This window comes from Bufo bufo, chromosome 2 (genome assembly GCF_905171765.1).
Source record: "Bufo bufo chromosome 2, aBufBuf1.1, whole genome shotgun sequence".
NCBI lineage: Eukaryota > Metazoa > Chordata > Amphibia > Anura > Bufonidae > Bufo > Bufo bufo.
Window position 1 is genome coordinate 98,386,636 of NC_053390.1, and position 288,358 is coordinate 98,674,993.

The 288,358-nt window shown below is 44.1% G+C and overlaps 4 protein-coding genes and 1 long non-coding RNA gene across 9 annotated transcripts in view; 3 read left to right on the forward strand and 2 right to left on the reverse strand.

Annotated features, from left to right (window-relative positions):
• Positions 1 to 32,984: 32,984 nt before the first annotated feature.
• On the forward strand, positions 32,985 to 51,209 carry LOC120991350. The gene is made up of 3 exons (XR_005776636.1): positions 32,985 to 32,996; positions 38,449 to 38,452; positions 51,074 to 51,209. It is a non-coding gene; the product is annotated as an uncharacterized LOC120991350 (long non-coding RNA).
• A 7,715-nt stretch (positions 51,210 to 58,924) lies between these two features.
• On the reverse strand, positions 58,925 to 145,723 carry CENPK (centromere protein K). Its single transcript, XM_040421337.1, has 11 exons — positions 145,596 to 145,723; positions 134,204 to 134,230; positions 125,038 to 125,166; positions 121,997 to 122,053; positions 116,180 to 116,252; positions 103,269 to 103,315; positions 92,736 to 92,818; positions 90,746 to 90,844; positions 66,743 to 66,878; positions 66,093 to 66,146; positions 58,925 to 60,094 (listed from the first exon to the last, which is right to left on the reverse strand). The coding sequence occupies exons 1-11, from the start codon at positions 145,617 to 145,619 to the stop codon at positions 59,936 to 59,938; spliced, it is 888 nt and encodes a 295-aa protein (XP_040277271.1). The 5' UTR covers positions 145,620 to 145,723; the 3' UTR covers positions 58,925 to 59,935.
• On the forward strand, positions 145,724 to 189,319 carry PPWD1 (peptidylprolyl isomerase domain and WD repeat containing 1). Its single transcript, XM_040421335.1, has 11 exons — positions 145,724 to 145,978; positions 146,419 to 146,521; positions 148,563 to 148,663; positions 150,104 to 150,224; positions 159,132 to 159,579; positions 166,019 to 166,209; positions 166,607 to 166,796; positions 167,244 to 167,425; positions 167,607 to 167,688; positions 185,994 to 186,176; positions 189,102 to 189,319. Exons 1-11 carry the CDS (start codon positions 145,759 to 145,761, stop codon positions 189,243 to 189,245), a joined length of 1,965 nt encoding a protein of 654 aa, XP_040277269.1. The 5' UTR covers positions 145,724 to 145,758; the 3' UTR covers positions 189,246 to 189,319.
• Positions 189,320 to 207,886: 18,567 nt separating this feature from the next.
• On the reverse strand, positions 207,887 to 244,384 carry TRIM23 (tripartite motif containing 23). 2 transcript variants are annotated; one of them, XM_040421339.1, is made up of 11 exons: positions 244,264 to 244,384; positions 234,040 to 234,202; positions 231,535 to 231,656; positions 221,499 to 221,777; positions 219,977 to 220,159; positions 218,695 to 218,910; positions 218,055 to 218,189; positions 217,413 to 217,542; positions 216,391 to 216,501; positions 214,806 to 214,930; positions 207,887 to 209,162 (listed from the first exon to the last, which is right to left on the reverse strand). In XM_040421339.1, exons 1-11 carry the CDS (start codon positions 244,363 to 244,365, stop codon positions 208,983 to 208,985), a joined length of 1,746 nt encoding a protein of 581 aa, XP_040277273.1. In that variant the 5' UTR covers positions 244,366 to 244,384; the 3' UTR covers positions 207,887 to 208,982. The 2 variants fall into 2 exon arrangements, with proteins under 2 accessions (XP_040277273.1, XP_040277272.1); XM_040421338.1 differs by having other exon boundaries at positions 231,499 to 231,656.
• A 494-nt stretch (positions 244,385 to 244,878) lies between these two features.
• The window catches only part of TRAPPC13 (trafficking protein particle complex subunit 13), a 45,856-nt gene continuing 2,376 nt past the window's right edge, over positions 244,879 to 288,358 (forward strand). The window contains exons 1-12 of one of the 4 annotated variants that reach the window (XM_040421340.1): positions 244,879 to 245,029; positions 259,895 to 259,963; positions 261,428 to 261,527; positions 264,280 to 264,364; positions 267,909 to 268,036; positions 268,120 to 268,192; positions 269,014 to 269,058; positions 273,180 to 273,197; positions 282,370 to 282,503; positions 283,623 to 283,821; positions 284,088 to 284,188; positions 285,690 to 285,840. In XM_040421340.1, coding sequence (XP_040277274.1) covers positions 244,984 to 245,029; positions 259,895 to 259,963; positions 261,428 to 261,527; positions 264,280 to 264,364; positions 267,909 to 268,036; positions 268,120 to 268,192; positions 269,014 to 269,058; positions 273,180 to 273,197; positions 282,370 to 282,503; positions 283,623 to 283,821; positions 284,088 to 284,188; positions 285,690 to 285,840 — 1,149 coding nt within the window. In that variant the 5' untranslated portion in view covers positions 244,879 to 244,983. The remainder of the gene's footprint in view (positions 245,030 to 259,894; positions 259,964 to 261,427; positions 261,528 to 264,279; positions 264,365 to 267,908; positions 268,037 to 268,119; positions 268,193 to 269,013; positions 269,059 to 273,179; positions 273,198 to 282,369; positions 282,504 to 283,622; positions 283,822 to 284,087; positions 284,189 to 285,689; positions 285,841 to 288,358) is intronic. The other 3 variants (XM_040421341.1, XM_040421342.1, XM_040421343.1) reach the window with 3 other exon arrangements.

The window sequence follows — 288,358 nt, forward strand, 5'->3', positions numbered from 1 at the left end:
AAGTTGGAGTCCAGTAAGGAGATGGTCGGTCCTTGCTTTCTCCCCACCCCACTTAGGGACCGCAGCACACACCGCTGCGAAAGACCTCAGTCGTCACCTAGCACCCTTGGAACCGACGATGTTGGTTCTTCCAAATAAGATTTATATGCTTTATATGTGCATTGCTCTGTGTTTAATTGTTCCCCTTGTTGTCTTCCCTCCCTTACGTGTCTTTCCCCATACTCCTACTACATTTAGGATGGTATTGACAGAATCTGGGAGATTATGCTTCCCTCTCACTAATATTCCTCAAAATGGCACCCATATCGTTTTGCACTTTTAATGTCAGGGGTTTCAATAAACCCGAGAAGCGAAGTCAGATTTTATACAACCTCCATAAGAAGAGAGTCATGATTGCTATGATTCAGGAGACTCACTTTAAAGCAGGCGCTGTTCCCAAATATGCCAACCGTTATTATCAGAATTGGTTTCATGGTCCTAATCCCACTAGCAGATCAGGGGGAGTCTCTATAGGACTCCACAAATCATTTAGCCATACAGTTTTATCCTCTGAGATAGACCTAAAGGGCAGGTTTGTTTTCATTAAGCTCTCTGTGGATCATTCTGTTATAACTGTAGCTAATGTCTATTTTCCTAACCAGGGACAAACAACCTTTGGATCCAAGATCCTGAAAAAATTATCCAAATTTGCAGATGGTTCCCCGATCATACTTGGAGGCGATTTCAACCTTGTGATGGACCCACTGCTGGACTCCTCATCTGGTTAGTCCTCGATCTCCCCGAGTTCTCTGCGCAGATTTAAATCTGAGCTCATGGCACTTCGTCTGGTGGACTTATGGCGCATTTTGCATCCAGGTGTCAGGGATTATAGCTTCCACTCTCCAATCCATAATAGGTATGGTAGACTCGATCACATCTTTATATCTCAACAACTGCTGGACTCTGGGCCTAAATGCTCTATTGACACTCGCCTGTGGTCTGATCATGCACCGGTGTGTGGCATTATTTCTTCCCAACCTTCTTACCCCCGGCCCTTCTCATGGAGACTGAATGATAACCTGCTATCAGATGTAGCCTGCCTAGCAGACATCCGGAAAGCTATTACCAACTTTACTAACGATCATCTAACGGATATGACCGCCCCCCCTATTAAATGGGAGGCCCTCAAATGCGTGCTTAGAGGGGTGTTTATTTCACATGGCTCCAGGTTGAAGAAGGAACGCTCCCATAAATTGAAATCTCTTCTATCTGACCTTGCCATAAAAGAAAATCTAAACAAAAATTCCCCTACTGACACCTTAAAATCAGACATTTCTTTAGTTCAACATCAAATATTGCAGATCCTAGACCAAAAATCATTATGTTTTAGAGATAAAATTAGACACGGGTTCTTTGAATATGGTAATAAATGTGGCAGCTGGCTAGCTAGGGCCTTACATCCCCGAACTGCTTTGACTCACGTGCCATTAATTAATACAGGTACTGGAAGCTCCGTACACAACCCAGTAGATATCACAGCGGAATTTCAATCCTATTATGCATCCTTATATAATCTACCAGCATCCGCTCTCTCACGAGAACCCCTTAGTGATGAAACTCGTGAATACATAACCCAATTTGGCCCTACCCCTATATCTGACGAGGATACAGCCACGTTGGAAGATGATTTCACCCTCCCTGAACTAGAATCAGTGATCAAGAACCTGAAGAATGGGAAATCCCCAGGCCCTGATGGATTGACCTCACGGTTCTATAATATCCTCCGAGAGGATCTTACACCCTTATTGGTTGAAACCTTTAATTCCATCTTACCAGATTGTCCATTTACACGACAGGCTCTCCAGGCACATATCACAGTCATCCCCAAGCCAGGCAGGGACCCAGCGTCATGCTCTAATTACAGACCTATTTCCTTGCTCAATGTGGATCTCAAAATGTATGCCAAGCTTTTGGCTCTGAGGCTCCATTCCCACATTCCAGGTTGTATCCACAAAGAGCAAGTAGGATTTGTACCTAGACGAGAAGCGCGAGATAATACACTTAAAACGCTAGGGCTGATAGCGAGAGCACAACAAACCAAAATTCCGCTATGCCTTCTCGCTGTAGACGCTGAGAAGGCGTTTGATAGGGTGAGCTGGCGGTTCCTGGAGGAGACCCTACGCCACGTTGGCCTAGGAGACAAAATGATCTATAGGATATTAGCTCTTTACTCCTCCCCTTCAGCCTGTGTTCGTGTTAATGGACTTCTTTCTGCCCCTTTTGAGATTCGGAATGGAACACGTCAAGGGTGCCCCTTGTCGCCCTTTTTATACACTCTTGTGATGGAATCCCTTGCTAATGCTCTTCGGGCAAACCCTTCCATCTCGGGTCTCAAGCTTGGTAATAAAGAGCACAAACTGTCCCTGTTCGCAGATGACCTGCTTATTTACTTAACTTCTGCCAGGATTGGCCTGCCCTCGATTCTTCGTGAATTTGATCTTTTTGGGCGCCTTAGTAACTTTAAAGTCAATGTGCAGAAATCAGAGATTTTAAACATAAACATGCCCCAACGGGAAGCAGATTCCTTAAGGGACTCTTTCTCCTTTAAGTGGACCTCCCAACATATTAAATATTTAGGAGTACACATCCCAGCCAACTTGACACATGTTTTTAAACTTAACTATCTACCTTTGCTTAGAGCTATTGAATCCAGTTTCCATAAATGGACTTCACTCCAGATTTCTTGGTTTGGGAGGATTAATGTAGTGAAAATGGACATTTTACCGCGTCTTCTATATTTGTTTCAGACGATCCCATGTAAAATTCCTTTAACCTATTTTGCTAAGATCAGGAGAATGGTATCGGTTTTTGTATGGAAAGCACCCAGAGCTAGACTAAGTTATAGCTTAATATCTCGTTCTAAAGCTCTGGGGGGTACGGGACTACCAAATTTTAGCTCATATTATAAAGCGACAATCATGAATTGTGTGCTTGATCTATGTCACAACCGCTCTACTAAACTATGGGTAGAAATTGAGCATGAAATGGCTCCACATTTGGCCACTGGAATCTTTTGGTTGTCCCCTACCTCCTTGAATTCATTATCTAACTTGCAATCCCCGATGCTTCTATATTCCTTGGTTAGGCCCTGGGCTAAATTTGCGGTTAAACTTGGCCTTATACATGCTCCTGGTCCTCTCACGACACTCACGGGTCATACAGATCTCCCCACAGGCTTGAGTCAACTCCCAGCTTTAGGAGACCAGAATAGACAACCAATCAAATTAATACTCATCTATAAACAGAATGGTTTACTCCCTTTGGAGGACCTTTCCCACATTATTCCTGCGGGCCCTGGACGTTGGCTCCTCTACTTTCAGTTGCGAAGCTTCATTAAATCCCTGATACCTGGATCGCGGTCATGTCCCCCCTTAACTGAATTTGAGAAGATGTGCACAGCGAGGTCAGCTCCTGATCATGCTATATCTCATTTATATGCCATGTTGAACTCTGGGGAGAAAGAGGACTCTTCCACAGGCACCCAGGGAACTAAACTCAAATACATGTCTGATTGGGAATCGGAACTGGGATCCACCTTCTCTGTAGACCAATGGTCTAGATCTCTCCTCTTCACTCATAAATTAACGGTGTCTTGTAATTTACAGGAACTCAACTATAAAATCCTTAGCAGATGGTATAGGACCCCAGTGCGATTACACTAATTTTATCCTCAGGTTTCTGATGCATGTTGGAGATGTCTTAGTGCAAGGGGCTCCATGACACATATTTGGTGGGACTGCCCGGGTGTGGCCCCACTGTGGCGGGAGATCTTTGACTTATATAATTTCTTATACAAAGCTACTATTACACCCTCACCTGCGTTAGCTCTTCTATCCATGTTCTCAGGGCGGATCTCACAGATTAAGAAGGGCGCCCTCCGATTGTTTATCCTAGCTATGAGACAGATAATTCCCCGTCAATGGAGGTCTACAGAGAGTCTTTTGAGAGTGACCTGGTCTAACGCCCTGGATTCACTAGTTCATATGGAAGAATTAGGCGCTAGGGATTCAGGATCTGCTACAGCCTTTTGGGGGACTTGGGATCCATGGAATCTATTTCGTACCTCCACATCTTTCCATGATTGGTTGACAACAGGTATTGTCCCGGGTAATAGCTCCTAAATACTACACTAAGCAGAATCTCCTATCCTATACACCTCCTCCCTCCCCCCCCTTTCCTTCTGTGTATGTCTTGTTTGGGTCTGTCATGTCTTGTGATGTCTTCCTTGTCTTATGTGGTTACTAGTCTGGAAGTTTGAGAATAAATGCTGTGTATGCTCTTAGATTCATCTCTGGAAGCCCCAACGGTACTAATGCTTTAAATTTTGTTCCGTAAGACTAATTATTGAATGTAATACTACCTCAGACTTATTGGTATGTCCAGTTCTCGACCTTGTACTTTTACTGTTTTGTATACTTATTGGATATATTTATACATTATTCAATTATACGATTTAATAAAATAATGATTGAACCGTAAATTTTACACACAACTCCGCCATTCGAGGCCGGCTGCGTGGTCCCACAACAAGTAAGTTCCATGTCTTTTTCTGCCTTCAGACCCGCTCGCATGGCTCGGTCATCTGTGGCTCGCAATAAAATTTTCTTGTGGTGGCTCGCACGCGTGGCTTGTGCCATTAGAGTCTCACTCACGTTATTGTTTTCCCTGACTTTTATTTTCTAGGTTGTTGGGTTTTCATTGTTTTCTTTATAAGCAGTCATCGCAAGCCTGCCTTTGCGGACATCATCTTCTCCCAGGCATGCTTACTTCATCTACAAACTCGGGCTGAGGGTGTTGGTGTCCTGCCTAAGTCCTGGGTATCGGTCCATCTTCCAGTAGGAGGTACAGTAATAAGGCACAGTTTACGAAGTCTGTCATGTCTTCTGACACGACAAGTCCTATCACGACTACAGGCGCAGCATACATAGTTTATCACGACCTTAAGCTTATTTTCTGTCACAACTGCAGGTATTAAGTGTACGTTCTGTCCTTATTACAGGCAACATTAGCTCGTTAATCGAAATAGCCATGTATTCCTGTGGATGGTTCCCCAGGCCTGGTGAGTTTACACATTTCACTTAATTTACTACTACAGTTAGACGGCAGACGCCATGTTATGACTTTTGGGCCCTTAATAGAAAGTGTGGCCTGGGGAATAAGTAGAGGTAAAGTATTTTGCCACCAGGAACAGTCGGTGCCCGATCAGGGCCCTTGGCGGATGGTTGGAGTTCATCTAGGCTCTTCCAACAGATTCACCATTGTTTGTTTGTTTCAGTCTGCAGCTCTCAGGATTCAGACCTTCTCGTAATATGGTCATATGTTAGTCAACATAGGAGTAAATCGTTCCTGGTTACCAGCCACTCTTTCAATCGCTTCAGCATTAACCATCTCCAAGAACGATGTGGCGGTGCACATGACAATGAGGTAAGGTAGATGGAAGTCACTGTGATATATACAGTATATTCCGCACCTTCACCGTGAAAGGTCTTTTCCGTTCAAAATCGGGTGTCGTAACGGTATGTGTATATTTACTCTAAACTAAGGTCTGCTCTTTTTGGCCCCTTTAGGCTGCCCTACCACGGCAGTTATGGCATAACTTCACTGCTTGTTGTAGATAGGGTTAGATAGGTTAGGTTCACCTTTCTGATAGCCGATCCGACCACAAGTATTAAGCAAATATATTGCTGCATTTGTGGGAGGGGAGGCTGATAACAAGGCTAATTATACGCACCTGTGGGCCCAGGCTGGCTGATTACTAGGCTATTTATAGGCACCTGTGGGCCCAGGCTGACGATGATTCAGCTGATTTCACCCACCCACCCACACCTTCTTACAGTCACTTCACATTAGGGTGGCCCCCTTTAGGCTGTCCTACCACGGCAGTTATGGCATAACTCCACTGCTTGTTGTAGATAGGGTTAGATGGGTTAGGTTCACCTTTCTGATAGCCGATCCAACCACAACTATATTTTGTTGTAAATGAACGTATAGAAACTTAACAGAGGTGCTCCTACATCTCAGGAACAAGAAGTCAGATTGTGTTGAACTTACAAAGGATGTTGCATGAGCACAATAATCTTATTAAAACGCTTAAATCAGCTTTGGAACACATGCCAAAGTTTCAGCCATGGATTTCTATGCATACAGACTAATGATTCGAGATAGAGCAGAACCACATATTAAACTGCAGACAATTGTTTCATCAATTCATTGTTGATATGTATGCTAAAATTGAGAGTGAGCGTCTATTTAAATCAATGTAAACTAAGAGTTGAAGAATATATTCACTTGAGAGATGCTGTGGCAAATGATGGAAACGTTGAAAACCTCGGAGCCTTAGTCATACTACCAACTAAATTTACAGGCAGTCCCAAACATATGCACGAATATACACAAGATGCTATGACGTACGTGAGGACATACGGTAGACCAAACTTATTTATCACCTGTAATCCAACTTGGACAGAAATCAAGGAGATGCTTACCAATGGTCAACTAACCAGTGAACGCCATGACTTGATTGCCAGAGTATTTAATCAGAAGCAGTTGAAACTAATTGACGTTCTAACAAATGCCCACGTCTTTGGAGTGCCAAGATGCTGGATGTACACGATTGAATGGCAAAAGTGGAGACTGCCACACTCACACAATTTATTCTGGTTGACAGAAAAAATACAGCCAACACAAATCGATGACGTTATATCTGCTGAGTTGCCTGACCCAAAACAAAATCCTGACCTTTATGCAGTTGTAACGAAAAACATGATCCATGGACCATGTGGATATCTCAATCCCAGCTCTCCTTGTATAAAGGCTGGAAAGTGTACAAGAAATACCCAAGACAATTGATTCAAGAGAGACAAACTGTAAATCATGGTTATCCTCTTTACAGACGGCGAGCTGCAGAAGATGGAGGATTCAAGGCAAAACTAAAGATACGCAGCAAAACAGAAATAGAAATCGACAATAGATAGGTTGTGCCATTTTCGTCATTGCTCTTAAAGATGTTTCAGGCACACATCAATGTGGAGTACTGTAACAGTGTGAAATCGATCAAATATGTGTGCAAGTATATTAACAAAGGTAGTCATATGGCAGTTTTCGGCATAAGCAACCAGAGTCCAAACGATGAAGTGATGTGGTATCAGTTGGGAAGATACATTAGCTGCAACGAGGCAGTTTGGCGAATCCTAGGATTTCTCATTCATAAAAGACATCCTACTGTCGTTCACCTCAGTGTCCATTTAGAAAATGGTCAGAGAGTTTTTTACAACAGAGAGCGCCCCCAGAATGGTTGATCAGCCACCAAATAAATACAACCTTAACCACTATTTCCTTAGAATGCTTCTTCACTCAGTTCGAGGACCAAGATCTTTCGCCGAACTAAGAACCGTAAATGGGGAAGTATGCCAGACATTTAGAGAGGCATGTCAAAAGTTGCGTTTACTGAAAGGAGATCAGCACTGGGATAACACATCGTGAGAAGACGAATTAATCTCCCTCCCACAGCAAATCAGAAACCTTTTTGCTATAATATTGACTACATGCAGTCCATCCAATCCAAACAGTTTATGGGAAAAATATAAAGATGCCCTAAGTAAGGATATACTTGCCAAAGTCCGGAGGGAAAATCCCATGATAGAAATTAACTTTTGTCCTGACATTTTCAACAAGGCTCTGAATAATCTTGAAGATAAATGTGTCACCATGATCAATAAAACATTAATGCAACTTGGCCTGCCTGCACCAGTCCGAGAACCACAAGACGTGCTTTACACAGATTATATACAGGAAAAGAACTACAATGGCAAAACGTTGCTGAGAAGAAGCCACTTCTAAATAAAGATTTAAAAAAAGCATACCAAATTATCATGGATCAGGTAGCGAAAGAACAAGGTGGCATCCATCATTGGTTAAAAACATTTTGAACTAATTTAATTCTGGCTACAATCAGAACTCAGGGAGAGGTTGTTCTTGCCATTGCCTCTTCAGGAATTGCAGCAACGTTAATGAAAGGAGGGAGGACAGCCCATTCTGCACTTAAATTGCCACTTGACATTGCAAGGCAAGAAAATCCTACCTGCAACATAAGTAAGACAAGTGGTTGTGCAGAAGTGCTCAAAGCATGTACATTAATAGTATGGGATGAATGACCATGGCTGACAAGAAAGCTCTTGAAGCCGTTCACGTCACTCTAAGAGATCTGAGAAGAAAGGACTACCTGATGGCAGGAGTTCTGGTACTCTTCTGTGGAGACTTTCGTCAAACTTTGCCCGTCATCTCAAAGTCAACACCAGCTGAAAATATCCACGCATGTTTAAAACATTCATATCTGTGGAGACATGTGCAACAGATAACTTTAATGCAAAACATAAGAGTACATCTGGGGGTTGAAAGTGCTCTAATTTTCTCTAATAAACTACTCGAAATCGGAGAAGGTAGTTTACCAGTTGAGTCTTCTGGCAAGATAAAATTGTCCTCCGATTTGTGTAATCTGGTGTCGTCAGTTGCAGAGCTAATAGATGCAGTTTATCCAGCAGTTATACAAAACTATAGCAATTTTAACTGGTTGCGAGAGAGGGCCATTCTTGCTGCTAAAAATGAAGATGTCCATGGAATAAACAATCAAATACTTGCCATGTTACCAGGCGTAGTCACTGAATACAAATTCATTGACACCGTAGTAGATGCCAATGAGGTGATCAATTTCCCAACAGAATTCCTAAACTCACTTGATCCGGCTGGATTACCACCATAGTGCCTTGCAAAAGTATTCATCCCCCTTGACTTTTTTTGTATTTTGGTGCCTCACAACCTGGAAGTTACATGGATTGTTTGAGGGTTTGCATCATTTAATTTACAGAACATGCTCACAACTTTGAAAATGTTTTTTTATTTTTTTATTGTGAAGCAAACAACAAATAGGACAAAATAACAGAAAAAGTCAATGTGCATAACTATTCACCCCCCTAAAGTCAATACTTTGTAAAGCCACCTTTTGCAGAAATCACAGCTCCAAGTCACTTTGGATAAGTCTCTATGAGCTTGCCACATCTTACCACTGGGATTTTTGCCCATTCCTGGATGGTTTGCGCTTGTGAACAGCAATCTTTAACCCCTTAAGGACTCAGCCCTATTTCACCTTAAGGACTTGGCCATTTTTTGCAAATCTGACCAGTGTCACTTTAACTTTAAAACGCTTTGACTTATCCAGGCCATTCTGAGATTGTTTTTTCGTCACATATTGTACTTCATGACACTTGTAAAATGAAGTCAATAAAATTTATTTTTACTTATAAAAAAATACCAAATTTACCAAAAATTTGTAAAAAATTGCAAATTTCCAAGTTTCAATTTCTCTACTTCTATAATACATAGTAATACCTCCAAAAATAGTTATTACTTTACATTCCCCATATGTCTTCTTCATGTTTGGATCAATTTGGGAATGATATTTTATTTTTGGGGGATGTTACAAGGCTTAGAAGTTTAGAAGAAAATCTTGAAATTTTTCAGAAATTTTCAAAAACCCACTTTTTAGGGACTAGTTCAGGTCTGAAGTCACTTTGTGAGGCTTACATAATAGAAACCACCCCATTCTAGAAACTACACCCCTCAAGGTATTCAAAACTGATTTTACAAACTTTGTTAACCCTTTAGGTGCTGCACAAAAGTTATTGGCACATGGAGATGAAATTTGAGAATTTCAATTTTTTGGAAAATTTTCCATTTTAATCCATTTTTTCCAGTAACAAAGCAAGGATTAACAGCCAAACAAAATGCTATATTTATTGCCCCGATTCTGTAGTTTGCAGAAACACCCCATATGTGGCCGTAAACTACTGTACGGGCACACAGTAGGGCGTAGAGGGAAGTTGGTTGGCAAGAAGCCGTTCACCCATTCTGTTAGAACAGAAGATGCGGGCGTCTGCTGTGGTTCCATAGGCCCCAATATCCACAATAATAAATCTGTAATTACTGTCAACCAAGGCCAACAGAACTTCAGAAAAATTGATCTAAGACTAAAATATTTGGCTTCCTTACACGTATATGTTTTGCCATCCAATGCCCCTACGCAGTTAGGAAACTGCCCTGATTTGAAAAACCCTCAGCGATTCTCAGCCAATCTTCCGCCTTGGATTGGGGCATCACCGCATCTTTGAGTCGCTGCCAGATAAGTTCAAATATGTGACAGACGACTCCAGATATGGTTGAGATTCCAAGCAGATACTCGTGATGCAAAAGAGCTACCGGATGCAAGAAACCTGTGGGGGAAAAAAACATATTATTTAGAAAAAAAAACTTTTGTAACATAAATTTAAAAAAAAAAATTATTTCAAAAATATTACCTCAATGTAACCAGAATCCCTTCTTCAGCAGAAATGCTGCGCCTCATGTTTGTGTCCTGGAAAGTAACCCCAGACCGTAGAGACAACAGCAAAATATCAAAAGTGGCCACCAATATACAGCAATAGCCCATACATTTATCAGGGTCCTGCCGCACGTCAAAGTATAATGTGTGAAAGTGGCCCTTCCGTAGTCGCTGGGAGAAAATGGGATGAACCCACTGCCTCCTCCTTTTTCCTGGTTCTTCGGACAGCATAGGTGACTGCCGTCTGAATTTCTGAGAAATAAGTCAGTACAGAAGAACCTCTCTCATGTTAGACATGATAACACCAAGAAATAAAGTTAGAAACAGATGCCAAACAAGCACAAGTTTAACACTTCGTCCCAGCCAGACAAATTGGCGCCTGTGCAACCATGTGACCACAATTTATACCTGTCACCGCAGAAAAACGGAAGACATACGGAACCAAATATAACCACACATTCCGTTTTTTTGCAGACATGCTGAACTGGCCGTTAAAAAAAAATAATCTGGAACACAAAAAAAATACGGCCGTCTGAATAAGCCCTTACACATACCTAAACCAATTCAACGAATCACATCAATGACCTCTACATCTCATTTCTGGATTATTCTACTTACCATTGACAATCTTAGTGAAAGAAGAAAGAAATGGCAATCCGTTATAATAATCATGAGAAATAATATCAGTAGAAAGAGAAATAGATAAGATCTATAAAGAACAAATTAAGGAGGACATTTATGAAGACCGGCGATTTAGATGCCAGTCTATGTCCCTCCTGCGCTGTTGTTTCATCTGCCTAAGTTATGTAAAGGCACCGGCCTCTACATACCTTAGGCGGACTTTACACTTGTCTAAATCTACCCCAGCTCCCTTGCTGGTGTAGATTTAGACCATTTTCTACACCTAAAACAGGCTTACAAAATGATAAATGATAGGCCAGCCTGTCCCCTTTCCTGCCAAGACCCTTTTTTAGACCTTGCGTGAGCAGCGGAAAAGAGGAAAAAGTCACAGATTGCAGCGCAAATAACCTTTGCGCTGCATTGTGCGACAGATATACACATAAAAGTGGCGCATATCTGTTTGTAATTGACCCCCTAAGTTCCTGTAAGTAAAGTAGACCTCATGATCTTTGAACTCTCTTGTGATGTCATCGGTTGGAGCCTTGTAGGTGTTTGTTGTTGGTCTCATGAGGCCAAGTTTCGAAGGCCCAAAATCAGCGACTTTAATGTGACCAGTGGATATTATCAGGAGGTTGTGAAAGAAAATATGGTTATAGATCCAGGTGATCATCTGTAGGCTGTATGATAACAAGTGACAACTTTCTTCTCCTTTATTATACTACAAGTGTCACTTACTTGTCAGGTTTTAGGTCTCTGTGTACAAGGCTATAGCTATGTAGGCGTTCTAGGGCAATAACCATTTCTGCAAAGTACATAAGGGCAACAGGTAAGGAACCTCTGGTCTTTAAAAGGGCCCCACAGTCTCATCCTCTTGAAGAACACAAATATTACCGGTGAGAGATTTATACAATGCAGATCACACATGCTGTATAACGGTTTGTAAGCTGAGACACTGGGGCAGTGAAGGAAGAAGCATCGCTGCTGAAGACCGTCCCCCTGTCTGATGGATGTGCTGATTGCTGAGCTGAGGAGAAGAGCGGGTGTCGCGGAAGGTGAATGGCTGGAGTCTTGCCTGAGGGAGCTGTCTGCGCCTGGCCCTGCGCTGCCTGAAACAGACAATATTGAAGTGAGGACTGAGGCATCTCCTTTAGGTGAGGGGCACTCTGTGCGCCAGAAGAGACGTCGCCGAGTTTTTCTCCCTCCCCTCCTAGGCGTCTGCAGTCACAGGAGCGGCGTGTGACACCTTCCTCCAGACGCAGGGATGTTAGAGGTCGCCGGGATACAGCTGGCCCACAGCCAGTACGCAGGGAGGCAGAGCAGGCTGGCTTACCTGTGCGATGTCCCTCAGCTCCTGGAGATGTCCCTCGGTCCTCTTCTGTTCTGTCTCATCTGCCTCGGGAACCGGAAGCTGTTTGTGTTCCTGTGTTTGCATCATCTTCGCAGGCTGTGTCGTCGCCTTCAGAATTCCCTCATCGAGTCAAGCTTCAGTTACTACTACTACTGAATGGGATCACCGGCTGGTTAGTCCTCGGCGGTGGCATCCAACTCGGCAGGAGGGACGGCGTCATTGCAGCAGGATGAGTTGCCAGCTGTTTCTTCGCTTGTACCTCTGTTATCGCAGGTTTTAAATGCCTTACAAGGTTTGCCTACGGCTCCTCATTCGGTGTCTGCCCCCCTCCCTGTCACTGGTTCTGCTGGTTCTGCTCTGTTTACGCGACCGATTGATGTGACTGCGGCAAGGCATCCAGCGGGTCCGGGTGGACAGGGATTGGATGTTGCAGGGACGGACGAGCCTATTCCTACGCCGCCTGTTAGGGCGAAGGGAGTCCCAGAGACGTGTTACAAGGAAGCGGTGACATGTACTTTGTCTCCCTTGGGTTTCCATTTAGCTGCATCTTTTAAGGAGAAGATTTAATAATGAGTATGTCGATATCTTGTCCCTTTTGCCGGCTTCAAAGGATTTTGTTGGGAAGCTGGAGAAGGGAGAAGATAAGCTGGGTTTGGATGACCGCAAGCGGCCTGTGGTGCAGTCATTCAATAACTGGCTGCAAGCATTTTGTATATTCGCTAGTGTTTTAGGTGAGCGTAGGCCCGAATTTTGTTCAGGGCTGTTTCAGCATCTTGAAATTGTTTTGGAGGCATATAAAAAAAATTCCGGTTTAGGTTGGTATTTGTATGATGAGGGTTTCCATCAGAAATTAGCTGTTTATCCATCAGTGCGCTGGGGAGTTAAAGATGTGGGCCTTTGGTTGAATTTGATGTTGCCGCAGCGTTTCTCCCCAGCACATAGACCGATTGCTAATCAAAGTGTTGGCCTGTTGCGTAAGGGTACCTGTTTTGCATTTAATGATACTCAGTGTCGATGGCCTGCCACGTGTAAATACAAGCACAAATGCTCTTTTTGTGGGGGGGGGGGCACCCAATGTCCGGATGTTTTAAGAAAGCTAGCATCTCTGGCCCCCCATCTTCAAAAGAATTGTTGGGAAAAAGCTTGGAGTCCAGTAAGGTTGTTGATCATGCTGCCTTGGCTAGGGCACTATCCAAATCAACAGATGGCTGAATTGTTAATTAATGGTTTTCAGGATGGGTTTGTAATACCAGGTTTTTCAGGTTCAGGTTGTTCGGTGGTTAGAAATCTTTTCTCTATTTGTCAGTTCCCTAATGTAGCTGTAAATAAAGTTGTTAATGAGTTGTCCTTAGGTAGAGTAGCTGGCCCTTTTGTTTACCTTCCTTTTGGAAACTTTCGTATATCCCCCTTAGGGGTTGTTCCTAAGAAGGAGACTCTTTTAGGCTCATTCACCATTTGTCGTTTCCGCTTGGTTCGTCTTAGAATGACGAGATTGATAAGAGTTTGGCATCAGTGTCCTATGCTTCTTTTGATTACGCCATTAGCTTGATTAAAGATTTTGGGTCTGGCTCTTTATTGGCTAAGGCGGACGTAAAATCTGTTTTTCGTTTGTTGCCGGTTCATCCGGTCGGTTTTAATTTGCTAGGTCTTTGTCTTTTTGTTTTTTTCTTTTTTGACCGGTGTCTACCTATGGGCTGCTTGTTGTCTTGCTTTTATTTTGAAGCTTTTTCATGTTTTCTGGAATGGGTTGTGGCTGTTCGGATGCCTATGGGTTCATTGACGCACTATCTGGATGATTTTTTGTTTATTGGTCCTGGTTCCTCTCCAGCTTGTGCACGGCTCCTTGATTGTTTTATGAACGTTTGTGCTGAGTTTAAGATTCCTTTGGCTTTGGATAAAACAGTTTTTCCATGTACATGTTTAGAGTATTTAGGGATTGTAATTGACACAGTTGCTGGTGAATTCAGAATACCTTCTGAGAAAATAGCTAAAGCTATCTCTGCATTCTCAGTGTTATTTCGTAGGTCAAGGGCCACAGTAAAGGAAATTCAATCTCTTTTGGGTTTATTGGTATTTTTTTCCAAGGTTATGCCATTAGCACGTATTTTTTCTCGTCGTTTATCTTTGCTTATTGCTGGGTTGAGAAATCCTGCCCTTCATGTCCGGATCTCTAGGGAGGTTCAGGATGATTTATTAGTCTGGTTGGGTTTTTTTCAGGGTTTTAATGGTCGTCTGATTTGGCAGTCTGATTTTATTTATGCTGCTGATCTACAGCTGTTTACAGATGCTTCTGGTTCAGTAGGTTTTGGTGCTTTTTTTCAGGGGAAATGGTGTGCTGAGCGTTGGCCCCAGTTGTGGTTTGATAAAGGATTAGTGAAGAATTTGGTATTGTTGGAATTATTCTCGGTTATTGTTGCTGTTACACTATGGGGTTCTCAGTTCAAGAATAGGAAGTTGATCCTGAACACGGATAATAAGGGTGTTGTCTTTGCCATAAATTGTTTATCATCCAAGTGTAGTATGGTGATTAATTTGTTAAGACATTTCGTTTTGCTATGCTTGAGTTGGAATATCTTACTTAGGGCAGTGCATATTCCTGGTAGATCGAATGAGGTTGCTGATGCGTTATCCCGTTTTCAGTTTTGCAGATTCCGTCAGTTGGTTCCTTATTCAGAGCTGGAGGGAGAACGGTGCCCGCTTCACCTGTGGACTGTGATATGGTCATGATTATGCGACTTTTGCAGCAATCGTTTGCCCCGTCTACATGGTCAAGTTATGTAAGCGCTTGGTCCAAATGGTCTAGTTTTATGTCTGACTTATCATTGTCTCCCTTGATACTGTCGGAGCAGTCGGCTGTTGCCTTTTGCTTATCTTTGTTTCGTAAGCGTTTTGGCCTATTTGACGGTATGTCGGATTCTTGCAGGGGTTTAATTTTTTATGAGATTGTTAGGAAATAGGTCTTTTAGTGAAATTTTCATTATTAAGCATTTGTTGAAGGGGTATAAGAAAGGTAATTGTGTTTTGGACGGGCGTTGTCCTATTACTCCTGATATACTGTTATCTTTGGTGTCCGTTAATAGTTCAGTTTGTTTTTTGGATTATGAAGCTTGTTTGTTTTCCACAGCCTATGTTCTGATGTTCTTCGGTGCATTGCGCATTAGTGAGCTCCTTCCAAGATCTAGGTTTCAGTTGACGGGCTTACTTAGTTCCTCGGTTTTGTGTTTTTCGGACTGTGTTAAGATATTCATTAGTCATTCCAAGACGGATCAAGGTGGTAGAGGTTGTTGGATTCGTATTGGGGGCATCCCCATCAGTCCAGTATGCCCAGTTCGCCTATGTTTTAAATATTTGTCTGTACGCCCCCATGGTTCGGTTAATTTTTTGGTTCATATGGATGGTTCCCCATTGACTCAGTTTCAGTTTTGTGCGGTGTTTTCACGTGGACTTTCAGTTTTGGGTTTGAGTGATCGTAATTTTTCTTCCCATTCCTTTCGTATCGGGGCTGCGACTTGGTCTTGAGTCCACAATTCAGGGGATCGGTCGTTGGTCATCTAGCTGTTATACTTCTTATGTCGTCCGGATTTAATTGATTGATATATCATTTATTTCAGGTAAGGTTGTATGGATCATTGATCACTCCTTTATCCACTGGGCGAAGATGAGAGCCAGTGTACGACCTTATGGACTTAATTTATCTATGTCATCAGAAGCGGTACAGATTTATTGGAATGGTGTAAGAGGTCTGAGATGGTCTAATTAATGGAATCAGATATTGATAATGGCTGCAGAGTATCCGGACCCAGATTTAATTGTTATACATCTTGGGGGTAATGATATTGGGAAGCTGGGTACTATGGATCTAGTTTTCCTGATGAAGTCTAGTTTAATGACAGTGCGTCAATGTTTTCCACATGCCAGAATTGTATTTTCTGACATTGTCCCATGTCTAATTTGGCTCCACTCGCCTGACATGAAGCACCTGGACAGAATCCGTCGCAGGATTAACAGATTAATGTCAAAATTCCTCCCTATGCTATGGGGTTTTACTTTTCGCCATATTGATTTACAAGGTGGTGTGCCCGGCCTTTATTTTTCGGATGGGGTACATTTATCTGACATTGGCTTGGATATTTTTAATTTGAATTTACAAGCCATTGTTGAGCTTAGTTTTGGTGGGGTGGGGCCTGCTGCGCCTTTATAGGCTGCAGGCTGGTGGGGTATGAGTTGTTTGATAAGCTGCAATTTTTGAGCTTGAGCTTATGGCTGAGCTCGTGCTTTTTTGTATGTGAGGTCAAATGAATGTTTAAATTGAGTTGGTAATGTTAAATTATTAATTTATAATGAGCTTGAGCTTATGGCTGAGCTCGTGTTTTTGAGTTCAATGGAATTTTTAATTGAGTTGCTAATGTTAAATTATTAATTTAGTAAAAAATATTTTCCAATCAAATTGACTGGTTTCAGTGTTTTTATTGATATGATTAGGAATATGTTAAGTGGGGTATGACCTTTCATCCCATACATCTGCAGATTCTTTGCTGTTCTCTCTATTTACTTGGTACAGTAAAAGCTCTATAAGAAAACCACCCAGAAATCGCTCTTGTATAGAGTAAGACAGCGAGTATACGTGGGATATCATGGAGCTAGAAATCTGTCACAGAAAATCTGGTCTAGATAAAGAGGCAGACTTCTTAGGGTACTTTCACACTAGTGTTAAAGTTTTCCAGTATTGAGTTCCGTCATAGGGTCTCAATACCGGAAAAAAAACGCATCAGTTTTGTCCCAATGCATTCTAAATGGAAAGCAATCCGTTCAGTATGCATCAGAATATCTTCAGTTCAGTCCCTTTTAAGGTATTTGGCTGGAGAAAATACTGCAGCATGCTGCAGTATTTTCTCCGACCAAAATTCCGGAACACTTGCCGGAATGCCGGATCCAACATTAATTTCTATTGAAATGTATTAATGCTGGATCCGGTACCAAGTGTTCCAGAAAAACGGATCAGGCTTTCCGGTCTGCGCATGCGCAGACCATTAAATCTGTGAAAAAGAAATACCGGATCCGGTTTTCCGGATGAAACCGGAGAGACGGCTCCGGTATTGCAATGCATTTGTTAGACGGATCTGCATCTGGATCCAGAAACAAATGATATCTGTTTGCATACGGATTTCCGGATCTGGCAGGCAGTTACGTCAACGGAACTGCCTGCCGGATTCTTCTAACGCTAGTGTGAAAGTACCCTTAAAGAGGTCGCCTATTGGAGCAGTTTCACCATATTTATAAGCAGAACATTGGATGATCGGCTTACCTTCTATCAGATCACTTTTCAGCCCCGGATGACTGGTTTCAGGGTCAGGGGAATCTCGGTTTAGATTTTGCCCCTCTTTAACATCACCTTCTGCTGTTTCCTGATAGTTATAATATATATATAATATGTGGAGCATTTCACAAACACTGAATTACCATATACATGCGGCAGGTCAAACTCAACCTGGACTTACCGTATTTTCCGATTTAGTGGGGGAAATGGCAGTGTGTCTTATAAAGCGAATACTAGTGAATGCTTTCATTATGAAAGTCTTCACTAGTATGCAGGAGGCACATGGAGCGGTGACTGCAGCGCTGGCTGTACTCACTGCTCCCTGGTCTTCCTCCGGGCGCCATGCTGCACTGTCCTGACTGCGTACCACTTCAGGATGTAATGTGTGCACTATAACCTGAGGTTTTATGCAGTCAGGTCACAGTCCAGAGCAGGCCCGTAAAATACCAGGGAGCGGTGAGTGCAGGAGAGAATGCCTGACCTGGCGTGGAGAAGCAGGAGAGGTAAGATAATTTATTTTATCTCTGGTGGGGGTCTGATCCGATATGGATTTTCTGATCTGAGTTCTTACATGGGGATATGATCTGATTTTGTGGTCTGATCTGATAAAGGGGTCTGATCTGAGGTCTGACATGGGAGTCTGATTTGACAAGGGGGTCTGATCTGATTTGGCAGTCTAATCTGAGGACTGATATGGGGGTCTGATCTGAGGTTTGATATGGAGAACTGATCTGTGGTTTGATATGAGATCTGATCTAAAGCCTGATGAAGACTGGGGGTCTGTTATGAGGTCTTATGAGAAATATTTTTTTCTTTTTTTGCTCCTCTAAAACCTAGGTGTGTCCTATACAGTGGGAAATACAATAATTCATTTTAGTATTGGGTCAAATCACTTTACACTGCAGCTTCTCTACAGCAAATCCATTTTAATATTTTTTAAAAATCAATTTTATAAGAATAAAAAAACTTTTCACTAACAACTTCTTTAATCAAAACTGCAGGATTTTGAATCAGGCTTTGATTATAGACTTTCATCAAATATCCTGTCTGGACCTGACAGAGAAGCCTCTAAGAGCTTCGATCAGATGTGCTGATACATGACTGGTAATGTGGAGAAGATCAGAAAGCAAGGACATGATATAGAAGACGATGGATCCTTACTAGGCATTCCAATGAGTGGGCCGGACGATCTGTCACATACAGGACATCATGGGCCAGTTGTTCAATAAAGGCCAAATCTCTACTTTGGGATCTTTCTTCAGCCTATAAAGATTGAAAGAGAGAAGGACGATCATGAGATGAGACGGCGCGCCCTGCGAGAGAGCATTTCATGTAATCATTTTGCTCCTGCTATCCTCAGCCACAATTACACCATATCTGGGTATTTGGTGTAGGTCTTATGTTGGTGTTGGCCTAAAGAACAATCTCCTGTAAGTAATCTTTTATTATCCATTATTCTGCATAGGTTTTGGGCAGGATGTCTGCTATTTACCTATTGTAGTATTGTCCGGATGTTCCGCTGCAGATCCTCAAGATAACTTGAGGTGACAAGACCTTGCTGGTATTTGGTCAGGCAGTCTCTTATTAGCTCGACAACCAGTTGGTAGGTGAAGTTGAGGATGCCATCGGGTGGTGGAAGCTGGTTCTCAGAGGAAAGGTTGGTAAGAATTCGCAGCAGTGCTTCCACTTGAAGATTGCCCGGAGAAAATCCAGACATTGTAAGAAAACTCCAAGCGCAGTCAGTAAGTCACTGGCTAAATAGCCAGGAACACGTTGGCTCAAGAAGGAGCAGAAAAAGAAAAACAAAAGCGCGCTGCTCTGCTATCTATAAAATTATTTATTAAAAACGTACATAAAACACTATAGATAAAAGGCTAGCTACGCGTTTCAGTGGCGGGCCGCCACCTTCATCAGGCTGTAAAGTTGGACGAAAATACATACATAACAAATACATACATAATACAAACATATAAATAACCACAACCGACAGTAATTAGGCCAATCAGAATACTAATACATCCAGAATACATGGATTGAAACAGAACAAAATACAAAGGCATCCAAAATACATAAAATGGACTAAAATAAATTAAAAAAACAACAAACAAAACAAAACATTTAGAAAAAAGCAAAACAGACCATAATTTTATAGAATATAATTCATGCGGATGCAGATATCCAAACGTTGGTTCATGTGAATGCAGATATATAATTCATGTCGATCCAGATATCCACAAATATACACGTGCATGAGATCCACCTGTATATCTGCGCATAAATACATTCTCTTCAATAATAGATCTAGACATAATGTATAAACAATTATATGTACCCCCATATACTGGATCTTCACCTAAAGAGCAACGTGCAGAAAGTGACATACAAGGATATACCACCACAAGGGAAATTCAATGACAGGAAGGTGAATCTGATAGATCACCAAGTGAATTCATAATACATGTATAAACCCCCCCCAAAAAAATATTGTGTGTCGGGACACACTGTGTGTGAACAGGCCCTTTCTAATATTATAACTGTGTTTATTCAGCCTGGTTCTCATAGGCTGAGTAGTGCAGTCAACGTACTGGATATTAAACGTACATGACAGCAAATAGATAACAAAACTACTCCCACAATTTAGATGACTGCAAATTTTAAATACTTCCCCGAGGAGAATATGTCCATGCCATCTGAGATACGATTACAGCAGGCGCACGATGGACTGCGGCACTTATAGATTCCTATAGGTCCCCCTGCAGGTGGGGAGGATGAGTTACATGTGGATCTCAATGCAGAAGGAGCCAGGAGGCCCTTCAGGTTTTGAGATCTCCTGAATGTAATTGCAGCGTCCCACATATGTGAGTAAAAGGGACACTTTAAACATCTGCCTATTTATCTAATCTATTTGCAATGTATGGTATTGCCTATTTATCAGGCTGGCAATGTCATTACACCCATCCGCCCCTAGGTGGTGCTGACACCACATAATATATATATAGCCAGGGGTTTGCTAATAAAGTTAGTTAAGAGGAAGGGTAGTGTATTGTAGAGAGGAGGAAAGCAAGTGTATGGAGAAGAGACACAGGCCTTATCCACTATATAGCTGCAATTTCTTTCCTCTGGGACCTGATCAATCCTGGAGAGGACAAACTAAGAGTAGTTACAGCAGCTTAGCACTGGACAGTAAGTCTATGTCTAAATATGAAGCAAGCCTAGTGAAGGTTAGAGCTGAGTCTGGCCTATGGACTTCACAAACACAAGTGACCAAGAGTAATTTTCCAAGTTCCTGGACATGACTGGATGATTAAAGGCCATAATTATCCTTATTCACTAGAAGCCTTACGGGATATAGTGAACCTGAATACTTCAGGAGAGCATCCTGCAAATAATGTTGCAGAGAGTTTTCCTTCCACGAGGGAGAAACACCCTTATTGGATAGCTAAAGATAAGTAGAAAACAGTATATTTAGTACCTGAGTGCTATGGAAAGAGGACTTAAAGTAAATCAAATTATTATTCGCCTGTAAAGCTAAAGTACTAGAGAGCTCGCTAACTGACAGTTGCCTAAACCTGATAAAAGGAATACTACTGAACCTATTTCTAAATCATCACTCATGCCATACAAATGAACTGTATCTGTACTGACTACCTGAAGACAATTGATTCAGTAAATGTTCAACAAACAGTTGAACATTTACTGAATCAATTGTCTCCAGGTAGTCAGTACAGATACAACTGCCTCCTCATATTTTCTACTACTACACTCAACATTTGCACCTTACAGTGCTGGCATCACGAGCACAGGGGCCCAGCCACCAAAGCACCTTAATCAACTTTTACCATCAAGGACACCTCAACTTCCATCTGGCTGGTGTTCCCTGCAATAGAGAGTGCCCCAGAGGATTTAGTGCTGTCTTCCCATCCACTGCACTGCCGGCCCAGGGAGGCTCTGCTAACTGTGAGTAAATTAACTACTACCCCCATCGGCCCACTGTAGCCTCGCGTGTTTCCCCTGCGGTCCGGCTCACTGCATAATCCCAAGTGTATCAGGTAACATATTTTTTTAGGATTGGATCCTCAAGCAGAATTCTCTTTATGCGATGTATTGTAAGTAGTCAGGAATCTATATTGAAACTCTGGCGATGGATTTGGACTCCTGGATTTGTCTGAGACTGGGCGCTGGCTCTGTCTATTGCAGAATGGACAATAATTTTGGGGTAACCCTTATCTAGAAAGTGCTTCTTAATGAGCATTGCCTGAAATCAGAGTCACGAGAACAATTATGGCGGATCCTCCGAAATTGTCCATATGGGACATACTTTAGCCATGAGGCAAAGTGTCCACTGCTGTACTGAATGTAGCTATTGACATCTACACTCTTAAAATATGTATGGGTAATAATATCATTGGAGGGTCCTTTGATAATTTCCAAATCAAGAAATTCAACAGATTTGGGTGTGAAGATCAAGCATTCAAATAAGCGACAAATTCCAACGCCTCAGCCGCTAGCCAAATAAAGAATAAATTGTTGATAAAAAGTTTATATAAACCAATCAAGGGGGAAAAATGCAGGGACTGTGCAATGAACATTCCCTCGAAATGACCCATAAACAGGTTAGCATAACTGGGTGCGAAGTACGTGCCCATCGCACAGCCCCTGCGCTGTTTGTAGATCTGGCCTTCAAAAGAAAAAATACTGTTGTTCAGAATAAATTACATGGCCTTGATAAGAAAATCCACCTGGGTTTCTGATAATTTTGCCGCTGATTTCAGTGTCTGATAGACAGCCTCCAGTCCCAGAGAGTGCTGAATATTACAGTACAACGCAGTCATATCTGAAGTCAGGAAAGAAAACCCAGTAGTACAAGAGAACGATTATAGACAATGTATCAGGTGTGTGGAGTCCCTCACATATGTGGGGAGCCCGACAACATAGTCCTGTAGAAAAAGATCAATAAAATGGGATAGGGCCGAAGTGCTGGACCCTATCCCCAAAATAATGGGTCTCTCAGGGGGGTTAGTAGTTGACTTATGAAGTTTAGGTAAGAAGCAAAAGAGAGGGGTAAACCTAACCCTTAGCATACCGGAGGTTTTTTTATTTTGCGTTTTCATTTTTCTTCTCTATCTTCCCTGAGCCATAACATTTTTATTGTTCCATTCACATAGCTGTATGAGGGATTATTTTTTGTGGGACAAGTTGTACATTCTAATGTCACCATTTATAGCATACAATGTAGTGGGAAGTGGGAAAAAAATTCCAAATGGGGTGGAATTGGGAAAAAAACACAATTCCTCCACCGTTTTACAGGTTTTGTTCCCACGGCGTTCCCTTTGCAGCAAAACTGACCTGTGCCCTTCATTCTCTGGGTCAGTGCGATTACAATGATACCACATATGTATAGGTTTTTTATGTCTAAATAGTGTAAAAATAAATAAAAACTTTGAAAAAAAAATATTTTTTACATCACCATATTCTGACCCTCATAACTTTTTTTTATCCTAATATCTACTGAGCTGTGTGGGGGCTCATTTTTTGCGGGACAATATGTAGTTGATTGTATTGATACCATTTTGAAGTGTGTGTGACTTTTTGATCATATTTTATAAAAAAAATTGGGTAAGGGAAGCAATGAAAAAATGGCAAATTGGCTATTTTGACCCGCTTTTCCGTTACGCCATTCGTCGTATTGGAAAAATATTTTTATATTTTAATAATATTGGCATTTTTAGTCACTGTGATGCACATGATGTTTATATTTTTTATTTATGTATTTATTTTTTATTCTATGGAAAGGGTGGTGATTTAAAATTTTATATTTTTGTATTTTTTATATATTCTTTAATTTATTTGTTTTAAAGTTTTTTTATGATTTTGAAGCTCGTATTTGAGCCTACAAAATTCATTTTTATTTTCATCCTGAACAATCATGGATCCTTGAGATCCATTATTTGTACAGAATTGCTCATTTCTTATGTTGGCCTACCATCTGCTAGCCAAAATAATAATTGCAGCTTCAATACCCTGAGTCTCTTCAGAGAGACCCAGCGCATTGGATTCAATTACCGGCATCTTCATTGGCCGCAGAGGATGCCAATAAGAAGCCCGGAAGTGTGAGCTTCTGGGTTTTCACCCTTTAGATGCCGTGATCTTACTTGATCACGGCATCTAATGGCTTTAATGACCGTTGTCGGCATTATTGAAACACTTTCAAAACAGCAGAGACCCGCCGGCCATGATGCCCGCTGCATGAGCAAGTGGGCGCCATGTCTGCACTTTGCTCCAGGGGGGGTTACGGAACTCCCTCTGCTGTTTATTCAGTAGGAGTCTGTCATCCGCCCAATTAATCAAAGACTTATATTCCTCCAAAATCTGATCAGAAGGATCACATTGGAGTAATGTGTAATATCAGAATCTGCTAGGATTCTCATGGCTTCATTAATATAAAAGGAGTGGTCCATGATGACAGTACCTCCCCCTTTATCTGCTGGTTTTATCACAATGTCAGTACGCTTCCACAGAGTTTGGACGGCCTGTCTTTCCCTACAGGATAGATTGTGTTTCACTTGGGAGCTGGGTTTCAGCACCCTAAATACATTGGATGTAAGTGAAAAGAAGGTTTCTAAGAAGCTGCCTCTATGTTGCAGGGGATAGAAATTGAAGGGTGCTCTGACTGGTATATGGGTGAAGTCATCAATAGAAAGGGTAGTGGAGTTGGACGGACCAGATATAACTCCCTGCTTAGCAAGGATGAAGAACTGTCTTTTAATAGTGATCTTCCCTTTAAATTCATGGAGGTCTACAAATAGCTGAAATGAATTTGGATAAGCTGTAGGGCAATAAGAAAGACCCTTCTGTAAAACTAATATTTAATAAAGAGTTAATGCAACGGAGGACAGATTGAATATCTTAACCTCCATAGATCTAATTTGATCTATGAAGCAATCAATTTAAGGACCTTTTTGGGGGTCACGTTGAGATCTGCCACCCCGGCATCCTCTCCTTTTTATCTTTTTTTGATTCTTACACCACAAGGGCTGGAGGTCAGAGGGATGAGGAGGGGGCAAAACTGTGGCTACACAGGTGGGGTTGTCGAGTCGATATTGTGCTAGATGGGGGGATGGAAAAAAGGCGCGCAACTGCACCCTGCAGAGCATCCCGCCAGGAGGCTAAAAAAACAGAAGAGGTTGAACTGCTTGTATTCGACAGGACAGATGTGCAGAAAGAATCATCATCCACAGTGGACATGGTGGAATTTCTGCTATACAAGCAGCCATTAGTTTTATAGTAGTTAGGTGGAGCGATTGTAATATTGTCCAAATCAAAATGGGAGTCGCTAGCCTTGGACCCAGGATTCATTTTATCTACAATAGTACAATCAATATCCGAAACATTGGTGTTCTCATGCACTGTAATATTGATAGAATAATCAGAGGAAAGTAAATCCACTGTCCCACTAGAGTCAATAGAAGGTGTGGTAATTATAGGTGTCAGATGTCCAGTTACAGTTTGTAACGGAACTCCTGGAACCCCGACTGGGTACCTCCATTAATGGATGCTCCTAGTGCTTCCTGAGGACTCCAAGCACTCTTCTTGACACTGTGAGCAGTGCCGACCCCACGAACCGCCGCAGCTTGGTTGGGATCTCGCCGTCTTCTACCCACCCTGGACCTACGAAAAGGCTTCCAGGTTCCAGTGGGTGCACCTCTCTTCCTTCAGAGAGCGATGCAGGAACAAGCTCTTACAAGAGCTCAGGATTATACTCTGGAGAGTATAATGATTATAGCAATCCCCAGAGTGTAGTTCTTCAATCCCCCAAACATAAGCCCAGACTTCATGAAGGGTAGAACAGGACATTTAATGAGGCTACATGCCAGCCTTTTATGCAGGTCTTCCAGCAATGGACACTCCCCATGGGGCCCTTGTGAAAGACTGAGAAAGTTTTTACATAAACCAATCACATGCAGTTACAGGCAGAAAACACACACATGTGATACAATTAATCAACACAACGGGATAACGTAATCACTCACAGGCAGAAACTACCCATAGGAAGGAGGCTAGCCCTCAGGAGTCTCCAGCAGCCCCAGTGACGGTTCAGTCCGTCACACAGTCCAAAAGGGGCCAATGGGCATAGGTATCTCCAATGGTGTCCCTATAAGGGCTAGTCTGTTACAGGATGATAGTATATTTGCATTCCCAGGGACGGATGAAGAACTATCACCATAATTTGTATTATGGATGGTAGGACACTCAGTCCTCCTGGATGGATTCTTATTGGAGCCCAAAGAATTATTACCTTGAGATAGAACTAGGGGTCTCGGTCCTTCTCGTGAATGGGCTCTATGTCGATTGGAATTGACTATAGTTCTAGCTCCATTGGAGGAATATCTTGCGCCACATCTGAGGGGAGGTCTAGCGCCACCATTAGTCCCCTTAGAATCAGGCCTCAATGATGCTGTAGAAGTAGGTTTGAGAGATGAACTCAGAACGAGTACCTGACACTTTGGTGGCCATCAGGCCAATGATGGATATTATTGAGCAAATAATCATGTTTATCCCTGTGAAATTTCATAGCTTAGTTATACGTCAAATCAGCCTCCACCTTTTCTAATCTGTTTGAGATGGATTGATTAAGTCTCTTAAATTCAATAGTCTTCAAATATCAAAAAAGGGTCTCTTATCTCTATACACTGAGTAAGATGGGTATGTGCTAACCGCCACCGCTTAGTGATGAGTCTCTCGATCATAGCCATAGAACAGATGTGCATAAAATTATCCCATTCAAAGGAGACTCACGCGGTAATCTTAATCCTCGGGGAAGAATCCCCTCGTTTTGGTATAATTGTAAATATAGTACATCTACACCATGCTGAATTTCTAATTTCATGGTATTCTCCAGTTCAAGGAACAGGTCAGTTATGACTTTAAGGCGGTCCACATTAAGTGTAGTAGTAGCAGTTACCTGAGGTATAGCGGTCACATTTGTAAGCTGCTGAGGTAAATCGTGGTAGGTCATCAGTATGTGACCGGTGGGGGTCCGACGCCCAGGATCCCCGCCGATAAGCTGTTCAAGAAAGCTGCCTTCTAAAAACAGCTTATCGGCAGGGGTCCCGGGTGTCATACCCCCACGATCAGATACGGAGGATAGGTCAGCAGTATTAAAATCTCAGAAAACCCATTTAACCCTGCGCTACCAGTGCCATACATGTACAGCGCTGGTAGCGCTGTGCAAGCATGATGCCTGCTCGCGCGTGCAGCGGGCGTCATGGCCGGCAAGTCTCTGCTGTTTCAAACAGCAGAGACCTGCGGCTAATTACCGCAATCGGCATTATTAAATGCTTTAGATGCCGTGATCAAATGAGATCACGGCACCTGAATGCGCAAAAACCCGGAAGCTCATGCTTCCGGGCTTAGTACTGAAGCCCTGTGCGGCCAATCGGGACTTTAGTACATGCGCTGAATGCTCTGAATCTCTATGAAGAAATTCAGAGCATTAACGCTGCAATTCTTATTTTGGCCACCAGATGGCAGTCTAGAAATAAGCAAATGAGCAAAATGCTAAGAAATTCTCATTTATTAAATCTCTTGTAGGTCAAAATTAAAAATTAAAAAACATAATTTATAAGGTCATTTATGAGCCTTAAAATGATAAGTTTTTTTAAAAAAAGTTTAAAAAAATATATAAAAAATTAAAAAATATAAAAGTTTAAAGGGGTTCCGTATAATAAAAAAGAAATACCTAAATAACAATAAATATAAACATCCTGGGTATCACCACAACCGAAAACGCCCATAATATAAAATAAGAAAAAATCCAATATGGCGAATGGCAGAACGGAAAACAGAGTCAAAATGGCCGATTTGCCATTCTTCCATTGCTTCTCTTACCCAAAAAAATGAAATAAAATGTGATGCAAAAGCCATGCACACTCCAAAATGGTATAAATAAAAACTATGAATTGTCTTGCAAAAAATGAGCCCATAAACAGCTCAGTAGACATAAGTATAAAAAAGTTATGGGAGGGGGGCGGAGCCTAACCGCTGATCAGGACGAAGGGCTAAGAGCGAGCTCTCTCCTCTTAAACCCGAGCTTCTAGCAGCTAAAAGCCAGAAAACTAGCTAAAGATAGGCAAAGTCGGGAGGGATCTATCCAAAGAACCCCCAAGAACCCCCAGACCGAAAAAGAACCAAGCAGAGATGGACAGATTCTTGAAAAAGATGCAGGCTGTCTCTCCAGCACGCTGTGAAAAGATGGCGCAGCTGGTATACAAACTAGACTCAGATGAGGATGATGGTGCGTCCGCAGCGGGAGAGGAGGAACAGGAACAGGACTGTAGCACACTTACAAAAGCTTTCTTTATAGCCACGCTATCACAAGCTTTAGCCCCGCTAGTACAAGAAATCAAAGAGCTCCAGCAGGACATGAGAGACATGGGGCACGGCTTAGAGAAATTAGAAACGAACCAAGATCAAGTGGTGGCCCACAACACTGCTATTGTCCACCATAGAAGATCAGATCTCCTCTCTTGAAGACCAGGAGAATAGGAGCCGATGCAGAAATATAAGAATAAAAGGCTTACCGGAATCCATACTTCATGAGGACCTGGATTCGGTAATGATGAGCTTATGCACCGACCTCTTGGGTACGGATAGAGCACAATCCATAATAATTGAAAGGATCCATCGGGCTCTCCGACCCACCCCAAAACCTGAAGAGCCGCCGAGAAATGTGGTCGGCCTCTTAAGCTACAAAGACACGGCAGCCATCTTGAAGGCCTCCCGCGCTCACAAGGACCTAAGGTACGACGGCACAACTATTCTAATCTTTCAAGATGTGGCCCCATCTACCTTACTGAAAAGCTGCATACTCAGGCCCCTCACAGACCACCTAAAACAATAAAAAATATTATACAGGTGGATTTTTCCGTTCGGTATTACCTTTGTGGTGGACACCTGCCGTTGTGCGATTCACACACCACATTACCTCCCATTGGCATGGGAAATACTAGAGATACAGCCGTTGCAGCTATAGTCTTGACTGCCGGTTAAGAGCACCATCTCATCACTTCCAAAACTCCCAATGTCCACAACATGGGTTGCCACCCAACGCAAAGCCCTGAACAGCAAGAGACGACTTACCTGAAAGTGATACAGACTTCCAGTTGCACACCTTATTTGAACCGCATTTTAACGGGTTCGCCTGTTCCGCTGTGCTCTAATTTTCCGTGGGAGTTTGCCCCGTTTGCCACATACAGCGTTCAGGTTCCAACACGCAAAGCTGAGGACACCACCACCTTCACATTCAGCAGTGTTCCATAATGTGCCTAATTGGACTCATCAGTGTTTAAAACCTTGATCCCCCCACAATGCCTTACCTGACTCTTACTTTAGAAATCTTCTCAGTAGTTGGATAACCCGTGAAGGAGTCTCCAGACCAAGATCATCAGAGGACTCTCCACTGGAGGAAGAAATCTACAGTAGAAGAACACCAGAAATACCACCAAGATGTGTTCAACATACTTAAATGTGGACTTCATCCACTCACTGATGCATTATTTTCTAGAAACATTTAGCACAGTGTCTTCTTCCTCTCCCTCTTTCTCTCTTTTCTTCTTCGGCTAAATCTCCATTTGGTTACCTACAATTGATTATGTGCCGGCTCCGCCATTCTATAGTAACCAACACACTCTTATGCAGGCAGTTCCCACACGCTGTCATGTTCCTCCCTTGAATCATTGAACCTCCTGTCTTCTTTCTCTTTTGTCTTTCTTAATTTAGATCTCACTTGGTTTGTCCATGCTCTTCCCTGCTCTACTACTGATTAATTGGCTTTTATAGCACTCAGTATTGCTTAAGTGTATTAACATAGGCTCGGGTGTGAGAGACCGGGTTAGGATACTAACACACCCACTCCACCACAACCCCCCCTCATCCCTTTCCTCTTTTACCCCGAGGATAGCCCCGTGCGGAGACCTCTTACTCATTCCAACCTGCTGTTTTGAGTTATGTCTAACAGGTTTCCGATGTGTAGTACCTACACAGGTTTTTTAGTTCATGTATTCACGTATGTTTTGTTTTTTAAGTGGCTATGGATATTCCCTCAGGATGCGGATTCAACCGTGACCTTGATCCTCTCACAGCCTCCGTAAGAACAACCACCTTCAACGTTCGGGGTCTAAACACCCCCCAAAAAAAATCGCAAGTACACACCCTCCTCAAGAAAGATAAGTGTGACATTTGTTTCTTGCAAGAGACTCAAAACTTCAAGAGGGATAAGTTACGCAGGCTACCCCAAATTCACTATAATGGTTTCACTGCACGTATCAGAAAGCCTCTAGGGGTGTCAGCATTGCCATTAGTAAGCATATCCCCTTCACTCATACATTAGCCCAACAAGACCCAGAGGGGAGATTTCTCTTTGTTAAAGGGGAGATAGGACAAGTCATGGTATCTTTAGCGGGTTTATATGCCCCAAATTCCCACCAACACAAATGGATAAAATCCACTCTCTCTAAATTTAATGATTTCTCCGAAGGGATTAAAATTATAGGCGGAGATCTAAATATAGCGTTACACCCGGCCCTGGACACCTCCACAGGCACCTCATCACAATCACAAAAATCACTAGGTAACATACAAAAAACCCTGCAGGACGACAGGCTAATTGACTCTTGGAGAACCCTATACACTAACGACAAGGACTACACGTATTACTCGGCAGTACACCGTTCCTATCAAAGAATAGACTTCATCTTGATTTCAGAATCACACATAGGCATACTACATAAATCGCACATAGGCCCAATAATGGTCTCTGACCATGCCCCAGTAACGACCACGCTTTCTCTTACTAACTTACACGCTAGAGAATTGCAATGGCGTCTAAACGAAACTTTGCTGTTCTCAGACAAAAATCTGTCAACAACCCAGTGGATACTTCCCAGACCATAGTCTGAGAAGCACACAAAGCCTACATAAGAGGCAAATTTATAGCCTTAGGAGCGAAACTTCTAAAATAAGGGCAAAAGAAGCGAAATCACCTAAATCACAGATCTCAGTCATAGAAACCACCCAGAAAAAAACCTGTTCTCGCCTCAGCTCAGTCCGAACTCCTTTCTTTAAGAAGACAGCTCAGAGAGCTTTTAAACATCAAATGCGCCAAAAATTACCAATATACTATGTTCAAACAATATATGCATGGTGACAAGGGGAATAAATTAATGATTCATTTAATCAAAAAGAGAAAGGATGCCCAACATATAGCAGAAAAAAACCCATTTAGGTGCACCTGTGAGGCCTGGGCCATATCAGCCAGTCTTGAGTGGGACTCGCAGACTCCTCCCTCCTCCCATTGCAAGCATGGTTACATGCTGGAGGTAACTGGTGAGTTGTTTGTGAGTCGGCCTCATGCTCCTGTAATTTGCCCACTGGCTCCTGGTATTGCCCATACGGCTCAGGTAGGAGAGTGTTAGGTCCCGGGCTACTTGAGAAACCTTGGCGTGGTGCCCGGGCTCAGACATGTCCTACACCGTAGGACATGTTGGCTAATCTCTCAATTTTAAAATCAGTTTGAAGGTTTAGTAAGACCGCAGAGTGCACCTGACTTTGCTATTATTTTGTTATATTACCAACATATAGCAGCCATGAAAACGAGCTCTGGCTCGCTAGCCTTGTCAACAAAAATTATGGCGGATGAGTTCTGCTCTTACTATACTAACCTATATAATCTAGACACTAACCAGCGCTCTTCTTCCACAGTGTCACATAATCCCAAACAAATAGACCTCATAGATGCCTTTCTAAATAAACTCTCTCTCCCGCACTGAAGATTGTACCTTACTACAAGCACCCATATCTGTAGAAGAGGTATCCAGGGTCATTAAGTCCATGCCTTTGGGTAAAGCACCTGGACCAGATGGCCTTCCAGCTGGGTACTACAAGAAACTGCTCCCAGTGTTATTCCCACAACTCACTAATTGGTGTCAAGCTTTAGCCAAAGGAGAAACTCTCCCTATACAGGTTCTGGAGGCAACCATCTCTATTATTCCCAAAGAGGGTAAAGACCCCTCGGAATGCAGCAATTACAGACCGATTTCACTACTTAATTTAGACCTAAAAGTCTGGGCCAAGTTACTGGCTTTCTGACTTAATTCCATCATCCCCAAAATAATTCACCCAGATCAAGCGGGGTTTGTGGTGGGCAGGGAAGGCAATCACCAATCTTGCAGGCTTATCAATGCCTCTGGTCCTCCTTGGAACTGACGCCGAAAAGGCATTTGATAGAGTTAATTGGTTATAAATGAAGCGAACACTGTCCAGATTTGGCCTCCCAGATGCAGTTATACAAGCTATCATGTCTTTGTACTATCGGCCTAGTGCTAGAGTGAGGGTGAACGGCATCCTGTCCAAACCCTTTAACATCACAAACGGGAAGCATCAGGGCTGCCCCTTATCCCCTACTCTGTTCATACTAGTGACGGAAACATTACTACAAGCATTTAGAGAAAACCGCCACTTTAAGGGATTGAATATTAATAAGACAGAACACAAATGCGCTGCCTTTGCAGACAATCTCCTGCTGCTAACCACAAATCCTGCACAAGCCTTCCCGCATATCTTAGATCTATTCTCCACATTTAGCACGTTATCTAAATTCAAGATCAACTATTCTAAGTCAAAAGCCATGGGCATTTGTTACCTCCCAGAACAACTAACTCCCTCAAGATTGCTTACCCGTTTAAATGGAACTCAAATTCCCTACCTTATCTGGGAATCTCCCTCACGTCAGACCCACAAAAACTGTACAGTGCTAATTACACCCCACTAATACAAAAAAGCAAAGACCAACTGCTCTCCTTAACTCTACCCTGGGTTTCATGGTTGGGTAGGAAAAACCTGCTCCAAACATATGTAATGCCTAAACTACTGTACCTGTTACAGATGGTCCCCATCCCACTCTCAAACAGGTTCTTCAGACAGATCAGAACCATATTTATATCATTCCTATGGAAAAACAAAAAAACAAGAATTGCATATGACAGGCTGATTAAAAGCCAAAAACATGGAGGATTTGGTCTGCCTGACTTACCAACATATTACAAGGCTATTCAGCTAAAGAGATGGCTGCAACTCTGCACCCCGAACTATAAAACTATAAGCTCAAATATAGAGCTAGCCTTTATGTCTGACAGACAAATTGCAGGTCTTTAGGGACTAAATGACACTGCTGACATCCCAACCGGTCTAGCGAGGGGACCCTTCTTAACCTTCCGCTCAATTCATACACAAACTCCCCTTTTGTCAGTCCCACCCAGATGCCTATCGGCAGATTATATCCTTAACAGATCCACGCCCACGGCACCTCCCTTTTGAAAACTCCTTAAAGACGTGTCAATCCATTCGGTCCTGACAACGAAAGGATCCCAAGACTCGCCCATTTTCAGCAGGCTATCAAGCCATAGGGACAGGCAACTTCCTGGCTAAATCTGAACTTGAATGCTCCTGTAAAGCATTAATCACTAAATTTACCCCAGCCCAAGATCCTACATGGTTTGAAAGATTGGCACTGGGCCCAGCTACCCCCAAGCATCTTATCTCCACTCTCTATAAGACTTTAAATTCTCCATCAGAACAAAGTACTCCTGCTTATATGAATGAAAAGATGAATCCAGCATCGAAGTTGAAAATATTATGGGTTTCTTTATTCAATATAGTACAGATCCATACAGTGACAACATCACCTCAGTGTTCCAAGTGATCGTCTACGCGTTTCGAACAAACGTGTTCTTAATCATGACTGATCAGAATTCCAAATGGCGATGGCTATAAGGGCTGGTCACAACTACTCCTCCCATCTCCAGGTGATGATTAGAAGCAGTAGATTGCGACACACCCGAGCCAGAGCCAATAGGAAAATCTGAAGTTAAAATTGTGTAAAAACCAAATACGTGTACTATTCAGGCTCTTAGGTCTAAATCAGGAATAACAAAATAAATAGACAAGTCTCACATATAAAGATGGAAAGAATAAATTCCTGAAAAACCGCATAGTCTGAACAGTGGTTTCCAATGTTAAAAACAGAACAAAAAATGCAAATCAAACATGGCAGATATATCTTCATAATTGCTCCTCTGAATGAAATAAACAAATAAATGTATAAGCATACCAGGAATGGACTCAATACTAATATAAATACATAAGTTCTTTTTTCAAGTTCAAGCCATTCGTATGCCTCGTTTTTAATCAAAGAATCCAAAAGGCTTCCCTCTGTATTAGTCGCTTTTGGAAATTACCCCCTCGAATAGAAGGTAAAACTCGCTTGATTCCAAAAGCGGAAAAAGTTAGTAAGCTCCTATCATGCACCGAAATAAAATGCCTCGCTGCATTCGAAATATTGACATATGAAGAGTTGGTGACATAATTTAAATGTTCCAAGATTCTGTTTTTCAACCTTCTTATAGTGCTCCCAACATAAAGGAGGTCACATTGTGTACATCTGATAACATAAATAACCCCAGTGGTGTTACAGTTTATATAAGACCTGATGGGGAAAGTTGAAGTGTGTTCTGAATCTGTAACGGTCACGTCCACACACACACAGGGGGAAGGATAGTGACTACTGCGCTCCACCCTCACCCCTGGCCCTGCCTACTTGCCTCACGAGTCCTGATCACAAGGGATAACTGGACGACAGTCCCTTACTTAGGATATGTGCAGGGAAGACAGACAGGACAAAATACAGAACGGACCGGGTCAGAACCAAGAGAGCTACGCAGTACAAAGGGTTAAGCAAAGAATGGTCAGAAGAAGCCGGGGTCAAATACCAGGAGAGTAGAGAAGTACCAGAGTCCGCAAAGAGTAGTCAGGTGGGAGCCGAGGTCACAATACCAGGAGGGATGCGCAGTACAGGAGGAGCAGGCAAAGGATCGTCAGGGAACAGGATCAGGTGAGTATTCAGTAGTCCAACAATTAGCCAGGAACCTAGAATTAACAGGCAACCTGTGGCCAGCAGGCTGCCTGTATTTATAGTGGGGTCTGAGGGTCATGTGACGTGGCCAGCGTCACATAACCGACAGACAGACAAGTTGAGCACCAAGTGATCAGTTCGGCGCTCAAGGCAGACCTAAGAGCAGGGAGCCTCCCAGCTAGCAAAGCCGCCCTGGTAACCAGGCCAAACACAGATCCTCGCTCCCGAAGCTAAGCAGCAGGTCTGCGGCTGATGGGAGACCGAGTGCGCCTTTGGCGCTCCGTGACAGTACCCCCCCTTTTACGAGGGGCCACCAGACCCAAGACTTCAGGCGATGGCCTTTCAGGGTGTTCTAAATGAAATTTTCGAACAAGTCTAGGAGCATGAACCTCCCTGGCGGGTACCTAAGATCTCTCTTCGGGTCCATACCCCTTCCAGTGAATAAGGTACTGTAAGGAATTACGCACTCTCCTGACATCTACTATCTTAGACACCACATACTCGACAGCATCACTAACAAGAACCGGCAAAGGCGAGGGCTTTCAACAGTACAACAGGTTCAAAATACTTTTTAAGTAGAGATTTATGAAATACATTAAGAATGTGGAACGACTCAGGCAGCTCCAACTTAAACGATACCGGATTAATCACCTCTGTGATCTTATACAGTCCAATAAAACGAGGAGCAAATTTTCTAGAAGCTACCTTGAGAGATAGATTCTTGGAGGACAACCATACTTTATCCCCAACCTGAAAGTTCACCCCCTTGGAACGTCTCCTATCGGCCTTGAGTTTTTGAGAACTTTGAGCCTTTTCTAGGTTCGATTGAACCCGGGCCCAAACTGTGCACAGCTCGGAGGAGAGTTTAACCGCTTCAGGGTTAGAGGAGGAGACGGACGACCCAGAATGAAAACGGGGATGAAAACCATGGTTACAAAAGAAAGGGGAGACCCCAGCAGAAGAATTGACACGGTTATTCAGAGCAAATTAAGCCAACGGAAGGAATTTGACCCATAATTGCTGGTCATCAGCAACATACAACCTCAAGAATTGTTCCACAGACTGATTAAGGCGTTCAGTCTGCCCATTACTCTCAGGATGGTAGGCAGAAGAAAAAGACAATGAAATTTTACATCTTTGACAGAAGGCCCTCCAGAATTTGGACACAAACTGCACACCCCTGTCAGAAACAATATTTTCCGGGATGCCATGTAAACGAACAATCTCTCTCACAAAAAGGTTTTTGCATTCGGAACCATCTTGCTAAACCTATCGACCACTACCCAAACCACAGTCTTACCCTCCGCCAGCGGTAGGTCAGTTATAAAGTCCATCGAGATATGGGACCAGGGTCTACTGGGAATGGGTAGGGGTCGTAGGTTACCAGCAGGGCGAGTCCTAGGTGTCTTACACCTGGCACAAACCTCACAGGCTGACACGTAGGACTTGACATCCCTGGTCAAAGTGGGCCACCAATAAGATCTAGAAACCAGATCCCTAGTCCCCTCAAAACCCGGATGTCCACAAAAGGCAGAAGCGTGACACTGCCCCCACAGCTGGAGACGAAATTGTACGGGAACAAACAACTTATCTGTTGGGGTGGATGCCGGTGCCAGATGTTGTTCAGCCTTAATGCGAGCCAAGATATCCTGGGTTAGAGCCGCTAAGAAGATGTTTGCTGGTAGGATGGATTTAGGCGGTGCCTCAGTGGGTTGAAAAGCATGGAAGCTCCGAGATAATGCGTCTGCCTTCACATTTTTACTTCCCGGCCTGAACGTAATGGAGAAATCAAAACGGGTAAAAAAACAGAGCCCATCGGGCTTTCCGGGGATTCAACCTCTTAGCAGACTCAAGAAACATTAGGTTTGAATGGTCAGTGACAACAGTTACCCGATGCCTTGCCCACTCCAAAAAATGCCTTCACTCCTCAAATGCCCATTTAATAGCCAGCATCTCCCTATTCCCTATGTCGTAGTTTCTCTCTGTGGGAGAGAATTTCCTGGAGAAGAAGGCACACGGTCTCAGGTTAGTGAGGCTAGAAGGACCTTGTGAAAGGACTGCTCCTGCGCCGTCCTCGGATGCATCCACCTCCACAATAAAGGGTTTCTCCTGATCAGGCTGGATCAGAATGGGAGCGCTACTAAATGCCTTTTTTAATGTTTCAAATGAAGAAATGGCCTTGGTAGACCAATTCTCCAAATCCGCCCCTTTCTTAGTAAGGTCGGTCAATGGTTTAGCAATTACAGAAAAATTCATGATAAATTTACGATAGTAATTAGCGAAACCCAAAAACCGTTGTAAGGCCTTTAAGGATGAAGGCCTTACCCATTCCTTAATTGCCAAAACCTTACCAGGATCCATCTTAAAGGCGTGAGGAGTCAGAACATGCCCTAGAAACAGTATCTCTTGTACACCAAAGACACATTTCTCTTGCTTAGTGGATAGCTGGTTCGCCCTCAACACCTCTAATACTTGTTTGACATGAGACACATGAGATTCGAAATCAGGAGAGAATATCAAAATGTCGTCAAAATAGACAATAATAAATTTACCTAAGAATATCGTTCATTAAGTTTTGGAACACAGCTGGGGCATTGCTGAGTCCAAAAGGCATCACCTGATATTCAAAGTGTCCTATTGGAGTATTGAACGCTGTCTTCCATTCGTCTCCCTCCTTGATTTGGATTAGATTGTATGCCCCTTTCAGGTCAATCTTGGAAAACCAGGTTGCCCCCAGAACCTGGTTAAATAAATCCGGAATCAATGGGAGAGAGTATCTATTTTGGACAGTCATTTTATTTAATCTCCGGTAATCAATACAAGGCCTAAGACCACCATCCTTCTTCTTAACAAAGAAAAACCCTTCTCCCATAGGAGAGACTGAAGGTCTAATATGCCCTTTAGCAAGGCTCTCCTTAATATAATCTTCCATAGCCTTGCGTTCGGGCTTAGAAAGATTATAAATTCACCCTTTAGGAAATTTGGCACCCTCTATTAGCTCTATGGCGCAATCATAAGGTCTATGGGGGGGTAGAACCTCTGGAGTAGGGGATGAGAATACATCAGAATATTCCTTAATAACTGAGGGTAATGTATTAGACCTTACTGAAACCCCAGCCTGGACCACGGATAAGCATGAGTCACACTTAGGTCCCCATTTCACCAACTCTCCTTTGGACCAATCTATTGTGGGGTTATGTAAACGGAGCCAAGGCAACCCTAGTACCACCTCATCCGGTAGGTTCTCCAGGACGAAAAGAGAACATCTCTCGGAGTGGCACATACCCACGGTTAGAGAAATTTCAGAGGTACATGACCTCACCGTACCACCAATCAGGGGAGTAGCATCAATAGCCATGACATGGATAGGTGTAGGTAAAGCAAACATTGGAATACCCAATTTACTAGCATATTCAAAGTCAATAAAGCTGGCCGCTGAACCAGAATCAATAAAGGCCTTACCCGGCCACTTATTAACCCCCAGAGAAATTGTTATGGGTACCAAAAGCTTACATTTAGAAAAATCAGGATGTACCTGGTCTTTAGGTTGTCTTGCCTTAGGAGACTTTTCAGAGAGGACCCTCTTAGGACACTTGTTGATCCAATGGCCAGGATCTCCACAGTAGAAGCACTCTATGCGTCTGCGACGAAGATTACCCTGGGTAATGCCAACCTGCATAGGTTCCTCGGTGGAGACCTCAGTGTTGTCCCTGGAAAAGGCCTCTGGCTGGACCACCATCTGAGAACAGAACTGTCGTTCTTGTCGTATCTCTCTAACTCGTCAGTCAAGTCGGACAACTAGGGTCATCATCTCCTCTAAGGTCTCTGGAATTTGATAACTGACTAATAGATCTTTTAAATTATCAGACAGACCAGACCTAAACTGACTCTTCAGGGCCGGTTCATTTCATCCTGAGGGGACACACCACCGTCTGAATTGGGTGCAATACAACTCCGCAGGGAGATGGCCCTGAACCAGTGCCCTAAGAGATGGCCCTGTCTGGTTCGTCATAGAGGGTACCCAGGGCCTGAAAAAAAAACTCCACAGAAGTTAGACAACTGGCCCCAGGAGGTAACGAGAATGCCCAATCCTGGGGATCACCCTGTAGTAGAGAAATGATAATACCCACACGTTGGCTCTCGGGACCGAAAGGACACGGGCGCAAACGGAAGTAGAGTTTGCAACTCTCCTTAAAGGAGAGAAACCTCTTCCGGTCTCCAGAAAAGGGTTCTGGGAGCTTGATCTGGGGCTCAAAATGTGGACTGGATGGCTGAGGAGTAGAAGAACCTTGCCCTAACTCAAAAGAACGTTGTTTCTCTCCTAGCTCCTGCACCATCTGTGTCAGGTTAGAGACATGGTCAGTTAGGGTCACAAGAGGATTCATAAAACAGTGGTTATTGGGCCTGTTAATCTGTAACGGTAACGTCCACACACACACAGGGGGAAGGATAGTGACTACTGCGCTCCACCCTCACCCCTGCCTACTTGCCTCACGAGTCCTGATGACAGGGGACAACTGGACGACAGTCCCTTACTTAGGATATGTGCAGGGAAGACAGACAAGACAAAATACGGAACGTGAACGGACCGGGTCAGAACCAAGAGAGCTACGCAGTACAAAGGGTTAAGCAAAGAATGGTCAGGAGAAGCCGGGGTCAAATACCAGGAGAGTAGAGAAGTACCAGAGGAGTCTGCAAAGAGTAGTCAGGTGGGAGCCGAGGTCACAATACCAGGAGGGATGCGCAGTACAGGAGGAGCAGGCAAAGGATCGTCAGGGAACAGGATCAGGTGAGTATTCAGTAGTCCAACAAATAGCCAGGAACCTAAAATTAACAGGCAACCTGTGGCCAGCAGGCTGCCTGTATTTATAGTGGGGTCTGAGGGTCATGTGACGTGGCTAGAGTCACATGACCGACAGCCAGACAAGTCGAGCACCGAGTGATCAGCTCGGCGCTCAAGGCAGACCTAGGAGCAGGGAGGCTCCCAGCTAGGAAAGCCGCCCTGGGAACGAGGCCAAACACAGATCCTCGCTCCCGAAGCTAAGCAGCAGGTCTGCGGCTGATGGGAGACCGAGTGCGCCTTTGGCGCCCCGTGACAGAATCCTGGAACATTTTGGTGGGCAGGACATAACCGCAAGTTTTGCAGGGATAACTGCCGTGCACCGTGTGAACCCGGTATATTTTAGCCAGGTGCTTGTCTCAGTTCTCTTTGGAATGGAAGTGAAAAGTGAAGGGGACAGTGAAGAAGCCAGCGTGTCACTACCAGAGCTTTGAGACGTTCTCACAGCTCTGTTTCTCCACCCCTGTGATGATGTCACTACTAGAGCTTGGAGAAGTTCCCTCTGCTCTGTTTCTCCGCCCCTGTGTTGAGGTCTTTACTTCCTCCCAGCTGTCCCTCCTGTGTTTGATTTCTCTGCCTTTAAATCACCCCTCCTCCTTTGTAGGGTGTGGATTATACTTTTCATTTGAGCTGTATCTCTCGCTTGAGTATCTTCACTTGTGTGTTATCTTTCTATGGACCTGAGTTCTGCTGAAGCAAGTACTTCGGATAGTGTCTGCTGACTTTGGATCTGTCTTCACTGCTGCTGCAGCTCCTTCAGTTAAGTGTGCAGACATTGTGTGTTTCTGTTTGTTTTCTGACTGGATCCGAGGCGACCCCGGTTCCGTCTATATTCTGAGCAGGGCACCGGTGGCCGTGCTCCTTCCACTATTGTAGGGGTTACAGTGGTCATCAGCCTTAGGTACGCGGGCATGTCTCGATCCACCATTTGGATCTGGACATGTGCTTAGCAGCATAGGGAGAGCTTTTAGGGTCTGACAGGGGTCACCCTTTATCCTCCCTAGTTTGGGTCCGGTCAGTAGCTTATTCACTGTGTATGCTCTTGTTGCTCACATACAGACGTGACATTATAATCCACCATAACCGTCCTTTTTGACATGGATCCGCTTTCTAACCTGGTTGACCGTATGCAGGGTCTTTCTTTGGAGGTAGCGGATCTCCGTCAATCTATGACTCAGCTTCATGCATTGGGCTATGCTCCGGCCCATGGAGTCTGTTGCGAGCCAAAGGTCTCACTTCCGGAAACGTTCTCCGGGGGCAGTGAGAATTTTGTTCGCTTCAGAGGGGCATGCAAACTCCATTTTTGCTTGTGTCCCCATTCCTCTGGTAATGAGGAGCAGAGGGTGAGGATTGTCATCTCCCTGCTCAGGGGTAATGCTTGGGCTTTTTCGCTGCCATCGGGGGATCCCTCCCTTCGATCCGTGGAAAGATTTTTTGTGGCCCTGGGGCAGATATATGATGACCTGGATCGTGTTGCTCTGGCTGAATCCAACTTACGTTTTTTATGCCAGAACAAACTGTCTGCGGAGCTTTATTGTTCTGAATTTCGGAGATGGGCAGCTGATTCAGGTTGGAATGATGCTGCACTCCGGAGTCAGTTCTGTCATGGTCTCTCAGAGAGATTGAAAGATGCGTTTGCTTTCCATGAGAGACCAACGTCCTTCGAGTCTGCCATGTCATTGGCGGTACGCCTTGACAGGCGTCTAAGAGAAAGAAACGAGACCTCTCTGTCCAGCCATTGTCAGTCTAGGGGCAGTGGTGCGGACTCATTCAGTGTGCAGGGGCCTCATCCTGTCTCGGTCCCCTCTGAGGAGGAGCCCATGCAGCTAGGTCGACTTGCCCCTGATAAAGGAAGATTTAATCCTCAGAGAATGGTGTGTTTTTGTTGTGGGGGCATAGATCATTTGGCAAATGTTTGTCCGTCTAGGAAATTCATGAACTGTACTAAGAGTGATAATAAGAGAAAAACTTTAAAAGGTAAATCATCAAACTCTGCTTCATCTGCTACTTTGGGCAAAGTTGATGTAGGAATTGATGTTTTTCCTCTGACCTGCAGTTCCCGTTTTCTCCTTTCTGCCAAGGTGGCGCTAGAGAGCAAAGTCATTTCTTGTGAAATTTTTGTCGATAGTGGAGCGGCCGTCAATCTTATTGACACTCAATTTGTAGCCATGCATGGTTTTCAGGTTTGCACATTAGAAAAGGATATACCTGTTTTTGCTATTGACTCTGCTCCACTCTCACAGAGATCCCTGAAGGGCATTGTTCACAATATCTGTAGGTTAGCTGTAGGTGACACTCATGTGGAGGATATTTCTTGTTTTGTCCTTAACGGATTGCCTTCTCCTCTAGTTTTGGGGTTACCCTGGCTCACTAGACATAACCCCACTATTGATTGGCAAGGAAGGCAAATAAATGAGTGGAGTGAGTTTTGTAGAGAGAATTGTCTCACAGCGACTTTGGCAGAGCTGTCTACTAAAACTGTGCCATCATTTCTCTCTGATTCCTCGGACGTGTTTTCCGAGAGCGGTGTTCAGGAGCTACCTCCTCACCGGGAGTTTGACTGTCCCATTAACCTCATTCCCGGCGCCAAGCTGCCAAAAGCACGCCTCTACAATCTCTCACAACCGGAAAGAATCGCAATGTGAACCTATATCTCTGAGAGTCTCGATAAGGGGCATATTCGTCCCTCAAAATCACCTGTTGCCGCTGGGTTTTTTTTTGTTAAAAAAAAAGATGGCTCTCTGAGACCTTGCCTAGATTTTAGGGAGCTGAACCGTATCACTATTCGCGATCCCTATCCCCTTCCTCTGATCCCGGACCTCTTCAACCAAATTGTTGGGGCCAAGGTTTTTTCCAAATTGGATTTGAGAGGCGCGTACAACCTAGTCAGGGTCAGAGAGGGGGATGAATGGAAAACGGCCTTTAATACCCCTAACGGGCATTTCGAGAATCTCGTTATGCCTTTCGGCCTGATGAATGCTCCGGCCGTCTTTCAGCATTTTGTTAACAGTATTTTCTACCATTTAATGGCGAAATTTGTATTGGTGTATATTGATGATATTTTGATTTTTTCCCCTGATGTTCAGACCCATCAGGATCATCTTTTTCAGGTTCTGCGGGAAAATAAATTGTACGCCAAGCTGGAGAAATGTGTTTTTATGGTATCGGAGATTCAATTTCTGGGTTTTCTCCTCTCTGCTTCTGGTTTTCGCATGGATCCGGAGAAGGTCCGTGCTGTGCTTAAGTGGGAGCTTCCTGAGAATCAGAAGGCTTTGATGCGCTTTCTGGGTTTTGCGAACTATTACAGAAAGTTCATTTTGAATTATTCCTCTGTTGTCAAACCCCTCACTGACATGACAAAAAAGGGGGCGGATTTTTCCTCTTGGTCGGAGGAGGCGCTTGCAGCTTTTTCTAAGATTAAAGAGAGTTTTGCGTCTGCTCCCATCTTGGTGCATCCCGATGTTTCCTTACCTTTTATTGTTGAGGTGGATGCTTCCGAGGTGGGTGTGGGTGCGGTATTGTCCCAGGGCCCTTCTCCTGCCAAATGGCGACCCTGTGCCTTTTTCTCTACAAAACTCTCCCCGGCAGAGAAAAACTATAATGTGGGAGATAGGGAGTTGTTGGCCATCAAGTTGGCTTTCGAGGAATGGCGCCATTGGTTGGAGGGGGGCAGGCACCCTATCACCGTTTTTACCGACCATAAGAATCTGGCGTACTTGGAGTCGGCCAAGCGTATGAATCCGAGACAGGCCAGATGGTCTCTGTTCTTCTCCAGATTCAATTTTGTCGTTACATTCCGCCCTGGGATCAAAAATGTGAAGGCTGATGCTCTCTCTCGCTGTTTTCTGGGAGGAGGAAACTCCGAGGACCCGGGTCCCATTTTGGCGGAGGGGGTAGTTGTTTCTGCTCTGTATTCTGATTTGGAGGCCGAGGTCCAGGCTGCCCAGACTGAGGCACCTGCCCGTTGTCCTTCTGGGAAGTTGTTTGTGCCTCCTGAGTTACGTCACAAACTCTTCAAGGAGCATCATGATACTGTTCTTGCTGGTCACCCCGGGAGTAGAGCCACGGTAGATCTCATTGCTCGGAGATTTTGGTGGCCGGCTCTTCGTAAGTCTGTGGAGGGTTTTGTGGCTGCTTGTGAGACGTGCGCTCGCGCGAAGGTCCCTCGTTCACGGCCTTCAGGTCCCCTTCTCCCGTTACCCATACCTTCCCGTCCTTGGACACACCTGTCCATGGACTTTATCACGGATCTTCCTCGTTCCTCAGGGAAGTCGGTGATCCTGGTGGTGGTGGACCGTTTTAGCAAGATGGCTCATTTCGTACCCTTCCCTGGTTTACCCAATGCTAAAACGTTGGCGCAAGCTTTTGTCGACCATATTCTTAAATTGCATGGCATTCCCTCTGATATTGTTTCCGATAGAGGCACACAGTTTGTGTCCAGATTCTGGAAGGCTTTCTGTTCTTGCCTGGGGGTTCGGCTGTCCTTCTCTTCTGCTTTTCACCCGCAGTCGAATGGTCAGACTGAACGTGTCAATCAGAATCTGGAGACACATTTGCGCTGTTTTGTGGCAGAGAACCAGGAGGATTGGTGTTCATTTCTCCCTCTGGCTGAGTTTGCTCTGAACAACCGTCGTCAGGAATCTTCTGATAAGTCACCATTCTTTGGTGCATATGGGTTCCATCCGCAGTTTGGGACATTCTCGGGAGGGGCTCCTTCTGGTTTGCCTGAGGAGGAGAGATTTTCCTCGTCTTTGTCTACCATTTGGCAAAAGATTCAGAGTAATCTTAGAAAGATGAGTGAGAAATATAAGCGTGTGGCTGATAAGAGACGTGTGCCTGGTCCGGACCTGAATGTGGGTGATCTGGTGTGGTTGTCTACAAGAAATATTAAACTGAAGGTTCCCTCCTGGAAATTGGGTCCCAAGTTTATTGGGCCTTATAAAATCTTGTCAGTCGTCAATCCTGTTGCCTCCCACGGGTTTGGAAGATACATAATGTATTTCACAGATCTCTCTTAAAACCATATGTCCAGCCCACGGTACCCTCCTCTTTGCCTCCTCCTCCGATTTTGGTTGATGGCAATCTGGAGTTTGAGGTTTCCAGAATTGTGGACTCTCGCATTGTCCGCGGTTCTCTTCAGTACCTCGTTCATTGGAAGGGTTATGGTCCTGAGGAGAGGATGTGGGTCCCGGTGTCGGACATTAAAGCCACTCGCCTCATCAGGGCATTTCATAGGGCTCATCCTGAGAAGGTGGGTCCTGGGTGTTCGGAGTCCACCCGTAGAGGGGGGAGTACTGTCACTACCAGAGCTTTGAGACATTCTCACAGCTCTGTTTCTCCACCCCTGTGATGATGGCACTATTAGAGCTTGGAGGAGTTCCCTCTGCTCTGTTTCTCCGCCCCTGTGTTGAGGTCTTTACTTCCTCCCAGCTGTACCTCCTGTGTTTGATTTCTCTGCCTTTAAATCACCCCTCCTCCTTTGTAGGGTGTGGATTATACTTTTCATTTGAGCTGTATCTCTCGCTTGAGTATCTTCACTTGTGTGTTATCTTTCTATGGACCTGAGTTCTGCTGAAGCAAGTACTTCGGATAGTGTCTGCTGACTTTGGATCTGTCTTCACTGCTGCTGCAGCTCCTTCAGTTAAGTGTGCAGACATTGTGTGTTTCTGTTTGTTTTCTGACTGGATCCGAGGCGACCCCGGTTCCGTCCATATTCTGAGCAGGGCACCGGTGGCCGTGCCCCTTCCACTATTGTAGGGGTTACAGTGGTCATCAGCCTTAGGTACGCGGGCATGTCTCGATCCACCATTTGGATCTGGACATGTGCTTAGCAGCATAGGGAGAGCTTTTAGGGTCTGACAGGGGTCACCCTTTATCCTCCCTAGTTTGGGTCCGGTCAGTAGCTTATTCACTGTGTATGCTCTTGTTGCTCACATACAGACGTGACACAGCGTGGGAGACCGTCTAGCTGCCACTCTATAGCCATCCTGCAGTAGGCCATGTAAAATGTCATCTTCATGTAGAATCGACATACATTCCGATACCACCTGTTTAACCTGCTGGAATTGGTTACTATACGTAAGAACCAAGGTAGGCAGGTTATTGCGATCTTTCCCACCTGCTGTATTCTCACCGTCCCCAACCTTATCACTCCTCCCGAAGAGTAGTGTCTTCCGATTTTTCATCTGTGCTATTTTTTCGGCTCTTTTAATCATCCAACTAGGATAGCCCCTTGCCAACATACGTGACGTGATGGTACGGCATTCCATGGCCGCATCATCACTACAGTTTCTTCTGGCACGCAACATTTTGCCTACTGGTATATTAATAGTATGCATGGGATGATGGCTATTAGCTCTCAAAATCGCATGGAAGTGAAAAGTGAAGGGGACAGTGAAGAAGCCAACGTGGGAGACAGTCTAGCTGCCACTCTATAGCCATCCTGCAGTAGGCCATGTAAAATGGCCATTTTGTCCATTACCACCACTGCGCCCCTTACAACTTGAGATTTACTTATTCACAGGACAGGTCCACGATTAATTTTCTCGATCTAACTCTTATAGGTATCCCCCATTCGAATATATATTCATCTTCTTATCGTAAACGGGTTCCGGGAATGCGATTTTGAGAGCTAAAAGCCATCATCCCATGCATACTATTAAGTCTATTCCGGTATGCGAAATGTTGCGTGCCAGAAGAAACTGTAGTGATGATGCGGCCTTTACCATGGAATGTCGTACCATCACGTCACGTATGTTGGCAAGGGGCTATCCTAGTTGGATGATTAAAAGAGCCGAAAAAAATAGAACAGATGAAAAATTGTAAGACACTACTCTTCGGGAGGAGTGATAAGGTTGGGGACGGTGAGAATACAGCAGGTGGGAAAGATCGCAATAACCTGCCTACCTTGGTTCTTACGTATAGTAACCAATTCCAGCAGGTTAAACAGTTGGTAAAGGAATGTATGTCGATTTTACATGAAGATGACATTTTGCATGGCCTACAGCAGGATAGCTATAGAGTGGCAGCTAGACGGTCTCCCACGCTGGCTTCTTCACTGTCCCCTTCACTTTTCACTTCCATTCCAAAGAGAACTGAGGCAAGTAACTGGCTAAAATATACTGGGTTCACACGGTGCGCGACAGTCATCCCTGCAAAACTTGCGGTTATGTCCTGCCCACCAAAATGTTCCAGGATTCAGAACACACTTCAACTTTCCCCATCTGGTTTTATATAAATTGTAACACCACTGGGGTTATTTATGTTATCAGATGTACACAATGTGACCTCCTTTATGTTGGGAGCACTATAAGAAGGTTGAAAAACAGAATCTTGGAACATTAAAATTATGTCACCAACTCTTCGTATGTCAATATTTCGAATGCAGCGAGGCATTTTATTTCGGTGCATGATAGGAGCTTACAAACTTTTTCCGCTTTTGGAATTGAGCGAGTTTTACCTTCTATTCGAGGGGGTAATTTCCAAAAGCGACTAATACAGAGGGAAGTCTTTTGGATTCTTCGATTAAAAACGAGGCATCCGAATGGCTTGAACTTGAAAAAAGAACTTATGTATTTATATTAGGATTGAGTCCATTCCTGGTATGCTTATACATTTATTTGTTTATTTCATTCAGAGGAGCAATTATGAAGATATATCTGCCATGTTCAATTTGCATTTTTTTGTTGTTTTTAACATTGGAAACCACTGTTCAGACTATGCGGTTTTTCAGGAATTTATTCTTTCCATCTTTTTATGTGAGACTGGTCTAAATATTTTGTTATTCCTGATTTAGACCTAAGAGCCTGAATAGTACACATATTAAGTGCACGTATTTGGTTTTTACACAATTTTAACTTACACTAATGTTAACTTCAGATTTTCTTATTGGCTCTGGCTCGCATGTGTCGCAATCTACTGCTTCTAATCACCACCTGGAGATGGGAGGAGTGGTTGTGACCAGCCCTTATAGCCATCGCCATTTGGAAATCTGATCAGTCATGATTAAGAACACATTTGTTCGAACCGCGTAGACGATCACTTGGAACACTGAGGTGATGCTGTCACTGTATGGATCTGTACTATATTGAATAAAGGAACCCACAATATTTTCAACTTTGATGCTGGATTCATCTTTTCATTCCTACAAGTTCACGGTCTTACCAAGGTTTCCGTGCATCAGGGAAGTAGATTCAAGGGATAGAGGCAGCAGGTGAGCTGGATTCTGTCCACAATTTGTACTCCTGCTTATATTAGAGCTTGGGAGAGGGATTTGACAATCACTCTTTTAGCATCTGACGTAGCAAACTTCCATAAGAAATTGCATGGCTTCTCTCGGTGTGTAAAAGTCCAAGAGCATTCCTTTAAAACCATGACGCGTTGGTATAACGACACCAGTAAACTTCATTGGATGGGACTAAGGAGTTCTAACCTATGTTAGAGATGTAAACAACACGAAGGGTCCCTGGGACACATAATGTGGTCTTGTCCCAACATCCGCGCCTTTTGGGACCAAATAGAACAAACAATTAATAAGATCTGTAAGTCCAGCATCCAGCTCGCACCGTCATCAGTCCTATTGTGGCTGCCCTCCCCCACCTGGAAACCGTCGATATCAGAGCTACCAACAATATTGGTACAGGCAGCAAGGCTACTGATTCCAATGTACTGGCTCCAAACAGAACCTCACCCCTTGGAGCAGTGGTTGTCTAAGGTTGCCCAGATATGCCTGATTGAGGAATTGGCAAGCTGGGCAGATATGTCACATTCGAAATATACCTTCTTGTGGCAGCCTTGGAGAACTTACCGCAACCAAAAACCATCATAAACGCAAATACACGTGACACCGGACATGAGGGGATCAAATGCAAAAAGGCCTCCATGCCAGAAACCGTTTGTTGTTCACTCTTTTTTCTATTTATCCTGGTAACCCTGGGAATTCCATCTTCATACCACGAGTTTACCTAGTTGAGTGTTCTGATTGTTTAATCTCTGTACAACTCTGCAGTGACATGTTGAAGGGTCACTCGATACTCACTGCCCCCACTCCCCTTTTCACCTCCCTATATCCCTCATTGTCTCCCTTCTCCCATTTCCACCTCGCTCCCCAATTCCCACCTCCCCTCTTTTCCCCTCCTTTGTGAGGTTTAAAACTTTTGAGTTATTGAATGCTCATATCATTGTCGCTTATTTACCCTGTGAAAACGTTGTATTTCAATATAGTCTACTGAAAAACTCTTAATAAAAAGAGATTTGTTAAAAAAAAAAAGTTATGGGAGTCAAAACATGGTGATGTAAAAAATAAAAATCTCAAAGTTTAAATTAGTTTTTCCACTATTTACACATAAAAAAATATATACATATGGGGTATCATTGTAATCGTACTGATGCAGAGAATGAAGGGCATGGGTCAGTTTCGCCGTAAACAAAACCCGTAAAACGGTGGAGGGATTGCTTTTTTTTTCCAATTCCACCCCATTTAGAATTTTTTTCCTGCTTCCCACTACATTTTATGCCATAATTAATGGTGGCATTAGAAAGTACAACTTGTCTCGCAAAAAATAAGCCCTCATACAGCTATGTGACTGGAAATATAAAAAAGTTATGGCTCACGAAAAATAGGGAAGAAAAATGAAAACGCAAAAATGAAAAAAATCTCTGGTAGCCAAAGGGTTAAAAGATGCCTTCAGCTGCCAAGCGCACATGTAAAAGGTCAGCCATTTTCATAGGTACAAATCTGCTGACAGATGCCCTTTAAACTTTCTATCATCTCATCTTTTATGCATACAGCTCACACTCGTCATGCATTTATCATGTTGCTGTTCATCTATACGTTTGCAGATTTGCAAATATGTATGGAAGCACTAAAGACCTACAGGAACACCTGGCGTTTTACACCTAGATTTTACAGTTTTCATACAGTCCTGGGAAAGATCTACAAAGACAACCTCATAGAAGAAATGTAGCTTTCTATGGACTACAGCTGATGCCAAATTTACAGCACATGCACAGAGAATGACGTGCCAGGAAGCAGCCAGGATCAGGTTACTTTTCACAGAATACATTTTGTTAAATACAGAATTTTATATACAGTATATATATATATATATATATATATATAATTATATATTTTTTTTCATTGAAGAACAAAGCTCTTTTGTGTCCATATGACTGATGATAATTATGGGACTTTGTACGTTTGTAAGATCCTTTGAAATATTCATTGTGTAACCTGGAAACAATTTGGGACGACTCATCGTATTAGTGCCTTTTGGAGGTACTGTACGCAGTAAAATGATGTTTTTGTGCCATAATCACATGAATTTTACTTAAGGGATTTGGAACAAAAAAAAAATGGCTCTTCCTGGCTGAAAGAGGTTAAAGAGGAAAAAACTGGTTTCATAACGGAGGACCTTGCGCAGAAGAAGAAAAAAAAAAGAAAGAAAAAATTGATCTACGTAGAGTGTTATACTGTACAGACATTGTGGGGTCATATGGAGATCATAGTGTAGCATCAGCACTTAGCTGCTTGACACAACCGAGCCCAGCAACGTCTATTTATCTCAGTGAATCCTACATCTCACTGTGTAGAAAAAGTTCTCCTTCTGAGTTGCAAAAAACATTTTTCTTGGTTAGATGTTCAGTTATTGAGTGAATGTATATGGCTTTAAAAAAAAAAAAAAAAAAAAATTATAAATGCCCCAACATGACACGTTCTCCCGATACATTATTCTACACTTCTAAATGTTCCTCTCTATGTCCTACAGAAGAAACCAGAAATTAAAGGCGGTTTTTAAGGATAAAATATTGATGACCTATACTCGGGATAGGTCATCAATATCTGATCCGTCGCGATCAAACACCCCTGCTGATTAGCTATGTAGAGGTCGTGATGCTTTGGTAAGTCACATGGCTTACGTGCAGCTCAGTCCCATTGAAGTGAATAGAGCTGAGCTGCAATACCAAGCACAGCCACTATACAATGTATAGCGCTGTACTTGGTAAGCTGTGAGGAAGCCGCAGTGCTCACCGAAGCGCTGTCGTTTCTTCAAAAGCTCATTGGCGGCTTGCCGGAGTCAGACTTCCACAGATCGGATATTGATGAACTATCCTGAAGATAAGCCATCAATATCGAAAACCCCTTTAGGCCACCTGCATGTTGCAGAATACGTGCATTTTTTCTGCACCGACTCCCATGCAGAAAAACCGCGGCGTAATACAGTACTAGCAAAGTGTATGCGATAACACAAATCTCGTGTACACTTTGTGGATTGTTTCCGTGCAGAAATTAACCTGCCGTGTGGATTTCCTGATCTGCATTATGTCAATTATGTTTGTGGTTTTAGCTGCGGATTTCATCCTTCAATGGAAGGGTAAGATCTGGGACAAAACCGCATCTGATCCGCACCAAAAATCCTCCATCCAAGCACAGTGAACGCATAAAAGAGACGCACAAATTTCTTTGCAGACTTATGTGCGCTTGTGCAGCGTATATCATTTCTTATATAATTGCAGATTTTGGTGCGGATTAGATGCGGTTTTGCCACGGATCTCATCCTTCCATTGAAGAGTGAAATCTGCAGCTAAAACCGCAAACATAATTGACAATGCTGCAGATTTGGAAATTCGCAATACAGGTCAATTTCTGCAAAGAAACAATCCGCAATGTGTACATGAGATTTTTGTAATCTCATACAATTTGCTGGTACTGTACTACACTGCATGGAAAAAACAATGTATTCCGCAACGTGGGCAGGTGGCCTTAAAAGGGAAAGTCAAATAAGCATTATTATTTATTTAAAAGCGCCATTAGTTCTAAGGCGCTGTACATCAAGAGGGGGTTACACATACGTAATCTAAAAATAGAAAAAAATAATTAACAGACTGGTACAGAGGGGGGAGAGGACCGTGTTCACATGAGCTTACAATCTACAAGGTAAAGAACATAGTAGGTGAGGGTAAAAGCTGCTCATCTGGCTGTGTGGTGGCAGCATGCTCATTGCAGGTGGTAGGCTTTCCTGAAGAAGAGGTGGGTTTTCAGGTTACTTTTGAAGGTTTGGATGTTGTGGGAGAGTCTGAGTGCACGCAGCATTGTCCTGTTGTAAAACCGCTCCTGGGACACTTTGGAAAAATGGCTGTATCATTGGTCCCACAACCAAATCTATGTAGCACAGAGCTGTTACTATACCATACATTATGCGACCTCACACCATACTCCCGGGAGAAGGGATTATGAAGGCCTGCACATTGCGTTGCCCACACTGGCTATCATTGCGTCCCTGAGAAAAGTTTGATGTGTTGAAGAGGATAGACCTCCGTTACCATCTTTCTGAGCACCATGATAGCCTTGGAATGGGCATCTGGCTCATAATGTGGTGCAAATGCCTTCTGATGGTTTGCTTAGACACTGTTTGCTGCCTATTGGCTTGCGATGAGACATCCAATTCAATTTGGACATCATTGGCTTGGATTGTGATGTCCAGTTTCACTTGCTGTACAGAATGGATCACTATGCGCCATTCTTGTAATCACACGATCCTTCCATGCAGAGGTTTGTCTTTGTGCATCTCTTGCTGTCATTCCAGCTTGTGGTTGTTCTCCTAACTATCAGGGCATGCAACGTTGAATGGTGCTGACATCTCGGTCTAGAAGCAAAGTGATCTTCTGGAATTATAAATCAAGATTCATGGATTCTGTCCCTCTCAGTTTGGGAGATAACTGGCACATCGATGACAACAATAATCCCAGACAACTTGATCAGATTTTTAGGTTTCATGTAGCTAAAAACTTTTTCAATCTGGCTTTTATGCCCCTGCCACATGCCACAGATTGGAGCTAGGTGCTTGAAAATTTGGTCATTTGCAGATCTTAGCAAGACCTGCTAAATCCTTAATTTGCAAAACCCTATGGCTTGTCCTTCTTGGTGATGCAATTCCAATGTGGAGGAGTGTATTTAGAATCTTGAATGGACACTGCCATTTTAATTTTGCATACATGAATATGTGAATATAAGAAACTTTGTAATATATCTTACCAGATAAAGATATTTCTCTCCCCCCCCCCCCCCCCCCCCCCCCCCCTCCCCGCCTCCTCATATGGCTATAAGTTATGGCTCCAAGAAGGCTGGGAGTAAAAAACAAAAATGCAAAAACATAAAATCGCCCGCATTGAAGGGATTAAAGATGCGATACCCTCCCTCCACATGCTTTGAGGACCGAGCTATATGAATAAGGGTTGTTCACATGTAGCAGACATGCTGCAGATTTTCTGTCGTGGAATTCTAGTTTTACGGTACCGGCAAAGTGAATGAGTTTTTAGCAATTCTCAACCGCACATTGTGGAAAAAATTCTGCGGTGGAAATTGACCTGTGGTGCAAATTTAAATCTGCAGCACGCCAAATTATACTGTGTGTTTTCAATCTAATGCAAAGGGTGAAACCTGTGTGAAATTAGCAACCTTTCTGCAAAAAAAGATGCACCATTTGGTGCATTTTTTCTACCGTGATTTCCAGCAAAAACTCTGAAAATTTCAGTCACATGTGAACATATCCTACACAACTCAAGTACAAATACATAATTTACCAGACTTATTACTTATGAGACATTCCCATATTATATGATTTTTTTTCATAATGAGGAAATTTCTTAAGCATGTATTTCTATCATGTTATATCTCCTTATGGATAGCACTGACACGGTGTAAGGCCAGGCAATGCTCCTCTGGAATTCTGGGAAGAGGGTATGCAAATGAGCTTTTAGCAAGCTTTGCCTCTGATACCACCAGATGAAAGGCAGCTATCCTGTAAGTCAATGTTCGACCTTTTAAACAGGCCTTCACCCTGGAGGAGCGCCTTCCCCCTGCCAGCAGCCCCTGCTATATTGGTATGTCTCACCTTCATTTCATGCACCTCTCGGTTTTTTTGATCCATGTGGTTTGAGCCCTGGTAGTGTGGCTATCAGTTGCAAGGGAGGCACACCTGCAATTGAGATAGGCTTTTGTATTGCATACCCCTGTTTTTGACTATATACTAGGAAATTTTTTATTCCATGGATAACAGATTAAGGGGGTATACTATTGAGCATTATTAAGATGGGTGTGCTGACAGGGTGATGTATGACTGTGTTATGTCCCTGCTATGTTCGGCCTGTTATCCTGCAAGTTGATCCAGAGGAAGAAAAAAAAAAAAAAAAAAAAACTGAGGTAAAAGCCAATTTTCCCCACTTTAGGGGGAAAAAATTCGTTCCCGACTCCAATTAGGCAATCAGAATAACTCCCTGGATCAACAACCCATCTCTAGTAGCTATAGCCTGTAATATTATTACACTCCAGAAATACATCCAGGCCTCTCTTGAATTCCTTTATTGTACTCACCATCACCACCTCCTCAGGCAGAGAGTTCCATAGTCTCACTGCTCTTACCGTAAAGAATCCTCTTCTATGTTTGTGTACAAACCTTCTTTCCTCCAGACGCAAAGGATGTCCCCTCGTCACAGTCACAGTTCTGGGGATAAATAGATGATGGGAGAGATCTGTGTACTGACCCCTGATATATTTATACATAATTATTAGATCTTTTTTCTAAAGTGAATAACCCTAATGTTGATAATCTTTCAGGGTACTGTAGTTGCCCCATTCCAGTTATTACTTTAGTTGCCCTCCTCTGGACCCTCTCCAGCTCTGCTATGTCTGCCTTGTTCACAGGAGCCCAGAACTGTACACAGTACTCCATGTGTGGTCTGACTAGCGATTTGTAAAGTGGTAGGACTATGTTCTCATCACGGGCATCTATGCCCCTTTTGATGCAACCCATTATCTTATTGGCCTTGGCAGCAGCTGCCTGACACTGGTTTGTACTGCTTAGTTTGCTGTTTATTAAAATTCCTAGGTCCTTTTTCATGTCAGTGTTAACCAGTGTTTTACCATTTTGTATGTACGGGTGATTTGCATTATTCCTTACTATGTGAATAACCTTAGATTTGTCAGTGTTAAACCTTATCTGCCACTTCTCTGCCCAAGCCTTCAATCTATCCAGATCCCTCTGTAGCAGTATACTGTCCTCTTCAGTGTTAATTACTTTACACAATTTAGTGTAATCTGCAAAAAATGATATTTTACTGTGCAAGCTTTCTACAAGATCATTAATAAATATATTGAAGAGAATAGGGCCCAATACTGACCCCTAAGGTACTCCGCTAGTGACAGTGACCCAATCTGAGTGTGTTCCACTAATAACCACCCTCTGTTTTCTATAACTGAGCCAGTTACTTACCCACATACAGACATTTTCTCCCAGATCAAGAATTCTCATTTTATATACTAACCTTTTATGTGGTACCATGTCAAATGCTTTGGAGAAATCCAGATATATGACATCCATTGATTCACCACTGTCAAGTCTAGAACTTACCTCCTCATAGAAACTGATTAAATTAGTTTGACATGACCAATACCTCATGAAGCCATGCTGATATGGCATTATTTGCTTATTTTCATTGAGATCCTCCAAGATAGCATCTCTTAGAAAACCTTCAAACACAACAGCCTTTACCCATAACAGATGTTAAAAACTTACCGGCCTATAGTTTCCGGGCTCTGTTTTTGCTCCCTTTTTGAATATTGGCACCACATTTGCTATGCGCCAAGCCTGTGGAACATTCCATGTCAGTATAGAGTCTGTAAATATCAGAAATAAGGGTCTGGCTATGACATTACTTAACTCTCTTAGGATGCGGGGGTGTATGTCATCTGGTCCTGGCAATTTGTCCATTTTAATCTTTTTAAGTCGCTGTTGTACTTCTTCCTGGTTCAGACAGGGCACTTTTAATGGGGAATTTACTTTTACATTCTGCATTTCACCTGACAGTTTATTTTCCTCAGTGAATACAGTGGAGAAAAAAAATATTTAATAGCTTTGCTTTTTCCTCTTTGCAACTTCCCCCTCATTGCTCTGTAGAGAGCTGACACCTTCAGATTTATACTTTTTACCATTTATATAATTGAAGAACATTTTTGGGTTAGTTTTGCTCTCTTTGGCAATTTTTATCTCGGTCTCTAGTTTGGCAGCTTTTGTTTTTTACATATTCTATTTTTTTCAGTGCTTCCTCGCTACCCTCAAGTTTTAGGGATTTAAATGCTTTCTTTTTGTCATTTATTGCTTTCTTTACAGTTCTATTTATCCACATTGGTTTTCTTCTTGTTCCTTAACCCTTTATTCCTATAAAAAAAGGTATGTACCTCTCATAATTAGATTTTAGGATGCTTTTAAAAATATCCCATTTTGTGGCGGTATTTTTATTTTTGAGGACTTTGTCACAGTTAGTTAGGCCTATGGCCTCTCTTAGTTGGCAAAATTTAGCTTTTTTGAAGTTTGGTATTTTTGTTCCTCCCTGTAGAAACGCTCGTTTGAAGGATAATTGGAAGGTTATTACTTTATGGTCACTATTTTCCCAGGTGTCCCCCAAACTGCACATCTGTTGTTCTGTCAGGTCTATTGGTGAATACTAAGTCCAGTATGGCCGTCCCTCCCGGGTTCTGAACCAGTTGGGAAAGCTAATTGTCTTTAGTTATTGCCAAGAACCTGTTTCCTTTATGAGATCTACAGGTTTCAGTTTCCCCTATAGCTGGGTAGTTGAAGTCCCCCATAATAACAACCTCATTATGATGTGCCGCCTTGTCTATCTTGTTAAGTAGTAGATTTTCTGTGGACTCTGGTATATTAGGTGGTTTATAATAAACTCTATTAGTATTTTATTATTGTTTTTGCCTCCATGTATTTCTACACACAGTGACTCCACATGTTCATGTCCCTCACTTATATCTTCTCAGACTGTGGGCTTTAGACAGGACTTTACATAAAGGCAGACCCCTCCCTCTCTCCGGTTTTGGCGATCCTTTCTAAACAGACTGTAACCCTGTACATTAACCACCCAATCATAGCCATCATCCAGCCATGTCTCAGTTATTCACTATGTCATAGTTCTCCTCACACATCACTAATTCCAGTTCCCCAGTTTTATTAGTCAGGCTTCTGGCATTAGTATACATACAAATAAGAGGTTTATGTATATTTTTTTTACCCTACACCTTTCTTTCTGAACTGTTCTAGTCCCTCCTTCCATTCCTCCCCCAGTCCCACTACCTTGCCCCCAGTCTCTATCTTCCTATCCTATAATGTAATTACCCTCCCCAGTCCCTAGTTTAAACACGCCTCCAACCTTCTAGCCATCTTACCCCCCCAACACAGCTGCCCCATCCCTATTGAGGTGCAGCCCGTACCTACGATAGAGCCTGTAGCTGACAGAGAAGTTGGCCCTGTTCTCCAGGAACCCAAAACCCTCCTTCCTACACCAGTTCTTGAGCCCTAATCTCCTGCTGCCTTTCTTGTGTGGCTCGTGGTACAGGCAGTATTTCGGAAAACAATGCCTTTGAGGTCCTTGCCCTAAGCTTTTAAACCTAAATCCCTAAAATCATTTTTAAGGACTCTCCACCTTCCTCTAAATTTGTCATTGGTTCCGATATGGACCATGACCGCTGGATCTTCTCCAGCCCCTCCCAGTAATCTGTCAACCCGATCCGCGATGTGTCAAACTCTAGCGCCAGGAAGACAACACACTGTTCGGCGATCACGGTCTTTGTGACAGATTGCCCTTTCTGTAGCCCTAATAAGAGAGTCTCCGACTACCAGCACCTGTCTGCCCTGCCCTCCTGCTTACTGGAGCTGACATTCCCCTGACTGGCAGAGGAAGTGTCCGGCTGCAGCAGTGCTGTCCCTGAACCAACATCCTCCTCATCTGCCAACCGTGCAAACTTGTTGGGGTGTGACAGATCAGGGCTAGCCTCCCTGGCTCTCTAACCCACTTTCTAACTGTTACCCAGCTAGCTACCTCACTTCCCTCAGACTCCTCGCTTTCACCCTCCCCTCATCTACCCCATAGAGTGCTTGCTCAGTGAGAAGCAAACTCTTTTCCAAATTGTTAATGCCTCTCAGTGTTGAAACTCGCCTGTTTAGATACTCAATTTACAATTTCAAACGGGTTATTTGCTCACATTTTGAACAATAATATACACCCTTGAACGGCTGTTCTAGGACTGCATACATCAGACAAGATGTGCACATGGAACACATACTAGATGGGGATTACACAACAAAAGCGAAAAATACAATAGAATGCAGTAATAAGAAACTGATTTACTGCAGTTCCCCACTGAAGTCCCTGAATCTGAAGTCACTTAACCTAAAGTCGCATACTTATAAAAAACACACACTTAAATCAAACACGCGACGAGCAAACTCGCGTTATATGCCTGCTTATATAAATAAATGGAGCTCTCAAAACCAGCCTGTTTTGTTTCCTCTGGATTCAAAGGAGAGGACATGTCAGGAGAGGTGACAGGTCCTCTTTAAGGCATGGGATCTCTACATGCAAGGCTGACCACTTACCTCCTGGCTACAGCCTTATCATATTGAGGACTATGGTTTTTCCATACTTAGAAACCTAACACATATTATTGGTTTGTTTATAATCCTATATTGTGCTTGCGAATAAAGCAATAATGTGTTAGATTTCTAAACATAGAAATTCACTCTTCTCATTATGGTAAGACTATAGTACATGATATGTGTATACGATATGATATGTACATGCTAGAACACAACTCTGCCCTTAACATGCTGATGTTTAACCCTGTCAATCAAGGAGAGGGGGAGAGTGCAGAGTACAGGGTGTTTTAAAAAATCAGTGCTCCAAGGAATCAGCCCCGTCCCCTGTTGCTCCAACTTGCTTATCTGCCTGGTTTAACAGGGTTGATCATGCTGACAGAGCCTCTTTATTGGTTCTGAAATTGGAAAGCATTCAGAATATAGGAACACCATTCTGTTGACATCCAGGGTATGAAAAATGTCCTCCAGTGGGGTTATCAGGTTATTGTGGAAAGAGGACAAGATGATGTCTCACAATCTGTAAATCTGTAACATCTTTATGAAAAAAATAAAGGATCAAGCTTGAAACCTATCTTGAATTATTATACAGTGCACTCTGAAAAAAGTCTTCAGACCCTCCCAATTTTTTTTCACATTTTGCTATGTGGTGGTCTTGTGCTAAAATAAAATATCAAGCTTTCTTCATCATTCTTCACTCAGTACTCCATAATGACAAAGTGGAATCAGAATGTTTGAAATATTTGCCTTTTTATTAAAAAGGAAAAACTAAAATCCTCTACTTAAGTATTCAGTCCCTTTACTCGGTACTTAGTTGAAGCACCTTTGGCGGCGATTAGAGCCTCCAGTCTTCTTCAACACTCCTGTGTTGCCTTGGCTGTGTGCTTAGGGTTATTGTCTTGTTGGAAGGTGAACCTTTGGCCCAGTCTGAGGTCCAGAGCAGTCTGGATCAGGTTTTCATTAAGATTATCTCTGTACTTTGCTCCATAAACCTTTCCCTCAACCCTGACCAGTCTCTCAGTAGCACACCATGATACTGCCAGCATCATGCTTCACTGTAGGGATGGTTTGTGGGCAGGTGATGAGCAGTGCCTGGTTTCCTCAAAACATGATGCTTAGAACTGAGGCCAAAATCAGACTAGAAAGTCTTGTTTCTCACCATCTGAGTGTCCTTTAGGTGCTTTTTTGCAAACTTATGTGTCTTTTACTGTGGAGATGCTTCTTTCTGCCCACTCTGCCATAAAGCCCACACTGGTGGAATTCTGCAGTCATGGTTGACCTTCTGGAAGTTTTTACCATTGGGTTCTTGGTCACCTCTCTTACTAGGCCCCTTCTCCCCCAATTACGTAGTTTGGTGGGGTAGACAGCTTTAGGCAGTGGCTTGGTTGTTCTAAACTTCTTCCACTCAAGAATTATGGCGGCTGTGCTCTTGGAAACTTCAGTGGAGCATAACTTTTTTGTACCCTTCTCCAGATCTGTGCTGCCACCCATTTGTCTCTGAGCTCAAATGCACCAGTATGTTGCAAGATCAAATACTGTGCAATAAACCATAATTTTACAGCACTTCTGCAATGTGGTTTTTGGCTGCATGGCTTCTATAAGTGAAACAAGACCTGTTTCAATCATGGACAGAGAGTGCATGGACAAATCACCTCAGTCTTGTTTCCCTGAAAGGGGGTGCTGAATCTCGAGGCACATCATCAAGAGAGTCCCAAGTTGAATTTGTTGTAAACAACATACACCGGTTCTGCACAGAGCGCAAAAATGAAATCCTCACATCATGCTCTGGCCAGTCTCATACCTGTCTATTTCTTGTGACATACAAGCCAAAATTTAAAAGGATGAGATTTATTTCAGAATTTAAAAAAATTGCGGTCGCAACTACAGGTTAAAATATTTCCGATAAAAAACATTTTCTACATAAAGTTGGTAGTAAAATATATAAATGAAGGCGCGCAGTGCATTTTTAAAAGAAAGTCTGTAAAATAATAATGTTCATTGGTGAAAAGCCTCCAGGCGTATTCGATTTGCATCTGCTGGATGTCTCAATGCAATTCCATAGCGGAGCAACAACTCAATGTAAGGAGGCCAGTACTCGTCCTTAACTATAATATAGGGATCGTTGGGGGTGTTCATGAGCTGGTTGATGAGAGTCTGAAATGTAAAGAGAGAAAAAAAAGCAATAAGTTTTTTGCATTAAACAGTCCACAGTTAGAAAGATCCAGATGAAAGAGTTGATAAGTGGAAGAATAAAATGGAAAGAGAAGTGGATTTATTTGCGTTCTTAGGAAGGAAATATGTGCATGCTCGGTTTGGCAAAGCATGCTTGTGTTCTCAACGGGCAGAGGGGAATAAGCCGCTGCCAGACACTTCCGGCGTCAGCTTATTCTCCCATGAGAACAATGGATCAAGTATAATGAAATTCAACATGATGATTGTTCTGTCCCTGCACACTCTCATTAACATAAAATAGTCGGTTGGTCCCATCAAAATCGGCAGGTTAGATCAACTTTGTTCTTAACCACTTCCGAACTGGGCCATTTGCCACCTTCCTGACCAGGCCTAATTTTGCAAATCTGACATATCTCACTTTATGTGGTAATAACTTTGGAACGCCTTTACTTACCCAAGTCATTCAGAGATTGTTTTCTGGTGACACATTGTACTTCATGCTAGTCATAAATTTGAGTCAATATATTTCACCTTTATTTATGAAAAAATCCCAAATTTACCAAAAATTTAAAAAATTTAGCAATTTTCTAAATTTTAATTTCTCTGCTTTTAAAACAGAAAGTGATACCTCATAAAATATTTATTACTTAACATTCCCCATCTGTCTACATTATGTTGGCATCATTTTGGAAATTTAATTTTATTTTTTTAGGACGTTAGAAGGCTTAGAAGCAATTCTTAAAATTTTTAACAAAAATTTCCAAAACCCACTTTTTAAGGACCAGTTTAGGTCTGAAGTCACTTTGTGGGGCCTACATAGTGGATACCTCCATAAATGACCCCATTGTAAAAACTACACCCCTCAAGTTACTTAAAACCGATTTTACAAACTTTGTTAACCCTTTAGGCGTTCCACAAGAATTAAGGAAAATGGAGATGAAATTTTAAAATTTCAAATTTTTTGGCAGATTTTCCATTTTAATCAAATTTTTTCTTTAACACATCGATGGTTAACAGCCAAACAAAACTCAAAATTTCTTACCCAGATTCTGCGGTTTACAGAAACACCCCACATGTGGTCATAAACTGCTGTATGGGCACACGGCAGGGCGCAGAAGAAAAGGAACTCCACATGGTTTTTAGATGCCATGTCCCATTTGAAGCCCCCCGATGCACCCTTACAGTAGAAACTCCCAAGAAGTGACCCCATTTTGGAAACTAGGGGATAAGGTGCCAGTTTTATTGGTACTATTTTTGGGTACATATGATTTTGTGATCATTCATTATAACACTTTATGGGGCAAGGTGACCAAAAAATTGGTTGTTTTAGCACAGTTTTTATTTATTTATTTTTACAGCGTTCCCCTGAGGGGTTCAGTCAGAGGACATTTTTATAGAGCAGATTGTTATGGACGTGGCGATACCTAATATGTATACTTTTTCTTATTTATTTAAGTTTTACACAATAATAGCATTTTTGTAACAAACAAATTATGTTTTAATGTGTCCATGTTCTGAGAGCTATAGTTTTTTTTATTTTTTGAGAGATTTTCTTATGTAGGGCCTCATTCTTTGCGGGATGAAGTGACGGTTTTACTGGAACCATTTTGTGGGACATACGCCTTTTTGATCACTTGATGTTGCACTTTTGTGATGTAAGGTGACAAAAAAGCCTTTTTTTTTTACACCGTTTTTTTTATTTTTATGGTGTTTATCGGACTGGGTAGATCATGTGATATATTCATAGAGCCGACCGTCACGGACGCGGCAATACCAAATATGTCTATTTTATTATTTTCTATTTTTAAATTTTTTTTTTATTCCTTACATGGGGATTTTTTTTTTTACATGTGAAAACTTTTTTAATTTAATTTTTTTAACACTTTATTTTACACTTTTCGTCCCCCCATAAGGTCATACAAGACCTCTGGGGGACATTTACCTCACTTTTTTCCCCCACTGTTGATTTCTCCTGTAACTGGGGCTGACATAGTAGCCCCAGTTACAGGAGAAATGCACCCCCCAGAGAGGCTGTACAGCGCAGGGCTGATCGAGGTCTCTGAAAGACTTCACACAGCTCCTGCACTCTCCGATCCCGGCCGTCACATGACCGCCGGGCCGGAACAGGAAGCACATATCGCTTCCTGCTCTGTATACACAGCGCTGGGTGAGCGCTGTGTATACAGCGATCTAGAAGGCAGGGACACCTGGGCACTGTCCCTGCCTTCTCTAAGGGTTGCCCTGCTGTCACTGACTAGCATGCAGCTGCGATGTCTGAAAGGTTTTTATTTTTATATAAAGTAATTAATATATGTGTGTATATATATATATACGCGTGTGAATATATTATTTATATGAATATTAACAACAAATTATTATATAAGTCATTAACTATTCAGTTAGTATTTAGTTTAACATAAGGGATGGGGGTGGGTCGGACATGCCGATATGAGCTATTAAGTAGCTAAATATATAAATATTATACATAAATATATATTATAAAATAATATACATATATACCGTATATATATAAAAATAATAATAATAATTATATATATATATATTTATTTTTTGTATTTTATATATATGTATATTATTTTATAATATATATTTACACCCTCATCCCTTATATTAAACTAAATACTAACTGAATAGTTAATGACTTGTATAATAATTTGTTGTTAATATTCATATAAATAATATATTCACACGCCTATATATATATATATATATATATATATATATATATATATACAGTACAGACCAAAAGTTTGGACACACCTCATTCAAAGAGTTTTCTTTATTATCATGACTATGAAAATTGTAGATTCACACTGAAGGCATCAAAACTATGAATTAAGTGTGACACAACTGAAAATATGTCATATTCTAGGTTCTTCAAAGTAGCCACCTTTTACTTTGATTACTGCTTTGCACACTCTTGGCGTTCTCTTGATGAGCTTCAAGAGGTAGTCCCCTGAAATGGTTTTCACTTCACAGGTGTGCCCTGTCAGGTTTAATAAGTGGGATTTCTTGCCTTATAAATGGGGTTGGGACCATCAGTGGCGTTGAGGAGAAGTCAGGTGGATACACAGCTGATAGTCCTACTGAATAGACTGTTAGAATTTGTATTATGGCAAGAAAAAAGCAGCTAAGTAAAGAAAAACGAGTGGCCATCATTACTTTAAGAAATGAAGGTCAGTCAGTCAGCCGAAAAATTGGGAAAATTTGAAAGTAAGGGCTATTTGACCATGAAGGAGAGTGATGGGGTGCTGCGCCAGATGACCTGGCCTCCACAGTCACGGGACCTGAACCCAATCGAGATGGTTTGGGGTGAGCTGGACCGCAGAGTGAAGGCAAAAGGGCCAACAAGTGCTAAGCATCTCTGGGAACTCCTTCAAGACTGTTGGAAGACCATTTCAGGGGACTACCTCTTGAAGCTCATCAAGAGAATGCCAAGAGTGTGCAAAGGAGTAATCAAAGCAAAAGGTGGCTACTTTGAAGAACCTAGAATATGACATATTTTCTGTTGTTTCACACTTGTTTGTTATGTATATAATTCCACATGTGTTAATTCATAGTTTTGATGCCTTTATAGTCATGAAAATAAAGAAAACTCTTTGAATGAGAAGGTGTGTCCAAACTTTTGGTCTGTACTGTAATATATATATATATATATACATACATACACACACACACACACACACATATACAAAGTGGCGATCAAAATTAGAGAACACACAATTTCCGTAATGTCAAGGTCATAGTGTAGTCCTATGTGAATATATCCTAACATGAGTAAAATAGCAGTATTTTAAGATTATTTCATAGATTGTATTTATTCTAAAGCACAGAATAAAAATGTAAATGAGATAATTGAAAAAGAACACTGATCAAAATTAGAGAACACTTTCAGATACCTGCAAGTTATTGGTGTTAATCTGGCAACTGGTGCTAATTTCCTTAATGATCTGACAAACCCTATTTAACTGGCGGCCTAACTTTCCAGTTTTCACTGACTTTGCCAAACTGGTGTGCCGTTCCAAAGTAACTGAAACCCTCCGTCAGCAGGTTGTCCAGATGAAGGCCAAAGAGGTGACCCTATCAGCCATAGCAAGAGAAGTTGGTCGTTCCAAGTCTGTGATTTCTAGAATATTGCATCATTACAACATCACAAACTCATTCAAGTCCTAAAATACTAAAATCCCCTTTAATTCTCTGAGTGCATAACTATGTACTGTTATAAATTTGGCTGTGGGTGTGAATTGAGTCCTGCAATGAATTAGGGATCGACCGATTATCGGTTTGGCAGATATTATCGGCCGATATTGAGGATTTTGAACGTTATCGGTATCGGCATCTATTTTGCCGATATACCGATAACGTATTGGGAACACAGAACGTGCTGCTCTCAGCGCTCTCTATGTTCCCTCCGCAGCACAGGGGAGAAGGAAGCAGTGTCTCCTCCCCCTGTGCTGCTGTTGCCGCAAATGACAGAAGAGAAGACAAGAGGAGGGGAGGGGCTGTGGCCGCTGCGCCACCAATGAAGATAAGCCTTTCATTCATTCATATACAGGAGGCGGGAGCTGCAGAATCACATAGCCGGCTCCCGACCTCTATGAACGGCAGCTGCGGTCCGCGGTAGTTAACTCCTCAGGTGCCGCGGATCGCAGCTACCGCTCATAGAGGTCGGGAGCCGGCTATGTGATTCTGCAGCCAGCTCCCGCCTCCTGTATATGAATGAATGAAAGGCTTATCTTCATTGGTGGCGCAGTGCCCCCCCCCCCCCCCCCCAGTATTAATCATTGGTGGCGCAGTGCGCCCCCCACCCCAATCCCGGCCAATAGTAAAAACATTGGTGGCGCAGTGCGCGCCCCACCCAGTATTACTCATTGGTGGCAGTGGCCACAGGGTCCCCTCCTCCTCCGATCGGAGCCCCAGCTGTGTAAGCCTGGGGCTCCGATCGGTTACCATGGCAGCCAGGACGCTATTGAAGCCCTGGCTGCCATGCTGCTGTGTGCACAAAGCACAGAGCAGCAGGGACAGTGTGAGCTCCTATTCACCCTGATAGAGATCTATCAGGGAATATAGGACAAGGGTTCTAGTCCCTAAGGGGGCTAAAAGTTAGTAAAAAAAAACAAAACACAAAAATATTAAGTATAAATGAAAAGGATTTATAAAAAAAAATACACATTAACAATAAACATATTAATTTTCAGCAGATTTGTGTAGGAATTTTTTTTTTCTCAAAAATGAAAATTCCCAGAATATCGGTATAAATTATCGGTATCGGCCCTAAAAAATCAATATCGGTCGATCCCTACAATGAATACATGATAAAATAATGCAGTCATACAACCGTGTAGTCACTCAGCATACCTTGGTCTTTAAATGGGTTTTCCAACACTTTTTATTCTTTGGATAGGTCATCAATATCTGATAGGAGGGAGTAAAAAACACAAGACCCCCACAGATCAGCTGTTTAACATGGCACCAGCTCTTCTGTGAGCGCTGCGACCTTCTCGCTGCTTATCCTTGGCCATGTGTCGTCACATTCATTGGTCACATAGGCCTAGGTGCAGCTCAGCCCCATGGGTCTGAGCTGTGATACCAAGCACAGCCGCTATACAATGTATGACGCCGTGCTTGCAGAGCAGAGAGAAGGCAGTGGCACTCAGGAGCGCCGATGCCTTTGCAAACAGTGGATTGGCGGGAGTCCTGAGTGTCAGACCCCCACTGATCAGATACTGATGACCTGAGGATAGGACATCAGCTAAAAAAAACACATAGTGCAAATTTCTTGTAATATGAGTAGCATCCTCCGTCAGTCCGTACGCCTAGAATAAAATCTACTTCAGCTCAGTCATCATTTGCGGGGTCAGGGTTTAGGACTTTTTCAGGCCCAAAGGAATGATAAATCTCCCCCCATGTCTAATTGTAGTACAAAGAAATGGTTACATAAGACACTACATGATTTTACCTCTAAAATAGCGTGTAGACGTATCCTCTGCACCTCGGGCTCTGCAGAGATACCCTAAAAATGTTTCAAAGAGACAAAGCAAGCATCAAAATATCATAATTCACTTATTCCTTCTAAGAAGATCGTATTTAGCACACTGTAGGTTTTTTCAATGAATTTACTTTTGTTTATCAGGAAATGGCATGAACAGCAATTCCTTGTCTGGTACGGTGTCCGTCACACACCTGAAGGTGGTAACAGATAAATGAACTGCAGCACATATAAAACGTCATGATTTTCACAGGATAAGAACTTATGCACACGACTAGATCTGTTTTGCGGATCCGCAAAATACGAATGTGGTCCATGTGCTGTCTGCATTTTTTTTGTGTGGACCCATTAACTTCAAATTCGATCTTTTTGTGAAATAGACATATGAATGCAGAAAATACACGGATGATCAGTATGTCCGCATTCGTATGTCTGTTCCACAATAGGATAGAGAATGTCCTATACTTGACTGCAAAATATGGACTACGGACCCATTGAAGTCAATGGGTCCGCAAAAAATACGGATGCAACACAGATGATATCCATATTTTGCGGACAGGAAAATACATATAGATGTGTGCATGAAGATGCTATGGAGCTGACCTTTTTCCCACCCATACCTTTTTCTTCTTAAGACTCCTTTCAAGCTCATCAGGAACAGGAAAATGCTCCTCTAAGAAGTCTCCAAAGGCAGACAGCAGTTCTTCCCTGTAGGCTTTCACTTTCTGAAGTTTACTTTTGAGTTCCTGAAATGTTCTTAGAAAAAGACAAGAAAAATTTAGGATGATCTGCCATTCTTCCTAGCCTTCAATAAACATGAGAACAATGTGGACTTAGGTCTACATTACACGTAGGGAACGCTTACACCACATCTTCTGTCTGTCCGGTGTGGGGATTCGCTCTGGTAGTTAGGATAAGCGGGCGCAGTACACAGGCAAATGACAAGTTCGTAATTCAAACTTCAGTGTTTATTCACACATGGTGCCAAAAACAAAATGTCACTTTTGCAGTGTTGGTGTTACTTCACACCCAATGGCAAGATAATATAACAAAAAGTCACTTTGGTGGCAGTTCTGCCTCAGAAAGTCCAAATACAGGCTTTAGGCGGCCTGTTCCCCTGACACACAGTTCTCAGCTCTCCAGCCCAGCACAGGCCTCAGATCCCAGCACACAGACCTGGCTTCTGAGCCAAGATGCCTATTTAAGGACAGCCATGTGCCAAAACCCGGATCGGCACTTAAAATCCGGTCCGGTATTTGACCTCACCTGGCTGTAAATCAGCCCAGCAGCACATGCTGGGAGGAAAATACCTGTTTTTCCAGACCAAACCTCTCACTGTGTCACACCGGGCACCAGTTTTCTGCCCTAAAATAAAGTAAACTTTGATAAACCAAAGCCAAGCTTTATATCCTTTCCATTCACTGTGCAGTTAAAGGGGTTATGCAGGGGCGTAGCTAAAAGCTCATGGGCCCTAGTGCAAGAGTTCAGCTTGGGCCCCCGTTCCCTCAGTGCTTGTTGGAAAGGGGCAGAGGAGCACGTAGCCTTCCTGCTGCCTGAGGTAAACATTGAAAGGGGACCCCCTCATGCCAAATTCTTAACCTAACCCCTTCCCTCCAGCCAGAGGTGTAAATTGACCTGCATGCACTTTCTATAATGCCAGTGTCTTATGTGGCACAAGGGTCTATGGGCCCCTCAGGCTCCTGGGCCCAGTAGCGACTGCTACCTCTGCACCCCCTATAGCTACGCCCCTGGGGTTATGGCAAGTTTTGAAGTTATACCTTATCCCCAAGATACAGGAAAACTAACTGATCGGTGGGTCTGACTGCTGGCATTCCCAGTGATCCCAAGAATGGTGGGCCCGATTCCCCCATCCTGATGGAGTGGCAGGCTGCACATGATCCCTGCTGCTCCATTTATTCTCTATTTGACTTTTAGAGATGTTTCTAATCTAGAATTTCAAAACAGGTGACAGGATTTCAAATTTCAAGCAAAAGCAGAGCTGTGTCAATGAGTTCCCATCCATGCTGCTTCAATTACAAATGGTGAGAGCTAACCACCATTCTGAAATCATTTTACTTCTAGGGCATCCATATTTACATAGCAGTTATAATGCCACATTAAAGGGGTTTTCTGAGTGTTTTATACTGATAACCTATCCTCAGGATAGGTCACCAGATTGTGATTGGTGGGGGTCCGACTCACGGTACCCCCACCGATCAGATGTTTAAAGAGGCCTACACGCCGCTTACCAAGCACAGTGCTGTACATTGTATAGTGCCTGTACTTGGTATCCCAGCTCACCCCTAGTCACTTGAATGGGACTGACCTGAGCATAGGCCACGTGACTGATGAATGTGACGTCAACAGTCTAGGAAGAGGCCGTTGCGATCACCAGAGTGCTGATTGGCAGGGGTGCCATGAGTTGGAACGCCACTGATCAGATACTGATGACCTATTCTGAGGACAGGTCATCAATATAAAACACTTGAAAAGCGCTTTATGTTTCAAAAGGTATTTATTGGATTTTTGCATAGGTAAGCATTTACACTAGTAAATGATAAAATGTGTTATACAGAATCAAAAACATTACTTGGAGGAATACATAATATAAGATACATTCTCATTAACATGTCAGGGTTAATACTTTTTTCTGAGTTTGATGAAAAAGTGAATCAACAACATTGCTCAGTATTACAGAAGGAAGAAAAAAGAAAAAGGGAACATAAGATCAAAGGGAAATACTAAATTGTGAATCTGGAGAGTAGGAGGAGGATAGCCAAGGTTCCCACACCCTCTCAAAAGCGGGAAATGTGTCGGTGCGGACAGCTGACAGCTTCTCAAATATCAAGATTTTATTAATCCTATCCACAACAGCTTGGAAGGATAGTGAGTCAGATCGCCATCTAAAAGCTATGTGGATTCTAGCTGCTAGTAGTATGTATTGAGAAAGCTTGAATCTTGCATAGGTTAGCCAGTGAGGTTTGTCCCCTAGCAAGCATAGTGGCAATGTTAGAGGAAAGTTACAGTCTAACACAGACGATATCAGGTTTGTTATTTGGACCCAAAACCTTTTTACAACAGAACAGGACCACCAAGTATGCAACATTGACCCTTCTTCATTACATCCTCTAAAGCACATAGGGGATATCTCGGGGTATATGCCGTGTAGCCGTGCTGGAACCATGTAGGTTCTGTGAAGCACTTTTATTGAGGTCTCAGCTAGAGTAACCTGCCAAGAACCCTTCGTAAGGGTCTGCGAGCGTTGGGACCATTTGGATTGCGAGTATTCTTGCTGTGTGTCTTCCTCCCAAGCTCTCATATAATCTAGTTTATGACCTTCGGGGATAGAGTTGAGGGCCTCATACATTCTTGACAGGAGACCCTGTCTATATAGTGAGTAGGTAATAGAACGCTCGAACGGAGTAAATTCCACAGTTCGGTTGGGCATCTGAATAGCTCTGAAGTATGAAAATACCCGGTTCATGAGAAGGTATTCTCTAATGGGGGGGGGGGGGGGGAGGAGTATCTATCCTTGAAGTCTGTATGGGATATCAGTTTACCTCTAATTAGAAACTTGTGCAGCGTACACAGTTGATTAGTCGTCCACCAATTGAGGTTGCGGCATTGAAGGCCCGGTGGAAAAGCTGGGTTTCCTATTAGGCCCAGTAATGGGGATGGTTTGGATTGGAGAGTAAATTTGAATCTAACCGATCTCCAGAGTATCAGCGAGTAATATGAAAGGGGGGAATTGTTACATAAGGCCGGAGGGATAGGTGCTGTATTCCATATCAGAGCCCTCAGACCCACCCTCCGACACCTACGGCGGCAGCATGCATCTCCCTGGCGGGTAGCCCTACACCTGAGGAGCTACGAACCTCGCTATCATACTCCTGGAGTGTTTACTAGGTAGGTTCGGGGTTGATTATTATTATTTATGCCCCTGCATGTGCCTCTTCACATATTATCCTGACGCGATCTGATTGCCATCGCCAATCTCAGAATTGCAGTCTGCATCTGGGCGTTTGAATTCACTAATCGTGCCGCTGATTTACCGTATGTAATCTGCCATTCGGCAACTACTTAGTAATTTGGGTCTGTTTCCGCGTTATAAGTGTTTGTATATCTACGCATTTATTTACGCACACTTCTTTGGATTGGGCCTGTTATCACCACTGTCACGGGTTCCGGTCCCCAGCAAACCTACCCCTTATCACCCCCTGATGATCCCACTGCTGTGGGTGAAACGCGTCAGGGTTGTAGGTCACCTATTGTCATCATATTTGTGTCTATCTGTGCGTGTGTCTGTTTGTATATTTTTTATCCTCTCGGTGGACCCTGTACCTCCTGGCTAACTGTCACGAGGGTAGTATACAGTGGACACCTTTCTCAATTTCCTATTGTGTGCTAGTTATCCGGTAGGATACCACTCTTTACCTATCTCCCTCCACTGTTCACCTTACTAGGGACAGCCAGGAGGTTGAGAATAGGCACGTGGACAGGGCGTCCCCACCATCAGGAGACGTCCCTGGGCAGAGGACCAGTTTAGGGTATCAGTGCTAGGGATTTCGTTCCCCACCACTTACCCAGTGCATCTGGCTGTATACTGGCCTCTTACCTCGGATATAATATTTAGACTTTTGTTTATGTATACTTCCATTTTTCTTATTAAATTTAGCCATCTTATATTATAACAGGGTACCCTTGCTGGACTTTTTGGTTTTCTATACTAATACTCTGATTCGGTATAATACTTGTATCTTCATTGCTGGACTTCTTTGACTTTGTTTTTGTTATGGCTAGTTTCCTGTCGGGAACCATTTTTACTGACGATCTGGTCAACGAAGCGAGGGACATCTTCTCGGATAGGGACGTTCCCGCGCTGGGCCAGTCAGCTTCAGGTAAACAGGTATTCAGTGATTTATACACCTGTTATAAAGAGAACATCAAGTCCTGGTGGGAGATTAAGTCTCTTGAAAGCTATCTCGAGCACAAAATCGTACCACGGGGACTCCGGATCCGCATACGACCTGCGGATAGAATCTCCTCACCAGGATTTCTGGCCAGATGGGAAGATACTCTGACTCAGAACTCTCTGTCTCTTATGACACTACTCTTAGACGAAGAGCAACTACTGTTTGAGAGCTCTTCTAAAAAATTGAAGGATCAAATTGATACGGCCCTTAGACTGAAGGAAGATCCAGAATTTGCTAGAAGGGAGGCGTCTCTACAATCAGCTGTAGATAGGTTCCAGGTGCTTATTAAAGAACGTAAGCACAGACAATTTGTGCGAGACCTGGGCGATTTTAGGGAGAATCGGGCATATACACCCATACAGGGTCAGGTATCTGGATCTGAACCATCATCATCGGACATAGATACCTCTGACACCGATTCTCATTCAAAATCACGATACGCGTCCTCTAACCGTGGTCGCCCTGACTTTAGACGACAGGGCGGTCGACGATGGTCGGGACAGAGTGGCTATCGAGGCAAGGGCAGAGGCTATCGTGGATCGGTGTATCAACATCCATCCCCCGTCTATCAGCCTCTCCTGCCCTCCGGCTCTTTCCAAAATGCCTTACCTCAACAGCCGCCATTTCCCGTTACCTCTGCCTCCTCTTCGTCCTCCTCTTTTTTAGAGAAAGGGGCGATCCCTTATCAGCTTCGGGATCGCAATCGGTAGGACAGGGGCCCACTGATGATCTTCAAATCATCAACCTCTCCACCCGGACCCTTCGCCCTGAGGAGATGGGGGTCCTTAGGCGGGGACTGTCGTTCGTACCCACCACGGACTTCAGCCTTTTTACTTGGACTAAGGACCTCCATCTCTTCTGTAGAAGGTTAAAATGGCATAAGTTCTTTAAGAACTCCAACAGGGACACATGCAGTAGATTGGGCCTTGATGAGGCTGATTATGGGGACCTGCAGGATCTGGTTGATCTTAACAGTGAACACAATAGAACACCTGGCACAGGTCCATTTACCATGCTACGGCCCAAAAGTACCAGAATGCCACCTCCATCGAGTTCCGAACACATCGACATATTCCTTCAGTTGGTCACACGGGATCTTGACCAGCTTGGATATGTGAGACCTAAGTCTTTTAATCTATCAGTCACAGAGATGGAGGCACTAAGGTCACTGGAAAGGGATGACACGATTGTGATCAAGCCATCCGATAAGGGCGGCAACCTTGTCATCCTAGACTTCTTGGTGTATAAAAACATGTGCCTGGACCTCCTTAAAGACAGAGAGGGATACGAGATCTTACAGACTAACCCAACTGCAGTCTATTTGGGTGAACTAAAAAATATCTTGAGCATGGGTGTACAAAATAAGGTCATTAGCGCTGCAGAATATGCCTTTTTATTACCAGCGAAACCATTAATAGCTACATTCTATGGCCTCCCCAAGGTACATAAGGGTACTTCTCCCCTTAAAGGTCGCCCAATAGTTTCAGGCGTTAACTGCTTGACACAGAACTGTGGTATTTATCTGGACCAGATTCTGAGGGAGTTCGTCGTGTCCCTCCCAGCTTACACGAGGGACACGATGGACTTCCTCAACAAAATCAATACCTTGAATCTGGATCCAGTGTGTATACTTGGTAGCATCGACGTCGAAGCTCTCTATAGCTCCATACCACATGAGCAGGGTCTCAGAGCGGTTGACCACTACCTTAGAACCAGGGGTACTCATTGTTTTCCTCACAATGCCTTTATCCGTGAGCTTTTGAGGTTCACCCTCAATCATAATTTCTTTCTGTTTGATGCACGGTTCTACCACCAGCTCAGGGGGACGGCGATGGGCAGCCCATGTGCCCCGTCATACGCCAATCTCTTCCTGGGCTGGTGGGAGGACACTCACGTGTTTCCGGACCACGTCGTCTGGTGGGCAGATTACATCCAATTTTGGACCAGATACATAGACGACGTGTTTGTTGTCTGGAAGGGTGATCCTCTAAGTTTTAGACGGTTTGTGGTGGATCCCAATGAGAATAAGGTGGGCCTTAAGTTCACCTGTGAATGGGATTATGAGTCCATTACCTTCCTTGATGTTAGGGTCACGAAGGTGGGAGATATTTTATCTACCAATATCTTTCGGAAGAGTACCGCTACCAACTCTCTGCTTCATTGGAGCAGTTATCATCCCGCCCCTCTTAGACGGGGGATACCTAAAGGTCAATACCTTAGGGTCAGGAGAAACTGCTCCAATGATTCTTCCTTTTTTCATGAGGCTGGCAGGCTTCAGGATAGATTCCTGGCAAGGGGTTACCCTAGAGGAGTACTACGGGAGGCTTTCCAGAGTGCATCTACTAGACCACGGACTGAACTCTTAGTTCCTAGAAGGAAAACCGATGACGGCCCCCAACCGGCCCGAATCATCGCAAATTTTGACTCCGCTAATCGTGAAATTAGGGAAGTCCTTCTTAAATATTGGCCGATTCTCCACATGGACGCTGATCTTTCAGACATCATCAGCAAGCACCCCTCGGTCTCCTATAGACGGGGTAGGAGCCTCAGGGACCGCCTGGTTCGGAGCCACTTTTCACCACCTCTGAAGGGTGGCTCCTGGCTTGACCGGAAACCCATGGGGATTTTCAAATGTGGTCGATGCAAAGCCTGCCAATATGTCCTGACCACAAAATCAGTCACCTGCTCGGCCACAGGTCACTCATTTCAGGTCCGGGACTTTATCAACTGCCTGTCCAAGGGGCTTGTTTACCTATGCCAGTGTCCATGCCCCATGGACTACGTGGGTAAAACGATACGGGAGTTTAGGAGAAGAATCCTAGAACACGTTAATGATGTCATCAAGAAGGAGCCTACACCTGTGGCCACTCATGTTAATGACTGCCATGGGGGCGATCCCTCTTGTCTCCGGTTTACTGTCCTTGAATTGATACCCCCCTCCCCAAGAGGAGGTGACCTGGACAGGCGTATTCTACAGAAGGAGAGCGAGTGGATTCACAGGTTTAGCTCCCAATCACCCCGTGGACTTAACGAGCGCCTGACCTTTTCGTGCTTTCTATAATTGCCAACCTCCCCTATATGCCCACCCACACCCATTTGGATTTAGACTGTAATTTTCCTGGTTGCCTTGCTGCTCTGGTCTCGGTGCGGGGCCTCCCCTTCTCCGGGGTTGTTTCCTTAGCACTTGTGGCCTCAGTAAAAATATTAGTTATTCCCTGAAACCCAGCCTGGGTACGCTAAGTACCCGAATGTTACCTATCTGGGGTGTTCTTGTATCTTCCCATACCCCTATAGAGGGCGTCCTTGGTATCATCAAGGTAGCCCTACTCCTGCATCTAAGAATATGTATATATAGTCATTATTCTATCTTTATCTCCCTTGGCACATTATTCCCCCCGCCCCCTTTCTCCTAATATTCCCTTGTTCCTTTACGTTAACCCATTTCTCTTACCATTACCCTCTCTAGTATTTATCCCATGTGTGGCCGTGGTTGGGGTACATGGAGAGCTTGGGTTACCATCCCCTGCTGTCTGTATATTAAATACACGAGTAAGGTTCTTCCTTCCGTGCTTTATTATCATGATTATTATTATTATTTTTCTCCACCCCCCCAATATGTGCACCCACCCTAGCCCACTTATGGTTCCTCTGGGCATTCGGAGGTATGCGGTCCACATACCGCACCTCCGGCCCGGTAGCAACTCAGCTTCGTCATGCCGGGGTGCGTTCCATGCTGACACGCATGTTATACGCTACACACCGCACTTCCGGTCTTGCAGTAACTCGGCGTGCGTCACTACCGGCGTGCGTTCCACGCTGGCACGCACGCCGTATTGCCAGCCACATATGGGTTGGCTGTATTACACTTACCGGATATCCGTCCGGCTAATCACCTGTCTAGGACGCAACCTAGCGTGCGTTCCACCTTGGAACGCACTAATCATGCATCGGAGCTGTCTCTCTCTTTCTTTCCCCCCGGGCATCCGCCTTATCCTATGGAATGGGCGCATAGGGTATTTAAAGGGCGGGGCTATACAGCATTACCGCCTCAGACCCACCCTCCGACACCTACGGCGGCAGCATGTAAGTACCAGTATACTTTATCCGTTATAGCCTCTATACGGCCTAGTTCCTGAGTTTAACTTCAGGTACTTATGCATTTTAGGCATCTCCCTGGCGGGTAGCCCTACACCTGAGGAGCTACGAACCTCGCTATCATACTCCTGGAGTGTTTACTAGGTATTGATATAGGACTCTTCTATCTTGGCTATATGGGTCGAGGGTCATTCAGTTAGGGATCATTATGCTCAATCTGTGTTTTGTATTGCTAGGTAGGTTCGGGGTTGATTATTATTATTTATGCCCCTGCATGTGCCTCTTCACATATTATCCTGACGCGATCTGATTGCCATCGCCAATCTCAGGTACTTACTAGGACTGTTTAGCGCTATATGTGTATACTTTTTGTCCTATATACTCTTATTCAAGTTTTTGTTCTCTATATAGAATTGCAGTCTGCATCTGGGCGTTTGAATTCACTAATCGTGCCGCTGATTTACCGTATGTAATCTGCCATTCGGCAACTACTTAGTAATTTGGGTCTGTTTCCGCGTTATAAGTGTTTGTATATCTACGCATTTATTTACGCACACTTCTTTGGATTGGGCCTGTTATCACCACTGTCACGGGTTCCGGTCCCCAGCAAACCTACCCCTTATCACCCCCTGATGATCCCACTGCTGTGGGTGAAACGCGTCGGGGTTGTAGGTCACCTATTGTCATCATATTTGTGTCTATCTGTGCGTGTGTCTGTTTGTATATTTTTTATCCTCTCGGTGGACCCTGTACCTCCTGGCTAACTGTCACGAGGGTAGTATACAGTGGACACCTTTCTCAATTTCCTATTGTGTGCTAGTTATCCGGTAGGATACCACTCTTTACCTATCTCCCTCCACTGTTCACCTTACTAGGGACAGCCAGGAGGTTGAGAATAGGCACGTGGACAGGGCGTCCCCACCATCAGGAGACGTCCCTGGGCAGAGGACCAGTTTAGGGTATCAGTGCTAGGGATTTCGTTCCCCACCACTTACCCAGTGCATCTGGCTGTATACTGGCCTCTTACCTCGGATATAATATTTAGACTTTTGTTTATGTATACTTCCATTTTTCTTATTAAATTTAGCCATCTTATATTATAACAGGGTACCCTTGCTGGACTTTTTGGTTTTCTATACTAATACTCTGATTCGGTATAATACTTGTATCTTCATTGCTGGACTTCCCCTCCATGTGTAAGGGTTAAGATTGGAGCGTTCGAGTGAGATCCATAGCGGGTGTTCTCGTGGATCTAAATGGGTCAAGAACATCTGGGCCAGTCTGGCTGCTTGATAATATTTCACAAAATCCGGTACTGATAACCCCCCCTGAGACTTATGTCTACACATAGTTGACTTGGATATACGAGGACGCTTGTTAGCCCAGATGAACCTCATCACATTTCTCTGAACGGATCTCAGATCCCTCACTAGGACTGGGGTTAGTAGAGCTCTAAATAGTTATAGGAGTCTTGGGAGGACTACCATCCTGACGACGTTAATCCTACCCACCCATGAGGTCTGTAAGGTTTGCCATGTCACCAAATCTTGCCGTATCTTTCAATACATAGGTAAGTAATTAGTTCTATAAACCATGTCAAGGGCCTTTGGTAACATAACTCCTAGATAAGAGATGTGCTGAGGTCTGTGCTGAAATGGGAAATTTTGGAGTAGTGATGATTTAGTGGAGGGAGAGGTGTTACATAGGGGCATTTCAGATTTGGTGTGGTTAATGGAGAGGCCAGGAGCTTCGGTGAAGGATTCTAAAAGTTTTAAAAGGGAAGGAAAGGAAATAATGGGGTTGGTAATAGATAATAAAAGGTCACCAGCGAAGAGACTTAGTTTATATTCCGTTCCCCCAATAGATAAGCCTTTAATGTCGGGGTGGGATCTTATAAAGCTTGCTAAGGGTTCCATAGCTACGGCAAAAAGGGCTGGGGAAAGGGGGCATCCTTGCCTCATACCTCTTCTGATTGGAATATGGGAGACCCTTGAGGTGGGTAGTTTAAGGCAAGCCTCTGGTTTAGAATAAAGAGCTTGAATAGCAGCTAGGAAGGGGCCCTTAATTCCCATTTTTGAAAGGACACTGTACAGATGGTATCAAAGTGACGGTATCAAAGGCCTTCTCGATGTCAAGGGCTAACAGGGCTAATGGGACTTTAGTTTTGTTGGAAGTTTGTATAATGTTAAGGATTTTTCTAATATTGTCAGGGGCTTCCCTACCTGGTATGAAACCAACCTGATCCTTATGTATAAGGCTCGGGAGGAATCTGTTGAGTCTCCTAGCCAGAATAGAAGTGAACAGTTTGTTATCAAGATTCAGTAGCGAAATTGGCCTATAATTAGATGGGAGTAAAAGGGTCTTTGTTGGGTTTAGGAATGACTGTGATTGAAGCTTTTAGGAATTCCTCTGGCGGGGTAGAACCTTGCATCATGTGGTTACAATAATTAGCTATATGGGGGATAAGCAAAGGGGCAAATTTTTTATAGTACAAGGCAGAGTATCCATCTGGGCCCGGTGCTTTGCCTAATTTTAAGGATTTAATGGCGTGTTCCACTTCCTCTACTGAGATAGGGTTGCTAAGTTCAGACTGAGACTCAGGGGACAAGATCGGGAAACGGGCTGACGATAGGAAATAGCTTGTCTGAGAGCTAGACTCTCCAGCAGGGGCAGAGTAGAGATGCGTATAGAATTTTTGGAATGTAGTATAGATGGTGTCTGGGTTTGAAGTGGTTTGGCCAGATCTCGTATTTATTTTGAAGACATGATTAATCCTTTGTTTAGCTTTAAGCTGGTTAGCTAGTAGTTTGTCCGGCTTATTGGCATACTTATAATAAAAGGAGTAAAAAATAAAAACAGGCACTCACCAACTGGTATGTCTACAGTAGAGTATTTATAGAATATATAGTAAAATATCGTATCACATAAAATTGTAAAACATATAAAATAGATTCTAAATTGATTACACTGAGATATGTCTATCTGTGATGGACAATGAGGTTCAAATATTGGTTGCTGCCATAAATAAATAAATAAATATATAAACAAATTAAATAATAATGATAACGTGAAAATTCATATAAGTGAATAAGGTGAAACAAATATATTAGCTGTGTCCATATGAAATTGTGAAACAAATAAACTAGCTGTGTCCATATAAAATTGTGTCCATATAGAATTGTTGCAGCAACTGAATAGTTTCCCTACATAAAGTTCAGTCCAATATATAATAGCGCTATTGTAGCAAAGTGACAAATATGTATCAGCACACAGAGTCCGCACTCCAAGTTTGATAATATAGGTAGTAATCGGGTTATAAGAATGGGGCGTCCCCCTCACTGTAAACCCTCTTACCTTGCCTTTCAGAATGCTTCTCACTGTGTATTTTCTGCTGCCGATGATAATTAAATCCTTTGTACCACTCAATATGAGATCCGCTGTTTAGGATTTCAAATTTCCCGCTTGTAGCTCTCCGGTCTCGGCGTTCCACGTGATGTCAGTGCGTGTCACCTTCCCGGAAGCAGCATGCAGGGATCGCGTATTCTCGCGGTAATTCAACTCAGCTTTTCTTTTGCTGATATCCAGAGACTTATGTTAGCCGATGATTTGCCGATAATCTATGGAACTCTTTCCTTGGGTTCAGGTGGATAGTGTGTCACTCGCAGGGCCAGCCAGACGCGTTTCGAGGGGTCTCCCTCTTCCTCAGTGGCTATATGCGAGTGCTCCTACCCTCTTCTTTATATACTCCACTATCTCAAACCCCACCAAATACCCGGCATGGATTCTTAATCTTCATATATAGTACTTTATCCTATCTTCAATGTATATTGTTATAAATATCTCTATAGACAATTTTACCTTTATTGATAAACGAACATTAATAAAAGTATGATAAAATTACACATAAAATTTAAAAATACATTCTAATTCAAAAATGTCTTTGGATTATGTTTCCTTCTTTTAGATCTCTCTATAATTCATAGATATTTCAGTCAGTCTTTGTTTTAGATTTCCCCAATATTAGATTCTTCAATTGTTGTATAAATATAGGTGCTCTAATGTATATTGTACAAAAAATATAGGTGCTCTAATGTATATTGTACAAAAAACGCATCGAATTTTATAAAAAACGCATCGAATTTTATAAAAACGCATCAAACTTGAAAAAAACGCATCAAACTTGAAAAAAACCGCATATGCGTTTTCGATGCGTTTTTTATATTTTCTGCTTCCCTGTGATTTTTTGTATTGTCCCCTATTAATTGAAGGCGAAAAATAATATATTTATTCTAGAGACAAAACTCAAATTTAGTTTCAATCTTAATATTGCCCCTTCTGACATCTGAATTGCCCGGATTACTGCGGAATAGATGATTTTCTACGGAATAGATGATTTTGGGGAGGGAGCCCAACCCCGAGGGGAGATCCTGGTGCTGCTAAACAGCCAAACTCAGGATGTCACCATCAGAGGAGGGCACCCATCCCCAATGCCTACAGGAAACCAAACAATTCAAAGTCTGAGTTGAGTCCTCGTGGGAGGAGGGTTTCAAAATCAAAAATTCTCCTAGATTCCTGCCTTGACATCCTGGCGATATGGTCTCCCCCTCTCCAGTGCACATCCACTTTTTCAAAAGCTGCGAAGACCATACCCTCAGGATTTTTATTATGGTATTCTTTATAATGCAGTGAGAGAGAATGCTTCTCATAGCCATTTCTTATATTTGTAATGTGCTCTGACAGTCTTTTTTTCAATGTGCGTTTTGTCCGTCCAATGTATTGTTTTTTGCACTGACACTCTATAACATACAAAATATTAGTTGAGCTACAAGTCAGAAACTCCTTTATTTTCCATGTAAAGGCATTTACCCGTGATTGGACTTCAGTGGTCTTCTTGGGAAATGATGTGATTTTGCATATTGCACACTTCCCACATTTGTAGAAGCCACTCAAATTCAACCAACCCTGCATGGATAATTTATTCCTTTTATTCGGAACTGTTGGTGCTACTTTTAGGGACAAGTTCTGAGCTCTTGTGTATGTAATTTGAGGACCATTGCCAACCAAAGGGCCTATTAATCTATCACTCAATAGATAATGCCAATGTTTCCTCACAATTCCTTCTATTTTTCTATGTTGTTTATTAAAGGGTAATATCATTCTAAGCTGATCTTGTTCTTCTTTTTCTGTACCCTCTTTTGTTTTTTCTATAAAGAAAGTCTCTCTATGCACATTTTTAACTTTTGTGAGTGCATTATCCAATATATTGCTCGGATAATTTCTCTCTAGAAAACGTTTTTTCATAATTTCGGCCTCAGTTTCGAAATCGTTCACATCTGTACAATTTCTTTTTATGCGTTTAAATTGGCCCTTTGGTACTTCAAGCAACCATCTTGGTAGATGGCAGCTTGAAAACAGTATGTAGCTGTTTCGAGAGACCTCTTTTTGAAATGTGCTGCAGATAAGTTGTTTGTTCCGTACTTTAATTAATAGGTCTAGGAATTCAATTCTCTCTAAACTTATATTGGCAGAAAACTTTAGATTATATGCATTGGTATCAATACCTGCAAGGAATGAGTCAAGATTCCCTCTTGTCCCCTTCCAGACAAATAGGATATCATCGATAAACCTATGCCAGAGTACCAGGCCTGCCCCCAGATTGGGCAAGATCTCTTCACATTCCCAATTTGCCATAAATAAATTCGCATAACTGGGGGCAAACCTGGTACCCATGGCAGTTCCCCTGGTCTGGAGGTAATAGTCCAGATTGTAAGCAAAATAGTTGTGGGTCAAGATAAATTTAACCCCATCTGCAATAAAATCTATTTGTTTCTCAGGGAAATCACTATGTATCTTTAGTTGGTTCCTCAATGCTTGTATTCCCTGATTATGGTTTATAACTGTGTAGAGGGAACTTACATCCAAAGTCCCCAATATCCAATCTTCTTCATATTTTAATCCCTCCACTATTTTAATAACTTGAGTTGTGTCTCTAATATATGCAAAGTTCTTTTTCACACTCGGCTGTAGAAGTTTGTCGATATATTCTGACAAATTCGAAGTTAGTGAACCTATACCAGAGATGATTGGTCTACCAGGCGGGTTCATTTGATCTTTATGAACCTTTGGGAGACAGTAGAATACTGGTAGTCTACTGTGGGTGGTACTAATAAATCCAAACTCCTGTTCATTTATTATTCCCTTTTCCCAACCATCTCTGGCATAGTTCACCAACTGTTCTGTATATTCTTTTGTGGGGTCCTTCATCAGTTTGGAGTAAGTGTCAATGTCTGACAACTGTCTTTGACACTCTGCATCATATTTTTGTGTCTCCAAAATGACAATGGCTCCTCCCTTGTCAGCAGGCCGTATAGTAATTTTTTCAGTCTTTTGTAGTTGTTTTAAAGCCTGTATTTCTTGTGGTGTTACATTGTTTCCTATTCTTCCATTTATATTCAGCTTTCTTATATCTTTTTCTACAGACTTTTTAAATGCTGCCATCTCATGGCCTATTTGTTGCCTCGGGTACATCTTACTCTTGATTTTTAAATTTGTGTGTGTGAAGATATCATTCTCCACAGAATTTCTAATTATAGGGTTCCTCATAAAATGTTTCTTTAGGCACAATTTTCTAACAAATTTTTCTATTCCAATATAGATATCAAATTTGTTAGCTTGTGCCGTAGGGGCAAATTTAAGTCCCTTGTTCAACAATTGAATCTGTGTTGGGGTAAGTGTTGTTTGACTAAGATTAATGATTGAATCTTTTTCTTTCTGAAGTTTTATTATCTGTGATTCCTTCTTGTTTTTTCTTTTTCCCCTCCTCGTCCCCTTTGATCGTAATGATGTTGGTGACGATTTGGGGTATATTTTGACCTCCCGCCCTGATAATCTTCCTCCCTGAGATTGTATTGTTGTTGATCTCTGTATCTCAGATTGTATTGGTGACTTAATTCTTGGTAGTGCACCGTTTTTGGGGGCGATTTTTCTCGTTCCGGTGTTACATGTCTCGCTTGGCGTGTTTTCGCTTTGTGGTGCGGGGGGGTCCCATCTAAAAAATGGTTATTCATAATTGGTTCATACCTGTTTCTCACTGGGATTTCATATTCTATATGTTGTCTATTTTCTCCAATATGATCTTCATTAATCCCTATATTTGTATGGTGATTTACAACTGGTCTATATTTATCTATTTCACCTCTGGTAGTTTTCTTTAGTTTCTTACTCTTTTTATTAATTATCTCCTGTTCTATTAATCCTAAATTCTTACAGATTCTCTGTTGCCAATTTATGATTTCATCATTTATAGTGAATTTTTGTATTTTTTCTTTAATTTTTTGGATTTGTTCTGAGGTTTCCTCTAAAATTTGGTTCCTCCTTTTGATAATTAATTCTAGATAAATATAGACCAGTTGTAAATCACCATACAAATATAGGGATTAATGAAGATCATATTGGAGAAAATAGACAACATATAGAATATGAAATCCCAGTGAGAAACAGGTATGAACCAATTATGAATAACCATTTTTTAAATGGGACCCCCCCGGCACCACAAAGCGAAAACACGCCAAGCGAGACATGTAACACCGGAACGAGAAAAATCGCCCCCAAAAACGGTGCACTACCAAGAATTAAGTCACCAATACAATCTGAGATACAGAGATCAACAACAATACAATCTCAGGGAGGAAGATTATCAGGGCGGGAGGTCAAAATATACCCCAAATCGTCACCAACATCATTACGATCAAAGGGGACGAGGAGGGGAAAAAGAAAAAACAAGAAGGAATCACAGATAATAAAACTTCAGAAAGAAAAAGATTCAATCATTAATCTTAGTCAAACAACACTTACCCCAACACAGATTCAATTGTTGAACAAGGGACTTAAATTTGCCCCTACGGCACAAGCTAACAAATTTGATATCTATATTGGAATAGAAAAATTTGTTAGAAAATTGTGCCTAAAGAAACATTTTATGAGGAACCCTATAATTAGAAATTCTGTGGAGAATGATATCTTCACACACACAAATTTAAAAATCAAGAGTAAGATGTACCCGAGGCAACAAATAGGCCATGAGATGGCAGCATTTAAAAAGTCTGTAGAAAAAGATATAAGAAAGCTGAATATAAATGGAAGAATAGGAAACAATGTAACACCACAAGAAATACAGGCTTTAAAACAACTACAAAAGACTGAAAAAATTACTATACGGCCTGCTGACAAGGGAGGAGCCATTGTCATTTTGGAGACACAAAAATATGATGCAGAGTGTCAAAGACAGTTGTCAGACATTGACACTTACTCCAAACTGATGAAGGACCCCACAAAAGAATATACAGAACAGTTGGTGAACTATGCCAGAGATGGTTGGGAAAAGGGAATAATAAATGAACAGGAGTTTGGATTTATTAGTACCACCCACAGTAGACTACCAGTATTCTACTGTCTCCCAAAGGTTCATAAAGATCAAATGAACCCGCCTGGTAGACCAATCATCTCTGGTATAGGTTCACTAACTTCGAATTTGTCAGAATATATCGACAAACTTCTACAGCCGAGTGTGAAAAAGAACTTTGCATATATTAGAGACACAACTCAAGTTATTAAAATAGTGGAGGGATTAAAATATGAAGAAGATTGGATATTGGGGACTTTGGATGTAAGTTCCCTCTACACAGTTATAAACCATAATCAGGGAATACAAGCATTGAGGAACCAACTAAAGATACATAGTGATTTCCCTGAGAAACAAATAGATTTTATTGCAGATGGGGTTAAATTTATCTTGACCCACAACTATTTTGCTTACAATCTGGACTATTACCTCCAGACCAGGGGAACTGCCATGGGTACCAGGTTTGCCCCCAGTTATGCGAATTTATTTATGGCAAATTGGGAATGTGAAGAGATCTTGCCCAATCTGGGGGCAGGCCTGGTACTCTGGCATAGGTTTATCGATGATATCCTATTTGTCTGGAAGGGGACAAGAGGGAATCTTGACTCATTCCTTGCAGGTATTGATACCAATGCATATAATCTAAAGTTTTCTGCCAATATAAGTTTAGAGAGAATTGAATTCCTAGACCTATTAATTAAAGTACGGAACAAACAACTTATCTGCAGCACATTTCAAAAAGAGGTCTCTCGAAACAGCTACATACTGTTTTCAAGCTGCCATCTACCAAGATGGTTGCTTGAAGTACCAAAGGGCCAATTTAAACGCATAAAAAGAAATTGTACAGATGTGAACGATTTCGAAACTGAGGCCGAAATTATGAAAAAACGTTTTCTAGAGAGAAATTATCCGAGCAATATATTGGATAATGCACTCACAAAAGTTAAAAATGTGCATAGAGAGACTTTCTTTATAGAAAAAACAAAAGAGGGTACAGAAAAAGAAGAACAAGATCAGCTTAGAATGATATTACCCTTTAATAAACAACATAGAAAAATAGAAGGAATTGTGAGGAAACATTGGCATTATCTATTGAGTGATAGATTAATAGGCCCTTTGGTTGGCAATGGTCCTCAAATTACATACACAAGAGCTCAGAACTTGTCCCTAAAAGTAGCACCAACAGTTCCGAATAAAAGGAATAAATTATCCATGCAGGGTTGGTTGAATTTGAGTGGCTTCTACAAATGTGGGAAGTGTGCAATATGCAAAATCACATCATTTCCCAAGAAGACCACTGAAGTCCAATCACGGGTAAATGCCTTTACATGGAAAATAAAGGAGTTTCTGACTTGTAGCTCAACTAATATTTTGTATGTTATAGAGTGTCAGTGCAAAAAACAATACATTGGACGGACAAAACGCACATTGAAAAAAAGACTGTCAGAGCACATTACAAATATAAGAAATGGCTATGAGAAGCATTCTCTCTCACTGCATTATAAAGAATACCATAATAAAAATCCTGAGGGTATGGTCTTCGCAGCTTTTGAAAAAGTGGATGTGCACTGGAGAGGGGGAGACCATATCGCCAGGATGTCAAGGCAGGAATCTAGGAGAATTTTTGATTTTGAAACCCTCCTCCCACGAGGACTCAACTCAGACTTTGAATTGTTTGGTTTCCTGTAGGCATTGGGGATGGGTGCCCTCCTCTGATGGTGACATCCTGAGTTTGGCTGTTTAGCAGCACCAGGATCTCCCCTCGGGGTTGGGCTCCCTCCCCAAAATCATCTATTCCGTAGAAAATCATCTATTCCGCAGTAATCCGGGCAATTCAGATGTCAGAAGGGGCAATATTAAGATTGAAACTAAATTTGAGTTTTGTCTCTAGAATAAATATATTATTTTTCGCCTTCAATTAATAGGGGACAATACAAAAAATCACAGGGAAGCAGAAAATATAAAAAACGCATCGAAAACGCATATGCGGTTTTTTTCAAGTTTGATGCGTTTTTTTCAAGTTTGATGCGTTTTTATAAAATTCGATGCGTTTTTTATAAAATTCGATGCGTTTTTTGTACAATATACATTAGAGCACCTATATTTTTTGTACAATATACATTAGAGCACCTATATTTATACAACAATTGAAGAATCTAATATTGGGGAAATCTAAAACAAAGACTGACTGAAATATCTATGAATTATAGAGAGATCTAAAAGAAGGAAACATAATCCAAAGACATTTTTGAATTAGAATGTATTTTTAAATTTTATGTGTAATTTTATCATACTTTTATTAATGTTCGTTTATCAATAAAGGTAAAATTGTCTATAGAGATATTTATAACAATATACATTGAAGATAGGATAAAGTACTATATATGAAGATTAAGAATCCATGCCGGGTATTTGGTGGGGTTTGAGATAGTGGAGTATATAAAGAAGAGGGTAGGAGCACTCGCATATAGCCACTGAGGAAGAGGGAGACCCCTCGAAACGCGTCTGGCTGGCCCTGCGAGTGACACACTATCCACCTGAACCCAAGGAAAGAGTTCCATAGATTATCGGCAAATCATCGGCTAACATAAGTCTCTGGATATCAGCAAAAGAAAAGCTGAGTTGAATTACCGCGAGAATACGCGATCCCTGCATGCTGCTTCCGGGAAGGTGACACGCACTGACATCACGTGGAACGCCGAGACCGGAGAGCTACAAGCGGGAAATTTGAAATCCTAAACAGCGGATCTCATATTGAGTGGTACAAAGGATTTAATTATCATCGGCAGCAGAAAATACACAGTGAGAAGCATTCTGAAAGGCAAGGTAAGAGGGTTTACAGTGAGGGGGACGCCCCATTCTTATAACCCGATTACTACCTATATTATCAAACTTGGAGTGCGGACTCTGTGTGCTGATACATATTTGTCACTTTGCTACAATAGCGCTATTATATATTGGACTGAACTTTATGTAGGGAAACTATTCAGTTGCTGCAACAATTCTATATGGACACAATTTTATATGGACACAGCTAGTTTATTTGTTTCACAATTTCATATGGACACAGCTAATATATTTGTTTCACCTTATTCACTTATATGAATTTTCACGTTATCATTATTATTTAATTTGTTTATATATTTATTTATTTATTTATTTATGGCAGCAACCAATATTTGAACCTCATTGTCCATCACAGATAGACATATCTCAGTGTAATCAATTTAGAATCTATTTTATATGTTTTACAATTTTATGTGATACGATATTTTACTATATATTCTATAAATACTCTACTGTAGACATACCAGTTGGTGAGTGCCTGTTTTTATTTTTTACTTCTATTTATGCAATTGTAATATATTGTTTTATTGGATGATCAGGTGAAACATCCTAAAAACAGAGCACCTTGACCACACTAACAGACACGGGTGAGCCACGATATATTTGTAATTTTCTTATAATAAAAGGAGTTCGTCCATCTGAGGGCTTTCTCTGTATTATTTGCGAGAATCATGTTAAGCTGCTGTTTCACATCTTTTATCGCTTTGAGTAGGTACAGTGATGGGGATCTTTGATGGGCCCAGACTAGTCTACTCAACTTGGCTTCCAAACCAGCTTGGGTATGCTCCCTCTTTCTCTTGGATGCTAAACTGATCAACCTGCCCCTTATATAGGCTTTGTGTGTCAGCCATAGTGTCATAGGGTCGATTTCAGGAGAGACGTTCTCGGCAAGAAAGCTCGAGAGGTCATCTTGCAGTTGAGTAAATTGAGCTGGATGAGTCAAGAGCGATTCGTTTAGCCTCCAATGAAACGGGGTATAACTATGTTGAGGAGCTGTAAAATCTGAGATAACCATATCATGGTCTGACCATGAAGATACTACATGTCTAGAATAAGACATATAGGGGAGGAGAGAGGTGGAAGCCAGAATCATGTCTATGCGTGAATACACTCGGTGAGCTGAGGAATAAAAGGTGTAGCTTCTTTGTGAGCCATTATGCTCCCTCCATGTGTCAGCCAAGGATAGAGATTGAAGAACTCGATTAATCCTACTCGTCAATGTCGCTGAGCGTGGGATTGTGGGTGGGGCAGTGCGGTCAAGTACGGAATGGATGGTGAAGTTAAAATCCCCACACCACACTAGTTTATGAAAAGTAAGGGTTTCAATCACCCTTCCCACACTTTCAAAAAAGGCAATAGGGTTCTCCGTAGGGGCATATGTATTAACTAGGCAAAGAGATTCCTCTCTATAAGTCCCTACCAGAATAACGTATCTCCCATCCGGATCAATGCATGTCTGGGTGACAGTGAAAGGGAAGGAGTTTCTCAGTAACGTTACTACCCCTCAACATTTTGAAGTGAATGTAGAAGAGTAAAAACTGGTGTATTGTGGATGAAAATAACTAGGATGGGATGTGTGGGTGAAATGAGTCTCCTGCAAACAGATGACGTCAGGCTTATGTTTAAGATATATGGAAAAGGCTGTCTTTCTTTTTCGAGGAGAATTTAAGCCCCTCACATTATGAGAGAGCAATTTACACAGAATGACAGAACAGTATCACACTTCCAATATAAAGGGAGCGCCAGACGTCATCCGCTCCCAGGGCTAACTGAACCTCAGTGATCCCTCCCACTTGTACACTTACATTAATAACCCTAAGCATGGTCTCCAAGAGCAATAAAACAATACAGTTAAACAGGAAATTAACATAGAAAAACGCAGAAGAACAAGTTGAGCTATTAAGCCCAAAACAGAAAATATTAATGGTTGGGATATGTGAGTAGAGAGTTGGCCTCAAGGTAGCCAATATTACACTCTCACAGGATCCCAGGATCAGGGACAGCATGAAAAACCGCATTATTGAGTCCCTGGATTAATGGAACAGGCCTAGTGTGATTTCAGGATATGTAACAGGAGTCGCCGAAGAGACCAGGTAAATAAAGGCTGAGCATTACCGCTATACATCTGAATAGAGTAGAAAGTTCAGGTGGTTCAAGTGATTCTCGATCTGTTCAGATCACCAGGAGCCGAAGGGACTTTGGTCCAGACTCTCGCTGGACGCTGTGGTTTCGGCGAGGAGGATAGAGGAGCGTGGTGTTCGCAGGGGATCCCTGCGCGCTGCAAAGCCTCCAGTCCCTCTGCCGGCGAGTGAACTGTGTAAAGGTGAGAGTTCAGCTGGAAAGTCAGGTTGAAGGGGAATCCCCACCTGTATCGGATATGTGCCTTCTGTAGGGACAGTGTAACCGGTCTCATCTCTCGGCATCTTCGGAGTGTAGATGGTGCTAGGTCCGCATAAAGATGGACTGAAAGTGGAAGTCCAGGTAAGTCAGACAGATCCCTGGCTGCTGCTAGGACTTTATCTCTCGTCTCTGGGTGATGAAATTTAAGGATTATATCCGTTGGGAGATCTGGACTGCGAGGTTTCCCCAGAGCCCTGTGAACGCTATCCATTTTCAGAAGGGAGAGTTCTGTCTGCGGTAGGAGAGCTGTAAACAGAGTGGAGAGGGTGGCTTGTAAATCGGTATACGATTCAGGGAGGCCCCTGACCCGAAGGTTACCCCTCCTGGACCTATTTTCAAGGTCTTCTATTTTAAGCTCCAGCTCTGCTAATTGAGCGTCATGGTTGTTAAGGTCCTCTTTGTCACGGCCCAAGGCGTCGGACATATCGTCCATCCTAGTCTCTAAATCCGAGACTCTGTTTCCCAGATCTTGTATCTGGCGGGAAAATGCTGAGACGGCTTGGGACAGTTCTGCTTTAAAAAGAGCAGCTATATTCTTGTATAAATCTTTCTGGCCTGTATGGCAAGCAGCCACGTCCAGAGAGGGCCCGCCGCCATGGATGTAGGGCTAGCGGGGTCTGTCATAACGTCCGCCATGACAGTCTGTCTGGTCTGTTGGAAGATCTCCGGTATAGTTTGCGATGGGACTGGAGTACCCGGTATTCTTGACCTCCCTTTGGTGCGGGTCATCTTCGGGGATCCCTGCATCGGTTTTTAGGCTTAGTGGAGCCCGATAAAAGGCGCTTAGATCAGGGTTGGTTCGATAAGCGGAGCGGAGCTCACGGAAGCATGACCTCCTTGTGTGCCGTGCGCATGCGCCCCCCCCCCCCTTGAAAAGCGCTTTAATTAGACATACATACATACATGTTCTGTGCAGCAATCCTGCAAGGAGTTGCAGGGAAATCTGCAGAGGCAAATCTGCACCAAATTGTGCAGATTTAGGTGCAGATTTGCTTCCAGATTTCAATTGTGGGGGGGAAATTTTTTTATAAAATTCATATTCACCTCCCGTGACTCTTCCCTAGCTCCCTGCTGGTCTTTGTGCAACGCGACCTCCAATAGTGATGGCAAGGGAAGAGTCACATGAGGTGTATATAGTGGCTTTTTTTATTATTTTTTTTAAAGTCCTTTTTTTCAATTTAACACTTTCAGATTTTGATTCAGATCCATGTAAATTCTGCTTCAAAACTTATTAAATGTGGATTTGGTTCAGAAAATGAAGCCAATGGGGAATTTCTGCATGAAATCTGTTACAGATCTGCAATGTAAATTGACATGCTGCAGACTTTAAAATCTACACCACAGGTCAACTTATGCATGGGAATATTCTGCAGCATGAACATGAGATTTGGGAAATCTCATTGACTTTAAAGGGGTTCAGCCCTGAACCCAGACATATCCCCGTTTTCATCTAGACAGGCCCTCTAATATGAGCATCGCAGCATTTCATGCTTTTTTTTGTTTACATTTTTTGACTGCTAGGTGGAGGCTTCCGCCTAGCAGTGTTCCCAGTGGCATCACCGGCACTGATGGGCAGGCTTTAGCCCGTTTTACAGGCCCGCCCATTAGTGCCGATGAAGTCACATGTAAGGTGACGTCATCGGCATGGAGAGTCCGTACGTCACTGGATCTCCAGAAAAAGCCTTTGCCCTGTGCGAATGTCAGAGGGCCTTAGTGGGGGAAGATAGGGATATGTCCGGGTTCAGCTCTGAACCCGGACTACCCCTTTATTACACTGTGGATTGGCAAGACAAAAATCTGTGCAACAAATCAGCACATAATACACAATGTGGGCATGTTGCCTTACAGTGCCTAATATAAAAAACACACATGGATGCTGAAGATTATGTTACAATCAGCAAGTCTACCTTTTCTCAGAAATGTTTTCGGCGTGATTTTTTACTTCCTCCAGCTTTCCTTTCAGTGCTTCCAATACTTCCTCCTGTTCCGCCAACCAGCGTTGCTCTCTAGGGAAAACAGCAGGAAAGTTTACTATAAATAGTCAGTGTCATTTCACACAATTGCATTAGAATGGTGTAACTAGCAAGTTTCTAAATCACTTCATTTAAAAAAATCTGCCTGCATCCACCTGAATAAAAGCTGTAAAGTCAAGGCCACTAGGGGTCTCACTTTTACCTAATTTGCAGTCTACTGCCCGTTGTCAGGTAAGATCTGTCCCTAGTAACAGAGACACAGAAGATGGCAGAGAGGATGTGGGGGCGTGTCAGAGCTAGCTGAGATTCTCAGCCTGATTAAAGAAATTCTACAAAGCCTCTGAATGAACAGGAGCCTCCTGCCCTGTAAGTCTGATTTCCCCCCTCCTTATCTGTTCTGTGAGCTCTGAAGCTGAAAACAAACATAGTGGGAAGTAAAGGATAGGACATCACAGCAGTACAGTGCTGGCAGATTCCACAGAAGGGTGACGCCCCCTGCTTCTGAGTGAAATGCATCTAGCTGTGCAGCTGAAGAGAGGAATAATATGGCTGGAAAAGACTTTAGGGAAGCCGAAAAAGACAGATTCCTTCACAGTTATTATTGTACAAAGAAACACAGACATTATGGAAACTTTTATATTTTTTTAACTCAGGTACAAAGTACCTGACTTTAAAATTCTTTTATAGTCATACTTAAAGGGGTTGTCTCACTCTATAAAATGGAATTTTTTCATGTAGACAATGTTAATAGAAGGAACTTACTAATGTATTGTGATTGTCCATATTGCCTCCTTTGCTGGCTTAATTCCATTACACTATACACTGCTTGTATTCAGGAGTTATGACCATCCTACAATCCAGCAGCGGTGGTCGCGCTTGCACACTATAGGAAATAGCTCCGGCCTCTCTGGTGGAGGGGACCGCAGGAGCATATGTAGGCACACATGAGCAGCAGCTCCTGTTCTAGCAACCTCATATCTGCGCTGCAGCACTGGTCATAACCCCTGCAAATGAGCAGTGTACAAGGTGATGGAAAAATTAATCCAGCCAGCAAAGGAGGCAATATGGACAATCACAATACATCAGTAAGTGGCTTGTAATAACTTTCTGTACATGATAAATGCTATTTGCTGCAGTGAGACAACCCCTTTAATACAGTTTCTGCACCTCCAATTGAAAAGTTCCTCCCGGTATGTCTCTTTTAGTAAATACTTGTGTTTACCATGATGCTGTAGCATTAAGTCTACTAACTCTGTGCCATGATGTCCCTCTGTAATACCTCTTGGAAATTTATGAAAGTGTGTGTTACTATTTTGTGTTCCAATACAGTCTGCATGAATTAGAAAAATGTCAACATTTATGCACACACCCCAATGACAAGGGTAATGGTAACATCAATTTGGTATTTAGTTTATACAGTTCCAGGAAGAATAACAGAGGGACCACAAAATGCAGAGTTCCAAAAGGGAATGCATGTCAGGGGAGGTGACAGGTACTATTTGACTAGTTGTAGTTATATCTCCAAACTGGCTGTAGATTTTTAATAAAGATCAAGTGAAAAATATTTTTAGCCGAAAATGGGTACAATGCAATCCTAAAAAATTGCCCCAAAGGTGTCCATAGCCTTTAACTTCAGAACAAATAAATATGAGCAAAGTAAAGTTCAGTGGTTACATCTGGCTGATAAGCTTCCCTTTCTGTGCATGAGGAACATCCACACGCGCCATGTTCAGAAGATGTTAACCATATGTCCACAGCATCTCACAGGAGAACCATTACATCATATAAGGCTACTGGAATACAAAGATCTGTGGTTTTCTCAGGAGAACACTACTGTCAGAGCGGCCTACAGCACATTTTACACTTCTACGTGGAAATACCAAAGAATTCTCCTTTTCTCAAGATAAGAATACAGAACTCGTACTTTTCCAAATCACTCTTCAGTTTCTTGTTCTCCGCCCGAACTGTCGAGAGCATCATCTCAACGTCCTGATCAACATTTTGCAACTGTAGATAGAGAAGACTGTAAAAATGATATACAATTATATTACACAATATTATAATATAGTTTAATATGTTTAACCCCTTAATGACAAGGAGATAGGACTAAGCACCAGTGCCAGAACTTATGGACCAATGGGAATTATGGAAGCAGAGTATATTGTTCCGCTACACCATTTATATAGCTCCCATTCAATACGATGGGAGTTAGGAAAACTGCGGGTCACCAGCCCACTTGGCAGTTTCCGTAAGCTCAGACACCTGGGGCCAGTGCTTAGCTCATCTCACAGTAGAAATTGCGAGATGGGACAACCCCTTTAAGTCGTAATGAAGTGTAATTTATTAATTTCTTTCTCTTTCCACATTTCAATTTTTTTTTTCATTGACGTGGTTGTATAAAGTCTTCTTTTGTTGTTAGAGAAATAGTATTTTTTGGGCGCTGTTATTTAGCCATTTTTTGTGTTTTTATGCACTCAGGTTTTACAATAAATAACACTAAGTTAGTGTGGATCGCTAACAGGTGTAGATTTTTCTTGTTTATATTCAATGTATTCACAAGAAAACTTATTTTACACTAATGAATTGTTTTTTTTTTTTCAGACTTTTATTAATTTTATAATATATATATATATATATATATATATATATATATATACACACATACATATACATACACACACAGTGGATATAAAAAGTCTACACACCCCTGTTAAAATGTCAGGTTTCTGTGATGTAAAAAAAAAAATGAGACAGATAAATAATTTCAGAACTTTTTTCACCTTTAATGTGACCTATAAACTGTACAACTCAGTTGAAAAACAAACTGAAATCTTTTTGGTGGAGGGAAGAAAAAATAAAATAAAATAATGTGGTTGAATAAGTGTGCACACCCTCTTATAACTGGGGATGTAGCTGTGTTCAGAATTAACCAATCACATTCAATCACATCATGTTAAATAGGAGTCAGCATACACCTGCCATCATTTAAAGTGCCTCTGATTAACCCCAAATAAAGTTCAGCTGCTCGTTGGTCTTTCCTGAAATTGTCTTAGTCGCATCCCACAGCAAAAGCCATGGTCCACAGAGAGCTTCCAAAGCATCAGAGGGATCTCATTGTTAGGCCTCCTGCACACGACCGTATTTTTTTGGGTTCCGTTTTTCCGTGATCCGTTTTTTCGTCCGAGGGTCTTCCTTGATTTTTGGAGGATCCACGGACATGAAAAAAAAAGTCGTTTTGGTGTCCGCCTGGCTGTGCGGAGCCAAACGGATCCGTCCTGAATTACAATGCAAGTCAATGGGGACGGATCCGTTTGACGTTGACACAATATGGTGCAATTTCAAACGGATCCGTCCCCCATTGACTTTCAATGTAAAGTCAGGAGTTAATATACCATAGGATCGGAGTTTTCTCCAATCCGATGGTATATTTTAACTTGAAGCGTCCCCATCACCATGGGAACGCCTCTATGTTAGAATATTCCGTCGGATTTGAGTTACATCGTGAAACTCAAATCCGACAGTATATTCTAACACAGAGGCGTTCCCATGGTGATGGGGACGCTTCAGGTTAGAATATACTAAAATAACTGTGTACATGACTGCCCCCTGCTGCCTGGCAGGTGCTGCCAGGCAGCAGGGGGCAGCTTCCCCCCCCCCCTGTAGTTAACACATTGGTGTCCAGTGCGGCCGGCCCCCCCTCCCTCCCCTGTAGTTACCTCGTTGGTGGCCAGTGGGCCCTCCCCCCTCCCTCCCCCTCCTAATTAAAATCTCCCCCCCTATCATTGGTGGCAGCGGAGAGTACCGATCGGAGTCCCAGTTTAATCGCTGGGGCTCCGATCGGTAACCATGGCAACCAGGAGCCATTATACTTATATAGAAGCATTATACTTACCTGCGAGCTGCGATGTCTGTGTCCACGAGCACCTCCTACTGGTAAGTGACAGGTCTGTGCGGCGCATTGCTTAATGATCTGTCACTTACCAGTAGGAGGAGCTCCCGGCCGGACGCAGAGATCGCAGCTCGCAGGTAAGTATAATGGTTCTACAAATTGCTAAGTAACCATGGCAACCGGGACAGCAGTAGCGTCCTGGTTGCCATGGTTACCGATCGGAGCCCCAGCGATTAAACTGGGACTCCGATCGGTACTCTCCGCTGCCACCAATGATAGGGGGGGAGATTTTAATTAGGAGGGGGAGGGAGGGGAGAGGGCCCACTGGCCACCAACGAGTTAACTACAAGGGAGGGAGGGGGGGGGCCGGCCGCACTGGCCACCAATGTGTTAACTACAGGGGGGGGGGGCCCACTGGCCACCAATGTGTTAACTACAGGGGGGGGGGGGGGCTGCCCCCTGCTGCCTGGCAGCACCTGCCAGGCAGCAGGGGGCAGCCATGTACACAGTTCTTTTAGTATATTCTAACCTGAAGCGTCCCCATCACCATGGGGACGCCTCTGTGTTAGAATATACTGTCGGTTCTGAGTTTTCACGAAGTGAAAACTCAGCTATGAAAAAGCTTTTATGCAGACGGATCTTCGGATCCGTCTGTATAAAAAGTAACCTACGGCCACGGATCACGGACACGGATGCCAATATTGTGTGCATCCGTGTTCTATCACGGACCCATTGACTTGAATGGGTCCGTGAACCGTTGGCCATGAAAAAAATAGGACAGGTCATATTTTTTTCACGGCCAGGAAACACGGATCACGGATGCGACTGCAAAACGGTGCATTTTCCGATTTTTCCACGGACCCATTAAAAGTCAATGGGTCCGCGAAAAAAACGGAAAACGGCCACGGGTGCACACAACGGTCGTGTGCAGGAGGCCTTAAAAGGTATCAGTCAGGAGAAGGGTACAAAAGAATTTCCAAGGCATTAGATATACCATGGAACACAGTGAAGACCGTCATCATCAAGTAGAGAAAATATGGCACAACAGTGACATTACCAAGAACTGGACGTCCCTCCAAAATTGATGAAAAGACAAGAAGAAAACTGGTCTGGGAGGCGACCAAGAGGCCTACAGCAACATTAAAGGAGCTGCAGGAATATCTGGCAAGTACTGGCTGTGTGGTACATGTGACAACAATCTCCCGAATTCTTCATATGTCTGGACTATGGGGTAGAGTGGCAAGACAAAAGCCTTTTCTTAAGAAGAAAAACATCCAAGCCAGGCTACATTTTGCAAAAACACATCTGAACTCTCCCAAAAGCATGTGGGAAAAGGTGTTATGGTCTGATGAAACCAAGGTTTAACTTTTTGGCCATAATTCCAAAAGATATGTTTGGCGCAAAAACAACACTGCACATCACCAAAAGAACACCATACCCACAGTGAAGCATGGTGGTGGCAGCATCATGATTTGGGGCTGTCTTTCTTCAGCTGGAACTGGGGCCTTAGTTAAGCTAGAGAGAATTATGAACAGTTCCAAACACCAGTCAATATTGGCACAAAACCTTCAGGCTTCTGCTAGAAAGCTGAACATGAAGAGGAACGTCATCTTTCAACGACAACGACCCAAAGCATACATCCAAATCAACAAAGGAATGGCTTCATCAGAAGATTAAAGTTTTGGAATGGCCCAGCCAGAGCCCAGACCTGAATCCGATTGAAAATCTGTGGGGTGATCTGAAGAGGGCTGTGCACAGGAGATGCCCTCGCAATCTGACAGATGGAGTGTTTTTGCAAAGAAGAGTGGGCAAATCTTGCCAAGTCAAAATGTGCCATGTTGATAGACTCATGCCCAAAAAGACTGAGTGCTATAATAAAATCAAAAGGTGCTTCAACAAAGTATTAGTTTAAGGGTGTGCACACTTATGCAACCATATTATTTTATTTTGATATTTTTTCTTCCCTCTACCTAAAAGATTTCAGTTTGTTTTTCAATTGAGTGGTACAGTTTATAGGTCACATTAAAGGTGGAAAAAGTTCTAAAATAATTTATCTTTGTCTCATTTTACATCACAGAAACCTGACATTTTAACAGGGGTGTGTAGACTTTTTATATCTACTGTATATATATAAAAAACAAAGAAGTAGGACTGCACTCCAAGATAGTGATAAAATCAGCAGTTGTTTATTCACCCATAATATGGCATGTCTTGCGACGTTTCGGCTCACAAGAGCCTTCCTCAAGCATGGTAACAGTGAAAGTGAGAGCATTATAAAGGCATTTACAAAGTGTCCAACCCATGTGGGTGTGGTTACAATCAATTGCAATTACAAACATCTAATACAAATCAATACAATAAAGTGCATGTGCATAAAGTGAGCAGTGTTATACAATTTATGACTAAGGGATGCCTTTATAATGCTCTCACTTTCACTGTTACCATGCTTGAGGAAGGCTCTTGTGAGCCGAAACGTCGCAAGACATGCCATATTATGGGTGAATAAACAACTGCTGATTTTATCACTATCTTGGAGTGCAGTCCTACTTCTTTGTTTTTTATACCATTGGGGATTGCCGCTGTCCTGCGCTGGACCCTGCACCCACATTCTGGTTGGTGCTCCCACTGGACTTTTTCTTTTCTATATATATATATATTTTTTTTTTACTTATTGTTAATGTATTACAATATTCCTATAGGCTAATCTATTATGATCTGCATCACTACGACACCGGCTGCTGGTCAGATGGCGGTGGCCCGGGGTGTCTGCCTCCCAGTCTAAAGTTGCAAGCACACCAAGAAGGGATATGTCCCTTCTTGGCACGGTGTCCTGACAGATGCTGCACCATTCAATGGAGATTAGACATGAGCGAGTCGGCGGCATCGAAAGTGTACAACTTGGATGGTGGTGTGCCCTAACAGAAGCCTTAGTGCACAGACAGGGATGGGGTTTTTCCAATTCCCGTCCTGTTCAAAAGGGGCAACTGCTTTGTTTCAAGCCATGGACACTCTTGTCCGCGGCAATTAAATTGTACCAGTAACTGGTCAGTTTTTGTAATGTGTAGGGGCAGTGATACTGACCATATTTGTAATATACCTTAATTACTGAAATCATACATTTCTTTTTTTAATAGTATCTTTTTATTGAATTTGTCAAAGAGCATACAACCACTTCAAGAACAATTAAATGTACATGTAAACCAGTACATTATGGGCCCGATTTATCATTAGCTCAGGTCAGAATAATGGAGTGAAAAAGTCCCAAAAAAAGTCCCAAAGGCTAAAACTGCGCACAAATTTGCGACTTTTTTCTGCTCTGCACTATGCTCGCCAGTTTTCTGAAAGTGGGCGTGTTTACTTATGTAAATGAATCTCTAGACAGATTTACTATTGGGACTATTTAAAAAAGTCGCAAAAAAGTCGCAATTTCACTCCAGTGAGGACCATGCTTATCTTATGAGACTTTTTAATAGAACATGCGACTTTTTCATAAAAACGTGCGACTTTTTCGTAAAGATGTGCGACTTTTGTAAAGCTGCTTACTGACGGATAAACTGCTACCGTCAAACCACATTTATTACAGTCTTAAAGGGCCGATCATAAATCTGACTTGGCTAAAACTGACTTTAGCCATATGTTAAAGTGGAGTGAGCTGTCAGAGTCATGATAAATCTGGCCCTATGTCTCTTGTGTCTTTGCACACGAACGTTGTTTGTTTCCGTGTCCGTTCCTTTTTTTTGCAGACAGGATGCGGACCCATTTATTTCAATGGGTCCGCAAAAAATGCGGACAGCACACCATGTGCTGTCTGCATCAGTATGTCAGTTCCGTAGCCCCGCAAAAAAAATAGAACATGTCCTATTCTTGTCCGTTTTAGGCATTGTGACCGCAAAACACATACGGTCGTGTGCATGTAGCCTTATTGAAACAACTTCAATATTGCAGTACTGAATTGTGTTTGCAAGAGAAAGCATGAAACAAAGAAAACCATTCTGGATAAGTGACACTGAATCAGCATTATCTCAAAATACACCAGAGCACTCCATTCACAGAGATGCGCTCCTCCACCGGACCGAGACAAATATCTCTGTATCTTAAGGTAACACTGTTTGGGCGTTAATCCAAGGATCCCATATTTTCAGGAAACGGTCAGGGGTTCCTCTATGTTCGTATACAAACTTCTATAACTCCAGATTAGAATTAACTAATTGTATCCACTGTTGCATCGTAGGATTCTTAGGGGGCTTCCAATTCAGGATAGTTTTCCTTGCATAGAACAAGAGCAATCTGTATAGTTGCCTACCAAATTTAGTGGGAATAACCTCATTAACTAGTCCCAGTAGACTCGTCAACGCAGTGCAAATATTAGGAAAGCCAAGTTTAGCATTGATGCAAGTATGGATCTCTTTCCAAAAGCTTTGAATGATCACACCGCCAGACCATATGTATGAAACAGCCATTCTCATATCCGCACCGCGTGCACTGAGGGTCGGCAGTTTACACATCTTAGATTAAAAAAATCATACATTTCTATTAAATCAATAGAACTAAAGTGGCCCATTTTGTGCCCTAGCAATATGCTCCCTGTCTTCCGTTTACTTAACTGCTGCTATTCTAAGTACTGAAAGGTATTTGTGAATATATTTATTATAAAATAATATTTAAGTATTTTTTTTTTTTTTATTCCTGGAGAACCCCTTTAAGTTTAATGTGGTGAGACCCATTAGGGATGTCAGAACTCTTCGAGGTAATGACTCAAGACACTGGATTAAGTCCCGAGATCGGTCACATCAAGGTCCAACCAGCCTCAAGCAATCCCACCCCAGATGTATTAAAGCAGCAAACCACGGCAGAGAACTCTTATTTCATCCCCAGCAGAATCTACGGTTAATGTTCCAATTAAGAGACATACCGTGCATTCAGAAAGTCTTTAGACCCTTTCAATGTTTTCACATTTTGGCCCTGTGCTAAAAGTTTGAAAAAATTAATTTCCCCCCCCCAATTTGCAAAAATTTCTAAATATCCGTTTTCCCCTTGGGATATTAAGTGCAGAACGATGAAGAACATTTACATTTTTTATTGTTTTATTTTAGGCCACAACATAACAAAATGTGAAAAAAAGTGAAAGGGTCTGAAGACTTTCAGAATGCATTGCATTTCCTTAAAATTTCATATACAAAATGTCAGCAATCCTGCAGCATGCCTGCTCTTGGCAGTTTTTGGCAGCAGGTACCGTTGTTTTCAGTGAGATCTGCTGCCGATGTAATATGGATGAGCTGCACGGACCCCCTTGCTTTTTCTCCTGCAGCGAGAAGAGAACGCGATATGTGAGAGCTTCTCTCTCCTCGTTCTAGCGATTGTTGGGGGTGTCAGTACTTAGGCCCCCACAGATCAAAACTTTTAATTTATCTGTATTTATTTATTTTGCTCATTCATATAGCACTGACATTCCGCAGCCCTTTACAGACATTATCATTATCTCTAGGATATATAAAAACTTTCATTAAAACTCAGAGACCCTTTAAAGGGAGTCTGTCACCACATTTGGGCATATTAGACCGATCAAATAGGGTTATATGATCCACCCAGAACTTAAAAACGGTACCTTTGTTGTAGAAAACTGACTTTTCTTTTAGCCGAAAAAGAACTTATAAGGTTATGTTAATGAGCCCTCTCAAGTGCCCAGGGCGGTCTCTCAATCCTCGGAGCCCCAGGCAGCACCTCCTAAACGGCTCATAACCCCGCCCTCCGTGCGCCTCTGCCCGCCCGTTTACTCCCCTCCCCTGTCCTTTTCCACTGCGGCTGTGCGGTCCAAATCGTAGCGGGCACATGCGCAGTAGGTATCGCGATGCCCTGCCAAGAGCGGGCATCGCATTGCGCATGCGCCCGCTACGATTTGGACCGCACAGCCGCAGTGGAAAAGGACAGGGGAGGGGAGTAAACGGGCGGGCAGAGGCGCACGGAGGGCGGGGTTATGAGCCGTTTAGGAGGTGCTGCCTGGGGCTCCGAGGATTGAGAGACCGCCCTGGGCACTTGAGAGGGCTCATTTACATAACCTTATAAGTTCATTTTCGGCTAAAAGAAAAGTCCGTTTTCTACAACAAAGGTACCGTTTTTAAGTTCTGGGTGGATCATATAACCCTATTTGATCGGTCTAATATGCCCAAATGTGGTGACAGACTCCCTTTAAGTTACTGAGCTGAGCTGTAGATGACAAAACACCCATGTTAAGGGGTACTCCAGGATTTTATTACTGATGGCCTATTCTTAGCATAGGACATTCATATCGAATCAGTGGGGGTCCGACACACTGCACCCCTCCCGCCAGTCAGATTTTTCAAATAACAATAGTAATAAGTCAGAGCAAGTGTATTTTTAATTGAAGACATTTTGCTAGTCATTCGACTGTCTTTCTCAATTAGAATGACTTGTACGAGAATTCTCCTGCATGAAATACTGGTGGAGGTAAGGTGTTGATTCAGTTTGCATGACTGAAGCTATTGGGTGTGGTTAGCCACCTAACAGTTTTGTCTGAGCTCTGCTGAGGTTCTGAGAAAAGCATTTCACAGTTCTGTCCGAGGGGGAAGGGGGGGCTACTTTAGCTGCTCATATCTCTAGATTGGTATCAGCAGTATTATCTCCATTCTAACTGATCAGAAGATAGAGCTGTTAGAAATCGAGTCGGGAGTGAAAACGTGAAACCTGCTTTTTCTTTCACTTTCAGCAGCATTCTATTACTATAATAACGGAAAGAAGCAGTTCAGCAATTTGATTTCCAGTAGATTTCATTTGCATTTTATTGTCAGTGGTCAGAGACGTTAATGCTTCTTCTATGATGTCCATGTTCTGATGGTCGATCTATCTGGGAGCAAGGGGTGGTAAAAAAAAAAGGACATCATGGAGGAATGTCTCGAGGCTAAGGGGAATTTATTGCTGCAAACTCTCCATATAGACTTACGGAGCTCCATTGGACCAAGGAGTTTTCTAGGAGAGGAAGGGCTACACTGCTGGATTTCTTACAGTAATATCTTCCAATGTAGTGGAGATAATTCTGTGATCCTAGTCTTGAATGAAAGCTTGGAATTCCAGCTTTCAAACAAGACCAATGTCTCTAGCTGGTACCAATCCAGATTATGAGCAGCCAAAGCAGTCCCTTCCTCTGTCGTCTGAATAAGGGGGGGGCAATTGGGGAACTGAAAGCCTGCAAAAGGAAATAAATATATATAAAAAAATATCTATTGGCATTACCACAATTGTACTGACCCAAATAATAAAGTTATATTATTTATAATCACACAGTGAACGCTGTAAATACATTCCACAAAATAATGTTAAACATTTTTTTTTATCTTTATCTTTCCTAACACTCATTTTTAGGAGAGAAAAGAAAAAAAGTTTTTGACTGCTGGAACATAGAGGGGGTAAATGTTACTGGTACTTAAGGCTAAAATTAGCTATGTCACTAAGGAGTTAAAAATGCAATTGTGTTCCCTGAATTGCGCGCCAACCATATTTACTTCAGACATATATTAAAAATCTACAATAAAAAAAGTGACATTTATAGGAGGGTTTTTACAATTTTATTGTAACTGTTACACTACCTCAGGAGAGGTGTTGGAGCTCCATTGTAAGTGGCAGACAAAAATACAACGTCCAGTTACTCGAACTTATTACTACTGATAATCCTGGAATCCCTTTCACTTAAAACTGACCATTCAGTTCCCCCAAAATGTCTATTTTAGTAAAATGTGAATTCCCCATGAAATGGCTACTCTGGAGCATCTTTCCTTAGAACTCTGTGTTCTGATGTTCTTTGTTTATTCCACCTGTAAACATATGAGCAAAATGAAAATCTAGCGTCATCGTTCGCCTTCCCTACCCCATCAGTGTGGACGTTGTAGGGACGTACTATATTGACGATGGGAATATTAACCCCAAGGTGTCAATTTATCCATATATTTCAAAGTGAAACCACAAGGGAATGGCACCATGTAGACTTGTACGTCAAGATGGCCCAGAATTGTTATTTCATGGAGAAATCGACTAAAGAACACATGTCAGAAAAGCTGGCAGCTCCTCTTTAAATGAAATTTTGGGAAGCTGCCATGTTAAAATTCCTCAGCTTCTGTTTTACATATAATACCCAGAGGCAGGAGCTTCTGAACGCCTCTGACTTTACCAGCCGCTACGCTGTGCCTTATGTGAAACCATGATATCATAGCCTCCGACAGGTTCACGGGTCTCATCGGGTTATTTCCAGTGATAATAAAAGACCGTTCTAATTTTACGACCTGTGACATGAGCTCATGAACATACGGCATTAACCTGTCGTGTCCCATTGTTACGCCGTAGCCGGCTACAACCCTGACGGTATGTTTTCTGGTTCCTTTCCAGCTGGATCATTTCACCTTCTACTTATAGAAATGATCCCGTGGAAAAAACAAGCTAATCGATAAGTATTTTCACAGAAAAAAAAAAAAAAAAAAAAAAAAAAAAAGTTCCTATCCTTCCTAAGACCGGCCTGCCAATAAAACAGGCTGCTTATGGGAAATCCGACGAGATGGTTACCTCTTCTTTTCCAGCGGCGAGCAGAACGTCCTGGTTGTTGGAGATTACTAAGAAACAGAGAATAAATAGCAGTTAATGTTTTGGCTTCCATAGAGACGCATTGACAGAAGACGACTTCTCAATTTCCGCCCTGTCTGTGAAGTCAGGGGCGGCGTGAGGGGCCAAGGATGACAGCACCGGCCGCAAAGGTTGGAATGACAGTGAAATTAAGGATTTCAGTCACCGGGGCCCTCTCCTCTGGTAGGTAGCTGGGACTTGCCAAACAGCGCTTTATGAGGAAGGAGGAAAAACGGATTAATGTGATTTTCATTTGCAATCACTTTGATGGAGGACGTTGATGGAATCCATGCCTCAATAAAAAAAAAATAAAAAAAACATTACTGTCTCCAAATTTTAAGAATATGGCAAACAGGTTAAGACTGAGGTCATCGGGAGCTGTCCGTACTCAATGGAAACGCTGAAAACAAGCCACTGACCCGCAGAGGAGAAAAACACACACGTAACCTAAGGAGGACCTGTCATCTCTCCTGACGTGTCCTAGTAAATTCCTGTATCCCTCAGAAGATATCAATTCTGCTGCATTTGTTTTCTTAGAACTCTTTGATGTGCCAGCTGTTATTCCTCCTGTAAATTTAAGAGAAATGTGACATCTGCCTTGCCAGTAGTGTCCCTACACACTATCAGCTATGACTGGATATTGTCAGACTGTGAAGGGACTGGTAATGCCCAGTTGTCAATTCATTCATACTTTTTCCAGGAGGAATAACAGAGGGACAATACGAACCAGAGTCCAATGAAAAGATTCTCTAGAATTAGTATGTTATGGAGAATATACAGTTCGGTCCATATACATTGTTCTAGTTTTTGTTCTGTACATTACCACTATGGATTTTGAACAAAACAATTCAGATGCAGATGAAGTTCAGACTTTCATCTTTAATTCAGTCGGTTGAACAAAATGATTGCATAAAAATGTGAGGAACTAAAGCATTTTTTAAACTCAATCCCTTCATTTCAGGAGCTCAAAAGTAATTGGACAAATTAAATAATTGGAAATAAAATGTTAATTTCTAATACTTGGTTGAACCCCCTTTGTTGGCAATGACTGCCTGAAGTCTTGAACTCATGGACGTCACCAGACGCTGTGTTTCCTCCTTTTTAATGCTCTGCCAGGCCTTTACTGCAGCCGTTTTCAATTGCTGTTTGTTTGTGGGTCTTTCTGTCTGAAGTTTAGTCTTTAACAAGTGAAATACATGCTCTATTGCAGGGATGCCCAACCTGCGGCCCCCCAGATGTTGTAAAACTACAACTACCACCATGTCCTGCTGTAGGCTGTCTGGGCATGCTGGGAGTTGTAGTTTTGCAACAGCTGGAGGGCCGCAGGTTTGGGCATCCCTGCTCAGATCAGGTGACTGACTTGGCCATTCAAGAATATTCCACTGCTTCAACATAGTAACATAGTTTATAAGGCCGAAAAAAGACATTTGTCCATCCAGTTCGGCCTGTCATCCTGCAAGTTGCTCCAGAGGAAGGCAAAAAAAAAACCTGTGAGGTAGAAGCCAATTTTCCTCACTTTAGGGGAATAAAAAATTCCTTCCCGACTCCAATCAGGCAATCAGAATAACTCCCTGGATCAACGACCCCTCTCTAGTAGCTATATCCTGTAATATTATTACACTCCAGAAATACATCCAGGCCCCTCTTGAATTCCTTTATTGTACTCACCATCACCACCTCCTCAGGCAGAGAGTTCCATAGTCTCACTGCTCTTACCGTAAAGAATCCTTTTCTATGTTTGTGTACAAACCTTCTTTCCTCCAAACGCAGAGGATGTCCCCTCGTCACAGTCACAGTCCTGGGGATAAATAGATGATGGGATAGATCTCTGTACTGACCCCTGATATATTTATACATATTAATTAGATCTCCCCTCAGTCGTCTTTTTTCTAAAGTGAATAACCCTAATTTTGATAATCTTTCAGGGTACTGTAGTTGCCCCATTCCAGTTATTACTTTAGTTGCCCTCCTCTGGACCCTCTCCAGCTCTGCTATGTCTGCCTTGTTCACAGGAGCCCAGAACTGTGCACAGTACTCCAAGTGTGGTCTGACTAGCGATTTGTAAAGTGGTAGGACAATGTTCTTATCATGGGCATCTATGCCCCTTTTGATGCAACCCATTATCTTATTGGCCTTGGCAGCAGCTGCCTGACACAGTTTTTTTTTTACAGCTTAGTTTGCCGTTTATTAAAATTCCTAGATCCTTTTCCATGTCAGTGTTACAGAGTGTTTTACCATTTAGTATGTACGGGTGACTTGCATTATTCCTTCCCATGTGCATAACCTTACATTTGTCAGTGTTATACCTCATCTGCCACTTATCTGCCCAAGCCTCCAATCTATCCAGATCCATCTGTAGCAGTATACTGTCCTCTTCAGTGTTAATTACTTTATACAGTTTAGTGTCATCTGCGAAAATTGACACTTTACTATGCAAGCCTTCTACAAGATCATTAAGAAATATATTGAAGAGAATAGGGCCCAATACTGACCCCTGAGGTACCCCACTAGTGACAGTGACCCAATCTGAGTGTGTACCGTTAATAACCACCCTCTGTTTTCTAACATTGAACCAGTTACTTACCCACATACAGACGTTTTCTCCCAGTCCGAGCATTCTCATTTTATACACTAACCTTTTATGTGGTACAGTGTCAAATTCTTTGGAGAAGTCCAGGTATACGACATCCATTGATTCGCCGCTGTCAAGTCTAGAACTTACCTCCTGGTAGAAACTAAATAAATTAGTTTGACATGACCGATCCCTCACGAAGCCATGCTGATATGGCGTTATTTGCTTATTTCCGTTGAGATGCTCTAAGATAGCATCTCTTAGAAAACCTTCAAACAGTTTACCCACAACAGATGTTAAACTTACCTATAGTTTCCAGGCTCGGTTTTTGGACCCTTTTTGAATACTGGCACTACATTTGCCATGCGCCAATCCTGTGGGACATTCCCTGTCAGTATAGAGTCCGCAAATATCAGAAATAAGGGTCTGGCTATGACATTACTTAATTCCCTTAGGATACGGGGGTGTATGCCATCTGGTCCTGGCGATTTGTCTATTTTAATCTTTTTAAGTCGCTGATGTACTTCTTCCTGGGTGAGACAGGACACTTTTAATGGGGAATTTATTTTTACACTCTGCATGTCATCTGACAGTTTATTTTCCTCAGTGAATACATTGGAGAAAAAAATATTTAACAGCTTTGCTTTCTCCTCGTCGCTCTCTGCGACTACCCCCTCATTACTCTTTAAACGGCCGACACCTTCAGATTTATACTTTTTAACATTTATATAATGTTGCTTTAATAAACTCCTGGGTTGCTTTGGCTTTATGTTTTGGGTCGTTGTCCATCTGTATTATGAAACGCCGACCAGTTTGGCTGCATTTGGCTGGATTTGAGCACACAGTAGGTCTCTGAAAAACCCAGAATTCATCCGGCTGCTTCTGTCCTGTGTCACATCATCAAAAAACACTAGGGACCCAGTGCCACTGGCAGCCATGCATACCTAAGCCATCACACTGCCTCCACCATGTTTTACAGATGATGTGGTATGCTTTCGATCATGAGCTGTACCATGCCTTCACCATACTTTTTTCTTTCCATCATTCTGGTAGAGGGTGATCTTGGTTTCATCTGTCCTAAGAATGTTCTTAGAGAAGTGTGCTGGTTTTTTAAAGATGTTTTTTTTTTTTTTAGCAAAGTCCAATCTAGCCTTCTTATTCTTGAGGCTTATGGGTGGCTTGCACAGTGCAGTGAACTCTCTGTATTTCCTTTCATGCAATCTTCTCTTTATGGTAGATTTGGATATTGATACGCCTATATCCTGGAGAGTGTTGTTCACTTGGTTGGCTGTTGTGAGGGGTTTCTCTTCACCATGGTAATTATTCTGCAATCATCCAATACTGTTGTCTTCTGTGGGCGTCCAGGTCTTTTTGCATTGTTGAGGTCACCAGTGCTTTCTTTCTTTCTCAGGATGTACCAAACTGTAGATTTTGCCACTCCTAATAGTGTATCAATTTCTCGGATGTTTCTTTTCTGTTTTCGCAGATGAAGGATGGCTTGTTTCACCTGCATGGAGAGCTCCTTTGACCGCATGTTTACTTCTCAGCAAAATCTTCAAAATGCAAGCACCACACCTCAAATCAACTCCAGGCCTTTTATGTGCTTAATTGAGAATGAAATAATGAAGGAATTGCCCACACCTGGCCATAAAACAGCCTTTGAGGCAATTGTCCAATTACTTTTGGTCCCTTTAAAAACAGGGTGCCACATGTAAAGGAGCTGAAACTCCTAAACCCTTCATCAAATTTTTATGTGGATAACCTCAAATGAAAGCTAAAAGTCTGGACTTTATGTCCATTATATAACTATAACTTGAATATGTTTTAGTAAACAGGTAAAAAAAAAACTAAATTTGTGTCAGTGTCCAAATATATATATAGACCTAACTAAGTGTTCACTAAAACAGACATGTCCGGAGAGGTCCTCGTTAAGAGATGAGCAGGAAGCAGCGTTGGCAATGGGTCCTAATTCCTCTCTGCCGCACTATGGCTATGGTCATATTATATACGCCAACTATTAAAGTGGATTTGTCACCTCTTCTGACATCATCTGTTTTAGTAAATAACTGTATATCACAAGAAAGGATCATTCTGCATCCTCTTGTCTGCTGCCTCTATGTTGTGCCATTCCTGTATTATTCCTATTACAAGTCTATGAATGAACTGCCAACTGGGTGTTACCAGTTGGGAGTGTGTCCCGACAATCTGACCCTATCTAGTCCGTACTGAAAGACAAGAATACACATCCAACTGGCGACACCCAGTTGGCTATTCACTTAAACGTCTAGTAGGGATAATAGAGGAATGTCATAACGTTATATGAAAAGATGCTCCAGAATTGTTATTACATGGGGAATTCAACTATTTACTAAAAAAGACATGTCAGGAGAGGGGACGAGTCCTCTTTAAAATTATTAGGGTCATTTATCAAACTGCAACCAATCAGATTGCACCATTCATTTTTCACAGCTCCCTACAATCTGATTGGTTGCTATGGGTAACTAAGCCAGTTCTACTTTACACCAGTTTGATAAAATGACCCCACATATCTATTATACATTGCTCAAAAAAATAAAGGGAACACAAAAATAACACATCCTAGATCTGAATTAATTAAATATTCTTCTGAAATACTTTGTTCTTTACATAGTTGAATGTGCTGACAACAAAATCACACAAAAATAAAAAAATGGAAATCAATTTTTTTAACCCATGGAGGTCTGGATTTGGAGTCACCCTCAAAATTAAAGTGGAAAAACACACTACAGGCTGATCCAACTTTGATGTAATGTCCTTAAAACAAGTCAAAATGAGGCTCAGTAGTGTGTGTGGCCTCCACCTGCCTGTATGACCTCCCTACAACGCCTGTGCATGCTCCTGATGAGGTGGCGGACGGTCTCCTGAGGGATCTCCTCCCAGACCTGGACTAAAGCATCTGCCAACTCCTGGACAGTCTGTGGTGCAACGTGACGCTGGTGGATAGAGCGAGACATGATGTCCCAGATGTGCTCAATTGGATTCAGTTGTGGGGAACGGGCGGGCCAGTCCATAGCATCAATGCCTTCGTCTTGCAGGAACTGCTGACACACTCCAGCCACATGAGGTCTAGCATTGTCTTGCATTAGGAGGAACCCAGGGCCAACCGCACCAGCATATGGTCTCACAAGGGGTCTGAGGATCTCATCTCGGTACCTAATGGCAGTCAGGCTACCTCTGGCGAGCACATGGAGGGCTGTGCGGCCCTCCAAAGAAATGGCACCCCACATCATTACTGACCCAATGCCAAACCGGTGATGCTGGAGGATGTTGCAGGCAGCAGAACGTTCTCCACGGCGTCTCCAGACTCACATCTGTCACATGTGCTCAGTGTGAACCTGCTTTCATCTGTGAAGAGCACAGGGCGGCAGTGGCGAATTTGCCAATCTTAGTGTTCTCTGGCAAATGCCAAACTTCCTGCACGGTGTTGGGCTGTAAGCACAACCCCCACCTGTGGACGTCGGGCACTCATATCACCCTCATGGAGTCTGTTTCTGATCGTTTGAGCAGACACATGCACATTTGTGGCCTGCTGGAGGTCATTTTGCAGGGCTCTGCCAGTGCTCCTCCTGTTCCTCCTTGCACAAAGGCGGAGGTAGGGGTCCTGCTGCTCGGTTGTTGCCCTCCTACGGCCTCCTCCACGTCTCCTGATGTACTGGCCTGTCTCCTGGTAGCGCCTCCATGCTCTGGACACTACGCTGACAGACACAGCAAACCTTCTTGCCACAGCTCGCATTGATGTGCCATCCTGGATAAGCTGCACTACCTGAGCCACTTGTGTGGGTTCACTAGAGTGAAAGCACCGCCAGCATTCAAAAGTGACCAAAACATCAGCCAGGAAGCATAGGAACTGAGAAGTGGTCAGGTCACCACCTGCAGAACCACTCCTTTATTGGGGGTTGTCTTGCTAATTGCCTATAATCTCCACCTGTTGTCTATCCCATTTGCACAACAGCATGTGAAATTGATTGTCACTCAGTGTTGCTTCCTAAGTGGACAGTTTGATTTCACAGAAGTGTGATTGACTTGGAGTTACATTGTGTTGTTTAAGTGTTCCCTTTATTTTTTTGAGCAGTGTGTGTATATATATATATATATATATATATATATATATATATATATATATACTTTTTTTTTTTTTTTTTTAAAGAACTGAGGTCAGATCTATCAGTTGGATTAAATCTAGGTCTAGGGAGGTAGATATACGAATGCATGCGTTCCGTCAATAGAAAATGGATAGGGATTGCGAGTCGTGCAGGAGGTGCTGAAATGTCATCTCCTTCAAGTAACGGAGAGGAAACGCCTCTTTTAAAAACAGTCGTTTTTTGAAGAAGGGGAAAGAGTAGGGCACATGCTCTCTATGAGATCCAAAGCACAGCAGGGTTCTACTTGTATTTTGGGGCTAATGGATTCGGAAGGAAAGCTTAGACAAGATACTAGCAGTATTTTGGAAATCCTTGGTGGTTTTTATTCCTCTTTATATTCCTCAAAAACATCATGTTTGGATTCAGATATTAGAGAATTTTTGCAGGAATTAGATCTCCCGAGACTGTCAAATGAGTACTGTACGCTATTAGATGCCCCCTTAAGATTGGAGGAATTAGAGGAGGCAGTAAAATCCATGGCTAATGAGAAGACGCCGAGGCTGGATGGTCTACTCTACCAGCCGAGATATATAAAACATTTTCGGACATATTGCTTCCTGAGCTGTTGAAAGTGTTCAATCATTCCCTGGAGATGGGCTATTTGCCTGACTCCGTGCAAGAAGCGCTAATTCTGGTTATCCCCAAAACCGGGTAAGGGCCCAAAACTGCCAGATTCTTACAGGTCCGTCTCACTGTTGACCACAAACTTCAAGATCCTAGCAAAGGCCTTGGCTATCTGCCTATCCAAAGTTATATTGTCTGTAATCAACCCAGACCAGACTGGATTCATGCCCCAAAAACCCACTTCTATCAATATCCGTCGAGTCTTTACTAGTTTGCAGATACCAGCAGATAATGTGGGAGATGGGGGCCATTTTCTCACTGGATGCAGCCAAGGCCTTTGATAGTGTCAAATGGCAGTTTTTGTGGTGTGCGCCTAATCGAATGGGATTTGGGCAAAAATTAATATCCTGGGTGAAAGTACTTTACTCAAACCAAAGGCGAGAATCAGGGCAAATGGGGGTATTACAACGGGGCACTCGGCAGGGATGCCCTCTGTCGCCGTTGTTGTTTGCTCTAGCGATAGAGCCATTGGCTGCTGCAGTGCGTAAGTCTCATTCTATACAGGAATTTTGGTATGGTACAGTACACAATAAGGTGGCGATGTATGCAGACGACACCCTGCTGTTTTTGGGTGACACATCTACATCACTAGTTGCTGTAATGTCTCTTAGGCTCAATTCACACCTGAGCGTTTTACAGCGCGTTCCTACGCGCTGTAAAACGCTCAACAAGGAGAAACCAATGCTTCCCTATGGGAATGGTTCTCACCTGGGCGTTTTACAGCGCGTACGATCGCGCTGTAAAACGCCCGACGCTCACACAAGTACAGGAGCGTTTTTTTGGGCGCTTGTCGCGCGTTCCCGTACATAGACTTTCGGGAACGCGCGACACTGTGTGCACACTTGTCTCTGTATGCGCGCTTGTAAACGTCCGTACAATCGCGCATACAGAGCGCTCCTTTCAGAACGCTCAGGTGTGAATTGAGCCTTATTGATAGGTTTGGGCAGTTGTCTGGTTTAACACCTAACTGGAATGAATCTGTACTAATGCTCATAGATGGTCAGCCAAGATCACCGGTGATACCCGACAGAAATATCCCATGTGTAGAGACATTTAAATATTTAGGTATTAACAGGTCTCCTAAAATTAAGGATTTTGAGGAATTAAATCTTACTCCACTACTAACTAAATTTCTCAATAAAGTTAAAACTTTGGTGTAAACTTTACTTGTCAGTGGTGGGGAGGACGAACCTTCTTAAGATGGTATTGATGCCGCAGCTTTTATATGTTCTCCATAATGCCCTGGTCTGGCTGCCAAGGGACAGGTTTAACAAAATGAACTCGATATTTAGAAATTTGATATGGCGCAAAGGACAACCTAGAATAAAATTTGAGACCTTGCAGTATTCTAAAACAGAGGGAGGCCTGGAAGTTCCCAATCCATGGGTATACTTTCTGGTGGCCCAAAGTCAACACTTTAAAGGATGGATAGAGTTGGGGGTCTATGGATATAACTAGCCAGATTCTTAGACATCATCTGAAAGGCAGGGATCTAATGATGTTACTAGAGGGACTAGATGGGAGGTCAGAAATTCCCATACGACGTACAATGCATACGGTTTGGCGGAATATCAAACACTTGAGAGGGGTTTCTGGGATTACAGAATATGCCCCAATATGGCGTAACCCAGTTTTGTCTGAATTCGGATCGCCGACAGGGTTTTATGAATGGAAGGAGAGGGGAGTGACAAGAATGGGACACCTCCTGGAGGCTGGAGTGTTCAGAGCTGTTACCAGCTTCCAGGAAGTCTATGGCATTCCTAGACGTTGTTTCTATCAATAGTCACAAATGTGACATGCTTATAACACTATGATCAAGAATGGTCTTATGGTGTCATAGCGGGATACAGCATTACACTTTATAGTTTCGGGAGGAGAGAGGAGAGGGTTGATATCCATGGTATATAGGTTGTTGCTTGACAAATACCTAGAATCACACCAAGAATTGACCAAGATGCAAAAATGGGAACAAGACGTAGACGCAATTTCGAAAGATCAATGGTCTGATATACTAGAAGTGGTACGTCTTTCCTCTTTGAGTGAAAGTGGAAAACTATGACAATTATTTATTATTCATAGAGTGTACAAGACACCGGTTTTCTTACATCGGATGGGCATCAGATCAGATGATAAATGTCCTCGATGTTCTATGGAATCTGCAGATCTGATGCACATGCTATGGCAGTGTCCGGTAATAACTACTTTCTGGGATAAGGTGATTGATGTCATACAGAAAGCCTACACAGTACGAATACCATGGGACCCCAAGGTGTGCATCTTGGGTTATGTGTCAGAATTGGGAACTGAAAACACGCTTAAGGTGGCTATCCCCTTGCTATATGAGGCTAGGAAATTGATAGCTCTACATTGGATTCAGGCTGACCCCCCGACACCCAGAGAATATCAGTGTAAAATTAACAATATGCTTGTATACGAGAAAGCCTTCTTCCAGAAAAGAGGTTGCCCCCTCAAATATGAGAACCTACGGGAGCCGTGGCTGGAATCTGTGCGAGTAAACAATATTACGTGATAAAGAGGCAGCTGATGCCGGAATAGGGGGATTGGTTGGGGGGGGGGGGGGGGGGGGGAAGAAAGATTCATGTCATATACAGTCAGGTCCATGAATATTAGGACATCGACAGTAACTGCAGACTGTCAGCTTTAATTTGAGGGTATTTACATCCAAATCAGGTGAACGGTGTAGGAATTACAACAGTTTGCATATGTGCCTCCCACTTGTGAAGGGACCAAAAGTAATGGGACAGAATAATAATCATAAATCAAACTTTCACTTTTTAATACTTGGTTGCAAATCCTTTGCAGACAATTACAGCCTGAAGTCTGGAACGCATAGACATCACCAGACGCTGGGTTTCATCCCTGGTGATGCTCTGCCAGGCCTCTACTGCAACTGTCTTCAGTTCCTGCTTGTTCTTGGGGCATTTTCCCTTCAGTTTTGTCTTCAGCGAGTGAAATGCATGCTCAATCGGATTCAGGTCAGGTGACTGACTTGGCCATTGCATAACATTCCACTTCTTTCCCTTAAAAAACTCTTTAGTTGCTTTTGCAGTATGTTTTGGGTCATTGTCCATCTGCACTGTGAAGCGCTGTCCAATGAGTTCTGAAGCATTTGGCTGAATATGAGCAGATAATATTGCCCGAAACACTTCAGAATTTATCCTGCTGCTTTTGTCAGCAATCACATCATCAGTAAATACAAGAGAACCAGTTCCATTGGCAGCCATACATGCCCACGCCATGGCACTACCACCACCATGCTTCACTGATGAGGTGGTATGCTTAGGATCATGAGCAGTTCCTTTCCTTCTCCATACTCTTCTCATCACTCTGGTACAAGTTGATCTTGGTCTCATCTGTCCATAGGATGTTGTTCCAGAACTGTGAAGGCTTTTTTAGATGTCGTTTGGCAAACTCTAATCTGGCCTTCCTGTTTTTGAGGCTCACCAATGGTTTCCATCTTGTGGTGAACCCTCTGTATTCACTCTGGTGAAGTCTTCTCTTGATTGTTGACTTTGACATATATACACCTACCTCCTGGAGAGTGTTCTTGATCTGGACAACTGTTGTGAAGGGTGTTTTCTTCCCCAGGGAAAGAATTCTTCGGTCATCCACCACAGTTGTTTTCCGTGGTCTTCCGGGTCTTTTGGTGTTGCTGAGCTCACCGGTGCGTTCCTTCTTTTTAAGACTGTTCCAAACAGTTGTTTTGGCCTGGCCTAATGTTTTTGCTATCTCTCTGATGGGTTTGTTGTGTTTTTTCAGCCTAATGATGGCTTGCTTCACTGATAGTGACAGCTCTTTGGATCTCATCTTGAGAGTTGACAGCAACAGATTCCAAATGCAAATAGCACACTTGAAATTAACTCTGGACCTTTTATCTGCTCATTGTAATTTGGATAATGAGGGAATATCACACACCTGGCCATGGAAAAGCTGAAAAGCCAATTGTCCCATTACTTTTGGTCCCTTAACAAGTGGGAGGCACATATGCAAACTGTTGTAATTCCTACACCGTTCACCTGATTTGGATGTAAATACCCTCAAATTAAAGCTGATAGTCTGCAGTTAAAGCACATATTGTTTGCTTAATTTCAAATCCATTGTAGTGGTGTATAGAGCCAAAAATGTTAGAATTGTGTCAATGTCCCAATATTTATGGACTTGACTGTATGTATCTGTTAACATGCATGTACACTGTATAGTTGGGACTTACTCTCTGACATATTTTAAATGCATGTTGTTTTTTATTCTTTGTGACATAAATTAATAAAAACGATCAGATAAAAAAAAAAATAAAAAAAAAAGGAAGAACTGAGGTCAGGATGTGCTCAAAGTATATAATGCACAAGATACCAGGGAGTGTGACTACAGGGACTGAACTGTTCAAGCGAATGTGTCAGAAAAGGAACATGATTGTTTAAATCACGTCTTTATAATTAACATATTTTCAAGATTTTTTGATGATGTTATTTTTAATTTTCCATATTAATATCTATATATAAAAAAAAGCTAAAATCCTGCAGTTTTTGCACTCAGCCTAATGATAATCACCAGCAGTTATCTTATTATCACTACAGGTAGGATTAGAATAACAGATATAACCTCTATATATAGATAACACAGGGTCGACCATTTACAATAGGATCCAGACATGATGACATTTCACTGCCTGGTCCCATCAAAGTGCAGAGGGCGTGGCGGTTGCATAGACAGCGGAGCCTCTAGGTGTAATAGTGACGCCCCCGTTGCTCCTAGAGTCTCATTTGCATATTCTAAAACATAATTTTTGGCAGCAATGCGGGCACATGTGAACATGGGGCCAACACAGATGCCTTCAGCTGCCAAGCGCACACGTCACAGGTCAGACAGTGTCATAGGTACAAATCTGCTGACAGATGTCCTTTAAGGTCAACATGTACCCGGTCAAGTGCCATGAATCCTAGTATGTTTTACTGTACATATGATAAAAAAATCAACATTAAATATTGTGGCACTATTACATTGATTTGCTGTCTTACATAGAGCAGAAAGACACTGGTGATTACACATAGGTACTTGTATGCCAAATGTTCTACCACTAAATACTGCTGTGCCCCCAGACATTGCTGAGCCCAAAACAGCTGCAGTGCCAATACAGTGTCACCGAATGTCAATCCTAGCAGTATCACTACCCTGAAATGCCCTCCCACTGTAGCTCTAGTAGTCACTGTACCCAGATAGTGCCCCCTTCTGCTGGGAAAAACCAGCAATGGTGGAAAGGCCTGGCCGCTTGGGATATTTCAAGTCTGGTCCCACAGGCAGTGGGTTTTCTCCAGGTCCAAATCAAGTATTTTCCAGATTTTTGAGGAATTAACATGGATCACCATATAAAAACTTGCAGCTTTTAAACCGTTTTACCCATAATCTGCCCCTGCTGTTTTCTTCATGGTGCCCTGTAAGTTCCTCAGTGAAACACTTACTCTCGGGTGATGTCCCTTGCCACTGCTCGTACTCAACTGTGAGGGCCTTTGCTTTCATCATGAGAAGAAATAGCTAGAAACAAAAATAGAAGTAATGAACAGAGCAAATAGCATTAAAATGATACTAATCTGTGATAATTTTTCATTACTCATGGAATAACCCTTTAAAGGGAACCTGTCGTCAACTTCATGCTGTCCGTACTAACGGCAACATAAAGCAGAGACAGGCGAGTTGATTTCAGCGGTCGGTCATTTATAAGTTAAAAGTAAGTGGTTGCCGAGAACCAACATCACAACCATTGCAGACTGGACCTGGAAAAGAGTCCCGGCCACCTGAGAAGAGTCCTGGTTATCCATGAATTCCTGCTCTCCTGCCCACCTGCTGATGACTGGCCGTCTTCTACCTAGTTTTCTCCCTTTCTCTCTAGGAGAGAACTGCCAATCCTCAGCAGATGGACAGGAGAGCAGGAGATTATGAATAACCAGGACTCTTCTCAGGCAGATTTGACTCTTTTCCAGGCCTGTGCTGCAATGATTATGATGCTGGTTCTGAGCAACCACTTACTTTTAGCTCATGAGTGATACACCGCTGAAATCTGCATTTCTGTCACTATTTTATGCTGCCCTCAGTGAGGTCAGCATAACATTGATGACAGGTTCCCTTTAACCCCTTAAGGACACAGCCTTTTTACACCTTAGGACCAGGCCATTTTTTGAAAATCTGACCAGAGTCCCTTTAAGTGCTGATAACTTTAAAACGCTTTGACTTATCCAGGCCGTTCTGAGATTGTTTTTTCGTCACATATTGTACTTCATGACACTGGTAAAATGGAGTCAAAAAAATAATTTTTTTTGCACCAAAAAATACCTAATTTAACAAAAATTTGGAAAAATTTGCAAATTTCAAAGTTTCAGTTTCTCTACTTCTGTAATACATAGTAATACCCCCAAAAATTGTGATGACTTTACATTCCCCATATGTCTACTTCATGTTTGAATTGTTTTGGGAATGATATTTTATTTTTTGGGGATGTTATAAGGCTTAGAAGTTTAGAAGCAAATCTTGAAATTTTTCAGAAATTTACAAAAACTCAATTTTTAGGGACCAGTTCAGGTCTCAAGTCACTTTGCGAGGCTTACATTATAGAAACCACCCAAAAATGACCCCATCTAAGAAACTACACCCCTCAAGGTATTCAAAACTGATTTTGCATACGTTGTTAACCCTTTAGGTGTTGCACAAGAGTTCTTGGCAAATGGGGAGGAAATTTGAGAATTTCATTTTTTTGTCTAATTTTTCATTTTAACCCATTTTTTCCACTAACAAACCAAGGGTTAACAGCCAAACAAGACTGTATCTTTATTGCCCTGACTCTGCCGTTTACAGAAACACCCAATATGTGGCCGTAAACTACTGTACGGGCACACAGCGGGGCGTAGAGTGAAAGGTGCGCCGTTTGGTTTTTGGAGGGCTGATTTTGCTGGACTGTTTTTTTGGCACCATGTCCCATTTGAAGCCCCCTGATGCACCCCTAGAGGAGAAACTCCCTAAAAGTGCCCCCATCTAAGAAACTACACCCCTCAAGGTATTAAAAACTGATTTTACAAACTTTTTTAACCCTTTAGGTGTTGCACAAGATTTAATGGAAAATAGAGATACAATTTCAAAATTTCACTTTTTTGGCAGATTTTCCATTTTAATATTTTTTTTCCAGTTACAAAGCAAGGGTTAACAGCCAAACAAAACTCATTATTTATGGCCCTAATTCTGTAGTTTACAGAAACACCCCATATGTGGTCGTAAACCGCTGTACGGGCACACGGCAGGGCGCAGAAGGAAAGGAACACCATATGGTTTTTGGAAGGCAGGTTTTGCTGGACTGTTTTTCTGACACCATGTCCCATTTGAAGCCCCCCTGATGCACCCCTAGAGTAGAAACTCCAAAAAAGTGACCCCATTTTAGAAACTACGGGATAGGGTGGCAGTTTTGTTGGTACTAGTTTAGGGTACATATGATTTTTGGTTGCTCTATATTACACTTTTTGTGCAGCAAGGTAACAAGAAATAGCTTTTTTGGCACCGTTTTTTTTTTTGTTATTTACAACATTCATCTGACAGGTTAGATCATGTGGTAATTTTATAGAGCAGGTTGTCACGGACGCGGCGATACCTAATATGTATACAATTTTTTTTATTTATGTAAGTTTTACACAATGATTTCATTTTTAAAACCAAAAAATTTTTTAGTGTCTCCATAGTCTAAGAGCCATAGATTTTTCAGTTTTTGGGCGATTATCTTAAGTAGGGTTAATTTTTTGCGGGATGAGATGACGGTTTGATTGGCATCTATTTTGGGGTGCATATGACTTTTTGATTGCTTGCTATTACACTTTTTGTGACGTAAGATGACAAAAAATGGCTTTTTTTACACCGTTTTTATTTTTATTTTTTTACGGTGGTCATCTGAGGGGTTAGATCATGTGATATTTTTATAGAGCCGAGCGATACGGACGCGGCGATACCTAATATGTATACTTTTTTTTTATTTATGTAAGTTTTACACAATGATTTCATTTTTGAAACAAAAAAAATCATGTTTTAGTGTCTCCATAGTCTAAGAGCCATAGTTTTTTCAGTTTTTGGGCGATTATCTTGGGTAGGGTATGATTTTTGCGGGATGAGATGACGGTTTGATTGTTACAATTTTGGCGTACATGCGACTTTTTTGATCACTTTTATTACCTTTTTTGGGAAGTAAGGTGGGCAAAATTTCAATTTCATCATAGTTTTTTATTTTTTATTTTTATGGTGTTCACCGTTCGGGTAAAGTAACATGACCGTTTTATAGATCAGGTCGTTACGGACGCGGCGATACCAAACATGTGTAGGGAATTTAATTTTTTTCATTTTTTATCAGTGATAAATGTGTTTTTTGATTTTTACTTTTTTTTTCACTTTTATTCACTTTTTTTTTGACCCAGACCCACTTGGTTCTTGAAGATCCAGTGGGTCTGATGTCTGTATAATACAGTACAGAACAATATATATTGTACTGCACTGAATTTTACTTACACTGAACAGATCTATGCCTTTCAGCACAGATCTGTTCAGCACCATGGACAGCAGGACGCCTGAGAGGCGTCCTGTTGCCATGGGAACCTTCCCCGTCTGCTCAGAACTTCGCAGACGGGGAAGGGTAAGGAGGGGATCTCTCGGGGGGCTGTCTGGGGGCTCTCTCCCTCTCCATCGGGGGGCTGCAAAGGCACAGCAGCCCCCCGATGGGAGAGGGAGGGAGCTCCCTGCGCTGTTAACCTTTTCCATACAGCGGTCCGTACGGACCGCTGTATGGAAAGGGTTAAACGGCTGACATCGCATCGCAGTCGTCAGCCGTTTATACCAGGGTGCCAGCAATGTGCTGGCACCCTGGTATACCCACTGAACACCAATGAATTTTCAAGGGGAGGCGGGCGGGGGATCGCGATCCCGCCTGCCGCACCGCCCGCCTCCCGCACCGCCCACACCGCCCGCAACCCTCCCCCTGCACCTCCCGCCACCATAAAAATCATTCGGGGGTGCAGGGGGGGTGAATAAAACTTTTTTTAGGCATATAAAGTTTCTGATCCCCGCGTTCAGGGACCAGAAACTGCAGAAATCGCAGCAAACCGCAGGTCTGAATTGACCTGCGGTTTGCCGCGATCGCCGACATGGGGGGGGGTCACGGGGCCCCCCCCGCGCATTTAGCCTAGGTGCCTGCTCAATGATTTGAGCAGGCACCGGGTTCCGATCACTGCCGGCCGGGCGGCAGTGATCGGAACAACACATGACGTACCGGTACGTCACGTGTCCTTAAGTACCAGGACATCATGACGTACCGGTACGTCATGTGTCCTTAAGAGGTTAAATGAGTGTTTATGAGGACAGGAGATAAAAGATAAAGCTTCACATGAGCCCTCAGCTGATGGGACTAAAACGTGATACTCTACAAACAGACTGATTGTTTAACCGCTGTATCTCAAAAATGGGGTAAAATGCAATCATAAAAAAAACTGCCCCGAAGGTGTTTGTAGCCTTTAAAGGGATTGTCCAACCATCACAAGCAATTTGTTTAAGTCATTAATTAACAATATTTGACCATTTACATGCTGTTAAAAAATAATCCAGCAAAGAGTTATTCCATTAACTTATATAGTATTAGTGCCATCTGGTGTCTTCTGGTCGCAGTCTGTAAATTTCCAGAAGGACAGGGTCATGTGCACTGCTTTAGCCAAAACCTGGCCTCAGTGATGATGTGTGTCCCTAAGCGGCATGTCACTGCTGGGACACATAGCACTTTGGGGACACATCACCGATGAGACCAATCATTGGCTGCAGCGGCACACGTGACCCTGTCCATCCAGAAGTTTGCAGACGGGGACCAGGTGACTATACTTTTTTTTATTTAACAGGTACAACAGGCGTGACACCAAATTTAAAAACAAAAACCTGGAAAACCAATTAAAGGGCATTTAAGACAGAAGAATTTACTGCTGGGACCCCCATAGATTGCCAGGACAGGGGTCCATGGTCCCACATTCCCCCCTAGCTGTAAGACCGTGGCCATGAGGAGTTCAAAGGGAGTCTGTCACCAACTTTTCACACTCTACACTGCTTATATTGCCTTCTTGCACACACACACACACATGAATATAACGGTACCTTTGTTGTTTTAGTCCGATTTTCTAAAGTTGCAAAAACAAGGTTTTAATGGTATGCCCAGGCCCCTTGGCGTTTTGTGCTCCTAACTCCTCCCAGCCTTGTCATCATCTTACATCATCCTCACCAGCTCCCAAGATCCCGGGCATGTGCACTGCAATAACCACATGCCCGGGAGCGGCGGTGAACTGTGCACGCGCAGGATCTCGGGACCTGGAGAATATGACGTGAGATGATTACGGTACAGGGATGGCCAGACGAGGCTGGGCAGGAGTTAGGAGCGCAAAATGCTGAGGGGCCTGGGCAGTAATTTGCTAAAAATGTATTAAAGTCTTGAGATGTTTCTCCACTTTCTAAGCCACCTCTTTACTGGAGTAAGATTGTAATAGTTTTTGTGACTTAAAAAAGTTGCCATTGATAAATTTGGCTTAAGTCAGCTGGACAGGCTACTCACAACAACTTTTCAAAACTGGAGTGAGTAGTGCAAAAATGTAAAATGTTGCACAATTTTTGTGCAAATTAAGTCTAAAAAGTTGCAGAATTCTGGAGTTCTGGGCATGATAACTTTCCTCCCCAAGTCTATGGCACCGACAGAGAGAGAGAAAAGCAACCAAATCCCCACCGATCTACCAATTATCACTCTGTTCACCTCTCCATCAACCCCAACCACATGCATTTTGCAGTCTGGATGATGCGGAACTACAAAACATGGATACCATCCGGGTTGCATCCGCATTTTTTGTGGACTCGTTGATTTCAGTGGGTCCGTGATCTTCATTTCGCGGCCAAGTATAGGACATGTTCTATCTTTTTGCAGGACGGACATACGGATGAGGAAAGTGCATGGATCATTCGTGTGCTTTCCGAATCTGTATGTCCGTTCTGCAAAAAGATAGAAAATGTGTGCAAAATGTGGACCGTGAAGCCATTGAAGTCAATGGGCCTGCAAAAAAAAAAAAAAGACAAAAGTAAACAGCACATGGACACAGTCCTGTGCATGAGGCCTAACTGACAAAGGGACGTGATGAAGCAGCATGTCGGCTCTTGCAGTGGCTGTGGATGAAACTAACCAGTACTTAGTAGCCAGTTCGTGGGTAGGTCCCAGCAACAGAAATGTGTCTCACCTGCACATCAGAATCAGGCAAAGTTTCTGGTTCCATTACCATGAGCTGGTTCTGGCACTGTTAAAAAACACAAAACAGTCAGTTCTAGATAGGAAAAGTAAAATGCCGGGTATACAAATGAGTAGTTATGTTTGTCCGTCTGAAATACAATCTTGTCACAATCAGAGCTGTGCTGCCTCCCCAACCACGGGACGCCATCATTTACCATAAGAAAGGAGAGCCGCAGTCCCTTCCTGGGCACCTGGCATAGCACCATAGCCTTGCTCATGTGATTGGGGTGAGCTGCAGTACCAGACACAGCCACACTTGTATGAATGTCGCTGTGGGGAATATTGCAGAGAATGGCCATGGTGCAGAACTGTTGATCAGCAGAGATCACAGGGGTCAGACCACCACTGATTATAATATACACTGATGGCCAAAATAAGGCATAACTAAATTAACGTAAAATTCCCTTTAACTGACTGACTCTTCAGTAGCATATACTTCACTTGGCTTTTTTTTGTCACTTTAAATGGTAGAATGTATAAGAAGCAACCAGGATAAAGCTGTTCAGCTTTGGTTAGGAACACCACAGATTTTATTTCATGACATCATTTTTATAGTATTTGGCTCACAATTATTTTATTATACAAAAAAAAAAAAAAAAAAATTCCAGAAAGGAAATTGGACAGCAATGCCCTGGACATATACTCCGCATTAGAGCCAAAGCCCTTAACCTATTTCAGGCAGTCGTCCAGAGTGATGACAAGTTTACAGTCTTATCAGGGCAGGTGTTTCTCTTCTCCTAGGATCGCATTTGAATAAAATGAAATGAATAAAAAGGTGAAAAATGCCCTGGAATGAGGAGGGACAAGTGGGGAGAAAAGTAATCACTAAGATGAAGCGCTCCTAGCAGAGATTCAGGAATAGGTAGGGAGTAGAGATGAGGCAATCGATTTGTCTCATGAAGCCGAGTCCTGCGCCTGCGCGTCCCTAAAGCCGAGGGTACTCCCCTTGGAAGTTCAGTGGCGCATACGCAATTGCTGCTCCAGTAACGGAAGCAGAGCCACAGCACTTAACACTGCTACGTGGAGCAGCGGCACCGACACGAGATTGGCAGGGCCAGTAGTCCTCAAAAACATTATCAAAGTATAAAAAAGGGAAAAATAAAGTAAATGCTCCAACTCACCTCAGACGCCTGGTCTTAACTTCCTAAGGAGGAGAACCTGTCCTGCCCACAGCCTACAGAGTACAGCCATGAGATCTCCCACCTCTGCCGTATGGATATAGCAGGTCTACACCGTCGAGTCACATTATTATGACCAGAGTAACTGCTGTGTGCTGATATGTGACTCAGTAAAGTCCGGGTAGGTTGTCACAGGTAACTGGAGCCGTACTGACTGCAGTGTATCCCACAGCTGCTGGAGGGTGCGTGGGGGAGGGTCCATAAAGAAAACACGACGGTCGAGGTGGTCCCACAGATGCTCAATTGGGTTCAAGTCTGGGGAATCAGGGGGCCAGGGTAGTACTTGGAAATCTTGATCAGGCTCTTCCAACCAATGTGGGACATTTCTAGCTGTGTGACATGTCGCATTGTCTTGCTGGAAGATCCAATCCGCCCCAGGGAAGACAATCAGCAGGTATGGGTGTACATGATCTGCAAGGATGGATTCATACCCAGAGTAATGGTTGCAGAGGGTTTGTTCTCTGATGTTTCTCGACTAACACCAACGTCCATCTGTTCCATGAAGCAGAAAAGGTGACTCGTTCGAGAAGACAACACTCTGCCAATCAGCGGAGGTCCAATTCTGATACTGCTGTGAAATTGAAGTCATTTTCTGCTGATGCAACTATGTGTCATGTTACTAGGTAACGTGACGCATGGGTGACAAGTGACTGCTGTGGACAGTCACTGGATGCAGCAGTCACGTGACCCGCATCAAACAAATGCTGCCGTGAGGAGACCTGTGGCCTCTGAGGAGGAGAGATGGAGCTGGAACCCAGTGGAGTGGATCAGTTAAGTGTGATTCATATTGCGGGTCCAGCTATGCTGTGGGGGTCTGCAGAAAAGTTCCGCACGGGTGAACAACCCCTTTAAGTTAGGCCTCTTGCACACAAACGTATTTTATTTCCGTGTCCGTTCTGTTTTTTTGGCGGACCGTATACAGAACCATTCTTGTGCATTCCGTTTCCGTATGTCCGTATTTCCGTTCCGCAAAAAAATAGAACATGTCCTATTATTGTCCACATTACGGACAAGGATAGTACAGTTCTATGAAGGGCCAGCTGTTCCGTTCCGCAAAATACAGAATGCACACGGACGTCATCCGTATTTTTTGCGGACTGCAAAATACATACGATCGTGTGCATGAGGCCTTATACTGATAATTTGTTTTGAGGGCCAATGATTTTTTAAACAAAATACACAGTCATACGTCCTATGATAGGTCCTCTTCTAAGGCTCAAGCACACCTCTGCACTGAAGTTAGTCTCCACTTCTGTCACTGTAGATTCTGCGAAGCTCCTGCACATTGCTGCCACTGCTACAGATTCCTCAGTATACTGCTCCTGGATGCTGTTGACTCCCTCTGATCTCCCCCTCCCTTCTATCAGTTTTGTAGATAGCAGCAAAAAGGAGGATGAGGCTAATCAGTGTCTGAAGAGAGCAGGAAGGATCCAAGTTTTTAGGGAGGGCAGATCACACAGGTGGTACAGTATCAGATGGTAGACACACACATATAGCAGTCTGCAGGGGGACGGGCGAGAGGTCACTGTTTATCAGTGTAGAATGAGAATAGGGTGTTATGTACATACTGTCCTAGCACATAACGCCGGCTGCCTCCGAACTGCGCGCTGAGCCCGGCTGCCTCCGAACTGCGCGCTGAGCCCGGCTGCTTCCCAACTGCGCGCTGAGCCCGGCTGCCTCCGAACTGAGCGCTGAGCCCGGCTGCTTCCCAACTGCGCGCTGAGCCCTTTACTTCTGATGGAACCTAAACTCTGACCTGACGACTAAGCTTCCTGCCTGTAATAAAATAAGTATTAGACATATAGTTACATACCTGCCCAATCTGTGCCCAAATTTCTTCACAACGTTGTAATAATTCCTCACTGCCTTGCATGCCAGTAGTCAGCAGGTCGGGGGGGACTTCATGCTGGTATGTAGACATGTGTCTTGCAAGATGTTCGGTCTAAAAAAGAAATTAAAATTCTCTAGCTTATTGTCAAATCATGCAAAGACAGCACAAAGAAGCAGAGGACAACAGTCCAACAACGGTCCTGAGCGAATCCTAGAGGGGGCACTTCACGTGATAACTGTCACTGAGGAGCGTAAACCCTGGAGGTCCTAAGCTAGACCCTGAACCTTTACCTGCCGCAGGAGCCCCAAAATAACAAAAAGGGGCACGCCTTATTATAACATGAAACTTTCCCCATCGCTCATGATCTTTAACACCTTAAGGGCCAAACAATGTTAGCATTAAAGGGGCTGTCTGAGATCATAAAAAATCTCAAACCCCTACAATTATTTAAAATGAAAAAAAAAATATGTAATCCCCCGTTTACATTTAGCAGCTGTGACATGCCTCAATATGGCACATGACTGCTACAGTCAATCACGCTCCTTACTGGTCTATAGATAGGGACACTGATGGCTGTAGCGGTGACCTGTTAACTAGGCATGTTACGGTGCAAGTCAGAGTCACACGCTTAAAGAGGACCTTTCACTAGAATAAAAAATCTGAACTAAGTATACAGACATGTAGAGCGGCGCCCAGGGATCTCCCTGCACTTACTGTTATCCCTGGGCACCGCTCCGTTCGCCCGGTATAGCCTCCGGTATCTTCATAGTTAGGCTCCACCCAGTTGAGCCTGCCGGCGTCTCCTTCTCCCATGCTGTAGCGCTGGCCAATCGCAATGCTCAGCTCATAGCCTGAGAGGTGTTTTTTTTCTCTCAGGCTATGAGCTGAGCGCTGCGATTGGCCAGCGCTACAGCATGGGAGAAGGAGACGCCGGCAGGCTCCACCCAGTTGAACTGAACATATGAAGCTACCGGAGCCTATACCGGGAGAACGGAGCGGCGCCCAGGGATAATAGTAAGTGCAGGGAGATCCCTGGGCGCCGCTCTCCATGTCTGTATACTTAGTTTAGATTTTCTATTCTAGTTAAAGGTCCTCTTTAAATTCAGTATTAATAAAAGCCCTATGTATCCCGGAAAAAAAAAAACTGTGCAAAAAATATTTTGGTCACAAATAAAGTTAGGGCCATTAAACACCATGGGGTCATTTATTAATACCGGCCTCTACATGACGTCAGCGGATCTACCACCGCTTCTAAATGTAAGCCAGCTTCCTTGCTGTCTTACATTTAGACCATTTTCCATACCTAAAACAGGCATAGAAAATGGTAACAGACGTTTCGGCAGGCCCCTTTCCTGCCCACGCACACTTTTTTAGACCTAGCGTGAGCAGGTAGAAGTCGCAGATTGCGGCGCAAAGGACCTTTTTGCTGCAATTTGCACCAGAAATACACCTTGCTTAGACTTATTTCTGTTTAATAAATAACCCCCTATGTGCTTAAAATTGCAAAAGTGTTTGTCCAGGATTTTTAGATTATGGCTTATCCCCAGGACAGGTAATCAGTATCAGATCTGTGGGGGACCAACACCCCACACCCCGCCAACCAGCTCTTAACTTGTAGCTTACTTCAATGGGAGCAGTGCTGTAGTTACCAGGTCCATCCACTACACGATGGATGCAGACGTTTATTTCTGAAGCTGACTTCCAGGGCTACAAGGTAACAGTTGATCAGCAGGGAGTTGGACCCCCACCAATCAGATATTGACCACCAATATGCCTTTTTACTGATGTAAACAAAGGGGGTTTAGGCTAGACTGCTTGTTTTAATTAATCATTACATGTACCCAAAATGGTGCATTAAAAACTATAACTTGTCCTGCAAAAAATTAACCCTCATACAGGTAAATTGATGAAAAAACTAAAAAGTTAGCTCTTGGAATGCGATTGTGAAAAAAAAGGGTGTGGTCACTTAGGGGTTAATGGCCTATCCTAAGGTCGGGCCATTACTATTAAAATCGCAACCAAGCCCTTTAAGTGGTTAACAGAGTGCCCTATATTGAAGAGCCTCTGTGGGCATGATCAACCCTATTAAACCAGGCATACTACCTGGTAGGGTGATGATTAAAACAACACATTCTCTTCTGTCTGTATGCTAAACAGCTGCAGAGATATCGGCATTTTATTAATATGCAAATTAGCAATTTGGAGCACCAGGGGTGGGGCTGAATCCTTCGAGCACTGCTTTTGTAACACACCTGTGCTCCACACACTCCCCCTCCCTTTGATTGACAGGGCTAGACATCATCATGTTGAGGGCAGAGCTGTGTCCTAGCATGTACATATTATATACACTACTAACTGTAGCCTTAAAAGGAAAAAAATGAAGAAACTAAAGCCCATAAACGTCCAATAGTGAAAAATAATATGCTTTGATTACACAATCAGTGAATGATAAAATGCCATAAAACAAGGGAAGTAGGGAGCACAAACGCCATCCCAGCTCTACAGAGTCGACCAAGAAAATCACAGCAATGAATGAACATTAATGCAATAAGTATGAGTCCCAGTATAAATCATGGCAATTACCAGAGTGATGTAAGTATGGTGGGTAGTGGCCTGGGGGTATTCCACACACAGCAACCCGCAACCGAAGCGGTAGTGTGAGCCTGCTAGGCCTATATCCCCCTTATGTAACAGTAAGCCAAAGGGAAAAGGTATAATAAAGTGGACTCACCAAAAAATAACTGCGACCTGGATACCTGGGATGGTGTTACCCCGACGCACGTTTCGGCGTACCTTCGTTTTTTTGTTTTTTATTTATAACTGTAGCCTTACCACAATAAGAAGAGTGGATTTATATGCTTAGAAAGCTAATACATATTAATAATAATACATATTACTGATTTATTCACAGGCACAACATATGATTATAATGAAGCCAGTAATATTAGCCTTCTAAGTATAGAAAAACCACAGTCGTCAATATGATTAGGCAGTAGCCTAGAGGCAAGTGGTTAGCCTTGCATGTAGAGATCCCAGGTTTGAATCTTGGGAGAGACTTTCAGATTTTTTTTTCTACTTCATTTAATCCATATTAAAAGTCTATAGCCTTATCATATTTAGAATAAAGTTGTTATGCTTAGAAAGCTAATACATATTACTGGTTTCTTTATAATCATGTATAATGCCTATGAATAAAACAGTAATATGTTTTAGGTTTTGAAGTATAACACTCAGCAAAAACACTATTCTCAATAAAGTTAGGCTATAGCCTTTTATTATATGTTAAATGAAAGAGAAAAAAATAACAGAAAAAAAAAAAAAAAAACACACAGTATACAAGTCTCTCCTGGGACTTAAAATTAGAATCTCTACATGTAAGGCTTACCACCAACCTATAACCTTACCACATAGAAAAGAATGATTTTTTTTTTATTCTTAGCAAGATAATGTATTTACTGGTTTCTTTTTAATCACATATTGTTCTTGTGAATAAATCAGTAATATGTTTTAGCTTTCTAAGCATAGAGATCCACTCTTCTCATTATGGTAAGGCTATAGGAAGGTAGTTTATATAATATGTACATGCTAGGACACAGCTTAACCCTCAGCATGCTGATGTCTAGCCCTGTCAATCAAGGAGAGGCAATAGCACTAGAGGGTTGCTGGACCGTGAAAGTCAAGCAAATGTGTGGACAACAAAGGGTGCGACATCACAACCAGATGTCACATAGAGTTTAGTTTATTCAAAAACGTGTTTCGGGGTACATAGGACCCCTTTATCAAGTCTTAAAAGGAGATAGTTATAATATAAAGATTGATATATAGAAGTAAAAAATTATGGCAATAAAACACTCAATAAAATGGAGGAAGAAGAGATGATACATTTAAAATGCTTAGTGTAAACATTAGTATAAAATTGATCTTCAAAAAAAAAAGAAAGAAAAGGGACACAAACACCATAAGTACAGTCAGGTCCATAAATATTGGGACATCGACACAATTCTAACATTTTTGGCTCTATACACCACCACAATGGATTTGAAATGAAACAAACTAGATGTGCTTTACCTGCAGACTGTCAGCTTTGAGGGTATTTACATCCAAATCAGGTGAACGATGTAGGAATTACAACAGTTTGCATATGTGCCTCCCACTTGTTACTGGACCAAAAGTAATGGAACAATTGGCTTCTCAGCTGTTCCATGGTCAGGTGTGTGTTATTCCCTCAATTATCCCAATTACAATAAGCAGATAAAAGGTCCAGAGTTAATTTCAAGTGTGCTATTTGCATTTGGAATCTGTTGCTGTCAACTCTCAAGATGAGATCCAAAGAGCTGTCACTATCAGTGAAGCAAGCCATCATTAGGCTGAAAAAAAAAGAAAGAAAGAAAGAAAAAAAAAAAACATCAGAGAGATACCAAAAACATTAGGCGTGGCCAAAACAACTGTTTGCAACATTCTTAAAAAGGAACGCACCGGTGAGCTCAGCAACACCAAAAGACCCGGAAGACCATGGAAAACAACTGGGGTGGATGACCGAAGAATTCTTTCCCTGGTGAAGAAAACACCCTTCACAAAAGTTGGCCAGATCAAGAACACTCTTGTGAATACAGGTGGTTCACCACAAGATGTAAACCATTGGTGAGCCTCAAAAACAGGAAGGCCAGATTAGAGTTTGCCAAACGACATCTAAAAAAGCCTTCACAGTTCTGGAACAACATCCTATGGACAGATGAGACCAAGATCAACTTGTACCAGAGTGATGGGAAGAGAAGAGTATGGAGAAGGAAAGGAACTGCTCATGATCCTAAGCATACCACCTCATCAGTGAAGCATGGTGGTGGTAGTGTCATGGCGTGGGCATGTATGGCTGCCAATGGAACTGGTTCTCTTGTATTTATTGATGATGTGAATGCTGACAAAAGCAGCAGGATGAATTCTGAAGTGTTTCGGGCAATATTATCTGCTCATATTCAGCCAAACGCTTCAGAACTCATTGGACGGCGCTTCACAGTGCAGATGGACAATGACCCAAAGCATACTGCAAAAGCAACCAAAGAGTTTTTTAAGGGAAAGAAGTGGAATGTTATGCAATGGCCAAGTCAATCACCTGACTTGAATCCGATTGAGCATGCATTTCACTTGCTGAAGACAAAACTGAAGGGAAAATGCCCCAAGAACAAGCAGGAACTGAAGACAGTTGTAGTAGAGGTCTGGCAGAGCATCACCAGGGATGAAACCCAGCGTCTGGTGATGTCTATGCGTTCCAGACTTCAGGCTGTAATTGACTGCAAAGGATTTGAAACCAAGTATTAAAAAGTGAAAGTTTGATTTATGATTATTATTCTGTCCCATTACTTTTGGTCCCTTAACAAGTGGGAGGCACATATGCAAACTGTTGTAATTCCTACACCGTTCACCTGATTTGGATGTAAATACCCTCAAATTAAAGCTGACAGTCTGCAGTTACAGCACATCTTGTTCGTTTCATTTCAAATCCATTGTGGTGGTGTATAGAGCCAAAAATGTTAGAATTGTGTCGATGTCCCAAAATTTATGGACCTGACTGTATATATGTTAAGATATGTAGGGATCTAGACTGTGGTCATGAGGGACCAGGGGGAATGGTGCATGACACCAAGGGCTGGTCATAAGATATTCGAAAACAGAATCGTCAAGTGGAGGGGAGATTAAGAAAACATTGTGGGAAGGTTCTAGTCGGACTACTAAATCAACTACCAGATGTGTTAAAAACATTTGTTCTCTAAGCTCTCATTTAAACCAGATGGTTCTAGAGTCTGTAGCTTGAAAATCCAGAACATCTCCCACTTTTGTAGCGTTCTGAATCTATCAGAACAGGTATCTGTAAGGCCCCTTTCACACGGGCGAGTTTTCCGCGCGGGTGCAATGCGGGAGGTGAACGCATTGCACCCGCACTGAATCCGGACCAATTCATTTCTATGGGGCTGTTCACTTGAGCGCTGATTTTCACTCATCACTTATGCGTTGCGTGAAAATCGCAGCATGTTCTATATTCTGCGTTTTTCACGCAACGCAGGCCCCATAGAAGTGAATGGGGTTGCGTGAAAATCGCAAGCATCCGCAAGCAAGTGCAGATGCGGTGCGATTTTCACGCACGGTTGCTAGGAGACGATCGGGATGGAGACCCGATCATTATTATTTTCCCTTATAACATGGTTATAAGGGAAAATAATAGCATTCTGAATACAGAATGCAAAGTAAAATAGCACTGGAGGGGTTAAAAAAAAATAAAAAATCATTTAACTCACCTTAATCCACTTGCTCGCGTAGCCCGGCATCTCCTTGTGTCTCCTTTGTTGAAGGACCTGTGATGACGTCACTCCGGTCATCACATGGTACGTCACATGATCTTTTACCATGGTGAATCACCATGGTAAAAGATCATGTGACGTACCATGTGATGACCGGAGTGACGTCATCACAGGTCCTTCAACAAAGGAGACACAAGGAGATGCCGGGCTACGCGAGCAAGTGGATTAAGGTGAGTTAAATGATTTTTTATTTTTTTTTAACCCCTCCAGTGCTATTTTACTTTGCATTCTGTATTCAGAATGCTATTATTTTCCCTTATAACCATGTTATAAGGGAAAATAATACAATCCACAGAACACCGATCCCAAGCCCGAACTTCTGTGAAGAAGTTCGGGTTTGGGTACCAAACACACACGATTTTTCTCACGCGAGTGCAAAACGCATTACAATGTTTTGCACTCGTGCGGAAAAATCGCGGGTGTTCCTGCAACGCACCCGCACATTATTCCGCAACGCCCGTGTGAAAGAGGCCTAATATGTTCAATGGGTGTGATTGACAGCTTAGAGGGATCCTTGTCATGGGTAGAAAGAAAGTGTCGGGATACACTATGCTTTAGGAACCCTCGCGTGATGTTCCACCGATGTTTATTCAGGCGCTCCCTGAGGGACTGGATTGTACGGCCCACGTACTGTGGACCGCATTCACATTCTATAAGGTAGATGATATATGAAGATGAGCAATTCACAAAGCTTTTGATTGGGAATTCTTCTCCCGTTACATTGCTCCTGAAGGTTTTAATCCGATTGGAGATGCTGGTGCAACACTTACATTGGGTATGACTACATTTGTAGCTTCCCACATGATCAGGATAACATCTAGCAGTGATTGTGGATTTAGACACTTTATTTTTCAGTTTACTTGGTGCTAGTATGTTTTTCAGGGTCCTCGCCCTCCTGAAGGTAATCTGTGGTCTAGATGGAATGGTCTCCTTCAAATATGGATCATTTTTCAATATATGCCAATGTTTTGTTAAAATACTTCTCAGGATCTCATGAATAGGATTATAGGTAGTGATAAATGAGGACTTGTATTTCTTGGTGTTCTCTGCTTCTTTGGATCTGTCCTTGATCGCCAGGCACTCTTCCTGACTTTGACTGCTGGCTCGCAAGAAAGCCCCTTCGATGATCTCTGTGGTGTTCACTTATAGAATGTGAATTTCTACGCATGACAAGGATCCCTCTAAGCTGTCAATCACACCCATTGAACATATTACAGATACCTGTTCTGATTCAGAACACTACAAAAGTGGGAGATGTTCTGGATTTTCAAGCTACAGACTCTAGAACCATCTGGTTTAAATGAGAGCTTAGAGAACAAAGCTTTTTAACACATCTGGTAGTTGATTTAGTAGTCCCAATAGAACATGCTTCCCACAATGTTTTCTTAACTCCCCTCCACTTGACGGTTCCCTTTTTGAATTGGTCCTTGGTGTCATGCACCATTCCCCCTGGTCCCTCATCAACACCGTATAGATCCCTACATTGCCTTCTTCCATACCCCCTTTTCCCCCCTGCCTTCACTTGCGTTTATGATGTCCAATAGTTCACCTCACAAATAGACATTACAATTGATTACTAACACTATCCTTCCACCGGTCCATCCTTTCGCCGAGTCAATTCTTTGTATAATTTTCCCATTCTTGGCCCATCCCTCAGTATCGCTTCCCTATCCCCGCCCTGTAGCCGGCCCTCCTCCAATCAGCGCGCCATTCCCTCCCACATCACTGCCTCAACCTCCTACAGCGCGCGCGCACAGCAATTTGAACGCCCCACGTGCTGACAAGCAGCGGCTGTGCTTCTGAACAGCTGTAGCCATCCAGGTACCTTCTTCTCCCTACAGGTTATCCATCCCCGTGTTTCCCCTTGTGTTCATTTAGATGGGCCCCCTTAGTTGGGACACATTATTATCTACAATCCCTTTCATCACATATGTTTATTCAATATAAGTGCCCCAAACCTGGATACCTATACCAGGCATTTTATCCTCACACATATGAATTGATAGCACACACCCCCTGACTAGATCTTATCTTTTTTTTAAGATCAATTTTATACTAATGTTTACACTGAGCATTTTAAATGTATTGTCCCTTCCTCCATTTTATTGAGTGTTTTATTGCCATTATTTTTTACTTTGATAGATATATATATATATATATCAATCTTTATACCGAAACGCGTTGTCTTTGAATAAACCAAACTCTATGTGACATCTGGTTGTGATCTCGCACCCTTTGTTGTCCACACGTTTGCTCGACTTTCACGGTCCAGCGACCCTCCAGTAATATTGTCTATCCAACCGGCGGTTTGGCTCCCGCCCAAGGTTATCGGACAAGTTTGGCTGCACCAACCAGTAACCTTTTACATCTTGCCTTCACTGTGGTTGCGCCCATTTTGGTGCCACCCAAATAGACGAGCAAACCATCTCTCCCTGTTTGAGGACATTTGTATTTGACTTACTCACCTTATGAGCGCCTCTCTCTTTTTGTTGCCATTACTTGCAATCAAGGAGAGGGGCAGTGTGCAGAGCGCAGGGGTGTTACAGAAGCAGTGCTCCAAGGATTTAGCCACACCCCTAGTGCTCTGGCTCGCTAATTTGCATATGAATAAAACACAGATCTCTCTGCGGCTGTTTAGCATACAGACAAAGAAAAGGCATTCTTTAAATCAGCATAATGAGCCCTACCAGGCATTATGCTTGGTTTAATAGGGTTGATCATGCTGAGAGGGTTTCTCTTAATGCGGTGAATTACTAAAACTGAGCATGTTTGTATTGTAACACTATTATTTTTACCTCTTTCAGCAGCTCATCCAGGGTGTCCTGCAAAAAAAAAAAAGAACAAAGTAAATAAAATCAGTGCAGGAAAAATGACTCCAGTCCTTTCATTCTGCATCTTACAGCTTCTATGCTGATCTCTATGGTAACAGACTACAAACAAATCCAGTGTAGTCAGATCCTTCATTCACACCTCATTCCATCTGTCCCCTACTTCTTACTAGGGTAAATTTGGGAGGTTACGCAAGATTGTTTTGCAAACACACTTGATTTTAGGTGTACTGGAAACCAAATTAAATAAATTTAAAAAAAGGATCCAAAAGAATACATGGCCACAAGAGTGACAGTGGGAGAGAGATGACAGCACTATAGTCTGGAGGAGTTACTGACACAGCCGCGGACGACTCTCTGCTGCTTCCCGTTCTTGTTGAGGACCAGTTTGACAAGTGGAAGCAAGGGCTCCTCTAAGGGTCATTTGACAGAATACCCCTTAGGCTGGTTTCACACAGGCGTGTCCGGATGCGTCCCGGTGCATTGCGGCAAACCCGCGCGAGTAGGAACGCAATTGCAGTCAGTTTTGACTGCGATTGCGTTCCGATGTTCAGTTTTTATAGCGCGGGTGCAATGTGTTTTGCGCGCGCGTGATAAAAAACCGACTGTGGTACCCAGACCCAAACTTCTTCACAGAAGTTCAGGTTTGGGTTAGTTGTAGTGTAGATTGTATTATTTCCCCTTATAAAATGGTTATAAGGGAAAATAATAGCATTCTGAATACAGAATGCTAAGTAAAATAGGGCTGGAGGGGTTAAAAACCACTGCGTTCATCACATGGTCCATCACATGATCCATCACCATGGTGATGGATCATGTGATGAGCGCAGTGACGTCATCAAAGGTCCTATTGCTCACAGTTAAAGACAGAAGAGAAGCCGGCTGCGCGAACAAGTGGATTAAGGCGAGTTAAAAAAAAATAAAAAAAATTTTTAACCCCTCCAGCCCTATTTTACTTAGCATTCTGTATTCAGAATGCTATAATATTCCCTTATAACCATGTTATAAGGGGAAATAATAATGATCGGGTCCCCATCCCGATAGTCACCTAGCAACCGTGCGTGAAAATCGCACCGCATCCGCACTTACTTGCGGATGCTTGCGATTTTCACGCAACCCCATTCATTTCTATGGGGCCTGCGTTACGTGAAAAACGCAGAATATACAGGGTGGGCCATTTATATGGATACACCTTAATAAAATGGGAATGGTTGGTGATATTAACTTCCTGTTTGTGGCACATTAGTATATGTGGCACATTCCAGTATCCGTAGTTTCAGGTGCTGCACATCTCGTATCTTCACAGCATAGACGATTGCCTTCAGATGATACGAGATGTGCAGCACCTGAAACTACGGATACTGGAAGCCTGTGCTAGCATTTCTCCTGCGGTGTTGCTATCAGTGTGTGAAGAGTGGGAGAAGAGGGTTGCATTGACAATCCAACACAATGGGCAGCACATTGAACACATTTTATAAGTGGTCAGAAACTTGTAAATAACTCATGAAAGAATAAAGTTACGTTAAAACCAAGCACACCATTGTTTTTCTTGTGAAATTCCCAATACGTTTGATGTGTCACATGACCCTCTTCCTATTGAAAAAACAAAAGTTGGATTCAAAATGGCTGACTTCAAAATGGCCGCCATGGTCACCACCCATCTTGAAAAGTTTCCCCCCCTCACATATACTAATGTGCCACAAACAGGAAGTCAATATCACCAACCATTTCCATTTTATTAAGGTGTATCCATATAAATGGCCCACCCTGTAGAACATGCTGCGATTTTCACGCAAACGCACAAGTGATGCGTGAAAATCACCGCTCATGTGCACAGCCCCATAGAAATGAATGGGTCGGTATTCAGTGCGGGTGCAATGCGTTCAACTCACGCATCGCATCCGCGCGCAATACTCGCCCGTGTGAAAGGGGCCTTAAAGTATAACTGTCGTATTTTTTTTTTCCGGAGTATTGGATTGTGGTGATTAATATCTCCTTGGTGGCCCTATTTCAACTTTTCACTGTGTATTCAATTACCCCTTAATTCCACATTTTTGTCCCCTGTACTGACTACTTTTACCTGTGCTTAAAATAGGGTTGCTAGGCATGGTCCGTCTATCTGTTGAAGGACGGAGGACGCAGAAGCAGGCTACGTGCAAGGTCAGATTACTGACAGCCAGGGACTGTAAATAAATGATTAAAGCCAGGTCCTCCCCAGCAGCTGATAACAGTGCATGGGCTGTGTGCACTTCTCCCTGTCCCTGCACTTGGCAGACGCTCCCTCACTCAGCAGAGCTGGAGAAGCAGAGTTGGAGCAGCGCAGACCAGGGAAGGGAGATCTGCCATCTGCTCAGTGTATAAATGAAAGCAACATGTGGTAAGAGGACCCCTTTGTGCTACAGGAGATTAACCCTTTAGGGGGAGAGCTCTGGTTACTGACACTTTTGGGGGGCTATTGTTACTGGCTAGTGAGGGCAGGCGGGATTAGCCTCAGGGTGAGGGCAGTGGCGGCCATCTTAACTGAATAGTGAGATTGCAGTTTTATGCAGACTGGTTGCTAAGGGCTGAATCTTATTAAATATGGGGTAAGTCAGTCTAATAGTAACTGATTCTGGAATATCGTGTTATTAGTAACTACATATATGAAAATTGAAATTAGGGTCTAAGTGTGACAGTTATCCTTTAACCAAGCATGATGTACTCGTATGTAATGAGTGTTAATGGGTTGTATGGAGTGGGCTCATGTGCTGAGCTCACCCTATTAGTGGCGGGTGCCGGCTGTATAATACGACGGGCACCCTCCGGCAGTTACCAGGTTTAGGGATAGCTGTAATGCTGCTCATTTTATCCCTCAGATGTTGCAGCATCTGTAGGGTTAGAAAGAGAGAGGTGGCTACTTCTGCCGTCGAACCAGATCACCACCGGAAAAAAAGCTGGCTACGATTGGTCGCTATGACTGCCTGGGGTCTTGTGAAGTCTCGCAGGCCGGTCACAGCGAGCTGCCGGCAAATCCATGCCCAAGGCCCAACAGGCAAACAATGAATATTCAAGGACTGCAGTAGTATTAAGCAGTGATTCTCCTCATAATTACCCCAAAAAAATCAAAAGTGAACTATATTTAAAGGGGTGTAACAGTTACTACAAGTTATCCTCTATTACGCCACTAATCCTGAGAATGAGGGTCCCTAGTCTTAAAGGGCATCTGTCAGCAGTTTTGTACCTATGACACTGGCTGACCTGTTACATGTGCACTTGGCAGTTGAAGACATCAGTGTTGGTTCCATCTTCCTATGTGCCCGCATTGCTGAGAAAAGTTTGAAGTTTTAATACATGCAAATGAGACTCTAAGAGCAACGGGGGCGTTTCCATTACACCTAGAGGCTCTGGTCTCTCTGCAACTGCTGCGCCCTATGATTGACAGTTCCAGGCAGTGAAAATGTCATCATGTCTGTCCCTGTCAATCAAAGTGCAGAGGGCTTGGCAGTTGCAGAGAGGGCAAAGTGCCTAGGTGTGACGGTGACGTCCCCGTTGCAACTAGAGGCTCATTTGCATACCAACACAGATGCCTTCAGCTGCCAAGTGCACATGTAACAGGTCAGACAGTTTCATAGGCACAAATCTGCTGACAGATGCCCTTTAACCCTTTCTCTACCAGTGCCTTACATATATGGCGCTGAAGCGATGTGTAAACATGCTGCCCGCTCGCACGTGCAGCGGGCGACATGGCCGGCAGATCTCTGCTGTTTCAAATAATTGCTAATTACAGTGACCGGCAATAATACCGATCGCGGCAATTAAATGCTTTAGATGCCGTGATCAAGGCATCTAAATGCGCAAAAAAACAGGGCCTACCGATGCCCCGTGCGGCCAATTGGGGCATCAGTAGTTGCGCTGAACACTTTCAGCCTTGCTGACAAGGCTGAAAGTGTTCATGCTGCATTTCTTATTTTGGCCACCAGATGGCAGGCCAGGATAAGAAATGAGCAATATTCAGTTTCAATCGCATTTTAAAAATCCCTGAAAAATTTAAAAAACATAATTTATAGGCTCATATATGAGCCTCAAAATCATCACAAAAAAAAAAATAATCTTTTAAATATATATAAAAAAAATATATATATATATATATAAAATAAAAATTGAAATCACCCTCTTTCCGTATAATTAAAAAATAAAAGCCTACATAATAATAAATATAAACATCATGGGTATCACTGTGACCGAAAACGCCCATACAAATAGAAAACACATTTCCAATACGGCGAATGGCATAACGGAAAAAAGGGTCAAAATAGCAGATTTGCCATTTTTTCATTGCTTCTCTTACCCAAAAAAATGAAATAAAATGTGATTAAGGCTACTTTCACACTTGCGTTCAGAACGGATCCGTCTGCATTATAGTTTAGAAAAAATTCTAGGTGTGAAAGTAGTTCAGACGGATCCGTCCAGACTTTACATTGAAAGTCAATGGGGGACGGATCCGTTTGAAGATTGAGCCATATTGTGTCAACTTCAAACGGATCTGTCCCCATTGACTTACATTGTAAGTCTGGACGGATCCGCTTGCCTCCGCACGGCCAGGCGGACACCCGAATGCTGCAAGCAGCGTTCGGGTGTCCGCTTGCTGAGCGGAGCGGAGGCTGAACGCTGCCAGACTGATGCATTCTGAGCGGATCCGCATCCACTCAGAATGCATTAGGGCTGGACGGCTGCGTTCGGGGCCGCTTGTGAGAGCCTTCAAACAGAGCTCACAAGCGGAGCCCCGAACGCTAGTGTGAAAGCAGCCTAAAGTCACGCACACTCCAAAATAGCATCAATAAAAACTACGGATTCTCCCGCAAAAAAAAAAAGCCCCTAAACAGCTCAGTAGACATAAGTATAAAAAAAAGTTATGGGGGTCAGAATAAGGTGATATAAAAAAATTTTTTAACCAAAGTTTAAAGGGATTCTGTCACCAGGATTTACCCTACAGAGATATTCATATGTGCCCATCAGTCTCCTTGTTTTGTATTAAATGATTCCGCTCTAACTGCTCTGTGTGTCTTTTATTCGTCAAAAAAGCGATTTTATTGCTATGTAAATTACCTTTATAAGGAGCCCAAGGGGTTGTCCCACGATCCGTTGGAGCCTGGCCGCGCCCATCGTTCCGAAGCCCAGCACCGCCTACCAGATAATTTATTCACTGCACTTGCCCTGACATCATTCCTTCCAACTGCCGTTATCTCACGCAGGCGCAGTGTACACAGTAGTCTGCGCCCGTGCGGACTACTGGCACAGGCTTCGTCGACATATGTTAGACATAAAAACCTATACATATAGGGTATCGTTGTAATCGTACTGACCCAGATAATAACTACATGTTATGCCACAATTAATGGTACCATTAGAAAGTACAACTTGTCCCGCAAAAAAAAATAAGCCCTCATACAGCTATGTGAACGGAAATATAAAAAAGTTATGAAACCAAACGCAAAAACGAAAATGGAAAAAAACCTCAGGTAGTGAAAGAGTTAATGGAGCAACAGGTGGAGCATGCACCCTGCTGTTCCATTCATTCTCTACAGGGCTGCAGAAGATACAGCATTAACCCCTTACGGACACATGACGTACCGGTACGGCATGTTTCCCGAGTCCTTAAGGACACATGACGTACCGGTACGTCATGGCTTTAAAACGCGATTGCGGCGCCGTGGGGGTTAATCGGAACAGGATGCCCGCTGATATCATTAAGCGGGCATCCTGTCACAACGCCGGGGGGGGGGGGGGGGGGGGGGGGGGGGGGTCATGTCAATTCTGACCTGCGGTTTGCTGCGTTTCCGGTCCATTCGGGTCTCCAGGGACCCGATGAACCGGAAAAAGACTGATCGGTGGTGTGATTACACACCACCAATCACAGTACGAACATTTGGGAGAGGCGGTGCTGGCCGTGGTGCTGAATGCCGCTGTCCAGGGTGCTGATTGGTGCAGGGAGAGAGGCGGGAGATTTAAACTTCCAGCGCTCCTCTCTCCCCTCCTCTTCCTGTTCAGCACCTGCACCGTCCAGCACCGTCCTCACCAGCTCCTGCGATCCCCCCCATCGGCACCCATCACCCTCCAGGTAGGTTAGGGTCAGTAAGGGAAAGGCACCGTTAGGCAGGGATAGAAGGGAAGTTAGTTAGGAAAAAACAAAAATTTTTATCTAAACTTATTGTTTTTTAGCTTTGAGACCCTAGACTCCCCCTGCCACTTGCCCCCCCCCCCCCCCAGCCCCCCCACCATAAGCCAGAGATTCCAGATTTTGTTGGCAATCCAGGAATCCAGATTCCCACAGTGGGGTTCACTGAAATGAAATTTTTTTTTTTTTTTTTTTCAGTGACCCATTTGTGAATCTGATGGTGGAGCAGACGAATCTGTACGCCCAACAGTTCGTTGCTCAGCACCCGGGCTCCTTTTTGGCTAGACCCGGTGGCTGGACTCCGGTCAGTGCAGCCGAGATGAGGACATTTTGGGGTCTCTGGTGCAAAAACCCAGTGTCAGGCAATACTGGAGTGGGGACGTCCTCTACCAGACCCCACTTTACAGTATGGCCATGACACGCTCCCGGTTTGAGGCCATCCGGAAATGTCTGCATTATTCAGATAATGCAGCATGTCCCCCCCGAGGTGATCCTGCCCATGACCGTCTGTATAAGATACGGCCGGTCATCGATCACTTAGGGGCCAAATTTGCGCAGGCCTACGTACCTGGAAGGGAGGTCGCGGTTGATGAGTCTCTCGTTGCGTTCAAGGGGAGACTCAGTTTCCGCCAATACATTCCCACTAAGCGGGCGAGGTATGGCGTTAAAATGTACAAAATTTGTGAGAGTGCCTCAGGGTATGTACGAGGGGCGAGATTCCCGTATTCAACCCCCAGAATGTCCCCCCACTCTGGGTGTTAGCGGGAAACTCGTGTGAGACCTTAGGTACCCACTGCTAGATAAGGGTTACCACTTGTACGTGGATAACTTTTATACCAGCATTCCCTTGTTCAGGTCCCTTGCTGCCAGATCCACGTTCGCTTGTGGGACCGTGCGGAAAAATCAAAGCGGCCTCCCTACCTTCCCCCTCCAGGTACCTATCCCCAGGGGTGAGACCCGTGCCCTTACCAGTGGAAACCTGTTGCTGGTCAGGTATAAGGACAAGAGGGATGTCCTTGTACTGTCCACAATCCACGGTAACAGCACCACCCCAGTCTCTGTCCGAGGTACCGCGGCAACGGTCCTCAAGCCCGATTGTATTGTTGACTACAATCGGTATATGGGAGATGTTGATCTCTCTGATCAAGTCCTCAAGCCATATAATGCCATGCGCAAAACCCGGGCATGGTACAAAAAAGTTGCGGTCTAAATATTTATTGCCCTGATTCTGTAGTTTGCAGAAACACCCCATATGTGGTCATAAATGGCTATATAGCCACACGGCAGGGCATAGAACGAAAGGGAACGCCATATGGTTTCTGGAAGGCAGATTTTGATGGACTGTTTTTTTTGACACCATGTCCCATTAGAAGCCCCCCCCCCCCCGATGTAGACTAGAAACTCCAAAAAAGTGACCCCATCTAAGAAACTACACGCCTCAAGGTATTTAAAAGTTACTTTACAAACTTTGTTAACCCTTTAGGTGTTCCACAAAATGAAATAGCGAATGTAGAAACAATTTTAGAATTTAAATTTTTTGATACCTTGCCTCAAAAAAGTGTAATATAGAGCAACCAAAAATCATATTTACCCTAAAATAGTCCCAAAACAACAACCACCTTAACCAGTAGTTTCCTAGATGGGGTCACTTTTATGGAGTTTCTACTCTAGGGGTGCATCAGGGGGCTTGAAAGGGTACATGGTGTAAATAAACCAGTCCAGCAAAATCTGCCTTTCAAAAACCATATGGCGTTCTAGGGATCGACCGATTATCGGTTTGGCAGATATTATCGGCCGATATTGAGGATTTTGAACGTTATCGGTATCGGCATCAATTTTGCCGATATACCGATAACGTATGGGGAACACAGAACGCGCTGCTGACAGCGCTCTCTGTGTTCCCTCCGCAGCACAGGGGAGAAGGAAGCAGTGTCTCCTCCCCCTGTGCTGCTGCTGCCGCCAATGAGGGGATAGAACATAAGAGGAGGGGAGGGGCTGTGGCCGCTGCGCCACCAATGAAGATAAGCCTCTCATTCATTCATATACAGGAGGCGGGAGCTGGTTGCAGAATCACATAGCCGGCTCCCGACCTCTATGAGCAATAGCTGCGGTCCGCGGTAGTTAACTCCTCAGGTGCCGCGGATCGCAGCTACCGCTGATAGAGGTCGGGAGCCGGCTATGTGATTCTGCAGCCAGCTCCCGCCTCCTGTATATGAATGATCGATAGACTTATCTTCATTGGTGGCGCAGTGCGCCCCCCCAAGCCCCCCAGTATTAATCATTGGTGGCGCAGTGCGCCCCCCACCCCCATCCCAATCCCGGCCAATAGTAAAAACATTGGTGGCGCAGTGCGCCCCCCCCACCCAGTATTAATCATCTGTGGCAGTGGCCACAGGATCCCCTCTCCCCTGCTCCTCCGATCGGAGCCCCAGCTGTGTAAGCCTGGGGCTCCGATCGGTTACCATGGCAGCCAGGACGCTATTGAAGCCCTGGCTGCCATGTTCAGCTCCATGCTGCTGTGTGCACTATGCACAGAGCAGCAGGGACAGTGTGAGATCCTATTCACCCTGATAGAGCTCTATCAGGGGGAATAGGACAAAGGTTCTAGTCCCTAAGGGGGTTAAAAGTTAGTAAAAAAAACCCACAAAAATATTAAGTATAAATGAAAAAGATTTATAAAAAAAAAAATACACATTAACAATAAACAAAAAAAATACACATTAACAATATTAACATATTAATTTTCAGCAGATTTGTGTAGGAATTTTTTTTTTTCTCAAAAATGAAAATTCCCAGAATATCGGTATAAATTATCGGCTATCGGCCTGAAAGTTCACAAATTATCGGTATCGGCCCTAAAAAATCAATATCGGTCGATCCCTATGGCGTTCCCCTTCTTCTATGTCCTGCCGTTTGGCCAAACAGTAGTTTAGGACCACATATGGGGTGTTTTTGCAAACTACAGAATCAGAGCAACCCATATTGAGTTTTGTTAGGCAGTTAACCCTTACTTTATTTCTGGAAAAAATGGGTTAAAATGAAAAACTTTCCAAAAAATTGAAATTCCAAAATTGGTTCTCCATCTGCTATTAACTCTTGTGGAACACCTAAAGGGTTAACAAAGTTTGTAAACCCAGTTTTGAATACCTTGAGGGGTGTACTTTCTTAGATAGAGTCACTTTTTTGGAATTTCTATTCTAGGGGTGCAACGGGGGGCTTGAAATGGGACATGGTATAAACAAAACCAGTCCTGCAAAATCTGCCTTCCAAAACCCATATGGTGTTCCCCTCCTTTTATGTCCTCTTCCAGTTTGGCCAAACAGTAGTTTACGACCACATATGGGGTGTTTTTGCAAACTACAGAATCAGGGCAACCCATATTGAGTTTTGTTTGGCAGTTAACCCTTGCTTTGTTCCTGGAAAAAAATTATTATATTGGAAAATATTCCAAAAAATCTAAGGCTACTTTCACACTAGCGTTCGGGGCTCCGCTTGTGAGTTCCGTTTGAAGGCTCTCACAAGCGGCCCCGAACGGATCCGTCCAGCCCTAATGTATTCTGAGTGGATGCGGATCCGCTCAGAATGCATCAGTCTGGCAGCGTTCAGCCTCCGCTCCGCTCAGCAGGCGGACACCTGAACGCAGCTTGCAGCGTTCAGGTGTCCGCCTGGCCGTGCGGAGGCAAACGGATCCGTCCAGACTTACAATGTAAGTCAATGGGGACGGATCCGTTTGAATTTGACACAATATGGCTCAATTTTCAAACGGATCCGTCCCCCATTGACTTTCAATGTAAAGTCTGGACGGATCCGTTTGGATTATCATGAACAAAAAAATATATTTTTTTTTTGTTTTGTTTATGGTAATGCAAACGGATCCGTTCTGAACGGATCTAAGCGTTTGCATTATAGGTGCAGATCCGTCTGTGCAGATACCAGACGGATCCGCACCTAACGCAGGTGTGAAAGTAGCCTAAATTCTCAAATTTTATGTCCATTTGCCATAAAGTCTTGTGGAAGACCTAAAGGGTTAACAGAGTTTGTAAAATCAGTTTTGAACACCTTGAGGGGTGTAGTTTCTAAAATGGGGTCATTTTTGGGTGGTTTCTATTATGTAAGCCTCGCAAAGTGACTTCAGACCTGAACTGGTCCATAAAAAGTGGGATTTGGAAAATTTCAGAAAAATTTCAAAATTTGCTTCTAAACTTCTAAGCCTTGTAACATCCCCAAAAAATAAAATATCATTCCCAAAATGATCTAAACATGAAGTAGACATATGGGGAATGTAAAGTCATCACAATTTTTGGGGGTATTACTATGTATTACAGAAGTAGAGAAACTGAAACTTTGAAATTTGCAAATATTTCAAAATTTTTGGTAAATTTGGTATCTTTGTATGCAAAAAAATTAACTTTTTTGACCCAATTTTACCAGTGTCATGAAGTACAATATGTGACGAAAAAACAATCTCAGAATGGCCTGGATAAGTCAAAGCGTTTTAAAGTTATCACCACTTAAAGTGACACTGGTCAGATTTGCAAAAAATGGCCAAGTCCTTAAGGTGAAATAGGGCTGAGTCCTTAACCCCTTAGGGACGCATGACGTATCGGTACGGCGTGGTTCCCGAGTCCTTAAGGTGAAATAGGGCTGTGTCCTTAAGGGGTTAAAGAGGTTGTCCTATCAACAACTTGCCCCTATTCACAGGATAGGGAACAAGTGTCTGATCAGGGGTCCGACGCTGATCATGAGAATGGGGGTCAGGCAGAGAATGGTGGAGATAGCGGAGTACAAGTGCTCGCTGCCTCCAGCATCCCCCCAGATGAGTGGAGCTGATCAGCAGGGGCGCAGCCAGTGGTCGCCCCCCGCTGATCAGACACTCATCTCCTATCCTATTGTCTTAATGGGTCAACCCCTATAAGACAGGGGAATTAGACCCCCTTTCTAGGGATTGGTAGGGGTCCCAGGTCTCAGACCCCCTGCTGATCTGTTACTTCCTATCCAGTAGATAGGGGTTAACTTTAGGGAAAACAAAATGGAAGCATATGAGCGGTGACAGGAGTGTCGCTAGTGCTGGGTCCTGGGCCCACATTATAGCCGACCCCTGTATGTGACTGATAGTGACCAGAACAAGGCGCGGCTCAGTCACGGGGGACTACTACAGGCTCCCTCCTCTATCCTCAGCACACCCAGCCAGCCCGGTAATGTTACCATGGTGACAGCAGGTGCCGCCATCCCAGCCGCTGTCAGACCACGAACCGAACAACACAAGCCCGAATCAGGCGCGCCTGCTAGCTATTGGCAGGCGGAGTGACGTCACCAGAGAGCGCCGCAGAGGAGGCGTGTCGCGGGATAGTGACGTTCTACGGCAAGCATGGCGGACAGGAAGCGGCGAGCCAGGAGAAGCAGCAGCAGTAGTAGTACTAGTAGTAGCAGCAGCTCTAGCTCCAGGTCTAGTAGGGAGGACGAGAAGCGGGTGAAGCGGGAGAAGCAGGAGAAGCCGGAGAAGCCGCAGAAAAGAGAGGAGGAGGAAGACGATGGCGGCTGGGTGGGACCGCTTCCAGCTGAGGCAACTCAGAGCAAGAAGCGGAAAGGTCGGTGATGGGTCTATCTGTTTATTTATAGTTATGTCCTCCGCACAGAACGATCCCATATATCCCCAGAAAGCAAGAGGGCTAGTCATGCCCCCACTCCCACCCCTGAAGGCCTGCCAAGGGGGGGAGGCTCCATCGTGAGACAGCCTCCATCGTGAGACAGCCTCCATCGTGAGACAGCCTCCATCGTGAGACAGCCTCCATCGTGAGACAGCCTGCCAGGGGGGGAGAACTGTGGAAGATCAGTACGGTCAAGTAGGAGTCCGTGCACACCAGACATTACAAGAAACCTAGGCGTTTATTTAACCATTTGTTGTTAGCTGAGATATGGCCGTTCGGACGGTCTGGTGAAGTAGACAGAATACGTTTTCTAAATAATGACCTGCTTTCTGTTTATAGAACAGAATTTAACAGAAATGTCTCTTTCTTTTTCCTCCTAGTTCTGGAGTTTGAGAGAGTTTACCTGGACAACCTCCCCAGCGCTTCAATGTACGAGCGCAGCTACATGCACCGCGACGTCATCTCCCACATCGTATGCACCAAGTGAGCTTTTTTCCTGAACAGTTCTGAGCCGCCACGTTTGTAGATGGAGCATGCATAAAGGAGACTTTCAGCTCTGTCAGGGGCGTTCATGCTATTACACTATTGCAGCGTACAGGAGTCACACACACAGTGCTACAGAGCACTAGTGAGACCTCATTTGGAGTATTGTGCTCAGTACTGGAGGCCATATCTCCAGAAGGATATAGATACTCTAGAGAGAGTTCAGAGAAGAGCTACTAAACTAGTACATGGATTGCAGGATAAAACTTACCAGGAAAGATTAAAGGACCTTAATATGTATAGCTTGGAAGAAAGACGAGACAGAGGGGATATGATAGAAACTTTTAAATACATAAAGGGAATCAACTCGGTAAAAGAAGAAAAACTACCACAAGAGGACATAGTTTTAAATTAGAGGGGCAAAGGTTTAAAAGTAATGTAAGGAAGTATTACTTTACTGAGAGAGTAGTGGATGCATGGAATAGCCTTCCTGCAGAAGTGGTAGCTGCAAATACAGTGAAGGAGTATAAGCATGCATGGGATAGGCATAAGGCCATCCTTCATATAAGATAGGGCCAGGGGCTATCCATAGTATTCAGTATATTGGGCAGACTAGATGGGCCAAATGGTTCTTATCTGCCGACACATTCTATGTTTCTATAATGAGAATTTGCAACTTTTCGTTTTTCTTACAACTTTTGAAAAGTGGCACTATAAAAGTGGACAGGGCTTAACGGCAGGGACGGGACCTCCTCCAGACCCTCCGCTTTAGATACAGCCGCTCAGAGCTGGCTCATGAACTTCCTGGAGATGCGCCAGATTTATTAAGCGATGCCTCTTGATAAATTTAACTACCAGTAAGGGTACTTTCACGCTTGCGGCAGAGGATTCCGGCAGGCAGTTCCGTCAAAACCTATGCCAACTGATGGCATTTGTAAGACTGATCAGGATCCTGATCCGTCTGACAAAAGCATTGAAATGCCAGATCCGTCTCTCGGGTGTCATCCGGAAAAACGTATCCGGCATTTTATTTTTTTTTCACATTTTTTGCGGTCTGAGCATGCGCAGACCGCAAAAACGTATCCGTTATGCCGGATCCGGCATTCCGGCAAGTGTTCCGGAATTTTGGACTTTGATAAAACTGTAGCATGCTGCGGTATTATCTCCGTCCTGAAGTCAAAAAGACTGAACTGAAGACATCCTGATGCATCCTGAACGGATTGCTCTCTTTAAGAATGCATGGGGATAAAACTGATCAGTTCTTTTCCGGTATAGAGCCCCTAGGACGGAACTCTATGCCGGAAAAGAATAACGCTAGTGTGAAAGTACCCTAATTCTGCACTAATGAACTTTATACTAAGACTAGCGTTTATAATGTATATCTGCCCCACTATTGGCATGGCAGTGTTTTAGATCCGTATTCTTAACCGATGTACTTTAGTATCAGTATTATAAACCAGAGCCAGGAGTTGCAAATTTTCCGTTACGGATTTTCTGTGTTTTGGATGCAAATTACTGACAAATTTGCGCAAGTGTGAATGAGGCTTCAATGGGATTTTATGAGTCTTCCTGCAGTATAGTATATTCTATATTGTTAGGTGGCTTGTAGTGCTCGATCCCTGATATTCAGTGGCCTTAGGGTCCCTGCAGGTTATCTGACGTCAGAAGCCAGCCCAGCGCTCAGCTGATCACTGTGGCTCTGGCTTCTCTAATGCTTGAAGATCAGCCCTTAGCTCTGAGGAAAGCTGGTCAATGAATGGTCAACCACGCATGGGCTAGGTGTGCCAGAGTGAGAGCTGTTCATAGTACATAGAAGCTGTCATTTTGGACTGTCCCCCTTTATGACAGCCATCTGCATTATTAGGGGATATGAAAAGGGGTTGTCCTTGTGAGATGACCCCTTGATAACGCCCACAAGGTTTGTAAGCAGATAGATTGTATATTTTTGAAGGCAGCGTTGAGTAGATTATAGGAAATAACTGGAAAAATATTCTTTCTGGTTGTCATCAGCTCTGCTGGACTAATGCTTGTCTTACCACAGGACGGACTTTGTTATAACTGCTAGCCACGATGGGCATGTCAAGTTCTGGAAGAAAGTGGAAGAAGGAATTGAATTTGTGAAACATTTCCGCAGTCATTTGGGTAAGCACATTATGTTGCACTTAAAGGGGTATTCCATTTATGTAACGTTATCCCCTAACCGCAGGATTATTGGATCGGTGGCGGTCCTACCGCTGGGTCTCACAGGACCCTGTATCCCATCGAGCCCAGAGAAATGACTGGAGCGGCCTGTCAGGAATGTCAGCGGCTTCACTGATTTCTATGGAAGTTCTCCAAAACTCCCTAAGAAGAACCTATCACCTCCCTGCCCCCATCTGTTTTATTGTAAAAACTGTTTGTCCCCAGAAAATAAACCAAATTCTAAATTTGTCATTAATAAGGTAAAAGTGCATTTTATTTGTTTTCCCATGACTAATGTAAAAAATTAAAATCAGGCATCATATAGGACATGACAATCTCTTTCTAATAAAGCTAGAACCAGCCCAGCACTTCACATGGATCCAGAGATCTCCACATTCATTGCTCTGCTAGATTTATATCAAGCTGACAGCTCAGGGGGCGTGTCTATTCTGCTGCAGATAAGGGGGCGTGTCCATGCTCTCCCTATCACAGCTCAGGAGACAGTAGAAGGATGAAACTGAGCATGTGCGACCATCTCAGTGAGCAGGTCAAAGAAGTAAGAAAAAAAACAAACAGCAGGTGGCGCTATACAGATGCATTTTATTGATTAACTCAAAAGTAATCAGATCCAGGTGCTGGTTTGAAAACTGTAGAATATTTTTCGTGGGACAACCCCTTTAACTACTATGAGTCATTTGAATAATCACGTCGTGCGTACTTGACGCGTATAAAGTGTTTTTTTTTAGGTCCACTGTAAATTTAAAAGGTGGTGGTTGTGAAGTATTTTAAAGCAGTGTGCTGGGCATGTTGTTTTGTGTGAACTGACGGCAGAATATCTGGATATAGATTTTTCTTGTTGGAGTTGACGGCATTGAGCTCCTGGTCTTGTTCTTTTGTTTCAGACGTGGCCTCCTGCTTCATTCTGACCTACTGTCTGTCCTTGTGCTAGGCACAGGCTTGATGTGATCCATTCACCCTCACTCACACATCATAACATAGGAGCGGTACATGGCTCTCTCACCACTGAAAGAGGTATTGTGCAAGGGAGAATGGAGCAGGTGACCACTGCTGGACCAGAGGAACCGGGTGGCTGGGACAAGTATAACATTCCAGAACTGTAAGGGTTACATAGCATCATAAATCAGTATACTATGCAACCCAGGGCAGTGCTGGGAGGTCAGGTCGGGTGCTCTTGCTGACATGCTGCGAGTCCAATCCGTGGAACTTGATTGTGTGAAAGGGGCCTTATATGACATAGGAAACTACCAACAAAGATGATATTTGTTCAGTTGTAATTGAGCTTTCCAGATTTGTGGGAATGAGCATAATATGATAGGCGGCGGTAACCTTACAATGCTGCTTCTCACAGTGGGATCCATCTTCTTTATGTATCTGGTCCAGGCGTGATAGAGAGCATTGCGGCCAGCTCCGAAGGCTCACTTCTCTGCACTGTTGGAGATGACCAAGCGATGAAAGTCTTTGATGTCGTCAACTTTGATATGATCAACATGCTGAAGCTTGGGTAAGGTATCCTACCTGATTTATTCAGGAGCAAATCACTGGGTTTGATTAAGAATGAAATGGTATTAAATGACTGACATCAGAGAAAAAAAAAACTCAATGCAGCAGCACTCTGCAAACACAGATAAAGTGCAAAAATGCCATAGTTCTAGAAAATATTCTGGTGCTAATGCTAAGATTCTTGGCAAATACATTTTGTACAAAATCACTTGGGCCTGTCTGCCGGCGTTCTTCTTGCAATTATTCTGGCGGTGTGACTGACTCCTGTTGGTCATCCACCCCTGACTAGCCTGTCTGTCCCATAGGTTGATTTTAATTAGTGTAAGTATAAAGCTGTAGCCTGCTCTCACTGCATTCATTGCACCAGGAGAAGTATAGCGTGGGCTCAGCATGCATGTTGGTACCTGCATTCCCTGGATTTAATGGAGGCTATTATGGCACATAACAGGTAGTGTTTAGTGTTGGGTTCCTGTCTTATAGAGATCACCTTGACGCCGGCAGAAGGGCCCAAATAATTTCATACAAAATGTATTTGCCAAGAATCTCAAATTTACAAAATAAGCGTAGCATCAGCACCAGAATGTTTTCTATAACTATGCCATTATTGTACTTTTTTTGTGTTTTCAGAGTGCTGGTGCATTGTGTGTTGTTTTTTTTTTTTTTTTTCTTTGTGTTTCTAGCCATTGCGGCGTGCACCTGCACATTGGGATGTGCTGACTGACCCCCTTTTTCTTGACATCAGAGAATGTTCTTGTCATTGCTTTACTTTTGCTTTCTGATTTAAAAAGAAAAATGACAAACTTTTCTAATGTGCTGTTCTCACACAAGGGACTCAAAGAGAAAGGATGGTCATGGAGCAGGGAAGTTAGTGGCTGCCATATATGCGCTCATGCCCAACACCCTCTAGGGTCAATTCCATAGCAAGCCAGTTTACCTCTTAGTATATTTTCTAGAGCAGTGTTTCCCAACCAGTGTGCCTCCAGTTGTTGCAAAACTACAACTCCCAGCATGCCCGAAACAGCCAAAGGCTGTTTCGGGCATGCTGGGAGTTGTAGTTTTGCAACAGCTGGAGGCACACTGGTTGGGAAACACTGTTCTAGAGTGTCTGAGGAAACCAGAGTACCTAGAAGAAACATGTGGAGAACATACAAACTCCATGCAGATGTTCATGTAGTAAAAAGCTGGCATTGCTGAGCTCCCACTCCCCTGAGCGCTGGTAATAGCCCTTGACAAAGGGTGACAGCATGTGAAATGGCCATAGGCTGGATCCTTCACATCTTGTGACAATACCACGATAAAGAAGTTTATTTCCACGTTGGTGAGTGCCACAACTTTCCTTTTGTTTGGATTCCGTGTAGATCAGGGGTGCACAACCTTCTCTGGCCTGGGGCCACATTGGTTCAATCTAACAGTCTCATGGGCAAAAGTAAAACCTAAAGGGGTATTACAAACTGAAACCTGGCATATTGAATGTCTACATCATAAGTGTCTGATAGGTGCTGCTTACACTTCCAGGACTTCCATCTAATGGGAGAATACACAGGAAAAAAACATCCGAGCAGCCATTAGACATAGACGAGCATGTCTGTGACCGGATGTTTGGGAACCGCACAGAAAGGTATCAAGGGCTGCATGTGGCCCCTGGGATACAGGTTGTGTACCCCTGATGTAGATGTTGCTTCTGGTTGGATTTGAACATAGAACCACAGCACTGCAGGCAACAGTGCTAACATTAAAGGGGTTCTGCACTTTGTTTAAACTGGTCGGCGGCTGTTTGAGTAGGCAGCGGCGCTCCAGCAGCGCTGCGGCCTTCTCATTGTTTACCGCTGGCCGAGTGTTGTCAAGACTAGTATCAACATGCCTGGGCGCAGCTAAGCTCCATTCAAGTGAACACAACTTAGCCCCGCCCAGGCCAGTTTATACTAGTCGTGACGTCACTCGGCCAGCGGTAAACAGTGAGAAGGCCGCAGCGCTGCTGGAGCGCCTCTGCCTTCTCAAACAGCTAATCGGCGGGGGTCCCGGGTGTCTGACCCCCGCCGATCAGAAGCTGATGATCTATCCAGAGGATAGATCATCAGTTTAAACAAAGTGCAGAACCCCTTTAAGCTACCGTGCTGCCCAACTATTGTTACTGTTGTTACAGCAGCTTTACATACTTTTTCATTTCCATACCTTTTCCACGTCACTGGTCAAGTGCCACTTCCATAGAGATGTCCTCAAACAGAGACACTTCTGTTTAACACCTTCGCTACCAGCGGTGTACATGTACGGTGCTGGAGCGATGGGAAAACATGGTGCCCGCTCGAACGTGCAGCGGGCGTCATGGCCGGCAAGTCTCTGCTCTTTCAAATAACCTGCTCTAATTACCGTGATCGTCATTATTGCCTTTAGATGCCGTGATCAAGTGAGATCTTGGCATCTTAAGGGTGAAAAACACATAAGCTCGCACTTCTGGGCTTCTTACCGGCATCCTCTGCGGCCAATGAGGATGCAGGAAATTGATTTTAATGTGCTGGGTCTCGCTGAAGAGACCCTGAACATTAAAGCTGCAATTCTTATTTTGGTGAACATATACCTAAGACATGAGCAATTCTGAACAATTAATGGACATAAACAATCCATGATTGTTCAGAATAAAAAAAATTGGATTTTGTAGGCTCAAATACAAGTTTCAAAAAGTTAAAAAAAAACTGTAAAAATGTATAAAAAAAAATAATTAAATCACCCCTCTTTCTGTAGTATAAAAAAAAAATACATAAATAACAAAAAAAATATAAACATGGGTATCACCGTGACTGAAAACGCCCGTACTATTAACATATAAAAATATTTTTCCAATATGGCGTAACGAAAAAAAGGGTCAAAATAACCAATTTGCCATTCTTTCATTGCTTCTCTTGCCCAAAACAATGTAATAAAATGTGATCAAAGTCACACATTCTCCAAAATGGTATCACTAAAAACTACAGATTGTCCTACAAAAAATGAACCCCACAAAGCTCATTAGATCTAACTAAAAAAGTTATGGGGGTCAGAATATGGTGATGTAAAAAATATATATATTTCTCGCTTATATCATTGGGGGACACAGACCATGGGTATAGCTGCTTGCTGCCACTAGGAGGCGACAGTAGGCTGAAAACTGTTAGCTCCTCCTCCGGCCAGGAGAGAGCCTTCAGTTTTTAGCTTAGTGTCGTAGGAGGCAGACCCCTGCTCTGCAGGGTGGCTGCTATTTTATTTTATTTTTTAAAGATTTTTTTTCATTTTCATCCCCGGGGGGGCTGACCGCTGACGTTTATTCCACCGCTCTGCCCCCACAAGAAGACAAAGTGGACCAGGAGGGCTTGACCTTCCTGCTCCCCCCCAGCCATGGGGCCACTTATTCTCGCCCTCCAATCCGGTCCCTGTCACTTGTGCCATTGACTGAAGAGGTGGCAACGCTGGTCTGGATCGGGCGAAGAACACAGATGAAGACAGGTAAGTATGTCTCTCTGTGTTCTGTGTGTGTCACCAGGGGCTGGACTCTCATGGCAATATGGACTGGAGCACGATCTAGGTACCTGGGGACCTCCTGCAACGCTCCTCCCCACCCGTGCACCGCCAGCACGGGGGGGGGGGGGGGTTAACTCTGCAGCGGGAGCGTTCCTATGCGGCGGCCTTCCCCCTCCTTCGGCGACTTCCCTCAGCGATCGCGGGCGGCGGCGCTGCGCTTGCCGCCGCCCTCCCCCTTCATTTTCTGCCTTGGGAGACATCTCCCATTTATAAATCCCTCTGTCTCTCTTGGACCGCGGCCGGGCTTTTTCTCCGTAGGGGGGGAGGGGGGTAGGCGGGACTTAGCGCCGGCGGTCCGTGAGGGAAAGGGTTAACTTACGTCGGGCGGCTGGAGGGGGGCGGAGCCTAGTTTTCCCGCCGCGCTCCCCTGCCCTGCCTGCTCCTCCAGGAAGTACAGAGGCAGTGCACGTGTTTTCCCACCCTGAGAGGATCGTCCTTCTCGCTGCAGATCGCCTTCCCGCCACATCCTGACTCTGGGGACACATTCCAAGGGTTACTCTGCGCCACTCTGGTAGGACCAGTGCTGCTCCCCCCCCCCCCCCCTCTATACCCTCTCTGGCTTCCTGCCCTCGGTCATGTCGGACCCAGCGGATCCCGCGCCCCAGGTCCTTAGTAGGGCTACCCATTATGCCTGCACTTCATGCAATGTGAAGTTTCCTAGAGGTCAAGCGAACCCCCTCTGTGCCTCATGCCAGGCCACCCAGAACGTGCCACCTCAGTCGCAGTCCACTGACGTGCACCCTTCTGCTGAAAGTATGGAACCGGAATGGGCCAGGTCCCTGTCCAGGGGGGCGGTGACTGACCTGTCTAAGATCTCCCAATCCACCCTTTCCTTAATGGGTCGCTTGGTGGAGACGTCACCTGCACAACCTGCTCTATCCCAGGGCGCACCATCCAGGAGCAGGCACCCCAGCAAGCGTCCCAGGCAGGAACGCCCCTCCTCCTCCCCCCGGTTCACTGTCCAGGATGTCCTCGTTGGTTGGAGACCATTCGTCTGGAGGAGAACTCGCCGAGTTGGACACGGATCTGGATCCGGACCGCTCATCCCAGATGGCTGCCTTAGTGGACAGTCTGGTGTCGGCAATCCGGGACACCTTTCAGCTTCAAGAGGAGGGCCCCTCTTCCAGTCACCAGGGGGTTTCTTTCCTGCGTAGCAAACAGGCTCCCAAGTCGTTCCCGGTACATGACGATTTTTCCGTCCTCACCGCTAAAGCATGGGAACATCCAGGTTTCCTGATTCCCAAGTGGCTGGATCTTCTTTATCCGTTCCCCCCGGTTTGGGTGGGTAAGTGGTCTTCCCCTCCAAAGGTGGACCCGCCGGTGGCTCGCCTGGCCAAGAATACCACTATTCCAGTTGTGGGCGGCTCCTCTCTGCAGGACTCCGTAGACCGACGGGTCGAATCGCTGGCGAAGTTGATTTTTTTTTTTCTACCACCGGTTCGACACTCCGTCCCATTTTCGCTTCAGCGTGGGTGGCTATGGCGGTTTCTGAATGGGTCCTGCGCTTACATCAAGATTTAGATTCGGGCCTTTCCCGCACAGACCTCCAGGATCTGGCGGCCCAGATATCCCAGACGGGGAAGTACCTTTTGTGAGGCGGCCCTGGACGCGGGTTCCACGGTCGCGCGGTCCTCCGCCTTTGCCGTCTCCATTCGACTGGAACTCTGGTTAAAGGCCTGGCAGGCCGATTCTCCCTCTAAACGTTCCCTTCTCTCCCTTCCCTTCGCTGGTTCTTGTCTTTTTGGGCCCAAACTTGACAAAATAATTTCTGAGGCCACGGGTGGCAAAAGCACCCATCTTCCACAGCCCAAACCCAAGCATTCTTTTCGCCCATGTCCTTCTGCACCTCGCCAGTCCTTTCGCCGCTTCACGGGCACCCGCCTGGCGGCTCTCTCGACCGCCCACCCAGGAGCAATGGCGGAAGCCTTCATTCAAGCCACAGCCCGCCTGGCGTCCCCGAGCTCCACCTCAGCGTCTTCCTCTGGCAAGCAATCCCCTGCATGAAGGTGCGCTCCCACCTTCCTGGGTCGGCGGTCAGCGCCTTCATTTTCAGGAGGTTTGGCAGGCCCACATCTCAGACGCCTGGGCACTTGAGGTGGTCACTTCGGGCTACAAGTTGAAGTTCAAATCCATGCCTCCAAACCGTTTTTTTTCTGTCCCGCCCCCCCCAGGGAGCCTTCTTTCAAGCGGTTCAAGATCTGCTGGTCAGGGGAGTAATCTCCCCTGTTCCGGCGAGAGAGCGTTTCTCCGGTTTTTACTCCAACCTCTTCATTGTACCCAAGAAGGAGGGAGCGGTCCACACGGTGTTGGACCTCAAGAGGTTGAACCGTTACCTTCGAGTGCGCCGTTTTCGCATGGAGTCTCTTCGCTCCGTGATTGCTTCCTTGGCGCAAGGGGAATGATTAACTTCGGTGGATATCCAGGACGTCTACCTGCACGTCCCCATTGCGATCGCCCAGCAGCGTTTTTTTTGCGCTTCGCGGTCCGCTCGGACCACTACCAGTTCGTCGCCCTACCATTTGGGCTGGCAACTGCGCCGAGGGTGTTTACCAAGGTGCTCGCTCCGCTTCTGGGCCTTACCTCGCTCCAGGGGCATCACCTTGATTCCGTACCTGGACGACATGCTCATCAAAGCGTCGTCGTTCCGGCAGTGCAAGGTGAAGGACCTTCGCTGCGCAGTGCCCCGCTTGCTTCGGCAGCGCACAGTCTCCATCCGGACTTGTATGCGGGTGTTGGGCCTTATGGTAGCCTCGTTCGAGGCGGTACCATTCGCTCAATTTCACGCCCGGTCTTTACAGCAAGCGATTCTCTCGATATGGTAAAAGTCCCAGGAGTCCTTGGATTGTCTATTATTTTTTTTTTATTATTTTTTTTTTTTCCTTCCTCAACAAGTTCGGTCGGACCTCCTTTGGTGGCTCTCCCCAACTCACCTGGAGATGGGAAGTCTTTCCTTCCGATCAGATGGACGGTCATTACGACGGACGCCAGCCTTCAGGGTTGGGGAGGAGTCTTCGGCACTCGGACTGCCCAGGGCGTATGGTCCAGACTATCCATCAATGTCCTTGAGCTTCGTGCAATTTTCCTCTCTCTGCGCCATTGGTCTCCCCTCCTGCGGGGCCTTCATGTCCGAGTCCAGTCGGACAATGCCACAACGGTGGCATATGTCAACCATCAGGGTGGGACTTGCAGCCCGAACGTCATGTCTGAGGCGGCGAGAATTCTCAGGTGGGCGGAGGCCCATGTTCCGGCCCTGTCGGCGGTCCACATTCCTGGCGTGGTCAATTTGGACGGCGGATTTCCTGAGCCGGACGACTATAGATCCCGGGGAATGGTCTCTCCATCCGGAAGTATTCTACGCTCTCTGTCATCGCTGGGGACGGCCGGACGTGGATCTGATGGCTTCCGGGCCTCAATCGCAAGCTTCCGTGCTACTTCGCCCGTGCAAGGTATCTCGCAGCTTGCGGAGTGGATGCGCTCGTGGCACCGTGGGACGGGTTCACTTTCCTCTGTCTTTCCACCGTTGTCCCTCCTGCCTCGGATCCTCCGCAGGATCAAGTGGGAGGGCGTTCAGACCCTGTTGATCGCTCCGGACTGGCCGCGCCGGGCATGGTACTCGGATCTTGTCCTCCTACTAGGGGACGTTCCGTACCCGCTTCCTCTCAGACCCGATCTGTCGCAAGGGTCCATCTTCCACCCGAGTTTAAATACTCTTCGTTTGACGGGCGTGGCTCTTGAAACCTTCCTTTTGAAGCAGCGGGGTTTTTCCGATGCGGTGGTTCGGACGCTCATTCGGGCTAGGAAACCTACTTCTTCCAGGATATATTATAGAACTTGGAAGTCCTTCCTTTGTTTCTGTGAGGAGCGGGACTTATCTCCCAGATCCTTCTCCTTGCCGGTCGTTTTGGCTTTCCTTCAGTCCGGACTGGAATTGGGCATGGTGCTCAGCTCCTTGAAGGGCCAGGTGTCAGCCCTTTTCTTTCAGCGATCCTTGGCGGTACTGGGTCCTGTTAGGACCTTCCTTCAGGGTGTGGCGCACTCCGCCTTACCGTCCCCCGCTTCATCCATGGGATCTTAACTTGGTATTGGGGGTTCTGCAAGCTTCTCCCTTCAAACCCTTGCGGGAGGCTTCCCTATGCCTGCTGTCCTGGAAAGTGGCCTTCCTGGTGGCCATCACATCCATACGCAGGGTTTCAGAGTTGGCAGCTCTGTCATGCCGTGAACCATTCCTGGTCTTTCATCAGGACAAGGTGGTCCTCCGTCCGGTCCCTTCCTTTTTGCCCAAGGTAGTGTCGGCTTTTCACCTCAATGAGGACATTGTTCTGCCGTCCTTTTGCCCTGGGCCCTCCCATCCGAGAGAGGTGTCGTTACACCGTCTAGATGTGGTACGGGCTCTGCGGATTTACCTTTCAGCTGTGGCTCCCTTTCGGCGCACGAACGCCTTGTTCGTCATTCCGGAGGGGTCTAGGAAGGGTTTGGCGGCTTCAAAGGTGACTATCTCCCGGTGGATTCGCTCCACTATTTTGGAATGTTACCGCGTTCAGGACAGGACACCCCCTCCGGGGATCACGCCCCACTCTACCAGGGCACTTGGATCCTCCTGGGCTCACTTTCACCGGGCGTCGGTGGCCCAGTTGTGTAAAGCCGCGACCTGGTCTTCCCTCCACACTTTTACAAAGTTTTACAGGGTTCACACTCTCGCTTCTGCAGACGCCGCTCTGGGCCGCCTGGTCTTGCAGGCTGCAGTGGGTGCTGTGTCCAGCAAAAAATAAGCCCTCATACAGCTATGTGAACAGAAATGTAAAAAATGTATGGCTCAAGGAAGATGGAGAAGAAAAATTAAAATGAAAAAATGAAAAAAAACTCATGTATCCTAAGGGTAAAGAGAAGCTGTCTTCTGTGTCGTCACATCAGTTGCTTATGTAGCATGAACATATTCCACAGCTCTGTGCAGAGATTATCGCTATTCACAGCAGTCTCTGTCCTCAGTGGGATTCACAGTTTTTCCGTATTACGTACGCACACAAGGTCCAGTTTTATAAGATGCCACTTAACATATCTGTGTTTTTGGAGTGTGGGAAGAAGCCAGTCAACCTGGAGTAAACCCATGTAAACACAGGGAGAACATACAAACTTTGTGCGGATAATGTCGTTGGGGGCAGTAGGGTGAGGGGAATGGCATTTAGTGCAATGTAATCAGTTTCACTCATTTTCAATAAAACATACATAACATTTCTTATGTCTCAGAAAGCTAGTGTTATAATCTATAAGCAGACAATGCAACATGCAGCTCCTTCATAAGCGTACAGATCCGAGTGATCCATTCCCTTTAATACAAGATGTGCTTTTTATATTCCAGCTATCATCCTGGTCAGTCGGAATGGATCTACTGTCCTGGGGACGCAATCTCGGCAGTGGCCTGTTCTGAGAAGAGCACAGGGAAGATTTTTGTGTATGACGGTCGTGGAGATAATAAACCAATGCACGTTTTTGTTAAGCTGCACTCTTCACCTTTAACTGCGATCCGGCTGAACCCCGTGTACAAAGCGGTGGTGTCGTCAGACAAGAACGGGATGATTGAGTACTGGACTGGGCCTCCCCGTGGTTACAAATTCCCCAATAACGTGCATTGGGAATTCAAAACAGACACAGACCTCTATGAGTTTGCCAAGTGTAAAACGTGTCTCACAGGCATTAATTTTTCCCCGGAGGGTAAAAAAATGGCGACTATTGGAGCCGATAGGAAAGTTAGGATCTTCCGTTTTTTAACTGGGAAACTGATGAGAGTCTTTGATGAGTCACTAAGTGTAAGTAAGGGTTCCAGACACTTGTGATAACTTTGTGTGCTTTTTCTTACAGCAGATATACAGCCCAAAACATTATTAGAATCCTCCTTTTATATGTTCTGTAATCTCCTTGGTCGTTTGGAAGAAAACTGTTGCAGGCACTCACTGGCACTGGCTATGCTGTCTTTGGGTTGCTGTTCTGACTCTGCTGTGGTTCCGCTTTGCTATGTTTCCTGGTCCTGGCTCTACACGCAGAAAATGACTGCCAGTCTCTGGCCGCAGCAGTAACCCGTCTAAGCTAGTGACTGGCTGAGAGAGCATTTCCTATGTGTCGGGCTATGACCAAGAAGTAGCGTGCAGTAGGCACCAGAGCAGCATATGAACAGCGTTCATGGTGGGATCAGTCAGGAGAGTAATGCTTATTGATTTTTACCCCATTCTGACCCTTAAAGGATAACTGTCACACTTAGACCCTAATTTCAATTTTCATATATGTAGTTACTAATAACATGATATTCCAGAATCAGTTACTATTAGACTGACTTACCCCATATTTAATAAGATTCAGCCCTTAGCAACCAGTCTGCATAAAACTGCAATTTCACTATTCAGTTAAGATGGCCGCCACTGCCCTCACCCTGAGGCTAATCCCGCCTGCCCTCACTAGCCAGTAACAATAGCCCCCCAAAAGTGTCAGTAACCAGAGCCCTCCCCCTAAAGGGTTTATCTGCAGCACAAAGGGGTCCTCTTACCACATGTTGCTTTCATTTATACACTGAGCAGACGGCAGATCTCCCTTCCCTGGTCTGGGCTGCTTCAACTCTGCTGAGTGAGGGAGCGTCTGCCAAGCGCAGGGACAGGGAGAAGTGCACACAGCCCAGGCACTGTTATCAGCTGCTTTGGAGGACCTGGCTTTAATCATTTATTTACAGTCCCTGGCTGTCAGTAATCTGACCTTGCACGCAGCCTGCTTCTGCGTCCTCCGTCCTTCAACAGATAGACGGACCATGCCTAGCAACCCTATTTTAAGTACAGGTAAAAGTAGGCAGTACAGGGGACAAAAATGTGGAATTAAGGGGTAATTGAATCCCCACAATCCAATACTCCCAAAAAAAAAAATAAGACAGTTATACTTTAAAGTTATGCCGACATACAGTGTACGACCCTGATGGAGGCCCAAAGGACTGTTGGTTTCTGTCAAGTGAATGGACGCCTATGGATATGTCTGCAGCGTTTGACTTCTGAGTTCCCCAAGGCTTATACAGTCAGGTCCATAAATGTTGGGACATCGACACAATTCTAACATTTTTGGCTCTATATACCACCACAATGGATTTGAAATGAAACAAACAAGATGTGCTTTAACTGCAGACTGTCAGCTTTAATTTGAGGGTATTTACATCCAAATCAGGTGAACGGTGTAGGAATTACAACAGTTTGCATATGTGCCTCCAACTTGTTAAAGAACCAAAAGTAATGGGACAATTGGCTTCTCAGCTGGTCCATGGCAAGGTGTGTGTTATTCCCTCATTATCCCAATTACAATGAGCAGATAAAAGGTCCAGAGTTCATTTCAGTGTGCTATTTGCATCTGGAATCTGTTGCTGTCAACTCTCAAGATGAGATCCAAAGAGTTGTCATATCAGTGAAGCAAGCCATCATTAGGCTGAAAAAAACACAACAAACCCATCAGAGAGATGGCAAAAACATTAGGCGTGGCCAAAACAACTGTTTGGAACACTCTTAAAAAGAAGTAACGCACCGGTGAGCTCAGCAACACCGGAAGACCACGGAAAACAACTGTGGTGGATGACCGAAGAATTCTTTCCCTGGTGAAGAAAACACCCTTCACAACAGTTGGCCAGATCAAGAACACTCTCCAGGAGGTAGGTGTATGTGTGTCAAAGTCAACAATCAGGAGAAGGCTTCACCAGAGTGAATACAGAGGGTTCACCACAAGATGTAAACCATCGGTGAGCCTGAAAAACAGGAAGGCCAGATTAGAGTTTGCCAAACGACATCTAAAAAAGCCTTCACAGTTCTGGAACAACATCCTATGGACAGATGAGACCAAGATCAACTTGTACCAGAGTGATGGGAAGAGAAGAGTATGGAGAAGGAAAGAAACTGCTCATGATCCTAAGCATACCACCTCATCAGTGAAGCATGGTGGTGGTAGTGTCATGGCGTGGGCATGTAAGGCTGCCAATGGAACTGGTTCTCTTGTATTTATTGATGATGTGACTGCTGACAAAAGCAGCAGGATGAATTCTGAAGTGTTTCAGGCAATATTATCTGCTCATATTCAGCCAAATGCTTCAGAACTCATTGGACGGCGCTTCACAGTGCAGTTGGACAATGACCCAAAGCATACTGCAAAAGCAACTAAAGAGTTTTTTAAGGGAAAGAAGTGGAATGTTATGCAATGGCCAAGGCAATCACCGGACCTGAATCCGATTGAGCATGCATTTCACTTGCTGAAGACAAAACTGAAGGGAAAATGCCCCAAGAACAAGCAGGAACTGAAGACAGTTGCAGTAGATGCCTGGCAGAGCATCACCAGGGATGAAACCCAGCGTCTGGTGATGTCTATGCGTTCCAGACTTCAGGCTGTAATTGACTGCAAAGGATTTGCAACCAAGTATTAAAAAGTGAAAGTTTTGATTTATGATTATTATTCTGTCCCATTACTTCTGGTCCCTTAACAAGTGGGAGGCACATATGCAAACTGTTGTAATTCCTACACCGTTCACCTGATTTGGATGTAAGTACCCTCAAATTAAAGCTGACTGTCTGCAGTTAAAGCACATCTTTTTATTTCAAATCCATTGTGGTGGTGTATAGAGCCAAAAATGTTAGAATTGTGTGGATGTCCCAATATTTATGGACCTGGCTGTATATATTTGCTCTACTTTTCATACGTGAAGCCTTTATGGGTTAATGTAGCTTCTATGCCTGGACTATGGATATTGCAGCAATGCTGGGATCTGTTTTCTCTCTGCTAGAGGTGGTCTCGTCTCCCTGCTCCTAAGCCGTGGTTACGTGTTCATGCTAAGGAATCCCATATGATGTGGTTTGCACACAAGTCTGTCAGACACAGATCTCCATAACATGTAACAAAGTCGGTCATAAGAATCATTTCAACTTTTACCTTGTACACAATATAGAAGGGGCAGGAGGTCAGCAGAGAGGCCGCCCTTTCATGTTCTGCAGTTTGATAGCTGTTCGCTCGTGAGAATTTGTGGTCTTCAGACGAGTGCCAGATGTCTGACTGTTCCTGGTATGGTTAGGGTATTCTTTTTTGCTAACAAATTCAACATGTTCTCTCTTACAATATTTATTCAGCCCCATTAGTTGGTGGAGGACGGGACAAACCGCTGGAGTCAGGTATCCAGTGCGCCTAGAAGTGGCCACTGACGCCAAATTTTCTGTGCTTCTTGTTGGCGTCTATGGCCGTTTTCAGTCCTTGGCCACTGAAAAGTCATTCTGTTCTGCAGTATTTTCTCTCTGCCTGGCACTAGGTGGCAGCAGGTGTCTGCGCAAGGTTTATACAAAACTGATAATTCATTGTATGCATGTTCTACTAAAATGATTGGTTCTTCTAGGGTTGTCCCGATACCACTTTTTTAGGACCGAGTACAAGTACCGATACTTTTTTTCAAGTAGTCACCGATACCGAATACCGATACTTTTTTTAAATGTCATGTGACCGTTTTGGGGGATCTGTGGATCTGTGGATGACGCACTGTCATGTGGGGGATCTGTGGATGGCACTGTTATGGGGGACCTGTGGATGGCACTGTTATGGGGGATCTGTGGATGGCACTGTTATGGGGATCTGTGGATGGCACTGTTATGGGGGATCTGTGGATGGCACTGTTATGGGGGATCTGTGGATGGCACTGTTATGGGGGATCTGTGGATGGCACTGTTATGGGGGATCTGTGGATGGTGCTGTTATGGGGGATCTGTGGATGGCACTGTTATGGGGATCTGTGGATGGCACTGTTATGGGGATCTGTGGATGGCACTGTTATGGGGGATCTGTGGATGGCACTGTTATGGGGGGATCTGTGGATGGTGCTGTTATGGGGGATCTGTGGATGGCACTGTTATGGGGATCTGTGGATGGTACTGCTATGGGGTGGGATATCTGTGGATGGCATTGTTATGGGGTGGGGGGATCTGAGGATGGCATTGTTATTTGGTGGGGGATCTGTGGATGGTGCTGTTATAGGGGATCTGTGGATGGAACTGTTATGGGGAGGATCTGTGGATGACACTGCTATATGTCATCCACAGATCCCCCTCATAACAGTGTCCCCCAATACACCGGGCCCCGCCGCTCACCGAAGTATTTATAAACGTGAATCCTTATCCTGTTATTAAGTTGAACTAACGCTGCGCTCTCCCATGTTCCCCTGTATCCCCACAGCACTTACTTAAGCTTCCATAGCAGGCAGAGCGGACGGCACCAGTAACGTCACTCACTGACGTCGCGCGCCTGCTCCGCCTGCTTCATTCATAAAGTGGGCGGAGCAGGCGCTCGACGTCAGTGAGTGACGTTACTGCTGCCGTCCGCTCTGCCTGCTATTGAAGCTTAAGTAAGTGCTGTGGGGATACAGGGGAACATGGGAGAGGGCAGCGTTAGTTCAACTTAACAGGATAAGGATTCACGTTTATAAATACTTCGGTGAGCGGCGGGGCCCGGTGTAAGAGTACAGTGACTGCACCGGGCCCCGCCCATAGTTACGCCCATAGTATTCTATTTATGTATCGGGGCGGGGTATCGGCGGCTGAGTACCGCCGAGAAAACTCGGAATCGGTCCCGATACCGATACTAGTATCGGTATCGGGACAACCCTAGGTTCTTCTAAGTAGAGTGTCAGTGTCGGCTTGTGTGCATGTATCGGATGCTTTGCCTATAAATTATATATGTAAGAGAAGGGTGGTTTTTCAAATACATTGCACTGGATGCTCCTTTTCCAGGGGTTGTCTAATTTACTGACAGGGCATATGTGTGGTCTCTGCCAGATGGTAGAGTCCCTAACAAAGACCTACTTTGACAGATTTGGCCGGGACATGTATCACTTGGTCTCCCTTTTTGTTCTATTGGCCATATCTCCCCCTTTAGATGGTGTTTCAGAAACCAGACCCACCACTATCATCTGTATTTGTGTGAAAAAGGATCTCCAGGATCATGTAATGAAAGGGTTGTCTACTTTGGACCATATATTTTTTATTAGAAGGGTCAATAAGATGATCACAGGATGTCCCAATGCTGAGACACCCAGCGATCAGCTGTAAACTGTGTAAGAACTTGGCTGCAGGTGTTCAGTTCTGCTGCAGTGCCCCCGCAGGTGAAATGAAGTATTACAAAGTTCTCATTCATATCAGTGAGCAGTCCATGTACTAAGAAAAGAAAAGCTCTTCAGATTGAGGTGCTTTTCACAGCCTGCTCTGGCTAATAAACGAGTGCCCTGGACTGGGGATCCATATTGATGGGAGTTGGGGGGGCATACGTTTAATTGCTTGTTTATACAACAGAAGTATAATCAGTGCCCGTTAATAATATTCATTATAATTATTGCACCTTTAGGGAGTTTAAAAGTTTTTTCTGAGATGAGAAAATAATCAACTAACGAGGGGAAAGGCTATTTATTGGTTTTATAGCAATTACTTTTCTGAAAAATCCCTTGCGGCTCTATTGCTGACCTCCAATCATTGCTGACTGTGGCAGTGGTGACTGCAGCACAAGACCACTGAGGCCAGCGATTTAGGTGGGGGGACAGACACGCCATTGCTGCAGCAAAGTAAACCATGAATGTGGGAGCAGGGGATTTATCAGGCGGGTAATGGTTCTTTTATGTCTTTATGGGATTTGTTTCCCCCATCATAGAAAACCCCTGATGAGCAGTTTCTTCCCTCCAAATTGCAGAGAATTTTGTTCCTTAAAGAGGACCTTTCACCGATTCTTACCCTATGAACTAACTATACAGATATGTAGAGCGGCACCCGGGGATCTCACTGCACTTACTATTATCCCCGGGCGCCGCTCCGTTCTGCCGCTATGCCCTCCGGTATCTCCGCTCACTAAGTTATAGTAGGCGGAGATACCAGTCCCTAAGTTATGGTAGGAGGAGTCTGCCCTAGCGCTGGACAATCGCAGCGCAGAGCTCACAGCCTGGGAGGTTATTTTCTCCCAGGCTGTGAGCTCTGCAATGCGATTGGCCAGCGCTAGGGCAGACTCCTCCTACCATAACTTAGGGAACGGAGATACCGGAGGACATAGCAGGAGAACGGAGCGGCGCCCGGGGATAATAGTAAGTGCAGAGAGATCCCTGGGTGCCGCTCTACCTATCTGTATAGTTAGTTCATAGGGTAAGAATCGGTGAAAGGTCCTCTTTAACTTATATGAACTTCAAGGCACAAGATCTTATTTTTTGGTGTGTCTTGACAGATGTTCACAGAGTTACAGCAGATGAGGCAGCAGCTTCCAGACATGGAGTTTGGGAGACGCATGGCCGTGGAGCGCGAGCTGGAGAAGGTGGATGCCCTTAAACTAATAAACATCATTTTCGATGAGACCGGCCACTTTGTGTTGTATGGGACTATGCTCGGCATCAAAGTTATTAATGTAGAAACAAATAGGTAAGTTTGATGTTTGACAGATATGTCCCTTTTATGTCTATTGTGTACCTGGTCAGCCCCCTGACGGCTGTATGCCTCGCCTCTACACCACACGTATAACCAGTGTGCATATAAACTCCCAACAGGCACTGTTCTTAAGAAAAGCCAGACTGACTAGTACTGGTTGGTTGTAATACGGATTTTCAGCAGAATTAAGACAAGTCGTCCTTACTCAATCTGACATTGTCTAATCAGAACGGACAGTGCCAGTGTAGGGACGCATCTTTTGGACAAGGAGATTGAGATTAGGAGATTTTCAAACATTTCCAGGAAGAATTACACAATGCAGAGTCCTGAGAAAGACAGGGGACCTCACATTAGGGATGTCATCTTAAATAGTCTGTATATATTCTGACAGGTGTGTGCGTTTCCTGGGCAAGCAGGAAAACATCAGGGCAATGCAGCTGGCTTTGTTCCAAGGTGTGCCCAAAAAGCACCGCGCTGCCTCCACAGTGGAGATGAAGGCATCAGATAACCCCGTCCTCATGAGCGCCCATCCTGACCCCACCATCGTGTGCACCTCCTTCAAGAAGAATCGTTTTTACATGGTTGGTATAGTTCACACATGCATGTAACCCAGTAGTTCCATCAAACTTCTTACTGCATTGGTCTAAGCAAGTATTATCTCTGCTGTATAGACAAAGCTAACCTATTAAAAAGGTATTTTCAAGTGGTGGCATGTCGTTAGTACAAGGGGAACGGCAGAGCAACTCCATACAAGTGAATTTTTCTGTTAGCCATGTCAGACCGTGTTCGCATCACTCTTGTAGATTCCGGCAAAAATTTGGAACAGAATAGCATAGCGATCAGTAAAATGCCTGGTCGCATGACGGAAACCCGACAGTCAATGTGTCTGATCCGGTACTTCCGTTATTTTCACTGTTCTGCTCCTATAATGGAGCAGAACAATGGAAATAAAGAACACCGATGTGAACACAGCCTCACAATTGTGTGTATCATAAGTATCCTAAATTATGGAAATATTCCGATTGTAGTTTACCAAACGTGAACCAGAAGACACAAAGAGTGCAGACTCTGACAGAGATATCTTCAACGAGAAACCATCTAAAGAAGAAGTGATGGCAGCCACCCAGGCCGAAGGACCGAAACGCGTTTCTGACAGCGCCATCATCCACACCAGTATGGGTGATATACACGTTAAGCTCTTTCCTGTTGAGTAAGTGTCCTGTATATGCAGTCCCCCCCCTTCATTTTGAACAAGTTTTGTTGTAATAGCTGGTGTTCCTGAGCCACTATCTCCGTGTCCTCTGATTCATTATCAGAATTGTTATGTGAGATATACTGGCACAAACGTTTACTGCACAAGTTAATTAAGAACATGATCCTTTTTAATACAGATGTCCTAAGACAGTGGAGAACTTTTGTGTGCACAGCCGTAATGCATATTACAACAGCCACGTATTTCACCGAATCATAAAGGTATGTGCAATCTGATGGAGTTATTTGGTATTAACCATGGCTACGGCCAGTGTAATGAACTGAGAGGCGGTTCTAAAAATTTGGCAGGCCTAGATGAATCTTAGTCGGGTATATGAGCCAACTCCAAACACTATGAGCCAGCAACGACACACTGTAGGACCATGTCCAAACTGCTGCTAGCAAGATGGGAGCTCTCACCTTACCAGGGCCCCACTTCCTCAACCGGCAGCCGCAGTGCAATATTATATTTAGCCGATAAAAAAATGGGCTGCCTTTTCAATAGTTTCCTGTATCATTATGACCACAGGCAGAATTACAATCACAGATAACACCTCTATATAGATAACACAGAATCCACCCTTCACAAGAGGCAGTATCAAAGCTTATCTGCTCCCTTCTGACCTCTGCACAGTGCATGCCTAGAAAACTCTATAGTCAATGAAGTCCCTGTCCATGGTGTCTGTAGCCCATGTATCTTCTCTCAAAAGACAGGATGTCTTAAAAATATTTTAAACAGGTCATTTTCTGGTGATATGTACCTTTTATGCCTGCACGTGTACAGTGCACGTTGGCGCCCCCTACAGAGCAGGTGCCACAGCCGCTGGATTTCTGCTGTTTTACACAGCAGATACCTTGGCTAATGTCTGTGATCGGTGATCATGCTGACTGCAGACATTTAACCCCTCAGATGCAGTGGTCAATTGTGGCCACAGCATTTGAGGCGGCTATCCCCAGGATCGTTGGTGGTGATAGGCGGAAACTTGCTGGAGGCTACCCAGCCAATCACAGGTATATTCTTATGGAAGCCTGCTGGTGGCAGTGCTCTATAAGAATATACTGCATGTCCCTTACACTATTGTATTAAATCATTGTACTGTATGGGAGAAGCTATTTAAAGATCACATGTTTAGGTCCTCTAGAGCATTGGTCCCCAATCTTTTTTTTTTTTTTTTTTGTACCACGGACCGTTTTGATACAAGATAATCTTTCCGAGGACCCGTGTGGGGGGGAGGTTGGCGCAAAGGTTAATCACGTTGTCCATAATAAAACACAATAAAGTACAGATTACAGAATACATGGTCAATAATAATACTTTAGAAAGGCCAAGTAATACCGCTACACTATGACCCAGTCATTAGTAATCCCATTTAAGCCCCCATTCAGTGACTCACAAGTGATATCTCCTATGACTGGAGTCATTCTTTCCTTTTTCTCAGTCCTGCGCAGATCACCATGATGACGTCTCCTGACCACAACTTGCATAATTGAACACACCGATTTAGTGTTAATGCCTCCTTTTATGCCCCTACTTGGTAATCATCCCCATTTGGGTCCCAGTAGATAAATAAACTGGTTGGGGACCGCTGCTCTAGAGGGACTTAAAGTTTAAAAAAATTAAGTTTCAAAACATATAAAAATTCAAATCACCCCTCCTCCCCTATAGTAAAAATAAACAAACAATATAAAATAAAGATCATTTGCACTGCCGCTTCCCAAAAACCCGGAAGTGTTAGAATATAAACGTACTTATCCAGTGCAGTGAACACCATAATGGGGGGAAAAAAAATCTAAATAGTCTATTCACAGTTTTTACGTTACTTCACCTTCCCAAAAAATTTGAATAAAAAATTAGCAAAAAGTTATACACGCCCCAAAATGCTATCATTGAAAACTACAGACCGCTGGGACTTGTTCCTATCTCCAGAATGGGACCCCCGAAGTAAAGGGTGAGCAGCTGCGCATGTGTGGCCACTGTTCATTTCCCTATGAAAGTTCTGAAAATAGCTGCGCGCCACCTAGTCTATTTCCATCAGTTGAATGAGGTAGCATATGAGAGTCCTTTTAACCCCTGGCGCTGGCCGGGAATGTAACGATGGCAGGCGCCTTAGCCTCCGGGTGCTTGTTGTTTCATACAGTAGACACCCTTGGCTAATGTGCCGTTTGCAGACATTTAACCCTTCCGATGCTGTGGTCAAACATGGGCCGGCGGAGATTGGGGAAGCTGGAATGTGTGTGCAGCAACCCCTAGCCTCCTGTGTGCTTGGAGGCTGCTTCACATTAGTTCCTATGGAGCCCCTGCCAGGAATCCATAGGAACACAACTCCAAAATCTAATGCATTGGAGTCTATAAAAGGTGGTTGCTTGTTATAGTTCCCTATAGGAACCATAAAAAAAGTTTTTATATATATATATATATATATATATATATATACTGCTCAAAAAAATAAAGGGAACACAAAAATAACACATCCTAGATCTGAATTAATTAAATATTCTTCTGAAATACTTTGTTCTTTACATAGTTGAATGTGCTGACAACAAAATCACACAAAAATTAAAAAATGGAAATCTAATTTTTCAACCCATGGAGGTCTGGATTTGGAGTCACACTCAAAATTAAAGTGGAAAAACACACTACAGGCTGATCCAACTTTGATGTAATGTCCCTAAAACAAGTCAAAATGAGGCTCAGTAGTGTGTGTGGCCTCCACGTGCCTGTATGACCTCCCTACAACGCCTGTGCATGCTCCTGATGAGGTGGCGGATGGTCTCCTGAGGGATCTCCTCCCAGACCTGGACTAAAGCATCTGCCAACTCCTGGACAGTCTGTGGTGCAACGTGACGTTGGTGGATAGAGCGAGACATGATGTCCCAGATGTGCTCAATTGGATTCAGGTCTGGGGAACGGGCGGGCCAGTCCATAGCATCAATGCCTTCGTCTTGCAGGAACTGCTGACACACTCCAGCCACATGAGGTCTAGCATTGTCTTGCATTAGGAGGAACCCTGGGCCAACCGCACCAGCATATGGTCTCACAAGAGGTCTGAGGATCTCATCTCGGTACCTAATGGCAGTCAGGCTACCTCTGGCGAGCACATGGAGGGCTGTGCGGCCCTCCAAAGAAATGCCACCCCACACCATTACTGACCCAATGCCAAACCGGTCATGCTGGAGGATGTTGCATGCAGCAGAACGTTCTCCACGGCGTCTCCAGACTCTGTCACGTCAGTCACATTTGCTCAGTGTGAACCTGCTTTCATCTGTGAAGAGCACAGGGCGCCAGTGGCGAATTTGCCAATCTTGGTGTTCTCTGGCAAATGCCAAACGTCCTGCACGGTGTTGGGCTGTAAGCACAACCCCCCACCTGTGGACGTCGGGCCCTCATATCACCCTCATGGAGTCTGTTTCTAACCATTTGAGCAGACACATGCACATTTGTGGCCTGCTGGAGGTCATTTTGCAGGGCTCTGGCAGTGCTCCTCCTGTTCCTCCTTTCACAAAGGCGGAGGTAGCGGTCCTGCTGCTGGGTTGTTGCCCTCCTACGGCCTCCTACACATCTCCTGATGTACTGGCCTGTCTCCTGGTAGCGCCTCCATGCTCTGGACACTACGCTGACAGACACAGCAAACCTTCTTGCCACAGCTCGCTTTGATGTGCCATCCTGGATAAGCTGCACTACCTGAGCCACTTGTGTGGGTTGTAGACTCCGTCTCATGCTACCACTAGAGTGAAAGCACCGCCAGCATTCAAAAGTGACCAAAACATCAGCCAGGAAGCATAGGAACTGAGAAGTGGTCTGTTGTCACCACCTGCAGAACCACTCCTTTTATTGGGGGTGTCTTGCTAATTGCCTATAATTTCCACCTGTTGTCTATCCCATTTGCACAACAGCATGTGAAATTGATTGTCACTCAGTGTTGCTTCCTAAGTGGACAGTTTGATTTCACAGAAGTGTGATTGACTTGGAGTTACATTGTGTTGTTTAAGTGTTCCCTTTATTTTTTTGAGCAGTGTGTATATATATATATATGTATATGTATGTGTGTATATATATTCAGATCGCCCCCTTTCCCTAAAATGAAAAAAATATAAATAAATACACATCACGTGCAAAATGCCCTATTAACCCCTACCTGTCCAGCGCCATAATAGTACGGCACAGCGGGACGTGACTTGCCGCTCAGCACAGTACTATTACGGTGCTCTGATAAGGCGGGTGCAGGAACCCCTGCTGTATGAGCCGGCATCAGTGAAAACACTGATGCCGGCGCATTAACCCTGACTATGCCGTGGTCAGCGCTGACCGCTGAGTCTGTGGAGGGAGGGAGCTCCCTCCCCTTCACCATCGGGTCCCCGCGCTGCTGTGACGGGGACCCGATGGCAGGGAAGGCAGCTCGATGCTTTCCTTAGGCATCATGGCTGCCTTGAGGGAGAGCCTGTGAGATCCAGCCCCCTATATCTCACAGGAAGCGGGCTGTAAGTGTATTACAGATTACACAGTGTGTAAATACACTTACAGCCAATGCATCACAATACAGAAGCATTGTAAAGGGGATCAGACCCCCAAAAGTTGTGGGGGAAAAAAAGTTTTACAAAAAAAAAATATTGAAAGTTTCAAGGGAAAGAAAAGTGTCCTTTTCCCAAAATAAAGTAGGAAAAAAAGAAAAGTAGACATATTAGGTATCGCCGCGTCCGTAACAACCTGCTCTATAAAAGTACATGACCTAACCACTCAGATGAACAACGTAAAAAATATAAAATAAAAACGGTGTACAAAAACTCATTTTTTGTCACCCTACATCACAAAAAGTGTAATAGCAAGCGATCAAAAAATAATTTGCACCCCAAAATAGTGCCAATCAAACCGTCATCTCATCCCGCAAAAATGATACCCTACCTGAGACAATCGCCCCAAAAATAAAAAAACGATGGCTCTCAAAATATGGAGACATTAAAACATGATTTTTTTTGTTTAAACATAACAAAATAAAGTATACATGTTAGGTATTGCCACATCCATAACGACCTGCTCTATAAAAATATCACATGACCTAAACCCTCAGATGAACACCGTAAAAAAATAAAAATAATAACTGTAAAAAAAAGCCCTTTTTTTGTCACCTTACATCACAAAAAGCGTAATACCAAGCGATCAAAAAGTCATATGCAAACTAAAATAGTACCATTCAAATCATCTCATATCGAAAAAAAATAAGCAGCTACAGAAGAGTCGCCAAAAAAAAAATGACTTTCAGAATATGGAGACACAAAAAAAACATTTTTTTCAAAAATGCTTTATTATGTAAAACTGAAACAAACAACCGAAGAAAGTAGTCATATTTTGGTATTGTCGCGTCCGTAACAACTTGTTACAATGTTTTAAATAACAAAAAATAAAAACTGTGCCAAAACAGCTATTTTTTGTTACCTTGCCTCACAAAAAGTGTAATATAGAGCAACCAAAAATCATATGTACCCTAAAATAGTACCAACAAAACTGCTACCTTATCCCATAGTTTCCAAAATGGGGTAATTTTATTGGAGTTTCTAGTACTCTAGGGGTGCATCAGGGGGTCTTCAAATGTGACATGGCAACTTAAAATTATCCTAGTGAAATCTGCCCTCCAAAAACCATATGGCGTTCCTTTCCTTCTGCGCCCTGCCGTGTGCCCGTACAGCAGTTTACAGAAACACCCCATATGTGGTCGTAAACTACAGAATCAAGGCAATAAATATTGAGTTTTATTTGGCAGTTAACCTTTGTTTTGTTACTGGAAAAAAATTGATTTAAATAGAAAAATCTGCCAAAAAAGTGAAATTCTGAAAATTCATCTACAGGGTGGGCCATTTATATGGATACACCTTAATAAAATGGGAATGGTTGGTGATATTAACTTCCTGTTTGTGGCACATTAGTATATGTGAGGGGGGGAACTTTTCAAGATGGGTGGTGACCATGGCGGCAATTTTGAAGTCGGCCATTTTGAATCCAACTTTCTCGCCCATATTCCTTGGGGGACACAGGAAACCATGGGTATAGCTCTGCTCCCTAGGAGGCGTGACACTAAGTGAAAGCTGTAAGCCCCTCCTCCATCAGCTATACCCTTCAGCCTGGAGAAGAGACTGCCAGTTTTTTGCTTAGTGTCCAAGGAGGCAAGACACCCCCTGCTTATGCAGGGTTGTTTTCCTATGATTTTTTATTTTTGCGTTATTTGTTGTTTTTAATTCGATTTTTTTCTACCTACAGGGACAACAGAGGCGCATTAGACCCCTCTGTTTCTCCCGGGGTTGAGTTGCGCCAGTGCCGGTAATTCCGCACTGCCGCCTCCCCCACAGAAGACAAGGTGGACCAGGGCAGCCTCGCTCCCCTGCGTCCCGCCAGCTCAGGGTCGCCCGCACGCCAAATCCCTCCCCCGGCTTCCTGCCACTGCGGTGCCAGGAGCTGAAGGGGCGACCCCCGCTGGATGGACTGAGGGCGAAGACAGCGTATGGTGAGAGTGGCTGCTCCAGCCTCCCCTTCCTCCCTCCCACCGCTGCTACATCCCCCATGGCCGCTGCTACATCCCCCATGGCCGCTGCTACATCCCCCATGGCCGCTGCTACATCCCCCATGGCCGCTGCTACATCCCCCATGGCCACTGCTACATGGCCACTGCTACATCGCCTCTCCAAAGGATTCGCTCTCTGAAGGTGAATTGGCGGTTTCAGATTTGGAAATGGACTCGGCCCTGCCGTCCAAGCTAGCCTCAGCGATGGGTCAACTCATCTCTGATATTCGTGACACCTTTAAGGTGCAGGATGACCCCCCTAGCTCTGACGCAGCTAGCGTCTCCTTTATCAGACCCAGGCAGGCCTCAAAAGTCTTTCCAATCCACTCTGATTTCTCCTCTGTGGTGTCTAAGGCTTGGGCTCGCCCGGACGCCCGTTTTGTCAACCCCAAGAAGCTGGACATTTGCTATCCTTTTCCAGCCGATGTCGTGGCCACATGGTCTTCCCCACCCAAGGTGGACCCCCCTGTGGCCCGGCTGTCAAAGAACACGGCCATCCCTGTTCCCGACGGGTCCTCTCTTCAGTCAGCGGAGGACCGTTGCATGGAGACCCTTTCCAAGGGCATTTTTGCTGCCTCCGGTTCTGCTCTCAGACCGGTTTTTGCCTCTGCTTGGGCAGGGAAAGCAATCTCTGCTTGGGGTGCGCAGCTGGAACAGGAGTTGGACTCGGACGTCCCCATCCAGGACCTACGTTCCTTGGCCCAGCTTATTATTCGGGCTGGGAATTTTGTTTGTGAGGCCTCCCTTGATGCGGGAGCCCTTATTGCACGCTCCTCCGCCCTGGCAGTTTCCGTCAGGAGGGAGCTCTGGCTGAAGGTTTGGAAAGCGGACGCTGCCTCCAAACGTTCCTTGGCGGGGCTACCGTTTGCGGGTTCCCGCCTTTTCGGGGTCCGCCTAGACGAACTTATTTCGGAGGCCACGGGTGGTAAAAGCACCCATCTTCCTCAACCCCAAGCCAGGGGCGCCCCCCGCGGACGCCCTGGTGCGTCTCGTTTTCGGTCCTCCCGCAGGGCCTCTGGGGCTCCCACCACAGCTGCCGCTTCGGCTCCTCCCCAGGATAAGCGTAGGAAGCCGTTTTTTCGGGCGCAGCCCTCCTGGCGCAAGCCGCAGGCTGCCCGCACACCCGCAGCAAAGCAGTCCTCTGCCTGAAGGCGCGCCCCCACCCACCCGGGTGGGGGGCCGGCTCCTCCTTTTCAGGGACGCCTGGATGGCTCACGTCTCCGACGCCTGGGCCCTCGAAATTGTGTCCTCCGGATACAAAATCGAATTTGCATCCTTCCCTCCAGATCGGTTCTTTCGCTCCCGCCCGCCGCGGGACCCGAAAAGCGCGGCTGCGTTCTCCGCGGCCGTTCAAGCCTTACTGGACAGGGGGGTGATTACCCCCGTTCCTCTAGAGGAAAGGTTCCAAGGGTTCTACTCGAACCTCTTTGTAGTTCCCAAGAAGGGAGGTTCGGTGCGGCCCATTTTGGACCTCAAAAAGCTCAACCGTTTTCTCCTCCTTCGACGGTTTCGGTTGGAGTCCCTCCGTTCCGCGGTGGCTTCCCTGGAGCAGGGAGATTTCATGTCTTCCATCGATATACAGGATGCCTACCTCCATGTTCCGGTAGCCCGGTGTCACCATCGCTTCCTCCGATTCGCCGTGGGGGACCTCCACTTCCAATTTGTCGCCCTTCCCTTTGGGCTGGCAACAGCCCCCCGGGTGTTCACCAAGGTCCTGGCCCCGGTTTTGGCCTTACTCCGTTCCAGGGGTGTTTTTCTGCTACCGTACTTGGACGATATCCTCATCAAGGCTCCGTCCCTTTCTCAAGCGGTTGCCAGCGTGGATCTCACTCTAGAGACTCTGGCGAGGTTCGGTTGGGTCATCAACTTCCCCAAGTCCTCCCTTCCCCCCTCCAGACAACTAGTCTTCCTGGGAATGCTTTTAGACACAGGAGCGGCGGAGGTACGTCTTCCCTCGGAAAAACGTCTGATCCTCCGTGGGGCGGTTCGGGGTCTCCTTCTCCACCGTCGACCGTCCTTCCGCTTCTGCATGCGGGTCTTGGGGCAGATGGTTGCCTGCTTCGAGGCGATCCCATTTGCGCAGTTTCACTCCCGCCCTCTCCAACGGGCGATCCTCTCCTCCTGGGACAAATCGCCGGAGTCTCTGGATCATCCCTTCCATCTATCGCCTCCGGTGCGGTCTTCTCTCCGCTGGTGGTTACAGTCCCCTCTTCTGGGCAGGTCCTTTCTGCCACTCAACTGGTTGGTGGTTACAACCGATGCCAGTCTCTTGGGCTGGGGAGGCGTGTTTCCTCCCCGATCCGTCCAGGGCATTTGGTCTCCATCGGAGTCCAAACTCTCGATCAATGTCCTGGAGCTGAGAGCGGCCCTTCTGTCTCTACGACACTGGACTCATCTGCTGAAGGGTCATCCAGTTCGTGTACAATCGGACAACGCCACGGCTGTGGCGTACATAAACCACCAGGGGGGCACTCGCAGCGCTGCAGCAATGCGGGAGGTCACCAGCATTCTCCGTTGGGCGGAAGCCCACGTCCCGGCCCTATCTGCAATTTTTATTCCAGGGGTGGACAATTGGGCGGCGGACTTCCTCAGTCGCACCACCGTCGACCCCGGCGAGTGGTCTCTTCACCCGGAGGTATTCGAGGCCATTTGCCTTCGTTGGGGCATACCGGACGTGGACCTCATGGCCTCAAAATTCAATCACAAGGTCCCCGCCTATCTGTCCAGGGCCAGGGATCCGGGAGCTTGCGGAGCCGACGCCCTCGTTCTTCCTTGGCGAGGCTTCGCGCGCCCATACATATTCCCTCCCATCCCTCTCCTGCCCAAGGTCCTTCGGAAGATCGCGGCGGAAGGCGTCTCGGTGATTCTGGTCGCTCCGGACTGGCCCCGCCGGTCTTGGTATGCCGACCTCATGCTGCTCCTGGCAGACGCGCCCTGGCCGCTGCCCGCCAGGGAAGATCTTCCCTCTCAGGGACCGATCTTCCACCCGCGTTTAGGGTCCCTACGTTTGACGGCGTGGTTGTTGAGACCACCGTCCTAACACGTAGGGGTTTTTCTGCGGACGTCGTCCGCACCATGATCCGCGCCCGTAAGCCGTCCTCTTCTAGGATCTATTATAGGACCTGGAGGACCTTTTTGGGGTTCTGTGCCGATCTGGGGATTCCTCCGCTCCGCTTTTCTCTCCCCACCGTTTTGTCCTTCCTGCAGAGCGGACTGGCCCAAGGTCTGGGCCTTAGTTCTTTGAAGGGTCAGGTGTCTGCGCTGTCCATTTTGTTTCAGCGCCCACTGGCCCCCCTTGGTCCTGTCAAGACCTTCCTTCAGGGCGTGGCTCACGCGGTTCCCCCGTACCGCCCTCCGGTACCGCCCTGGGACCTGAACCTGGTTCTCTCAGCGCTCCAGGCTTCCCCTTTCGAGCCTCTGCGGACGGTTTCCTTGCGACTTCTGTCCTGCAAGGTTATTTTCCTTGTAGCCGTCACCTCTCTTCGGAGGGTGTCCGAATTGGCTGCACTCTCCTGTCTGGAACCTTTCCTAGTGTTCCACCAGGACAAGGTGGTTCTTCGTCCGGTCCCTTCCTTCCTTCCTAAGGTGGTCTCCGCCTTTCATCTGAACGAGGACATCGTTCTCCCCTCTTTGTGTCCTTCCCCTTCCCACCCGCGGGAGAGGAAGCTTCATCGCCTGGACGTTGTCAGGGCGCTCAAGATTTACCTGGAAGTAACCAGCTCTTTCAGGCATACTGACTCGCTCTTTGTGGTCCCGGAGGGGTCGCGCAGAGGGATGGCGGCATCCAAAGTTGCTATCGCCCGTTTTGTCAAGATGGCTGTTACTGAGGCTTATCTCGCCAAGGGCAAGGTTCCGCCCCTTGGTGTTACCGCTCACTCCACTAGAGCGGTCGGGGCTTCCTGGGCTCAGAGGAATCGGGCTTCTACGGAGCAGATTTGCAAGGCGGCCACTTGGTCCTCCTTGCACACCTTCACCAAGTTCTACAGGGTGCATACTCATGCGTCGGCTGACGCTGCTTTAGGCCGTCTGGTGTTGCAGGCGGCAGTTGATTGATGCCTCTGGTGTTGGTTGAGTTTGTTCTGGTCCCTCCCTTCTGGGACTGCTCTGGAACGTCCCATGGTTTCCTGTGTCCCCCAAGGAATATGGGCGAGAAAAGGAGACTTTTGTATTACTTACCAGTAAAGTCTCTTTCTCGCTCTTCCTTGGGGGACACAGCACCCGCCCTTCATTTAGGTTACAGTTGTGGTTCCGGCTTGGTTGCCCCCGTTGGGGCTCGACAGTTCTTTTTCCGGTTGGTGGTTATCTTTCACTACTTGGACACGCAACTGGCAGTCTCTTCTCCAGGCTGAAGGGTATAGCTGATGGAGGAGGGGCTTACAGCTTTCACTTAGTGTCACGCCTCCTAGGGAGCAGAGCTATACCCATGGTTTCCTGTGTCCCCCAAGGAAGAGCAAGAAAGAGACTTTACTGGTAAGTAATACAAAAGTCTCCTTTTTGTTTTTTCAATAGGAAGAGGGTCATGTGACACATCAAACTTATTGGGAATTTCACAAGAAAAACAATGGTGTGCTTGGTTTTAACGTAACTTTATTCTTTCATGAGTTATTTACAAGTTTCTGACCACTTATAAAATGTGTTCAATGTGCTGCCCATTGTGTTGGATTGTCAATGCAACCCTCTTCTCCCACTCTTCACACACTGATAGCAACACCGCAGGAGAAATGCTAGCACAGGTTTCCAGTATCCGTAGTTTCAGGTGCTGCACATCTCGTATCTTCACAGCATAGACAATTGCCTTCAGATGACCCCAAAGATAAAAGTCTAAGGGGGTCAGATCGGGAGACCTTGGGGGCCATTCAACTGGCCCACGACGACCAATCCACTTTCCAGGAAACTGTTCATCTAGGAATGCTTGGACCTGACACCCATAATGTGGTGGTGCACCATCTTGCTGGAAAAACTCAGGGAACGTGCCAGCTTCAGTGCATAAAGAGGGGAACACATCATCATGTAGCAATTTCGGATATCCAGTGGCCTTGAGGTTTCCATTGATGAAGAATGGCCCCACTATCTTTGTACCCCATATACCACACCATAAATTTTTTTGTTCCAACAGTCTTGGAGGGATCTATCCAATGTGGGTTAGTGTCAGACCAATAGCGGTGGTTTTGTTTGTTAACTTCACCATTCACATAAAAGTTTGCCTCATCACTGAACAAAATCTTCTGCGTAAACTGAGGGTCCTGTTTCAATTTTTGTTTTACCCATTCTGCAAATTCAGTGCGCCGATCTGGGTCATCCTCGTTGAGATGCTGCAGTAGCTGGAGTTTGTAAGGGTGTCATTTGTGAGTAGCTAATATCCGCCGAAGGGATGTTCGACTAATGCCACTCTCCAGTGACATGCGGCGAGTGCTACTCTGTGGGCTCTTGCTGAATGAAGCTAGGACAGCCACTGATGTTTCTTCATTAGAGACAGATTTCATGCGTCCACATTTTGGCAAATCCAACACTGAACCAGTTTCACAAAACTTAGCAAGCAGTTTGCTAACTGTAGCATGGGAGATGGGTGGTCTCGTAGGGTGTCTTGCATTGAAATCTGCTGCAATGACTCGGTTACTGCGTTCACCAGACATCAACACAATTTCTATCCGCTCCTCACATGTTAAACTCGGCGACATGTCAATGGCTGTAAACAAAGAGAAACTTGTAAATAACTCGTGAAAGAATAAAGTTACGTTAAAACCAAGAACACCATTGTTTTTTCGTGTGAAATTCCCAATAAGTTTGTCACATGACCCTCTTCCTATTGAAAAAACAAAAGTTGGATTCAAAATGGCCGCCATGGTCACCACCATCTTGAAAAGTTTCCCCCCTCACATATACTAATGTGCCACAAACAGGAAGTCAATATCACCAACCATTCCCATTTTATTAAGGTGTATCCATATAAATGGCCCACCCTGTACATTTTCCTTTAATTCTTGTGGAACATCTAAAGGGTTAACAAAAGTTTGTAAAATCAGTTTTGAATACCTTGAGGGGTGTAGTTTTCTAAAAAGTGGGGTTTGGAATTTTTCGGAAAAATTTCAAAATTTGCTTCTAAACTTCTAAGCCTTCTAACGTCCCAAAAAAATAGTCATTTTCAAAATGATCCAAACATGAAGTATACATATGGGAAATGTAAAGTAATAACTATTTTTGGAGATATTACTATCTATTATAAAATTTTTGGTAAATTTTTTATTTTTTTTATAAATAAAAATGAAACATTTTGATTGAATTTTACCACTGTCATGAAGTACAATATGTGACAAGAAAACAATCTCATAATGGCCTGGATAAGTAAGGCGTTTTAAAGTTATTACCACATAAAGTGACATGTCAGATTTGCAAAAAATGGCCTGGGCAGGAAGGTGAAAACTGCACGGGGTTGAAAGGGCTAAAATAAATAATACAAATATTTATCCCATATGAAAAATGGCAAAATGGAAGAAAAGAGAAAAAAAAAATGTAAATCCTTTTTTGCATGATTTTTGTCTTGCTGTAATTTGTGCCAAATTCATAAAGTGATGCATAGTAGTGTTGATTGAGCACCAAAGTGCTTGTGTGCTCTGGCCGAATACATCGGTATGCTCGAGTGCTCTACCCAGCACCCGCGCATAATGGAAGTCAATGGGAGAACACCAGAGACCCCCTGCTCGGAAGAGAAGACGATATCTGGTTCACAGAAAAAGGTTAGAAATTGATGAAAAACCCATCAAAATGGTTTGGAAACAGCATTAAGAGGATGACTGGATGCGTTTTGGACTCCTATTATCTATGACATACAATAGACAACCACACAAAGGCTATATGCTAAAAGCCAGGTATGTGGAAGCCAACAATCTATCCATGAGACAGATAACAGTCCGCATACCCTACAATGGCAGCCTTGTGCACTATGAGACATTCCAAACCATCTCTCATCTGACAGAGCCAGTAAGCCTCAAAGTTGCTTCACATCTGTTGGATGACTTGGGTGGACCTGCGCACCTAGATCAATATCATTAGGGTGACAAAAAGTTTTCTGATTGTCCTAACAGAATATTCAATAACCTTTCTATACAGTTTTATCGTGTAAAAATTAATTTGCATAAACATGGGCAAATGAGCAGAATCTGCCTTGTTTTTCAGCTGAAAAACAATTTGCATGGAAAATTCGCGATTTACACTACTCATGAACAGCGCCATCTATTGGTTTCATAGTCTTATGACAAGATTAGTCTTGTCATAAGACTATGAAACCAATAGATGGCGGTGTTCATCTTGTTGGGGCGCTAGTAAGTGGGGCACCCTGCTCAACAGAGTCCACACACCGTGTAGCACTCAGCCTATAATAGCCTGAGCTAACACTGAGGTGTATATCGGATTGCTGCTATCATCCACACATCTTCCATCTGGTTTGGAATGTCTCATAGTGCACAAGGCTGCCAATGTAAGGTATGCGGACTGTTATCTGTCTCATGGATAGATTGTTGGCTTCCACATACCTGGCTTTTGGCATATAGCCTTTGTGTGGTTGTCTATTGTAGGTCATAGATAATAGGAGTCTAAGATGCATCCAGCTATCCTCTTAATGCTGTTTCCAAACCATTTTGATGGAGTTTCCATCAATTTCTAACCTTTTTTTGCAGGGCTGTGGAGTAAATACTCAGACTCCTCAGTTTTTGGTACCTTAGACTCCTCTGTATTTAATATGTGAATGTATTTTATACATTCCTTGAAGGAAAGAAAGGCAACATACGTCATTACCACAGAACTACTGGCTAGGAAGCTGCTGCCTTCTCCTTTGTGTGCTGATCTTCTGCTGAAGAAAGGGCAGTGGAGGGATCCAGGAAGGGGAAGGGGCATTTATTTTAAAACATGATTTCCCTAGCAGAATCCTATAGTCATGTTTAAAGTTTAAGCTAACAATCTGAGTTTACAAGTTTTTATAGCCTTAGCTGAATGACAGCAGTTTTTCAAATGGTTTACAGCTTCAGTCTTGAACTATTGACTATCCATTCCCATCACTTATACAAGTGTCTCTAGTCCTGCAAAAAACATATTTACTTAATCAGTTATCAGTGAGAGGCTAGGTTAACCATGGGCGTTGCGTTCCCTGTAACAGCGGAACACAACACAATGGAAAGTATAAGTATTGCCGCTCCTTAACTGTGCGTTGTGTGCCATATAGTGAAGCATATGAAAAGCATGCTTCTTCATGGTCACTTAACGAGTTCGTTTTGCGGTAACGTGACGCACTGCCATGCATTGGCCTTTATTCTTACAGTTAAGAAGTACCGTATTTTTCGCAAAAGTGGGGGAAAAATGGCAGTGCGTCTTATGGGGCGAATGCTGCGACCGTCCGGTGAATAGGCTAAGAGGGAGGAGGGGCTGGGGGCCGGCATCTGTTTCTGTAATGGCAGCGGGGCCCAGTGCAGTCACTGTATTCTACTACACCGGGCTCCGCTCACTGTAGTATACGGTAATCATATCTAACTTGTGGGTATTGCTAAATTATTCCAATCATCTTAAATCTAGCGCTGTACTACTTACTACTAACTTCTTGGCAGTCAGGAGGCCGGGTGGGCGCTCGTAGCGTAGCTCACTACGTCACGCGCCTGCTCTGCCCACTTTATGAATGAAGCAGGCACCGGGGCCCGCTGCCATTACAGAAACAGATGCCGGCCCCCATTCACTACACAGGGACACTGTTATGGGGGGGGGGGGGGGGGGGGGAGAGAATCTGTGGATGACACATAAGATAAGATGCTGTATATATGTCATCCGCAGATGCCCCCTTAACGGTGCCATCCACAGATGCCCCATAACAGTGCGCCATCCACAGATGGCCCCCATAACAGTGCGCCATCCACAGATGCCCCCATAACTGTGCGCCATCCACAGATGCCCCCATAACTGTGCGCCATCCACAGATGCCCCCATAACTGTGCGCCATCCACAGATGCCCCCATAACTGTGCGCCATCCACAGATGCCCCCATAACTGTGCGCCATCCACAGATGCCCCCATAACTGTGCGCCATCCACAGATGCCCCCATAACTGTGCGCCATCCACAGATGCCCCCATAACTGTGCGCCATCCACAGACCACCATTAGTTCAAAACCCACCAAAAGCACACCTTTTGGTTCAAAATATTTTTTTTCTTATTTTCCTCCTCAAAAACCTAGGTGCGTCTTATAGGGTGTAAAATACGGTAATTAATTATAACTTTTTGTGAATTGGTACATTTAAACTTGCTTTTTTTTATTCCAATTTAAATCTAGTAGGAGTCGCAGTCGGTTCATTTTTTGCCGACTCCGGGTACCCAAAATTGCCTCCGACTCCACAGCCTGTTTTTTTGTGAACCAGACACCCTCTCTTCTTCAGAGCAGGGGATGCCTGGCTTGATGCTCGGGTCTCCTATTGACTTTCATTGTATTAAATTGTACTCGAGCATCTGCAGTATTAGGCCGAGCATGCTCGCTCAACACTAATGCATAGTCATTGATAAATTTGGCAGAACTTTAGGTGTAACACCTCTGTCTTGAGATGTTACTCCACTCCACTTTCTACACCACCCCTTTACTGGAGCCAAAATTCTGCAATGCAGAACTTGGTAAATTCCCCCCATAGTGCTGTAATATAGGCCATCATCATCCATACTCCTATATAGGTGGCTCACATTGTTAAATGTGAGTCAGGGTTCTGTATTTACAAGTGAGGTTAGGGGGTCTGTATACAGTTAAAGGATCTGGTCTGGGGTTTGCATATGGGAGGGGTCCAATACAGGGTCTCTATAAAGGGGCAATTCTGGCCTGGGGTCTGTATCTTTATATAAGAGGTCTGGTGTGCGATGTGTATCCAATTTGGGGTGAGATGTAAAATCTTGCGTGCCTCTTTTTCTACCCCTCTTCTGGTCGGAAGCCATGACACAGTACTGGATCCCAGCAAAGGTCGATTATGTTTGTGATGCAGAGTCCATTCATTTTGATACAGTCCTGATCAAAAGTTTAAGACCACTTGAAAAATGGCAAAAAATCATATTTAGCATGGCTGGATCTTAACAAGGTTCCAAGTAGAGCTTCAACATGCAACAAGAAGAAATGGGAGTGAGACCAAACATTTTTTGAGCATTCAATTTAATGAAAACAATGAATAAACTGAAACAGGCTGTTTTTCAGCTGATCAAAATTTTAGGACCACACCTCCAAAAAAAAAACTAAACCCCTCCCAAAACAGAAATCCAACTTCCAAACATGAACTCAGTAATGAGTAGCTCCGCCGTTATTGTTTATTACTTCCAAAATTAGTTTCGGCATGCTTGATGCAAGTGTTTCCATGAGGTGAGTGGGAACATTTCTCCAAGTGGTGAAGACGGCCGCACGAAGGCCATCTACTGTCTGGAACTGTTGTCCATTTTTGTAAACTTCCCTTCCATCCATCCCTAAAGGTTCTCAATTGGATTTAGATCAGGGGAACACGCAGGATGGGCCAAAAGAGTGATGTTATTCTCTTGGAAGAAGTCCCTTGTCCTGCGGGCATTGTGTACTGTAGCAGTCGTTACCACACAGACGAGGGCCCTCAGTCATGAGAAATGCTCTCTGCAACATCTGGACGTAGCCAGCGGCCGTTTGACGCCCCTGCACTTCCTGAAGCTCCATTGTTCCACTGATGGAAAAAGCACCCCAGACCATTATGGCGCCCCCTCCACTATGGCGCGTAGAAAACATCTCAGGTGGGATCTGCTTGTCATGCCAGTAACGTTGAAAACCATCAGGACCATCAAGGTTACATTTTTTCTCATCAGAGAATAAAACTTTCTTCCACCTTTGAATGTCCCATGTCTGGTGCTCTCTTGCAAAGTCCAAACGAGCAGTTCTGTGGCGTTCAAGGAGACGAGGTCTTTGAAGACGTTTTTTGTTTTTGAAGCCCTTCAGTCTCAGATGCCGTCTGATCGTTATGGGGCTGCAGTCAGCACCAGTAAGGGCCTTAATTTGGGTCGAGGATAGTCCAGTGTCTTGATGGACAGCCAATTGGATCCTCCTGATCAGTGCTGATGACATTTTTTTGGGTCTTCCACTTGACTTTTTTGTTCCATAACCCTCAGGATCATTTAGGAAATTCCAAATGACTGTCTTACTGCGTCCCACCACAGCAGCGATGGCGCGCTGTGAGAGACCCTGGTTATGCAGTTCAACAACCCGACCACGTTCAAAAAGGGAGAGTTTTTTTGCCTTTGCCATCACAACGTGTGACTACCTGACAGAAAATGACAATGAATCCACATCTTTGCACAGATTTGGCCTTTTAAAGGCATGTGGTCCTAAACTTTTGATCAGCTGAAAAACAGCCCGTTTCAGTTTATTCGTTATTTTCAATTAATTGAATGCTGAAAAAATGTTTTGCCTCACTCCCATTTCTTCTTGTTGCTTGTTGAAGCTCTACTTGGAACCTTGTTAAGATCCAACAATGTAAAATATGATTTTTTGCCATTTTTCAAGTGGTCTTAAACTTTTTATCAGGACTGTAGGAAGAATGATGCACTGTTTTTCCTGTTAAATCTGAACAGAGGCCCCATGCTGACGGCAGTATGAGCAGAGCTTTCATGTGTTACATTTATAAGTGATCACTTGCTTGGGCTGTACTCAAGGTTGGAATTTGGGGGTAGTTGACTGGAAAAGGTTAAATACTAGCCTAATCTATTATATATTTTTGTGTAGTATTTTTTGTTTTTGTAAAAAAAAATCCCTCTATGCAAAGAAAATAGGTAACTGTATGCTCATATGCTCTTAAGTGGGAACTTAACAGTATAATTGCTTTTGACTGATATTCATGTTTGCCTGAGAAAAACAAATATATACTGTGTGTGTATATATATATATATATATATATATATATATATATATATATATGTGTGTGTTTTTAATAACTGTCCTTTTTTTTGTTTTAGGGGTTTATGATTCAAACTGGAGACCCTACGGGGACAGGAATGGGTGGAGAAAGTATCTGGGGTGGAGAGTTTGAGGATGAATTCCATGCCACACTAAGGCATGACCGCCCCTACACACTCAGTATGGCAAATGCTGGTGCCGGTACCAACGGCTCCCAGTTCTTCATAACTGTAGTACCAACTGTAAGTATACATTTTAACTGACTATATGCCCCCTTACCCACCTGCAGTATATGGACAAATACAGCACTTGCCTTCAGGGACCATTATCGTTTCCCAGTCAAAATACGTTTTATGCTGATGCTCAATGCACTTTTTAAGCTGCAAATAAACTACTCATAAGTTACATTTTTAAACTATAGAAAGCTACTTTCACACTGTTTTGCAGTGTGCATCAAAAAATGTTGTGTGGATTTCCCAACATATGCTGCAGACGGCTGACGTTGTATAGACATGCGTACAGTGACATCCGTCGCCCACAGACTTCCAAGTCAAAACTATATCGCGTTGGGTGTATTCTTGGCAACCACTTACTTTTAACTTATAAATGACAGACCGCTGAAATGAACTCACCTGTCTCTACTTTATGCTGCTGTTAGTATGGGTAGCATAAAGTAGAGACAGGTGAGTTGATTTCAGCGATCGGTCATTTATAAGTTAAAAGTAAGTGGTTACCAAGAACCAACATCACAATCATTGCAGACTGGGCCTGGAAAAGAGTCACGGCCACCTGAGAAGAGTCATGGTTATTCATGAATTCCTGCTCTCCTGCCCACCTGCTGATGATTGACAGGCTTCTACCTAGTTTTCTTCCTTTCTCTCTAGAAGAGAACTGCCAATCCTCAGCAGATGGACAGGAGAGCAGGAGATTATAAATAACCAGGACTCTTCTCTGGTAGATGTGACTCTTTTTTTCCAGGCCTGTGCTGCAATGGTTATGATGCTGGTTCTCAGCAACCACTTACTTTTAGTTCATGAGTGACACACCACTGAAATCAGCATTTCTGTCACTAATTTATGCTGCGCACAGTGAGGTCAGCATAACGTTGATAAAGGAAAAGGAGATAAGATAACACTTGGCTTCTGCGCAGTATGCACTAGCTCAAACTTTGGAATGTAAACATCTATGGGTCCGCGCCATGTTGTAATGGTGGTCTTCCTAACCTCAATACTACATACGTCATATGTGACACTTCAAGGAGGTGCCTTTCTATAGGCGGTGAATAATATCTGTATGTATCCAGCTAAGTGATTGGCTTAAGCATTCTTACACAGTACATACTCGCCTAAAGAATTATTAGGAACATCTGTTCTATTTCTCATTATGCAATTATCTAGTCAACCAATCACATGGCAGTTGCTTCAATGCATTTAGGGGGGTAGTCCTGGTCAAGACAATCTCCTGAACTCCAAACTGAATGTCAGAATGGGAAAGAAAGGTGATTTAAGCTATTTTGAGCGTGGCATGGTTGTTGGTGCCAGACGGGCCGGTCTGAGTATTTCACAATCTGCTCAGTTACTGGGATTTTCACGCACAACCATTTCTAGGGTTTACAAAGAATGGTGTGAAAAGGGGAAAACATCCAGTATGCGGCAGTCCTGTGGGCAAAAATGCCTTGTGGATGCTAGAGGTCAGAGGAGAATGGGCCGACTGATTCAAGCTGATAGAAGAGCAACGTTGACTGAAATAACCACTCGTTACAACCGAGGTATGCAGCAAAGCATTTGTGAAGCCACAACACGCACAACCTTGAGGCGGATGGGCTACAACAGCAGAAGACCCCACCGGGTACCACTCATCTCCACTACAAATAGGAAAAAGAGGCTACAATTTGCACGAGCTCACCAAAATTGGACTGTTAAAGACTGGAAAAATGTTGCCTAGTCTGAGTCTCGATTTCTTTTGAGACATTCAAATGGTAGAGTCCAAATTTGGCGAAAACAGAATGAGAACATGTATCCATCCTCTGATGGCTACTTCCAGCAGGATAATGCACCATGTCACAAAGCTCGAATCATTTCAAATTGGTTTCTTGAACATGACAATGAGTTCACTGTACTAAAATGGCCCCCACAGTCACCAGATCTCAACCCAATAGAGCATCTTTGGGATGTGGTGGAACGGGAGCTTCGTGCCCTGGATGTGCATCCCTCAAATCTCCATCAACTGCAAGATGCTATCCTATCAATATGGGCCAACATTTCTAAAGAATGCTATCAGCACCTTGTGGAATCAATGCCACGTAGAATTAAGGCAGTTCTGAAGGCAAAAGGGGGTCCAACACCGTATTAGTATGGTGTTCCTAATAATTCTTTAGGTGAGTGTACATCTTCCTTGAAGCATCTGTACAAAGAGGAGAAGGCAAACACTGCCCACAGCACAGCTCTCTCCCTCTAGTGTGGAAGCAAAAGGAAAAAGGGAGGCGCTTGTGACGACTTAAGAAAAGTTAACTAGCATGTGACCCCGGCAGTGCTGGGAGTCCGCAGCGGGACACTCGCTCGTCTGAAAGGGGCCTAAGGCTTTGTGTCGGATTGCTAGCTGCAGGCTGATATGGGCTCACCTTTTTGTAAAAGGAGTTTGTCACATAATTATTATTTTTTTTACTAATATAACAGCATTGCCCAGGAAAAGCACTTATTCTGATGAAAAGCGGCTCCCGTGTGCCCGGCTGGACAGGGTTTGCTGTTTCAGGTGCCCAAAGCAAAGCCTGTCCAACTGGGACCTTGGGAGCAGCCTGGAAAATCCCGACACCTTCCTTGTGCAGTCCGCATTTTCTCACTCCCATTACTAGAAATTGTTATCCTTGTCCATATTGCACATGTTCTATAATTTGTGGAACAGACACAGATGTTATAATTGTACTTGTATCATCACCCAAGGCACAAGCTCTGTTGTGTAAGGTTAGGGCTACACAATATTTGTCGCTCGACAATTTTTATAATGATAGTCTATGGTGTCGCATTGCGACACGACAGTCGCCAAAAACCCATCCAAAAACGATTTCTGCGACACCATAGACTATCATTATAAAAAATGTTGCAATGTAGTTGTGCGACTTATTGTCATCATGTAGCCCTAGCCTAATAGTCTCGTCTGTTCTCTTCCAGCCTTGGCTAGACAACAAGCACACCGTATTTGGGCGGGTGACCAAAGGAATGGAAGTAGTCCAGAGGATCTCCAACAGCAAGGTTAACCCTAAGACAGATAAGCCCTATGAAGATATTACCATTATTAGCATCACTGTTAAATAGAATGTCTTTTATACCAGTTGTACAAACATTTCCGATTGTCTTTTTATAAAATAAAAAAAAACTTAATAAAATGTAAATGTGATTTTATTGTGAGAGAAAAGACAAACTCACAAATTCCTGGTAATTGGATAATATTAATATGCGTTATGTTACAAAACTGCAGACCTATGCAGTCTATTCTGGAGAGATGTACGGCGACGCCAGTATCCTAAAATGAAAAGACCACAGGCCCCTCGACTTTGAGAAACTGCAACACATCCAGTCAAGGGATGATGTTTATATGCCATCAGTTCTTTTGATGGACAAAACCTCAGAAGTCTCCCTACCATTTATATATGACATGCTTGGATGGCATGTTACGTGCATTTTTTTTAAAGTTCTACAGAGAAGCCTATGGAGAAATGCCATACCGAGAGCATGATGTGTTTTGAGACTATTCTCCTGTAAGGCCTCATGCACACGACCGTTGTGTGTGGCCGTTGTGCCGTTTTTTTTCGCGGACCCATTGACTTTCAATGGGTCCGTGGAAAAATCGGAAAATGCACCGTTTTGCAGCCGCATCCGTGATCCGTGTTTCCTGGCCGTGAAAAAAATATGACCTGTCCTATTTTTTTCACGGCCAACTGTTCACGGACCCATTCAAGTCAATGGGTCCGTGAAAGAACACGGATGCACACAAGATTGGCATCCGTGTCCGTGATCCGTGGCCGTAGGTTAGTTTTTATACAGACGGATCTGAAGATCCGCCTGCATAAAAGCTTTTTCAAAGCTGAGTTTTCACTTCGTGCAAACTCAGAACCGACAGTATATCCTAACACAGAAGCGTTCCCATGGTGATGGGGACGCTTCTAGTTAGAATACACTACAAACTGTGTACAAGACTGCCCCCTGCTGCCTGGCAGCACCCGATCTCTTACAGGGGGCTGTGATCAGCACAATTAACCCCTTCAGGTGCGGCACCTGAAGGGGTTAATTGTGCTGATCACGGCCCCCTGTAAGAGATCAGGGCTGCCAGATGGGAGGCCGCACACTGGCCACCAATGTTGTTAATGCTATAGAGGGAGGGGGGGCCGATGGGGGGGCGCACACTGTGCCACCAACGATTTATTACAATAGAGGGAGGAAGGGGGGGGGGGCGCACACTGTGCCACCAACGAATTATTACAATAGAGGGAGAAAGGGGGGGGGGGCGCACTGGCCACCAATGATATTCAAACTGGGGAGGGGGGGGGTGGGGTCTGCTGCCTGGCAGCCCTGATCTCTTACAGGGGGATATGATAGTACAATTAACCCCTTCAGGTGCGGCACCTGAGGGGTTAATTGTGCTGATCACCGCCCCCTGTAAGAGATCGGATGCTGCTAGGCAGCAGGGGGCAGTCATGTACACAGTTTGTAGTATATTCTAACTAGAAGCGTCCTCTGTGTTAGAATATACTGTCGGAAATGAGGTTTCACGATCTAACTCATATCCGACAGTATATTCTAACATAGAGGCGTTCCCATGGTGATGGGGACGCTTCAAGTTAAAATATACCATCGGATTGGAGAAAACTCCGATCTGATGGTATAAAAGGGACTCCAGACTTTACATTGAAAGTCAATGGGGACGGATCCGTTTGAAATGGCACCATATTGTGTCAACGTCAAACGGATCCGTCCCCATTGACTTGCATTGTAATTCAGGACGGATCCGTTTGGCTCCGCACGGCCTGGCGGACACCAAAACGACTTTTTTTTTCATGTCCGTGGATCCTCCAAAAATCAAGGAAGACCCACGGACGAAAAAACGATCACGGACCTACGGACCCCGTTTTTGCGGACCGTGAAAAAAAACGTTCGTGTGCATGAGGCCTAAGTGTGATCTTGCTCTAGGAGCCTCTCTGACACGGTCTACATTGGCAGTGGCTCAGGTTCATGTCCTTTTGACACTACCCTATGGAGACCAGTTAGTTGTCAATGTATTCATTAATTAGCATATTAGGCATCAAACGTAACAATGACGATTGTAAAGAGGGGGTTTCCATAGAAAAAAAATGCAGTCTGGACCACAATCATGTCCACTTTTTGTTACACGTGACGGCAGGTCCTCTTTAGAATAATATCTGGCTGCAGCATTTTAGAAGAACGTAAGTGAAAATGTTTTCAGATGCTGTGTCTGAATCTGATCTTAAGATGGAGTGCAGCGTATGGAGTGACAGGTCCGTTGATGATTGCATAAGGTCTTGTTAAAGGGTTGTTCTGGTCTACAAAACTTATTGAAAGTATGCATTTGAAATAGAAATCCTCATTATAAAGTGATTTTAAAGGGGTTGTGCAGTGTCATGATAATGATGACCTATCCTCAGGATAAATCATCAATATCAGGTCGGTGGGGGTCTGATGCCTGGGACCCTCCAATGAGCTCGTGAGCCCCCTGCACACAGTACAGTATAATTACAGCTGTAAAGGTATATAGTGGAAGACCGGCACTCTACATCTATCAAAGAAGCAATCTACACAGGTGGTAGTATAAAATATATTTATTTTTAGGAGGATGGGTTTAAGAGTGGAGAATAGGAGTAGACGTTCTAAAAAATGTAGAAGTTCTAAAAATGGGGTACACAAGGAAAAAATGTTGATTTGCAATATGCGGCAGTGGGGGTACACAGTAAAAAATTGTGCAAGGTGGGGGTATGACAATGCTGTGATTGTCTAGTGATGATTACCCCCTTTCAGTAGGTACAATGAGTAGCTGTGTCCATTAGTATGCAGTCCATAAAAATTGTCTTTATGTATTACCACATAGAAAAATATAGTATAAAATATGGATAGAACAATAAAAGAATAAAAAGGTAAAGATAAGTGGTATGTCAGTCGGGTGCTGTGCTTTAGTGTGGCGTCCCACACATTTAGTAAAGACTGCACCCTGACTGTTTACCTTCTTTGTGGGGTATGGATATCCTGGCTGTTGGAGCAGCCTTTCAGCGCTCAGCGGTGTCTGTTTCCCGGTCTTCTCGGCGTGCCGTGTGTGTGTGACGTCATTTCTCTGGCGTCTCGCGTGTCTTTGCCGGATTCGGTATTGGGATTTTCGCTGGTGGTCTTTTTCGATCCAGGGGACTTGGATGGAGTCGGTAGTGTGGAAGCGCTTCCAAAATAAAGTTCTTAGCGGGAAGTCACCAGACGCGTTTCGAAGGACTGAGCTGCCTTCATCAGTTGTAGCCGATTACCTTTTTATTCTTCTATCCATATTTTATATATTTTTTTACTATATTTTTCTATGTGGTAATACATAAAGACAATTTTTATGGACTGCATACTAATGGACACAGCTACTCATTGTACCTACTGAAAGGGGGTAATCATCACTAGACAATCACAGCATTGTCATACCCCCACCTTGCACAATTTTTTACTGTGCACCCCCACTGCCGCATATTACAAATCAACATTTTTTTCCTTGTGTACCCCATTTTTAGAACTTCTACATTTTTTAGAACGTCTACTCCTATTCTCCACTCTTAAACCCATCCTCCTAAAAATAAATATATTTTATACTACCACCTGTGTAGATTGCTTCTTTGATAGATGTAGAGTGCCGGTCTTCCACTATATACCTTTATTGTTATAAACTACTTTCCTGATTGGGTGAATCAGTCCAGAACCAGAGCACCTACACATTGCAGTGAGCCACCAATAACCCACCTCTTTCTCCTCATAATTACAGCTGTGCCTCCCACTTACTTGAATAGGACAAACAGATCCAATGACGGTACACTGCTCTTTCTGTTTGAGATCCGTTCAGGGCTCTCACAAACGGTCCAAAACAGATCAGTCTGCATTGTGAATGGAAAAAGGATCCGCTCAGAATGATTCAGTTTAGTCTCCATTCCGCTTTGGAGATGGACACCAAGTCGCTGTTTGCAGTGTTTTGCTGTCCGTCTGATGATACTGAGCCAAACGGATCCGTCCTGGCGCACAATGTAAGTCAATGGGGACAGATCAGTTTTCACTGGCAAAATAGAAAACGTCTTGGCTATGTTAGATAATACGAACGGATCCATACAAAACGAGAGTGTAGCCTAAACCCCGTTTAAACATGTAAGGGGATGTAGGGCTCACATGAGCACCATGGCAGTGGGAGTGCCAGCAGTCAGACCACTGCCAATCTGATATTGGTGACCAGATTCTGAAGATAGGTCATCAGTATCATGATACTGCACAACCTTTAAATCTCATCAGTAGTTTCCACATTCTGGCCCAAAATGTGACCTTTGTAGTTCACTACCTAAGGATATGACCTGTTGTTCAGCTCCAGCACAATGAGATAGAGAAGGCTGTAACTGGGAACGAATGTGAGGGAGCACAATATGAGATGCACGAGGCTGGACTAGATGTCAGAACTGTAGTCTGTATGGACATGGGCTGCACACAGGGGTAACAGCTACCGAATCATAAGCATGTAGCGGTATTCTTCTTCTGTTGCTCTGTGTGTAATGACTATGCAGTGGTTTTTGACATCTCATGCAAACCCTGGAATACCCCTTTAAGTGACCGTGTGCTGCACGTCTGTGATCCCTACAGACCATGTAGTGTTTAAGAGAAATAAAGCAGACGACACACCAAGCGGAGACAATCTGTTTATTTAAAGGTTGTAGTGAGAAGGTAAGTGTTTTAAGCAGAAATACAAAGAGAAAAAAAAAACGTTAATGTGTAATCAGACAAGATGCTGTCCCAAACTAAGAACCCACAGGTACCAGGACAGCACAACTTAAAACATGCAACCTTCTAATAAGGCAGACCCCCGTCAAGTCCCACCCCCACAAATATCTACCCTGTAACTTTATCGCCTGCACCCATCGCAAGAAAAGATGGATGTTTATGCAGTAAAGTGAAGATCCTTTCATGTATAGGGACCTCTGTATCTGCTGCACTGATCCCCGGTTACAATCTCAGCATAATGTAGAAAAACTGTACTTCTGAATTATGAGTTTGGTTGAAAAGTTGTCTCTCTAAAGGGGTTATCCTATAAATAATGTAAAAATTGAAAACCAGACATCATATAGTACATGACAATCTCTTTCTAAGCTAGAACCAGCCCTGTACCTCACATGGATCCAGAGATCTCCCCATTCATTGCTCTGCTAGATTTAGATCAAGCTTACAGCTCAGGGGGAATGTCCTTTCTGTTGCAGATGAGGGGGCGTGTCCATGCTCTCCCTATCACAGCTCAGGAGGCAGCTGTAGATGAAACAGAGCATGTGCGGCCATCTCCTGAGCAGGACAGAAAAATAAAAAAAAACAGCAGGTGGCGCTATACAGATATGTTTTATTGAATAACACTGTGGCTATGCTAAATCTTTTATTACATGCAATTGCAAAATAATTCAGATCCAGGTGCTGGTTTGAAAACTAAAATATTTTCAGACTGAAGGAGGTCACTGACCAGATGCATACAATACAGTAGGGTTTATGGAAACAGGTTGTCTTGATGAGTAAACCCCTCTAAAAGGTGTTGGCCAATTTACAGATATGTCACGCAAAAAATAGATTATGGGGTATTAGGAAATATTTTTATTTTTTTTTTTAAATCAGATAATTTTTATTTGATTTTCATAAAAACAAAATATTATTACAGTAACTACCCCTTACACCCACCCACCCCCCTCTTCCCACCCACCCCTTCTTCAGTCCTGCGACCAAGTAAAGTCCAGAGTCATTTCCGTGATAGTCTTTGTAACACCATACACCATTAACATACTCTCTCCCATATATCTTCCGTGACCGCCATTCCATCCCTTGTCTTCAACAGCTCACATATTCATCTTTCATCCATCCAACATATAAATGGTCACCATTCTTCCCAACAGGCAAGAAATAAAATAAAATAATCCAGCATACAATATTTTGGACATTTTCCACCCAATATACTATTAATTAATGTTGTAATATCTCAACCACGAGAACCATACTATTTCAAATTTTTTGACCGCTCCTCTCTTCTGATAGACATACCTTTCCAACTTTACCAAGATGTGAACCCTGTCTATTAGCTCTTTCAATGTAGGTGCTTCTGGATCTATCCAATGTTGTGCAATACTTTTCCTGGCTTGATATAAAACACGCATAATGGCCGTTTTCTTTTTTGCCATTCCTGGCTGAACTTTAACACATCCTAAAACACACACTAGTGGTGCAACCTCTATGTTAGTTTGGAACACAACATTTATCAAGTTCACAACATCCATCCAGTATCTCCTAAGCTTTGGACAATTCCACATCAGATGGATTAGATCAGCGTTATGCCTATTACACCTCGGGCAACAGTCATCTGCTCTATATCCCATCTTTTTCAACAAAACCGGGGTTCTGTATACCCTGTGCATCAGGTACAGTTGTGATACCCGTTGTGCTTCACTCACTGCTATGGTTTGAAAATTCTTCATTACTTCCTCCCATAGGTCCTCAGTTAGATCTCCAATGTCAGACTTCCATTTCCCATATAATCCTAACGGCCTATTTTTATACTGCACTTCCATCAGGGTCATGTAATGAAGAGATATTACCCCATTTGTGCTCCCCTGCGTTGTGGTGAGGTCTATAATACTATGCTTCGGTGCCTGAACAATGTTTTCATGTTTTATTTGCGATCGTATAGCATGTCTGAGCTGAAGATAAAGATAAAAAGAGTTATGTGGTATATTAAATTCTTGTTTTAGTTGTGCAAATTCTTTTAGATTGTTATTAGAGAATAACTGAACCATTCTATTAAGACCATACCTCTCCCACCCCTTTGTTTCTGACACTTTACCTACTTCTTTATACATATAGTTCGGCCATATTGGTGTATATTTTGTATATCCTGATATTTTAGCCATAGACCTGGCTTTCCACCATATTTTGTGTATCACTCTCAATATCTGATATTGCGCACCTCTATCATAAAAAGTACCCTCTTCCAAGGCTGATAGCAAACATTTTTTCCCTATAAGGTGTTTCACTATTTTTCCCGTCTTGTTTAGGTTTTCACTGTCTCCCCAACCCCTGATATGCTGCAGTTGGGCTGCGACATAATACACCCAAGGGTCTGGTATAGCTAGTCCCCCATGCGTTTTAGGCCTCTGTAATGTACTTAGTTTTATGCGAGGAACACCTCGTTTCCATATAAGATCCCTAAAAATTGTATTAACCTTGTGGAAAAAACGGATTGGAATCCATATTGGAGCATTATGGACGAGATATAACAGTTGGGGCATAAGAATCATTTTTATAAGGTTGGCTCTGCCAATCAACGTAAGGGGTAACTTAGTCCATGCTTGCATTTTACTCCTGAACTTTTCAAGTAGGGGTACTAGATTCAGATCACTATATTCTCGAGTATCAGTAGATATTTTCACCCCCAAGTACGTAAAGGATGTAACAACTTTGAGATCTGATGACACTAGCAAAGACGGATTCACTGTTTTAGATAAAGGCATTACAGTAGATTTTGACCAATTTATGGTCAATCCAGATAGTTGGCCAAAGTCATTTATAATCTTAATAGCTTCCGAAAGGGATGTTTCCCAATCTTCCAAAAATAACAACAAGTCGTCTGCATATAATGCGACTTTTTCTATAAGATTCCCATATTGAAAACCTTTTACTAGACCTGCACTTCTAAGGGCTTCAGCTAGCGGCTCTATCGCCACCGCAAACAATAGTGGTGACAGAGGGCACCCCTGCCTAGTCCCCCTATAAATATTGAATGGGTCTGATAAATTACCATTTACTCTTACGGACGCTCTAGGACTAGCATATAATAACTGTATCCATTTTATGAACTCTGGGCCAAAGCCCATCTTCTGGAGTACGGACCACAAATACCGCCATTCCACACTGTCAAATGCTTTGGCCGCATCAAGAGATGCGACCGCCGCATTCGAGGTGTGAACATGACCTGCCTGAATATTTAAAAACAGACGCCTAATATTCACCGCTGTGGACATATTTGGCATAAAGCCAGCTTGGTCGGTATGTATGAGAGATGTAATTACTGTATTTAAGCGATTCGCCAGCACTTTTGCCAAGATCTTCACATCCACTGGAAGCAAAGATATAGGTCTATAAGAATCAGCTTCTAGAACGTCTTTACCTGGTTTTGGTAACACCACAATTATGGCCTCATTCATAGACAGCGGTAAACTACCCAAACCCTTAGCTTCTTCACACACCTCCAACAACTGAGGCAAAAGTGTTGAAGCATAAGACTTGTATATTTCCACCGGTAACCCATCTTTGCCGGGAGCTTTATTATTGGCCATATCACAGAGGGCTAACTCCATTTCTTTTAATGTTATAGGCCCCTCAAGCATATTCCTCTGATCCTCAGAGAGGACATTTAAATGTACCGGATGTAGGAAGCCCTGCAAATCCTCATCCGTTGCACGCATCTTAGTCTCATATAAAGAAGAATAAAATGTGTGCATGATTTTCAGTATATGCTCTGATGATGTGTGTATGTTCCCCTCCCTATCCCTAAGAGCCGCTATGTATGCTGTTTGTTGTTGGGCTTTAGAGATTAATGCTAACATCCTACCTGCCTTCTCTCCTTCTTCATAATGGGATTGTTTTGAGAAGAACCTTTTATTTTGTGCAGTTTGTAGTAGATTGTCGTTCAGTTTTTGTTGTGCCTCCCGCCATCTCTTTTCCATTGTTACGTCCGGTGAAACAATGTACTCCGCTTCTGTTGTTTCCACCTCAGCCATTAGTCTACGTACATTAAACCTGGATTCATTTTTCTTTTTATTTATGTCAGCTATTAATAACCCCCTTAAGAAAGCTTTCATTGTATCCCATACTATCATTTTGGGGGCTGATGGATTATTAAGTGTGAAAAATTCCTTCAATTTCTCCCCTATTCCACCAATATCTGGAAGTATATGCAGCCAGTATGGATTGAATTTCCATACCTTAATGCCTTTATATTGGGAAGAAAGAAAGTCAGTCGTTGCCATCACTGGGGAATGATCTGAGATCCTTCGTGGGAGATATTCCACCTTTTGGACATATTGTCCCATGCTCTCATTACCCAATATCATATCTATCCTTGACAAGGAACCATATGTTGTAGAATAGCATGAATATTGTTTTGTTTGTGGATGTTTCATCCTCCAGTAATCCAACAGGGAGACCTCCTGAATTAATTTACCAAACTGAGTGACACCACCCCCCGCAGATTGTGGACCCCCACTCATTCTATCCATATCAGTATGTATTACCGTATTGAAATCTCCTAACATTAAAACCGGGACCTCTGGTAGATCCGTCATAAAACCCAGAGCAGTTCTGAGCACAGTAGGGGAATACGGCGGCGGTATATACATTCCTATTATAACACATCTTGTATTAAATACAGTACAATATAAACATATAAATCTCCCTTCAGTATCTATTTTTTGGGATAGGCATTTAAATGGTATATTCCTGTGTATGAGAACACTCACACCCCTTGCATATGTGGAATAGGTAGCATGAAAACAATGCCCCGCCCAACGGGGACTGAGCAGCGATGTCTGTTCTTTAGACAAATGTGTTTCCTGTAAGCAACAGATCACGGGGTGGCATTGCCTCATGCCATCCAATATTGCCTTTCTCTTGTTATTATCTTTTACCCCTCTGACATTCCAACTAACAAATTTAATTGTTCCTGCCATCCCTACACGTTGCACACATATTTTTCGGGTAGAACCCTATATAAATATAAGACATATCAAGACATTTCTCTGGTGTATGGTATACAAACCAAGCTCTAACATAGTTAGTCTGAACCATCATGGTCGCAGTATCTGAACAAACAACTGGTAACTTCCCCTTTAACAGTTTTGTCTCTAAAAAGACAAGGTTAGTGCTTCAACCTCCTCCACGAGTCCCCACTACAACACCGTTTGATTGGCCCGTGGGATAAAACAGCACCCGCTGCTGAGGCCTAGCACTAGTCAGCACTTTACCCTTAGTAACTGGGTTGGCTAATCCTAAAAACTTATCAACACTTAAATTGTTTATGTAGTATAAATCCCTCCTTTACCTTATAGGTCTACTTGCTCCCTCTGCATTTTCATATATAGTGATATTAATATTAACGGGCTACTGAAACCTGCTAAATACTCTGATGCATATTCCAACCTTATAACAACTGTTATGCAACCATTACAGCATTCATATCCTCCAATCACGCCCATATATACTCATTCTGCCAGATGATAAGCAAAAAGTGCGTCCATACGAGAGCATGTTCTTTATCATCTCGGATAACTTCATCTGTTGTTCTCCGCCAGTTGCCGTTCATGTCGATCCAGCCATCTCAGCGCCTCCTTCGGATCCTCATGAAATGTTGTATTTCCCAGTGCGACAATTCTTAGCTTGGCTGGGTAGATCATGGAATAGGATACATTCAACGCCCTAAGGCGACGTTTAATGTCCAGGAATTTAGCTCTTCTTTTTTGCACTTCCTGAGAGAAATCTGGAAAGAGCGCCACCTTTTGCCCATTAATGGTAAGGTCAGCCACATCTCTGGCTTTTCTCAATAGAATGTCCCGGTCCTTGTAATGTAATATTTTCATCAAGACTGGTCTCGGGGGTGCACCCGGAGGCAACGGGCGAGTTGGAACTCTATGAGCCCTTTCGACCGCAAATAGTGGTGTCAGCGCTGCCTCCCCAAATTTTTCTTTTAACCAGGTTTCAAAAAAGTCTGTAGGATTAGCCCCTTCGGTTTTTTCAGGCACTCCCACCAACCTTATATTGTTACGGCGTGACCGGTTCTCTAGGTCATCTTGTTTAGCCGCAATAATGTCTAGACGTCGCATATATTCTGTAGCATCACGCTTCATGGGTGGTATGGCATCCTCAACTGCTCCCATTCTTTCCTCCAAAGCTGAGGTGCGCTCTGCCAACTTTTTCATGTCATGGCGGACTATAGTGACATCCTCCTTTATAGCACCCACTTGCACAGTGAGAGCATTCAGTGATTTGCCACACTTTGATATAGCATGCATAACATCTTTCAGGGTGGGTTCATCAGAGTCAGAGTCCTGCTCCCCTGTGTCTATGTCATCATCTTCTGACTGCAGGGCATTGTACCTGTTGGATTTAGTACTGTGCTCCCCTGCAGCTGCTTCTTTTTCAGCCACATCATCTGCCAGCAGTTCTTCTGACATTTGTGTCTGCCTTTTATTCATACCCCTGGTGCTCTGTGACATCGGTGTCCTGGCATACTTCTCCAGCCTCACCGCTGTATCTCTCTGCACCTCCCCCAAGCGGCTCTGTCGGCCTGGGGTTGCCGCTCCGCCATCTTGAATATCTCTGTCCCCGCTTTTGGCGTCCTTTTTTATCTTCATGGCCGCGATTTTTCGGCTCTGCTGCACACCGGACAGGTCAGTAACGGCCCAGAAGTAGATTAGGGGTTGTTTGTGAGCTATGTTCGCCCGTTTACAGGATGTATTTGCCGATAATGCAGAGGAGCTCAGCAGCCTTGCGTCTGCTCACATGCCGTGCTTAGCTCCGCCAGGAAATATTTTTATTAATTGGTCACCCCCTTTCACTGTTTGATTGTTCATTTTTTTTTTTTTAAATACATAAATTAAGAAAAAAAAAGCAGAATTGTGATTGCAGCTCTGAGCATTAGGCTCCATTCACATGTCCGTGGTGTGTTTTGGATCCACAACACACCTGCCCGGCACCCCTATAGAAATGCCTATTCTTCGGACATGTTCTAGCTTTTGCAGAGCTGCGGACCCGAAGATTCGGGCCGCGCTCCGCAAATGCGGATAGCACACTGTGTGCTGTCCGCATCCAATGGGTCCACACCCATTCCGCAAAATTGCAGAACGGATGCAGACCCATTTGCGGACGTGTGAATGGAGCCTTAATGCGAGCTGTGACTCAGGGGCAGCACAGTTAGAATATTGAGTGAATTTGTAAATATATTATGTATATTATATCCATATATGAAACACCTTAAAAGGGGTTGTCCGGGCTTTTTCTATTGAGCGACCTATCCTCAGGATAGGTCTTCAGTATCAGCGAGGTCCGGCACCCCCGCCAATCAGCAGTTTGAGGAGACACAGTGCGCACATGCCGCCTCCCTTCTTGCTCTCCACTGTATGTCAATGGGACAACAGCAGCGGACAAGAAGAGACAGCACATGCCCGCTGTCTCCTCAACCAGCTGATCGGCAGGTGTGTCAGACCCTTGCGGATCGGATATTGATGACCTACTGTATCCTGAAGATAGGTCGTTCAATAGAAAAAGCCCAGACAACCCCTTTAACTTGAATCGTGCCCTCTGTAGAGTACATTTTGGAGTAAGCAGAGGCTATCTATATAAGCAGCACCAACCTTATGTATTACTCAAACTTCCAGTGTAGCCAAAGTGAAGCTTTCGGATAGGCCTGTGTATTACAAGTAGTCATATCACGGCACACAACACCAATCTGCTGCTAACCACCATAGGCCATTACAAGAATCAGCACTGTGATAATAAGATATACAGACACAGCAACTTTAAGCTGAGGTACACTGGGTGCAACCACCCTACGCCTGAACTCGGTGATGGCAGGTCAATTGCTCAATGCAATGCCTATATGATCACTATTAGCTTCTATATCCATGTGATTCATATACGGCTCAGCATGTGGGATGCGGTGTACTCAACACTGGAGACCTGTGTATACTGACCTCCATTTCTAGTGCTTAATGCCATGTACAAGTAAGTGGATGAGTTAGGGCTCATGCACACAACCATTGCATGTTTTGCCGTCCGCAAATTGTGGATACCGGCCATGAGCATTTCGCTGAACGGAACAGCCGGCCCACAGTAGAACTGTCCTATCCTTAACATGGACAATAATAGTTCATGTTCTATTCTTTCCGGAGCAGACATACGGAAACTGAATGCACAGAGAGTAAATTCTGTTTTTAATGCAGACGCATTGAAGTGAATAGATCGGCATGGAAAGGGGAAAAAATAAGAAAAATGTGTGTGTATGAGCCCTTATATAGAGAGGATATGGTGCTGAGTATACAACTATGCAATCATTATTTATGCCTAATTAATGATAAGAAAAAATGAAGATGTCATAAGTCACTTGGCATCAGCCTTAAAGGGGGTTATCCAATCCTATAAAAAGCCCCCAAATATGCTGGGCCCTTCCCCCACTGAATATACTTACCCGCTGCTGCTGCTGCTTCTCCCCGTGCACAGATGAAAACAGCCAGTGTCGGCCAATGGGAGGAGCCTCCATGGCATCACCCGAGATGTTAGGGAGGCTGGTCCCCACCCCCACCTGCCATTGGCTGCTGCACCCCCACCACCAGATGTTTTCATCCGCACACAGGGAGAAGCAGCAGTGGCGGTGCAGGGAGCGGGGTAGGTATATTCAGTGTGGGGGGCATCAGTGTTTGGTCAAGGATTTCCATAGGTGATTTTGAGCCAAAACCAGGTGCAGGTCAGAGGCACGAACAGGTGCAGATCTTTACCCTATAGGCTCCACTCCTAGTTTTGGCTCTCGAACACTGACTGCGGGAATAAGGCCTTAATGTCACCTATAATTCACTGGGAGGTGGAACACCACCAACGCAGCTACTCCTGGTTTACGGTAATACAGGAACAGCCATTTTCACTAGAGTATATACAAAGCATACACAAATTCATTGGTACCATCCACACTGCACATCTGATGGTTACTCCTATGCTTTACACGATCTGCTAACATGACAAAGACTAAACCATGGATCCCAGCCACTAAGAAGCCATTGAGAATTCATCAGTCTGTGAAGTAGAAGCCATTATACCAATTAGCATATAAGTAACTAGTGTGTCCGTAAAGCCCCATCTATGGTCCTTAGAGGAAATGGGTCTTCACAAAATGACCTATTGTTAAAATCAAATTTTTATTTTTAATATAATATCAGTATTTTTTATGTTATTTTTAATTTTCCATGTCAGTATCTATATTTAAACCAAAGCAATAACATCCTGCAGTTTTCACACTGTCCACTGAGCCTAATAGGCACCACTTTTTGGCCTGTACAGATCACTTTACTGCAGTCACCTGCTTATCTGTCATTCTAGTCCTGCCTGTAATGATATCATCCCTGTGTATAGATAAGACATAGGTCATTCACAATACGTGATATCAGAGCTTATCAGCTCCCTCCTGGCCTCTGCACAGGTCACAGAGCATGCCGAGAAAACTCTCCCATAGGTCAATAAGGTCAGCTCCAGACCATTGTGTCTATGGCCCATGGGGTTGCCATAAAGCAATTTTCTAAATGCTGTTAAGAATAGCTCAGGCAAGATGGCATCCCCCATAATCATGTTTAGAAAATAGTATACAAAAATCTGTAGTCAGAAAATAAAAACAGATTGAAAAAAAAAGAAAGTTCATGTGTCTCTATCTGGTTTTAACTGGCATAGAATATTTTTGGTGACATATTCCCTTTAAATCAGGAAGGAAACTGGTGGTCAAACTCTTCACCAGGATCCCTATTAGGTGGTATCGCATTGATTGGGTAGGATCGGTTTCCCAGGTCTTTGATGTCGATGACCTAGTCTTAGCACAGACAATCAATCTCAGATCAGTGGGGGTCCAACTCCTGGGGCCCCCACTGATTGGCAGATTGAAAAGAGTAGAGTTCTCTTTATTGCTTACCAGGCACAGCTCCATTTCTGCATCTGGTGAATAGGACTGAGCTGCAGTACCAGGTACAGCCACTGCAAATGTACGGCACTATGCCTGGTAAACAATGCTTGGCAGCTGAAGACATCTGTGTTTGTCCCATGTTCAAATGTGCCCTCATTTCAGAGAAAAATTATGTTTTAATATATGCAAATGAGCCTTTAGGAGCAACGGGGGAGTTGTCATTACACCTAGGGGCTCTGCTCTCTCTGCAACGGCCGTGCCCTCTGCACTTTGATTGACAGGTCCAGACATGATAATGTTTGTGCTGCAATGGCCCTGTCAAAGTGCAGAGGGCACGACCGTTGGAGAGCAGAGCCTCTAGGTGTAATGACAACGCCCCCGTTGCTCCTAAAGGCTCATTTGCATATATTAAAACATAATTTTTCTCAGCAATGGGGGCACATATGAACATTGGACCAACACAGATGCTTTCAGCCCGAGAGGCAGCATTTAGATCCAGCTAAATTCACGGTAGTCGTACCCATCAATGGTTCCTCTTGTATCCGCAGGCTAGTCTCTGACTGGTGTCCATTAAACAAAATGAGATATGAAAGCTATGAAAAATGGAGCTCTGGCTAAAAGCATCAGCAGAGGTTGCAGGGAAAAAAAAAAAAAAAAAAAACGAACAACGCAGCCAAGAATAAACTCGTCATTCGCTTTTGAGAAGCTGGCAAATTCCACTAATTTAGCAACCACAGACTGCAACGTCAAATGTTCACTAAACAAGAAAATATCAAACTGTAGTTTTGCACAATAAGGTTTAATGATGAAAGTGCAGAAAACACAAAAAATAAGATTTCGGACATAGATGTACTGCTCGAAAAGCATAAGTTTGCCCCGGGCATGGAATAGTTAAATATTAAATTAATTCATATTATAGACGTCATCTCAAGGCAGCCATATTGCAAACAAACACTATACTATAGAGAAGATCACTATCATGAAGCTCGCGTGTGCAATGTAACAAGTCTGGCCACGGCTGGGGCTCAGACTACATGGGTGACCACTGCGAATGAAATAAATTAATACTGTGACTGTAGTGTAAACATTAGACCATCATATATAAAGGATGAGCCACTCGTGTCAGAGTATCATCTTCACAGTCTGACCTTACAACTGCTGTGCTAAAGTGATGAGAAGTAATGAGAGCTTAAAGGGTTTCTACCACCTCATTTTGACCTAATTAGCTCTCAGACACTAGTGATCTGCTAGTGTCTGCTCTACCTAACAATGCTATTCTCAGACCTGTGTGTGGATCCGTTTCACTAAAAAACAAACTTTTATTAATATGCTAATTGGCCTCTAGGTGCTATGGGGGCGTCTTTTCGGCACCTAGAGGCTCGGTCTACTCACATTGTATGCCGCCCCGCTCGTCCGTTAAGCCCGCCCATCTCCTCTTGAATGCCATCCTCCATCTGAGCCAGTGGACGAATTCTCGCGCCTGCGCAGGCGCAGTGAATGTCTGACCGCTGCTTGCACAGACATCTCGGTCATCTGCGCAGTGGAGATGTCTGTGCAGGGAGCGGTCAGACATTCACTGCGCTGAATACAGACGCGCACGGCGCAGGCGCGAGAATTCGTCCACTGGCTCAGATGGAGGATGGCATTCAAGAGGAGATGGGCGGGCTTAACGGACGAGCGGGGCGGCATACAATGTGAGTAGACCGAGCCTCTAGGTGCTGAAAAGATGCCCCCATAGCACCTAGAGGCTCATTAGCATATTAATAAAAGTTCGTTTTTTAGTGAAACGGATCCACACACAGGTCTGAGAATAGCATTGTTAGGTAGATCAGACACTAGCAGATCACTAGTGTCTGAGAGCTAAATAGGTCAAAATGAGGTGGTAGAAACCCTTTAATTCTACTCTTACTACAGCGACATTATTAAAAGGGGTTCTCCAGGAATTAAGAAAATGAAAATACTTAAATATTACTTTATTATAAAATATATTCTCAAATAGCTTTCATTATTTATAAATGGCTCGTTTTGTCTGGGGAGCAATCAGGGGAAACAAAATGGCTGCTGTCCCATTAGTTCACACAAAACCTGTCTTGATCACACATGAGGACAAGTTACTTTACAACACTGAGGTAAAGAGCTGCCTCATCCTCCTCCTCTCTACTTGTCAGGGATTACGATCCTGAATACAGATAAGAACTTTAGCTGAATCTCTGGGTGATTTAGTTCATGAGGAGACATAAAGTACATAGAGGACAGACTGTGGTAATGGAGACTGTAAACAAGTGCTGCTGCTCCTTAGCCACACCTCACCCTCCTCTCATGTCTCCTCATCTCCTCCATTCCCACAGAGATTTACCTGTGTTCAGGCTCATGATTCCTGACAAGCAGAGCAGAGAGGAGTAACTTGTCCTCCTGTCAGTGATTAGGACAGGTTTTGTGTATACTGATAGGACGGCGGCCATTTTATTTCTCCTAATGATTGCTCCCTAGACAAAACAAGCCATTATAACTAATGAAAGGTATTTGTGAATATATTTATTATAAAATAATATTTAAGTATTTTCATTTTTTTAATTCCTGGAGAAGCTCTTTAAGGAGAACGTCATCCCCTTTCCTTTTCTTCGCAATCAGATGTTAGGCTCCATTCACACATCCGCAAATGGGTCCGCAATTTTGCGGAACGGGTGCGGACCCATTCATTTTCAATGGGGACGGAATGGATGCGGACAGCACACAGTGTCTGTCAGCATCCGCATTTGCAGAGCGCGGCCCCGATCTTCAGGTCCGCAAAAGATAGAACATGTCCTATTCTTGTCCGCAGCTTGCGGACAAGAATAGGCATTTCTATAGGGGTGCCGTGCGGGTGTTTTGCGGATCCGCAACACACCACGGACGTGTGAATGGAGCCTTAAGGGGGTGTTCCAGTTTTACATAATTAGAGTGTAAAGTGAATGTTCACCTGTACATACTGTTTTTATTTTTTATTTTATTCTAAACTCTAAAATTCTGTGCTGATTAATTTTTAAGTATAGCAGTCGGAGCGCAATCATTTGGATACAAAGCTCTAAAGCCCCTTCAGTGTTAAATGATACAATTAGATCTGCCTGCAGCCACCACTAGGGGGAACTTGTGAGCTGACTCAATACTGCTCATTCAACTCCGTAAATAAAAGGGGCTGTCTGACTAGAAAGTAAAAAGGACATAAAAGGCAGGGGACTTCCACAGTGGTGAAGTTTTGCTCCCACCCACATCACCACTGCAGCCAACCACTGGCCTAAGGGGTCACGTATGCCAGTTCGGCATGTGAACGCTGCAGTGAGGCCTGTGACTGGCTACAATGGTCATGTGGATGGGAATGGCACGTCATCACTAAGTTTTTATCAGAATGCAGTAAGCTCCCCCTTAGTTGTGACTGCAGACAGTGAGACCTTTATCATTATTCCGTACAGCTACTCAAACGATTTGGAGCTGGATGGTGGTGTTAACTTAGTGTTAAACAAAATTAGCACAAAATGTTGGACCTAAAACATGTTGGTAAAAGGTGGACTTCACCTTTATGTTGTTTGTATAATGGAAAGTTATGCAGTTTTGGGTTTCAATTATTTATCCCTTTCCAACCTGTTTTTTTTGTCAATTAATAAAAGACACTCATTACTCATATACTGACCTGATACCACACAGCTGCATGTTTGCTACAGTGTATCTTGTAGGTAATATTTTGCTAGTTACTGAGGTTTTCTGGTACTTTGACATTGATGGCCTATCCTCAGGATCGGTCTTCAATACTGGATCAGTTGTTGCCCGACACCCAGCGCGCCCCCCGACGAGCCTCTAGCGCAGGAAGCTACAGGGATGGAGCCGGAAGCACAACTATATAGTGGCTGTGGCAGGGTACTGCAGCTCAGCTGCCATTCAAGAGCTGAGAAGCATTAGGCTAGGGCTACACGGCGACATTTTGTCGCACCAATGTCACGCAACAATTTTAATGATAGTCTATAGATAGATTTTTCTGCAACGGTCACGTCGCAGTATGTCGGAGTGCGACACCGTAGACTATCATTACAAAAATTGTCGCGCAACATTGGTGCGACATCAATGTCGCACAACACATGTTGCAGTGTAGTTTTGCCCTAAGTGTCGCGCAACTTATTGTCGTGTAGCCCTAGCCTTACACCAGTCTTCCATCCACTGTATAATTTCTGGCGACTGGTGTGGGTGCTGGATGTCGGTCCCCCACCGATCTGATACTAATGACCTATCAGTATGTAAGTAGCCAGGACTCCGGCCTGCTTGCTCTTACCTACATGAGTGCATTGTAGAAAACTCTTGCGCTGCTAATGTAGATCGCTTTCAGACGACTGATAAATTGTAGCAAACTCTCAGCAGCAAGAATCAGGTCTGTAAGCTTTTCGGTCTCAAGACGTAAACATTAAGGGGTGAAAACCAGGTTTCGCAAAATGCCATTGCGTCTTTTTTAGCAACGGTGACTGAAATCTACAGCAGCTCCGAGCTGCCATAGATTTCAAGCCGGCGCACAGACTGCCCGGAGAAGGCAAGTCATTCATGAAGGGGGCTGTGTCTTGTCATATATGACATGGTACATAAATGACTTGGTAAATCAGGGCCTAAGTGTTTCCATTCATTGACACAGCAAGCATGTATCCGGAAAAAGGAAAAGAACTGAAACACAAAAGTCTATATATTAGACATGGTTTCTATTGTAAAAAGAATGAGCCTTTTCTAAACCGAGACCAGACAACCCTTACAGCTGTAGGATGCGGCCGTCATGTAAAGTAAATATAAGTAACCTGCCACCTCCTGTCCTTTGAACGCCGCCCGCAGCATTCCTAATTTGACCCGCAGGACGTCTACTCCCCACAACATTCATTATATGTAGGCGAATCAGCTTCTAAGACGTAATGTAATGATGGTTATTTCATAGACGTTCACATTGAAATACACGGACACATAAGAAGTCCGTATGACATTAGCCGCAATGTACGCTGAAACGGCGCAACATTTTCTTAGAAGCGAGTTACTGAAATAACACATTCACCAAATGAACCACCACTTGCTCATACTTAAGCGACATCCAGTACCCCCGCAGCTACCAGCTGCCTGGACAACCAGTCAAGGCCGTCATATAGCCCCATGCCACTCCTGGCATCACAGCCCTGGATATACCAGCTGCGGCCACAGCACAGTTTGTGAAGGCTCAAGAGCTCGGTCATTTCTTCCACTGATAGGGCACCTGCGACATCCTGCAAGAAAACATAAGACAGTCATACGTACATGCACAGAAACGGAGGATATAGTGCATGCTAATGTGACGTAGGCCGAGTACAGCCAGCAATCCTCAGGAAGAAGTTTTAACCTCAGAACTTGACTTGGGCCCCTCTGTACTGATTGTATTGCCAAATAGTGTATATTCATGTGCTACCAACTTTAATTTTTAGATATTTGCAAGTTTGGGGGGTACAGGTAGGAATAGCAATATAAACCAGAGAGCCCACTTCACTCATTAGAGCCTGTAGTCTGCGAGAGGGCAGCTTACAGATAGTTGGAAATGCTACATTTATTTTACCGATAGTGCCTTATATCCTTGCAGACCTTTGTCTTATTAGATTAATTATTCTCTCCTAATTCTGATAATTTGGCAAACTTCAATAATTCAAGGGAAAGCTGGACATTCTGAATCACTGGAAAGACTTATTTCCTTCTCAGCATCTGGTGGACAGGAATGTTATCATTGCTGTAAAGCAGGGGTGGGGAACGGCATGTGGCCCCCGGCTCCCTGCCAGAGCATATAGTCCGAATGCTAATGACCGCGGTCATTAGCATGTGGACGACAGGAAGGCGAGAACAGCGCTGCGCTGGCGGTACTCACCTTACCTGGTCTTCTTCTGGGTCCTGACACGTACCACGTCAGGCGGCGGGAAGAATACCAGGGAGGGTGAGTGAATCTGCCTAGTGGCAGTGCCACACAGAGCTGGGGAGGTAAGTTTAGGGATTGGGGGTCCGATCTGAAGGCTGGGGGGGTCTGAGCTAAGGCAGATTTAGATTGGGGTGGTCCGATTGGGGCTGATCTGAGGCTGGGGGGGTTTGATGGGGGTCTGTTCTGAGGCGGATGTAGCTTGGGGGTCTGATGGGAGGCTGATCTGAGGCTAAGAAAGAGACAGTTGCGAAAGCAGAGGCAGGGAGAGTGGATGCTGGGTGAACCCTTTCTGGACCCCTCTGGGATGATCTTGGCTGCCATTAATGCCAGATTAAGAACTAAATATATAATATTTTCAACTTAAAAATTACACTGCTATATTTGGTCAAAATGGTGTGTATATAATATATATATATATATATATATATATATATATATATATATATATGAAAAATGGCGGCACTGGCTCCAATGAGAGAAGGCGGGTGCACGTCCCAAAGGGAATAGACTGGTTTCCCTGGTGGATATATTCAGAAAAATGAGCGGCACTCCAGAAATAAAAGCAGTGAACCCTTTATTCACACCAGTGGTGCAACGTTTCGGCTCTGGTCACGAGCCTTTCTCAACTTGAGAAAGGCTCGTGACCAGAGCCGAAACGTTGCACCACTGGTGTGAATAAAGGGTTCACTGCTTTTATTTCTGGAGTGCCGCTCATTTTTCTGAATATATATATTATTTATATATATATATATATATTATTTATATATATATATATATATATATATATATATATATATATATATATATATATATATATAGTACATGCGCCATTTTGTGCTGCAAGCAAACAGCGTTCTGGATTAATTTTTTTTTAATTTTTTTTATTGAAGTGCAATTTCTGTTACCCCTAAGTAAATGATATGTTCCCCACCCCTGCTCTAAAGTGTCAGTGCTGACCTTAACCACTTAAGGACCACAGGTTTATACCCCCCTAGTGACCAGGCCCTTTTTTACAAATCGGCACTCCACAACTTTAGCGGTTTATTGCTCGGTCATGCAACTTACCACCCAAATGAATTTTACCTCCTTTTCTTCTCACTAATAGAGCTTTCATTTGGTGGTATTTCATTGCTGCTGACATTTTTACTTTTTTTGTTAATCGAAATTTAACGATTTTTTTGCAAAAAAAAGACATTTTTCACTTTCATGTCTTTGATAAAAAAAAAAGTTTGGGTAAAAAAAAAAAAAATGGTTTGGGTAAAAGTTATAGCGTTTACAAACTATGGTACAAAAATGTGAATTTCCGCTTTTTGAAGCAGCTCTGACTTTCTGAGCACCTGTCATGTTTCCTGAGGTTCTACAATGGTCAGACAGTAGAAACACCCCACAAATGACCCCATTTCGGAAAGTAGACACCCTAAGGTATTCGCTGATGGGCATAGTGAGTTCATAGAACTTTTTATTTTTTGTCACAAGTTAGTGGAAAATGATGATTTTTTTTATTTTATTTTTTTCTTACAAAGTCTCATATTCCACTAACTTGTGACAAAAAATAAAAACTTCCATGAACTCACTATGCCCATCAGCGAATACCTTGGGGTGTCTTCTTTCCAAAATGGGGTCACTTGTGGGGTAGTTATACTGCCCTGGCATTCTAGGGGCCCAAATGTGTGGTAAGTAGTTTGAAATCAAAATGTGTAAAAAATGACCGGTGAAATCCGAAAGGTGCTCTTTGGAATGTGGGCCCCTTTGCCCACCTAGGCTGCAAAAAAGTGTCACACATGTGGTATCTCCATACTCAGGAGAAGTTGGGCAATGTGTTTTGGGGTGTCATTTTACATATACCCATGCTGGGTGAGATAAATATCTTGGTCAAATGCCAACTTTGTATAAAAAAAAAAAAAAAAAAAAAAAAAAAATGGGAAAAGTTGTCTTTTGCCAAGATATTTATCTCACCCAGCATGGGTATATGTAAAATTACACCCCAAAACACATTGCCCAACTTCTCCTGAGTACAGCGATACCACATGTGTGACACTTTTTTGCAGCCTAGGTGGGCAAAGGGGCCCACATTCCAAAGAGCACCTTTCGGATTTCACCGGCCATTTTTTACAGATTTTGATTTCAAACCACTTCTCACGCATTCGGCCCCTAAAATGCCAGGGCAGTATAACTACCCCACAAGTGACCCCATTTTGGAAAGAAGACACCCCAAGGTATTCAATGAGGGGCATGGCGAGTTCATAGAAATTTTTTTTTTTTTGGCACAAGTTAGCGGAAATTGATATATATATTTTTTTTCTTACAAAGTCTCCCTTTCCGCTAACTTGGGACAAAAATTTCAATCTTTCATGGACTCAATATGCCCCTCACGGAATACCTTGGGGTGTCTTCTTTCCAAAATGGGGTCACATGTGGGGTATTTATACTGCCCTGGCATTCTAGGGGCCCTAAAGCGTGAGAAGAAGTCTGGGATCCAAATGTCTAAAAATGCCCTCATAAAATGAATGTGGGCCCCTTTGCGCATCTAGGCTGCAAAAAAGTGTCACACATGTGGTATCGCCGTACTCAGGAGAAGTTGGGCAATGTGTTTTGGGGTGTCATTTTACATATACCCATGCGGGGTCACATGTGGGGTATTTATACTGCCCTGGCATTCTAGGGGCCCTAAAGCATGAGAAGAAGTCTGGAATATAAATGTCTAAAAATTTTACGCATTTGGATTCCGTGAGGGGTATGGTAAGTTCATGTGAGATTTTATTTTTTGACACAAGTTAGTGGAATATGAGACTTTGTAAGAAAAAAAAAAATAATTTCCGCTAACTTGGGCCAAAAAAAATGTCTGAATGGAGCCTTACAGGGGGGTGATCAATGACAGGGGGGTGATCAGGGAGTCTCTATATGGGGTGATCACCCCCCTGTCATTGATCACCCCCCTATAAGGCTCCATTCAGATGTCCATATGTGTTTTGCGGATCCGATCCATGTATCAGTGGATCCGTAAAAATCATACGGACATCTGAATGCAGCCTTACAGGGGGGTGATCAATGACAGGGGGGTGATCAGGGAGTCTATATGGGGTGATCACCCCCGTAATTGATCACACCCCTGTAAGGCTCCATTCAGACGTCCGTATGCGTTTTGCGGATCCAATCCATCTATCAGTGGAACCGTAAAAATCATGCGGACGTCTGAATGGAGCTTTACAGGGGGGTGATCAATGACAGGGGGGTGATCAGGGAGTCTATATGGGGTGATTAGGGGCTAATAAGGGGTTAATAAGTGACAGGGGGGGTGGTGTAGTGTAGTGCTTGGTGCTACATATTGCTGAGCTACCTGTGTCCTCTGGTGGTCGATCCAAACAAAGGGGACCACCAGAGGACCAGGTAGCAGGTATATTAGATGCTGTTATCAAAACAGCGTCTAATATACCTGTTAGGGGTTAAAAAAAAAAAAAATCACATCTCCAGCCTGCCAGCGAACCATCGCCGCTGGCAGGCTGGAGATCCACTCGCTTATCTTCCGATCCTGTGAACGCGCGTTCACAGGAAATCTCGGCTCACGCGAGATGACGCCAAATCGGCGTTTGCGTAGCCTGGGGGAGCCGCCGCAATGACTCCTTTCAGCGTTACAGTTGCGGGAAGTGGTTAAAGGGCTTCTGTCACCCCCAAAACACATTATTTTTTCTTTGGGCTTGTTAAAATCCTTATTTAACGGCTATTCCCTACATAGGACTCTTGCCTTTGTCTGTGGCTTCTTTTCCTTAAAAAACGATCTTTTAAAATATGCAAATCACTTCACTACCAGCAAGTAGGGCGTCTACTTGCTGGTCGCCAACGCAAAAAACAGCTCCCTCCTCCTGTTGATTGACAGGGCCAGTGAGCGCTCTCCTCCTCCGGCTGGCCCTTTCAGCATTTCAAATCCCGCGCCTGTCTTCATTCGGCGCAGGAGCACTGAGGAGGACTCTCGCCTCCTCAGCACTCCCTCAGTGCGCCTGCGCCGATGACGTCACCGAAAGAGAAGAATTCATTGCCACAGGCGTGCTGAGGAGGCGAGCCTCCTCCTCTCAGAGCACCTGCGCCGAATGAAGACAGGCGCGGGATTTGAAATGACAGGGCCAGCCGGTGGAGGAGAGCGCTCGCTGGCCCTGTCAATCAAAAGGAGGAGGGGGCTGTTTTTTGTGGCGGCTACCAGCAAGTAGACGCCCTACTTGCTGGTAGTGAAGTGATTTGCATATTTTAAAAGACCGTTTTTTAAGGAAAAGAAGCCACAGACAAAAGGTAAGATCCCTATATAGGGAATAGTAGTTAAATAAGGATTTTTAACAAGCCCAAAAAAAAAAAAATTATGTGTTTTGGGGGTGACAGAAGCCCTTTAAGAGTTGTCCAGGCTGCAGATATTGATAACCTGTGATATTGGACAAGTCATCAATATCCGATTAGTGAGGCGTCCGACGCCCAGAACCTCTACTGAACAGCTACAATGGGTGCTGCAAACCATACAGTGTGCAGAGTGGAAGCAGAAGGCTCCATACTAGACATGAGCAAATCGATTTGTTCATCACAGTTCTTCAGCAGTGAGGGGCTGGCACTGCTGCTCAAGAGGCTCCCCACTCCCCCTTGATTGACAAGCCCTGTCAACCTCGCTCATGAGCTGTTGCTCCTTGTAGCATTGCAAGCGTATGGGCATACCAGAGCAGAGCACATACAAACTGCGCATGCGCCATTACGTTTCCAGGGACAGTCGCTATCCACACTGTACTGGTGGCAGCAGCAGATCCTGTTAGGAGCAATGGTGCAGGAGCGACATTGACAGGGTCGGCTAGCTGTCTGGCCCTGTCAATCAAGGGGAAGGGAAGCCTCTTGAGTAACGGGGCCATCCCCTCGCTGCCTCAAGAAGTCTGTTTGATGAACAAGTAGTGTACAGATATCAGAGCTGAGGCTATGACAGTCAAGACAGAACAGTTACCTGTTTATTGGCGAATATTAAGAGCAGGGCATCACGCAGTTCCTTTTCGGTGAGTAGCTTTGCCAGTTCACTATGAGCCTCAGTGACCCGGTCTCGGTGACTGCTGTCTATTACAAATACTACAGCTGGAAAATCAGAAATGGGGAAAAAATAAATAAAAAGGGCGTAAGCTGCGCCTATTAACATGAGAGGGTTAGGTGTATGATTCCAATGCTGTACTCTCAATTAAAAAAAAAATTACACTGAAAAAAAAAAAATTAAACATGAGAGGGTAGTTCTTTAGCCGAAAAAGAAGGCTAAAGTCAGTCAAGGCTGGGTTTACATGAAGCAATGCGGACCCTATCTGAGGCTACCTGCGCATGTTGAGGTTTATGCACAGTTTTTCCGTTCAGATTTTTATGCGGAAAAACAGTAGAGTAATATAGTACCAGCAAAGTGTATGGTATTAGACAAATCTCACGTACACTTTGCTTTTTTTTTCGGTGTGGAAATTGACCTGCCATAACGATTTTGAAATCCACAGCATGTCAATTCCTTGCGCTGTTTTTGTGTGCGGATTTCACCCTTTTTAATGCAAGGGTGAGATCTACTGTAAAACCGTATGAAAAACAGCAAGTAACACATGCATTTTTTGGTACGGAAATGCACGGAAATTTGTGCGGGATATCTGAAAGACAGTCTGCAACCGTGTGCAGGTAGCCAGAAACAGTAGCTGGAAATTATTCCGAACCTAAAGTAAGAATATCGCCAATACATCCTGAAATAAATGACTGCTGCTGCCAATCAAGCGGTTCTTTTCCTACAAACGCAGCAGTAACCGATCTGATTGGGAATATTTTCTTCACGCTAGACACCCCAAAACCATCAGTAACTTGTGGACAGTTACCTGGATATTTTTCACAAACTGCACACAGTATGAATGAAGTTAGTGAAATAATAATGAATATATATTACACGTGCGCTATCCCTTAAAGGGAACCTGTCATCAACTTTATGCTGCCTGAACTAACGGCAGTATAAAGCAGAGACCGGCGAGTTGATTTCAGCGATCGGTCATTTATAAGTTACAAGTAAGTGGTTGCCGAGAACCAACATCACAATTATTGCAGACTGGGCCTGGAAAAGAGTCCCGGCCACCTGAGAAGAGTCCTGGTTATCCATGAATTCCTGCTCTCGCTGCCCACCTGCTGATGACTGACAGTCTTCTACCTAGTTTTCTCCCTTTCTCTCTAGGAGAGAACTGCCGATCATCAGCAGATGGACAGGAGAGCAGGAGATTGTGAATAACCAGGACTCTTCTCAGGTAGATTTGACTCTTTTCAAGGCCTGGGCTGCAATGGTTATGATGCTGGTTCTCGGCAACCACTTACTTTTAGCTCATGAGTGACACACCGCTGAAATCCGCATTTCGGTCATTAATTGATGCTGCGCTCAGTGAGGTCAGCATAACGTTGATGACAGGTTCCCTTTAAATTTGCAGTCTGTAGTGGATTACTTTACTGTGGTTTAGGCCGATGATCTTTAAACATGACAATTCGATATTTCACGTGTCAATGACAGCCCCTGTTAATCCGGTCACACTCACCTTGTGTATTAAGGTAATAATGCTTCCATAGGGGCCTCAGCTTGTGTTTGCCGCCAACATCCCATATTGTAAACTTTAAGTTTTTATATTCAACTGTTTCAACATTAAAACCTTTAAAAAGAAAACATTAAAATGTTTCAGGAAGAAATGTCCATAAGTCGGAACTAAAATTATTGTTAAAGGGGTTTTTGGGGAGCACAGGTCAGGACAGGTCATCAATATCTAATCATGGGGGTCCAATTCCCGGCATCCCCGTCAACTATGCTGCCCTTCTCACAGCATTCCAAGCACAGCGCTGTACCTTGTATAGTGACTGACAGTGCTTGGTATTACTGCTCAGCCCTAACCACTTAAATGGGACTGAGCCGCACATAGTCCATGTGACTGATGAATGCGACGGCAGCTACAGAACTCATCGGAGCGCCATGACCTCTTCAAACAGCTGTTTTAAGAGAAGGCCATGCTCCGTGCGAGTACTCCCTTCCCTTCATTGTTTACCTGCTCGCCATCGCAACTACAACGATGAGCAGGTGTAATTATATCTCAGCCGCTCAATTCTGATATTTTTAAATAGCAGTTTTTGCCTGCCTAGCCCTAGCATATTACTTTTTAAAGCATCAAAAAAAGAGAAAAAAAAAAAGGCTTATCGGAGAAAAACTGGTTGCTCTGTTTTGAAAAATGCACCTCTGACCCAAAAAATGCACTTCAAAAGGTGGGCATGGGCAGCACAGTGGTTCATTGGGGTCCTAGGTTCAAATCCGACCATGCATGTGCATGGAGATTGTATGTTCTCCCTGGGTTTCCTCCCGCACTCCAAAGACATACTGATAGGGACATTTAGATTGTGAGCCCCACTGGGGACAGCATGATGCTAATGTCTGTAAAGCTCTGCAGAATATGTCAGCGCTATATCAGTAAAATAAAATAATAAACTAGGAGGACTAAGATATGCTATCACTTATATAAATTTTATAAGTATAATTTTGGCTTCAGATTTATTCCCTTTATAAAGTCTTACTAACCAATTGTAGGGATCGGTTGCATGAATTCATCCTGTTTCAGTTTAAACAAGATGGTTGTTTTTCCTGCTCCGTCTAGACCTAAGGTCACCACACGGATTTCCATTTTAGGGCCAATGTGAACTCTGTTGTCCTGGAAACGAAAAATACTGTTAGTGTATAACCATACAAAGTCCATATGTAAACCCATGATCCCTTACTGAAGGATCACTGCACCCATTAGTAAAGGGGGATTTCTGGACAACACCCTTTATAAATGCAGCTGTGGCGGCGATCAACTGAACACTTAGATCAGAATACAGTAATCCCCTCCCTTTGCAGTTACTCTCCACCAACAGAGGGGTCCCAGGCAATGTGCCCCTATATATCTATGCTGTCTGGTGATTAAAGAATACTACTTTCAATTTACTTTTTTGGGGAGTGCTTTGGAATTTTTTTATTTTTTATCTTTTGGATGGTGGATCGCGTCTACAGCCGCTGGCACACCGCAACTACTTAAAGCGCTGTGCTGCTCACACAACTCTTGCTTTTCGATATCTCCTTACAGGTAGAGTATATGGCAAGGGGTTGTTCAAATGGGACAATGCCTGTAACATTCCTCAGTCCCACTCCCCATCAAACAGCACAACACATCGTCCTACTTACCTTTGTGAAAGTGACAGGAATACTAGCATCGAGCTGGATGTGATCGGCCAACTCTGTGAACTGCTGCTGCTGTTTCTGGAGAGTCTCCAGCAGTCGTGTGATCTCTTGCTTGGCCAGCACCACTCGGCAGTCATCCTGTGTGACAACGCGTGGCGTTATTAGAATATGCCACCCATGAAGAGAAACTCACAATGTGTGCAATCAGATAGCAGTTTTCCAACCCAAATGGTTACTATGGGCACATTTTCCACTGCATTAGCCTAAGGCCTTATGCACACGACCGTTGTGTGTTTTGCGGTCCGCAAATCGCAGATCCGCAAAACACGGATGGCGTCCGTTTGCGTTCCGCAATTTGCGGAACGGCACGGACCGCCATTGAGATACCTGCCTATTCTTGTCCGCAAAACGCGGACAAGAACAGGACAGGTTGTATTTTATTTGCGGACCACGGAACGGAGCAACGGATGCAGACAGCACACGGAGTGCTGTCCGCATCTTTTGCGGCCCCATTGAAGTGAATGGGTCCGCGTCAGAGCCGCAGTTTGCGGACCAAATCAACGGCCGTGTGCATGAGGCCTAACGCTGTAGTCTGTTCTCTGTGATACTGAATGCTAACCAGCATGTGCTGCAATCCAAATACCTGCTGCAAGGCCTTCTCACAGTGAAGACACGCAGTGGACACCTCCGATAGCAGGATGGTCATGTTCTCTTGTTGCTGCCGCAGCCAGATGAGCTGTTCTCGCACGTGAGCGTCAACCACACTAAGCGCCATTTCTTCTTGGCGGCAGAGAGTTTCATGCAGATCTGAAAAATATGCTCGGACGCAAGAGCGGGCATTCTCTGCCGTGCCAGGGACCTACCAGAATAAGGAACATAGATTAGTGCCAAACACAGCGAATGATTTATCATGCCATCCGGTTTTATAAAACGCATGCGTGCTGCATTTCCAGTGAAGTGCCTGGGAAAGCTGTAAATAATTAGCAGGGAGAACTTCTGAGACCTCAGCATGGTGGGAAAAGCTGTCTGGGAGGGCCTGCACATGGCCCCAACAAGTCCCTGAAGGGGCTTCCTGGGACTTTAATATTGATAATCTGTGCTCAAGATAAGCCATCAACATCTGATCTGTAGGGGTCCGACTTCCATTTACACTGCAGATTTGCTGTTAGAATGGGCGTCTCCATAGCATACCGAGACCGCGCTGTACAACGTATAGTGCCCAGTCACTTGAATCAGACAGAGCTGCAGAAAGACCAGATAACTGATAGACTTGACATCACAGATCGAGGAAGGGGGTCACAGTCTTGTCCAAGCGCCGCAACCCCTTCAAGCAGCCAACTGCCTGGGATGCCAGGAGTTAAACCTCCTCGATCAGATATAGATGACCTATTCTGAGGGTAGACCATCAACAGGGAATCGGTCATCAGAAAATTACCTATTGTATAAATCAGGGTTTTGTTTTTTAACGTTAAAACACCATTTTTAAAGACATATTAGGAAATTAATCACCCCACAATGTCTAAAATCAACCTGGTGTTAAAAAGGGAGACATTCGTTTTAAGCAAAGGGATGAAATAAAAAGCACAATGATGCAGTAGATAATGGGTTTGAGGAAACTTATTTTGCACCATTTTACCATTTAGAGAAAATTCTGAATAAGAAAGGAGTAATGCACTAAAATGTATTCTAGACTCTTCTAATCCAGAATATTCATTTGTTTCCTGTCACTTCCTCACATCCTATACTAAGAATTATTATTAGGTGTGACCTTGAGATACTAAACACTAGTATGGTCCTCTTTTTGTCAAGCTTATGTCATACATGAAATATCTGTAAGTATTTGGGTTCGATATCTATTAACGAGGACCCCGCTATCATAACTACAAGATCATGGCCTGCAGTCACTGAAATCATACGATGCCTACATGTTCAGTGTGCGCCATTCCAATTCCGTCTTCTACAATCTGCTCTCCACCTTCAATCTGCTGGACGATGCCGGTGAGTTTTCTGGAATACTCAGAGATCTCTTCTGTGAAGCTTCTTATACAATGTGCCATGTCCAATATGGAGGCCCGGATCTGGCTTGCTTCAGTTTCCAGAACAGCATGCTTTATATGGGGAAAAAAACAAAGCAAAAACACACATCAGTTAAGTGATGCAATCAACTAATTCTGTACCCCCAGAATGGAGGTACCTCACCCCAGTGATGTCCATAGGCTTTGATTGGTTGTCTCACTTCAGTAAATGGCATTCATCATGAAGAGGAAGTTAATACAAGGCACTTACTGATGTATTGTTATTATCCATGTTGCTTTCTTTGCTGGCTGGATTAAAGGGTAACTGTCAAGATCTGCAATTACCTTATAACAGCTTTCATTAATGTCCTCTGTCCCTTTCCACTGCCCCCTTAAAAGACCGTTGCTATGGCTTGTCTGTCTCTGGCTAAGAAGACAGGAAGACGGAGGGGCGGTCCTTCACACTGCATGCCTGCATTAGGCTTCAGAGTGAGGAGGCGTGTCTCTCAGTAATTCAATCTGATTGGCTGGTAAGAAGCTGCTGGCTACAGCAAGTGTATATGGAAAGTGAGGGAAAGCAGTTTTGGCCTCAGAGAACTGGCAGAGGAGCCACCTTGAGAAGGTCCTCATATTGTAAATGTTTAAACAGCTGTAACTAAGGAAAAAACTCAAAAGATAACAGTGGTATGTGAAGAAACTAAAGATTGCTTTATACATAATGCTGCTTAGCAGTAACATATGCTAAAATTGATTTTTTTGGATGAAAACATGACAGTTACCCTTTATACACTGGTGGTCGTGCTTGCTTACTATAGGTGGCTGGGACCATGGGAGCGCACATAGGCTAGTGCCTTTTCCAATTGTGTGCAAGCATGACCACAGTAGCAGCGTGGTCGTAACCATGGAAACAAGCAGTGTATAATGTGATAGAAAAATGAATCCAGCCAGCAAAGGAAGCAATATGGATAATAATATTACATCAATAAGTGCCTTGTATTAACTTCCTCTACATAATCAATGACATTTGCTAAAGTGAGACAACCCTTTTAAGCTTCAATTTTGTGCTGAAATATACCAATGTGTGCGACTTCAAATTTGCTAAACTAATCTAATATCTAAAAGATGGCGACCATGGGTGGCCAATAGTTGGAATTGGGGGTGTTTTCATATTCCTCAACAGTGTGTTTCATGTTGTAAATATATCAGCTATTTCAACCACCGTGGAAAGGACTACCCCCGGTCCCTGCCGATCTGCAACCCCCATGACTAGCAGAGATGCCTGAAGGAGTCTCCCCATCAGCCACTGTCTATGTTCAGCTTACTTTAGCTTAGACAAATATCTGCTGCAAATGTATAATGTCCATTGAAAATCCACATAAATTGTAAGACTAAAGCAACCTGAGAAGAAAGCACACCGTCATCCCTTCCTTACCTTGTGCCCCTGGTGTTTGCCATACTCTTTGCAGACGCAGCACATCAAGGGGCTGGTCTGGCAGCCATCTGCTAAGCACACAAACTCAATGGCGTGGACTTGATGTTGGGTGCAAAGGGTCTTCTCATAAGGTTTGTCAGCTAAGGGCACGCGTCTGTGTTTGGCCAGTGTCTTCGTGGAGTGGGTGTGCAAGGAGCAGTCGGCACACAGATGGGTTGCACACACAGTGCAGTATACTGATGCTACGTGGGCCTCGTCTTCATCACAGCGCACAATACTCTGAATGAAAGAAACATCACATTAGTAGAAACATTACCCAACTCCTGTCCTTTGACAATATGCATCAACCAGCTTTTCACTGCAATAAGATGGGTCCGCTGCTTTGATCTCCAGCAACAAGAGAAGATAGCATTCACATGCGGTATAGTTCTGTATGCCTTGGTCTACATCAGCAGAAGAAATGGAGTTCCATGACTCCTTCAATGCTTATCCTGCCACCTTGGGCCTTCAGTACATGAAGTTTTCTCTTTTCCCATTATCTTTGTTCTACTGAATAGTGGTGGTTATAGGATTGGACACGTACAGATCGCACAGAAAAGGCCACAAATTTGTTTGCCCAAAAAAATAAAATAATCTCTCTTCGGTAAGGTCACAGTCACACACATCCTGACCTAGGCCTCTCTGCTCTGCACTGATGAGGGGCAATCGCCCCGAAACAGCTGTCTGCAGATGAGGTGCTGGCTTATTTAATATCCGAGTCATGTCTCAAGGTCCTATTTACAGGGTCGAATATTGGCTTATAGCAGGGATGCCCAACCTGCGGCCCTCCAGCTGTTGCAAAACTACAATTCCCAGCATGCCCAGACAGCCTACAGCTATCAGCCCACAGCAAGGGCATGGTGGGAGTTGTAGTTTTGCAACAGTTGGAGAGCCGCAGGTTGAGCATCCCTGACCTATAGGATAGCTGCCTTACATCTGGTGGCAGAGCTTGCCAAGAGCTCATTTACATACCTTCTCACCGCTCAGTGAACATCCCAAACCTCATTTTTGTGATTGGGCATACTGCTAATAAAGTACTGCACTCAGCATCATGCACATGTTTTTTGGTTGTTGTTTGATCCGATTAGCATTTTTTGCTGATCGAATGCTGACCCATTCATTTCAATGGGGCTGCAAAGTGGACAGCACACCATAAGGTGTCTGCATCAATATATGTGCATGTCTGTTCCAGAAAAAAACAAAGTTCTATTCTTGCCCATGGAAATGCAGGTGGTGACCACAGACCACTTCTCAGTGCCTATGCTTCCTGGCTGATGTTTTGGTCAATTTTGAATGCTGGCGGTGCTTTCACTCTAGTGGTAGCATGAGACGGAGTCTACAACCCACACAAGTGGCTCAGGTAGTGCAGCTTATCCAGGATGGCACATCAATGCAAGCTGTGGCAAGAAGGTTTGCTGTGTCTGTCAGCGTAGTGTCCAGAGCATGGAGGCGCTACCAGGAGACAAGCCAGTACATCAGGAGACATGGAGGAGGCCGTAGGAGGGCAACAACCCAGCAGCAGGACCGCTACCTCTGCCTTTGTGCAAGGAGGAACAGGAGGAGCACTGCCAGAGCCCTGCAAAATGACCTCCAGCAGGCCACAAATGTGCATGTGTCTGCTCAAACGGTCAGAAACAGACTCCATGAGGGTGATATGAGGGCCCGACGTCCACAGGTGGGGGTTGTGCTTACAGTCCAACACCGTGCAGGACGTTTGGCATTTGCCAGAGAACCCCAAGATTGGCAAATTCGCCACTGGCGCCCTGTGCTCTTCACAGATGAAAGCAGGTTCACACTGAGCACATGTGACAGACGTGACAGAGTCTGGAGACGCCGTGGAGAACGTTCTGCTGCCTGCAACATCCTCCAGCATGACCGGTTTGGCATTGGGTCAGTAATGGTGTGGGGTGGCATTTCTTTGGAGGGCCGCACAGCCCTCCATGTGCTCGCCAGAGGTAGCCTGACTGCCATTAAGTATGGAGATGAGATCCTCAGACCCCTTGTGAGACCAAATGCTGGTGCGGTTGGCCCTGGGTTCCTCCTAATGCAAGACAATGCTAGACCTCATGTGGCTGGAGTGTGTCAGCAGTTCCTGCAAGACGAAGGCATTGATGCTATGGACTGGCCTGCCCGTTCCTCAGACCTGAATCCAATTGAGCACAGCTGGGACATCATGTCTCGCTCTATCCACCAACGTCAAGTTGCACCACAGACTGTCCAGGAGTTGGCAGATGTTTTAGTCCAGGTCTGGGAGGAGATCCCTCAGGAGGCCGTCCGCCACCTCATCAGGAGCATGCACAGGCGTTGTAGGGAGGTCATACAGGCACGTGGAGGCCACACACACTACTGTGCCTCATTTTGACTTGTTTTAAGGACATTACATCAAAGTTGGATCAGCCTGTAGTGTGTTTTTCCACTTTAATTTTGAGTGTGACTCCAAATCCAGACCTCCATGGTTTTGAAAAATTTGATTTCCAATTTTTGCGTGATTTTGTTGTCAGCACATTCAACTATGTAAAGAACAAAGTATTTCAGAAGAATATTTAATTAACTCAGATCTAGGATGTGTTATTTTTGTGTTCCCTTTATTTTTTTTGAGCAGTGTATATTTGGACACTGACATAAATTTTGTTTTTATTACCCGTTTACTAAAACATATTCAAGTTATAGTTATATAATGGACATAAAGTCCAGACTTAGCTTTCATTTGGATGAAGGGTTTAGGAGTTTCAGCTCCTTTACAAGTTGCACCTTGTTTTTAAAAAGGGACCCAAAGTAATTGGACAATTGACTCAAAGGCTGTTTTATGGCCAGGTGTGGGCAATTCCTTCATTATTTCATTCTCAATTAAGCACATAAAAGGCCTGGAGTTGATTTGAGGTGTGGTGCTTGCATTTTGAAGATTTTGCTGAGAAGTAAACATGCGGTCAAAGGAGCAGGTGAAACAAGCCATCCTTCATCTGCGAAAACAGAAAAAAGCCATCCGAGAAATTGCTACACTATTAGGAGTGGCAAAATCTACAGTTTGGTACATCCTGAGAAAGAAAGAAAGCACTGGTGACCTCAACAATGCAAAAAGACCTGGACGCCCACAGAAGACAACAGTAGTGGATGATTGCAGAATAATTACCATGGTGAAGAGAAACCCCTCACAACAGCCAACCAAGTGAACAATACTCTCCAGGATATAGGCGTATCAATATCCAAATCTACCATAAAGAGAAGATTGCATGAAAGGAAATACAGAGAGTTCACTGCACGGTGCAAGCCACTCATAAGCCTCAAGAATAGGGTGGCTAGATAGGACTTTGCTAAAAAAAAAAAAAAAAAACACATCTTAAAAAAACAGCACACTTCTAGAAGAACATTCTTTGGACAGATGAAACCAAGATCAACCTCTACCAGAATGATGGAAAGAAAAAAGTATAGCGAAGGCATGGTACAGCTCATGATCCAAAGCATACCACATCATCTGTAAAACATGGCGGAGGCAGTGTGATGGCTGCCAGTGGCACTGGGTCCCTAGTGTTTATTGATGATGTGACACAGGACAGAAGCAGCCGAATGAATTCTGGGGTTTTCAGAGACATCCGTGTGCTTGAATCCAGCCAAACTGATTGGTCGGCGTTTCATAATACAGATGGACAATGACCCAAAACATAAAGCCAAAGCAACCCAGGAGTTTATTAAAGCAAAGAAGTGGAATATTCTTTAATGGCCTTAACATGTATAGCTTGGAAGAAAGACGAGACAGAGGGGATATGATAGAAACTTTTAAATACATAAAGGGAATCAGCAAGGTAAAAGAGGAGAGAATATTTAAAAGAAGAAAAACTACCACAAGAGGACATCGTTTTAAATTAGAGGGGCAAAGGTTTAAAAGTAATATCAGGAAGTATTACTTTACTGAGAGAGTAGTGGATGCATGGAATAGCCTTCCTGCAGAAGTGGTAGCTGCAAATACAGTGAAGGGGTTTAAGCATGCATGGGATAGGCATAAGGCCATCCTTCATATAAGATAGGGCCAGGGGCTATCCATAGTATGTAGTATATTGGGCAGACTAGATGGGCCAACTGGTTCTTATCTGCCGACACATTCTATGTTTCTAAGGCCTCCTGCACACGACCGTTTTTTTTCCCCGTTTAATGGCCGTTTTCTGCGTTCCGTATACGGAACCATTCATTTCAATAATTCCGCAAAAAAAAACGGAATGTACTCCGTATGCATTCAGTTTACGTATTTCCGTTCCGTTTAAAGATAGAACATGTCCTATTATTGCCGGCAAATCACGTTCCGTGGCTCCATTCAAGTCAACGGGTCCGCAAAAAAACGGAACATACGGAAATGTCTTCCATTTCCGTTCTTTGCTGAACCATCTATTTAAAATGTTATGCAGAGCCCAATTTTATCTATGTAATTACTGTATATGCCATACGGAAAAACGGAACAGAAACAAAAAACGGAACAACGGATCCGTGAAAAACGAACAGCAAAACATTGAAAAAGCCATACGGTCGTGTGCAATAGGCCTAAGTCAGTCGCCGGATCTGAACCTAATAGAGCAGGGATGCTCAACCTGCAGCCCTCCAGCTGTTGCAAAACTACAACTCCCAGCATGCCCAGACAGCCTACAGCAGGACATGGTGGTAGTTGTAGTTTTACAACATCTGGGGGGCCGCAGGTTGGGCATCCCTGCAATAGAGCATGTATTTCACTTGTTAAAGACTAAACTTCAGACAGAAAGGCTCACAAACAAACAGCAACTTAAAACGGCTGCAGTAAAGGCCTGGCAGAGCATTAAAAAGGAGGAAACGCAGCGTCTGGTGACGTCCATGAGTTCAAGACTTCAGGCAGTCATTGCCAACAAAGGGGGTTCAACCAAGTATTAGAAATTAACATTTTATTTACAATTATTTAATTTGTCCAATTACTTTTGAGCCCCTGAAATGAAGGGATTGAATTTAAAAAAATGCTTTAGTTCCTCACATTTTTAGGCAATCATTTTGTTCAACCCACTGAATTAAAGCTAAAAGTCTGAACTTCATCTGCATCTGAATGGTTTTGTCCAAAATCCATTGTGGTAATGTGCAGAACAAAAACTAGAACAATGTCATAGGGACACATGCATGTCATAGGGACACATCAAAAGTTTAGATTGGTGGGGCCTGAGTGCAGAGACCCCAACCAATCTCAAGACCGAGGGGGAGAGAAGCGTTCATTGAGAGCGCTCTCCTCGCTGCACGAGACGGGCCCATAGACTTTCTATTGAGTCGGTCTCACTTCCTGTCCTCCAGCGCTGAACGAGAATGCGCTAAGAGAGTACTTTTATCTTTTCATTCTAGAGATCAGTGGGGCTTTCAGGGCTCGGATCCCCACTGATCTAAACTTTTGACATGTCCCTATTACATCTGAAAAGTTTACCGAAAGTACGTTGCCACTTTAAATCCTGTCCAACCCCTGTAAGACTGCATGCACACAATTGTGTAAAAAGTTGTGACTTTTATTTATCTATTCCCATCCGTTTTTGAAGCTTGCCGGTGGTTTACATGACCACGACAGAGTAGCCTACCTCCAAGATGTTGACCTAGCCAACACATTGTTATCAGTTAAATAATTCTTCTGTCGTTTACCTCTGTTGTTTTCTGGACCTTTTGGTGTTTCAAAGATCACCATTTTTAAAAAGGGAGTCTGTCAGTAGTTTTGACCATGGTAAATTGCTGACATCACTAGGGAGAGGCTTGACCGAGCAGGACAAAACATACCTTTTCTCATCAGTCGTGTGAATATGAAGTTTTGCTCTGCCAGATTCCACTCTTTCGCTGCAAAGTGCTCTGCACTGAGCTGACAACTGTAGTGGACTCCTGGTTGGATGCTGCAGCCGTCTCCCAGAGCAGAGGGGCTGTGAAGCAGCTCAAAGCAGAGAGCACTTCAGGGCGAAGCTCGGCCATGGGCATGAGCAAAACCGGGCAGAATAAAACTTCATATTCACACAGCTCCCAAATTAAAACGCTCCACGAAAGATATTTGTTCTGCTCTTCCCGGCGCCTACCTACTGCTGCCAGCAGTTTATCATGGTCAGAACTGCTGACAGACTCATTAGGTGATGGTGCATTTATAAATTACAAATACCCTGATGCTGCAGCTCCATGCTTAATACAATGTGGTATGCAGCTAAAATAAAAACAGTCATGATGAAAACGTCCCGTCTGGTCTAAAGCCATTGTAACGGCGATAGGAACATAAGTGTGAACATCTGTCACCTAGTGTCCTGCACCACGGGGTGGGAGGAGGGCCACTGCTTTGAATAACGTGAAAGTGGCATCATGTGATTCAAGCAGTATGGCCTTAGCGTTTGTTATCCTGGAAGAAAATTTAAAGGTTATGTATTATACGAACAATGAAAGTCGCAAATGAAACTGGCGATTGTGTATAAGACCTCTAGGACTTTCCAAAAAATAAAACCTGTAGATTGCTGGTTGTAATCACATTATTTTCATAGGTCACAGCGGTTATGTAGGTTTTCATTTATGTTCTGCTTTTTTGTGAATTTTCTCGAAAAACTAAGAAAAAAAATACGCATAAAATACATGTAGAATGAACACAAAAAAAAAAAAAACGGGCCCCTGTTCTGATGTTAGGACAGAACCAGCACTCATGACTTTGTTTCAGTCTACATACATGGACAGTATTGGGACACACCTCAATCATTGAATTCAGGCATTTCATTCAGTCCCATTGCCACAGTAATCTCAAATATTTTGTATTTAAAATGCCATGTACAACTTTGGGGGCATTTTTTTTTTTAAGATTGCATTTTACTCATCTTGAGCTAAAATCATTTATTCTTCAGCTGGTCTTTATTAAAAATGCTCAGCCATTTCTGAGATACAGGCGTTAAAGGGGAGTCAATTTGCAGGCTGTCGGTTTCTGTTTTCTTTGAATCCTTTCATCTGACAGCTTATTTGTACTTATGTCTGATCTCCTGATAAGTCTGATGTTTGATAAGAACTGAGCTATGGCGAGTGTTTGAGGTGAGATCAGAAATAAGAGTTAGACATGAGCCGTCTGATTCAAAGTAAACAGAAAGGGACATCATGGGATCCCTGCTAAAGTCAGTAATAGGCTCCTGCGGTGAACCAAGGCGAAGTGTCAGCACAGCCTGTGTGGGGTCTCTTCTGCTCACACCAGGATTAATGGTGCGGGTGGCAGGGACTAATAATGCGAGTACATAGGCTGCGCTAATACAAAAAATAAAAATAAAAAAGCAAATTAAAAAGAGAGAATTAATAGAATTTGCTTAATCATCCAGCTCTACCTCCTTGATATTCCTCAATCAAACTTGAGTAGTAAAACTTGCAACGCTCTGCTGACAACTTCAGAGCTGGAAAAAAATTTTTTGTAGAAAACATTCCCAGAAGAGTGAAAACTTCTTTTCGTTGTAAAGGGATGGAGGGCAACTCCACATTAACGTCCATGGATTTAAAATGGGATATCCTAAAATCTCCTGTGAGTGTAAGGTGTAGGTGCCCCAATACTTTCATCTGTTGTACCTTTGTATACTGGTTATATCATGGGTGAAATTAAACATTTTTATAAAAGTGATTCAAGCGCGGCTATGTTTTGTGAAGAGTTAGATAAAGATTGGCATAGTATGCAGTCCGACCCCACCAACATCAAATTTACGATCATAGTAAATATAAAAGTCATACATGTAACACGTTTGCATACATCTAGAGTCCACAGGACGCTGCTTTCGGATTGCAGTCACAGCTAATCTGCACCTGGCCATTTACTTCACTTTGGTAGGAGGTACTGGATATATCTATGACAAAATCAGACATTTCTGGCATTCCTAACAACGGTGCCTGCAAGGTCTGTCATATGAGACAAGTCCTCTCCAACTCCTGCATCTGCCCCACAACCCCCAGACATAGACTTTTCATTGTAAAGCATGTGGTTTTCAGCAAATACTGGAGACCAGAGTCAGAAACAGACAAAACTCCAGTTGCTCGTGTTTGCACAGTTACAGGTTATTCATGCTACCTGTGGGCCTCCCAAATCTCTTGACCATCTTTGAGATGTTTCTACACCACATTGGAGTCCATTTGTGATAAATTCAGTTGATTGGACGTGACTTGGAAAGACACAGCCCTGTCTACATAATGTCTCACAACTGACAATGTATAGAGCAAAAGCCGAGCCATGAGGAGGAAAGAACTGCCTGTAGAGGTCAGATACAGGATTGTGTCAAGGAACAGATCTGGACAAGGATACAAAACAAGTTCTGCTGCACTGAACGTTCCCAGGAGCACAGTGATCTCCATAATTCTTAGGCCTCTTGCACACAAACTTTTTTTTTTCCCCGTTTACGTTCCGTATACGGAACCATTTCAATGGATCCACACAAAAAAAAAAACACGGGAGGTACTCTGTATGCCTTCCATTTCCGTTCAAAGATAGAACATGTCATCCGTAATTTGTGCGGATCCGTTTTTTTTGCGGACCACAAAATACTGAAAAAGCCATACGGTCGTGTGCAAGAGGCCTTAAATGGAAGATGTTTGCTACAACCAGGACTCAGAGCTGGCCACCACACCAAACTAAGTAATCGGGGTGACCATGAAGCCAAACATACAGATGGGAGAAACTTCCAGAAAGTCAGCCATCACTGCAGCACTCCAATAATCTGGGCTTTATGGCAGTGCTCTTCAGTAAAAGACACAGGAAAACCCGCCTGGATTTTGCAAAACCGCACCAAAAGAACTGTCAGACCACGAAAAACAAGATTCTCTGCTCTGATGAAACTGATCATCACCTGCTTAAAGAGGACCTTTCACCGATTCTTACCCTATGAACTAACTATACAGATAGGTAGAGCGGCACCCGGGGATCTCACTGCACTTACTATTATCCCCGGGCGCCGCTCCGTTCTCCTGCTATGCCCTCCGGTATCTCCGTTCCCTAAGTTATGGTAGGCGGAGTCTGCCCTAGCGCTGGCCAATCGCACTGCAGAGCTCACAGCCTGGGAGAAAATAACCTCCCAGGCTGTGAGCTCTGCGCTGCGATTGGCCAGCGCTAGGGCAGACTCCGCCTACCATAACTTAGGGACTGGTATCTCCGCCTACTATAACTTAGTGAGCGGAGATACCGGAGGGCATAGCGGGAGAACGGAGCGGCGCCCGGGGATAATAGTAAGTGCAGTGAGATCCCCGGGTGCCGCTCTACCTATCTTCCCTACAGTGAAGCATGGTGGTGGCAGCATCATACTGTGGGGGTGTTTTTCAGCGGATGGGACAGGAAGACTGGTCAGGGATGATGGAAAGCTGAATGCAGCAAAGTGCAGAGATATTCTAAATGAAAACCTGATCCAGAGTGCTCCGCACCTCAGAATGGGCTGAAGTCTCAGCCTTTCAACAAGACAATGACCCTACAGCCAAGACAACATAGCGGTGGCTTAGGGACAACTCTAAATGTCCTCGAGTGGCCCGGCCAGAGCCCTGACCCAACTGAACATCTCTGGAGAGACCTGAAAAATGTCTGTCCACCGCTGCCCCCCTTCCAACCTGACAGAGCTTGAGAGGATCGCTGACAATGGCAGAAAATCCCCAAATCTAGGTGTGCAAACCTTGTGGTATCATCCCCAAGAGGAATGGAGGCTGAAATCACTGCCAAAAGGTGCCTCAACTAAGTCCTGAGTAAAGAGTCTTAATACTTATATCAATGTAATATTTTAATTTTTCCTTTTCAATAAATTAGCAAAGACTTCTCACATTCTGCTGTCACTATGTCAGTATGATGCCGAGTGCAGGGGGACGGGGAAAAAGCAGATATTTTTTCTATTTCAGCACAATGCCGCAACATAACAAAAAGTGAAAGGGTCTGAAGACTTTCTGAATGCACTGCATACCTTCCAACGTACTCTAGATTATATTCAAGACTCTTTCTGGAGTATAAACATACATGCTTTTTGCAGGAACCAATGCATCTAGAGAATACCTCTCCATATCCTCCCACCGACTCTTCCGTGGATCCACTCTGGCCACTTGCACCATTCTGCAGTCGTTCCAGCAGTTCCAGTAGAGCAAAGTTTTTCTTTAGTCCCCAAACACCAGAGTCTCCTGTTTATAAAAAGGGGCAATTATTAGGAAAGGGGTTGTCCCATCGCCACGGTTTCCGTAACTTGCAGTGAAAGGAGTTCTACAGAGTAACAAAACAAGTGTGGAAACCGCGAGATGGGACAACCCCTTTAACTGCAAATTAGACATTCACACAGCAACTTTCAGTAAGTTTTAAATGAAAAGTTGGTAAAAGGACTGCATAAAGCCACTTTTTAGGTACTTTAGAGAAAAAAAAATTAAAGTTAGCAAATCCCCATACGCCGATCTGGACAGAATCCCTCCTATTTACAACAGTAGAGATCGATATGTAGATCGATAGGAGTAATCCATATTCCTTTGGCCCCCCTGTCAGCAGGCACGTTCCATGCTACAGATCTCCTAAAAGAGGACTTGGGCCATGTTCACACACTTAAGATTCAGGTGCAGATAACACACCTAAACCCTGACAGAATCAGCAGAACATGTGGACTATGCAGTATTTAAAGGGACGTGTCACATTGAACACAGTATCTGAGCTGCAGGCAGCGGGTTATGGCGCAGGAGGAGTGGAGCAGGAGGGCCTCATTCACACGACCACAAGTATTTCTTTACCGTCCACAAACTGTGGATGTGCAAAATACGTATGTGGTCGGTGTAGGGTTGCACCGGGTAATGAAGTCTTGATTTTTTAAATACTTTGATACCAGATACCGGGACTACCCTCCTACTGCACAGCTTAGCATTAGTACCTGTCAGAGAACATGGCGCACACAGCATATCCTCATCAGTGGAGAAGGAGGGAGGGTGTCCCTCCTCCCCACTCTGACTCGGCCGCCTACCACCACCAATAAAAAGGCCGAGTGGCCTGATGGGGTAGTATAGGAGTGAAGGACATATACAGGGGGGTTTACACTGGAAAAGGGACCCATTATGACATCGCCATGTGACCAGTAACACCCATAAGTTACTTGTCAAATGGCAATGATGTCATCACAGGTCCTTTAACCTACAGCAGCCAGGAAAAGTCTTGCTGCAGGAGGAGATTGTCTCACGAGCAGGGGACAGGTGTGCGCTTCATGGAGACGCTCTGTATGCCTGCATTCATGTGAGGCACAGAGTTATTTCTTTTAGTACCTCCATGTGCCTCACGTTAATCGGAAGTGACCCCATCATGTACCAGATAAAATGGGCAACATGAGGTTAATGTGAGGTACATGATGTTAATAATAAATAACCCCATCATGTACCTCACATTAACCTCATGTTGCCCATTTTATCTGGTACATGATGGGGTCACTTCCGATTAACGTGAGGCACATGGAGGTCCAAACTAATAAAAACCCATGTGCCTCACATTAGGGGTGGGCGATATAGGCGATCTGCACGATATGAATTTGTGCAATTATACAGATTTTGTCTATATCGCCGGACCGCGATATGACCATGGAGCGCTAGCGAATTGAAGAAGCTTCTCACTCACTGCTCCGTGGCCTCGCGACTCCGCACTGTACTGGCCAGGGCCTGGCGTGCACACAGCGTCTGCCCGCTGGCTGGCGCTGTGTGTGACGTCAGGTCCCGCCCAATGCATGCTGGGAAGACGACGCGACACCTGCGGACTCCATCAGCCAGCTGCTGCCGAGCACCCTGCAGGAAAGACAAGTATAACAACAGCGATTCTTCTGGGGGGGCTGGAGGATCGGGGGATGGCGGGGGGGTTCTATTTACAAAGGATGGCCATGGGGCTGATCTGATGGCACTGGCTCTGGGGCACATGTCTGTTGATGGCAATTGGCAAATGCCATGGGGCTGATGGCACTGGCTCTGGGGGACATGTATGAAATTTGTGTTTTACTAACACTTAGTCTTCATCTTTACATTGTTTGGAAAAAGATCTGTTACACAATACACACATAAAAAAATTCTTGAATTCTTTTTTAATTTGTATTTTTAGTATACATACAGAAGAAAATGATATATCGCAAATGTTTCAAATTATATCGCAATATAGATTTTAGGCCATATCGCCCACCCCTATTAATAGTAACTCATTATGTACCTCCCACATTAACCCTATACTGCCTTTTGTGAGTAGGTACTGGATGAGGTTACTTACTAGTAATGTGAGGCATATGGGTTTATCAATTTAGGCTTCCATGTGCCTCACATTATAAAAGGGACCCCATCACTGTGTGGGTTTTTTATTTCTGTTATTTTGCGGACAACTACCATTTTTTGTAGAACAAACATACAGATGCGGAAAGCACATTGAAGTCAGCTGATCGGCAGGAGTGCTAGGATTCGGACCCTTGCCGATCGATCACCTATAGCATGAAACCAGACAACCCCTTTCAGCAACAGCCACTTTGTAAAAGGTTAATTTAAAAAGATTTTATTTATTTTTTACCTAGTTCAGTAACTTGCCGGTCAAAGGGGCAGCGTATAGCTCTGCCATGTAGAGGAAGGCGGGTCAAGCAGTCATGGCAGACCGTGTGGCCACACAGCAGTAAACGTGGCACTTTGTCCCCTTGTAACGTGAAGACGTCTTCACAAACACCACACTCCAGAACCTAAGAAGCCCAGAAGACAAGAGAGTTTACCAACAAATAAGCAGGAGGGTGCCTAGGAGAGCTGAAGAGGCAGAGCCACTGGGAAGATGAAGTCCTAACATCCAATATCCTTCAGGGTTTTCAGGTAATCTGACGACGCAGGAATCCTAGAACAGTGGCATCAGACAGTGCCAAAATCAGCAATGAATCTGCGTGTTACAGACCTGTAATAGAGCGCCCCCTACAGGCCCATATTGTAGCTCTACCATTATACAACAGATTGAGTCAGTGCACATAGGCTGTAGCTTTGGCAGCTACGTTGTTCCGGCATCACATGGCGAGGCAACCAGTTTACACCTATCGGAACCAACATTTATATTTACTGGCCCGCTCTCAGGTTCATATCATTAAAGAGGGTTGTTTGCCCCCAAATACATTTTTAACTAAGGCTCTGAAACGAATTACCAAAAATAAAAAAGCAACACTAACCTAATCAATCAATAGTGCTCCATTCCTGCTCAGAGGGTCTCGTCCCCACTGCTTCCAATGCCCTGTGCCTTCTGGGGTCAAATGCAACACTGCAACCATTCACTGGCCTCAGCAGTGACCACATCACCGCTGAGACCTCTGCAAATGACAACAGATGGAAATTCACAGTTCCAGTTCGCAAGACAAGCAAACAGGACAAGACCGGCTACTTTCACACTAGCGTTGTTTTAATCCGGCGTTCAATTCCGACACCGGAACTGCCCGCCGGATCCGGAAAAACATGTGAAAACGGATTACATTTGAATCCTGATCAGGATTTTGATCACAATGAGAAAATGCATTGCAAAAAACGGATCCGCCATTTATGGACTTTTTCTTTCACATTTTTCGGGTTTAACCGCCTCACGTCCGCCCATAGGATATAAACGTCCTATGGGTGGACGTCTATTTCTGACAGCACGTTTTAAAACGTCCTGTCAGAAATAGCAGCTGCACGCTAATCGTGCAGCTGCTGATCGGGTTGCCCGCTGTCAGTGACAGCAGGGCAACCCTAAGACAAGGCAGGGACAGTTCCCAGGTGTCCCTGCCTTCACGATCGCTGCAGACACAGCGCTCACCGAGCGCTGTGTCTGCAGAGAAGGAAGCGCTGTGCGCTTCCTGTTCCGGCCCGGCGGTCATGTGACCGCCGTGACCGGAGAGTGCAGGGGCTGTGTGAGGTCTCTCAGAGACCTCGATCAGCCCTGCTGTGAGGCTGTACAGCGCAGGATTGCTGCTGTACAGCCTCTATAGGGGTGCATTTGTCCTGTAACTGGGGCTACTATGTCAGCCCCAGTTACAGGAGAAATCAACTGTGAAAAAAAAAAGAAAAAGTGAAGCAAATGTCCCCCAGAGGTCTTGTATGACCTTATGGGGGACAAAAGTGTAAAAAAAAATAAAAAAAATAAAGGGTTGAAAAAATAAAATAAAAGTTTCACATGTAAAAAAAAAAAAAGTTCCCAAGTTAGGAATAAAAAAAAAAAATTAAAATAGAAAAAATAAAGTAAAATAGACATATTTAGTATTGCCGCGTCCGTAAAAACCAGCTCTATAAAAATATCACATGACCTAACCCCTCGGGTGAACACCGTAAAAAAAAAAAAAAAAAACGGTGTCAAAACAAGCAATTTTTGTCACCTTGCATCACAAAAGGTGCAACACCAAGTGATCAAAAACGCGTATGTCCCACAAAATGGTACCAATAAAACCGTCACCTCATCCCGCAAAAAATGAGCGCCTACATAAGAAAATCTCTCAAAAAATAAAAAAACTATAGCTCTTAGAACATGGAGACACTAAAACATAATTTTTTTGGTTTCAAAAATGCTATTATTGTGTTAAAGTGAAACAAATAAAAAAAAAGTATACATATTAGGTATTGCCGCGTCCGTAAAAACCAGCTCTATAAAAATATCACATGACCTAACCCCTCGGGTGAACACCGTAAAAAAAAAAAAAAAACTGTCAAAACAAGCAATTTTTGTCACGTTGCATCACAAAAGGTGCAACACCAAGTGATCAAAAACGCGTATGTCCCACAAAATGGTACCAATAAAACCGTCACCTCATCCCGCAAAAAATGAGCCCCTACATAAGAAAATCTCTCAAAAAATAGAAAAACTATAGCTCTCAGAACATGGACACATTAAAACATAATTTTTTGGTTTCAAAAATGCTATTATTGTGTAAAACTTTAATAAATAAGAAAAAGTATACATATTAGGTATCGCCACGTCCGTAACAATCTGCTCTATAAAAATGTCACTTGACTGAACCCCTAAGGTGAACGCTGTAAAAATAAATAAATAGAAACTGTGCTAAAACAACCAATTTTTTGGTCACCTTGCCCCATAAAGTGTTATATTGAATGATCAAAAAATCATATGTACCCAAAAATAGTACTAATAAAACTGGCACCTTATCCCCTAGTTTCCAAAATGGGGTCACTTCTTGGGAGTTTCTACTGTAAGGGTGCATCAGGGGGCTTCAAATGGGACATGGCATCTAAAAACCATGTGGAGTTCCTTTCCTTCTGCGCCCTGCCGTGTGCCCATACAGCAGTTTACGACCACATGTGGGGTGTTTCTGTAAACCGCAGAATCTGGGTAATAAATATTGAGTTTTGTTTGGCTGTTAACCATCGATGTGTTAAAGAAAAAAATTGAATAAAATGGAAAATCTGCCAAAAAAGTGAAATTTAAAAATTTGATCTCCATTTTCCTTTAATTCTTGTGGAACGCCTAAAGGGTTAACAAAGTTTGTAAAATCGGTTTTGAATACCTTGAGGGGTGTAGTTTCTACAATGGGGTCATTTATGGGGGTATCCACTATGTAGGCCCCACAAAGTGACTTCAGACCTGAACTGGTCCTTATAAAGTGGGTTTTGGCAATTTTCTTAAAAATTTGAAGAATTGCTTCTAAACTTCTAAGCCTTCTAACGTCCTAAAAAAATAAAATGACATTTCCAAAATGATGCCAACATAAAGTAGACATATGGGGAATGTTAAATAATAAATATTTTATGAGGTATCACTTTGTGTTTTAAAAGCAGAGAAATTGAAATTTAGAAAATTGCGATTTTTTTTAAATTTTTGGGTAAATTTGGGATTTTTTCATAAATAAAGGTGAAATATTTTGACTCAAATTTATGACTATCATGAAGTACAATGTGTCACGAGAAAACAATCTCTGAATGACTTGGATAAATAAAGGCGTTCCAAAGTTATTACCACATAAAGTGAGATATGTCCGTTTTGCAAAATTTGGCCTGGTCAGGAAGGGGGCAAAGGGCCCAGATGGGAAGTGGTTAACATGCAAAAGCCTTATCCAGTTTGACTGAACACACAGCGCCGGATCCGGTGTTAATGCAAGTCAATGGGAAAAAGACCGGATCCGGCGTTCAGTCAAAGTGTTCAGGATTTTTGGCCGGAGGTAAAAATACAACATGCTACGGTTTTCTGATAAGCCTGATCAGTCAAAAAGACTGAACTGAAGACGTTCTGAAGGACGGACTCTCCATTCAGAATGCATGGGGATAAAACTGATCAGTTCTTTTCCGGATTTGAGCCCCTAGGACGGAACTCAGCGCCGGAAAAGAATAACGCTAGTGTGAAAGTACCACTGGAACAAAGGACCAGTGAATAGGCAAGTGTTTGGTTTTTTTCTTTAGGCTGATCATTTTCTGGGTCATAATTAAAACTGATTTGGGATTGAGATAACCCATTTAAGGGGTTTCCAGCCTCTATTTTTAAGTGATGCTGTATCTTCAGGAAAGGCCAGCACTAGCTGATCAGCAGAGGTCCCTGCACCCGTTTCAATCAGCTGCTCTGTGTTGCAGGGAGTCAGTGCCAGGGCTACAGGGCACCAGCAACAATGTAGTGGACAGCGCTGGTCTCTGCAGCACTGCTCCCACTGACTCAGAGGAGAAGCGTCTCCACCACAATGCTGATGGGGATCCCTAGCTCCAGCGACAGAGCTACTCAGATTAGCTGATCAGCGGGGGAACCAGGTGTCGGACCCCCACTGATCAGCTAGTGATCCTGAAGATAGCTGGAGGTTGCTGACCCCTGCACTGTTGTGAAACTACAACTCCCAGCATGCATACTTGCTCTACTCTTCTAAGAACTCTCATAAAAATTAATGGAGCATGCTGGGAATTGTAGTTTCACAACAGCTGGAGTGCCGGAGGTTGCTGATCCCTGCCCCAGTCTCGAGATGTTACTCCACTTTCTACACCACCACTTTACCGCAGCGAGTCTACAACAATGTTTGTCTTTTTCAAAAGAGTCAGATTTGATCAATCTGGCTGGCATCTGCTCGACAAGCGAGCCACCTCCACCTCCCCACTATCAAAACTGGAGAGAGTGGCGCAAAACGCCACCAAAGTTTTTGTGCAAATAAACCTAAGAGTTTGTAAAGCCCATTTTTACAGACTTTTTGCAAGCCAGAATTCTGGAGTGCAGGGGGTAACCTGCCCCCGTTATTCTGTTCCTCCTAAAATGAATATATAAATAAAAAAAATCGCCAACTGGGCATTGCCATTTGGGGGGGGGGGGGGGCACTGCACACTTTAGAACTGTCCACTTTCATACCCATATCGCAAGGGAAATGGTAGAAGCCAGTTGGCAATTTATTCATAAGTTTCTAGGAGGAATAAAAAACGATTATTGTACTTACCGTAAAATCTGTTTCTCTTGCGTTTATTGGGGGACACAGGCTTGACCGTGGGTATAGCTGCTGCCACTAGGAGGCGACACTAAGCACAAAGGTGTGAGCTCCTCCCTCCAGCTATACCCCTCCTACAGGGACTAAGCTAAATTAGTTAAAGGGAATTGATTTATAGAGCTGAGCTGACAGCTGAGCTAGCGCATGCGCAGTGTCCTCAGGGTTCCTTCCCTGTGCTGACATCAGCCTCAGAAAAGGCACTGCGCTAGTTTGCGCGATTACGGCACTCTGGCTGACGTCGGGGAGCAAGGAGGATATTCTGAGGATTCAGGGCGGTGCTGGACTCCTCTCATGTACAGGACACATATCAGGGTAATTTGCATATGTATCAAATCGCTTTTTTCCACCACAATAAAAGCACACAGAGCTATGGGGACGGGATATTGCAGATGTGCTAGCGGCCATCTAACAACCCATGTCCTCAGCTCTATACACCGAACCCGGTGACAGGTTCCCTTTAAGCCTCATTCACATGTCCGTGCTCAAATCCGTGAGCAGGTGGTCAGTGATGCATCCCTGAAGGATGCGTGTTGGGTCCGTGTTTTGCTGTCTGTGTTGCATCCGTGTTTCACCGACACTGAACAGCTGAAAATTTTTTTTCAAAGAAACTCTTCTTAATGATCCGTGAAACATGGATGGCATCCGTGGTTTTCACAGACCCATAGACTAATGGGCGCGAGATCAAAATAGAGCAGGGATGGCCAACCTGTGGCTCTCCAGCTGTTGTAAAACTACAACTCCCACCATGCCCTGCTGTAGGCAGTCTGGGCATTCTGGGAGTTGTAGTTTTGCAACAGCTGGAGAGCCGCAGGTTGGCCAGCCCTGCAATAGAGCATGGATCCGTGCTAAAAAAAAAAAAAAAAAAAAAAACACGGACCGTGCTAAAACACTGACGTGTGAATACACACATTGAAATGAATAGGGACATGTGCTGTCCGCAGAGAACACGCACAGAACACGTGCCAATCAGAGAACAGTCTGCAAAACTCAACGCCCCAGAAGCGTCAGCAGACGCAAAAGATGTGTACTCTGTAAAATTTGGAAAAGGTATGCTAAGACAACGAGGTAGCCGCCTCGCATACCTGAAGGGCCGAAGCCCCATGATTAGGGCTGAAACGATTACTCGATTTAAATCGAGTAATTAGACACAAAAAAATTACTCAATGCTAATTTTTTGCATCGGGGATTCGTTTGGGTCATGTGAGCGGGAGTGAAGCGCTTGCTATTACTTACTGGTCCGTGGTCACCCGCCGGCCCGCGCACTGTACCCCGACACATCGTCAGGTCATAGTGCAGCGCGCGAAGAAGAAGGAAGGAGCTGTGGAGCGGCGCCCCTACAGGAAAGGTAAGTATTTTATTTTACTGGCGCTGCGGACATGGCACTGAAGGGGGACAGCCAGCAATGGATGGCATGGAGGGGCTGAACTGATGGCACTGGGATTGGGGGGGGGGGGGGGGGGGGAAGACAGCTGATGGCACAGTGGGAAACGAAGGGTGTTGGAGACTAATGGCAGGTGGTCTGATTAGTTTTTATAAAGGAAAACAGTCTATTAATTCATTTTTTCTTATTAGATTATGGAAGTTTTAGACGCCGCCAGCCCTCGTCTCGGCCCCTCTGGAATGACGAACGGGGAATCCGTCCGCTGGAAAGATGATGTCTGGGACAGATAGATGCGAACGGCTCGTACCAAATCCAGAGTGTGGAGCGACTGCTCCCGAGGATGAGACGGGGCAGGAGAATAATCTCTTCTTTGAGATGGAATGCCGACACCACCTTCGGAAGGAAGGACTGCACAGGGCGAAGGACTACTTTGTCCTGATGGAGGATCAGGAAAGGCGACCGAGTTCAGACACCCTACAGATGGAAGGCCACCTTGTAGGACAGGAAAAAATTTTTTGCAGACCTGCAAAGCCGGGAGGGTCTGCCTCCTACAGATACCAAGCTTAGTCCCTGTAGGAAGGGTATAGCCGGAGGGAGGAGCTCACACCTTTGTGCTTAGTGTCGCCTCCTAGTGGCAGCAGCTATACCCACAGTCAAGCCCGTGCTCCCCATTGAGACGGATGAGAAAGGAACAGCACAATGCAGAGTTATAAAAAAAGATGCTCCAGAATTGGTACCGTATTTTATGGGGAATATAAGTAATGGCTGCAGCTGTGACAATGGATGGGATGTCACGCTACCAGTTTGCAGGGACGAAGCCCTCAGCGCTAGAACGGCGTGCCGGTGAATGTGACACAGAGTACGGCATCTGCCACGTGTATACTTTAAATGTGGGACAAAAAGGTTATGTGAATACAGGCTTAGGCTTCATGCACACAACAAATCCCGGCCCATGTGGCGTCACATCTTCTGGAGCCGCGGCAGTTCCCCTGGTCCATGATTTATGACGCAGCGAGTTCCTATCTGACCACAGGTATATTGCACTGTACTCACATCATCATGAGCACAGTATGGCAGACCGACCGTCAGAAAGGAACATTAATTATTATGATAGCGAGTTTGGTTCAGGGGAGCTGCGGCACAAGGGTCGGTTTTTTACGGGCTGAACACTGTTGTGTGAATGAGCCCTAATATGAATGTGTGAATTCAGCCTCAGGAGATGCTACAGACGGTGCCCTGTGCAGCAGCATGCCCGTCATCGGCAGTGTGCAAATACCACATTATCCATTGGCATCACCCTTAGGCCTCTTTCACATTAAGGTACTTTCACACTAGCGTTTTTCTTTTCTGGCATAGAGTTCCATCCTAGGGGCTCAATACCGGAAAAGTACTGATCAGGCATATCCCCATGCATTGGAGAGCAATCCGTTCAGGATGTCTTCAGTTCAGTCACTGAACGGCGTTTTGGATGGAGGAAATACCGCAGCATGCTGCGCGATTATCTCAGTCCAAAATTCTGGATCAGTTGCCGAAATGCCATTAAAAATATCGTAATGTCGGATCCGTTCTTCTGGTCTGCGCAGACCGGTAAAAATGTGAAAAAAAAAAATTATAGAAACGGATTTGTTTGTCCGTATAACAAACGGAGAGACGGATCCGTACTTGCAATGCATTTGTGAGATGGATCCGTCTACAAATGCTGTCCGTTTGCATGCAGATTGCCTGATCCGGCAGGAAGTTACGACGACGGAGCTGCTTGCCTGATCTCTCTGCCGCAAGTGTGAAAGTAGCCTGAGCGTTACAGAATCTCTCAGGGTCTGTTCAGAAAAAAAAAAAAGATGGTTTTGCATGCAAGAGTACTTTCACACTTGCGTCAAAGTTTTCCAGTATGGAGTTCCGTCCTAGGGGCTCAATACTGGAAAAAAAAAAAAAAGAAGATCAGTTTTATCCTAATGCATTCTGAATGGAGAGCAATCCGATCAGGATGTCTTCAGTTCAGTCACTGTACAGGTTTTGTATGGAGATAATACTGCAACATGCTGCATTTTTCTCTCCCACCAAAAATCCTGAACACTTGCCAGAATGCCAGATCCGGAATTTTTTTCCATTGGAATGTATTAGTGCTGGTGCTCCGTGAAATTTCCCTACCCTCGTCACTTCCTGTTGTGACGCGGCTGCACCGGACATCACGTTCCCAGCTTTGGTAGGAGGTGTGCCGCGCCGCGCAGGCGCACAACAGGGTAGGGAAATTTCACACCAGAGTTGGGGAGAAGGGGCCACCTAATGCGCTTGCGCCTTACCTTTCAGCTGGACACCGGCCGACACTGCGCATGTGCCGGGAGCCTCAGCAGCGGTAGAGAAAAATTACAGGACAGTGCGCAAGCGCGCTAACTACTCCCATCGGGATATACTGCGCGTGCGCACCAGCAGACAGGGAGATCTCCTATACCGAACATCCATCCGATCACCGCGCCTGTGCAGTGTGGGGGTAGGGAGATCTGATGGCCATTTGTTCTGTTAAATCTCCCTACCACTCACTGCGCACGAAAGGTGTCTGATCATCTGGAGCCAGCTGAGAGGTAAGGCGCAAGCGCATTAGGTGGCCCATTCTCCCCAACTCTGGTGTGAAATTTCCCTACCCAGTCGTCCCGGTATTGCAATGCATTTGAGAGACGGATCGGCATCTGGATCAGTCTACAAATGGTTTCCGTTTGCATACAGATTGCCGGAATCCAGCAACACCAGTGTGGAAGTAGCCTAAGTTCGGGCAGTTTTGTCTGCGATTGCGTTCAGCGTTTCAGTTTTGTTCCACACAGGTACAATCAGGTTTTGATGTGTTTTTTATATGCATGGGAGAAAATAAAAAAAGTTGAATAACAATCTACATCTCATAGCAACAAATCCGTGAAAAACACATTACATCCGGATGCCTTCCGTTTTTTTCCCCATTCACTTCTATGGAACCAGAGCAGCGTGAAAAACGCAGAATATAGAACATGCCGCGATTTTTCCCGGACACACAGATCACGTGTGAATAAAAGACGCCCCTGTACACAGACCCATTAAAATGAACGGGTCAGGATTCAGTCCAGATGCTATGCGTTTGTTTCACGCATCGCGCCCCCGACGGAAAACTCACTGCCTCTTTCACACGAAGGTTACGGATTCCCCTAGGGTCGATTCGGGGGAAAAAACCTGATGTTTTGCACGCCAGCCAGTTTTGTCTGCGATTGCGTTTTGTATGCACATGGAAAAAAACAAAAAAAACCTGAAGGACTAAAATCTACATCTCCTAGCAACCGTCAGTGGAAACCGCATTGCATCCGCATTCCTTACGTTTTTCACAGAGGCCCCATTCACTTCTATGGAACCAAGGCTGCGTGGCAAACTCAGAATAGAACATGCTGCAATTTTTCCTGAACGCGGACACACGGAAGGATCCAGTCCGCACGCTATGCGTTCGCTTCACGCATCGCACCTGGACGGAAAACTGAGGCCTTGCGGTTATTCAGGGGGCGACACTGTGACAACTGCGGGCGACACCAGGATAGTCAGATTTCTAGTTGTCACCCTTGAATGCGGTGTCCCGGGTGCGTCCTGATATCGCATTACTCCGGGACCTCTGACATGGGGGACAGCAGTTTCACCACTAATTTGGGGGGGGGGGGGGGGGGGGGGGGGGGATGAGCAAGGGCTTCATAGGGGTAACAGTCTGCAGCAGCATCACATGGGGACGTGTTTTCCTATGGGACGCAGGGGCTGGCCAGGCTAATCTTCTTGCAGTTAGGCCACAAAGCTGATGTGATTGGGCTGAGCCTGAACCACAACTGCCGCACTGCACTTCCATCACAGACACGGTGACGTGTGAACAGAGCTCTAGGCCCCTCACACATATACCCGCCATTCCCTATCACAGCTCCACCCAATAGCGTCCCTCAGGTGCTAAACTCACCTTCACTGCCCCTCCTGGACCCACCCGACTCTGCCTGCTGATGCTCTCCATCCTGCCTGCAGAGCCGTGCCTATTTACAGCTGCGGCTGCAGCGGCGGCCATATTGGCAGGACGGCGGTTCAGAAGCGACAAGGGGTAACGAAGCACAGCTCCTGATAATTAGAACCGCTACAACCAGAGGTAACTAGGAAAATAATCCGTTTCTCATTAAAAAACGCAATATATAAAGTGCTGACGTTAATGTAAGTCAAAGATTCGGGGGCTTTCTGATACAAATAAGGGAAATTACAATAAACGTCCCACCCCATGTCGCTGATGGTTCGATCCGAATTCTGCCAGTACTTGCACGTATGTAAAAAATAGACTGCGCTTAGTGGCGGCCATCTTTAGTGTGGGTAACAACACGTCGGTTTTATATAAAGCAGTAATGGAGCGCGTTCCTTGTTTCATATATATATATATATATATATATATATATATACATACATATACATATACATATACATATATATTACTGTGGTGTGGATTGATGACATTTGAATAACTTTATTGCGACAGGTGATCCCCTGAAACGAACACTGGAGGTCATGTGATCTGGTGACGACACTTGCGAGATTCCAGTCTGCCATTGGGCCGCGTGAGGAAGAATTGTGTTCCGTGAGGGGATCCGTAGAGTCCGTCCTAGGAGTCAGTGCAGCGGCTACGGACACTGTGGGCAGCATGGAGGTCAACCAGCCTAAACAGGAGCACTTACTGGCCCTTAAAGGTACAGAGACTGCGTGTGAGAGCTTGGGTGGGCCTGGAATCAGTCTGGGGTTCACTTCCTGTAGCTGTCATGGTGTGCCAAGCCTTCCCTGCACTCAGCTGTCAGACCCCCTAGGACATGATAGAAACTGAAGGCTCAGGGTCGGAAATAAGCGGTTTGATTGGTTGCTATGGGCAACGCCTTCCATTATTGTCATGAATGAGGCACCTCCCTTCCTTTCCTGCAAACCCCATGTCCAGTCAGAGGCCACACAGCCGGACGCTGGCGGTGTGCTGTGGAGAACTGCTTTCCCCAAGTTGAATGACACTTAAAAAGGCAGGGAATGGGTTAAAACAGTAAAAGACTATACTTAGACTCCACCCACCCCCACCCCTCTTCCTCAGTGGTGGGCTTTATTTACATACCTGTATACTGCACCTGACTGCTGCAGCCAATCAATGGCCTCTGCAGTCTTGTACCGTATACCACCGAGGCTGGCGATTGGCTGCAGCAGTCATGTACCGTATGCGGATGCGTCAGTGCTGCAGCCAACAACGTGCCGGCATGGCTGCAGGGAAGATTAGAGCGGAGGAGCGATTATGTTCAATATTGTGGTCGAGGAACGTTTTCCGCGCCCTGTTAGGTATATATTATATGATGTTAGTTCAGTAGTCTCTTTTATTTTAAAAATGGGTGTCCCCAGCCTAAAATAGGTCTGCCCTGGTGAGAAGGGGGCTTTCCGGGCAGTCAGGATAGGTCCTCCATATCATATTGGTGGGGTTCTGACTCCCGGCCCCTCCCCCCCCACCGATCTGCAGTTTGTGGAGGCCACGGCACATTCATTGGTCTTGTGGCCTGTGTGCAGCTCAGTCCCATTGAAGTGAATAGGGCTGAGTTGCAATAACAGATGCAACCTATGGGCAAGAGAGGCGCTGTTTTTTCTCTCATAACCCTCCATTAAGAATCGGCATTCTTGTGGTCTCTTTGACGTCCCTGCCCTGACCATCGGTCCGTTGTAATGAGCCCACTGAGGTGCGTTGCCGTCGGGTTAGGATTTGAGTTTTATGTGTTGTCATCCAGGTGTGTGTATGTGTGGCTTTTACCAGGGATATGAACGAGCAGGCAGTTTCCCTTTGGACTAGTGCTTCCTTGTCAATTGTTTCTCGCCCATCAGTCACCCAATAATGTCAAGAACTCTGTGCTATTTTACAGCAACTCGCAACCAAAAGTCACCCTGGGTCCTAGCCTTAGGCTATTTTCACACTCGCGTTTGGTGTGGATCCATCATGTATCTGCACAGACGGATCCGTTCAGATAGTACAAACGTCTGCATCCGTTCAGATCTGTAACACTGCCAAAACGGATCCGTCTTGAACACCATTGAAAGTCAATGGGGGGCGGATCCATTTTCTATTGTGTCAGAGAAAACATTTGGCTCAGTTTCGTCAGACGGACACCAAAACACTGCAGGCAGCGTTTTGGTGTCCGCCTCCAGAGCAGAATGGAGACGGATCGGAGGCAAACTGATGCATTCTGAGCGGATCCTTTTCCATTCAGAATGCATTAGGGCAAAACTGATCCGTTTTGGACCGCTTGGGAGAGCCCTGAACGGATCTCATAAACGGAAAGCCAAAACGCCAGTGTGAAAGTAGCCTTAAAAGGGTTTTCAGAGACTTTACAACTGATGACCTATCATTAGGATAGTGGGGGTCTGACATCCGTGACCCCCGCTGATCAGCTGTTTGAGAAGTGCTGTGGCCTCCTCTCAGTGCACAGCGCCGTACCTTGTATAGTGGCTGTGCTTGGTATCGCACTCAGCCATGTGACCAATGAACATGTCTTCACTGGCCTAGGGAAAGCTGAGACAAGGCCACGGCGCTACTGAGAGTGGGCCTGCCTTCTGAAGACAGCTGATCGGCAGGGGTCCCGGGTGTCAGACTCCCACCGATCAGATACTGGTGATCTATCATTTACTCGGAAAACCCATTTAAAGGGTTTCTGTCACCCCATTAAACCGTTTTTTTGGTTTTTTTTCTTCTTTACTAATAATCCCTATAGTGCGATCTCATGATACATAAGCAAATTAATCATTTTGGTTCAGTAGAATTTGCTAAAAATCGATTTTTAAAATATGCTAATTACCTTGCTACCAGCAAGTAGGGCGGCTACTTGCTGGTAGCAGCCGCATCCTCCGATGGTAATGACGCCCCCTCGGCATGCTGATTGACAGGGCCAGGGAAGGGAATCGTTCTCTGCTGGCGCTGTTAGAATTTGAAATCTCGCGCCTGCGCCGTACCTGTCTTCAATCGGCGCAGGCGCACTGAGAGGCGGCCGCTCTCTCGACCGCTCCATCCTCAATGCGCCTGCGTCGATGACGTCATCAAGTACACCCGGAAGAGAAGACGCAGGCATCGCTGGAAGGAGGCGGAGAGTCTGGTGACGTCGCTGGATGCTCGAATCAGGTAAGTATGTACATAATAAGCATGCTGCCACAAAAACCACCAACGAAATGGGAATAAATAATTTTATAAAAATGACAGTTATTAACACTATACCACCAACGATTATTAATAATAAATCTCTTCCGGGTGTACTTGATGACGTCATCGACGCAGGCGCATTGAGGATGGAGCGGTCGAGAGAGCGGCCGCCTCTCAGTGCGCCTGCGCTGATTGAAGACAGGTACGGCGCAGGCGCGAGATTTCAAATTCTAACAGCACCAGCAGAGAACGATTCCCTTCCCTGGCCCTGTCAATCAGCATGCCGAGGGGGCGTCATTACCATCGGAGGATGCGGCTGCTACCAGCAAGTAGCCGCCCTACTTGCTGGTAGCAAGGTAATTAGCATATTTTAAAAATCGATTTTTAGCAAATTCTACTGAACCAAAATGATTAATTTGCTTATGTATCATGAGATCGCACTATAGGGATTATTAGTAAAGAAAAAAAAAAAAAAAAACGGTTTAATGGGGTGACAGAAACCCTTTAAAGCAGCCCTTTACTTTCATTAAACTTTTGATCTATCTCTATAACATAGCAAAAGTTTCAATCAGTGAGAGTCTGACCGCTGAGACCGCCACTGATGTCCAATCTAAGGCTCTTTTCCCGCGTTATGATAGGTTTTTCTAATTTGAAAATTAGGCCTTTAGTGCAACAAGGGTGTCGCCATTGCTCTTTTTGAACCCAAGCTCCACCCATTTCTGTGGTCCCTGGCTGCTTTGATGGACAGGACCAGGCAGTGCCAAAACAGTGTGGGAGGGGCTGGCAACAGCAAAGGGTGGAGCTTCAGTGCAACAAGAGCAATGGTGATGACCTTGTTGCACTAAAGGCCTAATTTGCATATTAAGAAAAAGTATCAAAACTCGGGAACGGAGCCTCGGATTGACAGAAGAATAACAGCGTTTTAATCAGGTGAACCACAGCTATGTGTCTATTCAAACAACTCGACAGGGAGTTCACTGGTGATGGATTCTCTTAAAAGGGGTTTTCAGAGAAAATTAAAAATGTCTTAAATATATATACTCACCCCTTACTCTCTGAGGCCCTCTCGTACTCCCACTGCTATTTGTTTTCAGACACCAGCTGAGACATGCACTTGACCAGTGTAGCCAATCATTGTCCTCAGTAGTCTACAGTTAAAGGGGTTATCTACCTTTTTTTAAATGATGACCTATTCTCCCATTCCTTTCACTGGGAGCAGTGCATGGGTTGAGCGCTGTCCACTACAAGGGTGACTGTGCTGTGTAGTACTGGTCCCAACTTCCAGCGATGGAGCTACTAGAACAGCTGATCAGGGGGTGCGGGCTGACGGACCTCCAACAATTGGTTAGTGATGACCTATCCTGAGGATAGGCCATAACAAAGGCTGGAGAACCCCTTTAGGCGCGTCGCTGTACCCCCCACAGTAGTTTATCAGGACAAATGGACATCATATGGGGCAAGGGGGGTGCGATCTTTTTTTGGGTATGAGATTGGACTGCCACCTAAAGGGAAGCTCAGTGCGACGATTACATTGTCACCCATTCATTTAAAAAACGGCACTGTCTAGTACTACAGTTCCCCATCCTGCATATATATTGACGTCGGTATCCACAAGGTCCGTCTGTATTTTGGACTGAGGAGCCATGTACCTAATAAGACCAGACACCCCGCCTGTCACTCCCCCCGCCAATGTCCATCACTTACCTAATATCTTCGGTGTACCTTCCTACTGTGACAGTAGTCGGTATGCCCTTTGCCCCGGCAGCGCTGTAGGTAAATTGGTGCTCCCCATTTATGAACTGACCCCAAGATGTGCATTATCCCAACTATTTTGTGCCGTGCTTTTGCCTCAGGTCTCCATCATCGGTGATAAGAGGACCTGGAAGACCATGAGCAGCAGCTTCTCGGAGGTCACACCATCGACGGCTGCCCTGAGGTGACACCATTGCATGCTCCTGCACAGCAGACAAGGCGGCTGCAATCTCTTGAGATGTCTTGGCTTGTCCGCTGGTGGTGAGAAGGTCCTCAGTGGATACAGCTGAGCACTGGCAATGGAAGTTATTTTGCATTGCCGACCTGGGCAGAAAAACTTGGAAGATTTGCAGAGGATAGCAGCGGGCTCACTGGAGGAATTTCCACCCCGACTCTTGCCAAAATTTGCTCCATGGTTCCCTTTCCATTTACCAACGTTTATTCTTAAACCTCAAAAATGTCCTCCGTTTATCTCAGTGGATCTGTCCTCCGAAGTAGATAAGGACGCCTTCGATCCGGCCCACGCGGAGCCCTTCACGAGTTATGATCATACACCCCATCTGTTGGAGTTTAAGGCTAACACAAGCAGGGACAACGACGAGCAAAGGGGACCTGCAGGACTGGACAGCCTTACATGTGAAACTTTAAGCAAGGAGAACACGTATGTGCGGTCGTGGAGTGTTTGTACTCGGAGAGGTGGGAGCAAAGATCCAATTCCTCCTCCGTCTCCGGAACTGAAACTCATCTTGGATAGACTCAAGTTGCATCTGTTTCATAGGGGACGATGGACGATCTTGCCATCAGCTTGTGGTGGTCGGAGCTTGGAAGAAGTCTGGGATAAACTGAGCAGAATGATAAGACACGGCATCCTTCCGAGCTGTAATGCCACCGTGCCACGAGACGTCCGAGAGATCTGGATATTCTGTGACCTGCGCTATTGCGAGCATATTGGGACGTTAGTGAGGACAGAGATGAAACTTTCGGGGAACATTGAACTGTTCGTTCACAAACATGGGGTCATTTTAAGGATGTGATATATATATATATATTTTTTCTATTTTTTTTTTATAAATTGTATGCTGTAAAATCTCTTAATGACAGTGTGATTTACGGTAATGTACGGCGTCTTGTATCAGCTGAAAAGTGGAAGCTTTGTCATATGAGCCCATCCAGATACTGCTTTTAGTACGGACAGAGTGAAAGGTCTCCATACACTTTTCGTAGCTCTTGGGCAGCGGCTCGTTCAGCCGGCAGCTATATCTTCCATCCTATTGGTCAAGCGTGCGTGTTTTTACAATGGAGGGATGGAGGCTGCCTGACCATCGCCTTGAAAGCCAACATGCTGCTCCTTCTTTCCCCCTAAGTCTATCTGCACATGGGTGCGGGTTTACATGCAGATCTTCCTTGTGGATTTCTTTGCATTTCAGCTCAAAATCCCCATATGTTAGTTGCAAATTTTGATGTGGATTTGTCCTGATCTCACCTTTTGCATTGCAAAGGGTGAGATCTACACGGGAAAGCCGCACACACAGTTGACATGCTGCAGATCCCAAAATACAAATAGAAAAATGATGCAAAGTATAGATGAGATTTGGCAAATCTCGCTCACTTTACTGGTGCGGTATGACACTGTTTGTTTGTTTTTTCCGGCACGAAAACCCACATGCTACGGTGTGCCGTCCGCAACGTATGCAGTTATCCAAAGGCAGAAAAACTGCAGCGTGGTACAGTACCAGCAAAGTGTAGGATTGTAGACAAGTCTCATGTGCGCTTTGCTATTTCGTTCCATGTAGAAATTGCCCAGCTGTGCGGATGATGAAATCTGCAGCATGTCCGTTCTTTGTGCGGATTTTATCCTTTTCAATGCAAGGGCGAGATCTGCATCAAATCCGCAAGTAAGGGTACTGTCACACTAGCGTTATTATTTTCCGGCATTGAGTTCCGTCCTAGGGGCTCTATACCGGAAAAGAACTGATCAGTTTTATCCTAATGTATTCTGAATGGAGAGCAATCCGTTCAGGATGCATCAGGATGTCTTCAGTTCAGTCACTGTACGGGTTTTGGACGGAGAAAATACCGCAGCATGCTGCGGTATTTTCTCCAGCCAAAATTCCAAAACAGTTGCCGGAATGCCGGATCCAGCATTATTTTACTTTGAACTGCCCTAAGTGTTCCGGAAAAACGGATCTGGTTTTGCGGTCTGCGCATGCGCAGACCTTTAATAATGTGAAAAAGACAAATACCGGATCCGTTTTTCCAGATGACAACCGGAGAGACGGCTCCGGTATTGCAATACATTTATGAGACGGATCCGCATCCGGATCCGTCTACAAATAGTATCCGTTTGCATACAGAATGAAAACAGCACAAGCGCAGTTTTATGGCCGAGCCCGATATATAAAATACATTGGTTATACCTGATGAAATAAAGTGTTTTTATACTTTTCTTTTTGCGATAGAATATGAAATGAAAAAGAATTGCACGTAAAGGAAAGGCAGGAATATCGTAACATAACATTCCTTCTCAGTAAATGACATATACCAAGAAGTTGGCCACCTTTACGCTGGGCTCACATGGGGCCAGCATTGCGTGAAAATCGCTGAATATAGAACATGCTGCAATTTTCACACAACGCAAAAGTGATACGTGAAAACCACCGCTCATGTACACAGACGCATTTAAATGAAGGGGTCCGGATTCCGTGCGGGTGCAATGCTTTCGCATCACGCATTGCACCCGCGCTGAATACTCGCTCGTGTAAAAGGGGCCTAACTGTTGAAAATGGGCAGGAATGAAATTCCTTGATTTAACCACAACCAAAAAAAAGAGTTAAAAACCGCGCCAGGAAATCGGCGCATGCAAAAAAATCCAATAAGGGTTGCACATCAGGTTTTATTTTAGTACTGAAAATACTCCATGTGAACCTAGCCTTAGTCTGGCTTCTTATGTTACGACCACATGGTTTTCAAATTGCAAGCAATTTTATTGATAATGGCCGCCTGGTAAAGTCCTACTAAACTGTGGCCATCAATATCTGATCGGCGGGGGTCCGACACCCCACACCTCCGCCGACCTGCTGTTCTGCAGTGGCTCCAGTGTCAGAACTACATGGCTCCGCCCATTGTGTCGTGGACAGAGCTGATCCCCGCGAAGTGAATGAGAGCAGCGCTGCAGTAACCACCTCTGTCCACTACACGATGGGTGGGGCTGTGTAGTTCTATTGCGGAACAGGGGTGTGTGGTGTCGGACCCCCACAGATCAGATATTGACAGCCTATCCTGATTATAGACCATCAATATAAAGGACCAGAAAACCCCGTTAACAATCAGACTTCTTTTAGGTATAGTCTACCACTGATCTGCGTGTCTGCGCAGTCTTGGCAGAATCACAGCAACGTGAGAACTGATGTTGATCGTGTTTTTTGGAAAGCGTGTGCACGCCCCCATTCTATTGGGGTCCACATCTGTTCGCTATCTCTGGGGCATTATTCTGTAATTCTCCTGCTGTAGTTCGTTCCATGATGTCTTGATTGCTTTATTAATTGTATTCCTAGCGTTTAATATGAATTTTGAAATGCCTGCACTTTTTATGAAATAAAATGTTAAATTTATTTTTTTAACCTGAAGACATTTATAGGTGGATTTATTATTATACTGCATGAAATATACCGCGCACTGTGCCAGCGCTTCACACCGCGGCAGAGTTGTAGTGGACATCAGAGGTTTATGTCGGGAGTTAGGAACATTTGCCATGTCAAAATATATATATATATATATATATATACAGTACAGACCAAAAGTTTGGACACACTTTCTCATTCAAAGAGTTTTCTTTATTTTCATGACTATGAAAATTGTAGATTCACACTGAAGGCATCAAAACTATGAATTAACACATGTGGAATTATATACATAACAAACAAGTGTGAAACAACTGAAAATATGTCATATTCTAGGTTCTTCAAAGTAGCCACCTTTTGCTTTGATTACTGCTTTGTACACTCTTGGCAGTCTCTTGATGAGCTTCAAGAGGTAGTCCCCTGAAATAGTTTTCACTTCACAGGTGTGCCCTGTCAGGTTTAATAAGTGGGATTTCTTGCCTTATAAATGGGGTTGGGACCATCAGTTGCGTTGAGGAGAAGTCAGGTGGATACACAGCTGATAGTCCTACTGAATAGACTGTTAGAATTTGTATTATGGCAAGAAAAAAGCAGCTAAGTAAAGAAAAACGAGTGGCCATCATTACTTTAAGAAATGAAGGTCAGTCAGTCAGCCGAAAAATTGGGAAAACTTTGAAAGTAAGGGCTATTTGACCATGAAGGAGAGTGATGGGGTGCTGCGCCAGATGACCTGGCCTCCACAGTCACCAGACCTGAACCCAATCGAGATGGTTTGGGGTGAGCTGGACCGCAGAGTTAAGGCAAAAGGGCCAACAAGTGCTAAGCATCTCTGGGAACTCCTTCAAGACTGTTGGAAGACCATTTCAGGGGACTACCTCTTGAAGCTCATCAAGAGAATGCCAAGAGTGTGCAAAGCAGTAATCAAAGCAAAAGGTGGCTACTTTGAAGAACGTAGAATATGACATATTTTCAGTTGTTTCACACTTGTTTGTTATGTATATAATTCCACATGTGTTAATTCATAGTTTTGATGCCTTCATAGTCATGAAAATAAAGAAAGAGAAGGTGTGTCCAAACTTTATGTGTGTGTGTGTGTGTATATATATATATATATATATATATATATATATATATATATATATATATACATACATAAAAGAAAAAAACACCAGCAGCACTATCCAAGAAAAAAAGAGAAGGGAATAGGTGCAGAGCCCAAGTATGGGAATAGGTGCTTACCCACTAGTATAGAAAGAAAAAATTGGACTGCACTCCTGTAGACTTTCCAAATAGTCAGTGAAGAAACTTTATTCACCAATAAAGTGGCACAGAGCGACGTTTCGGCTCATACATGAGCCTTTCTCAAGCCTATATATATATATATATACACTGCTCAAAAAAATAAAGGGAACACTTAAACAACACAATATAACTCCAAGTCAATCACACTTCTGTGAAATCAAACTGTCCACTTAGGAAGCAACAATGAGTGACAAGCAATTTCACATGCTGTTGTGCAAATGGGATAGACAACATTTGGAAATTATAGGCAATTAGCAAGACACCCCCAATAAAGGAGTGGTTCTGCAGGTGGTAACCACAGACCACTTCTCAGTTCCTATGCTTCCTGGCTGATGTTTTGGTCACTTTTGAATGCTGGCGGTGCTTTCACTCTAGTGGTAGCATGAGACGGAGTCTACAACCCACACAAGTGGCTCAGGTAGTGCAGCTTATCCAGGATGGCACATCAATGCGAGCTGTGGCAAGAAGGTTTGCTGTGTCTGTCAGAGTAGTGTCCAGAGCATGGAGGCGCTACCAGGAGACAGGCCAGTACATCAGGAGACGTGGAAGAGGCCGTAGGAGGGCAACAACCCAGCAGCAGGACCGCTACCTCCGCCTTTGTGCAAGGAGGAACAAGAGGAGCACTGCCAGAGCCCTGCAAAATGACCTCCAGCAGGCCACCAATGTTCATGTGTCTGCTCAAACGGTCAGAAACAGACTCCATGAGGGTGATATGAGGGCCCGACGTCCACAGGTGGGGGTTGTGCTTACAGCCCAACACCGTGCAGGACGTTTGGCATTTGCCAGAGAACACCAAGATTGGCAAATTCGCCACTGGCGCCCTGTGCTCTTCACAGATGAAAGCAGGTTCACACTGAGCACATGTGACAGACGTGACAGAGTCTGGAGACGCCATGGAGAACGTTCTGCTGCCTGCAACATCCTCCAGCATGACCGGTTTGGCATTGGGTCAGTAATGGTGTGGGGTGGCATTTCTTTGGAGGGCCGCACAGCCCTCCATGTGCTTGCCAGAGGTAGCCTGACTGCCATTAGGTACCGAGATGAGATCCTCAGACCCCTTGTGAGACCATATGCTGGTGCGGTTGGCCCTGGGTTCCTCCTAATGCAAGACAATGCTAGACCTCATGTGGCTGGAGTGTGTCAGCAGTTCCTGCAAGACGTAGGCATTGATGCTATGGACTGGCCCGCCCGTTCCCCAGACCTGAATCCAATTGAGCACATCTGGGACATCATGTCTCGCTCTATCCACCAACGTCACGTTGCACCACAGACTGTCCAGGAGTTGGCAGATGCTTTAGTCCAGGTCTGGGAGATCCCTCAGGAGACCGTCCGCCACCTCATCAGGAGCATGCACAGGCGTTGTAGGGAGGTCATACAGGCACGTGGAGGCCACACACACTACTGAGCCTCATTTTGACTTGTTTTAACGACATTACATCAAAGTTGGATCAGTCTGTAGTGTGTTTTTCCACTTTAATTTTGAGGGTGACTCCAAATCCAGACCTCCATGGGTTAAAAAATTGGATTTCCAGTTTTTATTTTTTGTGTGATTTTGTTGTCAGCACCAGGGCTGTGGAGTCGGTAGATAAATGTTCCGACTCCTCAGTTTTATGTACTTCCGACTCCCCGACTCCGACTCCTCTGTATTAATATGCGAATGTATTTTATACATTCCTTGAGGGAAAGAAACGCAACCTACCACAGGACTACTGGCTGGGAAGCCAACAGTCTACTGTATTGCACAGTTTAAGCAAAAGACAAACACAAGTTCTTCTAAGCTCTTCTAGCAGAGAGGTAGTTGGGCTGCTGCTTTCTCCTTTGTGTGCTTATCTGCTGCTGAAGATAGGGCAGTGGGAGGATCCAGGAAGGGGCATTTATTCTAAAACATGATTTTCCTAGGAGAATCCCATAGTCATGTTTAAAGTTTAAGCTAACAATCGGAGTTTACAAGTTTTTATAGCCTTAGCTGAATGACAACAGTTTTTCCAATGGTTTACAGCTTCAGTCTTGAACTATTGACTATCCATTCCCTTCACTTCTACAAGTGTCTCTAGTCCTGCAAAAAACATATTAATTTAATCCCTTATCAGTGAGAGGCTAGGTTACACATGGACGCTGCGTTCCCTGTAAAAGCAGAACACAACACTATGGAAAGTGTAAGTATTGCAGCTCCTAATTGTGCGTTGCGTGCCATATAGTGAAGCACATGAAAAGCTTCTTCGCGGTCACTTAACGTGTTCGTTTTGCGGTTACGTGAGGCACTGCATGCATTGGTCTTTATTCTTACAGTAGAGAAGTCATTAATTATAACTTTTTGTGAATTGGGACATTTAAACTTGCTTTTTTTTATTTTATTCCAATCTAAATTTAGTCGGAGTCGGTGCATTGTTTGCCGACTCCAGGTACCCAAAATTTCCCCCGACTCCTCGACTCCGACTCCAAAGCCCTGGTCAGCACATTCAACTATGTAAAGAACAAAGTATTTCAGAAAAATATTTAATTAATTCAGATCTAGGATGTGTTATTTTTGTGTTCCCTTTAATTTTTTGAGCAGTGTATATGTGTGTGTGTGTATATATATATATATATATATATATATATATATATATATATATATATATATATATATATATATTATTTTATTTTTTTCTGTGTGACTCTGCATAGAGTATCTTCATTGACTGCTATTCTAAACCGTCAAATTAAACTGTATACCATGCTGACAGAACAGAAACGGACACTCTTGAGGCCTATAGGTACACTTATACACACCAGGGGTCTTCTTGGTGCATACGTCCAGTGTATACTTAAAACGCTCCTGAAGGCTAGGGCTACACAGCAGCTATGGCCACATCACACGTCAGAAGCCTGCGGTGTAGTGAAAGTAATGAGGTCACTTTGTGCTTGTAGGTTGCTGTGACCACGACCCTATTCAGGCAGCAGTACACGGCAATCGCTGGCCGGAGTCATCATGTAGACCTAGACAAACAGGCCCAAAGGCCCCGATACCATAACAGTAGTCTGGTGAGGGCAGCACATGATACCGGGCATCGACAGAGCAGCGATTTCTCCGCCTTTCTTGCTCTCCTCCGGCAGTCCACACAACTAGAATGAAATGTACACCAGCCTGCAGCTGAGAAACTGCCTGCACCAGGGCCCCCTTTCAAAATGCGGTGAGGACAGCGTAAAAAGGCAATTTGTGCAAAAACGTTTACGCCAATAGTTCTTAAACAGTAACCAATCCACTGTTGGTGACTCTTACTCCACTTTTCTGGTGTAGGGTTTTGATGAATGACCCCCCTTGCACAACCTATAGGGAATGACTCTTTTTCCGCCTCATGTTTGCAACCGTTTAAACACCATTGCACCCAAATTTAGCGGCTAGTGGTGTTTCTATGCCGCCCTTGCCACTTTCCTGAGATGGCAGCAGGCCCACTATATTTATCTGATTGAGATTTCAGTTTAGGCGACTGCTGACGGATGCGCCTAATGTATGGGCCCCGGCGAGGTGAACGGAGTTATCCCTGAAGTGAATAACTTCGGCGTTCAATATTTAAACTTTAAAACTATCTTAAAACAGGAATTCAAAGTCTGCCTCTGTACCGGCTGGTACCAAAGCCAACTTCATATCCCCGTTTTAAAATTGAAAAATCTAATCCCGAAGTTATTCATGAAGTCCCGCGAGACGTCTGTGATAATGAATTTCCCTCACCGGAGCCCATACATTTTAATGCTGTAAGGAGACTGATCTCTGTATAGCATTCAAACAAAGTCTTGAGCAAATCGACTTTGGATCTTGGATCCAAAGCTCAATTCGCTCGGCACTAGTTATGACCGCCGCTGCAGCAAAGATGGAGGTTAGCGGGATGGGAGCTGCTGCGCATGTGTGCCTTTTTGTGCTCCCATGGTCCCGGCCACCAGAGAGGCCAAAGCTTTTTCCTATAGTGTACAAGCACGACCACCACTGCTGGATTGCTGAAAACAAGCAGTTTATAATGTGATGGAAAAATGAATCCAGCCAGTGAAGGAGGCAATAACAGTACATTAGTAAGTGCCTTGTATGAGTTTCCTCTACATAGGAATTACCTGCAAAGTCAGCCTTTAGATCATAAGACTTTCTGGAGCATCAGGGTTTGGATTTCAGCGTAAGAGTCCAAGGCTGAGGCTGGCCATACACATGCAGTACCTCCAGGTTTTCTTCTAAAAAAAGATTATGCTGCAAAAAATTGCAGGTGTAAACCTAGGCTAACTCAATTTTTACTTCATGTAAAGCACCAAAATACGTAACAGACTCTTACTATATATTATACCAAGTGGTGTGAATATCATACCAATCATGATTAAAGGGTATTCCCATCACAGACAATGGGAGCATATCACTAGGATATGCCCCCATTGTCTGCTAGGTGCGGGTTCCACCTCTGGGACCTACGCCAAGAATGGAGCCGGGAAAGTGGTGGCTGTAGGACCCCGGACCCCAGAGGTGAGACCCGCAGCTATCAGACAATGGGGGCATATCCTCGTGCCATGCAAGAGAATGGGTCTGAGCTGTAATATCAATGCACTGGCACTATACAATATACAGCGTGGTGCCCAGTGTACTGCAAAGAGGTCACAGTGCTTGTCTAGCGCAGTGGCCCCTTTAAAGGGGCCCTGAACCCAGACATACCTCCATTTTCACCCAGGCAGCCCCCCTGACTTGAGCACTGATGGGTGGGCTTTAGCGCTGCCCTAGCCAGTAAAACAGCTAGGGCAGCGCTAAAGCACGCCCATCTGAGCCGGTGACGTCACCGAACACACTGCCGGGCGGAAGCTTCCGCCCGGCAGTATGTTGTTGTACAAAAGAACCCGTGCCCTGCACGATCTAGCGCAAGGCGAGGGAGCGCATCGGAGCATGAGATGCTCCGTCGCCAACATCAGGGGGGGCTGCCTGGGTGAAAATAAGGGTATGTCCCGGTTAACCTCTGAACCCGGACAACCCCTTTAAGCAGTTGATTGTTATGTGTGCCAAGAGTCAGACCCCCGCTAATTATAACATATGCTAAGGATAGGTCATCAGTTTGTAACTCCCAGTAACCCCTTTAAATGTGTATGTGTTCTTAAGCTGAGTGAGTGATAAATGTCAGCCAACTTCAAAGCCGTGTTCACATTAGTGGTGGAACCCATTGTAATTCATTGGGGACTGTTTGTTGCACCACAAATCAGTTAATGGGATGTTACAAAACCACATTCACATAGCAGATTATAAAATCTGCAGCGTGTGTGTCCCCCTTAACTACTACAGATTACCTGATGATTATGGGTGGAATTTTCTGAGTATATAATGCTTAAACCCCCATGGGGCAGACTGGGAACTTAAAGTTGCCCCATGTTGTAGGAAGGGCCCAGCACAAGTAGGATGGACCGACAATACCAGTAGTATTTCTCCCCAACAGAAATACTGCCCAGCGGCATACAGGAGAATATAGCGCTACATAACTCATATATCAGGCGACATCCCCTCTGATATAGAAGTTCTCGTTCCTCGTCTTCTCCATTCAGCCCAGACTGCCATGATGGCTTCTGAGGACAGCAATACAGTTGAATTCAGGAGGGCACCTATGGCCACTGGCCTGATACATAGGTGCCTCTCTTTTCTAGGAGCATCAGATCATGATGTACCTGGCTCCCCTGGGCATTACCTCACCAGAAATTAACCCTAGATGAGTAAACCATGTTTTTTTCTTTTTCAGTGATGCGTCTTACGAAGCCAACCTTATTCACAAATATTCCAGTAACATGTGAAGAACGGGACCTTCCAGGTAATTGTTCCTGTTTAAGTGTTTTTTTTCACAGTGCCTAATCACATTTCAAGGGGTTCTTTGGATCTGTATAATTAATGGATCTGTATAATATGCGCACACATTGTAATATCTTACCTGTGTTCACTAAGGCCTCTTGCGCACGAACGATACGGATTTGGTCCGGGTGCGTTCAGGAAAACTCGCACCATTTCGCAAGCAAGTTCAGTCAGTTTTGTCTGCGATAGCGTTCAGTTGTTCAGTTTTTATCGCGCGGGTGAAATGCGCATTGATGCGTTTTTCACGCGCGTGATAGAAAACTGAATGTTTACAAACAACATCTCCTAGCAACCATCAGTGAAAAATGCATCGCACGCGCACTTGCTTGCAGATGCGATGCGTTTTTCACGCAGCCCCATTCACTTCTATGGGGCCTGCGTTACGTGAAAAACGCGGAATATAGAACATGCTGCGATTTTCACGCAACGCACAAGTGATGCATGAAAAACAGCGCTCATGTACACAGACTAATTGAAATTAATAGGTCCAGATTCAGTGTGGGCGCAAGGGGCCTAAAACTAAAAGGACTTTTAAGACCTTGCATCTGTGCACATGGGGCAAACCCAGATATGCCACAGTTATCACAATCCGGAGCGCCAGGACCCCAGGCAGAGCTGGCTGCAGATTTGCCTGAGATGGTGTGGTACAAATGATGGGGATGTGAGGCGGGTCACGTGACCACTGGAGGGAGGCGCTGAGAGCTGCGCTGTTATTATACTGTCCGGGAGAAGCGGGTGACCACGGAGCGGTGAGTAATAGCACGCGCTTCACTCTCGCTCCGTGGTCACATGACACAAACGAATCCTCGATGCAAAAAATTTGCATCGAGGATTTTTTTTGTGTCGATTTACTCGATTCAATCGAGTAATCGTTTCAGCCCTACATATGGCTGCCATGCCCGTGTTGCGGACCACAAACCGCGTGTCCGCAATACTCGAGCACCGGCCGAGTGAACTTGAATAGGTCCGCAATATATGGCAAAATTTAAGACATGTTCTCTCTTTCGTGGTGCGGAGGTACCGACCCATGGGCTTCCAATCCATGCCTCCACACCACAATGTCCGCAATGCCGTATGTTGTGGATTGCGAGCTGATTCAAGTCAACGGGTCTGCAGCACGAAGTTCACACGGCTGGTGCCCGTGTATTGGGGACCTGCTGTTTGCGGTCTGCAACACGATCGGCCATTCGGTCATCTGGATGGGGGTCTAACTGAAAGAGGCATTTTGGGTACAGGCCGGAGAACCCCTTTATAACAATAAACGGTGCCATACATGTGGCACTAGACTATGATCAAGCAGTTCCTTATGGCTGGTCCCATTTCTTGCCTATGTCTATTTTTGATGTTGATTCTGACGTTTCATGCACCTTATAAAATATATTGATCGCGGGGTATATCCCCATGTTTTGGCTGCTTTTGCTCATAGGTGATCTTTTTAATAATCTCATGAAAGAAGACCCTTCCACTGTGAAAGGAGCTGAAATATTAATGCTGGGGGAGATGCTGACGTTACCACAGAACTTTGGGTAACTCCTGCTACTATTTCTGTAATGTAACCTGTGTGTCTTCATGTGATATGTCAGACTAAGGCCTCTTTCACACTAGTGTTGTTAGAATCCGGCAGGAAGTTCCGTTCCAGCAAACAGTATGCAAACCGATATCCTTTTTTTCCGGATCCAGTGAAATACCGGATCTGTATTACCCGGAATAACGGATCCGGTATTTCAATTTTTTTCAAAGATCAAAAGAGAAACCCGCTCCTCTTACATCCTGGCGCATGGGCACACCGTAAAACTGTATCCGGCGATGCAGCAATTTCCGGAACACTTGGTACCGGATCCGGCATTAATACATCTCTATGGAAATGAATGCCGGATCCGGGAAGTGCAGTATTGTTCCGGGATTTTGTCCGGTCAAGTACCGTACAAGGGATGCATACTGAACTGATTGCTTTCCACTCCTAATGCATTAGGACAAAACTGATGCGTTTTTTTCCGGCATTGAGACCCTTTACCGAACTTCAATACTGGAAAAGAATAACGCTAGTGTGAAAGTACCCTTATTCCCCAAACATGGTGTGAACATGGCCTGAGCTGTGCTGAACAATGTGCTGTTCCTTGTCGTGAATTTAAAGGGGTTATCCAATGAATGATGTAAAAAATTTAAATCGTACATAATCTAGTACATGACAACCTCTTTCTAACAAAGCTAGAACCAGCCCTGTACCTCACATGGATCCAGAGATCTCCACATTCATTTCTCCAACTGTCCTGCTAGATTTATTTCAAGCTGGCGTTTTAGGGGCTGTGTCCTTTCTGCTGCTACTGGTGGCAGTTGAAGCATTGAACTGAGCATGTGCTTCCGTCTCAGGGAGCAGGACAGAGAAATAAGAAAAAGAGCAAACAGCAGGTGGCGCTATACAGATAGATTTTTTTAATAACTCAGTAGCTATAATACATTTTTAATTACATGCAATTACAAAAGTAGAATATTTTTTCGTGGGACAACCCCTTTAACATTCTAGCTCATCAGAATAATCCTATTGACCCCATTACAACCAGCGGTGCCCGTACACATTAGATGAAGACAGCCTGGCTGTAAATTGCAGAGAGATCAGCTGACAGACTGTCTACTGGGGGAATGGGGTGTCTCCTGATGGCAGATGTTCGGGGGAGAACAAGGATTAGGCATGTTGGATTTGATCATATCTGATCATTACTTTCCCAGGGACCGATAATCAGACTGATTATTGGGGATGAGTGGTTGTATAAATGCTTGTTCTTGATAGTTGACCTGTGTAACATGCCAGCGATCACCAGACGCCTGCACGCCGGGTGATCGTGTCTTTCTGCTGGCACCAAAAAGTCATTGTTCCTGTACAGCAGATCGGTCTAAACTGCCCTGGAATAATTATTTTCTATGAGGACAAGTGATTGCTGCATGTACAGTATCTCACAGAAGTGAGTACACCGCTCACATTTTACTAAATATTTTATTATACCTTTTCATGGGACACTGAAGATCTGACACTTTGATACAATGTACAGTAGTCAGTGTACGGCTTGTATAACAGTGTAGATTTGGTGTGTCCTCAAAATAACTCAACACACCATCATTAATGTCTAAACCACTGGCAACAAAAGTGAGTAAACCCCTAAGTGAAAATGGCCAAATTGTGCCCAAAGTGTCAATATTTTGTGTGGCCACCACTATTTTCCAGCACTACCTTAAAGAGGACCTTTCACCGATTCTTACCCTATGAACTAACTATACAGATATGTAGAGCGGCGCCCGGGGATCTCACTGCACTTACTGTTATCCCCGGGCGCCGCTCCGTTCTCCCGCTATGCCCTCCGGTATCTCCGCTCACTAAGTTATAGTAGGCGGAGATACCAGTCCCTAAGTTATGGTAGGCGGAGTCTGCCCTAGCGCTGGCCAATCGCAGCGCAGAGCTCACAGCCTGGGAGGTTATTTTCTCCCAGGCTGTGAGCTCTGCAATGCGATTGGCCAGCGCTAGGGCAGACTCCGCCTACCATAACTTAGGGAACGGAGATACCGGAGGGCATAGCAGGAGAACGGAGCGGCGCCCGGGGATAATAGTAAGTGCAGTGAGATCCCCGGGCGCCGCTCCACATGTCTGTATACTTAGTTCATAGGGTAAGAATCGGTGAAAGGTCCTCTTTAACTCTCTTGGGCATGGAGTTCGCTAGAGCTTCACAGGTTGCCACCGGAATCCTCCTCCACTCCTCCATCACAGAGCTGGTGGATGCTAGAGACCTTGTGCTCCTCCACCTTTCGTTTGAGGATACCCCACAGATGCTCAATAGAGTTTAGGTCTGGAGACACGCTTGGCCAGTCTGGCGATCAGGCAGTTTTTAGGAACATCTGGTTCATTCCCCATAATTGCCTGACACATCGATCTGTGTAAAAGGGACCCTTATTCCCCTTCCCCATAAAACATACCATGCACCTTGGCCATGTATGTGGGCGTCTGGAGGAATAGTTCAGTGTGGGCAGATTGGGAACAACATCCTGAATCTAGGGCATCCTGGAACATTTGTGATTCCATTTGTGACCTGGTGATTATCGTATAAAACAGACTGGACATTATATTATCGCTTTTGGCATTTATTATGTTTTTGTTTTTTTTTGTTTTTTTTTATCCTCTTCTATTTCTTTTCCAGTATGTTTTACTGGTCTTAAAGGAAAGGCACAACATATTTTTACATGTGGTTCTTTTCTTCTTCTAACGTTATATTTTACTTTTACTTCTAATAGAAATATTTTTCTGGGTGAAACATTTTCGAGCTACATAAGTGTACACAATGACAGCACTCATACAGTTAAGGACATACAAGTCAAGGTAGGTTTCCGACACCCCGGATTTCTGTATTGTGTTTTCAATGTCAGTGATTTCTAGACGTAGAGGTTAGAACACTGTAGCATAGCCTATATACTGTTTAGTGGCTGATGTATGTCACATTATGAGGGATCATGCACACAAATGTGTGCCGGCCATTCCGTGCATTGGGGACTGCGATTCACATCCGTGTGGTTTCCACAGACTGATGCAAACCGATTCAACTTGAATAGGTTCCCAATTTTTTTTTTTTGTGGTGCGGAGGCACAGAGAGAAACCCCACGGAAGCACTCTGTAGTGCTTCCGTGGTGTTCCGTGCCTCCGTTCTGTACCGGACCTTTCGGATTATGGACCTATTCACTTGAATGGGTCCACATCCGTGATACGGTGCAAAAACGTCCAGGTCTCGTATATAGCGGACCCGGCCGGCACACGTGTGCATGAACCCTAACAATGTATTGTTATGTATATATTATATTATATATGTTATTATATACACTGAACAAAAATTTAAACGCAACACTTTTGGTTTTGCTCCTATTTTGCATGAGCTGAACTCGAAACATTTTCTACATACACAAAAGACCCATTACTCTCAAATATTGTTCACAAATCTGTCTAAATCTGTGTTAGTGAGAACTTCTCCTTTGCCGAGATAATCCATCCCACCTCACAGGTGTGGCATATCAAGGTGCTGATTAGACAGCATGAATATTGCACAGGTGTGCCTTAGACTGCCCACAATAAAAGGTCACTCTGAAATGTGCAGTTTGATCACACAGCACAATGCCACAGATGTCGCAATGTTTGAGGGAGCGTGCAATTGGCATGCTGACTGCAGGAATGTCTACCAGAACTGTTGCCCGTGCAATGAATGTTCATTTCTCTACCATAAGCCGTCTCCAAAGGCGTTTCAGAGAATTTGGCAGTACATCCAACCAGCCACACAACCGCAGACCACGTGTAACCACACCAGCCCAGGACCTCCACATCCAGCATGTTCACCTCCATGATCGTCTGAGACCAGCCACCCGGACAGCTGCAGCAACAATCGGTTTGCATAACCAAAGAATTTCTGCACAAACTGTCAGAAACCATCTCAGGGAAGCTCATCTGCATGCTTGTCGTCCTCATCAGAGTCTGGACCTGACTGCAGTTCATCGTCGTAACCGACTTGAGTGGGTAAATGCTCACATTCGATGGCGTCTGGCACGTTGGAGAGGTGTTCTGTTCACGGATGAGTCCCAGTTTTCACTGTTCAGGGCAGATGGCAGACAGTGTGTGTGGTGTTGTGTGGGTGAGCGGTTTGCTGACGTCAACGTTGTGGATCGAGTGGCCCATGGTGGAGGTGGGGTTATGGTATGGGCAGGCGTATGTTATGGACAATAAACACGGGTGCATTTTATTGATGGCATTTTGAATGCACAGAGATACCATGATGATATCCTGAGACCCACTGTTGTGCCATTCATCCACGACCATCACCTCATGTTGCAGCATGATAATGCATGGCCCCATATTGCAAGGATCTGTACACAATTCCTGGAAGCTGAAAACATCCCAGTTCTTGCATGGCCAGCATACCCACCGGACATTTTACCCATTGAGCATGTTTGGGATGCTCTGGATCGCGTATACGACAGCGTGTTCCAGTTCCTGCCAATATTCTGCAACTTCGCACAGCTATTGAAGAGGAGTGGACCAACATTCCACAGGCCACAAACAACCACCTGATCAACTCTATGCGACGGAGATGTGTTGCACTGCGTGAGGCAAATGGTGGCCACACCAGATACTGACTGGTTTTCTGACACCCCCCCCAGCCCCCCCCCCCCCCCAGTAAGGCAAAACTGTGCACATTTCAGAGTGGCCTTTTATTGTGGGCAGTCTAAGGCACACCTGTGCAATATTCATGCTGTCTAATCAGCACCTTGATATGCCACACCTGGCACAGATTTAGACAGATTTGTGAACAATATTTGAGAGTAATGGGTCTTTTGTGTATGTAGAAAATGTTTCAGATCTATGAGTTCAGCTCATGCAAAACGGGAGCAAAACCAAAAGTGTTGCGTTTATATTTTTCAGTGTGTGTGTGTGTGTGTGTGTATATATATATATATATATATATATATATATATATATATATATATATATATATATATACATTACACTAAGGCATTATGTGCTGCAGCTAACATCCATTGCATCAGTTAATTCATGGTCATTACATAATACCGTCACCGTGTGTGGCCCTAAGCTCCAGTGCCCCACAATGTGCCTACCATGGGATTCTAGACATGTAGGCACATTGTGGAGAATCAAAGCCACTTGAATGTACAGTATGATCCCATAGATTTCTGTGTGCGCAGTACAGGGAGTTTTTTTTTCCATTTGCATGAACCCTTTTTGGAAAGCTTACTGACAAATTGAGTCTTGACCAATGAGTTTGGATGATATAGGACTTTTATGGCCTGCTTTGATGAAGCAATGGATATTTATACGCTTTTTAATGGCGAGAAAGTCAGGTCAACTCAGGAGAATTCGGTTCAGAGTGGTGCTGATCTGCTGAATTGTAGGAGTGCTGACAAATCCAAGCGCCTGTTCACACCACCGCAAGGGAAAAAGAAAGAATCAGCCATGGTGTGACTATAGGGGGTTCTGAAGCTGTAGTTGTACTGGGGCCTTGGTGCTTGAAGAAAATTAAATGGGCATTGCGAGTTAAAAAACCGTGACTCCTATTGAAAGTATGCAGTATAGCGTTACAGTCCTCGGTATAAAGTAATTAAATCTTTTCAGTAGTTTCCCACATAATCACTCACCGCTTACCAGTCCAAAATGGGATGTTCATAGCTCTGTGCTTAGGGTTATGACCTGTCATTGAGTTTCAGTTTGCTGGTCGAGCATGCTCAGCTCCAGCACAAAGGGATATAGGAGGGTCTTACTGGGAACTAAAGTGAGGTATTCTAGAGAGCCAGAGGAATAGATGTCAGTCCTGCAAGATGAGAGTTGTAGTCCCCAGCTGTAGCTGCACAGAGGGGGAGCATATAGGGGGCAACAGTGTGACACATAATGTAATTAAACATGCTTAGGATGTAGTATGGAGGTGGTGCAGGCATGTAAATGATCATTTCTGGGCAGCCGATTGCTGCTGACACCGCACAATCTGCTGCCCAGAAAAAGAGCAGCTGTATAAGGACAAGCGATGGCAATAGCGATCCCCCGTTCTCACTGTGGAGGTGATCGCTGCATATAAATGCGCTGTCTTCTTCACTGAACGAGCAGCCGACTGTTGGGAGGGGACGCTTACTTCCCGACAATCGGCTGTTACATCGTGCAGTGTAAACCCGCCTATAGCGTTGTACTGTTGCTTGCTGTGTAATAACCCTGCAACCTTCTTTCAAGTTCCCCTTCGAATACCCCTTTACAGGCCTGTCTGTCACACTGTAAATGATGGTTAGGGTGCCATTGGATCTTATTTTTTAGGAAGCCTTACGCTGCTCGTCCATTCACATACATGACTGAACAGAAGCTACATTCTTCTTTGCAGGCAGATCTCCAGACAAGCTCACAGAGGTTAAACCTGTCGGCGTCCAGTGCCGTGGTCTCCGAGCTCCGACCAGACAGTTGTATAGATGACGTCATTCATCATGAAGTGAAAGAAATCGGTACGCACATGTGAGTATAACCGCAGTGCCTACTCCAGCCCTGTGTGTCTGGTGAATGATGGGAACCCTTGGATTGTATGTTCTGTGTTTCAGATTAGTGTGTGCCGTAAGCTATACCACACAGACTGGGGAGAAGATGTACTTCCGGAAATTCTTCAAGTTCCAGGTAAGAAGCGCAGAAATGTCCGTTATTTGGATTCTTCCTGGATGCAGTAATGTGGATTAAAAGCTTTAGGCAGAAGAACATAGCATCCTTATCGGACCATTGCTGGTCGTATACGTAGATGGATCAGTATAAAATTAAAGGGGTTGTACCGTTGAACAAGTTTTGTGAGGGCCCCCCCCCCTCCCTTTTACTACTGATAGGGGTTCTCTCATTAGACTAGGATGGCGAATGTAAAGTCCATTCTCTTAGTAGCCCAAAAGCATATTGTGCATTTGTTGGCTAGTAGGAGCTGGTCACTTGTAACTCGTCGTAGTGAATGATAGGCTAGCAGTCACACGGAAGGGTGCAGGGAGAAGCCAGTTGGGCAGATTTACTAAAGCTAGTGCGCCCAAATTCTGGCTTGCTGTGCCCCTAAAAACCTGGAACGCCATACTACTGTACACTATCTGTTTTAGACCTTGTAGGAGGGCATGGTGTGTGGCGTTGTAAGCCAGAATTATAAATGGCGAGCGCCACTTCTTTGACGCTTCGTTCATTTCTGTGGAACTGATGGAGCAATGTCTGCGTCAGTCCCATAGCAGTGAATGGAGTGGTGGACTGACTTGTACACTACTGCTCCGTCCAGAAAGGGAGCTCGAGGACCCATCATTCTCAGAATCGCGGGGGTCCTAGCGGCGAGACCCCGTGTAATCCGTGGTTCATCTCCTATCTTGTGGGCAGGTGATACATTTTCGTGGAATTCTGTTTAAGAAGTTCTAGTTCTTTCAGTGACATGGAGGAGCTGGTGGCCTGAGCACTGTATGTCTTCTCTCCTAATACAGGTTCTTAAACCTCTTGATGTCAAGACAAAATTTTATAACGCAGAGGTGAGTGCATGCCCTACAGTCCACCTTTTTTATGTATAGTAACATGAGTAATGCATGTATTGTAACTTATGGCTATGATGCAGACATTACTGATGTAATCATCAGCGCAGCTGGATTTTGTATATGTTTAAAGGGTTTTCCAAGACTTTAATGCTAATGACTTCTCCTCTGGATAGGTCATCAGTATCTGATCGGTGGGGGTCCGACACATGGGACCCCCACTGATCAGCTGTTTGAGAAGGCACCAACGCTCCTTGCTCACCAAGCACAGCGCTGTACATTATCTAGCGGCTGTGCTTGGTATCGCACTCGGCTCCATTTACTTCTATAGAGCTGCTCCTAGGCCATGTCATCACTGGCCTTTGGAAAGCAGCAAGAAGGCCGATCGCAGTAGTGCCGCTGCCTGCTTGAGCAGCTTATCGGCGGGGGTTCCGGGTGTCGGACCTCCACCAATCAGATGCTGATGACCTATACTGAAAATGAAATCTGAGGAGTATTAAATAGAAAATGTTCTAATTAAATATCTTTTTTTTTCTTTTCTTTGGTTGGGCTTCATGCCAAAGTGGCATAACGTAAAGTCACCACAATGCTGAAAAATGCCATCATGTTAGTTATTCTAGAGATTTATTGTGATACGGAATTCTTACTGAATATGACAAATATCTGTATGCTTCCTTAAAATGAAATTAGCGGCATGTACGGAGTGCCCTAGAGAAGTCAGTATCATACAAGTTATTACTGTGTTTCTCCCAGGAATTTGTAAAAAGGGCAGAAATAGTTCCAGAATTTGGCCCAGATCCTGGAGCCTCACACAGTCGGTCTGATCATGTACCATGCAGGGCTCCATTGACAAATTTTGCTTAGCTATTCCTCGCCCTTCCCTGTGCCCATAATATGATGCATTTCTTTTCTTCAAGTATATATAGTTGTGAAGTAGTCTTCCACCTAGTATAAAGTGCCATGTGCGAAGACCTCATGCATTGTGCAGGTGTATCTGGAGTTCCATAAAACCGTTGCCTGTAATGCAGATGTCATAGGGTGCGGATTGTATGTATTCATGGCACCTCACACTGGATAGAATGACACAATAAGCCAAATGCATGCGTGTCTCTTTACTAATAGAGCAGCATCCTCTTCTTTTTCAGCCGGGTATGTAAAACACTGAGTAACCATTAGTAACCTGCTTCTAAATGTGGTGGTGGGTCAACTACTAATTAAAATAGTCCAATCTTTGTATTATTATTATTATTATTATTATTATTCTTTTAGGATTCCATAAATGCCTGATAGGTGGGGTTCAAATTGCGGAGGAGTCTAACCATCCCTACAAAAGACGAAGGGGCCGGTGAGGGGGTCCCAGTGATCGGACCCGTATTAGGCTACTTTCACACTATGTTTTTACTGGATCCGTTACTGATAATACAACAGTCTGCATCCGTTATGTAAACTGATCTGGTTGTATTATCTTTAACATACCCAAGACGGATCCGTCATGAACCCCATTGAAAGTCAATGGGAGACAGATCCGTTTTTTGTTGTCAGGGAAAACGGATCCGTCCCCATTGACTTCTATCTCCGCATCCCAGGACAGAAAGCAAACCACAGCATGCTGCTCTCCGGTATGAGAGTGGAATGCATTTTGGAGCACTCCGTTCTGTTCAGTTACGTTTTGTCCTAATTGACAATGAATGGGGACAGAACGGAAGCGTTTTTTTTTCCAGGATTGAGACCCTATGACGGATCTCAATATCGGAAAATATTAACGCTAGTGTGAAAGTAGCCCAAGTCAGACACTGATGGCATATGCTATCAATATGCATTCAGTATCTGTGGTCTTCGTGGTGGGGGTAGGTGGCATTTAATATAGCCAATAAATAGTTATACCTTCTTGATTCTTTTGATAAGGGATTAAAGGGATATTCCCACAAACGTCATTTATCACCTGTCCACCGATTAAAGGGGTTATCTTATCTGTACTGCACTGCAATGGGAGCTACTGAAACAGTGGAGCACCAGCACGCTCCACTGTTTCCCGGGTCAAGGCCTAGTCTCATCCCGCCTTAGTAATGGGGAGATGAGACAACCCCTTTAAGGGATAATTGTCTCATTGGTGGGGGCCCCAGCAATCACTTACACAGGGATCCCAAGTCCTTGCATGACCGCAGTGAGGAGGAGTTTGAATGCAGCGTTGGTCAGACATGTCTATAGGACTGACAGAATCCACCGAGCGCTGTCTCCATCAGTCCCACAGACTTTGAAAGTAGTGCACTTGTCTGACTGCTAATCAATTCCAACTCCGCCTTACTGTGGCCATGCAGCGGGGGAGGGACTCGGTAACCCCGTTCTGGTGATTGGTGGGACCCCCAGCGATCAGACATTTATCACTCATCTTGTGGATAGGTGGTAAATATCAATTGTGGGCTTTTTAAAGGGAATGTGTCATAAGAATGTTACCTATTGGTTACATCATATTTTTATGTTAAAGGGAACCTGTCACCTGGATTTTGGGTATAGAGCTGAGGACACGGGTTGCTAGATGGCCGCTAGCACATCCGCAATATCCAGTCCCCATAGCTGTGTGTGCTTTTACTGTGTAAAAATACCCTGATTTGATACATATGCAAATTAACATAAAAGAGTCATATCTTACTTGTGTGACCAGAGAAGAGTCATATTTTCAAGCTCTGACTCATCTCAGGTTAATTTGCATATGTATCAAATCGGTTTTTATACACAATAAAAGCACACAGAGCTATGGGGACTGGGTACCGAGGATGTGCTAGCGGCCATCTAGCAACCCATGTTCTCAGCTCTATACCCAAAATCCTGGTGACAGGTTCCCTTTAAACATTTTTGGTGATTTTTGTTTTAATTTTCCATGTCACTATTTAAAAATGTAACATTCAGTTTTCTCACTGGCCACTAGGCCTAAAATAAGTCAAAAGTTCCTGTTTTTTAAGGGGTAACTTTTCAGTAGCTACCTCATTATCTTCACAGTCAGGATTACAATGACAAATATCACCTCTGTATAAATAGCACAGGATCCACCAGTCACGATAGGTGATATCACAGCTTATCTGCTCCCTCCTGACCTCTGCACAGGTCACAGAGCATGCCTAGAAAACTCCCCTCCTGCTCAAAGAACCCAGTGACATTTTAAGCCTAGTGGCCAGTGCAAAGACTGCTTGATTTTAGGATTTTTCTAAAAATAAAGATGGAGACATGGAAAATTTTAAAAAATAAATCAAAAATTCTAAAATGTTTAACTTAAAAACTTGATTTAAACAATAGTTTTTCTTTTGACAGATTCAACTTTAACAAACAAGAGGTTTTCTTGTGGTCCCAATATGTGTGACCTTAAAGGGGTTGTCCGGGTTCAGAGCTGAACCCAGACTTACCCACATTTTCACCCAGGCAGCCCCCCTGATATTTGCATCGGAGCATTTCATGCACTGATGCTCTCCCTTGTTTTTTTTTTGTTTATAACAACACACGGCTAGGGGGAAGCTTCAGCCCAGCGGTGCTCCCGGTGACGTCACCAGCTCTGATGGACGGGCTTTAGCGCTTCCCTTGCCGTTTTACAGGTTAGGGCAGCGCTAAAGCCTGTGCATTAGTGTCAGTGATGTCACTGGGCTCACTGCTGGGCAGAAGCCTCCACCTAGCAGTCCTTATGGAGATCCTGGTGTGTCACCTGAACTCCATGAAATGCCTTTGCCCTGCGCGATTTGGCACAAGGCAGAGAAATACTCGGATGCTCATAACAGGTGGCTGCCTGGGTGAAATTGTGGGGATGTCCGGGTTCAGCTCTGAGCAAACCACCTTATTTGGAATTTTTGAGGATTTTTTTTTTCCTCCTAGTTGAGATTAATTTGTAGGGATGCAGCTTTTCCTTTTTTATTCAGCTGCGGTAGTAGTATTGTGTTCATGCTGGGCGGCCATATCATACAGAATGACTCGGAAGAACTATGGCGCTACGGTATTTCTGCACAGGCGGAGGCCCCCAGCAGCTTGTACTAATGCTATGTGAAGCCATAGTGTTTATTTTGTTCTAGCATTCCTGTTCGTTAACATTTAACCCTCATTTCTTTCTCTTAATTTTTTCTTTTTATTTCCTCCATTAGAGTGACCTCAGTTCTGTGGTAATTTTTTTTTTTTTCATCATTTTATTTAATTCTGAAGCGCTACTTTAATCTGACGTTTGTGCCTGTGTAACAAGCAAACCTCATCCTGAAATTGCCGCACAATGGAAAAGCACGATCACAACCAAAGTTCTGCCTTTTGCCAATACTGGCTAATGGATTAGATTAGATTGTTTTTAGGGATCCTGTCAGGCTGAACATGGTGTCAGGAGGAGCTGAGCAGATTTGTGAGAAAAGATTCAGTAAAACTTGTAATTTATACGTTTACATGTTCAAGGAGGCGGTCCTATCGGTGATTGACAGCCTGCCCTCTATGACTGTGTATACATAAATATGACTGTGTATATGACTAAATACAAGTTTTACTGACTCTCTCCAATCTGCTCAGCTCCTCCTGCTCTATAAAATGCTGCTGGCAGATTGCACTGTATTTTCGTGGTGACAAGTTCCCTTTAAAAATTGGCTATAGTCCCGAGTGCACTAAATATGCCATATTCTACCATTTCTTTGGTCAATATTACTTTATATTATATGAATAGGCCATCTATATCAGATCTACAGGAGACTGACTCCCGGCGCCCCCACTAATCAGCGGTTTGAAGAGGCGGCCTCTTCCTAGGCCAGTGATGTCACAATTATTGGGACAGCCTAGGCCAAGCTGTAAAACCAACCATAGCCGCTATACAATGGACGACACTGTGTTTGGTAAGCCAAGAGGAGACCGCTGCGCTCACAGGAGTGTCAAGGCTTTCTCTAACAGTTGACCAGCGGAGGTGCTGGTTGTCGGACCTCCGCCAATCTGATATTGATTACCTATCCTGAACATAGGTCAACAGTAGGGGTGAGCAAATCGACCTTCGGATCCAAGATCCAAAATCGATTCATTCATATACTTCATTTTAATTCTGTACGGAAACATTTTAAAACAGGGATCCGACGTCTGCTTCGGTACCGAGGTACCAGCCGGGACTGAAGCCGACTCCAGATTCCTGTTTTAAAATGTCTTTAAAGTCGTAGAATCAAAGCCCGAAGTTATTAACCGAAGTATCGCGCGGCTTCAAGTTTTGCCTCACCGAACCACATACGTTTTTAATGCTGTACGGAGAAGTTTTTGAACAAATCAACTTTGGATCTTGGATCTGAAGCTCGATTCTCTCACCCCTAGTCATCAGCATCAAACACCCAGAAAACCTCTTTGATGGGATGTTCAAACAAGCATTTTCCGCCGCTAAGTCCACCATCAAAACTCCACCAACACTTTTCCCCATTGACTTTAAAGAGCATCTGTCAGCAGGATTAACCCTATTAAACCAGGTATGCCTCATGTAAGGATTGATTCTGCTGAATAAAATGACACTAGTCTTGAGAATATCGGTTGCTGTGTTCCTGAGAAAAAATAATTGTATTTATGCAAATAAGGGTTTCAGTGCACCGAGCGGTTTTGACCACTCCCCTCCGTGACTGGAGCCTTAATTTGCATAAAGAATAAAGGTCTTCTTTTTTTTTTTTTTTCTCAGGGGCACCGCAGCCAATTTTCAGATTTTTATAGGACAGGTATCATTTTAATCAGCAGGGTCAACCCTACCAGGAAGTAGGTCTGGTTTAACGGGACTGATCCTGCTGACAGCTGCTCTTTAATGTTAAAAACTCCACCTTGTCTACACAGTATTAAACTGGTGGAGGTTTTTTCAGTAGCTGATTTGAAAAACGCTGGAGAAGTGACATTACTTCTTTAAAGCAGATGTGATTGTGGAGTTCATATTAGTCAATGGGGAAGCCAAGAAACCTCAACCACAAAAACTCCACCAAAATACAAATCTGCCACCAAAAATGTGGAATTTATCCATGTGAACATACCCACGGGGTACAGCCATACAAGACAGATTCTCTGCCCTGGGATTTATGTTGTGCGTTTTCTGCATTTCCGCAGCAAAATCTGCACCAAATCCACTGCAAAATCGGAATGTTTTACATATGGATTTTCCCCTGATTTCACCGTCTGCATTGTGAAATCCGCGGTGGACACCCGCAGCATAGATTGACGTGCTTGGGTCAGGTTATGCTGCAGTTTTTTTCTCACCACGTGGATGAGATATTTTAAAATCCCATCTACTTTGCTGGTTCTGTACACCGCTGCAGATATGTCACGGAAAACTGTGCAGAGGCCAATGCACAGCGTATCCGCCACGTGCGATCATGCCCTAGGGGTGTTGGCACCTTAATATTTGGTTGGTGAACCTGCTTTTCCATGTTGATGCTTGTTATTAACTCCACTTTTTAAAGCTCCACTAAGTCTTTCACTTTAAGCTGAGAAACGCTTCATTGATATTTACTCAATTGCCGAAAATTTGGTTCAACAATTATCAAAGCAATGGATTGTGGGATGGTAAACTGCGCTTGACTGAAAGCTGGACGTTCCAAAAATCCGTTTTTGGGGATAAATGTATCCAGAAGTCGTAAGGGAAAACCTAAACTGTTCAGAATAGTAGTTTAAAAAAAGTTTGTTCATTGCAGTTATTTCCGTTACTGGAAAAAGTTTTGTTTCAAAACCACAAGAATGAATGTGGAGTTGGTTCCCCATCTGCTGCTGTAACAGGCTCCACTCTTCTGGCGAGGTCAACTAGATTTTGGGAAATGGTTGCATGACTGGCCATAACAGCATCAGTAAGGTTGGGAGTTGATGTTGGAATCCAAGCCCCAATTTAAAATCGAAGGTATATTTTTTTGGCCAAACACTCGGAACCTATAAAAAATACAAAACGTAATATCTCACCGATCCCCCGCCGCTTCTCATTTTCGCTAATCACTATAGGTCTAATTTCTTGTAATCCTGGTTAACAGCTGCTAAAAGTTTTGTCGGGGCTCCCCTTCGATAATGTGCATTTAGGTATTTTGAAATTTAGACAGTGTGCTAGGTGTCCTTAAAGAGACCAGCCGTGTATGGAGACTTATTGCCACTGCTCCATGGGAAAATAATATGCAAAGAAGCATCTCCCAAGGAAAGAGAACCATCTCACTAGTGCTACTTTGTGGAAGTGGCTCCCTAGGAGTCCAAATCTGACTTTTTAACAATCCTTGGGGCGTGACAAGGCAAAATGGTTCTCTTTCCTTGGGACATACCTCTTTGCAGATGTCTTGAAGGAAAGACATTTCCCAGTGTGTTGCTACAAGAGGGTAGACACAAAATTCTCTAGAAGGTCGTTGTATGCTCGTGAATTGAGATTTCCCTACACTGAAACTGTCAGCTGAACCCACTGATTTCACAGGACCAGTCCATTATTCAGGGTATATGTTGATATGCCAATCTCTTGTTTGCAGAGTAGATAAGCCACTGCCAGCCTCCTCTGACAGCAGCTTATTTCCCTCTCCTCAGGCTACTTTCACACTAGCGTTTTCTGCGGATCCGTCATGGATCTGCAAAAACGCTACTGTTACAATAATACAACCGCATGCATCCTGTAACGGTCGCGTACACTCACACACACAGGGGGGAGGGAAGTGACCACTGCGCTCCACCCTTACCCCTGGCCCTGCCTACTTGCCTCGCGAGTCCTAATGACAGGGGACAACTGGACGGCAATCCCTAACTTGGAATAAGTGCAGGGATGACAGACAGACAAACAACAGGACGTGAACGGACCGAGTCAATACCAGGAAAGCTACAAAGTACAAATGGAGCAAGCAGAGAATTGTCAGGAGAAGCCAGGGTCATAAATACCAGGAGAGACGTGAAGTACCAAAGGAGTCAGCAGAGGATCGTCAGGAGGAGGCCGGGGTTAGAATACCAGGAGAGCAGCAAAGTACACAAGGAGCAGGCAGAGGATCGTCAGGAATTCAGCAGGAGGTAAGTACGCCAGGAAAGACCAAATCACAGGTGGAACCTAAATTAACAGGCAACCTGTGGCCAGCAGGCTGCCTGTATTTATAGTGGGGAGTGAGGGTCATGTGACGTGGCCAGCGTCACATGACCGACAGACCAACCAGTTGAGAACCGAGTGATCAGCTCGTCGCTCAAGGCAGACTTAGGAGCAGTGAGCCACCCAGCTAGTAAAGCCGCCCTGGGAACGAGGTAAAACACAGATCCTCGTTCCCGAAGCTAAGCAGCAGGTCTGCTGCTAATGGGAGACCGAGTGTACCTTCGGAACCCCGTTACACATCCATCATGAACTGATCCGGTTGTATCATGTCTTTTATAGCCATGATGGATCCGTCTTGAACTCCATTGAAAGTCCATGGGGGACTGATCCGTTTTCTATTGTGTCAGAGAAAATGGATCCGTTCCCATTGACTTACATTGTGTGCCAGGACGGATCAGTTTGACTCCGCTTCGTCAGGCGGACAGCAAAACGCTGCACGCAGCGTTTTATGTCCGCCTCCAGAGCGCAATGGTGACTGAACGGAGGCAAACTGAGGCATTCTGAGCGGATCCTTTTCCATTCAGAATTTATTAAGGCAAAACTGATCCGTTTTGGACCGCTTGTGAGAGCCCTGAACGGATCTCACAAACGGAAAGCCAAAAAGCTAGTGTGGAAGTAGCCTTAGCCGAGCATGTAAGTGGACAGTGGAGTCAGGAGGCTTGCAATGAGGTTTCAAAGGTAAAGGAAGCTTTTCACACACTTGGAAATTATATACGAGAGGTTGCATTAACTGTTTCATTCTCTGCAGTTTTGCCTGTGCATAACCATCATGACAGGAAGATGCGCATTAAGGAATTCAATGTATGGCTTCGTGAATGGTATCTGAACCAAGGGTTTGGCTTTGTGTCTGATGTTAGCTCTCGTTGGAATGGAAAAGAACTGTACAAGAAAGATGGTTTGCATCTTTCTCTCAAGGGAACGAATGTCCTCAGTGAACAGTTCAAAGTATTTGCTAAGGAGCATTTAAACTAGGAAAGTGGGGGGCAAAAGAGTGATAATCCAGAAGTCCGACTGCCCCCCGGAACAATGCCAGAAGATGCCAGTAGCACATAGGTTAAGAAATGACAAGCTCAGAGTCTTGTCTACAAATGCTCGCAGTTTAGGGAATAAGATCAATGAACTTGAGGCTATAATGGCATCTGAGAATATAGATTCAGTGGCTGTTACTGAGACATGGTTCAATGGGAGTAATGACTGGGATATTACAATACCAGGGTTCTCTCTATATAGGAAAGACAGAGAAGGCAAGAAGAGGGAGGGGTGGCCCTGTATGTGAAAGATAGCATAAAATCTATTTTATTCAAGTTAGCAAGACCAATTTAGAGTCAGTTTGGGTTACCTTGCAGCTTGATAATCATAAGGTAACTCGTGTAGGTGTGATATATATAGACCACCTAGCCAAGTCAAAGAATTAGATCTACTAGTTGAGGAAATGGCTAAAATGACTGAAGAGGGAAGTTATCATTATGGGAGACTTTAATCTTCCTGATGTAAACTGGAAAACCAAAATAGCTAGTTCTGCCAGGAATACAGATATTCTAAATTCCCTACTGGGATTATCTCTACAGCAAGTAGTTGAGGAGCTAACCCGGAAGGAGGCCATTTTAGATTTAGTATTCACAAATGGGAATTTGGTATCTGATATTACTGTAGGGGAAAGCTTGGGATCTAGTGATCACCAGTCAGTGTGGTTTACTATAAGTACACTGACTGATTCACACCACACAAAAACAAAAGTTTTAGATTTTAGAAAAACTGACTTTTCTAAAATTAGATTAGTGGTATACTATCCAGGAGTCCAGGAGAAATGGGACTACTTAAAAGTGGCACTATTGAAGGCAACAGAAAATTGCATTAGGCTTGTCAGTAAAAGCAAAAAAAAGGAAGAGACCACTGTGGTACTCAGCAGAAGTGGCCAAAATCATTAAAAACAAAAAGATAGCATTTAGTAATTATAAAAAAAAAAACAACAACGAGGATGACAGGCAAATTTATAAGATTAGGCAGAGAGGCCAAACAAGTTATAAGAGCTTCTAAAGCACAGGCAGAAGAGAAATTAGCTCAGTCAGTGAAAAAAGGCGATAAGACATTCTTCAGATACATAAATGAAAAAAAGGAAACTAAAACAAGGAATTACCAAATTAAAAACAAAAGAAGGAAGGTATATGGAAGAAGATAAAGAACTAGCTGACTCCCTCAATGAATACTTCTGTTCGGTTTTTACAAAGGAAAATGAAGGAAAAGGACCTCAGTTAGGGAGGAAGACTAATGAATCTTTTGATGCATGTGTCTTTACAGAGGAAGAGGTTCTAAGTCAGTGTCTAAAATAATACAAATAAGTCACAGGGGCCTGATGGGATACACCCAACGCTATTAAAAGAGCTCAGCGGTGAACTAGCAAAACCATTAACAGATTTATTTAACCAATCACTGGTAACAGGAGTCATCCCAGAAGATTGGAAATTAGCAAATGTTTTTCCCATTCACAAGAAAGGTAGTATGGAGGAATCGGGCAACTATAGGCCAGTAAGCCTGACATCAATAGTGAGGAAATTAATGGAGAGGATTGTGGAACATCTAAAATCCCATGGATTGAAAGATGAAAAACAGCATGGGTTTTCTTCAGGGAGATCATGTCAAACTAATCTTATTGATTTTTTTTTTGATTGGGTGACTAAAATAATAGATGGTGGAGGTGCAGTAGACATCGCTTATCTAGACTTTAGTAAGGCTTTTGATACTGTCCCACATAGAAGGCTTATCAATAAATTGCAGTCTTTGTACGTGGACTCCCATATTGTTGAATGGATTAGGCAGTGGCTGAGGGACAGACAACAGAGGGTTGTAGTCAATGGGGTACCTCATCTGTTTTGGGACCCATATTGTTTAATATCTTTATCAGCGAAGTTGCAGAAGGCCTCGATGGTAAGGTGTGTCTTTTTTCTTATGACACAAAGATTTGTAACAGGGTTGATGTTCCTGGAGGGATACACCAAATGGAAAAGGATTTAGGAAAACTAGAGGAATGGTCAAAAATCTGGCAACTAAAATTTAATGTTGATAAGTGCAAGATAATGCACCTGGGGCGTAAAAACCCAAGAGCAGAATATAAAATCAGTGATACAGTCCTAACCTCAGTATCTGAGGAAAGGGATTTAGGGGTCATTATTTCAGAAGACTTAAAGGTAGGCAGACAATGTCACAGAGCAGCAGGAAATGCTAGCAGAATGCTTGGGTGTATAGGGAGAGGCATTACCAGTAGAAAGAGGGAGGTGCTCATGCCGCTCTACAGAGCACTAGTGAGACCCCATTTGGAGTATTGTGCTCAGTACTGGAGACCATATCTCCAGAAGGATATTGATACTTTGGAGAGAGTTCAGAGAAGAGCTACTAAACTGGTACATGGATTGCAGGATAAAACTTACCAGGAAAGATTAAAGGACCTTAACATGTATAGCTTGAAAGAAAGACGAGACAGAGGGGATATGATAGAAACTTTTAAATACATAAAGGGAATCAACAAGGTAAAAGAGGAGAGAATATTTGTAAGAAGAAAAACTGCTACAAGAGGACATAGTTTTAAATTAGAGGGGCAAAGGTTTAAAAGTAATATCAGGAAGTATTACTTTACTGAGAGAGTAGTGGATGCATGGAATAGCCTTCCTGCAGAAGTGGTAGCTGCAAATACAGTGAAGGAGTTTAAGCATGCATGGGATAGGCAGAAGGCCATCCTTCATATAAGATAGGGCCAAGGGCTATTCATAGTACTCAGTATATTGGGCAGACTAGATGGGCCAAATGGTTCTTATCTGCCGACACATTCTATGTTTCTATGGCTGTACTGCAGACAGCTATTTAAGTATATTTGTCAGATGGAATTATGAAAATCCTCTATAGACCATTTACTCCTCGTCCACCAAAGTTTAGAGTTGGTTCAATGCATTTGTGAAGGGAGCTTCCTGCTGCTTTCCTACTAATTTGTCAATTTTGAACAGAAAAATAAATGATTTTTTTTTTACTGCTGAACACTGTCCGGAGTGAGGCAGTCTTGTTTTCTCATTTAGAGAGACTTCCTCCAAAGTCACTTTATAAGTAGACGCAAGTATGCACACTGTAGCTGCACGTCAACCTGGAAGCAGTCGTTTCACAGACTCTGCATCTCTACGTGCTAAATGATTGGATCACAAAAAAAGCCTTAAATGCATTGACACCTTCTGGCAATTTTTTTTTTCAGTTGACCTTTATTAAAAATTTTCAGTTGTTTTTAAGAATCAGGGGTTAAAAATCAGTCTGTTTGCAGAGTATCACTTCTCATACCGTCCGCTGTATTCTTATCAGTTTAATAAGAGTTTAGCTATAATAAGTGTATATGAGGTCAGTAGATCAGAAATGAGACTTCACATGAGCCATTAGCTGACAAGACCAAGAAGCGATACTCTGCAAACAGACTAATTTTTAACCCCTGTATCTCAAAAACGGCAGAAAATTTTTAACAAAGACCAACTGAAAAAAATTACTTCTTATCCAAAGTAAGCAAAATACAATAAAAAAAAATTGCCATCAAGGTGTCCATAGCTGTCAATGCTATACTCATAGAATAAACCTGATTCTGGTTTTCGCCTTCTTCTATTTGGTACCTCTGTTGGGCCCGTATTCTCTCCTAGAAGCAATTTTTCTAGAGAGCACCTCTGTAAAACAGCATGCAGAGGAGGATACCACAATTGCCTGCAAGATTAGAAAGAGCTACTCCCATTCACGCATTTTTGTGCAGCCATGAGATGTAACAATGCCGCGTAGATGGAGGTTGTGAAACGCGTGTCCGTTGGTCTCTGTAAGGGTCTCCACTCTTAGCAAAGTTAGAACTTGTATTTCCACCTTTGTAATACGTATAAGTCTCGAGATCTATCTAGAGCAATACTTATATTTTAAGATTCACTAAAAAATCCTGGAAGGTGCAGTCTCTGGGCAGCAGCAAATGGTTTCTTGCTGAACAGTGTGAGCTGCAGCTGTTCACAGCTTCTAGAAGAAGGTCTCCTATCCCGCATCCATTGCTTGCTCCAATCTACCATGTAACTAACTCTGCTTCTGGTTCTTAAATTTGGGATGCCGATTGGAATGTCCATATTAATTGTGGTAACTTTGATTTTTCAGGCATGACACTAATCACATTCAGTAATAATAATGATGAGGATGGTATGATTGCGTTGCATCTGCCTCCTTATGGTCTAGTTTTTCACACCCGTTTGGTTTTGCAGACAGATGAAGTGTTTCTGGAAGCCCAGATACAGAATATCACCACGTCCCCCATGTTCATGGAGAAGGTGTCCCTGGAGCCATCGATCATGTACAATGTGTCCGAGTTGAACAGCGTGGGCAAGGATGGTGAGGGGTAAGGACTTCCATGTGTATGCTGTGTAGTGCATACATTAAACCATAGATCTGTTTGAATTGGATGCTGCATATTCATTGGCTTAAAGAGGCTGGGGATACCAGTGCCCTCATTATACAGACAGACCATTGTTTTTACTGGTTACTACGTAAAAGTGCCCATAGGCATGAGAGCGTAGTCATCCATACCAATTTCAATGTGTGTGTGTGTATGGGGATGTGCCAACTCTTCCCGACAAAGAAGGATAGGGCAATGTTAATTTCAACATGCCCGTTCCTTTGTTCTCACGGTGGATCCATGTGAGGTACAGGGCTGGTTCTAGCTTTGTTAGAGGTTGCCATGTACTATATGATCTCTGATTTCATTTATTAGGTTAATCATGGGATAACCCCTTTAAGCAACTCTCATCCACACATTGCAGTAAAACTCTACAACAGAAACTGAACTGTGGAGCAGATTCTGCATCATGCCAATTAGTGCTGTGGATTTCGCCCTTTGCGGTAGCATTTCCGCAATAAAATCAGCTGTTGGTGCTTTTTTTTTTTTTTTTTCAGCTGCGGCTTTCAAGCAGATGCAATGCAGAAAATTCTGTCGCATTTCAGTCACATGTGGACATACCCTAGGACAAACTAAACTAATTAAACTCCATATTACCCCAGGTCTGTTACTAACATTTCATTAGGAATTGTAAGCAGACAGAACCGGCACAGGACTCTAGTTACAACAGTTCTGCTCATTACAGTCCGAGCACATTGCATCAACATGGAAGAAAGCTACCTGTCAACGGACAGCAACAGAGCTCCATCTGTAGGATTTACTGCTGGTCTGATTGGCCTACACTGAGACACATTAAAGGGGTTGTCCACTTTTGGCTATCCCATTTATTAGAAGAACTCCTAGATGATTAAGCAATCGGTTGTCATCTATGGGGTAACCCACTAACAAGCGTCCTTTTTCCCTGGGGCCTCACTGCAGAAGAAATAGTTGTTTTTTTTGTTTTATAACGCACTGACAAGTTGGTTCCTCCGAAACTAGAGACATTCTTTGCAGACTGTTTACCAGAAGTCTCTAATAGGGTATTAATCAATTTCACTTCGCTTCTAATAATCTGTCATGCAGGTTGTCCACATTTGGGTCAAAGACTTATTTGCAGCCTCTGGACACACGGCAGTACTTGTATTGCCTGAAGCCCAAACCTGAGTTTGCCGAAAAAGCCGGTGTCATCAAAGGGGTCACGGTGATCGGAAAGTTGGACATCGTATGGAAAACCAACCTGGGGGAGAGAGGAAGACTTCAGACCAGCCAGCTACAAAGAATGGTACAGCATAAATGCAAGGCCTGATTTCTGAACTAAGCTGCTTGATCCAAAAGTGTTTAATGGTGATGTTGATGGTTAATCTACAGGCTGTTATAAAACCTCATAGACCCTGACAATCCGAAAGTAAAAGCTGCTCATACATGTAGGGATGTTCTTATTTTCACCTTGCAGCTTGGAAGGTTAAAATGCCTGCCCCAAGATAGAAGACCCATCTAGTGCGTGCACGATAAAGTGGAAAAATAATGCCTCTATATATTGTTTTTCAGGCTCCGGGATATGGTGATGTGAGACTTTCACTGGAGACCATACCAGATACTGTCAGTCTGGAGGAACCATTTGATATCACGTGTAAAATCACTAACTGCAGGTAACCTTAGCTGTTTTTCCAGGCTTCGCTTCACTCAAAGCAACTATGGAGTTTGCTACCTTAGTCCTGTATTTAAAGAGTAACTAAACCTTTGAGTAAAATTTTTATAAAATGTCCCTAATAAAAGTTTTTGTAATATAATTAATGGATTTTATATTTATTAATTTTTTTTTTTTTTTTTTTTTTTTTTTTTTACACTTTTCCCTACCTAAAGCGCACCGTTCCCTCTGCTCAGTGGAGTTCGGGCTGTAGACACTTTATGAATGGAGCCGCAGCAGTGCATATTGCTGCTCCTGCCTGTGCCCCCCAGAGGATTACTAACTCTGTACCCATGTACTATGCCAGGATTAGTGGAGCGGGCTCCTGCGTCTGCCTGCTCCGCTAAGCTAAGAGCAGACATGCAGTTCTCTTAGCTTTGAGGAGCAGGAGCCCGCTCTGCTCAGCTAATCCTGGCATAGGACATGGGTATGGGGTACCCATGTGCTGTGCCAGGAGTTAGTAAACCTCCGGGGGGTACTGCTGCTGCAGCCCCATTCATAAAGTTTCTACAGCCCGTACTCCGTACACCGCTGAGCAAAATCCATTAGTAAAGTATATTAGAAAAACTTTTATGAAGGCATTAGGGACATCTTATTAAAATGTTACTCAAAGGTTTAGTTACTCTTTAAAGTCCCTGCCAGGGCAGAGCAAATATCTCTTTGAAAAGGCCAACTGAGCTGTGACAATTAGCGGGAACTAACCATTCACTTCCAATAATTGACTAAGCATGAAGGGTTGCTTCTGCATTTACATGCCACGATCACCTCCTCTGTATGGTGCCTATTCCCATACAGATTCATCAGTTCTTGGCAGCAGATCGCTGTTGACACAGGTTGATCTGCTGCCCAGAAATGATGATATAGGTATCCGCATCAACGATACTTTCACCCGATGAACAAACGTTTGCTCATTTACCTGCTGATTGTCTGTATTTTTACATGAGCTAATTATTGGAAACGAGCATTTTTACAAACATTTTCTGCTCGATAACCGATCCAAGTAAAGGCACTTTAACTTGTTGGTGTCCCTCAGGGCACATGCCCCACCAGCCCCTGCACCACCAGTTATATCCCTGGGTGCAGAAACATTTCCTTAGTTGAAATATGACCAAGTAATTCCCAGTGCCTAGTGCCCTGGTCTCTACCCAGTGCATATAACAGGTCTGCTTGTGTAATATAGCCCTAAAGAGAAAATGGCTTGGAGGTAAAGGCAGTGGATGAGCTTTAGCTGCATTCCCTTCATATGTGCTCGGCACGTCCACATTACAATACAGCGATATTGTCTGGCTTTGCAACTCAGCCCAAGTTACTTCAGTGACACTGAACTGCAATACCACACGCAGCCCATGGACAAGAGAGGCGCTGTTTCTATACGAAAGCGGCCATGTATATCAGGTTCGCCATTGCGCAGTACTGCTGAAGATAATGATGAATCCTCTTCTCTCTTTTTTTTTTTTTTCTAGCAGTGAAAGGACTATGGACCTGATTCTTGAAATGTGCAATACAAATTCCATCCACTGGTGCGGAGTATCAGGAAGACAGCTGGGAAAACTCCACCCCAGCTCATCTCTGCTTCTAACCCTGACGCTGCTCTCATCAGTGCAAGGACTGCAGGTGAGGATTGTGCAAAGGCCGCTCTTGGTGAAATAGGACACAAGCAAATATGTCACACGCTTGTAACACTACTCAACAAGCACCATTGCTTTATGTGCAAAGACGCATGGATTCCTGAATTACATTCCTGCTATACTTACTGCACATAAAATATAAGGCTGTTTGTGTACATTTTTTATCAAAATTGTGTGGCTCCATATACAAACGATAAAGTGGCCTCTTTAGATGGGAACCTACACTGACAGACTTGATTCTCCTGTGCCTTTGCCCACAAAATGAATTCAGAGCAATGTATGATCCAGCTGTACTATGCTCTAATTAAAAGTATTGGACAGACGGCCATGAGTGCACAGCCCAAATGGAGGCAGCCTCTTCTTTAAATGCGCAGTGGGAAAACCAAATTTAGTTGGCACCTTCAAACAGCACAAAATTTAAAGGGGGTTATCCCATGACTAATGTAAAAAATAATGAAATTCAGACATCATATAATACATGATAATCTCTTTCTAACAAAGCTAGAACCAGCCCTGTACCTCACATGGGTCCAGAGATCTCCCCACTCATTGCTCTGCTAGATTTATATCAAGCTGACATCTGAAGGGGGAGTGTCTTTTCTGCTGCAGCTAAGGGGGCGTGTCCATCACACTGCATCTCTCTCCCTATCACAGCTCAGGAGGCAGCTGAAGGATGAATTTGAAGGTCACAGAAGTGAGAAAAAAAACAAACAGCAGGTGGCGCAGTACAGATATATTTTATTGAATAACTCAGTGGCTATGCTAAATTTTTACATGCAATTACAAAAGTATTCACATCCAGGTGCTGGTGTGAAAACTGTACAATATTTTTCATGGGAAAACCCCTTTAGCCCCTTAAGGACCTCCACCGTACATGTACAGCCGAGGTCCGGTCCCCAAAAATGGCGCCTGCTCGCACGTGTAGTGGGTAAAATGTGACCACGGCATCTGATCAGCCCGGAACCAGAAGTCGCACGCTTTCGGTCGGGGAACCTGTTACATTGAGCTAATTGACCGAAGCCTCAAGCAGGCTTCAGAGTCAATTAGAGGAATATACCAATACAGGCTACTAGGTGGTAGCCTTGTATTGGTATAGTGCAAATGAAGTATTCAATGATGGCTATTTAGCCATCAATGAACACTATGGGCAATCGAATGATTGGCAGTTCAAATCACCCCCCTTTCCTTCAAATAAAAATACTTGACCAATAAAAAAAAATTGGGCATCGCCACGTGCAAAAATGCCCTTACAATTAAAATATAACAATATTAATGGCATACGGCAAATGGCGTAACGGGAAAAAGAATAAAAACAGCCAATTTGCAATTTTTTGTCACTTCAACGACCCAATAATTTTTTTTATAAAAAGTGACCAAAAAGGGAACACACTTCAAATTGGTATCCCTGAAAAGAACAGAGAGTCCCGCAAAAAATGAGCCCTCACACAGCCATATACACATAGCTACAAAAAAGTTATAGGGGTCAAAATATGGTTAAAAAAAAAAAAATTGTTTTCCTCAAAGGTTTTAATTATTTTTTTTTTCTGTATTAAAACCCAATAAAAATATACAAGTGTGGTATCGTTGTAACCGTACCGACCTGGAGAATGAAGATAACAGGTCCATTTTACTGCATAGTGTACAGTATAAAAAATAAAAACTTTTTTTTCAGAATTGCATTTTTTCCCAATTCTACAGCATTTGGAATTTTTTTTCCGCTTCCTACTACATGGCATGCAACTGTAAATGGTGCCATTAGAAAGTACAACTTGTCCCGCAAAAAAAATAAGCCCTCGTAAGGCTTCATTCACACGTCCGTGGAACACGGTCCGTGAGATACCGGACTGGCATCCTGCTTAGTGCAGGAGCGCATGGCGTCATTGGTTGCTATGATACGAGTGTATTACTGTACTGCGGCAGCGTCATAGCAACCAATGACGCCGTGCGCTCCTGCACTAAGCAGGATGCCAGTTCGGTATCTCACAGACCGTGTTCCACAGACGTGTGAATAAAGCCTAAGGCTACGTGTATGGAAATATAAAAAAGTTAGGACTATGAAAAGGCGGCGAGTGAAAAACGTAAAAAAAGGAAAATCCCAGGGTCCTGAAGGGGTTAATCTACAAGTGCACACAAAGTTGTCTGGCCCATCTTTTCCCCAAGTCTGATGTTGTAAGTTCCCATCTAAAGCCCACCTTGTCATTGGCAGAACTAGCCCCCAGTTTTGCCCAAAAAGATTTGCGAAGTGTCTAAATTTTCATGTACCGTAACTGCAATTAAGAATAATTCATGTTTTTTTTAGTGTTTGCATATGTCTTTGTGCATAGAGCCATGGGCTGCTACCGTACATGGTGGTGCATGTGTGCCTTTGTATGTCAGCCATGGAGGCGTGCACGTGTACATTTCTTTCATATAGGTTCTGGTCTAACTAAGGCCTGTTTCATACTCCCGATAGTAGTTCCAGTAGGGAGAGTATTAAAAAATTACATTTTCTCATCCGTCTCATT

What these genes read in the sequence shown, in the direction of transcription:
- CENPK (XM_040421337.1), bottom strand. Translation starts at nt 145,619, where the DNA reads ATGGCGGCACCTGCTGTCACCATG. An exon ending in GCAAGGGACATCACCCGAGA is followed by an intron (nt 103,316 to 116,179) that starts GTAAGTGTTTCA and finishes TCTGTTTCTTAG; the next exon opens with TAATCTCCAACAACCAGGAC. An exon ending in CTGAAGAGTGATTTGGAAAA is followed by an intron (nt 90,845 to 92,735) that starts GTACGAGTTCTG and finishes TGTTTTCCCTAG; the next exon opens with AGAGCAACGCTGGTTGGCGG.
- PPWD1 (XM_040421335.1), top strand. Translation starts at nt 145,759, where the DNA reads ATGGCGGACAGGAAGCGGCGAGCCAGGAGAAGCAGCAGCAGTAGTAGT. An exon ending in TCAGAGCAAGAAGCGGAAAG is followed by an intron (nt 145,979 to 146,418) that starts GTCGGTGATGGG and finishes TTTTCCTCCTAG; the next exon opens with TTCTGGAGTTTGAGAGAGTT. An exon ending in ATCAACATGCTGAAGCTTGG is followed by an intron (nt 150,225 to 159,131) that starts GTAAGGTATCCT and finishes TTTATATTCCAG; the next exon opens with CTATCATCCTGGTCAGTCGG.
- TRIM23 (XM_040421338.1), bottom strand. Translation starts at nt 244,365, where the DNA reads ATGGCCGCCGCTGCAGCCGCAGCTGTAAATAGGCACGGCTCTGCAGGC. An exon ending in GTCCAGGAGGGGCAGTGAAG is followed by an intron (nt 234,203 to 244,263) that starts GTGAGTTTAGCA and finishes TGGGCTTCTTAG; the next exon opens with GTTCTGGAGTGTGGTGTTTG. An exon ending in GCAAACACCAGGGGCACAAG is followed by an intron (nt 220,160 to 221,498) that starts GTAAGGAAGGGA and finishes CCCCATATAAAG; the next exon opens with CATGCTGTTCTGGAAACTGA.